The 288,358-nt window shown below is 38.9% G+C and overlaps 3 protein-coding genes across 4 annotated transcripts; all 3 read left to right on the forward strand.

Moving 5' to 3' along the window:
* Positions 1-22,321: 22,321 nt before the first annotated feature.
* FCHO2 (FCH and mu domain containing endocytic adaptor 2) lies at positions 22,322-150,189 on the forward strand. Its single transcript, XM_063087601.1, is given in 28 exon segments — positions 22,322-22,377; positions 22,424-22,478; positions 22,480-22,566; positions 42,987-43,078; positions 54,574-54,648; positions 57,000-57,141; positions 57,233-57,385; positions 70,795-70,899; positions 76,909-77,007; positions 77,950-78,046; positions 98,372-98,416; positions 100,505-100,577; positions 103,915-103,939; positions 111,773-111,830; positions 112,108-112,283; positions 113,727-113,738; positions 114,117-114,141; positions 115,850-115,892; positions 117,672-117,763; positions 123,156-123,259; positions 127,702-127,831; positions 135,716-135,827; positions 140,175-140,330; positions 140,704-140,836; positions 144,004-144,203; positions 144,973-145,037; positions 148,078-148,242; positions 148,563-150,189. Coding segments are annotated over 28 exon segments (2,598 nt in total). The 3' UTR covers positions 148,586-150,189.
* A 48,859-nt stretch (positions 150,190-199,048) lies between these two features.
* On the forward strand, positions 199,049-205,377 carry TMEM171 (transmembrane protein 171). Of its 2 annotated transcripts, none has more exons than XM_063083242.1 (3): positions 199,049-199,688; positions 203,376-203,517; positions 205,179-205,377. In XM_063083242.1, the coding sequence occupies exons 1-3, from the start codon at positions 199,049-199,051 to the stop codon at positions 205,375-205,377; spliced, it is 981 nt and encodes a 326-aa protein (XP_062939312.1). The 2 variants fall into 2 exon arrangements, with proteins under 2 accessions (XP_062939312.1, XP_062939320.1); XM_063083250.1 differs by having other exon boundaries at positions 205,182-205,377.
* A 41,612-nt stretch (positions 205,378-246,989) lies between these two features.
* TMEM174 (transmembrane protein 174) lies at positions 246,990-247,896 on the forward strand. Its single transcript, XM_063085104.1, has 2 exons — positions 246,990-247,615; positions 247,791-247,896. Exons 1-2 carry the CDS (start codon positions 246,990-246,992, stop codon positions 247,894-247,896), a joined length of 732 nt encoding a protein of 243 aa, XP_062941174.1.
* The last annotated feature ends 40,462 nt before the right edge of the window (positions 247,897-288,358 follow it).

The following is a 288,358-nucleotide window of genomic DNA, read 5'->3' on the forward strand; positions in this document are numbered from 1 at the left end:
CCCCATTATCTAATTTAGTTAATTCTTACAGTTCATCAACCAAAGGAATGAATTGCCATGATTCCAAGTTAGAGATGATCAAGAAAGACAAAAGCTCCTCAATGTTCCTTGGCAACCAGCCAAGTGGAGTTATTTAACATTCATTTTTCTGTCTTGCTGGGCCAGGGGTCGGTACTGAGCCATCTTCTCTGGATTCCTGCTGGGAATTGCCATTCCAGTTATATCATTGTATTCTTAGAGGAAAGTTTTATTTTACATTGTTAACTTTTTCTGATCTTCTAAAGCTACCACTTGATCTCATTTGCAAATCTGGTAAAAAGGAGATGGCTGTTTGAAATTTTTCTATGTACTGGAAACCAATATATAATTTAAATGGTGGGGTGGTTTGTATTAATAAAGTTTATTTTACTGTTTTTGAGTAATCCATTTCCTACCTATAACATTCTATTTTATCATTTGTGGTTGAAAGTTAAATTTCTGTAGCTTTGTATTTAAGATTGAATAAAGGTCCCAGAAAAAAATTTTTACTAAATAGTTTAGGAAGACTCATGGATATCTCAGAAAGCTTCTAAGGAAACATAAAAGACAGCCTGTATAAATTTCAATTTACCCAAGACTTTCCCCCTACCCTTTAGAATCTGTGTGTGTTAGCTCCTGCCACATTGACTCCTGTCTCCCTGTTTCTCAAACAAAGTGAGGGGAGACTTAAGGTCTTTGTGCCATCTGTTTTTTATGAACTGTTCTTCCCTTTTTATTTGCCTGGCTAGCTCCTTTTGGTCACTCATATTTTAGGTTGAATATCACCTCCCCACAAGGGCCTTTCCTCATCACCCAGTCTAACCTATAAGTAATTTTCTGTCATATTTCCCTGTTCTGTTTTTCTGCATAGCACTTAGTCATCATGTCTTCCCCGTGAGGAGTTTAGTCACCAGTGTCCAATCTGTGACGGTTTCTCAGTCTCGAGTTGTTTTTCATGACCTTGACAGTTTTGAAGAGTATTTGTCAGATATTTTGTAGAATACATCTCAATTTGTATTCTCTGATGTTTTCTCATTGTTAAATTGGGGTTACGGGGTTTTTGCAAGAAAACTACAGAGGTGGAGTGTTCTCATTGCATCACAACAGGGAATATATGATATCAACATCACTCTACACTGGTGGTGATAACTATGATCACTTTAAGGTGATGTCTGCCAGGTTTCTCAGTACTAAAGTTACTACTTTTTTCCTTCCATACTCCATTCTTCGGAAGCAAGGCATTAAGTCCGTTCCACACTCAAGAGGATGGGAATCAAACCACTGCCTGGAAGGGGGAGTATCTACATAATATTTAGAATTCCTCTTTAAAGATGTGCCCCTTCTTCCTTATTTGTCAGTCGTTTATATCAGTATGGACTCATGGATATTTGTTTTGTTTTATCATTTGGGTTATAATCTAACATTTTGTTGCTCAAATTGGCTGGCTTGGACCATTGGGAACAGTTTCAGGTGGGTTTCTGTGTACTTTTCACATGTCCCCATCCTTTTTTATTTTTATTTTTATTTTTATTTTTTAGCACTTTACTTTCTGGCACTACAGGATGTTCCAGGCTCATCATGTATGTTTCCTGCCCCAGCTCTGGAAGTAGCTATTTCTCCAAGGAGCCCTGGTTCCTTTTATTGGAGAATGGCATTCAGAAACCAAGATATGGGTGTTCTGTGTACTGACTGCACTGCCACTGTTCTCAGTGGACAGGGCAAGAAGATAAACGTATGTATATTGACCATGTATACCCACATAACTATATTTTTGTATTACTATATAAAATAAATATAACTTTATATTCATGTCTTCAACTCTAATCCATTCTAGTCTCTTCCCTTCTCCCCTGCCCCTCACTTTGCTTATGTATAACTTATTTCTCTTATTTCTAAAAGTAATAAACCTAGCTTTAATTATCTTCAGTGTATTTACTTATTTGTTCTACCCTACTAAACATGTCAGAATTACACCACTGTGAGAAATTTACCAATTAGAGTACAGTGTTTATATACAGTTCTTTTGTCTTTAGCCTTATGGTCTCTAATCATAACACCATTTTCCCAAGTTACTTAAGTCAGCTTCTTTTATTACCACTTCCTCACTGAGGTTATAACATATAGTTGTTAATACAGTTAAATTCAATTGTCTCAATCTACATTTCATACTTGGATTCTCACATCCCCCAACTTCCTGATGGATTTTTTAAATCTGTATACAGTAAAAGTCTATTTTGACTAATGAGAATTATCCCAGAACCATACACAATAGTTCCATCACCTTAAAATATTTCCTCTTGCAGGCCCTTTGTAGTCAGCCTCTCTCTCTTCCCCCAATCCTTGGCAACCACTGATCTGTTTTCCATCATCATAGTTTTGCCTTTTCAGTAATGTCATATAAATGGAATTATACAATATAAGGCCTTTTGAGTCTGGGTTCTTTCACTTAGCAAAATCTATTTAAGATTCATCCATTTGCATGAATCAATGGCTCATTCCTTTTTACTGCTAAGCGTATTCCCATTGTGTAGCTATACTACGCTTTATCCTTTCACTTGTTGAACATCCTGATTGTTTCCAATATTTGGAAATTGTGAATAAAGCTGCTGTAAACCTTCACATACAGGTTGTTGTGTGAACGTAAGGTGTTCACTTGGAAAAATATTGGGTACATATTATTGTTTTAAGCCTCTAAGTTTTGGGGTAATTTGCAATAGAGAAATAGGTAACTAAAATTCTTTTCCTGAACCATCTTAGATTGCAGATGTCCTTCTATCAATACTTAAGTGTATGTCCTAAAATAATTCTCTTACATAATCACAGAAAACTGGTGAAAATATCTGATCTGTGACCTTTTTGAATTTTACTAATTGTTCGAATAATGTCACATAACAAAAGTAAATTCCCAGGTCACTCATTATATTCAGGTGGCATTGTCTGTTTAATCTGGAAAGGTTCCTATATTAGTCCATTTGCTGTCACTTAGAATACCTGAAGGTGGATAATTTTATAAGGAAACAAAATTTATTTCTTAGAGTTTTGGAGACTGGGAAGTCTATAGTCCAGGAGGCACATCTGGTGAGGGCCTTCTTGGTGAGGACTTCCTGCATAGTCTTGTGGCAACACAGGGTGTCACATGGCAAGAATGGCAAGAGCGCTTTCATGTGCTCTCCTTATAAAGTCACCAGTCAACCCCCATGATTACCCATTAACGATTTACCAGGACACAATCCAGTCGTCTCTTAAAAGCCCCACCTTTCAAATACAATAATTGGATTTCTCACCCTCTTAACACTGTTACAATGGGAACCAAGTTTCGAACACATGAATTTTGGGGGGGACACAATAAATTTATAGCAGTTCCTCAGTCATTGTTTTTTGTGACATTGACATTTTGAAGAGGATATGCCAATTGTTTTATAAGTTTCTGTACTGACACTTTGAAATTATGCAAATACCCTGTTTCTTGTTACACTTCCAGTAGTTTTAGCATTTATTGATTATTCTTGCCCAGTAAATTATCACTACGTGGATCACCAAATTGTTTTTTCTACATTTTGTAGTTGGCATTCTGTTATAAATAAGGTTTTTCCTTTCCCACCATTTATATCAGTAAGAATAAATGAATTTTAAAGAATTTTGGCTTTACATATTTGTCAGGTTAAAATTTCGTAATATTAAGTGTGTGGGGAGGGTTAATCCTCTCTTCTACCGCCTTCTTCCCCCCTGCCTTCCTTCTCCTGCCCATAAGACTTCAGAGCCTCCAAGGGCATTTATTTGTTGCAGAGAGGGGTTCAAAGATCTAGAGTGAACAAAGAAAAATGAATTTTTAAAAAAATTCCTGGTATCAATTGTACCTTGGTATCTTGCATACTAAGGATTAAGATTTAAAATTACCACAGAGCTGGCTGGTTAGCTCAGTTGGTTAGAGCATGGTTCCACTAACATCAAGGTCCATGGTTTAACCCCTGTACCAGCCAGCTGCCAAAAAAATCAATAAAATTACCACTGATTTATCTTGTATAGATAAGCAGAAAGGAAGAGGGGAAAAATTGTTTTTATATCTATATTATTTCAATAACAAAGCAAGGAAGAGACCATGAGTGACTGTTACAATCCTTTTTTCTTTTCTGTGACTAGTTAGTGGGCACTAGTTAATATTTATAACATCCTTCATACTCTGCTTATTCCATGTTCTTACTCAGCTGGTGCTTCAGTTTGTTAGAGTTCTTTAGTGAGGTGAACCTTTTCTAAAGCCATACTCAGTGGTCAGTCATTATAGTAGACAGTTGTTGGTGCCCATCCAGATCCTCTTCACAAAGACAGTCTGCCATCCATCCCCCAGTTGCTGGAACGTAGGCTGATAACAGCCCGCAGCTGCATCCTGCTCCTGAGCATTGCCCTTGGCTGATGGGCACTGCCTCACCCAGAAATTCCTAAAACGTATGCTCCAATAGAGTAGAATCCACAAAGCTGCTACACACACCATTCCGCCCAGTGATCTATTTTTGGAATTTGTGTTTGCTGTCCCTACAGCTGTAGGCTCTGTGTATCCAGAGGTCTTGTTTCCCAGAGGGGAGATGCTTCCACAGGGAACACAGGATGAGTCTCACTGAACTTATCTTACTGACAGGGGTGATTAGGCCTGATTATCATCAGGAGGTAGGACTGCTGCTAAATAATGGGAGCGGGAAGGAATGTGTTTGGCATTCAGATGATCCACTGAGGCTTCTATGTGTTTGCTACTCCCAGGTATGTTTATTCCAATTCAGAACCTTAGAAGATAACTCCAGGTGGGTTCATGGGCCTGCTGAGCCTACTGCTTGATCTGTCAATTACTGAGAGCAGTATATTAAAATCTATGACTATGATTGTGGGTTTTCCTATTTCTCTTTGTAGTTCTGTCAATATTTGAATCATATACCTCAAAGATATGTTGTTAGGTATATAAAAACTGAGTCATTATAATTTCCAAGGAAATTGAATTTATCATTATAATAATAAACACAAATTAATAAGAAAATGATAATTGGTAAAAAATTTATTAATTACACCAGCTTTCTTTTGGTTTATATTGCCTGATGTATATTTTCCATCCTTTCTTTTTTTACCTTTCCTTATCTTTTATGTGTCACTTAAAGTAGTAATTAAAAAGTATAATTGGATTTGCTTTTTAAATCCCGTCTGACAATTTTTGTTTTTTAACTAGAAGAGGTTTTAATCCACTTACATGCATTATGATTGCCATTATGTATGGATTTATGTCTTCTTTCTATCTCGTGGTATTTTTTTTCTTTTTTTTTCCCCTCCTTGCCTTTTATTTGAATTGATTAAACTTTTTTTTCTTTAAACCCATTTTTGCTATTAGTTTGCAAGTTATATACCTTTAATTTAATGTTTATGGTGACCTCAGCTGTTTTATCATGCATTCTTAATATGTCACCCAATGAAGTCTAAAATTAATCAGTATCTTTTCTCTTTTGGGAATGATTCAAGGACATTAGAATGTTTTAAGTCTAATCACCACTCTAACTTATGTGCCATTATTAAATAGTATTTTTGTTCTCTTTTTTAAATCCATAAAGTATACATTAATTTTATTCTATGTATTTATGCTTTTTAAGATTTATCCATATATTTAATATTATCTTTCCTTATTTCTTCTTCTATCTCAAATTTTTCATCTAAAATCATTTTTTTTATGCCTGAAATACATACTTGAGAATTTTTTTTAGTGAGGATTTGTTTGTAGTAAACTATTTTTGCTTGTCTGGATTTTTGGGTTTTTTTAATATTCCTTCCTTTCTTGAAAGATATTTTCACTGGGTAGGTAATTCTAGGCTGATATTTATTTTCTCTTGGCACATTAAAGATATTATTTCATTCTCTTGAGCCTTAAATGATTGCTATTGAGAAGTCCATCTTCAGTGTAGTCACTTTTTTTTTTTTTTTTTTTTGGATAGGTGATCTGCTTTTCTCTGTTTTTAAGATCTTTATGTGTCTTTCGTACAATTTTACTATGATGGATATGAATGTGGAAATATTTTTGATTTATCCTGCTTAGGAGACATTGGACTTGCTATGCATATAAGTTGAATGCCTATTAATAGTTTGTATTTATTCTCTTTTGAAGTATTGAATCTTCTCTTGTCTTTTTCTGAAACACCACTAAATGTTTGTTAGACCTCAGTCTATCATCTATGGCTTTAAATATCTTTTTAATATTTTTATCTCTTCGGATGTTTATCTTTCAATTCACTAATTCTGTTTTTACTTCTGTTTAATTCTCAATTTGATCCTTCCATTGAGTTTTAAGTTTGAATTATTATATTGAGCTAAAAGTTCAAAGTTGATGATTTTTCAAATCTGATCTTTTTTTTTTTTTATGGTCTCTTATTCCTTATTATTTTTAATCTCTCTCTTTTTAAAACATACTCAGCATAGTTGTTTATACTCTGTATCTGGTGATTTTAATGTCTGAATTCTTTGTGTGTCTGATTCTGGTATCTCTTGTTGCCTGCTTCCTAGTGTTTTATGATTTTTAACGTAGTAGATGATCTTATGTTACTTGGAACTTTTTTTGTGGAAATTTTTGAGGCATGGGTTGAAATCATTATTGAACAGAGAGGATTTGTTTGCTACTTATTTGGCATAAAGGTTACTCGGGCCACTTTGAAATACATTATCTGCTTGAGGGTTTTTTGTTTTTTTTAAAAAAGCAGCATGAATTCAGGCTACAAATTTATGTAAGTGCCAGTTTGCAGTAATAGATTTTTAAGCAGAGATTTTCCCCTTCCATCCAGTGTGAAGGTCAAGATTGGCAAGTTTCCTTGCTGTCCCCTTCTGTGTGGTAGGTTGATTTCATGCTCCCCTTTGCCTTGATAATATTGCTTTTAGGGACCCACCTTATAATAAAGGTGTTGTTTTAAATCAATAGCAAAATGATGGGAAATTTAATAAACAGTTGTGCAATAACTAGAAAAATAAGAAAGTTAAATCCTGGTATCATGCCTTAATCTAAAATATATTCTAAATAGATTAAATATTTAAAGGTAAAAAATGAAATCAGGAGAAGATTATAAATATATTCTTTATACTCTTCCTCTCCTGGAGCAGCTCAACAATTTGGTGAAAGTTGTGAGGGCAATTTGATGACTACCAGAGCCCTCAGTGGAAGTCCCACCTATGAGACTGAAGCTTGGATTTTATGGAGACAAACAGGTAATATGCAGGAATGTATCTATGGTAACAAACCACTCCAAAACCTAGTGGTTTAAAACAACAACAATCCTTTATTTTGGTTATGAATCTGCTATTTGGGCTGGGCTTAAAAGGGAAGCGCATCTTTGCTTTATGTTTCACTGGCTGGAGTGGCTTGCATAGAGTCTGGAGAATCCACTTTTGAGATTTCTTATTCATGTAACTAGCAACTTGGGGCTGGCTGTAGTCTTGGAGCTCGGCTAGGGATATGGGCCTTGGGCCTCTGTTTCTGGCTGTATGGACTTCTCCATGGGCTTCAGGCTTCTTCACAGCATGACAGCTGGGTTTCAAGATCAAATGTCCCAAGAGAACCATCAAAAGGAGAAAACATGGACCCCACCTCTAAAGGGGAATAGTATCAAAGTCATGTTGCTTTGCCCATTTTTGGAAAATACAATCTGTCACAAGAAGATAAGCTGGCTATAACTCTGCCTCTTTAATGTGAAGGGATATAGTCTGCTGAGCCCACCAGTGCCCCTGCACACCAGGGAAGTACCTAGGGAACTTCAGCTACCTGATTGTTTCACAGTACTTTGGGAGTTTTCCATTAGAGGTAAAGCCACTACATACCTACCCACACACCTTCCTGGAAGCCACCATCACTAATAACAAACTGTCACAAGACTTCTTGGGTTTCACTTTTGCCTTAACAACTTATAGGCTGAGTGAACTTTCTGTGTCTCAGTTTCTGTATCTGTAAACCAAGGATAATAACAATACCTACCCTAGAAGATTGCCCTTTAGATTAAATGAGTTAACTCAAGTAAAAAGGCTTAGAACAGCAAGTGCTGCAAAGTTAGCTTGAAGGGGATTCTACCCCAGGGACAAACTCACTATATTCTGTGCCCACCTTCCCATATGTCCAGGTTAAAATAAAAGTTTCTCCTGACTAGAAAGGGCCTTTCAAGTGTTGAGGTCTAAGTAGCATCAACCAAAGAGTCACTTGGAGGAGATCTGGGGCTGACTACCTTCAACTATGTTCTGAATAAATATGGAAAAGCCTCTCATTTGATCTGTAGGAATAAAAATGCTCACTTGGATCCTTCTGCTACTGACCACCTTAGGAAACTATTGGCCCCATGCCACTAGCTGTTCTCCACCCCAAGCACCTGCTGGGCTGCTACTCTCTGGCCAGTATGCATGGCCTCCATGAACAGAGCAGCATACTCCCCAACTGGAGCCCAGGTGAAGAGGCAGACATCCTCCATCAGGCTACCCAAGTTTGCTTGGAAGCCTCTCAGCAGCCAGTGGCCCTGGTTAGTCAAACCATCATTCAGGATAATGTAATGAGTTTACAGGAAAACCACTGGCCATGGGTAGAGAATCAGCCTCTGAGACAGAAGAAGTGACTTATAATGAAAGCAAGTTAAGGCGTGCAATAGAAGGACTTCCACTTTCCTTCTCCTTCTCCAAACTCCATTGAAAACACAAAGAAATAGAAAAATAAATTCAAAGCAGCACAGGAAAACCACAAAGGGTGTTTCCAGCAAACAAGCAAAACAGTAAGAAATTTTTGAAAAGAATAAAAAACATGGGAATAGACTGAAAAATCTAGCAAAGTGAAGAAACTAAAGCCATTAAAGGGAACAGGGCACTCAGTTGGTTAACTAAAGAGATAAATAACTGAGCCATACCCCACTAACCCCCCCCCCCAGCCCCTCATCAACTCCTGGAGTTGCTCTTGAGCAGCTGGCTCCATTTGGGGGATCAGATTATCATCACAGGCACAGTTTTCTGAAGTACTTATCACATCAACTCCCCACTCAGTGATGTTATGTTACTAGCTTGAAATTGCTAGTAGAATTTACATAGCATAAAAATCAGGAAACGCTGCAAATAAGACTTCCCCCTCCATCCCTGAGCTGGTTGTTAAACATTTACCAGCATACCACTGTTCTAGAGTAAACTAAGGTTAGAGAAAAAGGACAATGCCCTGGAGGGTCAGGGAAACCATGCTAAGAAGAAAAGTTACCTGCCAAGTCTGCCTATCCCTGCCCAATCCCATGAGGTAGATTCCTGTAATAAAAACTTGGCATTGACTGCCAGATCAAAAGGAGTTTTCATTTGAAGTGAGGAAATGCATTTAAGCTATCAATTTTAGTCTAGACTTGCACCTACAGATAAGAACAGAAAACCAAGAATCAACAAACATTTTGGGAAAACCAAGAGCATGAAAGAGAACACCAAATTCAATAAACAGAACTAGCCCACTCTAAAAAAAATAGTTAATGGAAATAGGCCAAAAACTTTAAATTAAACATAGTTAATATCTTCAGAGCTACTTGAAAGCATATCACATCAAGAGACAGCTGCTATAAAACATAATCAGAATTCATGAAAAGTCAAAAATACAATTGCCAAATCTAATAGTTGGGCTGAATATGCAATTATTGAGTTAAAAATCTGAACTGAGAGATTCTTCCAAAATGGTATGCAAAAAAAGAAAGAGGGTTGGCCAGTTAGCTCAGTTGGTTAGAGGGTGGTGTTGATAACACCAAGGTCCAGGGTTTGATCCTTGTACCAGCCAGCCACCCTTGCTCCCGTGCTCCCCCCCCCAAAAAAAAAAGAAAGAAGAAAAGAGAAAAGGAAAGAAAAAAAGAAAAAGAAAAAAGCATAGTAATGTTAAGAGATATGGAGGATAGAGTTATCTAAAATGGTACAAGTGTAGGACTGTGAAAATAAAACAGAAGAAATTGTCAAAGAAAAAAGAACTTTTCCCAGAATTAAAGAAGGACTTAACTGAAAGAGCTTATTAAATGCCACAGGCAGAATTACTTCAAAATGATCTTCTGAAGGTATGCGTGTATTAATATGACCAAAAAAAGGTCTTTTTAGAAACCCACCAAAAGTAACATGAAGAATGAGAAACAGTAATGCCAACTCCATATCTGATGAAACTAGAAGACATCTGAAGTTAAAATAGGAAGGATACCTTTTTTTTCAACAATAGAGTGAGGTTCTGGTGGTGGGAACTTTTCAGTTTGGTACTGAGGAAAAGCTGAGGGAGTGAATTTGAGCAAGAAATATCATAGACTAATCATATTTGCAGGAAGTAGTCTGCTGTTGAGGAAGGAGAGAGGAGGAGAAAGACTGCATTTCGACATCACTTTGATTCTGACCTCAAGTAGGCTGCAGAGAAGCAAAACCTAAAGGAACTGATTCAAACACATAACCCTGTGTTATGAGGAAAATGTCTCCTGACCATGATTGTGTTGCTGGCCAATAAATAGATAAGAACTCGCCTTATTTGAAGTTGGATTTTTTTTTAAAAAAAAGAAAAATCCAGCAAAGGAACTATAAAAAGAGAAAAAAATGTGTGTGTGTGTGTGTGTGTGTGTGTGTGTCAGGGGAACCCTGGCAAAACAAATGGCAGATGAAGGAGTCTCACCATGAAGCAGATAAAATTTGAGACCAAACAAATTGTCATGAATTAGGTTTTAAAATTTATCTATATAAAATTCAATTCTGTAAAACAAGAGGACAAAGGAGAAAATAAGAGTTTAGGGAAGAAAGGATAAAAGCATGAACACATGTTTTTCTTCATGTTGATGAAACATGAGACAGCAGGGCCCAGGGAGAAGTGGAAAGAAAATTAAAACTTGCAAATGTTAACATGACGTGGGAGGCAGTACAAAGAAAATAGACATTGCTAAAAACATAATGAGGTACTCAGAGGACAGAAGTATTTTTTTAAAAAAGAACAAAATAAAAATTTTTTAAAGTTAAAAGGATTGGAGGGAAAAATGATAATTATAGGAGACAAAAAATATATATGCATGATTGGTGTCTTTCAGTCTTTCTTTTTCAGTGAACACTTAAGAAATAATATTTAAGATAAAATTCAAAAGAATAATCCAAAAATAAAAGACATATCAACTGACTGAAAAGACAATATATATTTTTGGCAAAATTTCTTTGCTAGATACCAAAATCTGTTCTTTCTCTTTCTTCTAAAGAGCTGGGCTTGTAACTAGAGTCTTTGAATCACTGTATGAAGAAGAGTTGTCCTTTTATCTGGAATACTTGTTATAAACTGTTACCCTAGGGAGAAATAAAATTCTGTTAGCACCGTTTCATTTTGGGATCTACCATTATAGTTCAGCCCATCCTAACTTATACAGAGTCACAGAAAAAATGGATGCTGAACATTTGTAACAAGATATTTTATAATAAATGTATTTGACTTCAAAGAAAAATAGATAACCTTTTGTACAGGCAAGCTGAAAAAGTGAAGTAAAACAAAACAATTCAGGTTAGCTTGAGACTTCACAGGATATTCACTGCTGGGAAACGGGAATAATCCTACAAAATCAAGGAAATAAAGTATGATACAATAATTGTAAACTATTGACACTAGGCAAATTGTCACTGAGGTAAAAAGGCAACAGAAAAACATTTTTGTTTTATTTTGTTTTTATTATACACATACTAGAACCTTTGCTGGTGATGTTTGTGTTTTTTTCCTATCACACATCCAAACCATCTTGATACTACCTTTGGTTACAGCCCTATCCCTCAACCCCAGTTCTACCACCATTTTTTAACATTGGGGTAAAATGACTCTGATTCTTTTCTTTCCTTTTAATGTTTAAGATTACTTATCTATTTTAAAACAGGTAGTATATTCATGTAGAACAAAATTCAAAAGGTGGAAAAGCCAATCTTTTTACTACTACATCTAGTTCCCCTTTTCAAAAGATCAATGTTACCAATTTCTTACATAACCTTCCTTCCAGAGATAGGATATGCATGCAAAAGAAAATACACGTATATAGTATACATAGATTGTGTGTGGGTATAATGTCTGTATATGTGTAAAAAGTGTGTATGTGTGTATACATATGAGGGTACTTACAAACATACATGAAAAAATAGAATTAAAAGATAATATGGATCTTTCCATGAATGTTTTGAAGACACCTCATATACATATGTATTTGTATATATATACACACACGTTCATTTTATGCAAATGGCAATATATCATGCATTTTGTCCTACACCTTTCCTTTTTCTGCTTATTAATATATCTGGAATCCAATGGTATGCTGGTAATGTTTAACAACCAGATGTCTTATCCCCCTCTACAGTAGCCAGGATGGTCCTTTTAAATATTAGACCATGACACTGCTCTGCTGAAAGCCCTATGATGACTTACTATCACTCTTAGAACACCACTTGAAGTTTTTCTGCAGCCTTGGAAACCCTGGCTGATCCATTCTTTTATCCCATTTCCTACAACTCTTACCTACTCATTCTGCTCAAGCCATACCAACCTCACTGTTGTTCTTTGCACTTGCCTTTCCTTCTGCATGGTAAGTTCTTCCTCCAGACATCACAAGATTCTCTCCTTCACTTCATTCACCTCCTCAGATAGCACTACATTGAACATTCTCTCTGAAATAGCACCCCCTCATCACTTCCTGTTCTTCTTAATAATATTAATGGCTTATAGTTATTGTATTTTCTATATACCAGACATTATTCCTAGTGCTTTATGTATTTTAAATCACTGTTGTTCTCAGTGCTTTATGTATTTTAAATCATTCCTTACAGCAACCCTTTGAGGTAGACACTATAATTATCCCCACTTTACAGATAGGCAAATTGAGTCATACAGGTAGTTAAGTAACTTCCCCAAGGTCACAGAGCTCATAAGTGTCAGAGCCAGGATCAAAACCCAGGCAGTTTAATTCCAGCCATATTCTATATGGTCCCTCATCTGCTATGTTTTAAAAATGAATTAGTTTTTTAATTGACAAAATTGTATATACTTATTGTGAACAACATGTTATTTTGAAATATGTATACTTCATGGAATGGCTAAATCGAGCTAATTAACGTATGCATTACTTCACATATTTTTTTGTGGTAAAAACACTTAAAATCTATTCTCAGCAATTTAAAAAAATACAATATATTGTTATTAACTGTAGTCACCATGTTGTACAATAGATCTTTTGCTCTTATCTGTTATTTTTAAATACAACATTATTCTGCCCTTGTCCAGTTTTATTTTTTTAATATAGCACTTATCACTATGCTATATCTACTGACATATCAGATATTATTCTATAGAACTACTTGTTTATTTTATTTTTGCCTGTCATCCTACTGGGCTGTAAGATCTTTGAGAGCAGGATTCACCTATTTTCTTCACTGCTGTATATCACACAAAATATATAAAATAGTGCCAATACACAATAGGTGCTTAAGAAAGAAATGTCTGTTGAATGAATGGGCATCTATACCTGTGTACTTCTCCCCTCCTCCTGTATGGAAGCTCATGTATAAACTGAAAAGTAGGAGATGATGTGCTTTTTAGGATGAAAAAGAATGATCCCCGCAACCACCACCACCAATACAAACACCTACACCTGCAAAAAAGAAAAAAAAGAGAAACAAGAAAGATGCTACAAAGAATGGTATATACCTTTTTGTGACAAGATATAAACTAAAGGATGTATCTATCTAAAGGATGTATCTATCAGTATCTACCATTACAGAAGGTAATGGTTTAATATCTTTTTTTGGAGGAGATATATTTGAAGACAGCTTTGAATAAAGGAAAGAAGTGGTTTTAGCTGGCATGTGGGAGATGGGAAGAAAAAGTAACATACATTTTCTGTACCTAAATGAAAACAAAAAAACTAGTTGGTGATAGTTTGTTCTTGAAATACTGTAAAGAAAAGTATATAAAGGCAGATGTCATCCACTGGGCTTTTAAGGGTAGAAACAAAAGTTTTATTTCATTACCTTTGGATCTGGCCATTTTGACCAAGTGCAGTTGCCTCTCTGCAAATAATTAACATAATTTAGTGGTCTTTCTTAAGGATTTTGATAGGGAACATTTCAGCCATTTCTGTGGCTGATTTAGTTTTCTGTTTCCTTCTGCCTATAAGAAGGGACTGGTTTTTAATACAATGACCAGATGTCCTGTTTAGGGTGGGTAAGCCCTAGATTTTGAATAGAATCTGAGTTTTTGAACATATTTCTTGCATGTTTCAGGACTGACAGGAGAAAAAAGACTTTTTAATTAGTAAGATATAAATAAATTTTCTTGAAATTTTTACGGGATTCTTATTAGCATTCATATTTATGTAGAGCACCTAGGTTAGGGAGAAGGTAATCAAGGAGAGGACCTCTTTATGGAAAGAATGTGGAAACTGATGACTACCAGACCTACTAGTTTTTAAAACAACAACAACAACAAAACTTAAGTAAAAGCCCTGGATAGATGAGTTTAACTTTCACCCTTGACCATTCTTTTTTTATTTTTAACCTGTTTTATTGCTTGAGGCCTCACTTCCCTCCAATAACACTTTGTTCATGCCTTTCTTGTACTGCTAAATTAACAATAATTTCACACTTACTTGTTGTGTGACCTTGAGCAATTCATTTAATCTCCTGGAGCATATTTTCTCATCTGTAAAATTAGCATAATAGTAGTGACACCACAGGGTTGTGAAGATTCTATTAGATAATATATGAAGGATGCTTTTAATATGCAGAACTAAAATAACATATAATTACAGTTCTTATTTTTTCTGACTAATTGATCAAGATCCTATTAGACTTATTAGCTAAAAATCTAGAAATACCCTCTTGAAGATTGCTATGGCTAAATGTGTCCCCCAAAAGTTCATGTATTGGAAACTTGACCCCCATTGCTTGTGAAGGGGTTGGTAGTGTTAAGAAGGTGGGAAATCCAATTATGGTATTTGAAAGGTGGGATCTTGAGAGGTGATTAGATTAGGAGGGCTGTGCCCTTGTGAGTGGATTGATCCATTCATGGAGTAATGGGCATGGTTCCGACGGCTTTATAAGGAGAGCAAGTGAGAAAGCTAGCTCTCTCCTGCTTAAACCATTCTTGCCATGTGACACCCTGGTTGCAGTGGGCCCCTATAGAGCATTTCAACCAAGAAGACCCTCACCAGATATAGTCCCTGGACATTGGACTTCCCAGCCTCCAAAACTGTAAGAAATAAATTTTATGTCTCTATAAATTACCCAGTTTCAGGCATTCTATTATAAGCAACAGAAATGGACTAATACAATGCTCCATGTTTACTCTGGATCCCATGTCCTTTCCACTACTCGAGGACTACTTTTCTACAGTTATTTTCCCATTCCCCTCTCTTTGGCTCATCCCCTCTGGACCCAGGTAGCCTTATTCTGTCCTATCTTAAGGCTCCTCTCCTTTTATCCCTTGTGTCATACTTGCCTATTTCACTGCTCCCTTTCATGGCAAACTTCCTTCAAGTTTATTTGATCTTCTCTCATCAACCCACTTCAATCAGATTTATATCTCCACCACTTCAAAGAATCAACACTTGCCACAGCCACCTCCTTCTGGCTAAATCCAATGGTCATTTCTCAGTTGTCATTCATCAACCACATCGTAAAACATTCTCTATCCTTGGCTTCAATGTCATCTGTTTTTCCTGGTGTTTCCCCTACTTTATATTAATTTCCTTTGTTGGCTCATCTACTTTTCCTGACTTCTAAACGTAGGAGTGCCCCAAGGGCTTTTTCCTCAGTTCCATAGCCTCTCGTCTCTCTCTCTCCTCTCTCTCTCTCTCTCTCTCTCCTCTCTCTCTCTCTCTCTGTCTCTCTCCTCTATCTCTGTCTCTCTCCTCTCTTTCTCTCTCTCGCTCCCCCCCCCCGCCGTGATCTCGTGAAGTCTCATTTATATATGCTGATGACCCTCCAATTTATATCTTGAATCCAACCTCTGCCCTGGGCTCCAGAATCATATATACAATTGCCTGATAGACATTTCCTCTTGCATTTCCAATAGCCTTCAAATTTCACAAGTCCAAAACAGAACCCTTGAGTTCCCCTCTCTTTCTCCAAACCAGCTCTTCTCCATGTCTTTTCCATCTCGGTGGCACCATTATATACTTAGTTGCTCAGGCACAACTCCTAGGATCATCTTTGATTTCTTTCTTCCCTTTATATTCCATCTGCAATACATTAGCAAGCTCTGTCAGTGTTACTACCATCAGCTTTACCTTCAAAATAGATCTTGAGCCTGATCACTTCTTGCCACTTCCACTGCTGTCACCTAGTCTCTGCCATCGTCTTCTCTTGCCGGGATTACTATATACATCTTTTGAGTGGCATCCCAATTTTTGTCCCACTACAGTCTCTTTTCACAGAACAGTCAATGTGATCTTTTAGAAACGTGAATCAGATCATATTATTCTGCTTTAAAACTCTGAATTGTCTTCCTTATGGCACTTAGATTACAAACCAGCCTCTCTCTCTCTGACTTGACTCTTCCTCCCTCTCTGAGCTCATCTCTGTCCTCCTCCCATTTGATCACTTCACTCCAGCTACACTGACCTCCTTTCCATTTACACGAACAAATCAAGCTCACTGCTACCTCTGGGCCTTATTTTCAATCCTTCAATGTGGACTACTCCACAGATCTTTGCATGGCTGTTTCCTTTAGCTAATTCAGGTCTCTGCTTAGATGTTACTTCCTCAGAGAAGGCCTTTTGATCCCTCCAGGTAAAGAAGCCCTCTCTCCCTGCTATAATCTATCTCAATCATACTTCGTAACATTTATCACTATCCAAAAAGATTTCATAAATTCACATGCTTATGGTCTGTCTCCCCACACTGAGTGAGTGCCATGAGAGCAGCTAAATTATTTGTCTCATTCACGATTGTATCTTCAGTGTCTGGAAGAGGGACTAGCTCAATACTGGTGTTCAATAAATGTTTGTTTAATTAACAGATGAATGAGACCACTGTCTTACTGCTGAAATCTTGTGCTACAAGGTGTGCAGAAGGTGCTGGTTCAATGGTGAGTCAGATCCCTGCCCAGGGTTCACTGAGTCTTCAAGAGAGAGCAAGTCTACTTCATTCATTCTTAGCTTAGCCAAGGGTGCCTTTTGCTTGTGCTCCTATGGTTATAATTTCTAGTGCTCTGTTCTTCCAGGCCCCATAAACAGCCATCTCCTAGGGAGCTAGCTGGCCCCAGAAGGACTGAGTTTCAGAAGTTGCTCTTGATTCCACTACTCCATGGACCCCTAAGTCAATGGGCTTATGGAGGGTACCCCTGATGAGTCCAGGGAAGTTTCCTGTCCTGTTACTTTCCTTGTAGGAAGAAAAAAAGGAAAGCACAAACTGAATTTCTTTGAGGTTATCCTTCTGGAATATTAATTCATTAATTTATTCCTTTAACAAATGTTTATTAGTTGCCAACTATGTACCAGGTACTTGTCCATGCACATTACTGTTCTAATTGTGATCTCTATCATCTTCATTATGAGTCTATTAGATTGTGAATTTCTTTTTATTTATTTATTTATAGATGATTTTATTTATTTATTTATATTTTTAAAATTTTAACTTCTCAGTATACACTGTAGTTGATTTTTGTGTCACTTTACCATTTCCTCTTTCCCCCCTCCCTCTCTCCTCTTTCCCCCCTGACTACATCATAGATTGTGAATTTCTTAAGAGCAGAGACAGTCTTCATTGTAATAAGTGTTCAGTAAATGTCTACTGCCTGAATAAATGAAAGAGAGAAGAGAGTTAATGAAAGACATTAAAGAAGGTTAGGTCCAGTTACATTTAAGTTCAAATGAAAACAAAGAACAAGGATTGTTCTTTAAATTGTATAATGTTATTGCATTAAAATAAATCTTAAATGTTTAATAATCATCATAATCTCACCACCTTAACACATATACATTTTTCATATTTTCATGTTTGTTTTTTATTTTTGTCTATGTACATGCATAGTTTACACATTTGTAATTTTAATGTAATTTCCATGTCATCCTCTGCCTTTCCACTTATCATTAATGACAAACAGTTTTGCATGTTTTTAAAATTACCATTACCTTTATGACTTTCTGTAATTTAGTAATTTCTCTTTTCCTATTTTTGAAACCCCTGTTGGGTTTCTGTGGTCACTAGCAGTAAACCCCCTGAACAACCTGTCAGGTGTTTTTGTGCTTCTATAAACAGCAAGGTTAGGGAGCCCCTGGGAAAGTACATCTCATTCTGGAGGAAGAGAGGGTGCCACATCAGGGAGTGCACAGTCAATCCCAAAAGTGCTCAGGAGAGAAGAAAGGTATGCCCGGCAAGCTTCTCTGAACCTAGGAGGTTGTGCACAGGGTGATGTTTAGCTCTATTCTGCAGTTCGATTAACAAACATGCTTCTACCTCTTGGCCCTCACATAGTAGCCTGCCTGGCTAACATCTGCTAAACTTTTACTTTTCTTTCTATTGTGCATAAAGCTTTTGCTTTCAATATGTTGCTATTGAGTAGGGAAAAATAAGAGAATACCAGACTTTAATGATCTGCCTGTTTCTCTTCAGCCAGTTTATAGAGCTTAGCTCTTGTGCCACTTGTTATTGTCAAGTACAAGATGAGAACGGAGAAGTATTACTGCACCTGACACAGGATGCTGCCCCTTGAAGAAATTAGCAGGAAACAGAAGTTTATAGAAGCTTTTTCTCTGCTATTCTCATCTTGGAAACAAGTGAAAGTACATTCGCAAAATTATATTGAAAATAAATGGGAAAAATGTGTTTTACTTTATAGCCAACTCTTCTGAAATGGAGCTAGTTTTAAATGAAGTTATGAGGAAATGTCCGTTGTGACCAAAAGCTGATTAATATGCTGTGAGCTGTGAACCCAGGATTGAAATGGGAGGAGATCAAACTAAAGAATGGAAAGGGGGAAATGCTCTGGGTGCCTTGCTTAAGAGATTGGACACTCAAATCTTGTAGACAAGCCATATTTTGTAAACCAGAGAATCTATATTTAGGTTATTTTATGTAAATTTCCCCTCTCTTATTTGCTATCACTTATCAAATTATGTTTTAATAGTCCAGGAATACTTTGGACTAACACATACATCCTTGGACCAAAGTTTAATAGGGAGCAATAGCATCTCCTGGAAGCTAACATGTTGGTGTTAGGTGTAATTAGAGAGAGTTCCTAAAAGAAAGATGAATCTGGTGATGGGAACACCCCAAAATAAAAGGCCAAATTGTTTAGGGGCCCCTCCCCAATGGAAGCTCTCCTGCTAGAGTCAATCCTAAATATCATTATTTTGACTTTATTTTATTACAAAAGGTAGTCTATCTTTTAAGAAGTATACCCAAAAGAATTCTTTTGAAAATATTTGAAGTAATGTGAGAAAACTAAATCAAGTAGATCTTAAATAATAACATTCTCTATAAGCTCTAGGAACTAAAAAAATTAAAGAGTGTGAGTAAAAGAAGAATGGAGTTATTGCATATACCAGGTCTCATCCACCTTGATGTTTGTATTATAGACTTAATCATTCATTCATTCTTTCACTGAACATTTACTGAATGACTATTAAATGACAGGTATTATTGTCAGCAAGTTGTACACTGTTGTTATCTATGTTAGTTTTTAAACATTTCAAAATGTGTTTGGATAAGAAAGGGCTAAGTGTGTGGCACAAATACTTTAAGGCATATGAGTGGGCTCCCTACCTTATCTGTGCTCTGCCAGAGTGTATGTGCATCCCTGAAAACCTCACTTGGGAGGAGAGGAGGTGGATGATACAACCCACGTTCTTCCTATACTACACCATCTTGTCTGAAATTTAGTCACCGTAATCATTGTTTACTATAAATTTCCACAAGTTAAATACCAGGCAATTACAGCATATGGTATTTTGGCCCTAATGAACCTTGCAAATACCTGAAATACAGAAAATATTTATTTTCATGGCAGATCTATCCCTATTATTTATGGGACCAGAAGTAAGAGTACAAATGGAGGCTGGGTACCATGTGCAACTATTGTGCATACTATGCTAAATTGTCAAGTGTTATAGCCACAAATTGGAACACTAAGAGGAGGGAAATCTATGCTTGACACTACCAGGAAATCATACTTTGTTATGTGAGACTCTATTGCATTCAAACTGAGAGGAAGGATTTGACAAGTTAACTAATTTACTTTGTCTTCTCTCTTACCTAAGCACTGCTGCTGCTCCAATTCTGCCTGAACTCCAAAACAGTCTATCTCTGATATGGGCAGCCATACTATCCACAAATTTTCCCTGCATTTGGAGTCTACCTTTTGTTTTGAGGACATAGGGCAAAAGATATGATGTTTACTGGGGCCTGAATAGTGTTGCTAATGGGAGAGGAAATTTATGGTTTATGGGCCAGTGTTGAGCATCAGATTATGAGTGGTACAGGTACCCATATATTTTTAAATAAATGTGTGTGTGTGTGTGAGTGTGTGTGATATGTAAGGTCCTAGGGGGTAATGCTTAGTGAACCTAGGAATTTAATGCCAAGCTCATTTGCAGGGTTATCCAGATAGGTGAGTTTTTAAAGAATTTCTTCAGCATCAAGAACAATCAAGTTAGACTGATGGCATATTAGTCTGTTTTCTGTTGCTTATAACAGAATACTGGAAACTAGGTAATTTATAAGAAAATGAAATTTATTTCCTACAGTTTTGGGGGCTAGGAAGTCCAAGGCCAATGTGAGCACCTGGTGAGGGCCTTCTTCTTGGTGGGGACTCTGTACAGAGTTCATAACGATGCAGGCAATCACATGGCAAGGGCTCAGCAAGAGTTTTTTTTTCACATGCTTTCTTCCTCTCCTTATAAAGCCCCAGTCTACTCCCTGATAACTCATTAAACCACTAATCCATTAATCCATTCATGGATTCATAAGGACAAAGTCCTCAAGATCCAATCACCTCCAAGGGCCTCACCTTTCAAATACCATAGTCTGATTTTCCACCCTGGGGGGGACATTCAAAACATAGTAGAGGGCTTAGAGAACTATAGCATATTTCTATGTTTGACTTCCCCCAAAACTAGGTGTAAATGACAGTGTTATGAAGACTTTTTAAAGAAATGAAATGGTTAACATATACAAAAATAGAATACAATGAACCACCATGTTTCCACCACTAGCTCCAACAATTACCAACTCATGGCCAATCTTGTTTCATCTATACCCCAACTGATCCACCCCCCCAATTATTTTTGAGCAAATCCTAGATGTCTTATCATTACAAATATACTTCTAAAAGATATTCTTCCAAAAATATAACGACATACCATTGTTCAATTATTCCCTACTCAACAAACACTTCACCGTTTCATCCATGTGAAAGGCACTAAAGACTTCCCATGAAGAAAGAGTTATTTTATAGTGTTCATTATGTTTGAAATCATAATGTCTAAGGAGGTGTGATGTGTATGTATAGTTAAAGCTACACTAAATCAATTTGTAGGGCTTGGCATCAAGAACTGCAGATTTTGGACCTAGCTGACCTGGTGATGGTGAACTTGAGACCTCTGCAAGAGTTTAATTTTTTTTGGAAAGCAAGGCGTGGGAAGGGGATTTAGTTTCTCTGTCAGGCCTAGGCGTGTTAAAACTTGTTCCTTTTTCCAAAATGCACAAGTTGCTAAGAGAACCATTGGCTTTATGAACAAGTACTGAAAGAGACTTTAAAAAAAAACTGCCTGGGTCGGGGAAATTCGTTCGTTTCGGGTCACGTTCCTGCTGTCGGCCGTCCGTGCGTCCGTCCGTCCGTCCGTGCGGGCTGGTTTGCTCCGGGCGTGCTGAAGGTCAGCGGCTCGGCCAGACTCGGTGCGTGGATTTCTCGCAGTTCCAGGGCTCTCGGGCGACACTGGGCGTTTCCTCCCTTTCCGGCGTCGGGAAGTTTTGTTTGATTCTTACTTCCCTGTCAAGGAAAGGCAACTTGTTGGCCAAAGGTTTCTCGGAGTCTCCTCCGGGTGGCTAGCGGCCAAGTTTCCTCCATCCCTGCTTGCTCACACTTTGGTCCATTCGAGATCTTCGAAGGCCGGGGGCGCGAGTCCTGTGAGGAAGCGAGTAGACAGCGACGCTGGTCGGCCTCTCGCTTCCTTCCGTCCGTGGGCCAGTGCCTGTCGCACCGCAAACGGTGTGGACAACCCTCAGCGACTCCTTAGAGACCCGATTCACCACCAACCTAGCCGCGCCTGGGGTAGGGAGAGGGCGACCAAAACCCGGGAAAAAAGGCTCGGGGCGCATGCGCGCACCGAGGCCGTGGCGTCTAAGTGTTCGCCCCGCGGCGGCAGCCGCTAGGTGGCGCATGCGCCCTGGAGGGTAAGGGCCGGTCTCTGGGAAGAAGGCGGTGGCGGTGGCGGCGGCGGCGGCGGCGGAAGGCGGGGGCACCGTGGGGGCCGGGTCCGTGTTTACACAGCGGCGGGCGGACGCGGACCCCGGTGTGGCTGCGGCACGATGGTCATGGCGCATTTCGTCGAGAATTTTTGGGTAAGCGAAGGATGTTGGAAATGCTGTGGGTTTCGGAGTCCGAGGCTTTCGGCTCAGGACCTCGGCCTGCGTGCGTTTCGTGAGGCGGCGGCTGCGGCAGCGACTCCTCCGGCAGGGCGAGAGTCCTCTGACCGTCGCTTGCGGGGTCCCGCCTGGCTGAAGTCGGGCGGGCGGCTGGTCGCCGGTCGATGGGGACTCCCGGGCTCCCTGCCCTCCTTGGGGCAGGGGCTGTCAGAGCGGCCCGGGAGCCCGCGGCGGGGACGTCTGGGGGCTGTCCGCCGCCGAGGCTGGGACAAAGCGCCGGATGGGGCGGGAGACGGGACCCGGCCCACAGGAGGCTCCGGGCGCCTGGCTCGCTCCGCGCGGGGCGTGCGCGGCGGCTCGGACGCGAAAGACGGGCCAGCTGCACGGCCGCCTCCCGCTGCGCGCTGCCGGGAGCGCCGGATGGAGGGGCTCGCCCCTTCCCCACCTCAGGACCCCATCGGAGCCCTTTTGCCCCCCACCATTTCCACACGAAATTCCGTGTGGGGTTGGGCTGGGTAAGCACTTCCTCCCGGCCTTGCAGCTCGGCTGGTGGGTCTGCGTCCAGGACTTTGCCTTTGGGCCTGTTCACAAAGCATGTAAAAGTTGAATTTAATGTGATTGAACTCCTTGGGCTTAAATGCACGGAGACTTCCCCTAGTCCTCTGTGCTCTTTCCCCTTCCTCATTCTTTCCACATCCCTCCTCTTAACTTAGTTTTAGATTCTTCTTTGAAAATGACTTCTCAGTCTCCCTGTGGAATTTTTCTGCAGTTATTGTTTGTTGCAATGGGAAGTGCAGCTCAGCCATGGACAGGAAAGTAACATGATTACTCAGGTATCTTGGGTTAATCTTCTTTTTATGTCCTAACAGTTGCAAGTACTGCAATTCCATTTTAGTTAAGATTTAGAAATATGTAAAGGAGTAATCTTTCAGTTAGTAAGGAGTGTATCTTAAATGTTTAATTCTAATTGTCTCATGCATGGACTTACTTAGTAATCAAATCAGTTCATATTACTTGTCTTGAATGTTCCTTGTTTTCTACAAGCAACATTAGTTTTGTTTTATTTTGTTTTTAATGGCTTTATTGAGATACAATTTACATTCCATACAATATACCCATTTAAAATATACAATTCACGGTTTTTCATATGTTCATAGACTTGTGCAGACACCACCACAGTCAGTTTCAGAACAGTTTCCTCACCTCAGATCCCTGTACCCGTAAGTCACTCCCCGTTTTCCCCCTGCCCCAGACCTAGGCAACTAATCTACTTTCTGCCTAAATAGATTTGTCAGTTATGGACATATGATGTAAATGGGGCCATAGTGACTGGCTTCTTTCACTTAGCATAATCTTTTCAGCATTCATCCATGAGTGTATCAGTATTCCTTTTTATGGCCAAATAATATTCTATTCCACATTTTATGTATACATTCATCAGTGATGGACATTTGATTGTTTTCACTTTTTAGTTACTATGAATAATGCTGACACGAACATTTTTGTACAAGTTTTTGTGTGAACATATGTTATTTTGGGGGGAAATGGAATTGCTGGGTCATGTGGCAACTCTATGTTTAACAGTTGGAGGAATTGCCAAACCATTTTCCAGAGTAGTTGCAGCATTTTACAATCCCACAGCAATATCTGAGAGTTCTAATTTCCCCACATGCTCACCAACACGTATGTCTTTAAAAAAAAAAAATAATAATAATAATAATAGGTGGATGTGAAGTGGTATAGCACTATGATTTTGGATTGTATTTCTCTGATGGCTAATGATATTGAATATCTTTTCATGTGTTTATTGCCAGTTTATTATTTGGAGAAATGTCTTTTTAGCTTCATTGCCCATTTTTAAATCGGGTTATTTGTCTTTTTATTATTGAGTTGTAAGAGTTCTTTTTATATTATGGATACACTTTTTTTTTTTTTTAAATCAGATATGTGATTTGCAGATATTTTCTCCTGTTCTGTGGGCTGTCTTTTCATTTTCTTGATGTTGTCCTTTGAAGCACACAGAAGTTTTTAGTTTTGGTGAATAAATTGAATAAGTTGGTGAAGTCCAACTTATTTTTTCCATCGCTTGTGCTTTTGTTGTAACTAAGAAGCCTTTGCCTAACCCGAGTTACTCCTGTATTTTCTTGTAGAGGTTATAATATAGTTTTACTCTTCTATTTAGGTCTTTGATCCATTTGAAGTTAACTTTTGTGTATTGTGTAAGGAGAAACTTCATTCTTTTGCATATGGATATCCAGTTGTCCCAGCACCATTTGTTGAAAAGGCTCTTCTTTCCCCATTGAATTGTTGTGGCACCCCTTGTCAAAACATCAGTTGACCATGATGTATGAGTTTATTTCTGGATTTTCAATATTATTCCATTGTCTATCTTTATGCCAGCCAGTACCACACTGTTTTTACTACTATAGTTTTGTGTAGTAAGTTTGGAATGGCTAAGTGTGAGTCCTCCAGCTTTTTTCTTCTTTTTTAAGATTATTTTGGCTATTTTGAGTTCTTTGGGTTTCCATGTGAATTTTCAGATTAGCCTGCCATCTTTAGACATTAGGTTTTACAGTGGCAATTTATGAAAACTTTCATAAAGATCATTTAAAATTGATGTTCTTATAAATGTTTTGCATAGTTTTTGATGCATGAATATGTTTTTTAAATTTGCTGGCTTAATTCCAAATTGCATCTTAGCATTTTAAAATTATGTTTTTTCTTTCTGTTAATTGAACTTTGGGCATAGATAGCCTTGTTTGATGTTTTTGGCCATTATGAATAATGCTTCTCTGAATATTTTTGTACACATTTTTGTGTGCCCTTTGTTTGTCCCTATTAATGGAGGAGTGGGAATAAACTTGGATATTCGAAATCTAGAGAAAACCCCAAATCTAATTTATGTTTTAATCTTTGCCTTCACTTCCACTATTGAAAACAAATGGTAAAATAGATTGCATTTTATTTCCCCAGCCTAAAATTGAGGCTCAAAGCTCCAGAGGAGGCTAAATGAATGAGGAAAGTCTGGGAACTAAATAACCAGCTTCTGGTAATTTGATAGATGTCTGTTTAAAAGAGCTTAAAAATTTATGTATTTCATGATCATTTATAAAATAATTTCTTAAAAGAGAGAACTTAACAATATTAATTTCACTTTCTCCCCTAATGTCTAAAGCGGCACTGTCAAAAGGAGATAAAACTTGTCAAAGTTCAGAATAATCATATTGTACTTGATAAATATATGCAATTTTTGTTAATTAAAAAAATCTGAAAAATCTTGTTAAAGGAATGTAATGAGAAGCTTTGAAGTTTTAGGTTTCTAACTAAACAGCTTATTAGTTGTTTTCTCCCCACGTATATAAAGACAAACCTTTTTGTTGCATTTTGTTAGAGGAGAGTTTGAATCACTGAATCCTTGAAACTCTTCAGGTTCTTTTGGAAGCAGCACGTCTTTCCTTTTTCTTTTTAGTTTTTCTCAACTAAACTATATGCTAAATTAAAAATTTCTCTAATACTATACTTTGAAGGAAAAAATGTATTCAAAACTTTCTACACAACAGGTGTTTTGTTGCTGATAAGTCAGGTTTTGGCACAAAGTATAGTGCCATTGATAATCAAGCTGAAAATGTTTTTCATTTCTGTTAAAATTGGACAGCAAAAATAATTTTGATAGAAGAAATCCACACCATTGCCTTTAATATGTAAAGACAATTGTTAGCCCTTAAAAAGATTATGCAACTTCAAAGAGGTATTGACCAATAATACTACAGTGGGGAAATGTCTCAGTATGCTGCTGCTTTCTCAAAGGAAGAGTTGAGTACTAGTTTATAATATTCTTGAGAATATCTATATCAACACTGCACTATAGTAATCAAAATGGCTTTATATTTTTATATAAACCCAGGTTATTTAATTCAACAGTAAAAAATTAAAGGAATCAATTTCATAGGTAACAATTGTTTAAGGAGAAAAGTAAGCACAACATACTTGAGTTTAATACCTTATAAACCTCATTTTACATAGTAATCCCAGACTATATAAGATGTGGAGCATTTACCCAAAGATACCAAGTGTTCTTTAGTATATGTCACATTGTAATGAACTGACATTTTTAATTTTTTTTTTTTTTTTTGTCCTTTTCGTGACCGGCACTCAGCCAGTGAGTTTACCGGCCAGTCCTATATAGGATCCGAACCCGCGGCGGGAGCGTCGCAGCACTCCTAGCTCCGCACTCTACCAAGTGCGCCACGGGCTCGGCCCGAACTGACATTTTTAGTTAGGTGACTTTTCCCGGAAGTTATCTCCAGTGAGCACATCAAAAATTAACAAACAATTATCTTATGAATTTTTTTCCTGAAGTTTTTCCTTAATTTTTCTTACTGTTTAACCTGTACAGAAGTTTTATTTCATTTGTTTGTTGATTTCACTGATATTGTCATACATTAATTTTAAATTAAATTGGAGCACTTGATTATATATCTAAAATTTGATCTATCACTGCATGGATAAGCTGGGAGGATTAAAATGTTTTTTAAAAATCTGGAATTGCTATTAATGAGACTTTAGAATTGAAAACATTATTATGTTTTTGCTTGATTATCTAATCTAAATTTAATATTTTAGATGAGAGACTAACACACACATTCTTTGAGGATTTTATACATATAACCATTTAAAAATATATACCTTTAGAAACTTAGTTGAGGTGACCATGGAAACCCAGAATATAAGCTGTCTTTTTATTACTTGAAATTTTCAAATATTGTAGTTTGAGATACCTGTTTAGGATATGATACCATCGTATACTAAAACTAAATATTTATGTATGTATATTTGCTTTATACATTAATGGACAGATATGCAAATTTTACATGGTTTAATATTCAAAAGGTACAAAAATATTACAATATTACAGTGGGGAATACAGGGTAAAATCTCCCTTTCATTCTCCAGCCATCAGTATTTCTCTAAAGCCAGTCACTGTTAACAATTTCTTCTGTAGCTTTCCAGAGATAACATATATATATATAATATAATATAGCAAATAACATACGCTAAGTTAAAATGTATTACTGTGTAACTGTTAGCTAGCTAGCCATGTCCAAATTGTTTCACTGCAGCAAGCTATGAAAATGTAGATTACAGATTAATCTAACTTGGTTCATGAAGACTTTACAGGTAGACATTATAAAATTACAGTATTTTAGATTGCACTAAATTTTTATTGTGAGGCCCTTAGAATTTTGAAGTGGAGCTGATTTGTTTTATATTTTTGCTTTAAATATAAGGAGAAATATGGAAACGAAAAATCGATACTGATTGAGTCTGCATAAGTTCAGCTCAGAGAATTTTAGAACATTGACATTGGAAAGGATAAAAATTTGATGTCTGGATTCTTTTCTAGCCCTACACACCAAATTGTAAATGTCCTAATCCTTTCAGAAATAGTTAAATTATTTAGGTAAAGGATGGGAGAAAGCGATGTCATCCTGCACATTCGGTTAATATGAGCCCTTTGGAAGTAGTTTTTTGAGTCATGGGGGTGACTCCTGAGATTATCCATCCTGGTAAGATAATTCTAGAGCAGTTTCTAGAAGCACCATAAGAAATCCAAATGTAAATGTGTTGCCATGGAGACTTATAGAGGAAAGGGAATAAGGGCTTGGCTTTCAATTTTCTTAGTGTGAAAGAGTTAAAGACTATTAGAGTTGGAAGATTTTAGTAATAATCTGGTCCACAAAGATAAGCGTAAATTGGTCAGACATGGGGAGAAACAAAAACAACAGCACCACAGTAACTGAGACCTATAATTATATCTATTGGGAAAGGTGCTAGAGTATGTTGCTGGAATGTCCAGACTCAGAGAGGATGGAATTTGGAAGTGATTAGTGAACTGTGTGATGACGTTGAGGAGCTATTCATGCTCCCTAATGGAACTGCAGGAATAAAAGTTATATATGACAGGCATTTTTGCTTGACTTTAGGGAAAAGATAGGAAGGTGTAGTATAAGTAAAGCAAATTGGTGGTGGTGGAGTGTGAGCTTTCAGTTGGTCAAAACAGCCTGAAGTGAGGATGGTTTTTCTTTTTAATTATAGCCATTATTTTGTGATAGGTAAAATATAGAAGAATACAGAATAAAAATTACCTATGGCCTCTTACCCTTAAATTTTTATTTTAGCAATACAAAATTCAAGATGGGTTCTACTATGTAGTTCTATATCTTAATATTTTCAAATGATATCACTGTCAAGCATTTAGATTATTTTTCAAAATATTTTCAGTGACTGCATAGGTTTCTATGGAATGGATAGGTCATAATTTTTTTTAGCCACTCCTCTTTTGGACACTTAGATTACTTCTGCTCCCTCCCAACCCTCTGCCATCGGGACTGGAGATTTAAATACTGATGTGAACAAGGTGCCATTTTAAGAAAAGCCTTCTGTCTCTTTGCAAGCATAGATTGAAGAATCAAGAATGCCAAAATTGTTAAGTTTTTTGTTTTTTATTTTTAAAGTAATGAAAATTACTTTCATTTATAGAATATTACAGAAAACTAAAAAGATATAAAAAAGTTATCTGCTTGTTTCTGCTGTTTTTATTGAACCCATGTGATCTATTTAGATGGTTTTAAGAATTTAACTGACTGGAATAGGTGAGTTATAATTAAAATTAAGGAGGAATATCTGAGGGGTGAGAGAGCAATTTTTAAAAAATGTGGTAAGATTCCTTTCCTTCAGGTTACCAACAAATGTGTTTGAATCACTTTTATATCTGCATCAAATAGTTCTGACTGCTGAACCGTCCTCATTCTAGGTATTTTGGTCACTCTTTTCTGCTTTAGCAATACCTTGCCAATAGCTCTCCAGACTATTTTTAGTAATCATGACTGAAAATTTCAATGTGCAACTAGAATGTTGACTAGAAAAGGTTGTAACTTGTGGTTGAACATCCTGTTTACTTTTAGAAAAACCGTATACATATATCTTATCCTCTTCTTCCTAGCAGTTTTCAAGGCAAAAATAAATGTCACTGTAGGGCTGTTAATGCATATTTGTTGAATTCTCACCAAAAAATATGTCTGGAGGTTTTCACTAGAGGGGCTATCATATTCTTCAAAGAAAGAAAAAATCTTCAGAATTAGTTAAATGTTTTATGGTGTTTTTCAGGGAAGGCAGGATAAAATGAGACGATATCAAATTTTGCAGTGACTTTTCCATGGTTATCTAATATATGTCAGTAAGAGCTGGAGTAAAAGGAAAATATAGACAGGGTGGGAAGCAATGATATTTATTTATTTATTTATTTTTGAAGCAGTTTGGAGTTGAGAGGAAGATTAGGTGTGTTATTGATATTTTCAGGACAGCATCTCTTGACCCTTCTCTTACCCTTCCAAAACTTTTTTTTAAAAATTGGAAAGGAAACTTAGTAAAGCCAACTTTTTAATTTGTAATGTGATTACACAATATACAGTCTATCCTATTTTGCAACTCTCGGACTCATCAAAAGTGAAGAATATCCAGGTTTTAAATTTTTATTGTTTAATTTATTGGTGCCCCTAAAAAGCTTATTGAAGGAAAAGTTTCAAACTATTGCATTTTTTTCTTCAAGTGGAAATATGTTAGATTTTATTATATATGTTTATATATATTTTTAAGTATAAAGTTATGTTATTAAATTAACCAGAAAAAATGCCTTTGGGTTTCAGAAAGAGGTTTAATGACTTACTTAAACGTTTTAATATGAAATTTCAAGGATGCCATGGTTGTGGACTCTGTATTAGACTAGAAAAAAATCTGATTATTTTCATCGACTTGGTCACCTTATATCTTTTTAACTAAATTTCAGTTTAATTGATAATTTATGTGCAAACAATTATGCATAATATCTTATTTTCATATTAAAAAGTGACATCTGTAACACGTCTGCAAAAAGGAATCTGGACTGATAGACAAACTGTTAACCACAATCACCTTAATTAGAACAGTAAGAGGAAACAATGCGTACTGGAAAATTTGTTTTTTTTAAAGAGCCTAACATCTTCCAAAGATGATAAAACTTTTTTCTTTTCTACTTCATATTAGGAGTTGTTACAAAGATTTTTAACACTAGTTTATATTGGGGTATTACAAGATTTTATTTGCCCCAGGCCACAGTCAGTGGACATTAAATGAGGGTGCTGCCTCTTTGTAAAATGCTTTAAGGTCAGCAGATAAAAGAGCTAAGTGCAAACTTTCATTGTAATTGTCTTCCTTGGTCCAGCATTGATATTAATAGCTGTTATTGTCAGTTAATAATGAAAATTTCTCTGTAAGAAATTAGTTATCGGTGGCTGGTCAGTAAGGGGATCTGAACTCTTGACCTTGGTGTTCTAACACCTTGCTCTAACCAGATGAGCTAACTGGCCAGCCCCTCTGCAAGAATTTATTAATTAAAAAGGGTAAGCTGAACTCTTATAACTATAGCTATACCCAGAAGAAGTTTGTCATATACTTAACACAGGGGACCTAGAAGAGGAAATATTATAAAAATATTATTTACTTAACTTTTTAAAAACAACTTTATTGAGATATGTTTTACATGCCATACAATTTCTCATTTAAAGTATACAATTCAGTGATTTTTGGTAACATTCACAGATCATGTGCAACCACCATCACAGTCAATTTGAAAGCATTTTATCACCTCAAAAAGAAACCCCTTACTCTTTATCATTCACCCCGTGTCACCTCCACGCTCCCAAGTATATGACAAACTTGTTAATGGGTATATACTTCAATAAAGTTATTTTTTAAAAAGGTGCAAAACAGTATACATAGTATGATTTTATTTTCACTGAAAATGAAATATGATCCACACACCATACCATTCACAGACTTTAAGTTACAACGCAATGATTTTTGAGATATTTACAGAATTTTGCTACCATCACTGCAATCAATTTTAGAATATTTTTGTCATTCCAAAGAGAAATCCATACCCAAATGGATAGATTTTAAGAGTAGGTATTTACTCATAATGGACATGCTTATTTTCAGCTGGCTTATTCATTAGTTTTATCAAAACTTGAGAGTTAGGTAAATACATATGTCCACAAAGAAATCTGTACATCAGTGTTTATAGCAGCATTATTCATAATAGCCAAAAGATGGAAACAACCCAAATATAAAAATATTATTTACTTAACTTTTTAAAAACAACTTTATTGAGATATATTTTACGTGCCATACAATTTCTCATTTAAAGTATACAATTCAGTGATTTTTGATAACATTCACAGATCATGTGTAATCACCATCACAGTCAATTTGAGAACATTTTATCACCTTAAAAGAAACCTCTTACCCTTTATCATTCACCCCATATGTCACCTCCACTCTCCCAAGCAACCATTAATCTACTTTCTGTCTCTGTAGATTTCCCTATTTTTGACTTTAATATGAATGGAATCATATCGTATGTGGTCCTTTGTAACCTATGTCTCTCAATTAGCATAGTGTTTTCAAGGTTCATCAATATTGCAGACTGTATCAGTACTTCCTTTTTATTGGCGAATGATATTCCATTGTATGTGTATATCACATTTTGTTTATTCAGCTGATGAATGTTTAGTAGGACCATGCCATAGTGAATGGATTAAAAATGGTAGTCAGGGGCATGGTTCTGAGCGATTTAAAAGAAGAGGAGAATGTCTCTTTGTATCTCGCTCTCCTCTCTCTGTTTCCACCGTCTCGCAGTGTGAGACCCCTGGGTCACTATTGCCACCACCAGATGGGCTTTGGACTTCTCAGCCTCAGAAACCGTAAGCAATAAATTTCATTTTCTTTATAAATCATCCAGTTCAGTGTACTTTGTTATAAGCAACAAAAGCGGACTAATACAAGGTTCATCCATGAGATTCTGTGTGTGTCAGAGTTTCTTTTTGTTGCTGAGTTGTGTTTCATTGTATGGACATACATCATTTTGTCCCTTCAGTTGATAGACATTTAGATAGTTTCCAAAATTAGGTTATTTTTGGCTGTTATGAATAATTGCACCTTGCTTTTTTTCTACTGACAGTGTATCAGGGCAGACTTTTAAAATTAGTGTTTTTAGTAACTAAAAACTGCAATTTTTTTTAACCGCAGCAGTCTTTTTAAAAACACTATTTGTGTCTCATTGTGGGACATACTGTCATTTTTTTAATGTTATTAAAACATTGTGTTTTATGACACTAATGTTTATGGATGTTGTTGAATTGTTTCTGATTTTTGACTATTGTAAATAGTATTGCAGTGAATATTCTTCCACATTTACCTTTATATATGTGTTTTTGTGGTATAGACTGGAATTTCTAAGACTGGAATTGCAGGATCAAAGGGCAGGAAAATATGCAGTTTTTAAATAAAATATTGAAGACTACAAGACATTTTTAGTCATAATTCTATTTGATAATAAAAATCTATTGTAAAGTTACATGTACATATTAATGTTTTTATAATTAGTCAAGTTTTAGTTGTTTCAGGTAACAGAATGTGTTAAGGAGAAAATATTTTGTATTGAAATTAGCAGGAACATATCCCCCTTAATGTCTAGAATGATAAAATGAATATGAAATTCCGAAATATTTGTTATTTTACTTCTTTTGAATTAGAGAGCATCTACAAAAAACATTGGAGGCTACTATAAAAGTTATATAACCTGCATGGGGGTACTTTCATTAAAAAAAAAAATACTGGGTAATCTCAAGCGGTGGCACAATTATAATGAGTTGTGTTTGCCAGTTTCAAGAGTGGTCCTCCCTCCTCCCCCATTTGCCCAGAATTTCCAATACTCTGTGTAAATGAGTCACTGAAGCCAGATGGATCTAGAAGTGAGCTCCAGTGGTCCATCCCTTACTGTATTTTTCCACATATCTGTGAAATATGTATATATTTAATATACTGTCATCTCTTATCAAAGCAAGTTTTTGACATGGTGACAATAAAACCTGGGTTTTTTGTTAGACACCTTTACTTTGAAGTTTTTTTAAAAAAGGTATCTGTGTACATGAATATGTATAACGTATAGGGATATATTTATATATACATTTGAAGCATTAAACTTTATGCTTAGTTTATGTCAAAGAAAAAGTTTATGATCAATAAATATTTGTGTTAATACGTTTGTGAAATTGTTTTAAAGAAAATGGTGCCTCAAGTCTGATTCACTACATTTTTTGACCTTGGTAAATTAATGAATACCCAGATAGGAAGAAATGGCATGGATTTGTAATCTTGCAGAGTATTTATGTTTAGGCTTTAGTGCTTCTTGAGGCAGATGTCTTTGTATCACAATACGTACTAGGATGAGTTTTTCTTTTTCTAAGTGAAGACTGGAAGGATGGAGTAGCTAGTACTGTTTCCTAAGATAAATTATATACTGTCAGTATATTAATGTTACTATATTGTACAGCAAACAAATAAATGAGCTTTGTTCCTTCTGTTGGGAATTCCTAAATAATATGCTGTTCATATATCTGAATCTCCCAGATAAATAGCTTACTCCTTCAAGGACTTCTTAATCAAAACGCAGATTTCTGAATGTAATTTAACCTTTTCTTGATTGCTTAATGTTTCTAATACTGTAACAGTGAAATGCTCAGAACCTTGTTGCCCCAATTACTAGATGGCCTCTAAGTTCTTATTTCCTTTAAAAAAAAAAGATTTTTGTCCTTTCCCTTGTAAGCCTGGTGATATTATTTCTTCTAATACTCTGTGTGCCTGTTTGTAGTAGCGCTTCACTCCCAACCCTTTTCTAATTTGTCCTTTAAATATTCATGATGCACATTGGAAACCCAGGTAACCTAGGTTAGAATTATGTGCAAATGAGAACTAGTAGGTGGCAAGTGAGAAACTTGGTGCATGAGAGCTTCAGACTTGGTATGGTTTTAGATTTCAGACTTGTTTTCTGTCTTTGCTTGTTTTAGGGTTTATGAGTATATTATGGGAGCTGGTGGATAGTGAAAGGGATGGCCTGGAGTTGCAAAGAATTACACCGAGAGACAGATACTCAGCCAGAATATATATTGGAGGGCTTCAGGGGCGAGTGGGTGGGCTGCCCTCTCAAAGCGGGAGCAGCCGCATGCAGAACTAGGGAGTGCTTTATATATCCTAATAGGTTGAGCTGCTGTCTCATTGTCATGGGACGAGAGGACCAAGCGAAAGTTTAAGCTGAGCTGGGACTTATCTATAGGTGGGGAAAATCGCACGTGCGGGAAGGTGATGTGGCTGTGAGGGAGAAGGGTGAGGGGGGTCTTTTGTGGTTCTCAGAAAATGTGACACTTTCCGCAGCCATTTTGGGTGTTCTTCCTGTCCACCTGCCACCATTTTAGACTGACATTGGTCATAACATAATTGGTTAACATTCCCCCCTCTTTGGTTTTAGATTGGAAAACGGGCATCGCAGTCGTCTCTGGCTACTTCCTGCTGAATGGGGGCAAAGAAGGAGGGGACAGTATGGGGAGGAAAAATGGTGGGGTACAGTTAACCAAACATGAGGTGTATAAGGCGGTACAGCCAGGCACTGAAATTTCCGATTTCTGCTGGTGAGAATGTGGAGAACGTTCCTTGGAGCCACAGGTTGCCGAGTCCCTCGAACACATCCTTGGCCTGATGGATGTTAGGGAGCAACCAACTGTCCTCCTGAAGGGTGCAGAGGAAAGATAGGAGACATGTCGTTATTATTTGGCAGTGGCAAGTATTCCTTGAGGATAAGCTGATTGACAGAAACCTGAGACACCTCGTGAATCCATTCCTGGATGAAGGATTTGTTCCTGTGGTTGGATATAATGAGTCTGGTCGTGGAGAACAGATAAAGCTTGAGGGGTGAACCGTGTGTAAACTCTATAAATGTCAAGTGAAGCGACAGGATAGGAATTAAAGGACCATTTGTACAATTTGGCCTTAATGCTGGTGGCCCATCGGGAATCCCAGGGATCAGGGATAGTTAGAATATATTTGGACTGTCCATCGCTGGTGAGGCAGTGCCTGGATTGTAATATGCCCCCAGTATCTAGCTGGGTGGTGTGTATTTTGCAATAATTGTAAGGACAACCTCTGTTGGTCTGGACCCAATAATGATGGCAGTTGTATTCAATTTGGTCATAAATGGTACATAGCTGGGTTGGAAACTCTCCTAGGGGCAGAATAGAAAGAGGAGAAGGTAAAATTAATAGAGGCCCGGCATCCTTGTGGCTGGCAGTCTGTGGTGGCAAGGACTTGGGCACGAGAGCCCCCAGATTCCACCAAATAAAATAAATCTGTGTTGGGGTTGGGGGGGCTGAAAAATAGAAGCAGAGCCAAAAGGGAAAAAGCCGGGCCTGAATGCGTGTTGTTTGAAAGACTTATATGCAATAAAATGAAGGAAAAAAAGAGGAATGATTATTCAGAAACTGGGGAGAGGGCAGGCACACGGGGTATATGAAGCCTTAGAGGATTGGTGGGAGAAATGGAACAAGTGAGCTTGTGGGAATGACCTGAGTGTTGAGGCTCCGTTCCATGGTCAGGCGATCTGGCTGGCTTTAACCTGGAGATATGAATCCACAAGGTTAATTTTCCTGGGGCTTCTTCCAGCTGGGCAGCTATAGGTGTACAAAGAATAACTTTAAAAGGTCCCTCCCAATTTGGGGTTAAGGGACCCCTGTCGACTTGGGGGGGAGAAGTATACCCAATCTCCAGGGGTTAAAGGGAAAGAAACATGAGATCTGGATGGGTCAGGTAAAAGGGTTTCCTGGTGTTTCCAAAGTTTGGAATGGATGAAAGAAAGGAGGGGATAAGTGAGGTGCTCCGGCAATGGGCCAGAGGAAGGGGCCATCCCGGGAGGCAAAACTGGGCAACCATACCTTACCTCGAATGGGGACATAGAAGAGGGCCATTTTGGGAGAGCCCGGAGCTGGAATAAAGCCAAGGGAAGCAATGCAACCCAGTTGGTGTGAAGTTCAAGAGATAGGTTAGTGAGGATGTTTTTACGAGTTTGGTTGGTGCGCTCAGCCTTTCCTGAGGATTGAGGATGATGTGGTATATGGAAATGCCATGGAATGTTAAGGCCCTTTGTGATACCGTGTGTAACCTGGGAAATGAATTCAGGGCCGTTGTCTGACTGGAAGGAAGTGGGAACCCCGAATTGTGGGATAATGTGTGTAAAAAGAAGGAAAGCAACTGTAGATACCCTCTTGTTGGATGTGGGGAACGCCTCTACTCACCCTGAAAACAAGTCCATTAAAACTAAAAGGTGTGAAAGTTTATGAACCTTTGGCATATGGGTGAAGTCTATTTGCCAGTCTGTTCTGGGGAGGTGTCCCCGTGCCTGATAGGAGAGGAAGGAAGAAGGCTGGGGTATTGGGATTGGTTTTTTGGCATAGTTGGCATGTTTTGACCAAGTTTTGGAGATAGACCTTGTCTTCTGGGGTTAAGGAAAAGAAAGAAGTCAAGAACAGTTTTAAACTTTGCGTATTGGGGTGAAATAAAGAATGCAGATAAGATTAAAGATTTTGTTTGTGTGGGTCAAGGGAGAGACCCTGTGGGGGATCTGGTGAAAGGGCAAGCAAAATTAAGGGTGGGTCTGAAGACAGAGCCGCTTGCCTAGCTGCCTGGTCTGCCCTGGAATTTCCCACTGTGACAAGGGAAGAGTCAGATTGGTGTGACCGACAATGGACTATGCCGACCTTGGAGGGCAATAAAGATGCCCATAGAAGTTGGGAAATTAATCTGGAGTTGGCGATTGTGACACCTTTTGTGTCCAATAAACCCCTCTCCTTCCAAATTGCTGCATATGATAAAATCATGCGGAAAACATATTTAGAATCAGTGTATAACGTAAGGGATTTGTCTGCCAATAATTCAAAAGCCCGAATAACTGCAATGAGCTCTGCCTGTTGGTTGGTGGTGTTTGGTTGCAGAGGTCTGGCCTCGATGATGTGAATGGGAGATACGATGGCATATCCTGCTTTTCATTTTCCCTTAAACAAACAGGAACTGCCATCTGAGAACCAGATATTGGCGGGGTTGTCTAGAGGGCCCTCAGAAATGTGAGAGCGGCAAGGAAGAAGGGCTTCTAATAACTCGAGGCAATGATGGAAGGGGGTTCCTTCTGAAATGGGCAAAAGGGAAGTGGGGTATAAAGGGGCACAAGTCTGAAATGTTATAGAGGGGTCTTGAGTGAAAGAGACAAGGAGGGATAAAACCCGGCAGGGCGGGAGGGTTTGTAATCCCTTGTAAGTCAGGAGGTCCTTTAGATGATGGGGTGAAACTATAGTGGTAGGGCTACTAAAAGTGAGCTTTTTTGCCTCCTGGAGGAGAACATGGGCAGTGGCCAGTGCCCTAAGACATGGGGCCCAGCCATGGACTGTGGGATCAAGCTTCTTGGATAAATAGGCTAAAGGGGCGAAAGTGGGTCCCTGTTGTCCAAGTATACCTAGTCTGAAACCTTTGTTCTCATGAACATATAAAAGGAAGGGACGTTGTAAATCAGGTAAATGTAGGGCCAGGGCTGTGTTAAGGGCTCGTTTGAGGTCCTCAAAAGATGACTTGATGGAATCCTTTAAGGGTTCTGTTGGATCTCCTTTGGAGGGTTCATATAAGGGTCTGGCTAAGACGGAGTAATTTGGAATCCAAGCCCGAAAATAGCCCGCAAGGCCCAAAAAGGATAATATTTCATCTTTAGGTTTTGGGATGGGTAGTTCCTGAAGGTGTTGTTTTTGATCTGTGTTTATAGCTTTGGATCCATGTGATATTTGGACCCCCAGATATTTAACTGAGTGTTTGGAAGCCTGGATTTTGTGAGGGGATACCCGGTATCCTTTATTTGCCAAAAAGTTGAGTAGGGAAATGGTGTTGGTTTCGGATGTGGGGTAAGAAGGGCTGCATAAAAGGAGGTCATCAACATACTGGAGGAGGAAGAATGGGTGAATGTTAAATCACGAAGGTCTGATGCTAGAGCCTGCCCGAATAGGTGGTGGCTGTCATGGAAGCCCTGTGGTAGGACCGTCCAAGTGAACTGTTGAGAGTGATGGGACTGAGGATCGGTCCAAGTGAATGCGAAAAGATTTTGGGAATCTGGGTGTAAAGGAATGGTGAAAAAAACATCTTTTAAATCTATAACTGAAAAAAAGGTGGAAGAAGCGGGGATGGAGGATAAAAGCGTGTATGGATTGGGGACTAAAGGATGAATTGGGAATACTACTTCATTGATGAGATGTAAATCTTGGACAAGCTGGTATGAGATGGTAGATTTTTTTAACTGCCAGAATAGGGGTGTTGTAGGGGGCATTTGTGGACTGAATGAGGCCCTTTTGTAATAACTCTTTAAGAATCAGCTGTAGCCCTAACAGGCTGCTGGTAGGGAGGGGGTATTGGGCCTGAGGAGGGAAATGGTGGGGATTTTTAAGAAAAATCCAGATTGGTGAACAGTGGGCCAATGAAGGAGTTGACTTGTCCCAAACTTGTGGGTCAACTCTAGGCATCGGTAAAAGAGGGCCTGCGTCAGAAGGGGTTTGGGCTGCCACCGTGACAGTGAGGAGAAAAGATGGGGCATGGTGGAAAGAAATGGAGTCCTGAAACCTTGCTAATATGTCCTGGCCCAGCAGGGGAGCTGGACATTGGGGCATGACCAAAAACTGATGAGCAAAAGAATGGTGTTGGAAATAGCATGGTACATAAGGAGTTTTTAAAGGAAATATAACATTTCCTCCCACCCTGACAATGGGCGATTCAGATGGGGATGCAGGTCCCCAAAACTCTGTCAGAACCGAAAGAGTGACTCCCATGTCAATGAGGAAGGAAATAGGGCAGCCCTTGACCTTAAGTTCTACCCTGGGCTCCCTGGCAGTGGTGAGGGCGGTTGTGGATAAAGGAATCCCAGAGCAACTTCAGTCATCAGATGCCAGGCCCAGAAATTTGAGTGTGGGGTCCGAGACCGACCTGGCCTCCCTACGGAGGCTGGGGCAGTCTACCCCACAGTGACCCAGAGTGTGGCATTTAGGGCAAGGCTTTGACGGAGGTCTGGGGTTGGGGCATGATCGTTCCCAATGTTCTTCTTTGCTGCACTTGAAGCAGGGGCCTGGGGGACCCTTAGGTGGGGGGTGACCCTTCTGGAAAACGGGAGCCAAGGGGGTAGACCCCTTGATAACCTGTGCCAACATTTGGTATTTTTGGCATCTGGCCTTACCATCCCGGCTGTGATAGAGCTTAAATGCAGCAGCTAGGACTTCGTTCTGCAGAGTAGGGGCCCCCGATCCAGTTTTTTTTAGCTTTGCCAGTGTGTCAGGGAAGCTTTGGTTAAAAAAATAAGTCATCAGGAGTTGTCTCCCATCACGAGTTTCAGAATTGATGTTGTTGAACTGTAATAAAGCCTTAGTAAGGTGGTCTTAAAAGGAGGTAGGATTTTTGTTTTTCTCTTGGACTATTTCTTGGAGTTTTTCATAGTTTACTGTCTTTTGGGCGGCCCGTTTGAGCTCCCCCTCAAGACAAGTGAGGAAGTGGTCTTGGCGAGCCAACCTGGGAGGGGTGTTATAATCCCAGTGGGGGTTGATCTCTGCGATGGCCTGAGCCCCCATCACCTGGGCGGGGTTGGTCTGGTGGACCTCATCTCCATAGGATCTGGCCTCTTGCCAGACCCGCCTGCATTCCTCTGGCAATAAGGTGTTTGCAAGAATAGTGTAGGCATCATGAAAAATTAAACTGTAAGCCTGGCAGAGATACTGAAACTCTTTAGTAAAAGGAACAGGGTTAGTTGTGTATGAACCTAAGCGCTTTTCAATTTGGGGAAGATCAGTCATGGAAAAAGGCGACGTGAACCCTAACAATACCTTCTGTGCAGGCCACCTCACGGAGCGGGGCCAAGAGTGGCATCTGAGTTGCGGGGGCGGGGGGGGGGCTTGGCCTCATGGGCCCGAGAGCAAGTAGAAGGCGGGCTGGATGGGTGTGGTGGCAAAGGGGGAGCGGGAGGCATGGAGGCACTGAGTGTTGGGGTGGTGGTGGAGGGGCACGCTGCTGGTAAAGAGGAGGTACGTCTGGCTGGTCGAAGTTGGACGAAGGAGAAACAAAGTGGGTGGAGAAGGCTTGCAGGCTAATAAAACTTGGTTTGGACTACAAGCGGTGCATAAGGTGGGATTTGACCAAAGGTAGGAAAAAGCCTGGACATGGGGGATTTGGGCCCGTTTTCCCGATCATTCACAAAAGTTTTGCAAGTCCCGAAGAATATCGGGGTTTAGGGACCCAAAATGAGGCCACCTATTTTGATTGTCTAAATCATAGTCTGGCCACTACTTGGTAGAAAGCCCAATGAGCTTTTTTGGCTTAATGACTGGGGCCAGGCCCAAAGTTTTGAGATTATCCAGGAGGCATTTTAGAGGGGAGTTGGCCGGGAGAGATGAAGCACCCCCCATGATACAGAGAGGAGAGAGTACTGTGGCTGAAGGGGTGTCCCCACTTCAGATGGCGTACTGAGAAATCTCAAACCCAGGAAGCCATCGTCACCGTTTTCTTGGTGGTTGAGGGACCCTAAAAGGGACGTACATCTGAGGGGCGCCTGGTGCCAGAACTCTGGATTGCCTATTGGCAGAAACGAAAACCCCACAGTGAGCGAGAGTGAGTGGGAAAGGGTAACCTCTCGCCTTGGCCGACTCCCGGTAAGGGTGGGGGGAGAGAGAGAAAGAGAGAGAGAGGTGAAGCCCGTATTCCTGGAAACTCACTGATTAGAAGGCCGATGGTGGATGTGCTAGCAGTGATCGGGAAAAAGGGCCGGGCTGAGTATCATCACAGGTGGAGGCTTGGGGGCCATCGGTGGAGAGACAGATGGGGTCCCACTGGTGGTGGGGAAGCCCAGTCTGAGTCACCGGCACCTATGAAAGGGATGGCCCAGAGTCGCAAAGAATTACACCGAGAGACGCATACTCAGCCAGAATATATTATTGGAGGGCTTCAGGGGTGAACGGGTGGGCTGCCCCCGCTTTGAGAGGGCAGCCCACCCGCTCGCCCCTGAAGCCCTCCAATATGCATTCTGGCTGAGTATCTGTCTCTCTAATTCTTTGCGACTCCGGGCCATCCCTTTCAGATAGTCTAATCAGATATGTATAGTTTTCTATTATATTCAAGTAATGGAGTCCCTTGGAGGATTCAAGTTCTTCATTTTTTGTCTATAATTTTATTTACTAATCTTCATGTGCTTTTTTTTTTTTTTTGCTGGAATAAATTTCCTTAAAATCTAGCAAAAGTAAAAAACTAACGTTAAATAATATTTTTTTTCTTTGTTTTAAACATGGAAGGTTGCAAAAGCCAATGAAAGTGTTTGGATTCGTAAGAGACTATTATACTATTCTTGATAGATGGAAATGGGTGTTCAGAATGCTAAGGATATTGTTTATATTATCTCATTATGAATATGACCTTTTAACTTGTTGTATGTATGGCAAACTAATTACTTAATATGTTACTTAACAAGTTTATTAAGGATCGCTTCAACATAACTGGAAGTTCCTAATGTGTTTTCTGTTTTTGATGAACATTAGGAAAAATTACGTTTCAGATAGTGTAGCAGTAGTTTATGGTTTATTTCCAGCAAATATATTCAGTTCTTCATTATTTTATTTTCATTGAAGAAAAATAAAAACTGCCAACTGTAAAGTGTGTTAAACTTAGTTTATTAATCATCTCTTATTTCACCTATTGACAATTTCTGATTTTTTTTTGTTATGATTTGCTAATTTAGGAATTATAGTATTATGTGGCAATAAAGGTTTTCTGTGGTTGTGTAGTGATTTGGGTCTGTTAACTTCCCATTAGTTGAAGACTAGCCTGTTACTTCTCTTTTGTTAAAATTTTACCCTTTTTCTCACTTCTCAAGTTAAGTTTACTGAAAGACTCAGAATAGTGATTATAAAGTGCTTTGTGGTTTCAGTGCTTATATGACTAGTACTGTGCTATCTTGACTCAGAAGTCAAGATTTAGTTATTTTAAAGCACAAACTCTGAGTTAATTAATCAGGAATCCCTTAATATGTGTTAAAGGAATTGAAATGAGATTTGGTAATATGTTTAAAAAGGTCCATGTTTATCTCTTCTAAATTGTGCTGCATATTATTCCTTGAAATTCCAGACTTAATTTTATTAATTGTACTCTTATGGGTGATTTAGAGTGTGTGCGTATGTGTGTGAATGTGTGTGTGTGTGTGTGTCTGTAGAAAATTGTAAACTTTATCAAAGCAGATAGTATTGTTTTGATACTGTTTAAAATGATGCATGAAAAAAAACGGTTAAATTAAGGAAAAACCACTCACCTGAGCATAAGAATTACGTTATCAGTTAGTATAGCGTTATTGTATTGTCAAGTCATTTTTATCTCTGTTTTTTGTTAAACTAAATTTTTTTTTTTTTTAAATTTAGGGGGATAAAAATAGTGGCTTTGATGTCCTCTACCATAACATGAAACATGGACAAATATCAACAAAAGAACTAGCAGATTTTGTAAGAGAAAGGTATGTATGTTTTATAAGTGATTTGTTTAACAATTTATTACCAGTTTAAATTTTAGAATATAAATAATTGAGAAAGTTTTAGTTTTCTGAGCTTATAGTTTATCTATTACTATAATACTTTTATCTAAAAAAAGTCCTAAGTATATATTTTTAAATCCTGCAAATTTATAAAATGTATTCAACTAGGTGAAAAAGACCTGTAGAATATAATAGTCAATTCAAAAACTGTTAAAAATCAGTATAATTTGATTATGATTCAAAATCATACAGAACTCAAAGCTACTATACTACTTCTTAAACCTATTTTGTGATTAGCCCCATTTGATAATTTTTTTATATGAACATGTTTAAGTTTTTTCCTTTGGTAATATAGGGATATTTTATGTTTAAATACAATACTCCATTCATTCATTGTTCTTTCAATAATGTATATTCCATGTCTGCTGTGTGGATTCTGGGGATGTAGTGGTAAAGATACAAATTCTGCCTTTATGGAGCTTACAGATGGTAGGAATTGGGGAATAAACCATTTCATATAAAACCAATCCTTTTCTGGCTTCCACCTCTCTACTGGAGTCAAGAGGGAATCCAAAAGCTCTGAGTGCTCTGAGTAAAGCTGTCCCTTCCCTAGATTCTCCATCACCATTGGCAGGAGTGATGGAGAGACCCCAGAATGCTGTATCTCCTGGCTTGTCCCCAACACTTATCTCACTAGTATCACTATCTTCTTTGAGACCATCAGGGCAGATATCATTATCTTTGTTTTTATCCTTTAGCACTCTATGTCAGTCACCATAAGAAGTCCAGGATTCCTTGGCTCATCCTTTCTTTGCCCAGAATTTAACCCTTTCTGAGTCTGTGGGCAGTGAGATAGTCCCTTCTTCCACTTCCCCTTCCCTACTTTATTTTTCTTCACAGAACTTATAACCATCTGATATAAGTGATATTTTACTTATTTATTTGCCTGTCTCTCCCCACTAGAATATAAACCCCACAGTGGCAGGGATTTATATATATATTTTTTCTTATTTTGTCTTTTTTGCTCTATCTCCATCACTCAGCATAGGGCTTGGCACTTAGCAGGTCCTCAGTAAAGATTTTTTGATAGAGTGAATTTCTATAACTTCACTGTGCTGATCCAAACTATCATTACGGTTTTTTTATTTTTATTTTTTTTTTTGGTGGCTGACCAGTAAGGGGATCCAAACCCTTGACCTTGGTGTTACAACACCGCATTCTAACCAACTGTGCTAACCAGCCAGCCCTAAAATATCATTACTTTTGCCTGAACTTCAGCAATAGCTCCTAACTGGTGTATCTACATTCGTTCTTGTTCTCATGTAAGTTATTCTCTACACTGTAGTTGGAGTGCTTTTTTGAACCACAGATCTGTTTGTTACTTCTTCTGTTCATACCATCTCAGGGGCTTCCCGTTGCTCTTAAGATAGGCCTGCATTATCTGATCAGAATCTTATTGTTGGGTTTTAAGAATTTTTTTGTATATTTGGGGTAACAGTCTTTTATCAGATGTGTCTTTTGCATATACTTTCTCCCAGTCTGTGGCTTGTCTTCTCATTCTTTTGACATTGTCTTTTGAAGAGCAGGACTTTTTTAATTTTAATGAAGTCCACCTTACTCTATTTCTTTCATGGAGCTTGACTTTGGTGTTGAGTCATTACCATACTGAAGGTCATCTAGATTTTTCTCCTATGTTATTTTCTAGGAGTTTTGTGATTTTATGTTTTACATTTAGGTCTGTGATCCATTTTGAGTTAGTTTTTGTGAAGGGTATAAAGTCTGTGACTAGATTCATGTTTTTGCATATGGACGTCCAGTTGTTCCACCACCATTTGTTGAAAAGGCTATCTTTGCTCTATGTTGTATTGCATTTGCTACTTAGTCAAAATCAGTTTATTCTGTTTATGTGGGTCTTTTTCAGGGCTTCTAATGCTGTTCCATTGATCTATTTGTCTTTTCCTTTGCCAATACCACACTGTCTTGATTTACTGTAGCTTTATATTAAGTGTCAAAGTTGGGTAGTGTCAGTGTTTCAACTTTGTTTTTCTCCTTCAATATTATGTTGGCTATTCTGGTTTTTTTGCTATTTCTGTTTTTTTGCTATTACAAGTAATGCTGTCTTGAATAGTCTTGCACATGTGTCTTGGTACACATATATACACATTTATATTGGGTGTGTACCCTGGAATCGAATTGCAGGATCATAGGGTGTGTTCAACTCTAGTGAATCATGCCAAATAATTTTTCAAGGTCGTACCATTTTGCACCACTACCATTCTTGTTTGAGAGTTCTAGTTGCTCCATGTCCCTATCAACATTTGGTATTGTCAGTTTTTTCATTTTAGCCATTCTCATAGTAGTAGTATCTCATTTTGATTTTAATTTGCATTTCTCTCATAAGTAATAAGGATAAACATCCTTTCATATATTTGTTGGCCATTTGCATTTTCTCTTTTGTGAAGTGCATGCTTATCTCTTGACCATTTTTCTGTTGTTTTTTCTCTTTAAAAACAGACTGAAGGAATTCCTTATTCTGAGTAAAAGCACATTTTCAGTTATGTGTTGCATGTATGTATAAATGCAGTTCATTTTTATGTATTGACTTTGTATCCAGCAACTTTGCAATTCTTGCTTATTCTGATAATTTATGTGTAGATTCTTTTGGATTTTCTATGTGTACAATCATTGTATATAAATGACTGTTTTATTTCTTCCTTTCTATTTCCTGTACTTTTTATTTCTTTTTCTTGACTAATTGTTCTGGCTAATACCTCCAAGTGCAGTGCTGACTAGAAATGGTGATGGTGGGCATCCTTCTTGTTTCCATTCTCATATTTCACCCTTGTATATGATATATTTATTCTAGTTTTTTCCTTACTGTGTTTGGAAATTATGGAAATTCCTTTTTATATACTGTTTTGCAAAGTTTTTTAATCACAAAGTTATCTTGAATTTGATCAAATACTTTTCCTGCATCTGTTAAGATGATATGCTTTTTTTTTTCTTCACTCAATTCTGCTGTGTTCCTCTTTGCCACCCTGCCATGTGAATTACATTGAATATGAATGTTAAACCAACTTCCCATTCTTGGTGTAAATCCAGCTTGGTGGAGATATATTATCCTTTTTACTTATCAGTGGATGAGTTTGCTGCTATTTTATTTAGGATTTTTACATATGTACAAGGGAACCTCAAAAAGTTTGTGGAAAAATAGAAATAAAAGATAATACAGATCTTTCCATGAACTTTTTGAGGTACTCCTATTTGTGAGTGAGGTTGGCCTGCAAATTTCCTTTCTCTAAATGTTCTTGTTAAGGTTTTGGTATCGAGGTTTGTTGGCTTCATGAAATGAATTGGGAGTATACCCTGTTTTTGTATTCTCTAGAAAAATTTGTGGAAGATTATTGTTTTATCCTTATGTGTTTCATAGAATTTACTGGTAAAGCCACCTGGGCTAGAAATTGTCTTTGTAAGAAGGTTATAAATTACACATTTAATTTCTTTAATAGTTACAGAACTATTCAGATTTTCCTGTGAGTTTGATAAGGATTCGATAACATATTTTCCTATGATTTTTTTCATTTTATCTGAACTTTAAACTTATTATCAAAAAGTTATTCTTAATATTCTTTAACAAACTTTTAAAATGTCTGCAGCATCTGTGCTAATGTCCCACTTTTTGTTCCTGACATTGGTTGTATGTGCTTTCTCTCCTTTTTTCATGATCAGTCTTATTTGGCATTTATTGGTTTTAATAGCTTTTACAAAGAACCAACTATTGGCTTTGTTAATCTTCTTTTCTATAAGTGTTTTCTATTTTATCAACTTTTGTTCCTTATTTTCTTTGACTTTTTGTTCAATTTGCTGTTCTTTTCTAACTTTTTGAGATGGATACTTAAGGATCTTCAACCTTTTTTCTTTTCTGATATTCACTTAAGTGTATAAATTTCTCCCAAAAGCATTGCTTTTGCTGCAACCCACTACTTTTGAGAAATAGGATTTTCATTATATTTATTTTAAATATATTTTAACTTTAACTGTGGTTTTTTCCTTGCCCCAGTGGGTCTATTTAGAAGAATATTTCTTAATTTCCAACTATGTGCTGATTTTTAAAGTTATATTTTGGCCATTGATTTTAAGCTTAATTGCATTGTGGTCAGAGGACATACTCTGTATAATTACAGTGTTTTGCAATTTTTTGATGCTTGGTTTATGACCCAGAAGAGAGTATGTTTTGGTAAATACTCTGTTATGTGCCTAAAAAGACAGTATTTTGCATTTGTTGGCTATGGAGTTTTATATGTATTCATTAGGGCAAGTTTGTTAATTCTGCTGTTCAACTGTAGTGTATTGCCTACTGGTTTTTGTTTTTTTATACTGCTTGCTTTGTTGGTTACTGAGAGAGTTGTATTAACAATCTCTCATTTTGATTGTGATTTTTGTCTGTTTATTCATGTAGTTGTGTCAATTTTTGCCTTATATTTTTGAGGCCATGTTAGTAGGTGGCTACAGATTTAGAACTATTACATCTTCCAGGTGAGTTGAACTTTTTATCATTATGAAGGGTCCTTTCATATCTCCAACATGTTTTTTTCTTTGAAGACTACTTTGTTGTTATTAAAGCCTCAGGTATAATTGTGTCCTTGTGGTTTAGATGTGTTTCTCTCTTATTATTAAAGCCATTTTGACAATCTTTATCTCATAATTTGGAGCATTTAGTAGTATAATTGCTAATATATTTGGGTTCAAATATGCTATTTCAGGGGTTGTCATACTTTTTCTATAAAGGTCCAGAAAGTAAATATTTTAGGCTTTGTTGTCTATTGGGTCTCTGTTGCAGCTATTCATCTCTGCTGTTTTAGTGCAAGAGCAGCCAAGCCAACAAGTAAATAAATGAGCATGGCTTTGTTCTAATAAAACTTTATATATGAAAACAAGTGATGGGCCAAATTTGACCAATGGAGCTGTAATTTGCCAACACCTGTATTATTTTAGTATTTGTTTTTTATTTGGCTTACATGTTTTATATTTGTTACTCATTTTTCTTGCCTTCTTTTGGCCTGTTTAAAAAATTCTGTTTTCTATTGTTTATTAGCTTAGAAATAATACACTCCTCTACTATTTGATTATCCTAGAGATTACAACATTCTTCCTTGTCCTATTAATAGCTAATGATAATTGGTACTTTTACCCTCTTTCTGAAAACACGTGAACATTAGAACACTACCACCTCTGACTTATTTATATGCCTTATATGCCATTAGTGTGTGTGTTTAACTTTTTACTATGGAAATAAAATATTTTCCATTTTTCAAAAACTCTTTATTATGGAAATATATACTTACATGCCATTCTTCTATATTTTTTTAACTTTATTACAGAAAATTTCAAACTTAGTCCAAAAATAGAGAAAATATTATAAACCTCCTAGTAATGAACTATAAGACAGTTTCAACAGATTTTAACAGTTTTGCCAGTCTTGTTTAAAGCAATTCTCTGGCTGCTCTGCAAAATTAATAAAGCTAATGATAATTTAAAAAATATTTTCTATTATGTAATTCAGTTAGTATGTTTGTCATATATTTTATTCTTCTATATTCTTTTTTTAAAATTAATATTATTTTTACATTCTATGAAGTTGTTGCAGAGCAGTTAGGAGGGAGAGGGAGTTGGGAAAGGGGAAGGAAATGGTATAGAAGAAGGAGGAAGGAGGAGGGGTAGGATTGAGGCCTGTGGCATCCCCCTCATTCCCACAGGGGAGACCAAGGGGCTTCCAGTGGTGGCTTGGTCATTGCCAGGATGGGTGCAGATGTCAGGAGAGTGTGGCAGAATCCCTCACCCCAACCCCCCCCCACTGTGGTTTGGGAATCCAGGGCCATTCTTGCTGTGGCTCAGTGGTCATCAGTGGGGTGGTTGCACGGGTTGGGGGGCTGTGGCTGAGGCCCTTGGCCCCCCATCACCCTGGCTAGGGAGAGCCCAGGGCGCTTCCTTCAGCAGCTCAGTGGTCATCGTTGGGGTGGTTGCAGTGTTGGGGGTGTGTGGCCGTGGCCCTCTGCCCCCACCCTGGGGACCGGTTGTGGGTGTTGGGGGGCATGGCTGAAGTCCCTGGCCTTTCCTCCTTTCTGGTTTGGTAGCCCAGGGACTTCTGGTCATTCTAGGTGTTATAGTTGTTCTTTGGTGAAATGAGACCTTTCCTAGTTGATATCAGACTTTGTTATGGTTGTGGGTACTTTGTTTTTTCTTTCAGTTATGTGTTGGGTTATTTGCTGTTCCCACTACTTAAACTCTACACTGGAACTAATTTGTTGTCCTTTGCTTCTTGGAGGAACTTCCTGTGGGACCAGTATTTGAGCTCTGTGGTTCAGCTAAATTGCTGCTTTGCTGCTGATTCCCAAGGGAAGGCTTTTTGTGCAGCTCAGGTTTTAATGGTTGACTTTACAGGTACTTCTGGGTCTAGTTAGATCCAGTGCACCTAGGTTGTGTAGAAACTCCACTCTGGGCGTGAGTCTTTTCATAAAACTGCACCTCATGCAATTCGGTATTCCTGACCAGTCTCCTCTGAGTGGTCCTATGCTGATTGGGGGGGCAGATCATCTGTCCTTGCTATTCCCTGGTGTTCCTTGTGTGGGCCCGTCTGCCCAACTGCCCATGCTCCAACACTTCCCATGGGATGGGCCATGCTCCGGTCCCTTACAATGACTCACCAGCCTCTGAGTGGCTCCTTTTTTTCAGTTGTTGTGGCTCCTCGCTGCTATGTGGGTCCACGGGAACCCTCTTAGTGGTCTTGTTGGCCTGGGGGCCACCAAGGCCCTTTTCCCTCCTGCTACCTCCAAGCAACTTCATCTGAAGGGCACAGCTGTGGCTTTTGCCGCTTCTGCTCTGTGTGCTCAGCAGTTCCAGCCTAGAAGTGGCCAGGATTCAAAACAGTCAGAACGGTTCTTTCTTTCTCTCATCATGACCTCATTGATGTACTCTGTAGGTCTCTCCTCCTTTTCCCCTGAGCTCTAGCAGCCCCAACTTGGCTGCAGTTGCTTTTTAAAGTTGTAAATTGGTTGATTTGTGGGAGAGAGTGATGCTGGGAACCATCTGTTCCGCCATCTTGACCAGAAGTTATTCTATATTCTTAATATTTTTTGTATAATCATTATTTAGGTTTATTAAAATTATTCACTTTTCCTCTGATATTCTATCTTGGATCATTTTTCTTCTGCTTTAAAAACATCTTTTAAATTTTCATTTGATGTGGATTTGCTTGGTGATAAATTCTCAATTTTTGTTAGTCCGATCTTTAATTTATCTTCATTAAAAAAATCCTTTTTATTATTGACAATTTCAAACATATACAAAACTTATACAGAAGTTTTGAGTTTGGTATAATGAACTTCTGTGTAGCAATCACCTAGCTTCAACATTTAATAAATCATGGCCATTCTTGTTTCATCTTTTCCATGCTACTGCTGTTGAGTAATCATGTAGCAAATATCAGATTCAGAAACATTACATTTTATACCTTAGCATTTCAGATGTATCTGTAGAAATTAAGGGCTTTTAAAAAAAATAACAGTGATGTGTTATCCTATCTAAAAGTATAGCATTAATTCCTGAATATTATCAAATATCTGGTCAGTGCTCAGTTTTCCTTAGTTGTCACACAGGTGTGTATATACACACACATGCAAATACACATGCATGCATTTGCATACAAATGTAGATTTCTTCTAATCAAGTTTGCAGCAAGACCTATACATTACACTTGATTGATAAGTTTTTTGAGTCTCTTAATCTATAGGTTCCCCATACTTCCCTTACTTTTCTTTTTATTGTTGAAGAAACCAGATTATTTGTTCTACCAAGTGTCCCATATGCTAGAATATGCAAATTCCATATCCATTGTTTTATTTAGCCTTTTTTTTTTTTACCCCTGTATTTCCTGTGAATGATCATTTAAATTTAGCAACTTAGTAAAACTCCGTTCAGTATTTTGAAAAGAATACTTCATAGATTGTATTGTGTACTTCCATTGGAGGCATATAATGTCTAGTTATATCTGTTTTGTGATGTTAGTGGCCATTGCTAATTATCACCTAGATCCATTATTTCATTAGTGGTTTACTTTCATTTATATTTTTGCTAGGCATAGAATTCTAATTGGTAGGTTTTTGTTTTTGTTTTTAAATTATTTGAAGATCATTCCATCATCTACTGTTGAGGTGTTAGCTGTCAGTCTAGTTATTGTTTCTGCAAAGGTAATGTTTGGTAGTGGGAAGGGTTTGTCTGTTTTTAAGATTTTCTTTTTGTCTTTGATTTTTCTGCAGTTTTACTATGATGTGGTTAGGTATAAATATTTTTTTCTTTTATCCTCCTAAGGTTTGTTAGGCTACTTGGATCTGTGGCTTGATATCTTTTGTCAGTTTTAGGAAATTCTCCATCATTATTTCTTCAAATATTTCTTCTGACCCTTCTCTCTTCCTTGCTTTGTCCTTTGTATGTCTTCTCTGTTTTCCATTTTTTGTTTTTCTGAGCTTTAATCTGGAATAGATTCTTATCTACCTTCCAGTTAACTAATTCTCACTACAGTGGATCAAATCTACTGTTAAACCCCAACCACTGAGATATTAATTTTGGTTATTGTATTTTTCAGATCTATAATTTGCATTGTTTTCAAATTTGGTGTGCTTTCCTCCACTGCTTTTAAGTGATTTCCAATTCTTTACTGAAGTTTTTGGGTTTTTTTAATCTTTCTTTTTAAAGAAATTTTTATTTATATGTGTATTTTAACATTTATTTGTACATGTTCGTGGGGTACAGTATGTATTGTTTCAGTACATGCATATACTGCATAATGATTCACTTAGGGTACATAGCATACATAGGTTTGTACCCATTAGTCCATCATTTTTCCTCCTTCTCCCCACTCCCTCCCGCCTCTGGTTACCATTATTCTTCTCCCTACTTCTATGAGAACCACTTTTTTTTTTTTTTAAGATAACAAATATGAGCAATATCATGGGGTATTTGTTTCTTTGTGCCTGACTTACTTTACTTTACTTTGATGGTTTCTGGTTCCATCCATGCTACTGCAAATGATAGGATATCATTTTTTTAAATAGCTGAGTAGTCACACACACACACACCACAGTTTTTTAATCCATTTATCCGTTGATGGACATTTAGGTTAATTCCATCTCTTGGCTGTTGTGAGTAGTGCTGCAATGAACATGGTAGTATGGGTGTCTTTTTGATATATTGATTTCATTTCCTTTGGGTATATACCCAGTTCTCTACTGGAATTCTTAATCTAATCTATTATCTCCTTGAATATAATATGTAAACTCATAAAGTCTAAACTTTATCTTAATATTTGGAATCCTGCTAATTTGTTCCTGCTGATTTTGTTCATGTTGTCTTGTTTCCTTATGTGCCTGGTGGTTTTATGAATGTATGTAAGATGTCTATATAGTATTCAATGTCACGGTTTGAAAAGATCTGGTTTGCAGTTCCTATGAGGGCTTGCCTACATAGGGTTCATCCTTGTTTGTGCAGTGTTGCCTTTTGGTCTCAACTTAAAAGGAACAGGATTGCCCATGCTCCCCACTTTTGGTAGACCTGAACTCTTAAGTTCTGTTTCTCTTGCCCTGTGAGGCTGTGAAAAGCTCTGTTCCATTTCTCAGTTTCTCAGCTGCCTCTTCTAGATGCCCCCAAGGGAACAGCTGCCACATATACCTTTATTTCTTCTTTGGATATCCTTCTCTTGGATCTTGGTATACTGATTCTTTACTATGTCTTAAGTTCTTTGAAGCTTTTTTTTTTTTTTGTCTTTTTCGTGACCGGCACTCAGCCAGTGAGTGCACCGGCCATTCCCATATAGGATCCGAACCCGCAGCGGGAGCGTTGCTGCGCTCCCAGCACCGCACTCTCCCGAGTGTGCCACATGCTCGGCCCCTTTGAAGCTTTTTAGTCAATCCCCACCTCTTAACATTTTTCTAGTTTTCCTCAATGGAAGGTTTTGTATTAATAATCTTATTCACTATTACTGGAAATTGAACTACTTTTTCTTGCTGTTAAATTTATTTGCTGAGATATTAATATTTCTTTATTGCCTTTTTTTAGATAATCAAAGTATTACTCTTATGATATAGTATTGTTTCTAAAATACAGATAAGTTTAAAAGAGCAGAAAAAAGTCAAAATGCTATCAGTAAGAGGTAGTTACTGTTCATATTTTCTTTTAGTTAGAGAGCTAATTTTGTGGGGACGGAGTTGGGGAAGAGTTTGGAGATGAGCTTAGTTTGGATATTCTGAATTTGAGGTGATTCAGATATCTAAGTATATTTACAATTGGGGCCGGTAGATACTGAACAGATGGTTTGGTGCAAGAGCAGTGTGGAGATCTGGATTTGGACATTACAAGCAGAAAGTTAGTTGAACCTGTCAAAGTAGATGAAAGGACAGTGGTGGTTGTAGAATGTTCCACTGTTAAGGATAGGGTAACTCATATTGAGAAGTGCCAGGGTAATTATGGGAAATATAAAACTATAACTTAAATTTTGTAGGTTTTTTTTGGCAGCTGGCTGGCACAGGGAACTAAACCCTTAACTTTGGTGTTGCAAATTGGCGCTCTAACCAACTGATCTAACTAGACAGCCCAGTTTTGTAGTATGAAGAAGCCCCAGGCAACCTCATATTTTGTATTTATAGTTTATGTGTCTATAGGATAATTTGTGTTCTTTTAATTCCATAATTAATGGCTTTGGTTGTTTTTGTTTTTTTTTAAGCTTAAAATTTTATATGCTAAATAGTAGTTATATAAAACACAATATTCTACTGTGGAATACTTATTTGTTGTTATTTTCTATCTAGTCACAAAATAAGTTAAGCCCTGAAGTTCAGGATCTCAGACTTGCTGATTATTCATATTTAGTTTTGTGCAAATAACTACCAGTCTCTTGTTCTGTTAAACACACATTGCAGTGTTGAATACCAATGAAACTATGGAGGCTGACCAATTAGCTCACTTGGTTAGAGCATGGCCTTATAAGACCAAAGTCAAGGGTTCAGATCCCCATACCAGTCAGCCTTCAAAAAAACCCCAAAAAACTATGTTAAATATACTAAGGAAGTATTAAATACAAATGACTTCTTACAGTGAATTAGTTTATAGAAAAAGAAAACGAATATAAGAGGCAGCACTCTTGTACTTCCTATTCAGATAACCATTGGTATTAAAGATAAAAAGAGTATTGACTTTATTAAAATATTTTGTGATATAAATTGCTGTAGTTTTATACCAGACTAGTTTTTAAAAGCAGATGTGCACAAAGGGCATTTAAAGATAGGCCAGAAACTTATTACTCCACACCTACTTATTTTTGACATGTAATTTGAGGTTTCTTCCTATTTCTGCATTTTTAATTGTATTTTGCTATGTTTTTGGTCCCTGAACAAGAAATATTATAATATGGAAATTTGATTTAACAGAGCTACAATAGAAGAGGCATATTCCAGGTCAATGACAAAACTAGCGAAATCTGCAAGCAATTATTCACAGCTTGGGTGAGTTAATTTCCTCTTTTTCAGTGCTTGTATAGGCAAAGTCCTTGAGATTATTACGTTCTCACTGAGGATGTAGTCGTTTATAAGTATAGTAATATATTATGTGCTTATTTAACATGTGTCTGTCTTATGTGAATACATTCTTGACTTGATAGAAAATGTGAGGGTACTTTAAAAAGTTTGTGGAAAGATTTGTATTATCTTTTAATTTTATTTTTCCCCAAACTTTTTGAAGTACCTTTGTATAATTGAACTTTCTGAATCAGTTAATGCAGTCAGAGTAAAAGAAACTTATTTTCCCTTTTATTAAACTACAGTCATTCGGTAATGTGTGTTTGAGATTATAAATGTTATATTATGCATGTGCAAAGTATTGATTTTAGTTGTCTGTAAGTTCATTTAAATTCTGTTGTAGTTTGACATTGATCTTTTGGAAACTCAGTTAAGATAAACTTCATTGAAATGGTTAAAATGCATTAAAAATATCTCCTGTGATTTTTATAGACTACCATTAAATCTTCCTTTTAAAATATTGTATTGAAGAAATTTCTTGAAAAATGAAAATTAATTATAAGAATATATTTAAAATGAGTTGTGCTTATAGCCACAAGAACTATGGAAAGAATAATTGTATAATTTGAACTATAATAACTCAGGAAGAAATGCTTAATCTGATTTAATTATCTAAAATTGGGGAAAGTTTATATTTTAGCTAAGATGTTGAAATAATTAGTCTAACATTTTAAAAGATTTCTACCATGGTATTTAGTAAAAGATTCCTCTGTATCTGGGATTCTGATGAATTTCCGAATCGCCTAAAATTTTATGCAAACTTTTGTGTAGATATTAATTTTTCTAATAAACTGGTTAAGAATGACTATTTTATATAAGTATTCTGTAGTGTGGTTGAATGAGTTTAAATAAAAATCTTACTACTTTGTGGCCTCAGCAAAGAGGAGTTGGAATCTCAGTTCATCCTCAGGGTAGTGACACTGTCCATTATGTATGTTCTGATAGTCCACAGCTAGGAGGACTGTCTGCAGCCCTGTACAGTGTGGCTGGGAAGGCTGTGGAGCTACCACCTTTTTCAATTCCCATTTGCCCTTCAATTTCTTCCTCTCTCTCCTCCCTTGTCTATAACTTTAGTCTTTCTTCTTATCTCTCTTCTCACTTTTCTGACACCCTTCTATTTCTAGAGGCTCCATTTTTATAAGCTTCTTCTAAACATAATTTGTTCTTTATGGACCACACTAGAGGGGCTAGAAAGTTAACTGGAATAACAAAAGCTAGCTTTTACCAATTGACCTTGGTTTACTGTAGAAAATTCTACCCTAATCTTAGTTTCCAGGTAGGAAATAGAAGGAACATGGATTGACTTCAACTGTGTTTCCTGACAACAAAGTTACTGAAACATTCCTGTTTTTGGAAGGTGTGTTTTTCATAAATAATAGGTGGTATATTGCTTTTTGTGTGAGTGTCATCTCTTAAGATCATTCATATCCTAAATAATAATGTTTTTGTTTACTGTTGCATATTTTAGCAAGAAATTGAATTTTGTCTTTCTATATTTAGTTGCATTTAAACATATTTTGGATTTTTGTTTTTTTTTAGTGTTTATTAATGTATGTCATAATATGTAGTAGTTTACCAGAAAAAAGTTATATATATCAAAGTTTTAAAACTTGAATATTTGCAATTCCTTTAAGAAACCTATATTTAAAGAAATCTTGTGTTTAACTCCTTGTAGTGTAAAAAAATCCTTCAGTAAAGTAAGGGGACACTCCCATCTTACCTACTTTGTGTAGTTGACTTTGAGCCCATTTATGTAGCATTGTAGTAAACTACAACCCTTTCCCCTACTCATATTTTAATTGAAAGTAGATTTTTTTCCCCCTTTCAAAGAACTTTAAATTGACCATTCACTTGTTTGATGTGGTGTATCTCATTTGGGAATGATAATTTTGGAAGCTTTGTAAAAAATTTGAAATATCTATTGAAAAAAGAAAAAACAAATTCTGCCTATGTTGTAGTACGATTTTGTATATACATGGGCAAAAAAATGGAAGAGAATGTGGAAAAATCAAAACAGTTGATGGAATTTGGAGCAATATATAATTAACCCATTTTTGTGTACCTGTGGTCCAAAAATATTTTAAGTAAGTAACCAAGGATCAAAAAGTCAAGATCAGTCTGTCAATTATTTTATTCATTATTTATTTTAATTTCATCTTTTGCTTAAATAAAATTGCTGAAACAGAATTATCATTTCTATTGTTTCCATCTTCAAACCTTAGAATTTTTTTTCTCTTAGTAAATTATTCCTATGGTTTTTTTTTTTTTTTCCTCCTTAGAACATTTGCACCAGTGTGGGATGTGTTCAAGACATCTACAGAGAAATTAGCAAATTGTCACTTGGATCTTGTTAGAAAATTACAAGAATTAATAAAGGAAGTTCAGAAGTATGGGGAAGAACAAGTAAAATCTCATAAAAAGGTATAATTTTTTTCCTGTTAGAGGAGTGATTGATCAGATATTGAGTGCTTTACAGTTCAATCATTTTAATGAATCATTTCATCTCAAACAGACTAAAGAAGAAGTTGCAGGAACTCTGGAAGCTGTTCAAACCATTCAGAGCATAACTCAGGCCCTCCAGAAATCCAAGGAAAATTACAATGCCAAGTGTGTAGAACAGGAGCGTTTGAAAAAAGAAGGAGCGACACAAAGAGAAATAGAAAAGGTAAAAATAATACCTCTATGGTCCAAAGCACTTTGACATACAAGACTGCATTTAATCTTCAGATACTCAAGAATAATCTCATCTTAAAGATAAAGACACAGCTCCTAATGGTGTCAGTGATTTACCTAAGTAACACAATAGATTTGTAATATATGTTGTCTGTGGTAAATAGATTAGTAGACACATAAAAAAGGGTAATTTTTTTTTTATGTTCGTGACACATCTGCAGGATATTTTTATAGTAAGATAATTGAGGAGATACTGCTTGGTATAAGATTTAACAAAGAGGTAAAGATTTTGGTATATTTAGAAAGGTGGAGATACTTGAAGATAAGTTTTAAGTGTATGTTGTGACTGATTTATTGTTGACTTTGAGCACATTTGTGTAGTATTGTGGTAAACCACAACCCTTTCCCCTACTTATATTTTAATTAAAAGTAGATTTTTTTCCTCCTTTCAAAACACTTTAAACTGACCATTCACTTGTTTGATGTGGGGTATGTCATTTGGGAATGAGCCATAGGGAGTGATAATTTTGAAAACTTTGTAAAAAATTTGAAATATCTAGTAAAAAAAGAAAATCAAATTCTACCTATATTGTAGTACGATTATATATATACATGGGCAAAAAATAAAAGAGAATGTGGAAAAATCAAAATGGTTAATGGAATTTGGAGCAATATATTTCTTTTAATGTTTGTACAATAAATAAAAATTGGGGAAAAGATGAGGTACAGTAAGTTTATGGTTTGAAAACACCCTCTGTTTCAGACACAGCAGTTATGAATAAAATATAAAAAGGGAAAACAAAACAAAATAACAGGGTCCAAAAAGAATAATATTATCTCTGTGGACTAGAATCCAAGGTGGCATGGAGAGATTCATTATGAAGGCTTGTTGGACTCAAATCCTAAGGTAGTCAGTGGAATTTGGCTCTTTTGTGGCAAAGGGGACCAAATGTTCTCCTCTTGAGATGAGGCACAAAGAACCTGGCTTACTGCCTGAAACTATAGGTAGAGATAAAAGAAGTCTCTTGGACTGCTTCCTAGGGCTAAAGCCTTGTTGGAAGTTGGAGTTTAGGGACACAGTGTACAGAGACACAATCCTGACCAGAGATTAAGCCTGGGAACCAATTCATGACTGTTGTGGCCATATCCCCAGTATACTTGCAGGGAAGTCATTAAAAACGACCTTTATAAGACTGATGCTAAATTGGGGCCTTAGAGGGCTGGCAAGAGATAACCTGAAAACTGCTAGGTGGGGATGGGTGGAACATAAAGGATAAAATATAAGGCAGTTCTAGGAGGTACCTTTTACATTTTATTTTATGGAGTTGTTCAGCAGTACTGATGGAGGGAGAGAGAGAAGAGAATAGGGGACAAAAAACAAAAACCTCCCATTTGGAATGAGCAAACAACCAAAATTCTAGAACACAGCTAAGAAACCTAATACTAAGACAGACAATCAATACATGTAATAATTGGAATAAGAATTCACTCTCGATAAAATGTAAATTTATAAAGAAAAGAAACTCAGATTTGATATAGTCAAAGAGTGAATTTGGAAGATAGTAATGAGAGACCTCACCCACAGCATAGTACAGAAAAATAAAGGTTGCCAACATTTATCTAATATGAATTTCACAAAGAAAAAAAAAGGAGGGAATGGTGCGTAAGTAATATTTAAAGAGTTAACAGCTCAAAATTGGAGAAATTCAAGAGTCCTCAGATCGAAAGTATGTTGTAGTTATTAAGCAGGTTAAGTAAAGGTAAATTCAGACCTAGACACCAGAGAAAAAGAGAATATTAAAAGCTAGTAAGTATTTGTTTTACCTCACATCTCTGAAATCAGAATGCATCTTAAATTGGTGGTATCATTTAATCATTGTTGATAAGGTGGCATTTATGATTTAATTTCATTGCCTGAGCTAACTCGGTTGTCTGAATGGACAGCTGCAGTGCTTTGATGTTTCGGTTAACAGACCATTTGAAGAAGCAATAGTTCTGATTGTAGTCTGGAAACCTTTTGTTAACACCTTCTGTTAAGAGCAAGTGCTTGGAAGAAAATCTGGAGATAACAGTGGAGCACTTTTAAGAAATGCTGTGTCAGAAATGCTCTTGGTGATATTTAGGGTAATATGTGGGAAAAAACAATTCAGTGATCTCTAAATTGGAAAGTAATTGAGAAGGGTCAAATCTGAATATGAATAAGATTTTGGAATAAGTATCTAAATTCATTTTGCTTTCCTTTTTATTCTGTATCACACAAAAGTGATATTGCACAAGAGTGATAAGAATAAATATCTACCTGTAAGTCAAAAATAGCTCTTTCAATAAGCGTAAAATAAAAATTACTCTTGATAAGAAAGTATTGTTTTATGACTTAGTTGAAAGCATTTTTCCATTTTAGTGGTTCACAAGATCACGGTGTGCCTTACAATTAATAGCATATCAGATTTAGTCATTAAGTAGAGGTTGAGTATCCCTTTTTCAAAATGCGGTGGGATCAGAAGTGTTTTGGATTTTGGATTTTTTTGGATTTTGGAATGTTTGCATTATACTTACTGATTGAGCGCATCCCTAATTTGAAAATCCAAAATCTGAAGTGTTCCAGTGAGCATTTCCTTTGAGTGTCATCTCAGTGCTCAAAAAGTTTTGGATTTTGCAGCATTTCAAATCTCAGATTTTCAGATTAAGGGTGCTCAACCTGTATGTATGTTGAGTATAACTACTAAAAGTATAGACGTATAATCTAAAGTCTTCTAAATCAGCAAAAAGAAGAGGATTTTAAAATTTATATTAATCAGGAGAGAGGAAGGAGGAAATAAAGGAAAAGAATGGTAAATAGAAAACCCAAAATAAGTTGAAATAAATCCAACTATACCAATAATCATAATACATGTAAATGAATTAGACTTCTGTAATATAGGTTGATTATCAAATTGGAAAAAAAATCTTATTATGTAAGACTGTTCAGCAATATGAGAATGTTTCATATAATGGTACATAATTTAGTTCAAGTAAAAGAACTAAATAGGGTGAAAATGATAGATCTGAGATTTTAAATACTCTAGCAAAACAAAAGTTGGAGAGGGAAGAATAGATGGAATCTTGAAGCCAGGTGATGGGTTCATGGAGTCTATTACATTTCTTTTGTGTGCTCTAATTTCTTTTGTGTGCTCTAAAATTTCTGTAACACAGGTACAAAAAGGAATAAGCTAGAATGTCATGTATTAACATGGGTAAATCTAAAAAGTATAATGTTGAACAAGAAAAACAGTTTCAGAAGAATATGTGTAATTTGATGCCTTTTATATAACCTCTAATTCTCTGTTAAAAAAATACTGTTAAGTAGATATGTATTAGGGACACACATGGGGGAAGTAAATACTAAGCACATGATGGAAATTACCTTTGAGGAGGAAGTAAGAGAAGGTGAAAGGAGTGGGATTGAGATGAACATGAGGCTACATTTGTCTATGTGATATTTAAATTTTTCCAAAAATTGAAAAGGATAGGAGCAAATATAATGTGAAGCTGACTGTACTTCAAAATAAAATTATTAATTTAAAAAATGCAAACCATAGGAGCAATTTACTTATAGTACATACTATTACCGATATGCCAAACAGTAAGTTGGTATGGTTCCTGTGTCACTAATGCACATGCCTATGTTTAAGTTAGTTGAAACTTTCCACAGGGTTAAAGCACTGCTGGGTTAAATATGCTTTCTATTCTTTTTTGTGAACCCCAATGGATTTAACAATAGTACTTCATATGTAGTGACCACTTGAAAACTATATGGTTACTAGAGATTTTACTTAAATGATTCTGAGTCTTTAATACAAACCAGAAAAATATTTAATATAAATTAATTATTTAGATTTTTTTATAGCTGAATAGTATTCCATTGTGTATATGTACCAATAATTTAATATTGCCTGTCTCTTGTAAGGTTGTTGTATATATGTCACCTTCTTGTTGGGTTTGTCCTTTAGCCTTCATACTAAGGGTGTAAGCACTTTATTCACCACCCTTACAACACTGGAGTATTCTGAGGTTGTCTGTGTACTTACTTTACTAGTGAGTTATATACCTTTGAATGTTTTCTTGCTACTCCTTAGCATCATCATCTTTCAGATTGAAGAACTCCCTTTAGCATTTCTTGCAAGGCAGGTCTAGTGTTGATTAATTCCCTGAGCTTTTGTTTGTCTGGAAAGATTTTATTTCTCCTTTATTTTTGAAGGTTAGTTTCTTGGCTGACAGCCTTTTTCCTTCAGTTCTCTGAATATAACATCCCATTCTCTTCTGGCTATAGGGTTTTTACTGAGAAATCTACCAAGAGATGTGTTGGGGCTCTGTTGAATGTTATGTTTCTTTTCTCTTGCTGCTTTCAGTATTCTTTGTCTTTTGTTTTTGATAATTTGATTATGATGTACCTTGGGTTGTTCCTCCTTGGATTGAATTTGATTGGTAACCTCTGAGCTTCCTGTACCAGGATGCTGATGATTCTCTGGGAAAGGCTTTTTGTGCAGATCAGATCTTAATTGTTGGCCTTTTAATCACTTCCAGGTCTTGTGAGGTCAGACACACCTAGGCTGTGTGGAAATTCTGGCCCAAGACTGAATCTTTTCAACAAACTGCACCCCTGCAGTTCTGTTGCCCTGATCAGTCTCCATTAAGTGGGCCTGTGCGGATTGGAAGGCAGATGAGCTGTCCACAGTGCCCCCCAGTTTTCCCCTGGTGGGCCCTGGTGGGTGTTCCTCTGCAATCCAAATGCTTCCTTTGGGGCAGGCCTTGTGGGGGTCCCTCATGATGATTCACCGGCCTCTGGGTAGCTCCTTTCTTCAGTTGGGTGTGGCCCCTCATTCTTGTGTGTGTCCACAAGAACCCTGTCTGTGGTCTCACTGGCTTGGGGGCTGGTATTGTGCACTCCAAGGCCCTCTTCTCTCCTGCAGACTTCAGGCAACTTCACACAAAGGCTCAGCTGTGGATTTCGCTGGTTCCTGTTCCATGTGCTACAGTGTCTTCCCACCTGACTGGGCTGCAGGGCCAGGGCCAAAAATGGTTAGAGGTCCGTCCCTTCTTCTTCTCGCCATGGCTTATCCCGCCTTCATGAACTCTACCTGTAACATGGGTAGAGCCAGAATTTGAATACATTTTTTCTGGATCCAAAACCGGTTTTGTTTACACTATGTGTAAAGTGGCTACCTATGTTCTTTAAGAAGGCAGGGAAGCATATAGCATATATTCTTAATATAATGCATATAGTTATATTCTAGAGAGAGCACAGAATAGCTCGCTTAGAGAGTAGGATTGTATGCAGCTCTTTCTGATTCCGAACCTCTGGGTAAACACAATTTTCTGTTTTCAGTTCTTGTTCTTAGTCTCCTGATCACTTCTAGAAATAATTACATATTGGTACTGATCAGGTCTGTACAGTTCCCTATTTCCCAGCTTTGATTGGCCCTCAGTGGCTCTTAGCAATACTTTCATTCATCTAGTAATTACCTGTGGCATCCTCTACAACCATGGTTTGAAACTTTTTTTTTATTCTCATTAAGCTCCCAACCCTACCCTACTGTTCCTAACTCATAGCAGACCATCTCTTACCTCATCAAGAAAATGGAGCTCTTTATATCTTGAAATCTTATGGCTTATCTTCCTTTGATCTTTAAACTCATTTACTCCAACCTCACCACCCCATCTTCCTGTGTCCAAATTGACTAGTCGATTGAGAATAGTCAGGTTTCTTTATAACCACATGTCTGTACATAATCTTTTTCTTCACTGAATTGTCTATCTTACCTAGAATTTATCTAGACTTCTGTGGCTTTGTTACTTTGAACCAGTTTCCAAGTGTTATTGTTTAGGTTTTACTTCTTTAATGAAGTCTTTGAGGAAAAGATCCCTGTGCAACTTATTATTCTTGTTCTTTACTGCCTAATACTTAAAGTTATTTTTAAGTTTTTATTGAGTAAGTAACTTTAATAAAACTAGAACTGTCCTATTACAATAACAGTTTTTTTGTTTGTTTGTTTGTTTTTTAAGTTTTATTTTGTCGATATACATTGTGGCTGATTATTGCTCCCCATCACCAAAACCTCCCTCCCTTCTCCCTCCTCCCCTCCCCCCCAACAATGTCCTTTCTGTTTGCTTGTCGTATCAACTTCAAGTAGTTGTGGTTGTTATATCTCCCCCGCCCCCCTGGTTTGTGTGTGTGTGTGTGTGTGTGTGTGTGTGTGTGTGTGTGTGTGTGTGAATTTATATATTAATTTTTAGCTCCCACCAATCAGTGAGAACATGTGGTATTTCTCTTTCTGTGCCTGACTTGTTTCACTTAATATAATTCTCTCAAGGTCCATCCATGTTGTTGCAAATGGCAGTATTTCATTCGTTTTTATAGCTGAGTAGTATTCCATTGTGTAGATGTACCACATTTTCCGTATCCACTCATCTGATGATGGACATTTGGGCTGGTTCCAACTCTTGGCTATTGTAAAGAGTGCTGCGATGAACATTGGGGAACAGGTATACCTTCGACTTGATGATTTCCATTCCTCTGGGTATATTCCCAACAGTGGGATAGCTGGGTCGTATGGTAGATCTATCTGCAATTGTTTGAGGAACCTCCATACCACTTTCCATAGAGGCTGCACCATTTTGCAGTCCCACCAACAATGTATGAGAGTTCCTTTTTCTCCGCAACCTCACCAGCCTTTATCGTTCAGAGTCTTTTGGATTTTAGCCATCCTAACTGGGGTTAGATGGTATCTCAATGTGGTTTTGATTTGGATTTCCCGGATGCTGAGTGATGTTGAGCATTTTTTCATATGTCTGTTGGCCATTTGTATATCTTCCTTAGAGAAATGCCTACTTAGCTCTTTTGCCCATTTTTTAATTGGGTTGCTTGTTTTTTTCTTGTAAAGTTGTTTGAGTTCCTTATATATTCTGGATATTAATCCTTTGTCAGATGTATATTTTGCAAATATTTTCTCCCACTCTGTTGGTTGTCTTTTAACTCTGTTAATTGTTTCTTTTGCTGTGCAGAAGCTTCTTAGTTTGATATAATCCCATTTGTTTATTTTTCCTTTGGTTGCCCGTGCTTTTGGGGTCGTATTCATGAAGTCTGTGCCCAGTCCTATTTCCTGAAGTGTTTCTCCTATGTTTTCTTTAAGAAGTTTTATTGTTTCAAGGTGTATATTTAAATCCTTAATCCATTTTGAGTTGATTTTAGTATACGGTGAGAGGTATGGATCTAGTTTCATTCTCCTGCATATGGATATCCAGTTATCCCAGCACCATTTGCTGAAGAGGAGTCCCTTCCCCAGTGAATAGGCTTGGTGCCTTTGTCAAAGATCAGATGGAAGTAAGTGTGTGGGTTGATTTCTGGATTCTCTATTCTATTCCATTGATCAGTGTGTCTGTTTTTATGCCAGTACCATACTGTTTTGGTTATTATAGCTTTGTAGTATAGCTTAAAGTCAGGTAGTGTTATGCCTCCAGCTTTATTTTTTTTGCTCAGCATTGCTTTGGCTATGCGTGGTCTTTTATGGTTCCATATAAATGTCTGGATAGTTTTTTCCATTTCTGAGAAAAATGTCTTTGGAATTTTGATGGGGATTGCATTGAATTTGTATATCACTTTGGGTAGTATGGACTTTTTCACTATGTTGATTCTTACAATCCAAGAGCATGGGATATCTTTCCATCTTCTTGTATCCTCTCTAATTTCTCTCAGCAGTGGTTTGTAGTTCTCATTATAGAGATTTTTCACCTCCTTGGTTAACTCAATTCCTAAGTATTTTATTTTTTTGGTGGCTATTGTAAATGGGCAGGCTTTCTTGATTTCTCGTTCTGCATGTTCACTATTGGAGAAAAGAAATGCTACTGATTTTTGTGTGTTGATTTTGTATCCTGCTACTGTGCTGAAATCATTTATCAATTCCAACAGTTTTTTTGTAGAGGTTTTAGGCTGTTCGATATATAGAATCATGTCATCTGCAAACAGGGACAGTTTGACTTCCTCTTTTCCAATCTGGATGCCCTTTATTTCCTTCTCTTTTCTGATTGCTCTGGCTAGTACTTCCAACACTATGTTGAATAGGAGTGGTGAGAGTGGGCATCCTTGTCTAGTTCCTGTTCTTAAAGGAAAAGCTTTCAGGTTTTCCCCATTCAGGATGATATTGGCAGTGGGTTTGGCATATATGGCTTTAATTATGTTGAGATATTTTCCCTGTATACCTAACTTATAGAGGGTCTTTGTCATGAATGAGTGCTGAACTTTATCAAATGCTTTTTCAGCATCTATAGAGATGATCATATGGTCCTTGTGTTTGAGTTTATTAATATGGTGTATCACATTTATTGATTTGCGTATGTTGAACCAACCTTGCATCCCTGGGATGAATCCCACTTGATCGTGGTGAATAATTTTACGTATGTGTTGCTGTATTCTGTTAGCTAGTATTTTAGTGAGGATTTTTGCATCTATATTCATCAAGGATATTGGCCTGTAGTTTTCTTTTTTGGTTCTATCTTTACCTGGTTTTGGTATCAGGATGATGTTTGCTTCATAGAATGAGTTTGGGAGATTTGCGTCCGTTTCAATCTTTTGGAATAGTTTGTAAAGAATTGGTGTCAATTCCTCTTTGAATGTTTGGTAAAATTCTGCTCTGAATCCATCTGGTCCTGGGCTTTTCTTTGTTGGGAGCCTTCTGATAACAGCTTCAATCTCCTTTATTGTTATTGGTCTGTTCAAATTTTCTACGTCTTCATGGTTCAGTTTTGGGAGCTTGTGTGTGTCCAGAAATTTATCCATTTCCTCCAGATTTTCAAACTTGTTGGCGTATAGTTGTTTATAGTAGTCTCGAATGATTCCTTGTATTTCAGATGAATCAGTTGTAATATCTCCTTTTTCATTTCTAATTTTTGTTATTTGAGTCTTCTCTCTTCTTTTTTTTTGTTAGCCATGCTAATGGTTTGTCAATTTTATTTATCTTTTCAAAATACCAACTTTTTGATTCGTTGATATTTTGAATTGTTTTTTGGTTTTCAATTTCATTCAGTTCTGCTCTGATCTTAATGATTTCTTTCCGTCTGCTAACTTTAGGTTTGGATTGTTCTTGTTTTTCTAGATCTTTAAGGTGAAGTGTTAGGTTGTTCACTTGCCATCTTTCCATTCTTCTGAAGTGAGCATTTAATGCAATAAATTTCCCCCTCAATACTGCTTTTGCAGTATCCCACAGGTTTTGGTATGATGTATCATTGTTTTCATTAGTTTCAATAAATTTTTTGATTTCCTGCTTGATTTCTTCTTGAACCCATATGTCATTAAGTAGAATGCTGTTTAATTTCCATGTGTTTGTATAGTTTCCAGAGTTTCGTTTGTTATTAATTTCTAGTTTTAGTCCATTGTGGTCTGAGAAGATACATGGGATAATTCCAATTTTTTTGAATTTATTGAGACTTGATTTGTGACCTAATATGTGATCTATCCTGGAGAATGATGCATGTGCTGCTGAGATGAATGAATATTCTGAGGTTGTTGGGTGGAATGTTCTGTAGATATCTGCCAATTCCAATTGGTCTAGAGTCTTGTTTAGATCTTGTGTTTCTCTACTGATTCTTTGCCTAAATGATCTGTCTAATCTTGACAGTGGGGTGTTCAGGTCCCCTGCTATTATGGTATTAGTGTCTATTTCCTTCTTTAGGTCTAATAGCATTTGTTTTATAAATCTGGCTGCTCCAACATTGGGTGCGTACATATTTATGATTGTTATGTCTTCTTGATGGATCAGTCCTTTTATCATTAAGTAGTGTCCCTCATTGTCTCTTTTTATGGTTTTTAGTTTAAAGTCTATTTTGTCAGATATAAGAATAGCTACTCCAGCTCGTTTTTCTTTTCTGTTTGCATGGTAAGTCTTTTTCCATCCTTTCACTCTTAGTCTGTGTGAATCTTTATGGGTGAGGTGGGTCTCTTGTAGGCAGCATATAGTTGGGTCCTCCTTTTTGATCCAGTCAGCCAGTCTGTGTCTTTTAATTGGGGAATTTAAGCCTTTTACATTAAGAGTTGTTATTGAAAGGTGTTGATTTATTCCTAGCATTTTATTGGTTGTTTGGTTGTCTTAGGTGTCTTTTGTTCCTTGCTTTCTGATTTACTGTTTGGTTTCTGTGTTTGTTGGTTCCTTAGGTTGTAGATAGTGTTTTTGTTTGCTTGTTTTCTCTTCATGGATGCCATTTTTATTATACTAGTGGGTATTGATTTTTCTTAGGTTTTTATGGCAGTGGTAGTTATTTTTCAGGAACCAAACCCAGTACTCCCTTGAGGATTTCTTGTAAGGGTGGTTGTGTGGTAGTGAACTCCCGCAGTTTTTGTTTGTCTGAGAAATATACTAATTGCCCTTCATTTCAGAAGGATAGCCTTGCAGGGTAGAGCATTCTTGACTGGCAATCTCTGTCTTTTAGTATTTTGAATATATCATCCCATTCCTTTCTAGCTTTTAGGGTTTGTGATGAGAAGTCTGATGTTAGCCTGATTGGGGCTCCCTTATAGGTGATTTGACGCTTCTCTCTTGCAGTTTTTAAGATTCTCTGTTTGTCTCTGAGTTTTGCCAATTTTACTATGACATGTCTTGGAGAAGGCCTTTTTGGGTTGAATACGTTTGGAGTTCGTTGAGCTTCCTGGATCTGGAGATCTGTGATTTTTCCTATACCTGGGAAGTTTTCTCCCACTATTTTGTTGAATATGTTTTCAATGGAATCTCCATTTTCCTCCCCTTCTGGAATACCCATGACTCAGATATTTGAGCGCTTGAGGTTGTCTGATATCTCTCTCAGATTTTCTTCAATGTCCTTGATTCTTTTTTCTTTCTTTTTGTCTGCTTGTGTTATTTCAAACAGCCCATCTTCAAGTTCAGAGGTTCTCTCTTCAACTTCGACAAGCCTGCTAGTTAAACTCTCCATTGTGTTTTTTATTTCGCTGAATAACTTCTTCAGTTCAGCAAGTTCTGTTACATTTTTTTTCAGGACATTGATTTCCTTGTACACTTCCTCTTTCAGATCCTGTATACTTTTGTTCATTTCATCATGATGTCTAGCTGAGTTTTCTTGTATCTCATTCAGTTTCTTTAGAATTATCACTCGAAATTCCTTGTCAGTTATTTCAGTGGCTTCTTGTTCTATAGGATCTAGAGTTTGAAATTTATTAACTTTTGGTGGTGTACTTTCTTGATTTTTTGTATTTCTGGTATCTTTTTTTTGGTGTTTATTCATTGTGGCAGGGGGTTTCACAGTCCACCGGTTTGAGACTAATGACTAACTAGGATGTTGCTGTGGTTGCCAATTTCGTATGGCTCCCTCCGTGACTGCTCAGTTGGCCTCTAGTGCCTTGTGTGTGTGGTTGCCTCGGGTCTTGGGCCTTTCCAGGTAGCCACCTTTCTGGTCAGCTTGGACTCTGCTGGGCTGGTGGATCACGTACCACAGGGTGTGTGATCTCTGTTGAGCTTTCACTTCCTGTGCAGGACTTCTCCCTGTTCCGTGTGCTCTGGCCCAGGCTGTTGGATCGTGCAGTGGCGACCCCACCGGGTGTGTGGTTTCTGTCGAGTCTCCGCCTCCCAGGTCGCACGTCTCCTCACTCTGTGCGCACTGTGCTGGGCTGGGGCGTGTCTTCTGCGCCCCTCTTCTATCAGCTGGGCCTTCAAGACCCTGCTCGGCACCGCCTCGCCCAGGAAGTCTACCAGGTTTCTGCTAGACACAGACGACCGGTCTCTCTGGGTGCCTTTGTAGCACTGTGTAGATCTTTCTCGGGTCTTGTTCACCTTTGTATCCCCCCGGCATAGACCGAATCTAGTGCCCACCTGCAGCCTGCTCTCCGGCAGGTTCAAGTGGACCTGGGAACTCTCCTACCACACTATTCCCAACCAGAAATTGGTTAGGCTTTTTTCCGAACTGGTGGCCGCAGAGATGGTATCTGCCTCCCAGTAACAGGAAGTTTACCGGGCCGGAGTCCAGGGTGTGGTGGAGTGACAGTTGGCCCGCCAGTACTTCCTTGCCCTCCTGACACTGGCCAGGGACGCCCCCCGCCACCAGCCCCGCCAGAGAACCGTGGAGGGAGTCGGAGGGGAGGCCGGCCCGCAGGCTCCGGAAAGCCCCGCGCCAGGCCAAGCAAGTGGGAAGGCTCAGTGACGGCCGAGCCGGGCGGAGTTGCCCGCACCTGGGAAAATGGAGGCAGCCACGGGGCGGTGAGTGGCCTGGTGATGCAGGCGGGAGCCGGGTGGGCGTAATCCCCCCCGAACAGGGCTGGTCCAGGGGTCACTCACAGTGCTGTGCCAGGTCGGGTGCTCACTCTCTGTCTCTGGTTTGCCGCCTTTCCCGTTCTCGGCCGCTGCCGCCTCGGGCTGTTCAGTCGCGGCACGGCTCGGGCGCTCCCAGGAATCTTCTTTAATGCCGTCCTGAAACCTCGAATCCTGAATAGGGCAGCTGGCCGCCTTCAGCGCGGCCCTGGCCTCCAGGATCCTGTCTGCATCCATAGCAGCCCTGGCCCCGTGTTCCCTGTTTAGAGACTCGCTTTTGCAGCTAAGAAACAGTTCTTTTCCTGCTCCACACTTCAAAGCTGTTGCCTGTAAATGAGGCAGCCTCTCCTGCCGGGGGCAAAGTGGCAGTCACCCCCCACGACCGGCCAGCAGCAGCGGTCCTCCCTTAAGAGATGGCAAGAGGAAGGTCCACAAGTTTCCCGGCTGCCTGAGGCCCAGTGGCCGCCTTTTCCACCTCAGCTACTCCGCACCAACCGCCGCAGCCACTGCCATCTTGAAAACCAATAACAGTTTTTTTTAGGATAGAAATCTTGGAAAACATAGGCACAGATTAAAAACAATATCTAGATTTACTGGAGCATAATGGAAACTGAGAAACATCAAGGACAACCAATCTTAACTTTCGAGCTAGGTTTATAGCCTTCAGTCAGACATTACATGGAATATATATATGTTGGAGGGGGAGGAAGGAAGAATCACAGGTATAGAAAGGAATGTCAAGCACTTTCTGATGGTATTGTTACAAATTTGTACATTGTCAGGAAATTTCTTTCCCACAGTGTATTAACATATTCTTAGCAACACTATACCATTATAATGTGGTTATACAATCTTACTCCGGGTTATAAAATGAGAGTATTTATACTTTTCAAGGCACGTTTCATCAGACAGAAAGGAGAATCAATGTTTAATTCCCGAATTATTGCCTGACAATAACAAAAAAAAATTACTAAGGAGGGCTGGACAACAAGTATTAAAGTTAATTATCTGCCATTGAACTCTTAAAATGTATTTTAATTTGTTATTCATATTAACTTACATTAGGAAAGAAAAAAGGTCAATGCACAGTTAAAAATGATTTTTTGTTTTGTTACAGGCAGCTGTTAAATCTAAGAAAGCCACAGATACCTATAAACTCTACGTGGAAAAATATGCATTAGCAAAAGCTGATTTTGAACAGAAAATGACAGAAACAGCTCAGGTTGGTATTTTTAAGGCTTTAAATTACAAACAGAAAATTTATATTTGTGTATACTGATTGATAGGTTTTTTTGTCATGTAATTTGTTAGTGTTAGAAATTTTAAAATGCACAATCTTAGTGCTTTAATAATGCTATTTAAGAAATACAAATCTTGTTTTGGAGATTGCAGATGAAGATGAAATAGTTATAATATCATAAGGAATTATTCAGATAGATTATAAGAAATTATTTTAAAATAATTGGGGAAAATGGGAGCAATGGTAGATGATGAAGACAGTGCTGATTTGGCCTTGTGTGTGGATGTTAAAATTTACTTCTGCTTTAGAAGTAAACTGTAAGTGACTTGTTGCTGAGGATACAGCAGTAAACAAAACATCAAAAGACCTTGCTCTCATAGAACTTACATTTTAGTGGGGGACGACAGACAAAAAATGTCTGTCTTCCATAAGCTTGGGATAAATTATATCTGATTTGATGTTCCTAGAGCCTTAATTAAAGACCTAATTTAAGGTGGTGCCTTACATGAGTCATACCTCACATTTCCACCCCCTTCCTTCTTGTCCTCTTTCTTGTTTTATTTTCCTCCTTAACACCTATGAATATTATCATCTAACATACCATGAATTTTATTTCCTTTATCAGGGCAGATTAGATATGCTGAGGTGACAGAGGACCCAGAAATCTCGGTGGCTTATAAAATCAGGGTTTATTTCTTTCTCATGTTGCGTGTTCATCATGGGTTGGCTACAGCTCTGTTATACATCATTTTTACTCTGGTACTGAGGCTGGTGGAATGTTCTTAGTCATTGGGTCTAGAAGCATAGTAAAGCACACTGGCTCTTCTACCCATATTTTTTATTGTCTGTCTTCCCCCACTAAAACGTAAGTTCTGTGGGAGGAAGGGTTGATTTGTTTTCTTTACTGCTATATCTTCACCATTTAAAATAGTTCCCAGCTCTTAATGGGCACTCACTAACTATGAAAGGAGGACTTTATGAATCTGATTCTTTGGTGGACTCTGTATCTTCTTTTTGTCTTCTTACTTGAAGTGGTGACTCACATCTCAGAAACCGAAAGGCCTGCATGCTTGTATGTGTGCATGCGTGCATTCACCTTTATCTCCTATATTGTGGGCACTGTGTTAGATGCTGGGTGTTTACAGTATATATGTAGATAAGACAAATACCTCCCTGCTCTAGGTGGAGTTTACAGTATAGAGGAGAGAGGTAGACATTAAATACATGCTTATATATAAAGTTATAAATTATTATAAGTGTTACAAGGAAAAAGAGTAGGCTTCCATGAGATAGAATAATAGGAATGATCTAATTTGAATTAGGGAGTGAAGAAAGGCCTTTTTTGAAAGGTGACATTTAAAACTGAGTCTTGAGGAATGAAGTAAGAGACTAATAGAGCAAGAGTGTTCCAGGCTTTGGGGACCATAGGTGGTATGAAGGTTTAGAAGTGTAAAAGAGCTGTTAACATTCTAGAAAGTAAAAAATGCTTACCAAAACTGAATAATGGGAGATGATGGTAAGAAACGAGGTCAAAAAGATAGGTAAGGACCATGTTTTAGTAAGGATTTAGGTTTTCTTCTAAGAGCAGCTGGAAGCTACCTGAGGGTTTTGGTCAGGGATGTGACATGATCTGATCTGCATTTTAAAGGATAGTTCTGGCAGTTTTGTGAAGAATGGATTATAGTACAGCCAAAGGAGAATCATTAGTCCAGTTTGGAAGGCCATATAGTAGTCAGGTGAGAAGGATGAGGGCCAATGTAATAGTTTAGAGAAGGAGCAAAGTGAATGTATTGAGATGGCAAGGGTGGGGTGAGTAGAAGAATTCTGAGGGAGATGAAGATCACTTCCAGGTTTTGGCTTATAAGTCTATGTGGACAGAGACAAATGGGAAGGAGATGAGCTGTTAGCTTGACAAGTGGGAAGGGGATCAGATGTTCAATTTTAAATACGTTCTTTTTTCATATGCGATACCTAAGTGGAGACATCAAGTGGGCACTTTTGGAGGAGTCAAGTAATCTAGACTGGACATAATGTCCACGGTCCCTTAACTGTAATTCTGAATCCCAAAAGCTCTGAAAACCTGTATTAGTCCATTTCTGTTGCTTATAACAAAATACACAGAACTGGGTAATTTATAAAGAAAACAAAATTTATTGCTTACAGTTTCTGAGGCTGGGAAGTCCAAAGTCCAAGGAACATATCTGGTGGTGACAGCAGTGACCCAGGGGTCTCACACTGCAGAAAATGGCAGAGCAGAGACTAACCCCTTCATTCACTCTCTTTTTAAAACCCTCAGAACCACGTCCATGACCACCATTTTCAATCCATTCATCATAGTGTGTACAATTTAATCATCTTTTCGAGGCCCCACCTTTCAATTACCATGGTAGGATTTCTTACTCTCTTTACACTGTCCAAGTGGGGATTTAAGCTTCAATGAAGTTGGGGGGCATCCAGTCTACAGCAAAACTGAAAGTTTTTTTTCTTTTTCTGTTTTTTTGGGGGTGGGGGGTGGGGAGTTGTCTGTCTGGCCTGTACAGGGATTGAACCCTGGACCTTGGTGTTATCAGCACCACACTCTGACCAACTGAGCTAACTGGCTAGCCCTGGAGTTGAGCATTTTTTGTGGTTTTTTTGACCTTTGTGTTACAATACTACTCTCTAACCAACTGAGCTAACCGGCCAACCTTGAATGGTTTTTTTTATATAAATCATTTGGCAGCAAAACTTGACCTGAATTGATGTGAGGCTATTTATAATATTTATTATCCTACTTAGACTGAATATACATTTATTTTCCTTTAGAAATATTAAAGTGTTTGATAATCAGATGCTACTGCAGATCCTTTTGATAATATTATGAAATATATATTTTTTATTATACCATATATCTTTATTTAAAAAATCCAAAATATTTGAATTCCAAAACACATCTGGTTCTGAAGGTTTTAAGTAAAGGATCGTGAGCCTATATAAAATAGGATGTTGTTGAGAGACTAATCACTGAGAGGTTGAGAGAGGAAGAGTATGAGACTCAAGTAGAAGAAGCCAGAGAAGAAGGAAGAAAACTGGGAAGTATAATGTCATGGCAGCCACAAAAAAATCATGCTTCATGAAGAAGGGTTTAGTTAGTTGAGTTAAATGAGGCTCCAAGTCTAGTGAGATAAAAAGTTTCAATTGCTATAGCACCTAAGGTTATTGTAGACTTCAGCAAGTGCTGTTTTGTCTTTTAAATCATTAGGAGCACTCATTTATAAGGCAATTGTTGATTTGTTAATTTCTCATTAAAATGATGAGTTTCTATCAGTGAAAATGTTTGCTTTTCAATTAATTATTTAAGTTGGAGAAAAACCAAGAATTAGAATTTGCTAGAGTCAGGGTTTTTGTTTGTTTGTTGATGTCACTTTATGAAAAAGAATTTTCAGCCCCCATCTTTCCATCTCCTTATCTCTTTCTGCTTCCCCACTACATTTTTTTCAAAATGGTTTTTAATTATTTATCCTGCTGTTTTGAAGATGGAAACATTAATTTAATAGAATAGACGTGTGACCATGCTGCTTTTAAATAAAGATGATGGTATACCTTGCTACTGAGTGTGTGTTTCTCTTTCTCTGTCATACACTCACAACTACAGAACGGATTAAATATTGTTTTTTAGTAGACAGTAGATTTTAACTTGGGTTATTTAGAAGTCAAAAGAATCCTTTTACCTCTGCATTTACTTTTGTTCCAGATTTGTCAGGATGACGTCATCACAGTGGGGAGGAATCTGACAGTATAGTGAGAATCGAACTTGGGTGTCAGGACCTATATTTACTAGTGGGGAAACAAATTGAATCCCTGGGGTAAAAGAGGATAGAATTTACTTAGAGTATTTGTGATGTTTTTCATTTAGGTTGAGAATAAGAATGATTGAAATTGTGACTTTTCTTTATGCATGTGCTTTTTACCACTGTGTATTAGTTAATATGACACTTGAAAAAATGTGAAACAGAATATGGAGAATTTGCTTACTGAGATTGCAAGTTTACGGAAACTTTGATATTTGCTAATAAGCGACACCCTCAAATTAAGGATTTTTAGGATTAGAGTGCTTTTATATATCTTTAGTGGCTGACAAGATGACAAGATTGTACTTTTTTTATTAATGTAGCAATACATGTGAACACAGTGAATTTGAAATTATAAGGAAGAAAAAGCCTATCTAATTTGTTTAAGAAAGTTCATTTATTTGTACTCAAACACTTGAGACGTATTCATTTCTCATTACTGAATTGCTCTAAGATTAGTAGTCACTAATTTCGATAATTAACAGTGCCTTCCCCTCAAAAACCCCTTGATTTTAAAATTGAGTCTGAATCATACTCTGAATTTTTGTGTGGATTTATGCTTCAAGATATTTCTGAATAATTAAGGATCTACTGTATTTGTTATAGTTGTTTCAAAAGGGAATGAAGACAGTTTTCTTGAAGTTAGGGGTCATTCGTATGAAATTAATGGCTGTGTAGCCAAACTTTTCTGTATTGAGGTCTATCTATGAGACCTTTGTCTAGATCTGTCTATATACCTGTTTATGAGAAAAGATCTTGTTCATTAAATTGCTGAAATTTAAGCTGAGGGTCATTTATTATAATTATGAACTTAATAGAATCATCCTCCTACTGAATATTCTTCAGTTCTTGAGATTAATTCAGGATCTTGAAATATTGGTATTATCATTGACTTAGTCAAAATTAATCTATGACAGGCATTCTATTTTAACTGTCATTCCTCATGAATAAAATTGAAGTTTTTGGACTATTGTTGCATTACTCCCAAAACTGTAATTTCACCATTACTGATTCTTTAAGAAGTTTAGACCATTTACGCAAATGTAGGTATCATTTGGCTTAGTGATTTCTGATCATGTAATTCAGTGCTGAAGAAATTTGGACATTAAATATGGGGTGAGGAATTTAATTTGATAAATCAACGGGAGAAAAATAACAAGGCATTTTGGCCCATTCCTTAGAACTGATTTAATTTGGCAAAAAGAAATGGGTAATCAGATTTGTGCAGTAGAAATGACAAATGTATTATGCTTGAAAATGGGTAGTTCAGCATTTCTGAAATGCTGTTTTGAGGAATATTATTGTTCTGTAAGATATTAATAGATGTTCAGGGAGGAAGAAAAACAAAAAATGTTGTGAAGTCAAAGAAATTTAGAAAATGCTGGGTTAAGCAAAATGAAACACGTTGTGTTATGTTAGTATCTCAGGTTTTTTTAAAATATGTTTATTGTGAAACCAAGGCTAACAGTGGTTTTATCTCTGGGGACTAAATATCAGAGTAACTTGAACATTTTTTCCAAACAACATTCTCACCTTTTCCCAATCCTGTTCCTCAGGCAGTAATGGAGGATCTGTGTGTTTTGTAGTTTGAAAACATTCCCCCAGTGATCTGATGCATCTCTACCTTTGATTGAGAATTGCTGAGATAGAGTATACAGGTTTCCCCAAATTTGTTTGATCACAGACTACTTCTTTTAGAGATTGTGTATTAACATTTCAAGGATTAGAAAGACATTTTGAGAATCTATGGGCTAGATTATAAAGTCCTTAGAAGTAAACTGTAGTTTTTGCTCTGCCAGCTAGTTGTTTTTCAGTTTTTGAAAGTATACTCCCATGGCTTTTGTAACACTATTCTGTTCTGAGTCTCCTAGTTTTCTGACCATGATTGTAGATTTTTACTTGTAGTATCTTCAAACTCTGAAAAAGTTCATATTTGCCTAAGAAATGGCATAACAGAAAGTTAATTTTTCTTGATGCTGTCTTTTTAGTGTATCTACTAGACCCATTTGTCTAGAGGCATTGTTAAACACTCTATAATAATGGTAACTTGCTAAATTTGGTTAAATGTTAAGATGATTTCTAAAAGCTCTTTCCAGAATATATATATATGTATGTGTTTCTATCTATATATTATATGTCACTTTTTATATTTCCTACACAGAAATTTCAGGATATTGAAGAAACTCATCTCATTCACATAAAGGAAATTATAGGATCCTTGTCAAATGCTGTAAAGGAAATTCATTTGCAAATAGGCCAGGTGAGTTTTTTTTTACTTTATGTTGAACTGGCTCATGAAAATTTTATGGTAATTTATGGCTCTTTAAAAATCTTTTATCAGGGGCCGAGCCCGTGGCGCACTTGGTAGAGTGCTGCGCTGGCAGCGCGGCCACGCTCCCGCCGCGGGTTCGGATCCTATATAGGACTGACCAGTGCACTCACTGGCTGAGTGCCGGTCACGAAAAAACGACAAAAAAAAAAAAAAAAAAAAAAAAAAATCTTTTATCACTGTGTCTGAAACCCATAAGTATGATACTGAATTACTTTAGATAAAGAATATGTATTTACATGTATTAAATATAAAATAAAATTGGTATTTGATTGGCAACCAAGGATAATAATTAAAATTGATTTTTTAAATTAGCTATGCTCTTTCCTCATTACGTTAAAATTCTGAAGTTACCAATTTTTGAATATTTCTTTTCCAGGTTTCACTATTTTTAAATTTAGAGCAGCTCTAGTAAGTTATAGAACTTGTATTTAGAAATGTTCAAAAAGATAAAAGAGGTTTAATGATGACAATTTGGGGTGCTCTGAAATACAGTCAAGAAAGATGAAGTCTGTTATTCTTTACAACTAAAAATCCAAAACTATTTTCATTGTCTCTAAAAGTTTTATTTATCATCAGAATTATGTCTCGAAAGCACTCAAAAATGGGAACAAGAAACTACCTTGAATTCTATGTTCATGAGGCCATATCTCAAGGGGTTTAATAATGTAAGCAGTGGTTGGTCCCCAGAGATCTACTAACACTGTAAGTAAGGAAACAGAGCATGTTAGGTAAATGAAAGTTCTCAAAGGCCTTTGAATCAAAAAATACATATTTTGGTGTAATGAATTTTAATTGTTTTGTGTAAGTTTTATTTGAAATACAGTAAGAATGTGGAAAAAGAAAAAATTGATCTTTATTTTATTTTGATAGGTCCATGAAGAATTTATAAATAACATGGCTAACACTACGGTTGAAAGTTTAATACAAAAATTTGCCGAGTCAAAAGGCACTGGGAGAGAAAGACCTGGTAAGATGATAAACTCTGCAAGGAAACATTTTCAAATTTCCCATCCAGTAACACATATGTTTGCCTTTAAGTTCATGTGTGTAGGGATTAATTTTAACTTTATATCACATTTCTGAACCGAGTAATATTTCGAAACTGTAAAATGGAGCCAAACCTAAAAGTCCATGTAAAATATTAGATATTATTTTCCTTGTTTCTGTGGTATGTTAAATTAAGATTTTTGTTTTGGCCTTTAATAGTTAATATTTAGTTTTACCTAAAATGGTTATTATAACCTTTGCTAAATCAACCTATTACAGTTTGTTTAGATATTTGAAAGTGTAGTTAGCTACAGGACATTTTGATAAAAGAAAGACTGGAAGAGAATAGTGAACCCACAGAGCATTGAGGCCAACGTGGAACCTTTCTTAAAATTTTGTAATTTCTTTCTTTTCTCATTCACACATGCATTCAACAAATATATTTATCGAATGGTAACAGTACGTACAGTAGACACTATTCTAGCTAGACATTGTGAATGTACCAATGAACAAATGGATATAGGAATCCTGGTTTCTGTTTTTGTGAGCAAATGATTAGAGGAATCTCAAATTTTACTTTTAATAAGCATGTTATGAGGAACTATATATAAGTAACCCATTATCCTCCCTTGGTCAGCATACTTACAGTCTTTCAGATTTCTTTAATCTATTTATTAGTTATTATACCATGTTCCTGTAAGATATTTATTTGACTCCACAGGTAAAAATTATGGTATAGAATTTAGGAAAGTAGATAAGTGATTCGTAGAGAAGTCTGGGAGCCATTTTTCTTCAGTGCAGTCCACAGAACTAAGGCTTGAAACCTATATCATCTTTAGTTTCTTCTTCTTCCCAAATTTCATTAATTTTCAAATCTCATTGTTTCAATTGTGTTAGTAATTTCTCCCTTCATACCTTCTTTCCGTGCTTACTCCACTTGACTGATTTATTTGCAGGTTTCTCATACTGGCACAGTAGAGATTTCTTCTCCTATCCATTTTACATGTTTTAGCACACTCATGCTTTGACTGTATAATTATGCATTGCTCATAAGTCTTAGAATTTTAGAATGAAAGTTAGACTCTGGACTTGGAGTCCAAGCCCTTTAAGGATCTAGTGCTAATCCATTTTTAGTCTTAACTTTCCATTATTCATACTCTGGTACCTTCACTGTGGTCAGTGAACTGCTTGCTGTTTCCTATACCCTTTTTCTCTTTTAGAAACTTAGTTGTCTTATGTCCTTACTTTAGAAAGTGCTAGATCCCACTTCTTTACTACCCTGCATGTTCCCATTTATATGTTGAATGAATGAACTCTTAAAGAGCCAGGTTATGAATTACTACCTCCATCGAAAGTGCTGGAGAACTTTATATTTTTTTGCATTGTTGCTGTCTACCTTAAATTTTAATAGTTGTGCACTTGTGAAAAAAAAATTCTATATTTGATTAGTCTATTTTCTCTATTTGTAAACAGTACATTTTCGTTGTATGAATGAACAAATGGGCATATAATGGAGAGGTTAGGGTATTAAGGAGGTTGGAATGGATGGATTTGGTATTAGAAAAGTCTTCATTAGGGGAATACCAAATAATTATGGTTAATGTTTAGTGAGCGCTTACCCCGTGCCATGTACTGTGCCAACCATTTGGAGGCACACTTTGATCTTCAGCAACGTTTTGAAGTAAGTACTATTATTCCCATTTAACAGATGAAGGAAATGTCAAAAGGTTAAGTATCTTGCCTAAGTTAGTATGTGGCAGAGCTGGAAATCAGTTCCAGGATTCTTGATACCAAGGCCCGTGCTTTGGAAAAATTAGAACTAAGTATAGATATGTAGAGAGAATGAAGATTTTGAGATACATAAGAACAGAATAGCATGGAACCCTAAAATTCCTTATAAATAGATTAAATTATAAGTAAAGACTAGGTAAGAGGGGTAAAAAACTATTGGGGAGTAAATAGAAGTTTTATACAGAGTATTTAGAAGAGTTGATAGAATGAAAACAAGGATGCATTGACTGGTTAAACATTCCTTAGATGGAAATATGAATAAGATTGATGGATTGTGTCAATGTTAGTATCCCGGTTGTCACATTATCTTGTAGTTTTGCGAAAATGTTATCATTGTGGCAAACCTGTCAAAGAATACAAGGGATCTCCCTGTATTATATTTTATAATTATATGTGAATTTACAATTATCTCAAAAAAAAATTTCAATTAGAAAAATGCCTTGAAACTCAGGGACCTGAGCTGAAGTGTGAACCTAAACTGATGAACCAAACCTTTTTTCTCCTTGAGTCATAAATGACCCAGAGTATATTTAAGCAAAAAGAAAGAATACAGAGAATCAGCTTGAAATGAATCAATATTTTTCTTAGAGTATTAAACCAGAGAATAATTGGAACATTAAAATGTGTTCAGAATCAAGGCAGTTTTTATTTTGATTGGCATTTTTTTTTTTTTTCTGACTGGTAGGGGGATTGCAACCCTCTCGGCTCAGTGTCGTTGCACCATGCTCAGCCAGTGAGCGCACCAGCCATCCCTATATAGGATCCGAATCTGCGGCCTGGGCGCTACCAGCGCCGCACTCTCCCGAGTGAGCCATGGGGCCGGCCCTGATTGGCACTTTTTAATGGCATTTTATCTCTTCCCTGATGTAAATTTCCCACTCTACTTTGGCTTTCTGGGCTCCTTTACTGCTACTTTGCTTGAAATTGCCAGTGTCATTTCCTAAGACACTGGACAACCAGGGACTGACAAGCATGTGGCATGTGTGCTGCCTTTACTCATTTCAGACACCATTACTAAGTCATTGTAGTTTTCGTCCATAGCAAACCTCAGAATGTCTCTCATCACAGTGCTAAAGGCAGTCCCTGCCAAGATTGAGTGTTGGCACTCATGTTAAAACCTGTCATCTCTGGCTTAGTTCAAAGGAGACTCTTTGTTTGAAAATGTCAGAAAGCCAATTGAAACAAGCTTAAGCAAAAATTCCGTGCATTGGCTTTTTTAACCTGGAAGAACTAGAATGGATTTAAGGACCAAATGGATGTCATTAGGACTTTCTTTCACTCTTTTCTCTAATTTCTGCTTGTCTCTCTATTTGGCTTCAGTTTCTTAAGCTTTACTGTAGACTTACTTCCCATTGCTAGGAAGGAAAGCAGGCATCAACAGTCCCAAGCCTGTATTAATTCAGTTTAGAACTCTAGTAGAAAAAACCCTCTTTTTCCTAGTGTCAGCATATTAATTTCAGGTAAGGTTCTGCTTTTGTCATATGCCTATCTTTGAATTAATCACTGTGTTTAGGATAGTGGGATATTATGATTGGTCAACATATGTCACATGCCTATGGGGGAGCAGGATTTGTATCCTAAAAGGAATATGGAAATGTTTTCTGAGCAGACAAAAAAATTACTCCTAGTACATTATAGAATCAGTGTACAAATACAAAGTTCCTAAACCCAAAAATATAACCTTTAGAACTGGGACAGTTTTTATATGTTTCAGGTGTAGGACTTAATCATGGTACTAATATTTAAATAATCAGAAACATCAGTTTAGGAGGTAAGGATTTACTTTATGGTTAAAGTCAAGGGAAAAAGTTATGTACCTCAATTTGTCTTACACTAACAGAATTTTATTGCTTAAGGGGACCTTAAAAATAATCTAATCCAAATCCATTCATTTAACACAGCAATATGTTAGAACTTATCAAATATATACCACTAATTTCATTTAACATTCACTTACAGGTGAAGTAGAGTTTTGTCGATTCTCATAATGTCCTACCTGCCTACCTACTCATACAATCTCCATGAAAAAACTCAACAAATACACACAGATATTTTATAAGTTGCCTTCTGTTGGTTAGGTATTTAAAATAGCTATATATGAGAAAATGCCTTTTGGCTTACTGCCTGGTTCCTTTTCAATTCTAGATGTTTAGATCACATTTATTTTCTTGTCTGTGGTACAGTGCAGTATTTGTGGTCTGCTCTTTACTAGGAGTGAGACTGTTAAGCCTCAGTATCCTCATCTGTAAAGTGGGGATAACCCAACCTCATTGGGTTGTTGGATGTTTACATGAGATAATGTAGCATTTATTAAGTATTTAATAAATATTACTTTAAAAAAATAATACATTCCTGATTAAAGGTAGCTGCTAATAGGTATTGTTTCTTCATAAATTTAATTTTACTGGCTTCAAGATACACTAAGATACATAGAAAATACCTATAGCTGCATGGTAGGAATTCAGCAGAAGGCCGAGAATGGTGATGTCATGGGCTTTCCTAGAATTACTAAACCCAGAATGAGGTGGCTGTTTGGGGATGACTGTTGACATTGTATATATAGGTGACTAGCTTTCAAAAAAGAATCCTAGAACTAATTTTTTTTTTTGGGAAAGGGGTGGTGTGGGGTGGAGTGGAAGGGATAAATATTACTTCGCTGGTTGAGTTCCTATAGGTGACTAGCTATAGCTCTTTCGTATGTATTTGTTCAGTTTATGGCACCTGAACAAATAAATGAGTCCAGGAGCCCATTGCAATAACAAAAATTTTGTTTCTCAGAAAAATAACGCAACACAAAATTTTGCATGTGATTATATGGAATTCGTGTACTTAAAGGATTTTGTTTTATAAGATGTATTCTAACCTTCACTTGTTTCATACTGTTGATTTCTGTCAACATTTTATTTCTCTTGTTTTGTAAGGGCCCCCTCTAGTGGATGAGTTTCTTCCTAAACTAGTTTTAGTTCTGTGGGATACAAATTTTAAAAACGAAACAAGAGGCCCAGTTCTTTTTAAAATTTGTATATCTGAAAGTTAACCTATATCTCTGATGCTGAAAAATGACACTATTTTATCTTTAGTCAGTTATTTATTGAAAAATATAACCTGCCAATTTATGTTTCCAGTTCTCCTATGTAAGTCAACATGTTGAGAACATTAAAGTATTTTTCCCTACTTATTGAGATAATGTTATACTACTTATATGTGGTGACAGTTTTTGTCATTAATTTTTAAATGTAGTACTGCATTGTTCCTCTGGAATTTGAGTCACTGTAAGCAGATGCTTTGATTATCAAAGCACCTGTGGTCTGAAAGGATCTTGAATAAACAGGTGTTTTCTAATTTTGGATATCTTTTTATATTTTAGCAACATTATCCTAGTAGTTCTAACCATTCTCATGTACATATCTTAGTTGCTAAAAGAGATTAAAGTCCATATTTTTAATGTTTTCTATTTTACAGTCATTCTGCTAATTTTACTGTATGCTATTTATAATTCATAAAAGTTCACCAAGTTTCCATTTATAAGAAACAAAAGGATAAATAACTTAAAGAAAATAAAAAGTTGGTAGACCAGTATGTAATATGTTTAAATATGTTTTGTTGAAAATCTTATCTGTATGTTCATTATATAATATACATTTATAGATTCCATTTGAAGACTTAAGAACTTTTTTCTTTCTTTTTCTTTCTTTTTATAGCAGTTTTCGTTTTATAGAGAAATTGAGCAGAAAGTACAGATAGTTCTTATACCCTCACCCCCACCCTCATATACACTTTCTCCTATTATTGACATGTTATATAAGTGTGGTACATTTGTTACAGTTATGAATCAATATTGATATATTATTATTAACTTGATTTTACATTAGGGTATCCCTCTTTGTATTGTACAGTTCTATGGATTATGCCAAATGCATAATGTCATATATTCACCGTTATAGTTTTTCTGCCCAAAAAATCTTCTAGGGACTTTAGATATAAAATTAAAGATATAAATAGGAGAAGCCTGATAAAGTTGGACATAAAAAACAATCAATTACAAAGAAAAAGGGAAAAATGAGATTCATGTGGTAACAGACTACCTAAATGAGATTAATGTATTAGTTTAGATATTTGGAATATTTTAGTTTCTACATTAGGTATATTATTATAAATTACAGGGTAAAGCAAATAATTTTAAAAATAATATAATCTACGGACCATCTTTCCATACCTCTCAAAGATTTGGGATAATACCAAGCCTATTACTAGAACCTCCTACCCCTACCCTCACCCACATTTTTTTTTGAAACCAGAGAAGCAAAAACCCTTGTGTAGAAAGCAAAATTAAAAATGGCTAAGGAAAGGCAAAGACTCACTAACCATACCAGATATATTGTGATTATTTGGTTTTTCCATGAGATAGCAAGGGAGGAATAATTAGAGAAAGAGGAGAGGAGAATGGGTAATGATTTAGGGAAGAGGATAATATAGATTAGTACCAATGGAAGAGTAAAAGAGGAGCACCCACAGAGAAAATAACATCAAAAAGCTCTGCACTGTGCAGGAGTACACCTTCACCTGTATGTCACAGCCACCTAGGGAAGAGGCATAGAACTCTGTCCTTTGGGGATGTATATGGAGTAGGCTGTTAAAAACATCCACTTATACATAGTTGTTTGGCACAACGCCTAATAATTGGTTATATTTTATATCTTTTAGTGCAGGAGTCAGCAAATTGTGGCCATTGAGCCAAATTTAGCTCTGCCTATTTTTGTGAGGCCTACAGGCAAAGAATGGGTTTTACAATTTTAAATGGTTGGAGGAAAAAAATCAAAAGAAGAGTAATATTTTGTGACACAGAAAAATTACATGAAATTCAGAATTCAGTGTCCATGAATAAAATTTTATTTGAACACAGACACATTTGTTTATGTATTGTCTGTGGGTGCTTTTGTGCTACAGTAGCTGAGGTGAGTAGTTGTGACAGACTGCATGGCCCACAAAGTCAAATATTTACTCTCTGACCCCTTACAGAAAAAGTCTCCCCACCCCATGTTAGAGAATACATTTCTTGTGTAGTATAGTATCATATGTTATGTCATAATATGTTCAAATTGTGTAGCTTATGACAATATGTAAATTTTTTCAAAAAGCAATTCTGTTGTTCTTGGGTTCAGAAATCATTTAATCTGACATTTTGCACCAGTTGCATCTATAGTCATGTCACAGCATAGTAATTGATCCTCATAATAGTCCTAAATTGTGAAGTAAATATTAAACTGTTTTGAGAAGGCTTTGTTCAGGGAAGCTTAGTTCATTAATTTGCGGTAGCCATTAAAAATGTTAATAAACGTATAAACATTCTGACAACAAAATGGAATTAAAAAAATAAAGTAAGCACATTACATTTTCTGCATGTAAAAATTGTGTGTATAGTAACAAGGACAGGCTTTTAGTTCTTTGTGCAGTATGTAAAAGAAGCCAACTCAAGCCAGTTTGAACTTAAAAGGAAATTTATTAGAAAGAAACTGAGGTATCTTAAGGATCCAAAATCAGAAATATAGCAAGGCTTCAGAAAAAAACTCAAACCGGTAGGAAAACGAGATATCATTTTTCCTTTATTCTGTCTCTACATTTCTACTGCTTTACTGTTTTCTTCGCAAAATGGTTTTCTTTGCTTCTCCAGTCACATGATATAAGGTAAGGTTTCAGTAATTTATTTTTAAAAATTTTGTTTTATTTGTTCCTTAGTTGCAGCCACAGCTCAGAGTTAACCCAGATTTTTGTCCCTTTCCAAATTTCTTGGAGAAAGAATCTGATCCTTCCAGCTTGGGTCAAGTAATCTTTCTAAGTCCAGTCAGTTCTGCTAGGTCATGTGTTGTAAACGTGTCTTCTGCACTTACCACTCATTGGAGAAGGGGCAATTTCCAGAGAAAGGATCTCAGCATATCCCCCAGATACCTCCTGCGGTTGCCCTCACCTAGAAGATACATCAAGATTTCTGGAGGTGGGAATTGGGGCAGGGTAGGGATGTGGTTTGAAAATGCTTATCTAGCATGAACTTTTTCTCCAAAATTTTGTTATGAAAACTTTCAAACATGCAGAATAATTGAAAGTATTTTACAATGAAGAATCATATACTCACCACCTAGATTCCACCATTAACTTTTGCCATACTTGCTTTACATGTATTCACCCATCACTCATCTATCCATCATCTTTTTTTATGCATTTCAGAGTAGGTTGCAGAAATGAGTACACCTCTCCCAAATACTTCAGCATGCATATCATCCCTCTTTTTTTTTTATTGTGGTAAATTAATATGAAATTCACCATTTTAACTGTTTTAAGGTATATAGCTTAGTGGCATTTAGTATATTCACAGTGTTGTGCAACCATAACCGCTGTCTAGTTCTAGAATATTTTAATCATCCCCTGAAGAAACTTTGTTCTGTTTCCCTCCAACTTCCAGCCCCTGGCAAAAAGTAATGTGCTAACTCTTTGAATTCGTTTATTCTGGATATTTCTAATAAATGAATGAGTAGTTCATATAAAAGAATGGATAGTTCATATAAATGAGTGAGTACTTCATATAAATGGAATCATACAAACAATATGTGGCCTTTTGTGTCTGGCTTCTTTCATTTTGTAATGTTCTCAAGATTCATTCATATTGCAGCATGTGTCAATACTTTATTCTTTTTTGTAGCAGAATAATATTCCGTTGTATGGATATGTCACGTTTTGCTTATCCTTTCATCTGTTGATGGACATTTGGGTTGTTTCCAGCTTTTGGCTATTGTGAATAATGCTGCTATGAATGTGTGTGTACAAGTTTTGGTTGGAACATCTGTTTCAGTTCTTTTGGGTATATACATAGGAGTGGAATTACTGGGTTATATGGTAATTCTATGTTTGAATTTTTGAGGAACTCCCGAACTGTTTCCACAACACCTGTACCACATTACATCCCTAAGAGCAATGTTGAGGGTTCCAATTTTTCCATATCCTTGCCAACATTATTTTCCATTTTTTAAAAAAATTACAGCCATCCTAGTGAGTGTAAAGTTGTATATTGATTTGCATTTCCCTAATAACTAATGATGCTGACCATCTTTCCATGTGCTTGTCGGCTATTTGTATATCTTCTTTGGAGAAATGCTTATTCAAGTCTTTTGCCCATTTTTAAATTGGGCTGTTTGTTGAGTTCTAGGAGTTTCTAGGAGTTCTTTATTCTGGATATTAGATCCTTATCAGATATATGATTTTCAAATATTTTCTCCCATTGTGTGGGTTGTCTTTTTACTTTCTTGGTGGTGTCCTCTGATGCACCAAAGTTGTAATTTTGATGAAATTCCATTATTTTTTATTTTGTTGGTTGTGCTTGTGCTATCTAAGAAACCATTACCAAATAGAAGGTCATGAAGACTTACCCTGTGTTTTCCTCTAACAAGCTTTTTCATTTAGGTCTTTGATCTATTTTGAGTTAGTTTTTGTATGTGGTGTGAGATAAAGGTCCAACTTCATTCTTTTGCATGTGAATATCCAGTTGTCCCAGCACCATTTGTTGAAGAGATTATTCTTTTCCAAGTGAATTGTTGTGGCACCCTTGTTGAAAATCAACTGACCATTGGCATATTGAGTTTATTTCTGGAATCTCAATTTTATCCTTATCCAGTACCACAGTGGATTGATTACTGTACTTTTTCATCAGTTTTGAAATCTGGCATTGTGAGTCCTCTAACTTTGTTCTTTTTTGAGATTCTTTTAGCTATTTGGGCCTCATTTTTTAACAGGTTCTACTGAGTGTATTAGTTACCTATTGCTGCTATAACAAATTACCACAAACTTGGTGGCTTAAAACAAAACAAATTTGTTATCTTAAAATTCTGTGGGTCAGAAGTTTAATACAGGTCTCACTGGTTAAAATCAACGTGTCTGTTGGGTTGCGTGGAGACCCTGGAGGAGAATCTGTTTCCTTGCTTTTTCTGACTTCTAGAAGCTGCCCACAATGTTTGGATCATGGCCCCTTCCTCATCTTCAATGCTAGAAAAATTGTGCTAGCATTGAAATTCAAATGCTATTTCAAAGGCTATTTTGATTCAAATTGAATCAAAAATTCAGTGCTAGTCACATTGTGTCACTCTGACATCCTCTGCTGCCTCCCTCTTCCACTTTTCAGTACCCTTGTGATTACATTGGGACTACTCAAATAATCAAGGATAATCTCCCTATTTTAAAATCAGCTGATTAGTGACCGTAATTCCCCTTCGCCATGTAATAAAACATATTCACAGGTTCTGGGAGTGAGGTTGGGGACCCTTTTGGGGGAGAGGGACATTATTCTGCCTGCCACATCGAGGTATACTTTATAGTATACAAAATATACCTCTTGCAAGTATACAGTTTGATGAGTTTTAGTAAATTTATACAGTTGTGCACCTGTCACCACAATCCAGTTTTAGACCATTATTCATCATTCCAGAAAGTTCTCTTGTACCTGTTTGCTGCTCTCACCCCCAGCAAGCAACCACTGATCTGCTTTCTGTCTCTATAAGTTTTGCTTTTCTAGAAATTTCATATAAATGGTATTATACCATATGTAGTCTTGTGTCTCACTTCTTTCATTTAACATGATATATCTGAGGTTTATCCACATTTTTGCATGTATCAGTAGTTTGTTCTTTTTTATTTCTGAGTACTGTTCTGTTGTATGGGTGAACCACAGTTCGTTTAGCCATTTACCTGTTGATGGATATTTGCAGAGTTTCCATTTGGGGGCTATTATGAGTAATGCTGCTATGAACTTTTACCTACAAGTCTTTGTGTGGCATGTTTTTATTTCTCTTAGGTAGATACCTAGGAGTGGAATAGCTGGGTCTTATGGTAGGTATGTGTTTAATTTTTTAACAAACTGCCAAACTGTTTTCCATAGTGGCTTCAGCATTTTACAGTTCCCATCAGCAATGCATGGGAAAGTGGAAGGCTCTACTTTCTTCATATCTTTGCTAGAACTTGGTATTTTTTGTCTTTTTGATTATAGGATTCAAGTAGGATAGTGCTACCTCATTATGATTTTTAATCTACATTTTCCTAAAGACTGATGATTTTGAGCATCTTTTTATGTGCTTATTAACCATTTGTGATTTTCTTTGTCAAAGAGTATTTTAATCTTTTGACCATTTTTTAATTGGATTGTCTGTCTTAATAATTCTGGGTACAAGCCATTTGCCAGATACATGTTCTCTGAATATTTCCTCCCAGTCTGTGGCTTGTCTGTTTTTTTTTTTTTTAAGGTGCTTTTTGAAAAGCAAAAAATTTTGATGAAGTCCAACATATCAAATTTTTGTTTTGTCATATCCTAAGAAGTATTTGCCTAACCCAAGGTCACAAAATTTTTTGTATGTTTTTTTAGTAGAAGTTATATAGTTTTGAAAGACACAGGTGACTGCCTGAAAAGACCCCCCAATAGCCAAAGCTGGAATACCTTGAGCAAGTAATAAGTAATGACTGTATTGGATTATAACGCAAAGAATAGAATATTCATGAACCCATACAGATATAAATAAATGATTGAAAAATAAAGAATTTAAATTTATTTCAAAATTTGAAATGTGTTAAAAATGGCCAAAAGAGTTGTATGCTTCACCAAATAAAATATATGAATGGCAAATAAGCACATGAAAAGAGGCTCAACTTCATTAGCAATTAGGGAAATGCAAATTAAAACCAAAATATGATATTACTACATACTTATTAGAATGATTGAAATTAAAAAGACTGAACCTACCAAGTTCAGGTGAGGATGTGGAAGAACTGGAACTCATATACACTGCAGGTGGAAACTAAACCACTCTGAAAAACAGCTTGGCAATTTCTTAGAAATTTAAAATACATCTACTAAATGATCCAGCCATTCTACTCCTAGGTATGTACCCAAGAGAAAAAGAAATATATGTCTGTGCAAAGACATATATATGAATGTTTACAGCAGTATTTTTTGTAATAGCCCCAAACTGTAAGCAACCCAAAAGTCCATTAATAGATGAATTGATAAGCACATTGTGTGATATGTCCATACAGTGGAGTACTTAACAATAAAAATCAGTGAACTATTAATACATATAACTAAATTGGATGAATCTTAAAATAGTTAGGCTGCGTGAAAGAAGCCACACCAAAAAAAGAATACATACTGTGTAATTCTATTTATATAACATTCTAGAAAATGTGAACTAATTTATATGGACAGAAAGGAGATCAGTGGTTGCTTTGGAATGGGTGGAATGGGTTACAGAGGAGCTTGAAGTGATGGCTATGTGTATTATTTTGGGCAGTACACTCACAAATGTAACACATGTCAAAATTTATCAAATTCTATCATTTATTTATTTATTTATTATTTTACTATTATTTTTTTTGCCATTTAACTTGCATTTATTTTATTTTATTTTATTTTTTAAAATTTTATTTTGTCCATATACATTGTGGTTGATTATTGTTGCCCTTTACCAAAACCTCCCTCCTTCTTCCCTCTCCTCCCTCTCCCCCAACAATGTCCTTTCTGTTTGCTTGTCATATCAACTACAAGTAATTGTGGTTGTTATATCTTCTTCCTGTCCCCCGTTTTTTTGTGTGTGTGTGTGTGAGTGTGTGTGTGTGTGAATTTATATATTAATTTTTAGCTTCCACCAATAAGTGAGAACATGTGGTATTTCTCTTTCTGTGCCTGACTTGTTTCACTTAATATAATTCTCTCAAGGTCCATCCATGTTGTTGCAAATGGCAGTATTTCATTCGTTTTTATAGCTGAGTAGCATTCCATTGTGTAGATGTACCACATTTTCCGTATCCACTCATCCGATGACAGACATTTGGGCTGGTTCCAACTCTTGGCTATTGTAAAGAGTGCTGCGATGAACATTGGGGAATAGGTATACCTTCGACTTGATGATTTCCATTCCTCTGGGTATATTCCCAACAGTGGGATAGCTGGGTCATATGGTAGATCTATCTGCAATTGTTTGAGGAACCTCCATAGCATTTTCCATAGAGGCTGCACCATTTTGCAGTCCCACCAACAATGTATGAGAGTTCCTTTTTCTCCGCAACCTCACCAGCCTTTATCGTTCAGAGTCTTTTGGATTTTAGCCATCCTAACTGGGGTTAGATGGTATCTCAGTGTGGTTTTGATTTGGATTTCCCGGATGCTGAGTGATGTTGAGCATTTTTTCATATGTCTGTTGGCCATTTGTATATCTTCCTTAGAGAAATGCCTACTTAGCTCTTTTGCCCATTTTTTAATTGGGTTGCTTGTTTTTTTCTTGTAAAGTTGTTTGAGTTCCTTATATATTCTGGATATTAATCCTTTGTCAGATGTATATTTTGCAAATATTTTCTCCCACTCTGTTGGTTGTCTTTTAACTCTGTTAATCGTTTCTTTTGCTGTGCGGAAGCTTTTTAGTTTGATATAATCCCATTTGTTCATTTTTCCTTTGGTTGCCCGTGCTTTTGGGGTCGTATTCATGAAGTCTGTGTCCAGTCCTATTTCCTGAAGTGTTTCTCCTATGTTTTCTTTAAGAAGTTTTATTGTTTCAGGGTGTATATTTAAATCCTTAATCCAGGAGAAACACTTCAGGATCCCAAATTCTATCATTTAAATATGTGTAGTTTACTGTGTGTTAATTATAGCTCAGCAAACCTGTTTAAAGAGTGGATAGAGGGAATCACTTTAAGAGTTTTGGGCTGAATAACTGAAAGGATGGAGTTGCCATTAACTGAAATAGGGAAGGCTTACAGATATAAGTGCTATAATTATATAAGTTCCACAGGAGATTTGTATGCATGATATAAGTGGAGAAGCACTGTCTAGACTTACTGAATATCTGGCAATGGCCTGAGGGTCCCCTAGGACTATAGTTCTCAAAATATGACACCAGGTCCATCCCCATCACCTGGGAGTTTGTTAAAAATGCAAATTTTTGAATGCCACCCTACCTTTCAAATAGGACACTCTGGGGTTGGGGCCCACCAAATGTGGTGATCAGAACCATGATACAGTTTGAGAAGCATTGCACTAGGAGTTTCTGATGATCAGTTGTAGTTTAGAACCACTAAATTGAGGAAATTGTTTCTACAAGCTCTTTATTAAAGTGGATACTCCCAAAGTGAAATATTGATGTCTGCAACTTACTTTCAAATGGTTTGGGAAAAGAAAAAGAGAAAACTATGTGTATGGCTCTGTATATATAAAGAAAAATGGCAAAAGGTATTACTGTTATTATCCCCCTTTTCTAAATGATGCAACCTAGGTTCAAAAAGAATAACTAGTCCAAGGTAATCAATCAGCCAGCAAGCAGGTGGCAAAACTAGGACTTGATCCTCCGTCACCACAAGCTATAGTTTAATGCTCTTTTTTGGGTTAGCTTGCCTGGTTCATCACTTCAGGCATCTGGGAATGTGGCTGTGTTGCATTCCACAGGCCCAGGAGCAAGCTTAAAAATGTAATCATTGACTCCCATTGTTATGAGTCACACCCCTGTCTACACACACACATACCCCTTCATTATCATTGTTTCCTTTTATTAGAGTTTGGGTATATGTCTGATCGAGTTTGTATGTTTTACCTTGGCTGTAATTAGAATTAAGGTGCCCTTTGGTTTTAGTTGGGAATATGCAGAAATACACTTGATTCGAATAGCCCAGACTTCTTATTTGAGTTTTGAGGCCAGTTTTTAACTAGACAGAGTTGCAGACTTGCCCTGTTGGTGGCCTGAGATTTAAGATTGATTCAAAGCAACAGGGGTACTATTAATTAATTATTATTATTAATTATTTTATACTCTGCTTCACTCCACAAAAATTTGCGGTGATTAAAGATTACTGTTAAGTGAGTTGGTTTTTCCTCCTGTAACATTTCTTAAAAGTTTTGATCCAAATTAGGTTTGAATGAATTCTTTAGGTTGATGTCTTTAATAGCAATAATTTATTCCTACCTGATGATTAAAACATCATATTTAAGAATTGTTTTGCTTTGAATCATTGACCTCTTAGAGTTGTTCTTCTGTTCTTGAGTTTAGTTGAACTCATAGTGGTGTTTTTAAATAATGTGTAAAAGAGCATCAGAAGACAGAACAAAAATGGTTTTATTTGCTTTTATACAAACTAAATTGCCCTTGTGACCCAGCATAAAATCTAAGTGCTAAGAGCAGTTATTTATTTTGACAAAAGAGTTAATTGAGTCTAAAACAGTTGAAATTCCAGTCGTAGCAAACTATTCATTAAGACTCTCACTCTGGCTTTAGTACTGTCAAAAAAAATAACTTGTCTTATGATTAAATAGCAGAATGATGGGCAGTGGATTGCATTTGAGGGAAATGCTGAATAAACTTTCCACTTGTGAAATAGTTCAGAAGTGACATGGTACTAGGGGGGTCAGAGTGTGCATTGATATCCAGCTGAGCTGTCAACTGGCACTGAGCCAGGCACGCAAAGCCTTGCCATGTGAAGCAGTATGTGGAGCATATGCCATTGGAAAAAGAATATCTTTTTTATGCATGATTTAATTTTTTTGAAAAAGGGTACATTTAGTTTTATTATACCAGAAACTGTTGGTATTTCTATCTTTAATAGAAAAGCTTATGTGGATGTTACTCAATTTAAAATATTTAATATATATTTTATGATTTGAAAGGATTTGACATTTTATATTTTGAAAATGTTTTTTATTTTGAATATTTTTGTTGGACATTTTCCTATTTCAAATGGATTTTAAGATGATGTATAGAAAAGATAAAGAGGGAAAGCAATCAAGATTAAGTCTGGTATAGAGAAAGGGTTTTGTGAGGAAAAATGTAGAATTTTGTTTGAAGGGATTGATTTTAGAGTTAAGGGATGCCTTTACTGTTTCACTTATATGAAGTCATTCAAAGATCTTGAGCATTTTTTTCTGTATGTACCATATTTGTTATGATGTTATAAAAGTCTTTCTAGATATTATTTTTTTTATTATTTGTAAACAATGCAGTTTGTTTGGCATTGGTGTTTTGTTTTTATTTTTATTTTCCCTCTCTAGAATAAGCCAATAGCCTGATTATTAGATATTCTGTAAATAGTTAGTCGGTGTTTGTGCTGTATGGCTGTAGGAAAATTTTTGACTAACCACATTTCTGGTTACCTTTTTTTGGTAAACGTTTTCTCAGATTTATTTGACAGATGGTTATATTTTCTAGCTTTACTAGTACTTGAGAAAGCCAGTAATACATAATAAGCTGTCGGTAATTTAGGTAAAGATTTTTCATTCTTCGTAATTTTATATCATGTAAAAAGTTGCTAATTATGAGATGCACACACTTAAATTCTTTACCCTTATTGGTCTTTCATTCTGTCCTCATCTCATTGTTAATATGAGGTCTCTAAGGGACTCTAAGAACAAGTTCAGTACCCTTTCATTAAATGATTTTTCAGCTTCAGATTTGCAGAGTGGGCATGAATAAAGTCCTTAAATTTTTAATTGGGCTGTTTTCTGACTCTTTAAGGCTTTTTAAGATGGAAATGACATGTATTTTTTTTTAGTCATATGATGAATATACAAGAATACTTTACAAGAAGATATTAATAGTTGATTAGGACCTTGTTTAGTAACTCACTTTTATGACTATTTTAGTTATTCTGCTTATCACCAAATGTTAATCTATTTGATTTGGATGGAAACTAGGACTTAAAAGAAGTAAATCTTAGATTTCGGAGGAAGGGAGAGGGACATTTAGCCAATATTTTTAGACCCTGCTACTTCTAGAGAAATCTTTCTTGTTAGTCAGTGGTTGTCTTTTATAAAGGAATAATCAATAAGAACTCTGATCACAAATTTGCTCATAGTTAAACTTAACGTCTCAGAAGAACCAGTAACAAAATCCTCTATCATCTACTCTTTACTTCTAGCTCTTTTTAAAAAATTTTTGGATATAGCAGGTTATACCACTTACCATTAATAAATTCAAAATTATTTCATAAGCATACTGGACTTTAATAAATTTATATATTATAAAAGAGGGCTAAAATGACAGCTTAGTGAGAGGTAATATTTTACTCTGATATTTAGCTTTTGGGATTTTTCAGTAGAAGAATAGTTCATGCTTTTACTACTTTCCCTACTACCTAAATAACTTGGTATTTTACAAATATGAAGTATACCGTATTTTATGGCATTTAAGGCTCATCTCAGCAGTTCTGTCATTTCAGGGCTATCTTAATTGTTTTCTAACTGATTTCAACTTTATCATCTTTCCCATCTGTACAGTCGACCCCTCATACTAGTGCTAAATTATTTTTCCTATAAGACCATTTTATGGATGTGTGTGTATGACCTTCTCACACGGAAACTCTTCCCATTGCTCGCTTGTTCCCAAGTTCAAGTTCCTTGACCTGCTGTACAGTTAGAGAGATGTGGGTTATAATCCTGGGACCACTACTTAACTAGTATGTAATTAATTCATTTATTCATTCAACAAACATTTACTAAGACTTGCCTGGCATTATTCTAGGTATTGAGGATGCAGTGGTGAACAGGACAGATGAAGTCCCAAGCTTACATTATGTAGTACTTACTGTATTGATACCCCTGTTTTTCCCGTGAGCACAACCAAGGATTCAGCAACTGCCTTTTACTGTGCTTGTTTTTTGTCAACTATACTGCAAGATCTTTGAAAGCAGAAACTACATGTTAGATCTCAGTGTCTCCAGTTAAGTGGTATCACCTATATAGGGTTTTCAGTAAATTATTGTGCTTATAATAGGCTAGTCTTAATCTTTTCCAGTTAAGGTTATATTACTGATATTTCAATGAACTGTCATATAACACTGGAACACATTTTTTAAAATTGAAACTTAATTGGTTACACATATTTGTGGGGTACGGAGTTGGGTACAGTACATACCTGTGTACAATGTATGATGATCAAATCAGGATAATTAGCATATTCATCATTTCTTTGTGTTAAGAACATTCAGTCTCTTCTAATCATTTGATACATGCAGTAAATTAATGTTAGTTATAGATGTGTACCTCAGCTGTACATCAATAGAAACTTATTTTCCCTAACTAGCTGTTTTGTGTCCATTAATTAATTTCTCACTATCCTCTTTCCACCTTTCCCACTTCTGGTAACCACAGTTCTGTTCTCTCCTTCTGAAGGTTCAGTGTATTATTATGATTATTCAGTCTTTCTTTTCTTCTTCTTTCCTTCCTTCCTTCCTCCCTCCCTCCCTTCCCTTCCTTTCCTTCCTTCCCTTTTTTTCTTTACTTCCCTTCCTTCTCTTTCTTCTCTTTCTTTTATCCCACTTATGAGTGAGGACATTCAGTATTTCTCTTTCTGTGCCTGGCTTATTTTACTGAATGTAATTTTCTCCAAGCTCATCCATGCTGCTGTGAATGGAAGAATTTCATTCTTTTTTATGGCTAAGTATTCCATTGAGCTGCAATAAACATGGGAGTGCAACTATCCCTTCAATGTGATGATTTCCATTCCTTTGGGTATATGCCTAGTAGTGGGAGTGCTGGATTGTATGGTAGTTCTATCTGTAGTTGTTTGAGAAACCTCCATACTGTTTTCCATAGTGGCTGTACTAATTTACAGTCCCACCAACAGTGTAAGAAGGTTCCCCTTTCTCTGTATCCTTATCAGCATTTGTTATTCTGTCTTTTTGATAGCAGCCAGCCTAACTGGGGTGAGATGATATCTCACTGTAGTTTTGATTTGCATTTCCCTGATACTTAATGATGTTGAGCATTTTTTCATGTGTCTGTTGGCCATTTGTAATGTCTTCCTTTGAGAAATGTCTATGCAGTGACTTTGCCCATTTTTTAATCAGATTATTACTATTTTTTTTTTAACTGTCATTTGAGTTCCTTGTATATTCTTTGTAGAGCTAGGGCTGGGTCTGGAGCTCACAGACCCCTCAAGCCTGTTGTCCAGACTGGGTCACAAACCCTGCACATGCAGGTCTATGAGCTATGTAACTGGAAAAAAGGTCCTTGGAGCCTTGGTTGAAGAAATAGTCTTTATTCAGCACACACATGTCTGAGAGCTAGGCAGTCCACAGAGAAATTCAAAACTCAACTGCTCCTGGCAAAGTCCAAAGAAAAACTGAGCAGCTGCCAGCAAAGTAAACATGTTCTATTTTTAGACATGAGCTCTCTGCTGGCCAGCAGTTCAGGGCCGCTGCTCCACACAACTGAAGAACACACCAGAATAGCAACAAAACTAAAAAAATACATTGGCGTGCATGCACACTAACTCCACCCACACACAGTTTGTTTACAAAGAATGTGCTGCAGCACACCCAACTGGACCTGAGGTGAGGGGGCCTGATTAAACTATTCTATTTTCCCAACATTCTGGATATTAATCCCTTGTTAGATACATAGTTTGCAAATACTCTCTCCCATTCTGCAGGTTGTCTTTTCACTCTATTGTTTTCTTTGCTCTGCAGAAGCTTTTTAGTTTGATATAATCCCATTTGCTTATTTTTTTCTTTTGTTGCTTGTGCTTTTGAGGTCTTATTTATAAAGTCTTTGCCCAGTCCAACTTCTCGAAGTATTTCCAATGTTTTCTTCTAGGAATTTTATACCTTCAGGTCTTATATTTAAGTGTTTAATCCATTTTGAGTTGATTTTGGTATATGGTGGGAGGTAAGGGTCTACTTTCATTTTCTACACATGGGTGGATATCTAGTTTTCCCAGCACCATTTATTGAGAGGCTGTCCTTTCCCCAATTAATGTTCTTGGTGCCTTTGTCAAAGAACAGTTAGCTGTAAGTATGTTGTTTTAGTCCGTTTTGTGTTTCTATAACAGAAGTATCTGTGACCGGGTAATTTATAAGGAAAAGAGGTTTATTTGGCTTGTGATTCTGGGACAGCTGCATCTGGCATGGGCCTCAGGCTGCTTCTGCTCATGGTGGAAAGAGGCAGGTACAAGCAGATCACATAGTGAGAGGAAGCAAGAGAGAGAGAGGAGGTGCCAGGGTCCTATAAACAACCAGCTCTCGTGGGAACTAATAGAGCGAGAACTTACTCATTACTCCCCCTCCTGGGGAGAGCACTAAGTCATTCATGAGGGATCTTCCCCCATGACTCAGTCAGTTTCCAACACTGCCACATTGTTGATCAAATTTCCATGTGAGTTTTGGAGGGGACAGCATATCCAAACTCCATCATATGAGGATTGATCTCTGAATTCTCTATTCTGTTCCATTAGTCCATGTGTCTGTTTTTACGCCAGTATTATAAAACCATGCTGTTTTGGTTACTATAGCTTTGTAATATAATTTGAAGTCAGGTAGTATAATGTCTCCAGCTTTATCTTTTTTTTGCTCAGGATTGCTTTGGCTGTTGGAACACATTTCAGAATTAAAATGATGTGTTATCAATTAAAAAATAAAAATTAAATAAAATTTTTAAGATGACATTTATGATGGGGTTTGTCTAATAATTATTTTCTACCCTGTTTGTTTTCTACTTTTTTTTTTCCAGGACTTATTGACTTTGAAGAATGTGACCCTGCTAGTGCAGTTGAAGGTAAGTTGATTAGTTATAATGTGTTAATGCATGTGACAGCTAGCTAGTATCTTCTGTTCATTGAAGGGGCTGCTGTTCATAGGTGTCAGCATACCTGTGGAGTGATATAAAAATCTGAGTGTAGTTTGAAGGCCTGCAGATGCTAATTGTTACTTCATGAATAATCAGTAGATTTACTAAAGGAATATTTGTGTTGCTCATAACAAAATACCTGGAACTGGGTACTTTGGAAGAAAATGAAATTTATTGTTTACAGTTTTAGAGGCTGGGTAGTCCACCGACAAGGGAACACATCTGGTGAGGTGACTTTGGTAGTGGCTTTACAGCCATGTAGGGATTTCACATGGCAGAATACAGCAGAGTAGATAGAGATTCTCACATTCTCTACTTTTAAAGCCCTCAGAACCATACCCCTGACCACCATTATTAATCCATTCACTGTGGCATGTTCCTACAATCTAATCACCACTTCAGGGCCCCACCTTTCAATTACCATAATAGGATTTCCCATGCTGAAGAGTTATAGTGGGGAATTAAGTTTCAGTGAGGTTGGGGGGCATCCAGTCCACAGCAGTTTGTTAGTGTATATATTTTAAAAGATTAAATATAACATGTATTTGTTTTCAAATATACATCAAGATTGTTTTCTCCACTGACATCCATCTTTAAACCTTCTAATGTCATGAATATGAAACTTATCACTACACATTAGTGTATAGTGCTTAATCTATAGTGGGTAACATTTCATTAACTAATGAGATGGTGCATTAATGTTAATATTACCATCATTCAAAATGGGCGATGGTTTCACTTAGAGAAAGCATCCACAACCAGCCTGACTCCTATTTAAATAGGTGTTTTTCATAGAATGAAACCCAAAAGATGCCTGCTGTTTTTTGTTCATGTTTTATATATCTCACTTTGTTATCTGCTAGAGATAATTTTAAGACAAGCTTCTATTTTTTCCAACCCATGTGTAAGAATTTGGAGAAATGGTTTGCTATAAAGTTTGTTATTGAATTAGTCAGTAGCCCTGGGGCCTAGGCTTCTGGTACTCACTAGCTATTTGGCTGAGAGCAATAGTTATTTAAATTCTGTGAACTTCACCTTTCTTTATTGTAAAGTGAAGATAAAAAATAATACCTACCCTGAGAGAATAAAAATGTAGTTGATTTTTAAAATATCATAACATGCTATACAAATGTGGGGTTTAAGGAGTTAGCTTTGCATGATAACGAGCATGTTACTCTGATGCCTGAATTCTTGTTCTAGCTATAGTATTTACTAGTTTTATAACACAGAGTTAGAAAAAAACAAACAAAAAACCTTGAATGTCCTCATCTGTAAGATGAAGGGTTAGATTAGGTGACGTAAGGTCTCTTACTGCTCATTTCTCAAAGAGTAAACAACTAAGCTTTAAGTGCTGAGTTCCATCAACAATTCATAGCATGACTAACCTTTAAAAAAAATAATTTGTCATGCAAGAGGAGGATGAAGAACTGCTGTATTAGGAAAAACAAAGGTGATTTTTGCTCTTCAGTTATTATAGGATCCATTTATTACATTGTTTATATTAGAGATAACATATGGATATGAGAGTGCCATATCGCAAACCTTCCATATTATATTTCTAATGGGTTTGATGTGTCATCTTTTTCTTAAGAACAACACACTTATATTTTGTGACCTTCTGCAGACCGGGAATATGATTTGACCTACATTTATAGCGAAATGTTATATAATGAATAATGTGCTTTCTTTGAAGTTCTGAGATATCTCCACATGCTTATTTTGCCTCAGGTGACTTAGGGGAGACTTAGAAGAAAAGAGAATTTCATCAGTCTAGTGAATTTTCTGTAATCTTTTGGTGAATAATAGACTATATTATATTAACATAAGAAAACCCTAAACAGGCTATGATTATGATTGAAATACTAGGGTTTAGTGGTTGATATTTTTATTTCTTTCTCTAAGTTAGCATCACTGGTTATGAACAAATTGTGTGTCAAGGTACAAGATGTATTGATAAGTTTAATATATTTATCAGGAACAGTTATGTTTCTGTAACAATATACATTTATCTTAAAGGTATAAAGCCAAGGAAAAGAAAGACTTTTGCTTTGCCAGGAATAATTAAAAAGGAAAAGGATGCAGAATCTGTGTAAGTATATTAAACATTCTCAAAATCCTTTTCATTTTTGTAAGTCATTAAGAATAAGACTGTTAAAAATAACTCAAAGTATATGTCTAAGATATGAAAAGTACAGACCTTTCTAAAAAATAAATACATTTGTCATTTCCTCTGGTTTTAGTTCAGAGTATTAACTTTGCTTATTTTTTAAAAATTTTAAGACATTATAAATAAAAGCTTTAGTATCTTGAAATTGAAACTTTGAACATATTCTCATTTTTATAAAATGATACATGCATATTTCAAAAAATTAAACACAATTGCAGAGAAAACTAAAAATTTTCAAAGTCTTAATGCCTAAGGGAAAACCTCTGGTCAATTATTTGATGAAAACCCTTCTAGACAATTTTAAGCATGTAGGCACGTAGTGCTGCTATATGTATATATAAATGGAAAATGTTAAATAAGGGAGCAAAAGCCCTAACATGTTTTACTGTTTTTACTAGGTCATCATTTTTAGATGAAGTATTTGGTCCACTTATAAGTCTGATTTACCTTCTTTTAAACATAAGAAATTAAGGGCCAGCCCGTGGCTCACTTGGGAGAGTATGGTGTTGATAACACCAAGGCCACAGGTTCGGATCCCTATATATAGGGATGGCTGGTTAGCTCACTTGGGAGAGCATGGTGCTGACAACACCAAGTCAAGGGTTAAGATCCCCTTACCAGTCATCTTTTAAAAAAAAAAAAAATTAGTAAATAAAGCACATATAATTAGCATATAACAAATTAAATTAGCATTACTAGCTAAACAAAATTTTCTACCTTGGCTACACATTAGAATCACCTAGGAAATTAAAATAAATATACTTATGCTCAGACCAGTTAAATCACATTCTCTAGACATAAGAACCCAGTATAGATTTTGTTCTCTTTTGTTTTTGTGATTTCTAATATACATCCAGCGTTGAGAGCCACTGAGCCATGATTAATCAGAGCTAAACTAGAATTAATGGAATCTTTTCATAATTACTCAATCTGTTTAGACTGAAGAGAGACACTAATCAAGTCTTGAGTGATTTGTTGATCTATTCACGTAAACTGAAAATTAGTTTAAAATGTCCACTTTTCTGGCATAATCAGAAGAACTGTCACGAGATTTAATATTTTGATTGGCACTCATAGTTTCAACATAAGAGAACTATTTGTGCTTTGGGTATTCTTGCCTCCTACTTAGTTACATTCCTATTATCTGAGTTTCTCAGAGTTTCTCCCATTCTAAATGTCTGTCTCTTTCTCCCTCCCAAGTGGTTATTTGTTTAACAAATTAAGACCAAATACAAAGTGATCTATCATTACCATCTTTTCTGCAAATGTCTTTCTTGAGCATTTATGAAAGGGATATTTTGGTAAGTGAGTGGAACCTAATATCTTTTTAAAATATTAGAAATATAAGTCTAAACAATTGATTTGTATGTAAGTTTGTAAAATGTAGCCAGTTCATCTTTTAGTAAATTATTTTGTAAAGAATGATTGCCTTAAATTATTTTTCTAATGTATATTTTTTACTACTGTTCATTCAGGGAGCTAATAATATTTTTTATATGCCATGTTTTGAAAATAGATTTTCATGATCAACAATTTCCTAATATGATCATTAAGCCACTTGGATATTGGAATTTTTTTTTAGCAATGAGAATACTAGAGCAGAAAGCCAGTGCTTAAACCACTGCACCATTATCACCTTCTTTCAAACTTCTTGGCCTGAAAAATGTTACAATTCACTTTGCTTGAAATGCAGAGGCCCTTGGCATGCCTCTTCTTCATAGCCTTGAAGGCTTTTGAGATGCCAGTGCAAACTGTTCCTACTCAGAGCTTGCTCTTCCTGGGGCTTCATGTGCAAGTCTTATACAGTCCACTGTGAAGACAAACAGATGAGTGCTTTACCACAAATAGATGAGTGTTTTATTACTGGAGAGTTCTGGCTTAAAGCCAGAGAATAAACTGTTTGGAACTTTAACACTTTCTCTTGTGTTTAAACTGTGTCTTTTAAAAGAGAAGAAAGAAATGTTCTAACATCTCGATTGATTTGATTCCCAAGAATTTAATTTATTGTGCCTTTTCTGGAATATTTTCTCAGAGAATGCATAGGTGTATGTATACACACACACACACACACACACGTATATATATATATATGTATATGTATATAAAATATTTCTCATCTACTAATAAGCTGTATTTCAAAATTTGCAATTTTAAGTGGTCATAAAGACACATAGGGTTTGCGTTTACCCTCTTTGGTGCTCCAATTCGGATTAGGACCAGTGTAGTCATCTCTCTCCTTTTTCATTTTTTCAGTCTATTTCATCCTTTCTTCTTTCAATAAAATTCTTCGATTTATAGATTTTTCTGGTTTGTGTTTAGTCTTTGGGTACATAGAGATTACCTTCTACTGTAAGATTCTGACATTTTTTGCATGAACTGACTCAAGTCAAAGATCCAAATGCCTTTTAAATCTGCACTCTAATTTTTGTTTGTGAAATTGTTTTAGGGTGTATACATAGAAATTCTTCTAACCTTATTCCTCATGACCTCAGTGTCCTTAATTTTATGTATTTAGGTCTTTTTTGTGTCTTATGTTTAAAATAATAGTTTTTACTAGCTTATAAGCAATTTCAATATTTATTTTTATAATAGTTTTATATTTATCATTTTCAGTATTTCAATATTTATCAGTTAAATGATAAAATATCAGTTCTCCACTGCATATTAAATTAGAAAGTTATTCCAACTGAAAGTCTACTCATTTAGCATATTTGGAGAAAACTAGTTTTGACTTCTATATGTACTAAATCATGGAAAGAACTTAAAATGAAACTGAAATGTTTTTAAATTTTTAAAAATGTTATTTACCAATAAATAAAAATTTATCCAGGGGTGTTAAGTTTTCAGACTACTTGTCACTTAATAAAGACTTTTTTTTAACCAGGCTTTCTTTAAAGGAATTTTTTTAAAACTTTCTCTGAAGAATGAAAAGCCACGAGAAAGCCTTGTAGGACTGACAGCTTACTTGATAGGATATATGAGTATATTCATGGAAAAGAAGTACTTTTGAAAATACTTTTTAGAATACTTGTAAGCTATTTGTTTTAATTTTGTTAGGTAATATGGGTATAGGAATGTCTTCTTTTGAATTTTAAAATAATTTGGTATATTTTAATCTTTATGATTTGGTTTCCTTAAATATTTTTTGGAGTTTAAATGAAAGTTATGTTTAAATACCAAGGTAAGCACTTTAAATATAGTATAATTAGCAGAGAGTTCTAATAGTTGAATATTTCTGATATTTTGTTTGTTTTAATAGGGAATGCCCTGATGCAGATTCACTTGTAAGTAGATTTCACTTCGATATAAACAATTAAATTTAGTATTTTTCATTAGGAAAAACCTAGCATATATGAGTTGAGTTGTTTACCAATATTTCAAAGAAAAATTCTAACCATATTATTGTAAATTCACTATTAAAATTATTTTACAGATGCTTTTTTGGCTTTACGTTGTCAGATGCTTTCCTATTAAATAGAAAGTATTTTTAACTGCCTTTGAAAAATGGACATTTTACTTTTGAAATTGGAGTGGTGCCACATCATATTGTTTTGTTTTTGATGTTTTTTTTTTTTTTTGGAAACATGCCAGATATCAAATCTGTGTACTTTATTTTAAGATGTGGTACTCTTAAAAATTTATTCTTAGGTCTATTGAAATACAGCCTTATCTGTTCATGCATTTGAGTTTTCTTTAAGAGATTGTCATTTTAGAAATAACAGCAACAACAACCATGGTCAGTACTTTTCTGTGCTTTTTGTCTTTTTTGAAGAAGGTTTGTTTATACTGTTTCTTGGCTAAATGTATAGATACAATTTGTATATAATTAAAGAAGATTGAGTTCTGTGTGTTAAAGTGGAAGAGTAGATACCAAATGCTGTAGGTAATGTGTAGATGGACATAATTTTCAAACTGTTCACTAGACACTGATGATAAGTATAGGAGTTTCAAACAATCTCTCTCCTTTGCTTATTGTTCTTGCTTGCAGAAGTATTGTTTCCTTTGGCCCCAAAACATTTTGGTCTTTTACAGCACAATAATGTACAAAAATAACTAAAACTATTTTGTGAAACATTGTGTTTTATGTTACTTACCTAAGATAAAACTAGTATTTTTGTTTTATATTTCAGCTTTAAAATAAGAAAATTATATTTGTTAATGAATTTATATGAAAATCAAGAAATATTCTTCTAATGAGCTCTGTAGTTAAAATTGTCACAGTGTTTTGGAGTTATTATATTTACCTTACCCATTTGCCCATTTGGTTAAGTAACTAATGAAAAAGTCAGCAGATGTATCTGGCATTTACTTTAGTACTCATAGTACATTTTATTTCTGTTTTTTTCTTTTCTTTCTATTTTTTGGCAGCTGGCTGGTACAGGGATCCAAACCCTTGACCTTGGTGATATGAGGCAGTGCTCTAGCCAACTGAGCTAACCGGCCAGCCCTATTTCTGTATTAATTATAGCATTTATTTGATGAGCTCAACGTTGAGTAAAATCTTTTGATACTTCATGTTTTATATATACTCCCTTTAAGTAAAACATTTTTAATTCTCTCAGTAGTTGACTGATACTATTCTATGATGAGTAATATTATCCAGTTTTGAACTTTAGCCAGTACTTATCTGGAATTAGGAAAGGGCTTTTAAAGAGAATATAAAATTCTAATGCCATATAAGAAATGATTGATACATTTCACTATGTAGCAATGAAAAATTTATAAAATTAGAAAAAATACACCATAAAAGGATTTGAGTCATCACAAAGAAACTGGCAGAGTATATTTGCAAGACATGTGACAAGGGGCTAATTGTTTTTCTTTATAAAATTTTTATACAGATCAGTACAAAAGGTAAGCAAAGGCTGGCTGGTGCTGATAACACCAAGGTCCAAGGTCAACCCCCTGTACCATCCAGCTGCAACCCCCCCCCCCAAAAAAAACCCCCGAAACAATCAAAAAAGGTAAGCAAATGCCCAGAAGGAAAAGAGCATAGGATAAAAACAGACAACTTTCATAAAAAGAAATAAAAGTAGTGAATAGCCATAGCAAATGTTGCTCAAAATAGTAGTCTCATTCTGATGCAAATTAGAATGAAATTACTGTATTCTACAGTCAATCATACTGACAAAAGTTTTGATACACTCATACTGTTGGTAGGACTATAAATTGGTACAATCTGTCCTGTGGATAATTTGGAAGTATTGCCCCAAATAAGACTATATATATGAATATGCGCACACACACACCCCTCCCCCGCACACACACACCCAGACTTGATCAAGATAGTTGCATATATACAAGGTAAGGAAAAGAAGGGAGAGAGAGATTTTATTTCAACATTGTTTATATTAGCAAAAACCTGGAAATATCAAAGCATCCATCAAAATGGAAACTTGTTAAATAAATTATTAAACATTCGCTTGATGGGGTAATGGTCAGATGTTATAAAGAATTAGGTTGATCTATGTCTGCAGATGTGGAAAGAGCTTACTAAATAAAAGCAAGTGTGATTTTTTAAGTGATTGCTATTTATAAAATATATGTTTATAAAATATAAATTATATAAAATATAAATATGTAGGTATATGTGTTATCTTTTTTTAAAAGAATGAATTACAAGACACTTAATTGTGGTTACCTTTAGGAAGAGAGATTACAGTGTTGGTCCAGGGAAAGGAGGCTTTCATTTTTTGTTATTCCTTTTTTTTAGGGTCTATTATTTATTTATGGCTTATTCATGGCCTCATCTTACTAATGACTTTAAAAAACATCAGTAGGCTATCTTGATAGGGAAATTATTTACCTCCTGTTCCTGTTTTTTTAAAGGTTTATGTAATTTTTTTTTTTTTTTTTTTTTTTTTTTGGTGGTTGAAAATGCCAGTGTCTTTATTTTGCAAAAGCTATTTGTTCCTCTCCCAGCACACCAAAATATTCACTGGAAGAAGGCTGGAAAATAGCTATTTAACTAGAAGAGTTGGTTTAAGAATTAGTGTGATGAAATCTTGCAAAAAGCAAAATTTAGTGGAGGTCGGGTTTATATATATAGCTAATTTTTAAAAATTAATTTGAGGGACTGCATCTTTTGAATGTTGACCAAGGAAGTGTGAATTGTTCTTTTGTTTTTTTTTGTTTGTTTGTTTTTGTTTTGGCCAATGTTTCCATTCCAAAAAGAGAGAGATTAAAAAACATTCCATTGACACTTGAACTACATTCCAATATATTTTTTTAAATCACCACCACCACCACAACTGCCTTTAAGATTGGTGGGTGAAGTTGCCTGTTTTGTTTTTCTTCATATTGCTTTTGAACTAATTCTTTCCTCCAGCAGTGTGGAATGTAGAAACAATGTATCGAATGGGTAAAGATGTACACAGATAATATATACATTTTTATTAGTATGAGGTTTCTGTGAATATTTCTAGTGTTGAAAAAGCGGTACTCTAAGAATCACTGCTTTTTAAAAAAAACATTTATTTTGAAATAATTATAAATTTACAGAAAGCTGCAAATACTGTACAGAGCATTACTGTATACCTGTCACTCCTTTCTCCTGATGCTAACATCTTGCAAAACTATAGTACAGTATCACAATGAGGATATTGACACTAATTTAATCAATATAGAACATTTTTGTTACCACAAACGTCCCTCATGCCGATTGCCCTTTTGCAGCCAATTCTCTTTATTTCTCACTCACTCCTTAACTTCTGGCAACCACTAAAACCTTTTCTCCATTATCTATTATTTTGTTAGTTCAAGAATGTTGTATAAATGGAATCATGCAGTACATACCCTTTTAAGAATGGCTTTTTCACTCAGGACAGTTCTTTGGTGATTCATCCAAGTTGTTGTGTACATGAATAGTTCATTCTTTTTTATTGCTGAGTAGTATTCCATTTTATAGATGTTCCATAGTTTGCTTAACTATTCATCCATTGTAGGACATTTTAATTGTTTCCAATTTTCAGCTGTTAGAAATAAAGTTGCAGTGAACAATTGTGTATAATTTTTTGTGTGGACATAATGTCCACCTCTCTGAGCCTTGTAATTTTCTTTCTGAAATCTAATTTATCTAATATTAAGACAGCCACTTTTGCTTTATTATTATAATTATTATTATTAATGTTTGCATGGTATATTTTTTCCTTCCTTTTTCTTTTAACTTACCTATATGATCATATTTGTAAGTTTTTTGTAGATAGCATATAGTTGGATCATGACTTTTAAATTCATTCTGCCGATCTCTGTCTTTCAATTGATGTATTCAGACCATTTATATTTAATGGTGTATCAGGATTTAAATCTGCCATTTTATGTTTTGCTTTCTGTTTGTTCCTGTTTTTTGTTTTCACTTTTGTTTCCTTGCCTTCCTGTGAATTATTTGAATCTGTTTTAGAATTCCATTTTGATTTATTTATAGAATCTTTGAGTGAACGCTTTGTAGAGCTTTTATGTTTTTAGCAGTTGCTCTAGGTCACTCTCCAGTACCTTCAGATAGATGTTTATGTATTTTGATCAGAGTCTGTAGTTGTAATCTGCAGGAGGTTGGTCCAGAAGCAGCTTACTCAGCCTTATAGAAAACAGCTTGGAATTATTTTAAATTATTACGTTATACCTGTATAGTGTTTTATTTTTATTTTTATTTTTTTGACGGGTAAGGGGATCGCAACCCTTGGCTCGGTGTCGTCTGCACCATGCTTAGCCAGTGAACGCACCAGCCATCCCTATATAGGATCCGAACCCATGGCCTCGGCACTACCAGCGCCACACTCTCCTGAATGAGCCATGGGGCTGGCCCATGTATAGTGTATTTTAAACAAATTTTAAGTGGTGTCAGCTATCAAATCACAAATATAACCTCCAGGAGACTGAATGCCTAGTATGTATCTAGAGTATTTGGAATAGGGATAAAGTATTTTGAAAAAAATTTTTCATTCTGATTTCTAATGAATCCACACTTGGCAAAGTTTCTTTATTTTTAAAGTATTTTAAAATAATATTTGCATTTTGACAAGCAATACGTAGAGCTCAAAGAAAATAAATCATAACTATGGCATTTGTCATCTTTTTATCTGTGGGATCTGCTATATCTACGTTAGGTTTTTTATTTCTAGTCTTTAATTACCTCTGTTAACTCACCGCTAGCAACATTAGACCATTTTTTAAATCTGGAAGCCATAACTGTGTAAATGCTTTTCTCAGTTCTCCTTGACCTTGTGCTGTGCTCACATTCACAATCCTTCATATTCCTCTTGCTGAGATTTAGAAAGTGATTGGAGGAAGAATGGCATACCTTAACCAGTAAAAAGATTTTTGTGATATCGTGGCATTCCTTGGCAGTCTTTTTTTTTCTTTTTTAAAACTTTCTATTTAGAAATAATTTCAAATGTACAAAAAAAAAAATGCAAGAATAAAATAATACAAAGAACACTTATATACCCTTTATTTTTACTACATTTGCCTTACCAGTTTCATTTTCTCTATATATGTGTATGTGTTTATATATGTATGTATAATATTTTTTTCTGTTCCATTAGAGCATAAATTAAATGCGCTATGGTCCTTTATCCCCAAATACTTGTGTGCATTTCCAAAAAAATAGGAATTTTGTTTACCTAACTGTAAAAGCATACTCAGAGAAGTGTCCCTTCCTCCTGTATCCCTTCTACCCCATTGCTATCCCTTGCAGATAACGAACTTCATTGTGTTTCTGATTATTCTTCCAGTGTTTTTATTTTTTCATAAAGATAAACATATATGTACATTTTCTTATTTTCCCTTATTACTTAAAAGATATCGTACTATATATATTCTTTTATACTTGGCTTTTTAAAATTAGCAGTATTTCCTGGAAATCACTCCATGTTAGTTCATAGAAAACTTGCTAAATCTTTTTTTTTTTTTTTATAGCTACATAGTAGTCATTTTGTTTCTTTACTGTAGTTTATTCTAGTATTCTTGGACATTTTAGTAATTGCCAGTAATTTTGAGTTACATAGCTTTGATGAATAACCTAGTGCATGTGTATTTTTAAATTGTTGGAGGTGTGTCTTTGGGGTGAATTCCTAAAAGTGGGCTTCCTGGGTGAAAGGGTAGATACCATGGAGTTTTCTTAGATATTGCCGAATTTCTGTCTGTGGGGGTTAAACCATTCTGTATTTATACCAGCAGAGTATGAGAGGGCATTTCCCCACAGCTTTGCCAACAGAGTGTATTTCTAAGCATTTGAATTTGGTATCTTAGTGTAATTTTAATTTTCTTGAGTGGTTTTTTTTTTCCCTCGGTAGTGTTTTATTTCCATTTTTTGGTTCGTGGTCTTTATTTCCATTTACTTAAGCCGTCAGTCCTCTTACTTCACCACACTCCAGCCCCAGACACACACAGTCTTAACCTTTTTGGGTGAAAAATTTGTTATCCATAAAACTTCTGGCATTCCTGGCCAAACACCTATTCTCTTCCTTTCGTTTTTTTTCCCTAGTGCCCGAGGAACCAGGGGCCTCTTTGTTTTATCTTGGGTTTTTTTTTATTCTTAGAGGACCTTGTTCCCATTTTATCTCTTCTCATTTCTGCAATATCTGTAATATTTATTGGCTCTTCTGCCTTCAGGTATGCTGTTTCCTTTAACTTGAAAAAAAAACTTTTCCTGAACACCTGAACTGAACATTTGTTTCTCTCTTTCTGTGTCTTTGTTGATGTTATTTCTCCTCAGTTGCGATGCTCTTTCTTCTTTTTCCACCTATGAGTTTTATAATGTGAACAGAAAGCTGCTAAAATGCTTTGAAATTAATTTCCATCTGAATCATAATATTTAGCAACTTCTGCCGTTTTTGTATATTCCCATCTAGATTATTTTTAACTTTTTATTATGAAGAATTTTAAACAAATGCAACAATAGGTAATATAATATTACAGTCTCTCGGGTATCCATCAGTAAGCCCCAAAAGCTTTCCATAACCAATCTTGCTCTTCTGTTTTCCCTGCCCAAATTCCAGAATAATTTAATTTTATTTGGATGTATGTAATATATATCTCTAAGACATAATCAAAATATCATCACATCTAAAGATAATTTACAGTAACTCCTTAGTATTTTCAAATAACCATTCAGTGTTTATATTTATCATTATTTCTTAATAGCAGTTTTATTTCACTTTGAATTTGTTGCTATGTCTTTATAAAGTCTCTCTTGATCTCCTTCCTTTCCTCCTTTTTCTCTTTAGCTTTCTATTTATTTGTTGAAGAAACTGGGTGGTTTGTTTTGTGGTTTTCTTTAGTCTGGATTTTGCTGATTGTATTTCCACTGTATACTTCAAAAAGTTCCTGGAAAAATGGAATTGAAAGATAATACGAATCTTTCCACAAACTTTTTGAAGACCCCTTGTATTATGTTTTACTTTATGTAAATTGTAAATTAGCATTTAGATCTAGAGTCTTGATCAGATTCAGCTTTGAGTTTTTTGGTTTTGATTTGTCATGGATACTTCTCTCAGGAGGCACATGATGTCTACTGGTCTCTGTGAGATGTTGGCAGACATAGATGTTTTTTCCTAAATAATTTTATTAGCTCACCCAGACTTAAAGCTGCTTAAAAAGGCCCTAGATCTTATATTTTTGTAGGGATATGTGGAATATAAAAAGTTATAACATTGAGAATATTTACCTTGATAGTTCTTTTTAAAAAATTACTTATTCTAGGATTGGCCGGCCAGCTCAGTTGGTTAGAGCATGGTTTTGTAAAAACAAGGTCAAGGGTTTGGATCCCCATACCAGACAGCCACCAAAGAAAACTTATTCTTCCTGATTCATAACAGAAATTGCAGATTTTGAACAATCTGAATTCTTCATCTTGGTGATTTCTTGCCCTGAAATTATCAATTGTATTTCTCTTGTTTCATTTTGCAGGTCTTCTTTTAGACATCTGAGGCATGGAGTATAATTTGAAGCTAATTAACTAAAAATATGTATTTTTCCCACAGTGTTGATAATTTTATTGATAGGTTAATATTTGATAAATTATTTAGTTCCTCAATAATAGTTAAGCCTGTTTTGCTAATCTTTAATAGTTTTGTGTATTAGAGTTGTCATTATAGTACTTTTTTTTCTTTTTCCAATAGAACATTCCTGATGTAGATGAAGAAGGCTATAGTATTAAACCAGAAACAAATCAGAATGATATCCTTTCATCATTTGGGTATTCTCATAGATTGTATTGGCGTATAAGTAGACAGTTGTAACAAAATAATGTATTACTTAAAACCTTTTCAGATTTTTAATTAATTATAATAAAATATGACTCCTTATTCTTCATTTGAGATGTTTTTATTAATCTAAGTTAGTTTTATGTTTGTTAAAGTTCATCTTGCTCTTAAAGGTTTTGTTTTTGTAAATGTGTGAAAAACTGATTATTTACTAAAATAACTTAAAACTAAATTCTTTAACTGATACTCACATACCAAAGAGAACCATTTCTACTCCTCTAGTGATTCTGATACTGATGATGAAGAACCAAAGAAGTATCGGATAGAAATCAAACCTATGCATCCAAATAACTCACATCACACAATGGCTTCTTTGGATGAATTAAAAGTATCTATAGGGAATATAACACTCTCCCCAGCAATATCTGTAAGTAAGCACATAAACAAGTTTGTATTCTTTATATGGAAGTCTTCTTTTTTTTTTAACCTCGCCTACCTGCTTCTGGTTAATTTTAGGAATAAGTCACTTAGCAATAGTTAAGCACATTAAATGAGGAAATATTTAGTTTATAATTTTTATACAGGCAAATAAACTTGTGAGTTTGGCTTAGTTTTACCTGCTTTTGTAATTTGTTGTATTTTATAAACAGTGCTGTTTCTCTCAGGAAGAATTTTTTAAAATTTGCAGTGTTAATCTTTTCTTCATCTAATTTTAAAGTTTTTCTTCCATGTTTTGTGAATATTATGTAAAAAATGAATTTAAAGATTAAATTATGTCCTTGCATTTTTTTGTCTGTTACTGTAATATTTGTTTTCTTATATTTTTCATCCAAGGTAAAGCAAACATAAGATGTCTTTTAAAATTTTTTTTATTGTACATATTTATGGAATATAGTTTGTTGTTTCAATGTATGCATATATTGTATAATGATCCAACAAAGATAAGATTACTTAGTGATGAGTCCTCAATTCTAAAATACCATGCTTAATAGCTTTGGAGGGAGAAATAAAACATTACCATAATAAATCTTTCCATTGATGTCATATTCTAAATTTAGAAATGTTACACTATGGGAAAAAAGCATGTCTTAGAGTGACAAGTACTCATATATCTATACATTATCATCATAATTGATATCAAATGTTCTCCTTGATAATGGAGAATGAAAGTTCTCAACATTTCATATTGTTATCCAGTTAAATATTTTCAGAAGTCTGTAAGTATTTGCTTGGGAAAAAAGTGTTTTTCTCTTAGTCATGCATTTTAGAATATAATTTTAGAATGGTATTTTTCCACCAAAAATATTTCTGAAGTAATGTTTTATTTTACCATTACTATTTAACGTTAAGATTAATGTTAAATTATAGAGTTGCTTAAAATATATTGTATATATGAAGTAGGAAGTTGTGAACCATTAATTGTTATTGTGCAAGAGCAGAACTAATTTAAAATATATATGTAAATAAGTAAAATAAAAGCCTAGAGGAATATATACCAAAATGTTAATCCTCTATATCTTTAGGGTAATGAGATCATGGATGGTTTAAAATTTTCTCTTTTGTGTTCTTTTCTCTCTTCTATTTGTTTTTAAAACAATGAACATGTATTAATTTCATACTCAGAAAATTAATAATGAGAAAAATAATAGTAGTTAATATTGGATTTGAAAAAAAGATATCTTTGAGTATGTTTTGTTGCCCAGTTTGCTTATCTAGCAGACCTCCCCCTCAACAATGTATATATTTTAAGGTGTATGTATTTTATGTATCATTCAGAATGGAATAGACAAATTTTTAGGGCAGGAAAATGCAATATTTTAAATTCTAAACTGAACAGTATGTCTTTCTTTTTCCTTCCATGTACTACTAGAGACACAGTCCAGTAAGTGCAAGACTTTATATTTTTGCCTGTTGACTTTTACAAAAATTATTGTAATGTTTGAAAATTGATTTTCAAAATATTTGTGTTAAATTATTTAGATTAGCAAGTTATGGTATCTTGCTATAAATGTTAATGTTTTCATATTTTAAAAACATTTTATTGGGTGTTAAAGGTACATGTATTATTAGTTTTTACTGTAAAACAAAAAGTACTAAAAGTTTTTTCTATATATCTTTTATGTAAAAACAGTTTACAACTGAGTAAATATACTGAAAACAATTAAAATTAGATTTACCAGTATTAACATTTTACCACATATTTCATTGCCAAATTAAATTAATTGTTTAATGTTACTTAGTTTTTGCATTTCTGTTTTAGGTCCAGATGAATCGGAATGCGTCTAGTAAGTTTGACATTTGAATTGGTTATTTTATGTCTGTTGAAATTTGTCAGGCAATTTGTTAATCTTGTAGTTTTATGTAGCTGTAGAAATAAATGGTCTTTTCTCATCAGGAGCTAGAAGGATAGTTACTTTAAAGAGAAAACAAATTATATTTCTTGTAGTGCTGAGAACCTGCCTTAAACTTTAATACATGTCTACAAAAACATTTTTCAGAAACCAACAAAGCCAAAGAATAACTTCTGATTATGAATGTTTAACTGTTTCACTAGCATACTTTGTTCTCATGAGCCAGAAGGCATTTATAAGATGAGTAATATCTTTAGCTTTATCTGTTTTAAGTCATATCATAATTACAATTTTTATTATATGGTTTTGAATATAGTAACTTAATTATAGTAAAAATGTTTATAGGGTGTAACCCCTTTTATAGAATCATGCATTAAAAATAACAAGAGTTGTGATAAAAATAGAGTTGAGGGGATGGCCCCGTGGCTCACTCAGGAGAGTGCGGTGCTGGGAGCGCCGAGACCGCGGGTTCAGATACTATATAGGGATGGCCGGTGCGCGCTCACTGGCTGTGCGCGGTAAGGACCACACGATGCCGAGTGTTGCGATCCCCTTACTGGTCAAAAAAAAAAAAAATAGAGTTGAGACAGCCCACCCGAAAGCTATGTGCTTTTGTCAGTGGAATGCTTAACAAAAACTATAACATCAATTCTAATAAAGATTCTAGCACAATTAAAAAGACCTGTTGAATCCATACTAAGTAGTAAAATAAAAGTAAGGATTTTAACTTTAAAAAGTAAATATTGATGGTAGCTTGATAATAGGAGACGTGAGGAAAATGATGATAAACGGAAGCTGCTAAATTATGGAGATAAGGGCAAAATGCAGAAAGATGGAGAACAGCACAATTAGTACGTTAAAGCAGTACAAACAGCCAAACAGAGCCAAATGGAAGAATGGAGTGTGTATGGGCATCGTGTACAATGTGGTACTTCTCCGTAGTTTGCTGCAGTTCTTCATATTGATGTACTCTGCATTCATCAGCTATTGCTTGGTGATACAAAACATTAAGGTGCAGGGAAAATTGCTTATGCACCAATAAGACCTTTGCATTACTGATGCTGTTCCCTGTTTACCAGTTGCTTATGAAATGAGTCATGTTACAAATGCAAAAGGTAACAAAACAGACTTTCTTGTGAAGAAGCTGTTGCTCTAGGTTGCTATAAAAATTTTAATTTTTCAAAATAGAATTTCTTTCAAGAGTTAACTACTTTTGGTCAGTATGATAATCACTAATATTCTTAGAACTAGAAAAATGCGTTCATGATTTATCAGTTAAAATTCTTGAGTAAAATTTGTGTATTTAAACATTTCTTCTAATTTTAAAAGTTGCAACCCATATTTTCTCTCTAGCAATTTTATTTTGATGAATATCACAGTTTAGTTGACTTAAGGAAGTTCTTACCAAAGATGTTGGACAACATCAAGATTTTGCAGAAATTCAGCTGTTATTTTAAAATGCATGATAGAAAACCTGTTGAAAGCTTATTTACATTTTTGTTACAATTGTTTATATTTACATTATCAGTTCCAAAATTTTTAAATTGTTCATAGTATTGGGATATGTGTTTAGAGTTTCTCTTTTAATTAAAATATTTTATTTGATTATAATTTTTTCACAATATTTTAATTTTTTAACTAGATGAGGAGTTAACAAAATCAAAGCAATCTGTTCTACCCAATGAGTAAGTTCCATGTTTAATATTTTATAAATATACTTTATTTTTCAGGGCATTTTTAGGTTATGGCAAAATTAAACAGAAGGTACAGATATTTCCTGTATACTTATCTCTACATATGGCCAACCTCCCTCACTATCAAAATCCCTCACCAGAGTGGTACATTTGTTACAATTGATGAACCTGCATTGACCATCATAATTACTCAAAGTCCATAGATTGCATCAGGGTTCACTCTTGGTGGTATATATTCCACGAGTATTGACAAATGTATAATGACATGTATCCACCATTATAGTATCACAAAGTATGTTCGCTACCTGAAAAATCTCTGTGCTCCACCTATTCATCTCTTCCTTTCTCTCACGTTTAAATTTTAAGTATCCTTCTTTTGTGTTTTTTTTCTAGCCAGTTTTATTACCTCTGCAGTTTCAATTCCATTAAGATGATTACATCCTGTTTTCTAAACTGCAAAATGCCATGTTGGTGATTTTAGATGTTTAAAATCATTTCTCACTTGATAATATTGCTTTTTACAATGATTTTTTAAAATATTCATTCAACTGCAGTTGGCCTTGGTAATCTCATTACTTCTAAATGAATGATGGTATCCTAAGTTCATACATACCTGTATTTCATCTAGTTATTCTCATGGAAATTTTCTCATTTCTTCCTTCAATTTTGACTTCAACCTTGTAAAACAGACTGTATACTTTATGAACTTCAAAATGAGGAACTGTTTCAATTAATTTGAAAAGGGAGAGGGCTAGAAGGCATGTTTCCTGCTCTTCTTAAAAAGAATAAAAAATGTTAAGCCATTGTTGCATGGGTCCCTTTTCACTTCTGTATGTCAGTAAGAATACTTCGAGTTCATGTTTTTTTACATGAGTAAAAGTAGGCTTAATTAAATGGAAATGGATAATTTAAAATATTTGATACTCTTGAGGCACTAATTGAGCATAGTGGTGGTATTTATGGGATTTATCATTTTTAAAGATAAGTTGTTTAGTGTATTAAAACTTTGTTTTTAGGAATCATTTATGTGATTGTAGTGCTAGGCTTTATCATAAAAGATGTAGTGTGCTTCCATGTAGGGTGCATGTTGAGAAGCTAGATATGTGCTTTTAGATAATTTTAACATTTTTATTATGGTGGGCCTTTTTCTAATATATCTTAAGATATTTTTTTAAATAATGGCAGTTTGATACATTAAAGTATTGAAGCCACCTTTCTGTACTTACGGACTTTTAAAAAATATCCATTACCCTTTTTCTTCTTTTTCGAAAATAAGTGTGGCCTTATAAAATTTCTGCCTGATTTCACATCACTTAAATTTTCTGTCCAAGACTAGGTGCTAGGTGTGGCTCAGTAGACCTAAGACTGTTTTAGAATCAAGTAGCTGTGTGTCTTAGGGCAGCTTATCTAGATTCTTTGTGCTGCTTTTTTTCATAGTATAAAACTGACGTCATTATTCCCATTTCTGGCAGCCCCCAGGGTGCTTATAATCCAACAAGGTGCAATCAGTGGGGATTAATCTTTCCCACTGCCCCCTACCAACTTCCCATACATAATGTTATTGTAAGTTCTGCTTATAGCATTTAACAAATATTGGTATATTAAATCTGGTAATTAAATTCACATGTATCACTGGCAGAATATCCAACTCTTTAGTTATGTATATTGAGCTGTCAGAATTCTTTCTATGAAATAACGATAAATGACTAGATTTTATACTAATAAAATATTCTTTTGTTAAAAATCCTTATTTTTTAAATGCTGTGGTAGGAAAGGGACCAGTGACTTACTTGCTTGGGACCCCTTATTTGGACCATCTCTTGATTCATCTTCTTCAGCTTCACTAACTTCATCATCATCAGGTAAATCTATATCTATATCTATATCTATATATACATTTAAAAATCAGGAATATGGTAGTTATGTTTTTTCGTATTGATTTATTTCACTACTGTGTATTCTACTTAATGATCAATTTTTTTTTTAACTTGTCCTCTGATCATATTGCCAGATGAAAGTGATTTTATACTGGTTTTGTTAACTTAGCTTAAAGATCCTATAGATTAAACAATAAACATTTATAAAATTCCAAGCATTTTTAAAATTGATTTATTTATTTCTAGGCAACATTGAATATCATAACGCAAATAATTCTTACAGTTTATAGATAATTGATATGCATATATATGCGTTAATGTAACCAGTCCTTTCTTGATGAACATTCAAGTTGCATCTACTTTTCTAGTATTATGAACATACATGGAAATAACAGATTTTGTGCACGTCTCATAATATCCTTGTAAGAATTTATCAGTATAAAATATGTGGGTCACAGGATATACACATTGATACTTATTGCCAAACTGCTTTCCAGAAAGGCTTTAATACTTCCCGAGGAGTATATGAAAGAACTTGATGAATGCTTTTTAGTTGTTGTTTTGACAAGAATATGTCAAGTTTCTCTTTTCTTCAAAATATAAAGTTGCCATTAGCCAAAAACCAAAGTAGGCATCAAAAATACATGTTTAATAAAACCACTGCTTGTTCAAAACAAGAAAAGAAAATCACTTTATGTTGATCTTCTCCCTCTTCTCTGGGATTTCAGAATCACCATACAGTATTTGGGATGAATGAAGTGCTGTAATCATGGGGACAGGACTTAAATCTGTTCATGCTGTGTCACTCTGCTAGGAACTGTGTACATTCTAATTAATTTCACCACATTAACAGCTGCACGAAGTCCTTTTTATTGTCCCTATTTTATAGATGAAAAAAGTTAAGCTCAGAGATAAGTAACTTCTCCTAGATCGTATAGCTAGGAAATGGTGGAAACAAGATTCAGACCTGGATCATACTAATTCTAAAATCATTGTTCTATCTATCACACTCTGACAGATTAACAACAAAAAAAGCCATGTTAAAACATTTTACTATTAATAAATAAATATTAGCATTTAAAATTAGACTGTTTAGAGACTAAATATTTTAAAAAGAAACTACAAATGGATTATAAGAAACCTTAACCCTAAATACTATTTGGAATTTTGAAGGGAGAGTAATCTGCTCCTAATACTTGTAAAACAGCAAGAAACAGTCAATAGATAGTTGAATATACTATGAAGTGGCATTATAACCTTTCTCAATGGGCATTTGTTATTATTTATTTTATTTATTATATTATTTATTTATTTATTTTATAAAACCCACCTTACAAATATATTGTACAAAAAAAACTGAAGTTGTTGCTAAGCTCTCTCTTTTTTATTTAGTAAAAACTGTCAGAATGATATTTTGTATTTAGAATGAAGAGTCCTAAGCAGTATTGTTAAGTTTTGTTAATATTCCTTTATCAATTCTTTATTAAAATCGTTAATAAAAATTTTCAAATTGGCTTTACTGGCGTTAGTTATGTAGAAATTTCTTCATAATTCTGCTTATTGTTTCTTGTTATTTTCTTTAGTACAATCTCTTTCTTTTCAAAAAGTTCTCTCTTTTCCTCTTGATATCTGTCTAAAGAATGGTTCACCCATATTACTTTCACGTCAGGCAGAAAATGATTCGTTTTCATCCAGTGGTCATTTGATGTTTAGCATATAGGAAATGATAAATCCTTTGTTAACCTTTTACTGATTTTTCAGTTCAGTATGCATTTTTAAACCTTCCTATTATAAAGTTTGAAAAATAATGTCATAAATTATTTTGCCCTTCCAAAAATGTTAGTAATATGCAAAAGAGATAATTATCTAATTATAGTAATTATTATTAAGTCTTTGCTTGAACAGAATATAATTATTGATCAAACTGATCAATGCATTATTGTGATTCTCCTGTTCTACAAAACTGGCCCTAAGTGAAATTGTGAAATAGGCAATTTGTGTTAAATTTTGTTCTACCACTTTTCGCAATGCACTTTCTCCCCATCTTAACATCTTCTACTCAGGTACCCATTTTCACATTTTAGCAAGGTCCAGGTTGTGAGATTTTTCCTTCCCCTCCTTTGTCTCTTTTAGAATCTTAATTTGTCAGTGACCTCATCTTAGCTAAAGCAGTCTAATAAAATGATTCCAACCAATCAGTTAATAATAAGATAAGCCTCCCAGTGTTGTTATATGTTTATAAAAAGGATTCTTACAGCTTGTCTGAGAAGTAGTATCAGTTTCATCTTGTACCATGTAGACTATAAGTAAAATTCATGTTTATTTTAAAATATGAATATATACAAACATTCATGTATGTCTTTTTAAAATTTTAATGTAAATATCTCATACCTACCTCCCCTTTGATTAGTGTCAGTGTAGACCATTTTCTTCTCTGCTCATGAGTTAATTGAGCTCTTCTGCTGTGCAAACCCCTTAAAATTATCTTTCAAAAAATATTAGGCTGGTTTTTAATATTAACTCCAACACTGATGTAGTCCAAAATGCTTCCTATCTAGTTTTGTCACTAGCTGTCAGGAACTTTGTTGAGTGCCACATGTACACAGCACCATCACTTTGCCATCTTGTTAAGTCTTTTTAGACCTTGTACTGACAGTTACAATTACCTTTGCTTCTCCAGGAAAACAGGACTGATTCTGGCTTTATATAATTTTTGGACCTTCAATTATATGCAATTTTGGATCTTCAGTTTTTCATATGTACTTTAAGTTTCTTATGCTCATACTTGTTTTCCTCAGTTAATATGAATTTCAAGTTCCTGCTCTTGTTTCATGTATTATTAAATTGTAGTTTCAAGTAATTAAAATAACATTAAGACTAGAACTATTTAGCTATGTAGATTTATATTTTAGTTCTAGACTTTTCCAGTTACTTCTAGTTTTCTTTTTCTTCTTTTTTTCTCTTTTTTTGGTCTTATTCAGCTGACCTTAAAGGACAAAGTAGGAACATCACTTCCTCTTCCACTGATTTGCCTGGGTGTATGATAACTGAAAGTTTACTTGAAACCAGGTCAGATTCTGGGTCTGGAAAGCCCATCACAAGACTTTTCCACTAAGTCTGTATTCTGTCCTGCTATAATAACACCACTAGAGAACAGAGATAAATTTCCTTTTGCTTCATGGTGCAAAGTCAGTGGATTTTCTTTACTGATGAACTTGTTAGAATTAATAACTCCAGTACAACTCAGAAGGCATTCCAGAGATTGCATTGTAAAGTTGAAAATACCTTTGGGTTCCCTAACGCTTCAGATGGGATGTCTTCCAACAGCTGCATCTGTGAGGATCAAAGTGACTTTTGTCATTATATGTCCTGAAAAATTACTGACAGAAGAAGGTAACAGTGCTACTGATATTTCTTCTACACCATCATCATTGCTTCTGGATTCTAAATTAGTCTTTGCCTTTGTTCAGATAAAGAATTGTAAGGCAAATGTGTGTCCATTCCCCTTAAGTAATGTCTGAGGGCAGATATAGATTTAACTCATATATCCTATGTTTTTATACATTATAGTTCACTTCATATTTCTTGAAACACTGAATCTGATAGACATTCATAGCAGTGAGTTCCACCACCAGCAAAAAACAAAAGACAGTTAGGACACTTAAGAATGTAAACAACTGTAGTAATCTTCTCAGAGGCTTCTAGAAGCAGTACCTAATTGATATACACAAATATAATATAGATTCATTTATAAGCATTGGTATTAATAAGTATTGTTATTAGCTTTCCTCAAAAAGCAAATCCTGATTGTTTGAAGGAGCTGTCTTAACACTTGTACCAGGCATGGTTTGAGTCAATCTAAATGCCATTTGGATGGGCCACTTGATCAATAGTGAAGCTTCAGGTATAAGTGTCTCTGTTGTGTTAAGCTCTCTTATAAGCTTGAAATAACTTAACAATACAGTATAGGTCAGTGCTGGTTTCACTGATAATAAATATATCTTAAAAGTAGATATATCAAAGCACAAAGAAGCGTTATAGTCCTCGGATTGGTGTACATTTCTTCCAGTGTACAGCTTAATTAAAGTGTGAGTGCAGCATGAAAGAACTGGTGTTGACTGGAAGAAGGCAGCAGCCTCAGAAACTAAACTTGATTTCTTTCAGCTTTTTACCATTTTCCTCAGGCAACCTGAACTGTGCTTGTATCTTTTATCCCTTCTTCTGTTATGTTTTCTGAATGATTTGCTACCTCTCAGGCATTTACTTTCAATCCTGAGTGACTACCCTTTTCTTTAGGTCTCTTCCTACTACCTCCATGTCCCTTCCTTTCATGCATCCTTTCCTCTGTTGATGACCAAGACCCTTCAGTTTAACTGTTTATTTCCCCATGTATATATTTAGGCACATTTATATATTTTTAATTTTGCATATCTGTAAACTTAGAGAACTTGCTGAATATGTTTATAACCATCATTATATTTTTCAATTTCTGAATTATAGCACATATTTTAGAGTAGACCAAAGGGTTTTGAAAATCATCTTTATTTATTTATTTAAAGATGATTTAAACATATTTGCTTCCGTTCTTTCCTCACACTTTGATTATGCTAATACATGTGTGACTTTTGATGATGTACACTTGAATTTTATTCAGTAATTTCTGTCATGATAAGAGTTATTTTTACTTAGGAATGCTGATAATTCTGATTTGTAAATTGTGAAATTTGCAAATGGCACTGAAATACAGTCAACACTCAATTTATATAGGATTTGGGAAAAGCTTAGATATTTTGAACACTTACTAAAATTAATTGTAGTGATTTGGGGAAATGTTTTTTAGTAAACTAATAGAATATTTTTGATGCTTTTAATTAACCTAAAAACTGTTACAATGTGGTTCAACTTAAAAGTCAAATTAACAAGTTTAATTAAGGTAAGTGTTTTACTAATAGTTCACATCATTATTCTGAAGGCTTGGCTTCAAAGGCTTGGTCTTGCATTTACTGTCTGTAAACTAAATGTATTGGAAATTCTTTTATTTATTTAGCCTTAAATTCTTTTATTTTCACTGGCTAATTTATCAGATTTAATTTTTTATATATATAAATAAATGAAACAGAAATAAAATTTATATAATGTGTGTCAGTTTTATTGAAGGTTAACAATTTTTTTTTTTCAGGAATATTATTGGTAGTGTCAAAAAAGCATGTTTGATAAACAGACTCCCAGTATTTCAACAAACATCTGTAATTAGATTTTTTTTTAAATCCTGAAAAATAAGCTTTGAATTCTAACAGTTCCTTTATAATAGAATGTTTTTATGTAAAGATTGCTACATACTAATGATTTCTTCAAATTCTCTTTTTCCCCCCACCAGCCAGGCCCACAACTCCTCTTTCTGTAGGCACCATTGTCCCACCTCCAAGGCCTGCTTCCAGACCAAAGCTTACTTCAGGCAAACTCAGTGGGATTAATGAAATAGTATGTACTCAGGTTTTTTTTTTTTTTTTTTTTTTTTAATTATATAAGTGTTTTGGTTTAAGATGCAAATGCTATTTTTCTATATGTCCCTTTCCAGTTAAATGCTTGACGTTTTCTATGTGAGTCCTCAAAGAATAGAAAAATTTTCCCACCCAACAATTCCTTACTCTCCTTTATTACTTCAACAATAATACCTGTGGAACAAGACATTGTCCAGGAGGAAAGAGATTTCCTAAGAAAGTTGGCACATTACAGAAGCACCATTCAGTACCCATTTCCTTACAATAAAGAAGCAAATTTCATGTAATTCTGCTTAAAGTAAAATGTTAAGGAGGAAATAGTGGCCTGTTCTTAGGCTTTAGAAGTATACTGTCAGGAGGGTCCAGGAGGGCATCTAGTTCAGCTTTCTTTATTTTATACATGAGGAAACTGGCGTCTGTATCAGTTAATTGACTTATAAAAGTTTATATTGGGAAAAAAAAATCATTGGTCTTCAAAAGTCATGAGATATGAGAGAAAATATGTGGACTCTTTTCAGAGTGAGGCTCTCACAAACCAGTCTTCTTGCGTCCAATCTGTTCTGCTGTACTTCATCTTCTACACTAATTGCCAGTCTGATTGCCAGAATTGAATTTCTAAAAGTCAAGCTTAATCGTTTTTCCCCTTTGATATACATCTCCAATGGCTGTCCATAATCTATGTGATTGAATATTTTAGCTGATGTGTGAGACTCTTCATAAAGTTCCTCAACAACCTGCATTGCCAGACTAACTGCCTAACATAGATACCAGCCACTCGAAACTTTCCACTGTTGCCCAAACACATCATGCTCTATTATATAGCCATGTCTTCTTATTGTGCTCCCTCTATATGAAATGCCCCTCAGTTTTCTATGTAGCCCATTGACCTCTTTCTTTAAGCTAAATATCACCACCTAGGTAAAGCCCTTTTGGGTTATTTCATCACACCTCCTCCAGCAGATTCAATGATTCTCTTCCCTGTACCCATATACTTGGCTTATTTTTATATTAGTGCATATATCACATTGTATATGCTGTCTTTGTGTGTGTTTCTCTCACTGGACAATGCTTTAGCCAATTTCATATCCTCAGTACTTTGCGTAATACCTGTCACATTGTACATAGTTAGGCAATGTTCAGTGAATACATGAAATGGCTTGAGCACCAAGTGTTGAAATGGTGAAATCTTTCTTTTGCCTCCATCTCAATGAACAGTCTTAGTAGAGGTGAAATGACAGACTAGGTACAAGTTGCCGAGGAGGTGGTTATCATTTAAGTACTGTACAGTCATGTGCCACTTAACAAGGGAAATACATTCTGAGAAATGCATTGTTGGGCAGTTTTATTGTTGTATGAATCATAGAATGTACTTACACAAACCCAGATGGTATAGCCTACTGTACACCTAGGCTATATGGTATTTCCTGGTGCTCCCATGTGAGTAATACATTGCACTATGACTGGCTATTATGTCATTAGGCAATAGAAATTTTTTAGCTCCATTATAATTTTATGTGGCTGAAATGTCATCACATGGTGCATGACTATGTTATAAAAATTACTACATCTTAATTTGTTTTTTTTCCTGATTACAAAAGCAATGCACGATCATGTTGTAAAATTTGGAAGATACAGAAAACACAGAAAATTAAAAATTCCCTGTATATTTTACCACCAAAAGATAACTATTAATATATTTATATATATATTACTATTTTTTGAATGCAGAAGTATTTATCCAGAGGCAGTGAAATACAGTTTTTAAAAGTATAAGCTTATTAGCCACATACTAGCTGAGCAACATTAGGCAAGTTACTTATTCAGTCTCGGTGTCCTCATGGCAAAAACGTGTATAATGGTACTAGGTTATTGTGAGACTTAAATGAGTTAATATGTGTAAAATGCCTAGAACATTGTTGAGGTGCAAGTAATTACTCAGGAAAATTATTAGGAATGATATGTGTATAGTTCTAAATAAAAAGTTGTACTTTACATATTTCTAATTTGTTTTTCGCTTGAAAATATTTTGGGAATGTCTTTCTTGGTCTAGACCATGAATTATTCTTACTTAATAGTTTTCAAACTTCTTTAAAGTGCTAGAATCCTTTGTCAAATAATTTTAAATTGTAAGTGTATTAAAATAAATAAAAGTGGGACTCATAGTTGAATCTTCATATCACCCTCCCCTCCCCCATTCTTGAATGCCTTCTAGAATCATCCTTTGAGGGCTTTAGGCAGGGCTATTTGAAGTGACTGCAGAGTATTTTAGTGTTCTATCTTCTACACAGTTGTCAGAATTAAATCTCCAAAAGTTCCGAGAAATTTATTTGACATTTAGTTTATTTCCATGTTTTCATTGTTATAAAATAAACAGTGTCTTAATGAATGTCCTTATGTTTACTTCTTTGCAGACATTCATTATTTCCTTAGTAAAAAATTTTAAAAGTGAAATTCGTGAACTAAATGGTTCTGACAAATCAGAAATTCAGGGGAGGGGCCCAGCACTTGTGTATTAACAAGCTCTCTAAGTGACTTTGATGTACACTAACATATCAGAACCACTGTTTTACAAAGCAATGCTGTCCAGTAGAAATCTAATGCAAGCAATATATATAATTTAAAATTTTCTAGTAATCACATTAAAAAAGTAAAAACAGTGAAATTCATTTTAATATATTTTATTTTACCCAGTATATCAAAACATTATCATTTTAACATGTATGCAGTATAAGAATGGTTAATGAGATTTTGCATTGCTTTTATGTGTATGCTAAGTCTTCAAAATCTGTACTTTATATAAGCAACACAGCACATTTCAGTTTTGACTAGCCACGTTTCAAGTGTTAGTGGCTACTGTACTGGATAGTACAGTTCTAAAATAAGAGAAAACCACTTGAGAAAAGAGCTGTTTTTACTTTTCCAAAAAATTGTTCAGTGCAGTATAAAAATGCAGCCACATTATATTGACCATGAAGCCATGTTGCTGTAGGAAAAATGTCCCCTACAATAGTTTACCTCAAGACTTTTTCCAGGCTTGTAAGTTTCAGACCAGCTGTTGAATTCAGTATCTGTTCAGCCCCATATCCTGCACCACCTTCATCTGTGTACATAAACAGCTGCGTTTTTACACCTTGCTTTCTGTATTTTTTTCAACCTATTCTCCATAATAATGAATCATCAAAAAGCTGAACTCTGAGAAAAATAGTTAAATAATAGTTAAATGGTGGCAGGGAGGTGGGGTGGTTACAGATTGTAAAACACTTTGTGCAATAAAATCTAATTTTTATAAAAGTGTATATAAGTTTATATTCATGCAATGAAGAGTTGACTAATTTAGTGTATGAGTGATTATAGGGTTCTGTTTGTTTTTGCCTTTTGTTTTCCATGTCCCTTAAATAACTGAGGGCAGTTATCTTTCTTGTACACTGCTTCGTATCTAGTACCTAATCCAGAGCCTGACACATAGCAGACACTAAATAAATATTTGTTGTATTTGCTTAATACTTTCATACATAGGAAAGTGTTATTTTTAATTAAGCTAAATATGCCTTACTTTTTTAAAAAGTGAAACCCCTCAGGAAGTATTGCTAATGTATTATTGGAACAATTAGGAATTAGGAAGGGAAAAAAATTCATTCACCAGAGTTAAAGATAAATGAATTGGAGTTATATTTTTTATATTTGTTTTTATGTTTAATGGACAAGTGGGAAGACAACAGAATGAAGATTTTCTCAGATCTCTTTATGGGGTGAGCTTTCTCGATGAAGAAGCATTATAAGGAGTTATAAAGAAAAATGTGGACAGCTTTCTAAATGCCGAAAGTAAAGGGCAAGCAGTATTTAGGGTGGAAAATATTTGCAGCAAACAAGACAAAGGGTTAGTAGGTAGTGAAAGTTCAGGTAATACTAAGACCTCCCAAAACTACATCAGACCATTCATAAAAGTGAAAATGCAAATTTTATTTTTACCTATCAAATTAGCTAGAAAAGTTTTTTAATTATTATTTTTCCTTCTATGACTCATACATTCATTGCTGGCAAGGGTGCAGAGAAATGTTCTGATATGTTTATAGAAAGTAAAGTGAATAACCCTTTTAGGAAGCAGTTTGGTAGTATGTATGAAGAGCCTTCATACTGTTTAATAATTTAACTTCTGAGAATCTATCTTAAGCTTACTTTTTGAAATACAGAAAATGTTTTTTGCACAAAGACCCTCCTGACAACATTATCTTAAAATAGCCTTTTCACTATACGTGTTCTTGAAAATGATTTGACCTATGGTATCTCTGATTTTGAGTTATAGGAAACACACGGTAAATTTGGTTTGGTATATTAAGGTGAAATTTACCTGATACTTAAACATCTTCTCTGACAAGGGAGGAATTGTTTTAGCATTTTGGTAAATAACTTTTTGTTTTTAAGCCCAGGCCATTCAGCCCACCTGTAACTGCCAACACCAGCCCACCTCCTGCCGCTCCTTTAGCCCGAGCAGAAAGTTCTTCCTCTATCTCATCGTCTGCTTCATTAAGTGCTGCCAATACGCCGACAGTAGGTAAGTGGTTATCATTAATTACATATGAGATTTAACGTACAAAGTATGATCAGGTTTATATATATTTTTAAATGGGCTAGTGAAGAATTTAACATTAGAAATTTTGTTTTTCTGGAATCATCCCTGGCATTATCAAACTGGCCACATTTTCCTTTTCTGTTTTACCTAAATTGTCTGGATAGGAGAGTTTTAACTGTGGGTATTAGCACTGTTAAGAATGAGTCAAATTTATAAACTGCTGATCAGTATAAATAGTTGAAGGCAAAATATAAAGCAGTTCTTCCTACTAAGAACTGACAGTTGCATTCCTAAAAAAGTTTGTTTTAAAAACAATTGTGTTTTGAAAACAGTTGATTCAATGAAAGGAAGGGGTTTTGTGCTTGCAGTGAATTTATATTTTTTCACAAGAATTTAAATCTTAAAGATTTAAAAATAGCTATTAGGGCATAGCTGTATAAAACATAACTGTCCCTATTGCTGCTGGTTCTAGGTAGTGATGGATTTGTCCTTGATAATGCAAATCACTGATTTGCTATAATTGGGCACTCATTTAGTGGTGCTGAAAGTGTGGTCCTAGGACCTGCAACATCTGCATCACCTGGGTACTTATTAGAAATGTAGACCTTTTAAGTCAGAAACTCTGGGAGTAGGGCTAGTAATCTTTCAACAGGCCTTCCAGGTGATTCCGATGCATGCAAAGTTTGAGAACCACAGACTAGTTAAGCTGATTTAATTATATACACTTTAATTTGTCAGAATTCACATAGGAGAAATGCATCTTATGTATGTGGCCATTGTAAAAATAGCATAAGTAATATGGGCTAGAATGAAATATAAAATGGTTTGATTTCTAAATGTTTAAACTTGATGTCACCATCTTCTTTTATATACCTTCATAAACATAGCATTTTTCCTATCTTTTAACTTTATATAAACTGAATATATCTAATAAGTTTGTTATTTTATTTGGTTTAATGAACCAAATTCTTATTTTTTGTTTGCATATGTGGTTTGGTTGATTTTTGTCTCTACAGAGTATGCATTTTAGTCATAAAAAACATAGATGGGCCCTACTAGAAATCAGGCAGGTGATCTGGGTAACCAAAATAAGCTTTAATTCTTTTCCATTATCTTTAGAATATTCAGAAGGGTTTCTGTTTGCAGTGGAAACGTTAAGTTAATTTTGATTGAGTTGGCACATATTTGTTTATGCTTTCAGCCAGTGCTGGCAATAGCAGAACCCAAAGTAAGTGACAGTGATGATACAGGCAGAGCAGGTTGTATTTGGATTTAGTAGAACAAAGCTTCTTTTAAATCTATCTAAAAAGTTCTCTTTATGATGATTCTTGTTTTTCGAAAATATTTTCTTTTCCTACAATATTTTGTTTTATTTAAATATAATAGAAGATGATAATTTGATTGGAACACTTTCTGAAATTCAAAAGCACTGTGAGACATCACCAGGTATTGTATAAGAGTCAAATGTATGTGTTGACTAATGGTCCTAAAGTGTATCTAAAATACTTTGTCACCTAACTTTTTTTTCCCAGCAATGTACAGTGTCTCAGAAATCATGAATAACCCTAAGATTAACTATCTCAATTTTGTGCTAATTATGTCCATTTGCAGTATAGGATCTATTGATACAAAATCCCCAATTATAAAAACATTAAGTATTTTTACATTTTCTTCCATCTCCCTGCAGAATCAGAGAAAAAGTGATTAGAAAAGAAGCAGAAAGAAAAGTCAGCTTAAAAAAATTATAATACCTAAACCAAGGCTGTCAGATGAAAACCATGCAGATAGTGAACAGAAGTTAGAAGCACAGAGGTAGGAGATAGTTGGGAGTGAACCTGTTTTTTACTTCTGAGCTGAAAGGAATTCTGCATAAATATCTACTTATTATTACAGGAAGGTACCTTTACCCCTTAATTACCTCAAGTTTATAAGCTCTACATTTTCAAAACAAACAATTGTCTAAATATGCAACAATGAAACTGGAATTGGAAACCAAAATCTATCCTTATTAAGAATACAAAGAGTTTTTTTATTTCTAAGAAAATATTTATTTAGAATAATAGAGTGTAAATGTAGACTTTTTAAGGGACTTAAGTACATATTTTCTATGTAAATTCATTTTTCAAAGTATGTATGTGCAATATGATCTTGAAAGGAAAAAAAAAATAGAAAATGCAAAAGGGATTAATGTTAAATGCCAAATGTTAAATGGATTTTGAGTTTTTCTCCTTTTTAACACTTTTCTCTACTTGCCAATATTTCAGTAATGGGCGTAACAATTTACAGGGGAACTATTTTAGGAATACTCATTCTCGTTAACCAAATTGGATAATTGAAAAGAATAACTAACTTTGTAGGTTTCTTTTGATTTTTAGTGTCAAAGCAGTAGCACACATTAATGTTACCTTTGACTGTGTGTAAATATACATTTGTGAGTTACTCAAGGGAAAATATTAATTCTTTAATAAAAAAAGATTATTATAATAACAAGTGTTGGTGAAGATGTGGAAAAATTTGGAATCCTTGTGCACTGTTGGTGAGAATGTAAAATGGTACAGCTGCTATGAAAATTAGTATGGCTCTTCCTCAAAAAATTAAAAATAGAATTACCATATGATCTAACAATTGTATTTCTGGGTATATACCAAAAAGAATTGAAATAGTCTCAAAGAGACAGTTGTACGCCCATGTTTATAGTAGCACTATTCACAATATCCAAAAGGTAGAAGCAGCCCAAGTGTCAATTGACAGATGAATAGATAAACAAAATGTGGTATATGTATACAATGGAATATTATTCAGCCTTAAAAAGGAAGGAAATTCTGACATTTGCTACAACATGGATGAACCTTGAGGACATGGTGCTAAGTGAAATACTTTATGATTCCACTTATATGATGTACTTAGAGCAGTCAATCTCATAGAGACAAAGTACAGATGCTCCTCAACTTATGATGGGGTTACTTCCTTATAAACCCATCTTAGGTTGAAAATATCTTAAGTTGAAACTGCATTTTTGGACTTATGATATTTTAAATTTATGATGTGTTTATTGGCACGTAACCCCATCGTGACTACCAAGTGTGTACTGCTTTCTCACCATGGTGAAGTAAAAATATTGTAAATCGGGGTCTGTCTGTAGAATTATGGTTGCCATGGGGTGGAAGAGGAGGGGAATGGGATGTTGTTGTTTCACGGGTTTAGAGTTTCAGTTTTAAAGATGAAGAGAGTTATAGATATGGATGGTGGTGATGGTTGCACAGCATTATGAGTATTATTTCATACCACTGAACTGTACACTTAAGAATGGCTAAGATGGTAAATTTTATGTGTATTTTATTTACCACAGTAAAAAAATTGGGGAAAAAGATTATTATAGTCTTCATCTTTCTCTGGAAATACAAGGGGACTTCAAAAAGTTCATGGAAAAATGGAATTAAAAGATGAAAATAAAAAATATAAACTTTCTCAACGTGAGCTCCATCAAGTTCAAGACACTTTTGTAAGTGGTGATACTAGCCATTTACTTCATCCCTAAAGAACTGAGGGTTCTGGGAATATAACCATGTCAATACAGTCTTTTTTTACATTATTAACTGAAGAAAATGGGTGCTCTTTAAAGATTTTTTAAGATTAGGAAACAAAAAGAGGTCAGAAGGAGCCAAATCAGGACTGTAATGTGAATGCCTAATGATTTCTCATTGAAACTCTCAAAAAATTGCCCTTGTTTGATGAGAAGAATGAGCAGGAGCACCGTCATGGTGAAGGACTGTCTGGTGAAACTTTCCTGGGCATTTTTCTGCTAAAGCATTGGCTAACTTTCTCAAAACACTCTCATCATAGGCAGATGTTATCGTTCTTTGGCCCTCCAGAAAGTCAAGGAGCAAAATGCCTTGAGCATCCCAAAAAACTGTTGCCATGACCTTGGCCCTCAACTGGTCCACTTTTGCTTTGACTAGACCATTTCTACCTCTTGGTAGCCATTGCTTTGATTGTGCTTTGTCTTCAGGATCATACTAGTAAACCATGTTTCATCTCCTGTTACAGTTCTTCCAAGAAATGCTTCAGGATCTTGATCCCACTTGTTTTAAGATTTCTATTGAAAGCTCTGCTCTTGTCTGCAGCTGATCTGGGTGCAACAGTTTTGGAAAGTTTTGGAACATCAAGTGGAAAGTTTGCTCAAGTGTAATTTTTCAGTTAGAATTGTGTAAAGTGGTGAACCAATTGAGATGTCTATGATGTTGATTATTGTTTCTGCTATTAATTGTCAGTCTTCTTCAATTAGAGCATGAACAAGATCAGTTTTTTCTCTCACAAATTGAAGGGGATGGTCTGCTGCTGCAGGCTTCATCTTTAACATTGTTTCATCCCTTCTTAAAAAGAGTTATCCATATGTAAACTGCTGATTTCTTTGGATTGTTCCCATATACTTTTTGTAAAGCATCATTGATTTTCACCGGTCTTCTACCCAAGCTTCACCATAAATTTGATGTTTATTCTATCTTCAGTTTTAGCAGAATTTATGTTGCTCTGATGAGCTCTTTTCAAACTGCTGTCTTACCCTTCTTAGCACCTCAAACTCGATCCTGTTCAAATATGTTATAACAAGTTAGTATGAGCTAATTTTAGTGCAAAAAATATTTGAAATCCATGCATAGTTTTTTCATAATACACGTTTTCCTTTTAATGGAACAAAAATGCAATAATTAGAAATCAGTGAAAGATCACAAAAACATGCTACTTGACTTTTTTGATTTGTTTTTTGTTTTTGACAGTTTTTATATGTCTCACTGCAACTTCTAACTCAACCTGATGAAAGTGAACAAATCTAACCCTTATCCAGTGTATTAGTCAGAGTTCTCCAGAGAGACAGAACCAATAGGATATGTATATAAATATATGAAAGGAGAATTATTAGGGGTATTATCTTATGTGATTATGAAGGCTGAAGAGTCCCACGATAGGCTTTTTGCAAACAGGATGCTGGTAGTGTGGCTCAGTCCAAGCCCAGAAACCTCAGAACCAGGGAAGCCAGTGGTATGATTGTCTGGGAGCCTGAAAACAGGGAAAATGATGGTGTGATTCTCAGTGCTAGGCCAAAGGCCTGAGAGTCAGAAGTGCCACTGGTGTAAGTCCTGGAACCCAAAGGCTGAAGAGTCTTGAGTTTGAATGTCACATATGGGAGAGAAGAGTGTATCCCAGCTCCAGTGGATAAAGAGGTTTGCCTTTTCTTCCATTTTTATTCTCTCCAGGTCCCCATTGGATTGGATGGTGCCTGCCCATATTGAGGATGGATCCTTTCCATCCAGTCCACTCAGGCTCACATGCTAATCTCTTGTGGAAACACCCTCATAGACACACCCCCAAAAATTGCTTAACCAGGTTTCCAGGCATTCATTAAGTTGACACCTTTCTGGCTAGAACAGATTATACCACCTTTGACTCTCCATCAGGGTACTTTTCACAGCTGCAATATTACAGTTGTTTGCAGAAATTTTATATCTGTGACTGCCTTCCATGCTAGATTGTCAGTTCCATGAGGGCAGGGACCATGTTTATTTTGCTCATTATTATATCTCCAACTCCTCACATAATATCAGAACGTAGTGAGTCCTCAAGAGTAATTTTTTTCATTCTCACCACTGGGGACCCTGGCAGTCCTCACAGGCCCTAAGCCCAGCTGAGGGAGCTGCCTGGAGTCCACACAGTTGTACTACCCCAGAGGAACCAACACTGTGCCCACCGTCTGTGGCCCTTGCTGCTACTGTGCCATCTTGGAACTGGAACTGTTGCTGGAGGGTGTCTTACCCTGGGAGTGGGTGACATCCTTTCATCCTGGAGAGTAAGCTGCCATTGAACTGAATTCCCCAAGCTGAGCTGAGAGCAGCTGTTAAACATTACATCTGTAATATGCATTTTCCATGAACTTTTTGAAGACCCCTCATATGCTTGCTTGAATTCCTGATGACCCTCTAGTTTAGAACAATATATTAGGAAAAGAGTTAATTGAGCTAATTTAGATTTACAGTGAAATTTTCCCAGTGCACAAACATATGTTTGCATAGTTATACTCAGTGAATTTATACTTAGTCTGCTTTCTTTACCTAACATTTTTTCACATACATCCAGAGACTAATGCCTCATGATCAGGCTCTTATCTGTCACCTATCACTCTCATCTGGTTCAAACTTGAATCCCTGCCAGCAGTCATTTTTTTCTTCATTCCAGGAGCCACTCTGTGTTTAGTGTGGACTTACTAAGTAAAAAACCTAATGGAGTTTCTCTTAAACATTACCAGTGGTTTTCAGTGCCAAAATGATAAAATTAAAGGTCTTTCACGCCCTGATCTGGATGGTAAACACTTCTGTGGCTTCATCTTCTTGTCCTTTCATCATTCCAGCCTATTCCTCACCCGTGAAAGAACGACACTCCCACTTTGTAAAACTACTGCTTATGGTTCAAAAAGGCACCATATTTTTTCATGGTTCTTAGCCATATGCCTGGCACATGTTAGTGATTAATAAGAGTAACTATTGTGATTTTGTGAATACATTTTTATATTGAGTTATTTTAACATGAAATTTTAAGTTTTCTTGTTTTGGGAGGTTTACTTTTCCCAGTGGCCTAGAAGCGGCAGGTCTTGTCTACATGTATTTTTCATCACTAAGTTATTTTTCTAATCATTAAGAACTTTCTAAGTCAAAATTCCTTCAAAATCTAGAATTCTACATGATCTTCCTGGCCTCTAAAGCTAACAAAATATTTTTTCTCACTATTTGTAAGATCTCAAGTTTAGTTGTAACGTAAAGAAAGCCAGTACTAATTTTTATCAGAATTAGTACTCCAGATATCTCAAAAGTAACTTAGTCTTCTATTATAGGGAGTCACATCCGAAATAAAAATATCTGATGGTATTAACATTTTGTAACATTTATGTAAGAAAAGCATACATTCAGATTTTAGAGATATGTGTTGACCAAGGTTATTCTTTTTTTTTTTTTTTTTTTTAGTAAGAGTAATTATAACAAACTCTCCTATTGACTTACATTTCTAAAATTGCACCATATTGTATATTAAATGAAGTGTTTCACTTAGGAAAATCAGTAGCAATAGTGTTAAGGCATATGTGGGAAGAGTGCATTTGTGAAGAAAAGCAAAGACAGTGCACTATTTTGAAGAGGATACTTAGTTTAAGTTAAAAAACAAAAAATAGAAACCTGAACACATATGTAGTTTAAATTTGTTTACATTTTATTATGCTTTAAACACACTGATCTTTATATAGTTGACTCTAAACGTGTCTTATCAGAGTGAACTTTATGTCAGGAAATTTTTTTTTTAAGTAATCTTATTAGTCAAATATTTATTGAGGCAAGAAAATGTAAAAATATAATACAAGCATCAGACAAAGAGGAGGTTAAAGAGAATTATAACAATAATGAATAGTATATGAAACATCACTGCTTGGGTAGAAATAACTTAAGTACAAAAATCCAGTTAAATGCCTGAAATAGGTGATTGTTATAACTTGAAAGAAGTTGATATTTAAGTGTTTTTCAAGCCATATTTTTAATAATTTTAGTTCTTCAAGTACAAAGCTTTTTCAGTGACTTTCCTTAACTGTTCTGTGTCTTTCTATTTAAAAGAAAACTTGGTATATTATGTCTTCCTGATTTTTTTTTTTGGTCCTTTGTATTACGTTCCAATTTGTTTTAAGCTATATTTTTTAACTTTCAGATTTGTAGTTGGGGCATCCTTAAAAACCAGTAATAGGGTCATTTGTGACAACCTAACATTGTGAGTCTGTCTTGGTATTTAATATATGTTTTTCTGAAGGATTTAACAAATGAATTGTATATTTTCTAGGTGTGTCACGAGGTCCCAGCCCTGTCAGCCTTGGAAATCAGGACACCTTACCTGTGGCAGTTGCCCTTACAGAATCTGTTAATGCCTACTTTAAAGGAGCAGATCCCACCAAGTAAGTTAGTTTTTTTAAGAGAGAGAGAGAGAGAGAGTGTGTGTGTGTGTGTGTGTGTGTGTGTGTGTGTGTGTGTGTGTTGCAGGGGGGCTTGGTGGTAAATTTTAAGTTATATGTTGATTGTATATAGGTTAGGGTTTTCTATTTGTTTATTTACCTGGTTTTTGCTATCTAATATAGTCATTTAAGGATTGTCTTTCAATTTAAAGAATCAGCAGTAGTGATAGCTTTCTCCAAGTTTATTTATACTCTTACCCAGGCTTTATGACCAATATGACACATGTGTTGTTTGGCGTATTTATGAAGCAGATGGCAGCTGATCTGGATGGGGATGAATCTCTGAATCTTGGCCTAATTTGTGTCTGTTGTGAAACTATTATGTTTCCAAGAGAGACCTATAATTTGTGTTTAATGTAAGATTCTTGCAGAATTGGTTTAACCCTTTTCTTTTAAGAGAATTATATTTGTGTGAATGACCACCCCTACTGTTGGTGCATAAAAGTACTCATTCAACATACACTCATTCATCAAATATTTGAGTGCCTGCTGTGGGTAAGACTCTGTTATAAGTGCTGAGAATACTTTAATAAACAAAACAGAGTTCTCTCCTGAGCTTGCATTACAGTGAGGAAAAACCAATTATAAAAGAAACAGATAGCTGTGTATGTTGGGTATTGATACAGCCTGTGAAGAAAAATAAACCAGGATAAGAGGATAGAGCATAACAAAGGAGGTCTACTATTTTAGATAGAATGATCAGGGAAAACCTTTTTAAAGTTACATTAAGCACATATTTGAAAGACATGGAGGAGCAAGCTATGCAGATATCTGATGGAAGAACATTTCAGGACAAGAGAGCCAGTGAGTGTAAGGGACTGCAGTAAAAGCATGCTTGGCATAGTCAAGAAATAGCAAGAAGAACCACGTCACTGTGTGGGAGTAAACAAGGGGGAGAGTAGTCGAAGATATATTCAGAGAGGTACCACAATCAGGTTGGGCATTGTAGGCCATGATAAAGAGTTTGAAATTTATTTTGAGTGTGGTGAAAAGCCAGTGGAGACTTTAGAGCAGAGGAGTGATGAGGTTACTTCTGTTTCTGACAAAGAACACTCTGGCTGCTCTATGGAGGATAAAGTGGAGGGAGCCAGAATGGATGCAGAAGCGAGAAGTTAGAGGATTAACTTCAGAAGTCCAGATGAGAGATGATGGTGGCTTATATGAGGATATTAGCAGAGAAGGTGGTGAGTAGTAATGAGATTCTGAATATATTTTGAAAACAGAGTTGTCAAAATTTGCTGAGGGAGTAGAATGCTAAGTTTGAAGTATTTGTTAAGACATCTTGGTGGAAATGTTGGGTTGATAGATGGATATGTAATTCTGAGTTCAGGGAATAAATGCAGGCTAGAGATAAAATATTTGGTAGTCATTACTTTGTATATACTACTTAAAAACAGGGACCTTAAGGAGTAGATAGAAAAGAGATCCTAGGAATAAGTCTTGGTCCCCTTCAGTGTTGAAAAAACAGGGAGATAAGAATGATCCAGCAAAGCAGCAAGAGAGGTGAGGAGAGAACCAAGAGAACAGTGTTCAGAAACTAAGTGAATAAATCATTTCATGAAGGAAGTTGTGATGCTGTATCTGATACTGCTGACAGGTCAAGAAAAATTGATCATTGACAATACGGAGGTCATTGGTGATCTTCACAAGAGCAATTTTAGTATTGTGGTGGAGATGAAAGCCTGTTGGAGGGAGTTCAGGAGCAGGAGGTAATGCAAATGTAGACAACTGTATTTGGAAACAAGAAATATTGACAACTCTTCAAGGATGTTTTGCTCTAGTGGAAGCAGAGAAATAGAATGTTAGCAGGAGTGAGATGGTAGAATCAGAGGGGGTTTTTATTTATCATAGTTTTTGTGTGTGTGTTTTTTTAAAGATGATTATATATTTCAGCATGTCTGTGTGATGATGGGAAAGACCCAGTATTTATGTAAAAAATTAGACCTGTAGAAAAGAGAGGGAACAATTGCATGAGTGCTTCAGTATGTTAAAAGACATGAGCTCCAGTGCAGAATTGGTGGGATTGGCCTTAGGTGCGGAAACTGATCATCTGTTGAAACAGAAGAGAAGGCAGAAGATACGTTTAGAGAATTAGGTCAATTGGAAGTTTAATAGTGAGAGTATGAGCAAGTTCTTTTCTGATTCTATTTCTTCAGTAAAATTAAAAGGAAAGTCATCAGCTGAGAGTTGGGGAAGGGAATATGAAAAGAACAGAAGAGTGAATAGACTCAGGGATGTGATAGGAATATCAGGTAATAGTAAGGGGACCCAGTTGAGAGTTATGACTGTGGTTATGTGTTTTTCTCTAGTCACATTCAGCTATACAAATGTGAGTGGGGAACTGGATTTTTAGCTAAGACTGTTGTTTCCCAAGCAAAGTATAGTCCAGTGAAAGAAGGAGAAAGAAGAGTTTATGCAAAGGAGAATGTATAATAATGGACCAGGAAATCCAAAGATAGGAAGAAAGGAGGATGTGAAGGAGTAAAGTTTAGTGGAAAAGGTAGTAGGAGCAATGGATTGTGGAGATTTTGATGAGGTTGGAGAATTGTCGTGGATGCAGTATTAGACAAAATGAGTTAGAAAAATACAAAGTGCCAAGTAGATGAGTGGGGAGTCTGAAATTGAGATTATGGAGGGGCTAGGGCATGGCTCAGATAGGCTGAAAAACATCGTCATTGGAGGTAAGAGCCTGAAAAACTAGATGAGCAGGGTGTTGAAAGGACCACCTATGTGGATATCGAAATCACTGAAAATTCGGATATGAGTAGTGCTGCAGAGACAGACCGACAGTGAGCAGGAGCTCAGATGTTCAGGAAATGAAAGGGAGTGTTGAAGATGACTTGAAAGGGATGGGGTAGTAAGTAATATGGTCTGATGCATGAGTTTCAAAGGAAGAAAGAATAGAGGGTTGGAAGAAGCAACAAGGAGCAAGGGGGACATCTACTACCACCATCGTCAAGCCCACTGCTTTCGGGTTTGAGAGGGGAAAATAGCTACAACTAGGGATAATGTTACCAGGGAAGCAGTGTCCTTACAGGTCAGCCAGGGGATGATTACCACAAAAAAGTGAAGGAACATTATCAGTGTGCTTGTGTTTGTGTTGGGGTTTAATTCCAGGAAAAGATGATACTAGATGAGTATGTCATTTCACGTAGAATCATTTTTTATAATTAAATTGAAAAAATAATTTATGGTTATGATAAAGTATATATGAGGGTACTTCAAAAAGTTTGTGGAAAAATAGAATTAAAAGTTCATGAGAAGGGCCGGCCCATGGCTCACTCGGGAGAGTGCGGTGCTGATAACACCAAGGCCATGGGTTCGGTTCCTATATAAGGATGGCTGGTTCACTCACTGGCTGAGCGTGGTGCTGACAACACCAAGCCAAGGGTTAAGATCCCCTTACAGTCATCTTTTAAAAAAATAAATAAATAAAAGTTCATGAGAAAATAGAATTGAAAGATAATGTGAATCTTTCCATGAACTTTTTGAAGACCCCTTATGTGTGTGTATGCCTTTTTAAACCAAATATGCTTTAATTCTATTTTAATTCTGTTAAAAATTTAAAAAATAGAATTATTAGAATTAAAATGGAATTAAATTTTTCCATGAACTTTTTGAAGTACCCTCATATGTACACATATATGTATACATATAAATGAATGCATGCACATGTGTGTATACACAGTTGGCCCTCTGTATCTGTGGGTTCCACATCCATGGATTCAGCCAATCGTGGATGGAAAATATTTTTTAAAAAACAATAAAAAATAATACAAGTAAAAAACAATACAGTATAAAAACTACACAGCATTTACATTGTATTAGGTATTATAAGTAATCTAAAATATATGGGGGGATGTGCATGGGTTCTATGCAAATACTATGCCATTTTATATAAGGAACTTGTGTATCTGAGTTCAGGTATCCATGGGGGTCCTGGAACCAACCCCCACAGATAACAGGGACAGCTATATCTCTCTCTCTTTCTCTCTCTCTCTCTCTCTCTCTCTCTCTCTCTCTCTCTCTCACACACACACACACACACACACACACACACACACACACACACACACACACACACACACACACACACACACACGCAGTCCTCAAAAAGTTCATGAGAAAACAGAATTAAAAGATAATTTGAATCTTCTTATGGATTTTTTGAAGACCCTCTCGTGTGTGTTTATGTGTGTGTGTGTGTGTATGCATGCCTTTTTAAACCAAACATGCTTTAAATGTAGATTAAAACATTTTATTTAAACGTTTCCAAATCTCCAATTTCAGGTGTATTGTGAAGATAACTGGTGACATGACAATATCATTTCCAAGTGGAATTATTAAAGTCTTCACTAGCAATCCATCTCCAGCTGTGCTGTGCTTCAGGATAAAAAATATCAGCAGACTAGAGCAAATTCTTCCAAATGCACAACTTGTGTTCAGGTTTGTATACTTTTGTTTTGAAGGTTGAAATTTCTTTTTAAGAAATTTTTTTTGTTTTTCTTTGAAACAATAATATTCAACTCGAAGACAATACCAAAGCTATATGTTATCATTAAACAGCTTTCTGTTGTCTTTTTATTTTGTTTTTGGTTGTGGTGATAGTTATTTTTAAAGCCTTTTCTCTTTTTCCATTTTCTCATCTCTCAGGCAAGCTTCTGCTATGCTTCATTCTTTATCCTGTAATCTTAGTTTTCCCTCATCCTACCTTTTTGTTCATTTCTTCTAGTCTTTCTCAGGTCACCCGATTACTAAACAGAGACAATGGATAAAGATAAGTCAAATAAAATAACAAAAATATTTTTTATGTATATAGTGATCCATCACAGTGTGATTCCAACACAAAAGATTTTTGGATGAACATGCAAGCAGTTACTCTCTACCTCAAGAAGCTATCAGAGCAAAATCCAGCTGCTTCTTATTATAATGTAGATGTATTAAAGTATCAGGTGAGTGTCATGTTATTGTAAAAATCCCAAGTTAAAATATTAACAAATGGAAACTAACAAATCATCATAGCCAAATGAGGTTCATTCCAGGAATGCAAAGATGTTTCAAAATTAGAAAATCTGTTAATAAGCCAGTGGAGATTTTGACCAGTTTGATAAAATTTACCATCTATTCTTGACTAAAATACTGTAAATATAACTACATGAACTTGTCTTTAAGTTGAAAAGACCAGCAGCATCCGTCTTAATAATGAAACATCTATAGCAATCAATTAAAAGTCAGGAATGGCAAAGACACCCATTATTCCTGATAGTATACAAGATTTTTCTGGGTGTGTTAGCCAGTACAGTTAGATTAGAGAATAAAATAAACAGTAATACATGTTGAAAAAAAGGAAGCAAAATTATTTTTACTTGCAAGTGATATATTCCTAGAAAATTCAAGAGAATAAATTGAAAAACCATTTGATATAGGGGAATTTAGTAAGGTAGTCGGTTTAAAAGTTAACATAGTAGTCTCCCCTTATTACCAGTTTGGCTTTCGGCAGTTTCAATTACCTGAGGTATGACATAATAGAATATTTTGATAGAGAGACCACATTCATATAGCTTTTATTACAGTATATTGTTATAACTGTTCTATTTTATTATTAGTTATTCTTGCTGATCTCTTACTGTGCCTAATTTATAAATTAAACTTTATAATAGGAATGTATGTGTAAGAAAATGATGGTATATATAGGGTTTGGTACTGTCTATGGTTTTAGGCATCCACTGGGAGTCTTGGAACATATGCCCCGCATAAGGGTGGGTGACCGTACAAAAATTAATAACTTTCAAATCAATTAGTTAGAAAAATTAATGGAGAAAAATATTCATAATAAAAAAACAGGGAGAAACAGAATACAATCTCTATTTATTGAATATAGTTAAAAAGGTATACTTTATTAATTTTTAAAAAGGCTCATATTGTAAAAAGTTTAGCTGTTTCTAAGTTAACAATAAATTTAGCATAATCCTGATCAGAAACCCAGTAGTGGTCTGTTTGTGTTTGGAGACTTGACAATCATTTTCAAGTTTTCTTGAAAAGAAAATGAAAATGAAAGCTTGAAGAATAAAGCTTGGAAGAATAAACCAAGAAATGTTTTAAACAGTAGAGTAGAGTAACATTTTAGCTTTAACGAGAAAACCTATTGGAAGATGACGGTATTTAAAATAATTTAGAACTGCAACAGCAACAGATGGCCAGATGAATGGAACAGATTAGAGTATCCAGAAAGAGGTCTAAGAATAAACGGAAAATTGTTTAGATGACAAAGTAGCATTTCAAGGCAATGTGTAAAGACGAATTTTTCAATGAATTGTGCTGGGGCAGCAAGCTAGACATTTGAGAGAAAATTAAGCTGATCCCTGTCTCGTACTTTTAACCAAAATAAAATCCTTATGTATCAAAGGTTTAATGGTGATAGGTGAAACCATAAAGGTACTAAAATAATCATGGGTGAACATATGTGTATCTACGTGTGTGTGTGTGCATACCATATATTTATTATATATTTTAATCTTGAAGTGTGGAAGACCTTTCTAAGTACAATATAAAACCCCGAAGCCTTATAAGAAGACAGTGAGATATTTGACACAAAAAGGTGTACGTATATGTAAAATATTTGGTTAAAGCAAACAAACCCATAAACAGAATCAATATTTAATCTGAGTAAAAAGTATTTGCAGCACGTAAGATAGACAAAAGGACTTACCCCAAAGAACCCTTATAAATTAGTAAGTATATGGAGAATAACTCAATAACTTATGGAAAGACGCTCTATGTCAGTAGTAATCACAGCAGTGAATATTAAGACAACAGTGAGGAATCAGTTTTAGCCCATCAGACTCACAAAAATGAAAGACTGATCTATTCAGTATTAAGAGGGATGTGACCACTTATTAATATGAGTACAAATTAATAGAACCTCTAAGAAGGCAATTCTTAGATTAGATTGTTAGATTGTTGAATAGATGTAGTTTCTAATCCAACAATTCCACTTCCAGAAATCTATTCTGCAGAAATCACACAAGTGGGCAAAGATAAGGTACAAAGGATATTCACTGCAACATTGTTTGGAAACCACCAAAGTACACATCAGCAGAGAAATAGATTGTTTAAATGAATTATTACAACCATTAAAAAGAATGAGATGGATCCCTGTTTGCACATGCCTAAAAACTCTGGAAAGATATGTACCGTGATATTAACAGTGGGGAATAAGAATGTTAAGGGATAAATTTCCAATTTTATATATTTCTGTATTGTTTGAATTTTTAATAGGGTAATTATGTTAAAATGGCGTATGTTTCTAGAAAATAAATACTTAAAGAGTAAAAAAGCGCTGCCACAAGTTGGTTTAAAGTTTATTACAAGTATTCATTTATTCATTCATTCAACAGATATTTATCATTCAGTGCTTGCTAATTGCTGGAAGTAGGTTAAGGAGATGGTAAACGTAATAAATATTATTGTATGTCAGAAAATAAGTGGTATGGAGAAAAGAAAAAGTATAGAGTAAGGTAAGGAAGATTGAAAATGCAATTTTCAGTGTAAATTTAAACAGGGTGATCAGGGTAGGTCTTCTTGAAAAGGAGCCATTTGAGCAAGGAGCTGAAGAATTAGAAGGAATTGTACCATTTACTATGGGTCATGTGATTCAAGTTAAAACATTTGAAGTTGGTAATATTCTAATTCCAGGCTTGTGGAACTGCATGGTGACCTATCCTTTTCTCTCAGTTTTAAATCCAGATTTTTATAATTCATAAGAATCTTAGAATTCTATGTTGAGTGTTGAGTTTCTTAAACTTTATGCACATAAATAAGAATCATCTGATAACATGCTGATTTCTGGGCCCTGTTCCTAAGTTATTGAATCAGATTTTCTGCAGTTGGAGCCAGGGGAATGTGCATTGTAAATAAGCATCAAGGTAATTTGGTAGATAGTCCCAGGTCCACACATTGAGAATGACCCTCACTCCTTTGAGATGAGTCTGCTTTACTCTGCCTAGCAACAGGTAGTTCCCTCATTAGATATTTTTGATTCTGTGAACTCTTATGTTCAGGTATCCATGACTAGTTTACTTTTCAGGCCAACAACAATTGTTTGTTTTTTCTCTTAAAGGTATCATCAAACGGCATTCAGTCCACTCCTCTGAATCTTGCAACATACTGGAAATGTAGTGCTAACACCACAGATCTTAGAGTGGATTATAAGTACAATCCAGAAGCTATGGTGGCACCTAGTGTGCTTTCCAGTATACAGGTGGTAGTACCAGTGGATGGAGGAGTCACAAACATGCAGTCCCTTCCCCCTGCAATGTGGTAAATTAAATATATTTCTGAACTCCTGCTGAATTTCTGTTGCAATCCCCAAAATTTAGGACCCAAATTCAGAAAGTTATCTTATAAATTTGAAAAGTTTTATTGCATTTCCCATAGAAACTATGCTGTAAAAGATGCTGTTCATTTTACTGGTCAATCCACAATAGCCTCAATCCAAAATCTAATTTTGCTGAAAGTACCACCCAAATTTGAATGATTCCATACTAACTTTACTCTTAGGCAAATTGCTTAACCTCTCTACATTTTTTTTTAATTAAAAAAATCAGGATAAAAATTATTTTACCGAGTTAAATATAGCATCTGGCATTTATATAGGATCACCTGTCTGATTAGTGTTCAATGGTATTAATTACTCCCGTCTCTTAACCACCTCTCTTGTCCTCTCTATTAATATATATAGACTCTAACCACTGTTTATATATGTATGCTTCATCATTTAGTAACAGTGTGTCATCCTTGACTAATGAAGGTATTGGGCCACCTATACACATTCAGTTTTCTTTCTCTGACAATAGAAATGAGAAGAATTATGTAACTTGGTAAACTTCCATTAATTGAGAAAGATACAGCATTACATTTATTCATTCTACACCCATAAACACATTTTCACCAGCTAATACTTTTTAAAATAACTTAGAACAATAATTGTTGTAGTGGAAATATTTAAAATGCATTTATTTATTGAGTGCCCATTCATACATAAGGTACTATATGGGACACAATCTGAAGATATTTGTCCTTATTACAGGAATGCAGAACAAATGAAAGCCTTTTGGAAATTGTCTGGTATTTCAGAAAAATCAGAAAATGGAGGTAAGTGTGTGCATTTTTGTCACCGAAAATGGATTTTTTAAAAGTTGTGTTTATGTAAGCTTCCTTCTGGAATTTTATGCCTTCAGTTACAGAACTGACCACTAGGTGGAAGTTAATACCTTAAATAAGAGTGGACCACCTGAGATTCAGAACACATTTTTTTTCCAATCTAGATTGAGTATGCTTTATCTGTAAGAAAAAGAACTTGTTTTGTAATAACTTTATAAATATTACATAAATTTTTCTTATCTACATGCTAATATTAAAACACCGGGAGCGGGAGGGGGGATAGGGAGAGATTAGGTGGGGAACATGGGGAACAATTGCTATTTGAGGTGGTGGGCATGCTGGTAGTATTGATCTGATCATCACATCTTGGCTACAGGTGCTAATGGTCAGCCCTGTGCTCCATGAATATGTATAATCAATAAAAATAAAATTAAAAAAAAAAAACCTAATCAAGTAAACTTAAAGAAATATCTATCCCAGGTAGGTAACCTGATAACTAGTTGAAACTGACTTAACACATTGTTTAGTTCATTCTGTTAATGTGGTCCTCCCCCCACCTCCCTCAGAAATCATGTAGAAGCTTCCAGGCTTTAAAAATCCCCCTTGCCTACTCATCTTCCTAAGAGAAGCTTTCCTGATCACTTTCCTCTCTTAAAGCTAACCATCAATAGCCTTCAATTCTGTAATGATTTTTTTTTAACAGGAAGCAAGTTAATTGCCTCCTCCCACTAAGTCTGAATCTGTTTGTGTTCACAATGCCAAGAAAAGATCTCTGCTAGCTGATCACTCCTAGTGTCTCCTCTAACTCAATTTATAATTAGGATATAATCCCCAGGACAGTCAACCCTTTAACATCAGATATTCTGATTTTCTCTTAATCAAAAGAAAATTCTGTCCACTTTTGAATGACTAATAAGCCTCCAATAACTTCTCCTATGGAGTAAGTTTTGGGGCTTTTCAAATTTTGCTCAGTCTCTCTTTTTTTTTTGAACACTTTGAGCATAATGTGATTAAAAGATAAAACATATCAATTGTTTTTCTTATAGGTATTTCTGTATTAAGGACCATGAACGTAACTGTGTTGTCTGTTTGTTTATACCTGCCATGCAGAATCAGACTTTTACTAGAGAGCCACACAATTGGTAAAATAACTAAGCTAATCTGAAGTTCCTTTTTTGCTGTCCAGTACTTAAAGATTGCCTATTTTCAGGTGGTCAGCTGCACTGACTTTTACCTAGCTATTTGGCTTTTGGGGAGCCAAGCTGAAATTCCTAGTTTAAACTGGAAGTAAATCAGAAATCCTACTTGCACTGAAGGCTTACAACCAGTCAGCAAGGAAGAAAGGATGTCTTCTTCCCCTATTTAATAACACTATACTATTGTAAATACTCACCAAGAAAGGAATTCGAAAATAAGTCACTAATTTTCTAACCAGATATTTAAGTTTCCCTCTGCTATTCAGGTATCAAGAGTGTTTATATGAGGAATTAGAAAGATCTTACAAATGTGGTTCTTATGTGGTTAGTCAAGCTTTTGAAAAGAAGTATCCAAATTAAAATATTGTGAGGTAGAAATCTGTTTTCTATTTTTGGCTGTATACCCAGAAGAGAGACAAGAAATAATTCTAAAGTTTAACTGTTGCCAGGGTGGCTGCTCTTTGCCTATGGGGGAAGTTTCACAAAACTGAATTGCTTATCAAGAGTTGTAAAAGTTTAAAGAAGGCTTGGATAATTGATAAGAATTAGGTAGCAGTTCATCCCCACTGCTGACCTGCGCTACCAGTCACAATAGTATAGGATGAATCAGTATTGTGACATCTTGTTCCTCGTTTCTCTCTGTGGTATTAAACTTCTGTGCAGGGGATCACAGGCTTTCACTCTTGTTATCTAGCAATTTTGTCCACTTGCCCGAATCAGAAACCTGGGAACCCTCCTAGACTCCTCTTCCTTTCCCACCTCTTGATTCCAACTCCTACATATCTTTCAAATGCATTCCCTTTTTTTCTTTCCCATAGCCCTAGTTTAGATCCCCCTTTCCTCTTACCTAGAATCCTAAACTATTTTATTGACTTGTAGTTGGTCTCCCTACCTTGCATTTTGGTTCTCTATCCCCTTCTATGACACTAATCTGAAATATTGTTGTTTTCCTTATCTTTGATGATTGATTCCCCATGGTTATGTCACAAATTTCTTTCTATGGCTTGGTCCCTGCTACCACCGTAGTCAGTCTCCTCTGCTGCTGTCTTCTACTGTATCCTGTTCTCCAGCTATTCTGGTCTAGATGCAGTTCCCTTAAATGCATCATACTCTCTTAGGTCTCCTGTCTCTGTACGTGTAGTTACTTCTGCCAAAAATACACACTATCATCACCACCACTGCCATTTACAACCTCCAGCAGAGATATGTGCTTTTGTGACTATAGCTCCTGAGAACTTCTTTACAGCATTTATTACATTCATTATAATTATTGGCCTCCTGTTTCTACCATGCTGTTAGACTTGGTATGTTGAGTAAATGGTTATATCAAAAAGCACTTCAGAAATATGTATTTGGCATTATGTTAGACCAATAAAATTTTAAAAAGAAATGTGAATAAAAAGTAATGTTGATACATTTCTTCCCACTGGTAGCTGCCTTTCCTTCTTTACCTCTCCCACCCCCATGATCTGGTAATCAACAATCATTTCTTTTTACTTTATCCTGTCTATATTCCTCCTAGAGTTTCCCTCCTAGAGCTGCCCTCAGTTACTTCCTTCTTCTCTTTTGACTCACTTCAACATGCATAATAGCATGGGAGTCTTGATAGTAAAAATCTCTAAAGATTAGTATTAAGTCAAAGAGAAGCACAGAGTAAGATTATTAGCGAAAATTCATATTCACTGAATAAAATCTGATTTGGAAACAAGACAATGATTTGTTTACTGTACACTCTCATGAATTTAACACAGGACTGATGTAGTTTAGCTTATTTGATTTTATTTGGCATGAAATGCATTTTACCCTGTGTAAGTTGTTTATTCTTTTCTTTGTAGGTTCTGGGTCCCTTAGGGCAAAATTTGATCTTTCAGAAGGACCCAGTAAACCCGCAACACTTGCAGTGCAATTCCTCAGTGAGGGAAATACCCTCTCAGGAGTAGATATCGAACTTGTAGGCACTGGCTATAGGCTTTCCTTAGTAAAGAAGCGATTTGCCACCGGTAAGTTGGGAGATTTCAGACTTTTTAATGTATGTGGGAAACATTTGTATTCTAACAGTTAGTTACTAAACAACTGTCAAGCAGTTTATAATCTAAAGGCATGGAAATTTTTTCTTTGACCTTTGGTATGGGCTGCCAGGTAGACACACCTGGGTGAGAGAGTACCCATGTTCAGTATAGCTGAATACCTGTGATCTGATTCTGATGTATTATAAACAGCAGATGGGAACTAGATTCTATATCTGTAACCACAATGAAAAAGGTCCTTCTTTGAGTGCACTTGAAGTTGTAATTGCAAAGGTCTGCTTGGTGTTTTTCAGGACGATACCTGGCGGATTGTTGATGGACCTGGGAGAGTGGTTGGCTCGAAGGAGTAGTACAGACCTACCATTCTGCATCATCTGTTCTTTCCAAACACTCTTCTAACTTGTAAGATGTCTTTCAAACTTAGGCATATTTGAGAGCTGACTACAAACATTAAATCGCACTTTTAAAGTGAGTCATTGAAAGAAATAGCACTGAAATGATTTTCTACGCTGTAAATGATCAACTGCAATATTCAGGAAGCACATTTATTCAGATTCTCAGTAAAAATGAAGTTTTCAGAGGCTGAAAATTTAAATTATCTTCAGTGTCTATGTTGAAAAAGGGGTTATAGTTAATATCAGGCCTAAAATTTCAGGAGAGCAAGCACAAAATAATTTAGCTTTCCATAAATTTTTAGAGTCAGAGATAGCTTTGAAAGTTCATAAGTTTGATATTTAATGGATATAAGCAGAACATGAATTCTAAGGTTTGGATAATGTTAACTCAGAACACTCAATCAGATTGAGTAATATAGTAATTGAGTAATTGAGCCATATAGTAATCAGACCGGAATCCAAGTTGTATGCAGAAAATCTGTAATTTGAAATATATTAATAAAGTGTAAATGGTGTTTTATGTGATTTTTTAAATTCTCAAGTGCAATGTGTTTTAAAATAAGCTTGCAAAAGACAGCAGAGAAATTTACTTCTGCACTTAGTTAACTTGATAGAAGTTGTGATTGTTTTGGTGAATTAATGCTGTAGATTTAATTTATTTTTATATGGATTGCGTAATGTGTGCCTTTTAAAACAATAACAAAACCAGAAATGTGCCTATCCAGTTTGTGTTCATTAATGTGCCTCACTTTTTTTTTTTTTATCACAGTCTATCTAGACCTATTCAGAATCTTCCAGTGGACAAGCATTTTTACAGGATATTTGCAATTTTTGTAAATATGAGGGTATTTCAAAAAGTTCATGGAAAAATAGAATTAAAGATAATATAAATCTTTCCATGAACTTTTTGAAGGACCCCTTTGGCCTGAAACTGGGAAAGGAATTCAGAATAACTAAAGGATAATTTATATGTAAGAAACTCTGGCTCACTTCTTTAGTGATACACTGTAGCCACTAGAAAGAGAAATAAACCTAATGACTTATGTTTACAGGGGAAAAAATTACCCTCAGACATTTGATATTAACCTCATCAAAAGTATGTGAATTTTAAAACAAATTCTGAAATACTATAATGGTAAATTGGTAACTGATATTTTAACTCTCAGTTTAGCATTTCCCTTGATTCTGTTCATCATAGGAAATTTACACATTTATTTACTGATTGTGTTGTGAACATGAATTTTGTGAGGAATACATTTTTTAAAAGATTAATTTTGGCAACAGAGGGAGAAGGACTGCCATTTATTTTCATTTCTACAATTGGAAAAATTACCAATTTGTATGTATGTTTTTATTCTTATTTGATTCTTACCTGGTAAAATTAGGGAAATTATTTGAAATGATTCGGTTAAGTATTATTTCTTAAAATAAACTACTAAGACTAAATAGTAAATAACCTAACTTTGTAGCAAATCCTGATTAATTGAAGAAATGAAATACTTTGGACAAAGTTTCATAATTTACAGATGGGAATTTTATTTATAATGATAAATACCATTGTCCTTTATTTTACATAGTAGAAGTGATAAATTGTGTTATATGTGATAATTTATATATAAAAACCACTAATTGTTCTGTTAAGCTTTACAGAAAATAAAACTCCTGTTACTAGACATTTATATAACATCTTGCTATACTAAATACACCAGAAAATCTACTCTTTAGCAATATATAACACAGTATGTGCTTTTTAATACATTCAGTGTTAGCCCAATTCTAAATTTAGATTTGACTAAAGCAACACATAAGACTAATTTGCTAAAATGTTAATCTTGACTAAATAGCCAAATTAGAATTTCTATATTTTATTATTGTGCTTTTTAAAATGCCAATTACAGGCCCTTATTAGAATTTTAACTGTAATCTGCTTTGCAATCAAACTGCTTTTATTGGGCAGTTAATATTTTACTATTGAAATTCAGACACTATTCTACTCACCATGTTTGTTTTTAATCAAGTATTACCTAAAAATGTACAAATTAGTGAAATGGTTAAACTTCTGCACTTTCTTAATTACTACAGTCTTCATACCAAGTGTTGATACATAAATTTGTATTGGGTACAGGTTACAATTTTGAAGCCATATGAGTTTATATTGATTTGTTTTTCATTTAAAAATCCACTAGTGGTGTAAAAAAGACCAGTACATTTTCAATGGGAAATGTATCTAGCAAGCTGGTTCTTGCTTATGTATAGTGATAAACATTGTAGCTGCCTCTTTAACCAAGAATTTATAAACACAGAACTCTAACGAATGTGAGTTTTTAAGGATTGTTATTTACTACTTTGGGTTGTAATTAGAACAATGCACATCTATCTTCCAAAATTTTGTAAATATTTTTGATTTTTTTCATAAAGTGTAAATTTTACATAAAAGTTGTGCCCTTAATAAACATGTAATATATAATTTACCAGTTGGTTTATGTGTCTTTGTACTCCTGTTGATAGTAATAGCTATGTCATAGATGTTAGGACACAGCAAGCTAACCAAGGAATGAGCAATTGATTTTAAACTTTGTACCACCATTTGAGCAGGCATACAGATTGAACTGTTAGTTTTCATTGGTCATATAGAAAACTTTATTTGTAGTATATCCCCAAAATGTCAAAATTATTTAACAAGGGATCATTTTAAATATATTTCTAAATATATTTAAATTGATGTTAAGTTTTAGCAAAGACTTTCCTCCTGACCAGTTGTTCAGGAACACCGTCTTACACAATTTAAAAATCACAGTGTTCCAAAGAGGTAGTCAACATCAAGCCTCCCAAAAAACAATGGATTTAGAAAGGAGCAAAAGAAGGAAATAAGAAAATAATTGAATTCATTCTAAATATTGAAAATTTCACCAAATCTATAATCATAAAATCATAGAAAGGAACGGTTTAGTTAATCTAGGTCAGGGCTGGGGAGCCTGTGGAAAAACCAGATAGCACTCTTATAATCAGTAACATAAACCCATCATTTTTTCCTTCATTATTTTCTCCTCCCACTCACATGTATACTAGACTAAATGCTGCTAGCTGCTGTAATAAACCACCCCATGATTTAGAGGTTTGACACAATACTCTTATTACTCACATTACAGTTCTAAGCAGGTTCGAGGAGGAGCTCTGCCCCATACAGTGATTCAGAGACCCAGGCTTCTTTTATTTTGTGATTCTGCTCAAAATCTCCATTTGGCCAGCAGATGGGGAAAGAGCAAAGATTACATGGGAGTTTTTTAATGTGCCAGGCCCAGAATTGGCATCATCACTTCTGCCCATATTCCATGAACCAAGACTTCATCTTGTGGCTCAAGGAAAGATGGGAGATGTAGTTTGTTTGTGTGCCCAGGAGGAAAAGAAAACAGGGTTTTGATAAACAGTAGTCCTCTGCCACATACTGCACCCCTTCTCGGTTAGTACTAACGTTTTTTTCCATGATCTCTTGCTGTATGTAGATATTTTACCCCTATTTTTAAATGTATGATCACTCAGAAACCATTGCTTACCTTTAGCATGCAGTGTTTTATCTGTCAGTAATGTTTTTAACTTCAAGTAACAGAAAATACTAAGGATTACTTAAATAGAAATTTTTTTTTCATATCACAAAGTATGCAAGTTATCTGTTGTTTGGCATTGGTTAGAACAAGTAATTTTCTCGGCCTTTTCCTTATGATCGCAATATGGCAGCTACAGTTCCAGACTACATGTTTGCTGGAAGAAGGAGCAGTTCGGGTATATCTGTTCTTTTTGTTAGGAGAGTAAAAGCTTTTTCAGAAGCACATTTCTGCTTACATTCTATTAGAATTACGTAAGAGGCAGAGAAAACAAGTAGCCTTTATAATGAAAGTGGGAAAAGAAGATGAGTTAGGTAGGAATGGCTGAAGGTGAGTGGGCCAACAGTCAGCCACAGAATTTCTGACTGGTACAGGTATGTTTCCTTATAGTATATTGCCAATCAAATCTTTGCACCCATCCAAATCAACTTTTTAATTTACTTTTTTAACAGTTTGAACTCAACAATGAGCAGAATGAACTTGAAAATAAGTATTCTACTTTTTTATCCTTAGGAATAATAAATTGGTGTAAACTTCCTAGAGAGCAATTTGAATCCAAAGCCTTTTCTTCACCCCAAATCTATGTATCATTTAAGCTAATAATTCATCACTTTTGGGAATTTGTCCTAAGAGAATAGTGAGACAAGTAAGCAAAGATATGTATACAAACACATTTATTGCAACATTGCTTTTGGTATGACAAAATTGAGAGGATTGGCTAAATGACTGAATAACTCCCAGATACTGAAATACTATGTAGCTATTAAAAATAGTCATGAAGTTCTATAATTGATCCTCTATAATATGAATATCAATCTATAATAGTTGATATTGAAATATTGCCACAATATTGTTAAAAGGCAATATACTAGTTTTATTTTTTAAAGTGCATACATCTAGAGCAAAAATCTTTACAAAAACATTCATCAATCTTTTATGATCTCTGGGTGGTGGGATTTTTATTTTTTACAAAACAGTGTTGTCTAAATTGCATTTTATTTTTTATAGTGAGTATTACATTTACAATAAAAACTTTCTAGTTTGAAAAATAATTCTAGAAATAGTGTCATTGAACTTTATGTTGACATAAACAATGTACAAAGAGCTCTTTGTGTAAGAGCTTTACTATTTTTTTATTTTTATTTTTAGAAAATTATCCATCCTGTACAATGAAGGGCCTTCCTATTTTGACCCTTCCCTTATCCTTCTACTTGGTCCTACCAATATAGCCAGGTTTTTTGTTTGTTTTGTTTTGTTAATGTGTGGAAGTAGACTCCTGCCCTACTTTTTTGGGCGGGGTTTGGTCTCAAAAGCTAAATGCCATGATTTATTTTGCCTAAGTGAATACAGGATCAATTCTTTATTCTGGGAATACGTTTTACCCAAATTACTCTCTTAGGAAAAATATGATCCAGAGAAGGGACAGAGGATAGCTTTTGGCAAAATTTAGAGCCTTTTAAAGTTCAGAACAATGTTATCTCTCATCTCGGTGAATAACGACTGATTTGCATAGTTGAAATTCCCAAAAGACTGACCTGAAGAGTGATGAGCCTGCAGTAAAGATTAGGTTATTTGGTTTTCCTCCTTCTATTAATGAAATAATTCCATTAGGGAGAAAACTGAGCAAATTTCAAGAGTTTTAAGAAAGTGCGAAAGGCATACTTTGAAATCTTCTTCATGCCAATTTGCATGGCTCACTTAAACACATTTCAGAGTAACTAGAGTACCCAAACTGTGGGTGCTGCTCAGGTAGGTTGCCTTTAAGCTTCTTGGTGGTTGACAGTCACAGTCAGAATCTTGCCAGTGCACAATTACAATTACTTGCTTTACTTCCTCGTGATCCCAATTAATGGCACCCACAGTATTTAGTGCCCTGGGGTCTTTGACCCCAGCCAGTTTGGGAGGTTAGGCAGAATTCCTTCAAGGTGCCAGCTCATTAGGACTGAAGTCAATGAGCAGTTCAAAACTTCACATTTCACACATCTACAAAGTAACTATGATCAGTAATGGCCTCTTTCCAGCCCAGTTTTTTAGGAATTAGGGGGCTTGGAAGTCAAACATAGAAGTGCAGCTTCTTTTCTTTAAGAAGGCATTACAAACTGAATTCATATCTAAGAACAGATTTTTTTTTTCTCCTGAAAGAAAACAAGCCATTGTATGAAATATGTAAAACATAGAGGATTGCTAATAACTACTGAAAAATAGGAGTTTGGTTCATTCGAGAAAGGGAGATAAGACATAATACCTATGTGCTTCCTGAAATCTTTGGGCAAAAAAATATGTGTGAATTTTTATCTATAAATATTTTCAAGTTCAGTAATTAACCAGAAGTAATACTGTAGCCGTCAGACATTCCAAAGCATGCATATTTTATATGGCTTCAACAAATTACCCAGATATTATCTACTTTGCTATAAAAGTCCTGGAAATGTCAACTTGTTTGTTTTTTCATGTGAATAACTGCAAAACCTCTACATCACCTGGAATTGCTTAGAGCAGTCAAGGAAAAATACCTAGATATCTCCTACATCATCAGTGTCTCTGAGGTGGGCTTTCCAAAAGAAACCCTAGAGAATTATCTTTTTTTCCCTGATGAGACATTAAACTGCCTTTCAGCAAGTGAGATTGACTCCCACAGATAAATTCTGTCTCTTAAGCACCAAAGTGTTGTGGGTGATAGGCATCACAGCAGTGCCCTGTGAAGCATTTTAACTGAAAATACTTATGTCAGACTTATGCAAGCAAGCTCTTTGCCTTCACAGCTCCATAGGCTTTTTATAATCCTCTGTTAATTTGCAACTTTAAACCCACTACTTATTGTTATCCCTTTCAGTTGCAAGAAATGCCACTTCCTTGTCCAAGAGCTAAGGTGACATGAACACTGTGCTGTTTGGCTATGCCCTTGTGGTTCTAGAAATGCGACCTTGTTTACAATCACCTGAAAGCACAGGTCTCTTTAAGTCATGGGGTTTGTGCACGTAGTCCACTGTAAGGCTGAATGGCATCTTTTAAATGTGAGATAACTACTTAGCAAAGTGGCTATTTGCTGAAGAAACATGGCAGCCCTCACCCCTGGTCATCCTAACTGTGGTTGAGAGTTAGGAAATGGTCAGCTCTGAGGGGTGGGCCTGTTGTTGGGTCATTCCCAATTTGGATATGTGAATATCTCAGCTTACCTTCTATGTTTAGTGCTAAATGTAAAATTGGTTTTAAAGTGCTAAATTGTATAGACAAATCTTTTTTGAATCTCCTGTCCTACCTGGGAAGTGTTTCCAGAGGCAATGCTAGGAAGTAGCCTTGCAGGTTAGCAGAGGCATGACTAGCCCAGGCATGACCTAATGTCCAGCTACTGTACTTCTAAGAAATTACCTGATGCGGAACATACCTCATATAAACTTAAATTCTCTTTTACTGTGGCTATACCTATATTTAATTCATTTATGGCTTGTGTTTTGTGAAAGTTGATGAAATCACTTTCTGTTGGAACCCCCCCCCAAAAAAAAATGGGGCCAGGAAAGGAATAAAGGAAAGGGGGTTCATGCTTGTCTAAGAACTGTTTCCAACGACCTTCTAAAAACTCATCAGACATTCCTTTATGTCTTTCACATCCTTCCCACATCTCCTGCTTTGCCCATATGCACATGTTTCTGTGACAGAGTTTATCACAGACATTCTTTAGAACTGCAGTAATTCAGATAAGATACTCTGAAAAGAATCTTGCTCAGCAATGGTATCTCAACCAACAAACTGATGATAAATCTGACTTTGAGCCTCCAAAACCAATTAACTGTTTCCACGTAGCTTACATGAACTTCTCCCTTTTTCCCAATAAAAGCTTTCTCTTACCCTCCCCTCACTGAATGCATTTGTGGCTTGCTGTGGTATGCATTTTGGATTGTAATCCTATTTTCTACTCCTGAATAAACAACATATTTGGAAATATTTTTCTCTAATGTGTTTTCTATGTTAACAGTTTTAAATGGATACCTTTCTCTGGTATCTTTAAATTCCTGGATGTAGAGTCTGATTACAAAGAGTATAGGGAATTGGGAATAAATTTTTCTTTTAAATGATAATGAGCAGAGGAAGGAACCATGATGGTTGACTAAGGAATCCGGCTCTCACCTCTGCCCAAAGAAAGCCCCAAACAATAGATAACCGCACTTCAAATAAAGTATAGGAGAAAACACTAGAATTCAGCAAAGAAGTGAAGACCTCCTGAGACTCAGAGGCTCATGATGGCAGCAGTCAAAAGGGAAGGGAAGTGTACTGACGAGGGTCAGCTCAGAGCCAGAACAGGCTCCTTACTGCAGGGAAAGGTAAGGAGGAGATCCCTAGCAGTCTATACTTCCATCACTGATGCTTGCAATCCTAGCTACAAGAGAGCCAAACAGCCCTTTTAGGCCATGAGCCCAGTATATGGAACTGCCTGGAACCCACATGACTACATTATTCTAGAGAGGGAATACACACTGAATCCCCCATCCTCTGGGACCCAGGCTACTACAGCATGGTGCCATTTTAGGATAACAGCCAACACCTGGAGTGCAGTCTGCCTGACAGTCATCTCCACATTTCTACGTCTCCATAGATATCCCATCATATCCACCCAGAGAGTTGCAGCAGTGCAACGCCAGCTGGACCCAGCAGTGCAGTTGTGACTCTGGCACCTAAACCCACACAGTGCCCTGCATCCCGTGGAACAGGTGGTCCAGTACAGTGGGAAGGCCAACCCTAAGACAAAGGGAGCTGATGTTCATGCTCTCCAGAGTCTGAGAGCCTACCACCCAAGGCCCTCTGCTGTAGCCAGTGGCTCAGTCTACTCCAGCTGAGCACCTGATGCCTCTCCCAGGACATCCAAGTTCCTGCCTGCAGCCCTGGCCACCCCATCCAGGGTCATCCACTCCAGCTGAGAAGCCACAGATCTCCCCAGTGCCACTTCTGGGAGCCCAAGTTCTGGCCTGCAGCCCCAGAAACCCTGTGCAAGATTGCCCATAACAGCTGAGGGGCTGCAAGACAGCCCAATGCCTCTCCTGAAGGTCCAAGTTCCCACCCACAGCCCCCACCCAGGGTCACCCACTCCAGCTGAGGAGTTACAGAGCACCCTAGCTTTTCTCTAAGGTCCAGGGCCCCAGTGATCCTTCCCTGGATAGCCCACTCCAGTGAGAAGCCACCAAGTGCTTCAGTGATTCTCCCAGGGGCTGAGGTCTTGCATGCCAATCTGGCAACCCTGGCACATTCCAGTGAAGGAACAGCCAGTTACCCCAGTGTTTCTTCTGAGGGTCCAGGTTCCTACCTGCAATCCTAGTAATCCCATCCAGGTTCTCCCACTTCAATTTAGAAGTTGCTGAGCACCCCAGCATCTCTCCCAGGGCCCTGAGGTCCTGCCTATGGCCCTGGATACCCCATTCATGGTTGCCCACTCCAATAAAGGAGCTGTTGAGTGCCCCAGCACCATTTCCAGAGGCTACAAGACCAACCTGCAGCCCCAATGACCCTGCTCACTCCAGCAGAACAGCTCCCAAATGCCCAAGCACCCCTCCAGGGGGTCTAAGGTTCAACCTGTTGTGGTTTGAATGTCTCCCTAAGCTCAAGTTGGAACTTAACCCCCAATGTGGTAGAAGGTGGGGCCTTTAAGAGATGATTGGATCTTGAGGACTATGCCCTCATGAATGGATTGATCCATTCATGGAGTAAATGGTTTGATAGTTTAATGGGTGGTCATGGATGCAGTTCTGATGGCTTTATAAGGAGAGTGAGTGAGAAGGGTAGCCCTCTTTTTCTCTTGCTCATGCCATTTTCTTGACCCCGGCAAAGCTGCATCACAGCATCCACAAACACCTGCAGCCTAGGCCACTGAGGTACTTGCAGATAACTCTGACATTGAATATGGTAAAAAAAAAAAAAAAAAAATCAAATGGCAACAACACTATGACACTCACCTGGAACCAAAGTCAAGTACCCTACCCAAGTGACACAACAGAATTCATCTACAGGTAGAAGTCTTCCTACAAAAGCTACTCCATAAAATTAGAAGAAGCGACTGTTTCACAAGATGCACAGACATCAATGTAGGGATACAGTAAACAGGAAAAAAAACAAAACTCACCCCAAAATGAACACAATAACTTTCCAGTAGCAGATTTCAAAGAAAAGGAAATCTGTGAAATGCCTTAAAAGGAATTCAAAATAATAATCTTAAGGAAACTTGGTGAGATGCAAGAGAATACAGATAGACAAGTCAATAAAATTAGAAAAACAGTTCATGATCTGAATGAGAAACTCATCAAAGATATAGGTATTACAAAAAAAATAATCAAATGGAAATCTTAGAACTGAAAAATTCATTGAATGAAATAAAATATACAACCAAGAGCTTTAACAACAGATTAGATAAAATGGAGGAAAGAATTTCTGAATTTGAAGACAGGTCTTTTGAAATAACCCAGTCAGACAAAAAAAGGGGGGGCTGTGGATGGTTGGGATGTGGAGGATAAAAAGAAATGAAGAAAGCCCATGAGATTCATGGGACAACTTTAAGTGGATAAATAGCTAAATTACAGCCATTCCAGAAGGAGAAGCGAATTTTAAAAGGCATAGAAAATCTATTTAATGAAATAATAATGGGTAAAACCTTCCCAAGTCTAGGGCTGGCCTGTGGCTCACTCAGGAGAGTGTGGTGCTGATAACCCCAAGGCCATGGGTTCAGACCCTATATAGGGATGGCTGGTTTGCTCACTGGCTGAGCATGGTGCTGGCAACAGCAAGCCAAGGGTTAAGATCCCCTTACAGGTCATCTTTAACCCCCCCCAAAAATAAAACCTTCCCAAGACTTGGGAGAGATATGGACATCCAGACCCCAAAGTTCCAAAGATCTTTAAACATATTCAATCCAAAAAGATTCTTCAGAAGGCATATTGTAATAAAACTGTCAAAAGTCAAAGACAAATCTAAAAAGAGCAGGGGAAAAAGATCAAGTCATATATAAGGAAATCTCCAACAGACTAGCAGCAGATTTCTCAGCAGAAACCCTACAGGCCAAGAGAGAATGGGATGATATATTCAAACTGTTAGAAGAAAACAAACAACCCCCACCCCACTAGCCAAGAATAATACTATATCCAGCAAAACTATCTTTCACAAACTAAGGAGAAATAAAGTCTTTCCCAGGCAAGCTAAAGCAAAGAATTCATCACTACTAGACTGGCCCTACAAGAAATCCTTAAGGCAGTCCTACATCTGGAAGATAAAGGATGAAAACTACTATCATGAAAACACACAAGAGAATGAAACTTGCTGGTAGAATAGATAAGCAAATAAAAAGGAGAAAAAATTTGTATCTTATTACTACTGAAATACTACCAAGCTGCAAAGAAAAACAATGAAAGAGGAAGAAAGGAACAAAGCATATACAAAACAACCATAAAACAATCAACAAAGTGACAGGAATAAGCCTACCCCTTTCAATACTGACCTTGAATAAAAGTAGATTAAATTCCTCATATAAAGGAAAAAGAAAGCAAACAAACAAGGCTCAGCTGTATGCTGCCTACAAGAAACTCATTTCACCTGTAAAGATACACAGACTAAAAGAGAAGGAATGGAAGAAGATATTCCATGCAAATACAAACCAAAACCGACCAGGAGTAGTTATATTTATATTGGATTTAAACCAAAAACTATAAAAAGAGACAAAGAAAGTTATTGCAAATGTAAACAATTGTAAAAACATATGCACCCTACATTGGAGCATCCAGATAATTAAAGCAAATATTATGAGAGCTAAAGCAAGAGATAGATCCCAATACAATTACAGTTGGGGACTTCAACACCCCACTGTCAGCATTGAACAGATCATCTAGACAGAAAATAAACAAGAAACATTGGATTTAAACTGCACTATAGACGAAATGGACTTAACAGACATCTACAGAACATTCCATCCATCAGCTGCAGAATACACATTCTTCTCACCAGCTCATGGAACACTTTCCAGGACAGACTACAGGTTAGGCCAAATTAAATCTCAACAATTTTTTAGAAATTGTAATTATATCAAATATTTTTCCAGAACTCAATGGAATAAAACTAGATATCAATAACAAAAAAGTTTGGAAACTGTACAAACACATGGAAATTAAACAACATGCTTCTAAATGACCAGTGGGTCAACAAAGAAATCAAGAAGGAAATAAAAAATTCCTTGAAACAAATGAAAATAGACATACAAAATACCAAAACCTATGGAACAATACAAAAGCAGTACTAAGAGGAATGTTTACAATAATAAATGCTCACATCAAAATAGTAGGAGAGGGTGTAGCAAGAAGGTCAACTACAGTTGTCTGGTGTTCATCCCCCCCAAAAAGAGACAAAAACAACAAATAAACAAGTATATTTTGACCATAATGACTGAAGAAATATGCTACAGAGCACTAGGGGAGTGACAAAATCCTTGTGGAGCATGGAAGACTGGGATAACACTGTGGAGAACAGAGCAAGGTATCTTGCTGCTGTCTCACTGTCTCCCACAGAGACTGACTTGTAGTCAGGTGGAGACAAGGTAAGCTGGAAAAACCCCAGCTGTTTCCACTGCCACCACAAATGCCAGCAATCCCTGCACAAGGGACTCCCCCAATTAACTCAGGCCCCAGAACCCACTTTGGAAAGTAGTTGTGCAACTACATTAGCCATATAGTAGAAGCTGAAATAGAACAACCCTAGCCTCCTGACCTAAGTGGCTACAGAACAGTGCTATCCTGAAACAACCTAGGACCTGGTGAAATTCACTCTCTCCATCCTGAGACCCCACATTCATTCTACCATGTTCACATGGGCACCAGCAGCACCATGACCCTATTTTCCTGGAGCTTGGGCCAGAGAGATGAGATCTGAGCATCTTATCACACACAGCACCCTGTCCCCCCAAGGAGAACAGGCAGATTTGCTCAACAGGGAAGCCATCAATAAGCAGTGATCCACACTCATATGCACCTGCCTTACACAACCCACTGACTCACTGAGTCCACACGTGTATGTGCAGGCCCAACAGCCAGTCCAGCAGTAGCTCCACCTCCCCCTGGTGACCCTCCACAGAGTTACCAGACCCTGCTGCACTAGCATACACCTGTTCCCTGGCTGACAGTGAATGGAGAATGGCTTTGCCTCCCCACAGCAGACTTCTACCAAGCTGCCAGGCCTTGCTGCACCCTTGCAGACTTGCTCCAGGCTCAACAGCTTATCTAGTGGCCCTCTACAGAGCTGCCAGGCCCTGTTGCACCTGTGTACACCTGCTCCCTGCTAGGGAGAAGATTGGGCAGTGGCTTCACCTTGTCTGGCAGGCCTCCACAGAGCCACCTGGCCTTGCTGTGCTTGTGCATGCCAGCTCTTGTCCAGGCAGTGGTATCCACTTCTTTGACAGGCCTTCACAGAGCCATTTGACCATACCACTCTGCTCCCAGGTACATCTGTTTCAAGCCCAAAATGTGGTCAGGGAGCACAACACCCCCTATGAGAGACAACCTCTGAGCTGCATGCTAACACCTGGCCTGATAACCATTCAGGTGATGACTCCTCACCTCAGAGAGACTATCAAACAGCTCATTGGCCCTGTGCACCTGCATATACATGGCCCAACAACCATCCAGAGTCTTTGACCTAGCAAAACGGAGACAATATTAGCAGAAACTCCCACAGTCTAGGCTACTGAGATATTTACAGACATTGTGAAGAGGATTCCAACCAAAGAAATGTCACAGACTATGCTACCAAGTCCACTAAAGTCAAAGTAAACACTACATATCCGACAGACACTCTGGGACCCACATATAGAAAAAAGTTATTTCTATGTAATCTACTCCATAAAATTAGGAAAACAAACTACTTCATTAGATGTGCAGATATCAATGTATAGACACAAGAAACATGAAAAAGCAAGAAAACATGACATCCCCAAAGGAATACAATAAGTCTCCAGTAACAGATGACAGAAAAAAGGGGGGGGGGAGGTTATGAAATGCCTGTAAAGGAATTTCAAATAATGATCATAGGGAAACTCAACAGTATACAAGAGAACACAGACAAATAAATCAGTGAAATCAGGAAAACAATTTATTCTCTGAATAAGAATTTTAACAAAGAAACAGATGTTATAAAAAAGAATCAAACAGAAATATTCAACAAATAACATAAAAAAATATAATTAAGGGCTTGAAAAACAGAGTAGATCAAGCAGAAGACAGAATTTCTGGACTTAAAGACAGATCTTTTGAGAAATTGCCCAGTCAGAGGTGGGAAAAAGAATGCCGAAGGATGAAGAAACTCTACAAGACTTATGGGACACCATTAAGTGAACAAGTTTTCAAATAATACATGTTCCAGAGGGAGAAGAGATGGAGAAAGGCACAGAAACCCTATTTAATGAAATAATACCTGAAAAATTCCCAAGTATTGGGAGAGATATGGACATCCAGATTCAGGAAGCTTAAAGGTCCCCAGTTAGACTCCACCTAAAAAGATCCTCTCTGAGGCACATCATAATCAAACTGTCAAATGTCAAAGAGAAAGATTATTCTAAAAGCTGCAAGAGAAAAGTGTCAAATCACATATAAGGGAATCCCTATTAGACTATCACCATATTTCTCAACAGAAACCTTGCAAAGCAGGAGAGAATGAGAAGATATATTCAAAGTGCTGAAAGAAAAAAAACTGTCAGCCAAGAATACTTTCTCCAGCAAAGCTATCCTTCAGAAATTAGGGAGAAATAAAGACCTTCTCAGACAAGCAAAAGCTGAGAGAATTCACCACTATTAGACCAGCCTTGCAAGAAATGCATAGGGAGTGATACAACTGGAAATGAAAAGATGATAATTACTATCATGAAAACATAAAAACATACAAAACTCACTAATAGAGTAAATTTATAATTCAAAGTCAGAACACACCAGTGACGTAATGGTGCTATGTAAATCCTTCAATCCTCTAAAATAAAAATTTAAAGTCAAAATCGTTGAAAAACAACAACAACTACAATTAGTGGCTGAGGAATGTATAATAGATACAAATGTAAATTAAGACAACAAAAATATAATTTTTGTGTGTGTTTTTTTGGGGGGGAGATCTAGAGTATTGTCATGCAACCAAAGTTAAGTTGCTATCAGCAACTTGTAGCTTATTATAACTACAAGACTTTTTATGTTATCCCCAAATAACCACAAAGAAAGGTATTGCAGCAAATACACAATGAGAAAGAGAAAGAAAACAAAACATAATGCAACAGAAAACAACCAATCCACAGAGGCAAATGACAAGAGAAAAAGAAAGGAACAAAGGATCTACAAAACAACCAGAAAACAATTAACAAAATGGCAGGAATAAGTTCTCACATATCAGTAATAACTTTGAATGTAAATGGATTAAACTCTCCAATTAAAAGATATAAAGTGGCTGAATAGATTAAGAAAAACAAAAATAAAAACAACACCTAATGATAGGCTGCCTACAAGAGACTTTCCCAGCTATGAAAGACAAACATAGAAAGGGAAGGGCTGGAAAAAAATATTCCATGCAAATGGAAACCAAAAGGGAGTGGGAGTAGCCATACTTATATCAGATAAAATAAAAACTGATTTAAATAAAAAACTGTAAAAAGAGACAAATAAAGTGATTATATAGTGATAAAGAGATCAATTCAAGAAAAGGATATAACACTTATATATGCATCCAACAATGTGGCAACCACATATACAAAGCAAACATTATTAGAACTAAGGGCAGAGATAGATCACAGTTGGAGACTTTAACACCCCACTTTCAACCTTGGACAGATCATCTAGACAGAAAAGAAACAACAACAAAAAAATCTGACTTAAACTGCACCATAGGCAAATGGACCTTACAAATATTTACAGAAAATCCATCTAACAGCTGCAGAATACACATTCTTCTCAACTGCACGTGGAACATTCTCCAAGATAGATCATATGTTAGGCCGCAGGATAAGTCTACACAAATTTAAAAAGATATATATCATAATCAAGTATCTTTTCTGACCACAATGGTATAAAACTAAAAATCAACAAAAAAGAAAAACCTTAGAAACCTCACAAATCATGGAAATTAAACAACAGACCCCTAAACAACAATGGGTTAATGAAAAAATTAAAACAGAAATTAAAAAATTCCTCAATACAAACAAGAGTGGAAACACTTATGCCAAAAACTACAAGATATGGCAAAAGCAGTTCTAAGACTAAAGTTTATAGCAACAAATGCCTATATCATAAAAGAAAAAAGATTTCTAATAAGCAACCTAATAATGCACCTAAAAAAACCACAAAAAAACCCCCTAAACAATAACAACACATTAAGCCCCAATAGGCAGAAGGAAAGAAATAAAGCCCAGAGCAGAAATAAATGAAATAAAAACTTAAAAAAAAAAAATTGAAAAGATCAGTGAAACAGTTCATTTTTAAAAGAAAACAAAATTGACAAACTTTTAGCTAGACTAATCAAGAAAAAAAGAGAGAAGACTCAAATAAATAATATCAGAAATGAAAAAGGAGACATTAAAACCAATACCACAGAAATACAAAGGATCCTAAAAGACTATTATGAAAAGTATATGCAAAAAAATTTGAAAACATAGAAGAAATGAATAAATTTACATGATTAAATTATGAAAAAACAGGAAATCTGAACAGACCAATAAGAAGTGAGGAAATTGAATCAATAATACAAAGTCTTTCATTAAAGAAAAGCCCAGGAGCTGATGGCTTCACTGCTGAATTCTACCAATTACAGAAGAAATAATATCAATTCTCTTCAGATTATTTTTAAAAATTGTGGAGAAGGGAATACTTCCCAACTAATTTTAGGAGGCTTTCATTACTCTAATTCCAAAACCAGACAAGGACACAACAAAAAAAGAAAATTACATGCCAATATCCCTGATGCACACAGATGCAAAAATTTTTAACAAGATACTAGCAAACTGAATCTAACAGCACATTAAAAAGATCATTCACTATGATCAAGTGAGGTTTATCCTCAAATTCATCAGAGATGCACGGATGGTTTAACATATTCAAATCAATAAACGCGATACACCACATTAACAGAAAGGAAAACAAAAATCATATGATCATTTTAATTGACACAGAAAAAGCATTTGACAAAATTCAACATTCCTTCATAGTAAAACCTCTTAACAAACTAGGTATAGAAGATATGTACCTCAATACAATAAAGGACATACATGACAAACCCACAGCTAACATCATACTGAATGGGGATAAGGTAAAATCTGTCCCTCTTAGATTGGGAACAAGACAAGGATGCCCACTTTCACCACTTCTATTCAACATAGTGCTGGAAGTCCAAGCCAGAACAATTAAACAAGAGAAAGAAATAAAAGTCATTCAAATTGGAAAGGAGGAAGTCAAACTGTCCCTGTTTTCAGACATCGTGGTCTTACATATAGAAAACCCCAAAGACTCCACCAAAAGACTGTTAGAGCTAATAAATGAATTTGGTAAATTTGCAGGATACAAAATCAACATACAAAAGTCAGTAGCATTTTAATATACTAATAGTGAACTATCTGAAAAAGAAATCAAGAAAGCAATTTCTTTTACAATAACTACAAAAAAATGATACCTAGGAACAAACTTAACCAAGCAGATGAAATATCTCTATAAATAAACTCTAAAACTAAAGAAAGAAATTAAAGAGGACATAAATAAATGGAAAGATATCCCATGTTCACGGACTGGAAGAATTAGTATTGTTAAAATGGCTACTGTACCTGCAGTGGATTGAATTATGTCACCCCAAAACTCACTGAAGCTTGAACTGTATCTCCAAGTTTCATATATTAGAAGATTAATCCCCATTGTAATTGTTGAGGGTGGGAAATCCTATTATGGTAATTTAAAGGTGGTGCCTTGAAGAGGTGTTTAGAGTGTAGGACCATGCTGTAGTGAATGGATTAAAAACTGGTCATGGGCATGGTTTGGAGGGCTTTAAAAGGAGAGTGAATGAGGAAGTTGTACTCTTGGTATCTCTCTGCTCTCTCTGCTCCACCATTTTGCCATTACTGTCACCACCACCAAGACCTTCACCAGCTATGTTCCCTGGACTTTGGACTTCCCAGCCTTAGAAACTGTAAGCAATAAATTTTGTTCTCTTTATAAAATACCCACTTCAATGTATTTTTTTATAAGCAACAGTAATGGACTAATACAATACCCAAAGTAATCTACAGATTTAATGCAATCTCTATCAAAATACCAATGACATTCTTCACTGAAATGGAAAAAAAATCCTAAAATTCATAGGGAACTAAAAAAGACCCCAAATAGTTGAAGCAATCCTGAGAAAAACAAAGCTGTAGGCACCACACTAGCTGACTTTAAATTATACTACAAAGCCATGGTACTCCAAGCTGCATGGTACTGGCATAAAAACAAACACATAGACCAATGGAACAGAATAGAGAGCCCAGAAATAAATTTATGCACCTACAGACAACTGGTCTTTGACAAACATGACAGCAACACATATTCGGGAAAAGACAGTCTCTTCAATAAATGGGGTTGGGAAAACTGGATATCTACATGCAGAATAATGAGACAGACCCCTACCTCTCACTATGTACAAAAATTAAACTCAAAATGGATTAAAGATTTAAATGTAAAACCAGAAACTATGAAATTACGAGAAGAAAACATAGGGGAAATCATCCACAACATGGGGCTGGGCAAAGAATTTTTAAGTAAGACTTCAAAAGCACAAGTAAAAGCAAATACAGACAAGTAGGATTATATCAAATGAAAAACTTTGGCACACCAAAGGAAACTCACCAGAGTGAAGAAACAACCTACAGAATGGGAGAAAATATTTGCAAACCATACATCTGATAAGGGGTTAATATCAAGAATACACAAGAAACTTAAACAACTCAACAGCAAAACCCCAAACAACCCAATTGAGAAATGGACAAAGGATCTTAGACATTTCTCCAAAGAAGACATATAAATGGCCAACAGGCATATAAAAAAATCTCAACATCTCTAATCATCATGGAAATACAAATCAAAACAACAAGATACCACCTCACTGCAGTTAGAATGGCCATTACCAAAAAGACAATAGAAAACAAGTGTTGACAAGGATGTGGAGAAAAGGGAACACTTGCACACTGTTGCTTGGAGTGTAAACTAGTGCATTACAGAAAACAGTATGGAAGTTCCTCAAAAAATTAAAAATAGAACTATCATATAATCCAGGGATCCCAATTCTGGTACATACTCAAAGGAAATGAAGTCAGTATGTCAAAGAGATTACAATAGCCAAGATATGGAATCAACCTAAATGTCCAACAATGGATGAATGGATTATTAAAAAGTGGTATATATACACAATGGAACACTATTCACCCATAAAAAAGAATGAAATCCTGTCATTTGCAGCAACATGGTTGAACTTGGAGGTCATTATGTTAAGTGAAGCAAGCCAGGTACAAAAAGACAAATACCACATGATCTCATGTAGGGAATCTGAAAAAACAACAAAAAAGTTGATATTATAGAGTCAGAGAGTAGAATAGTGGTTACCAAACTGGGGATGGGGGTGGGAAAGGAAAACCAGGGAGAGGTTGGCCAGCAGGTACAAATTTACAATTAGATAGGAGGAATAAATTCTGGTGTTCTATTGCACATTAGAATGACTATAGTTAATAGTTAAGTTTTGTATATTACATAATAGCTGGAGGAAACACTTTTGAATGTTTTTGCACAAAGAAATGATAAATGCATGAGGTAATGGATACATTAAGTAAGCTGACCTGATCATTATACAAACATCAGATTGTACCCCATAAATGTTTACAATTACAATGTGTCAATTAAAATAAATGAATAAAAAAGAAAGGAAAAAAAGCAGAAATATTGCAAATAAACAACTTAGAGTTACACCTCAAGGAACTAGAAAAGCATGAACAAACCAATCCCCAAATTAGTAGATGGAAAGAAATATAGAGACGAGAGCAGAATTAAACTAAATAGAGACAAAAAAAGATAAAAAAGATCAACAAACAAAAAGTTGTTTGTTTGAAAAGATACACAAAATTGACAAACTATTAGCTATATAAGAAAAAAAGAGAGAGAAGACTCAAATAAATAAAATCAGAAATGAAAAAAGAGACATTACAAGCAACACCACAGACATATAAAGGCTCATTCGAGATGATTATGAACAGTTTTACACCAACAAACTGAAAAACGTAGAGGAAAGGGATAAATTCCTGGACACATATAACCTATCAAGACTGAACCAAGGTGAAATAGAAAACCTGAACAAGGCTGGCTGGTTATCTCAGTAGGTTAGAGCATCATTTTGTAATACCAAGGTCAACGGTTCAGATCCCTGTACCAGACAGCCAACAAAAACAAAAAACAAAAAACAAAAAAAAAAAAAAAAAAGGAAGAAAACCGGAACAAATTAACAACAAATAACATGGTTGAATCAGTAATAAAAAGTCTCCCAACAAAGAAACGTCAAGGACCAGATGGCTTCACTGTTGAATTCTACCAAACTTTTTGTTTATTTCTTGTTTATCTACCAAACTTTTATTTTATTTTATTTTTTTTAAATTTTATTTTGTCGATATACATTGTAGCTGATTATTGCCCCCATCACCAAAACCTCCCTCCCTTCTCCCTCCCCCCCTCCCCCCCAACAATGTCCTTTCTGTTTGTTTGTTGTATCAACTTCAAATAATTGTGGTTGTTATATCTTCTTCCCCCCCCCCCCTGGTTTGTGTGTGTGTGTGTGTATGTGTGTGTGTGAATTTATATATTAATTTTTAGCTCCCTCCAATAAGTGAGAACATGTGGTATTTCTCTTTCTGTGCCTGACTTGTTTCACTTAATATAATTCTCTCAAGGTCCATCCATGTTGTTGCAAATGGCAGTATTTCATTCGTTTTTATAGCTGAGTAGTATTCCATTGTGTAGATGTACCACATTTTCCGTATCCACTCATCTGATGATGGGCATTTGGGCTGGTTCCAACTCTTGGCTATTGTAAAGAGTGCTGCGATGAACATTGGGGAACAGGTATACCTTCGACTTGATGATTTCCATTCCTCTGGGTATATTCCCAGCAGTGGGATAGCTGGGTCGTATGGTAGATCTATTTGCAATTGTTTAAGGAACCTCCATACCATTTTCCATAGAGGCTGCACCATTTTGCAGTCCCACCAACAATGTATGAGAGTTCCTTTTTCTCCGCAGCCTCGCCAGCATTTATCGTTCATAGTCTTTTGGATTTTAGCCATCCTAACTGGGGTTAGATGGTATCTCAATGTGGTTTTGATTTGCATTTCCCGGATGCTGAGTGATGTTGAGCATTTTTTCATATGTCTGTTGGCCATTTGGATATCTTCCTTAGAGAAATGCCTACTTAGCTCTTTTGCCCATTTTTTAATTGGGTTGCTTGTTTTCTTCTTGTAAAGTTGTTTGAGTTCCTTATATATTCTGGATATTAATCCTTTGTCAGATGTATATTTTGCAAATATTTTCTCCCACTCTGTTGGTTGTCTTTTAACTCTTTTAATTGTTTCTTTTGCTGTGCAGAAGCTTTTTAGTTTGATATAATCCCATTTGTTTATTTTTCCTTTGGTTGCCCGTGCTTTTGGGGTCGTATTCATGAAGTCTGTGCCCAGTCCTATTTCCTGAAGTGTTTCCCCTATGTTTTCTTTAAGAAGTTTTATTGTCTCAGGGTGTATATTTAAATCCTTAATCCATTTTGAGTTGATTTTAGTATACGGTGAGAGGTATGGATCTAGTTTCATTCTCCTGCATATGGATATCCAGTTATCCCAGCACCACTTGCTGAAGAGGCAGTCCCTTCCCCAGTGAATAGGCTTGGTGCCTTTGTCAAAGATCAGATGGCAGTAAGTGTGTGGGTTGATTTCTGAATTCTCTATTCTATTCCATTGGTCAGTGTGTCTGTTTTTATGCCAGTACCATACTGTTTTGGTTATTATAGCTTTGTAGTATAGCTTAAAGTCAGGTAGTGTTATGCCTCCAGCTTTATTTTTTTTGCTCAGCATTGCTTTGGCTATTCGTGGTCTTTTATTGTTCCATATAAATGTCTGAATAGTTTTTTCCATTTCTGAGAAAAATGTCTTTGGAATTTTGATGGGGATTGCATTGAATTTGTATATCACTTTGGGTAGTATGGACATTTTCACTATGTTGATTTTTCCAATCCAAGAGCATGGAATATCTTTCCATCTTCTTGTATCCTCTCTAATTTCTCTCAGCAGTGGTTTGTAGTTCTCATTATAGAGATTTTTCACCTCCTTGGTTAACTCAATTCCTAAGTATTTTATTTTTTTGGTGGCTATTGTAAATGGGCAGGCTTTCTTGATTTCTCCTTCTGCATGTTCACTATTGGAGAAAAGAAATGCTACTGATTTTTGTGTGTTGATTTTGTATCCTGCTACTGTGCTGAAATCATTTATCAATTCCAACAGTTTTTTTGTAGAGGTTTTAGGCTGTTCGATATATAGGATCATGTCATCTGCAAACAGGGACAGTTTGACTTCATCTTTTCCAATCTGGATGCCCTTTATTTCCTTCTCTTCTCTGATTGCTCTGGCTAGTACTTCCAACACTATGTTGAATAGGAGTGGTGAGAGTGGGCATCCTTGTCTAGTGCCTGTTCTTAAAGGAAAAGCTTTCAGCTTTTCCCCATTCAGGATGATATTGGCAGTGGGTTTGGCATATATGGCTTTAATTATGTTGAGATACTTTCCCTCTATACCTAACTTATAGAGGGTCTTTGTCATGAATGAGTGCTGAACTTTATCAAATGCTTTTTCAGCATCTATAGAGATGATCATATGGTCCTTGTGTTTGAGTTTATTAATATGGTGTATCACATTTATTGATTTGCGTATGTTGAACCAACCTTGCATCCCTGGGATGAATCCCACTTGATCGTGATGAATAATTTTAAGTATGTGTTGCTGTATTCTGTTTGCTAGTATTTTAGTGAGGATTTTTGCATCTATATTCATCAAGGATATCGGCCTGTAGTTTTCTTTTTTGGTTATATCTTTACCTGGTTTTGGTATCAGGATGATGTTTGCTTCATAGAATGAGTTTGGGAGATTTGCGTCCGTTTCAATCTTTTGGAATAGTTTGTAAAGAATCGGTGTCAATTCCTCTTTGAATGTTTGGTAAAATTCTGCTGTGAATCCATCTGGTCCTGGGCTTTTCTTTGTTGGGAGCCTTCTGATAACAGCTTCAATCTCCTTTATTGTTATTGGTCTGTTCAAATTTTCTACGTCTTCACGGTTCAGTTTTGGGAGCTTGTGTGTGTCCAGAAATTTATCCATTTCCTCCAGATTTTCAAATTTGTTGGCGTATAGTTGTTTATAGTAGTCTCGAATGATTCCTTGTATTTCAGATGAATCAGTTGTAATATCGCCTTTTTCATTTCTAATTTTTGTTATTTGAGTCTTCTCTCTTCTTTTTTTTGTTAGCCATGCTAATGGTTTGTCAATTTTATTTATCTTTTCAAAAAACCAACTTTTTGATTCGTTGATCTTTTGAATTGTTTTTTGGTTTTCTATTTCATTCAGTGCTGCTCGGATCTTAATGATTTCTTTCCGTCTGCTAACTTTAGGATTGGATTGTTCTTGTTTTTCTAGTTCTTTAAGGTGAAGTGTTAGGTTGTTCACTTGCCATCTTTCCATTCTTCTGAAGTGAGCATTTAATGCAATAAATTTCCCCCTCAATACTGCTTTTGCAGTATCCCACAGGTTTTGGTATGATGTATCATTGTTTTCATTAGTTTCAATAAACTTTTTGATTTCCTGCTTGATTTCTTCTTGGACCCATATGTCATTAAGTAGAATGCTGTTTAATTTCCATGTGTTTGTATAGTTTCCAGAGTTTTGTTTGTTATTAATTTCTAGTTTTAATCCATTGTGGTCTGAGAAGATACATGGGATAATTCCAATTTTTTTGAATTTATTGAGACTTGATTTGTGACCTAATATGTGATCTATCCTGGAGAATGATCCATGTGCTGATGAGAAGAATGAATATTCTGAGGTTGTTGGGTGGAATGTTCTGTAGATATCTGCCAATTCCAATTGGTCTAGAGTCTTGTTTAGATCTTGTGTTTCTCTACTGATTCTTTGCCTAGATGATCTGTCTAATATTGACAGTGGGGTGTTCAGGTCCCCTGCTATTATGGTATTAGTGTCTATTTCCTTCTTTAGGTCTAATAGAGTTTGTTTTATAAATCTGGCTGCTCCACCATTGGGTGCGTACATATTTATGATTGTTATGTCTTCTTGATGGATCAGTCCTTTTATCATTAAGTAGTGTCCCTCATTGTCTCTTTTTATGGTTTTTAGTTTAAAGTCTATTTTGTCAGATATAAGAATAGCCACTCCAGCTCGTTTTTCTTTTCTGTTTGCATGGTAAATCTTTTTCCATCCTTTCACTCTTAGTCTGTGTGAATCTTTATGGGTGAGGTGGGTCTCTTGTAGGCAGCATATAGTTGGGTCCTCCTTTTTGATCCAGTCAGCCAGTCTGTGTCTTTTAATTGGGGAATTTAAGCCTTTTACATTAAGAGTTGTTATTGAAAGGTGTTGATTTATTCCTAGCATTTTATTGGTTGTTTGGTTGTCTTAGGTGTCTTTTGTTCCTTGCTTTCTGATTTACTGTTTGGTTTCTTTGTTTGTTGGTTCCTTAGGTTGTAGATAGTGTTTTTGTTAGCTTGTTTTCTCTTCATGAATGCCATTTTTATTGTACTAGCGGGTTTAGATTTTTCTTAGGTTTTTATGGCAGTGGTAGTTATTTTTCAGGAACCAAACCCAGTACTCCCTTGAGGATTTCTTGTAAGGGTGGTCTTGTGGTAGTGAACTCCCGCAGTTTTTGTTTGTCTGAGAAATATACTATTTGCCCCTCATTTCGGAAGGATAGCCTTGCAGGGTAGAGTATTCTTGGCTGGCAATCTTTGTCTTTTAGTATTTTGAAAATATCATCCCATTCCTTTCTAGCTTTTAGGGTTTGTGATGAAAAGTCTGATGTTAACCTGATTGGGGCTCCCTTATAGGTGATTTGACGCTTCTCTCTTGCAGCTTTTAAGATTCTCTCTTTGTCTCTGAGTTTTGCCAATTTGACTATGACATGTCTTGGAGAAGGCCTTTTTGGGTTGAATACGTTTGGAGATCGTTGAGCTTCCTGGATCTGAAGATCTGTGATTTTTCCTATACCTGGGAAGTTTTCTGCCACTATTTTGTTGAATATGTTTTCAATGGAATCTCCATTTTCCTCCCCTTCTGGAATACCCATGACTCGGATATTTGAGCGCTTGAGGTTGTCTGATATCTCTCTCAGATTTTCTTCCATGTCCTTGATTCTTTTTTCTTTCTTTTTGTCTGCTTGTGTTATTTCAAACAGCCCATCTTCAAGTTCAGAGGTTCTCTCTTCAACTTCGACAAGCCTGCTGGTTAAACTCTCCGTTGTGTTTTTTATTTCGCTGAATAACTTCTTCAGTTCAGCAAGTTCTGCTACATTTTTTTTCAGGACACTGATTTCCTTGTATATTTCCTCTTTCAGATCCTGTATACTTTTCCTCATTTCATCATGATGTCTAGCTGAGTTTTCTTGTATCTCATTCAGTTTCCTTAGAATTATCACTCGAAATTCCTTGTCAGTTATTTCAAGGGCTTCTTGTTCTATAGGATCTAGAGTATGAGATTTATTAACTTTTGGTGGTGTACTTTCTTGATTTTTTGTATTTCTGGTGTCTTTTTTTTGGTGTTTATTCATTGTGGCAGGGGGTTTCACAGTCCACCGGTTTGAGACTAATGACTAACTAGGATGTTGCTGTGGTTGCCAATTTGGTATGGCTCCCACCGTGACTGCTCAGTTGGCCTCTAGTGTCTTGTGTGTGTGGTTGCCTTGGGTCTTGGGCTTCTCCGGGGATCCACCTTTCTGGTCAGCTTGTACTCTGCTGGGCTGGTGGATCACGTACCACAGGGTGTGTGATCTCTGTTGAGCTTTCACTTTCTGTATAGGACTTCTCCCCGTTCCGTGTGCTCTGGCCCAGGCTGTTAGATCGTGCAGTGGCGACCCCACCGGGTGTGTGGTTTCTGTCGAGTCTCCGCCTCCCTGGCCGCACGTCTCCCCCCTCTGTGCACACTGTGCTGGGCTGGGGCGTGTCTTCTGCACCCCTCGTCTATCAGCTGGGCCTTCAAGACCCTGCTCAGCACCGCCTCGCCCAGGAAGTCTACCAGGTTTCTGCTAGGCACAGACGACCGGTCTCTCTGGGTGCCTTTGTAGCACTGTGTAGATCTTTCTCGGGTCTTGTTCTCCTTTGTATCCCCCCGGTATAAACCGAGTCTAGTGCCCGCCTGCAGCCTGCTCTCCGGCAGGTTCAAGCGGACCTGGGAACTCTCCTACCACACTATTCCCAACCAGAAATTCGTTAGGCTTTTTTCCAAACTGGTGGTCGCAGAGATGGTATCTGCCTCCCAGTAACAGGAAGTTTACCGGGGTGGAGTCCAGGGTGTGGTGGAGTGACAGTCGGCCCGCCCGTACTTCCTAGCCCTCCCAAAACTGGTCGGGACACCCCACACCCCCAGCCCCGTCAGAGAACCACGGAGGGAGTGGGAGAGGAGGCCGGCCCGCAGGGTCCGGAAAGCCCCGCGCCAGGCCAAGCAAATGGGCTCAGTGATGGCCGAGCAGGGCGGAGCTGCCCGCACCTGGGAAAATGGAGGCAGCACCGGGGCAGTGAGTGGCCTGGTTGTGCAGGCGGGAGCCGTGTGGGCAACCACCCCCCGAACAGAGCTGTGCCAGGGATCACTCACAGTGGTGTGCCAGGTCGGGCGCTTGCTCTGTCTCTGGTTTGTTGCCTTCCGTGTTCTCGGCGCTGCCGCCTCTGGCTGTTCAGTCGCGGCGCGGCTCGGGCGCTCCCAGGAATCTTCTTTAATGCCGGCCTGAAACCTCGAATCCTGAATAGGGCAGCTGGCCGCCTTCAGTGCGGCCCCAGCCTCCGGGATCCTGGCTGCATCCACAGCAGCCCTGGCGCCGTGTTCCCTGTTTCAAGACTCGCTTTTGCAGCTAAGAATCAGTTCTTTTCCTGCTCCACACTTCAAAGCTGTTGCCTATAAATGAGGCAGCCTCTCCTGCCGGGGGCAAAGTGGCGTTGAGCCCCCACGACCGGCCAGCAGCAGCAGTCCTCCCTTAAGAGATGGCCAGAGGAAGGTCCACAAGTTTCCCGGCTGCCTGAGGCCCAGTGGCCACCTTTTCCACCTCAGCTACTCCGCGCCAGCTGCCGCAGCCGCCGCCATCTTGAAACTCCTCTACCAAACTTTTAAAGAAAAACTAACATAAATTCTTCATAAACTATTCCAAAAAATCAAAGAGAAGGGAATTCTTTGAAACTCATTCTGTGAGGCCAGCATTACCCTGATACCCAAATGAGAAAAGGACACAACAAAAAAAGAAAACTACAGGCCAATATCCCTGATGAACATAGATGTAAAAATCCTCAACAAATTACTAGCAAGCCAAATTTAACAGCACATTAAAAAGATTGTACATTGTTATCAAGTGGGATTTATCCCAGCAATGCAAGGATGATTCAACAAACATAAATTAATAAATGTGGTACATCACTTCAACAGAATGAAGGACAAAAAACATATGATCATCTCAGTAGATGCAGAAAAACATTTGATAAAATTCAACAACCCTTCATGATCAAAACTCACAACAAATTAGGTATAGATGGAATATACCTCAACATAAAAAAGGTCATATATGACAAACCTACAGCTACATCATACTGAACAGGGAAAAGTTCAAAGCTTTTCCTATAAGAACAGGAACAGGACAAAGATGCCCACTTTCACTACTCTTATTCAATGTAGTACTGGAAGTTTTAGCTAGAGCAATTAAACAAGAGAAAGAAATAAAGGGCATCCAAATTGGTAAAGAGGATGTCAAATTGTCTATGTTTGCAAATAAAAAAATCTTGTATATAGAAAAACTTAAATATTCCACCAAAAAGCCTCTTAGAACTGGTAAATAAATTCAGTAAAGTTGCAGGATATAAAATCAACATGCAAAAATCAGTAGCACTTTTATACACCATCAATGAACCAGCTAAAAAAGAATTTAAGAAAGCAATCCCATTTACAATAACTACAAAAAAAAAAAATACCTAGGAATAAATTTAACTGAGGTGAAAGATCTCTACAATTAAAACTATGAAACACTGATGAAAGACATTAAAGAGGACACACACAAAAAAATTAAAAGACATCCCATGTTCATGGATTGAAAGAATTAATATTGTCAAAATGACCATACTGCCCAAAGTAATCTACAGACTGAGTGCAATTCCTATCAAAATACCAATGACATTTTTTTCACAGAAATAGAAAAACAATCCTAAAAATGTACCCCAAATAACCAAAGCAATCCTGAGCAAAAAAGAACAAAGTGGGAAGCACTGTACTCCCTCACTTGAAAATATGCTATACAGGTATAGTAGCCAAAACAGCATGGCATAAAAGCAGGCACATAAACCAATGGAATAGAATAGAGAACTCGGAAATAAATCCATTTGTCTATAGCCAACTGATTTTCAACAAAAGCGGCAAGAACATATGTGGGGAAAGGACAGCCTCTTCAATAAATGGTGCTGAGAAAACTGGTTATCTATATGTAAAAGAATGAAAGTAGACCCTTATCTCTCACCATACAAAAAAATCAACTCAAAATAGATTAAAGATTTAAATGGAATGCCTGAAACTATACAACTACTACAAGAAAACAGAGAAAATGCTTCAAGACATTAGTCTGGGCAAAAATTTTGTGGAGAATACTTCCAAAGCACAGTCAATAATAGCAAAAGGAGACAAGTGGGACCACATCAAACTAAAAATCTTCTGCACAGCAAAGAAAATAATCAACAGAGTGAAGAGGTAACCTGCAGAATGGGAGAAAACATTTGCAAACTACCAATCTAATGAGGGATTAATATCCAGAATATATAAGGAACTCAACTCAATAGCAAAAAACCCAAATAATCCAATTAAAATATGGGCAAATGACCTGAATAGACATTTCTCAAAAAAGGACATACAAATGGCTGGCAAGTATCTGTAAAAAATGCTCAACATCTCTAACCACCAGGGAAATGCAAATCGAAACCACAATGAGATATCATCTCATTCTAGTTAAAATGGCTATTATCAGGAAGATAAACAACATATGCTGTCATGGATGTGGAGAAAAGGGAACTCTTACATACTGTTGGTGGCAATGTAAATCAGTACAGCCATTATAGAAAACAGTATGAAGGTTCCTCAAAAAGCTAAAAATAGAACTGCTCTATGATCCAGCAATTTCTACTACTGGGTATTTATTCAAAAGAAAGGCAGTCAGCATACCAAAGAGATGCCTACACCCACATGTTTATTGCAGCACTATTTATAATAGCCAAGATATGGAATCAACCTAAGTGTCAATCAACAGACAAATGGATAAAGAAAATGTGACATGTAAACAATGGAATACTACTCAGTCATAAAAAATAAAATCTTGTCAACGTGATTCATGGCAACATGGATGAGCCTGTAAGAGACATTACATTAAGTGAAGTTAGGCACAGAAAGGTAAATGCTGCATGTTCTCACTCATATGTGGGAGCTAAAATAAGTGAGCTCATAGAAGCAGAGAGTAGAGCTGGCAGGTTAGCTCAGTTGGTTACAGTGTGGTGCCAGCAGTGTTCAATACCTGCACAGAAAAAAAAAAAAAAAAAAGGAAAAAAAGAAATTACATATAAGAAAAGTAGTAGAGAATAGAATTAAGGTTACTAGAGACTGGGAAGGGAAGGGGGGATAGGGAAAGGTTGGTTAATGAATACAGAATTACAGCCAAATAGGAAGAATAACTTCTAGTATTCTATAGTAGTGGTAGGTGTCTATAATGAACAATTACTGTATATTTTCAAATGGCTAGAAAAGAGGAGTTTGAACATTCTCATCACAAAGAAATGATAAATGTTTGTGGTGATGGATATGCTAATTAGCTGATTTGGTCATCAAACAGTGTATACATGTATTGAAAGACTGCTCTGTATCCCATAAATATGTACAATTATTACTTGCCAATTAAAAAAATAAAAATGATAATCAAAGATTACATGAAAATAAAACTCACATTACAACTCGAGGGTTTATTTTTTTTTTAATTTTTTAAATTTTTAAAATTTTTTGAGGTATTAACAATACTCTATTTTTTAAAAATTTTTTCTTTTTTAATTTTATTTTGTCGATATACATTGTGGCTGATTATTGCTCCCCATCACCAAAACCTCCCTCCCTTCTCCCTCCCCCCCTCCCCCCCAACAATGTCCTTTCTGTTTGCTTGTCGTATCAACTTCAAGTAATTGTGGTTGTTATATCTTCTTCCCCCCCCGGTTTTGTGTGTGTGTGTGTGCGTGTGTGTGTGTGTGTGTGTGTGTGAATTTATATATTAATTTTTAGCTCCCACCGATAAGTGAGAACATGTGGTATTTCTCTTTCTGTGCCTGACTTGTTTCACTTAATATAATTCTCTCAAGGTCCATCCATGTTGTTGCAAATGGCAGTATTTCATTCGTTTTTATAGCTGAGTAGTATTCCATTGTGTAGATGTACCACATTTTCCGTATCCACTCATCTGATGATGGACATTTGGGCTGGTTCCAACTCTTGGCTATTGTAAAGAGTGCTGCGATGAACATTGGGGAACAGGTATACCTTCGACTTGATGATTTCCATTCCTCTGGGTATATTCCCAGCAGTGGGATAGCTGGGTCGTATGGTAGATCTATCTGCAGTTGTTTGAGGAACCTCCATACCATTTTCCATAGAGGCTGCACCATTTTGCAGTCCCACCAACAATGTATGAGAGTTCCTTTTTCTCTGCAGCCTCGCCAGCATTTATCGTTCATAGTCTTTTGGATTTTAGCCATCCTAACTGGGGTTAGATGGTATCTCAATGTGGTTTTGATTTGCATTTCCCGGATGCTGAGTGATGTTGAGCATTTTTTCATATGTCTGTTGGCCATTTGTATATCTTCCTTAGAGAAATGCCTACTTAGCTCTTTTGCCCATTTTTTAATTGGGTTGCTTGTTTTCTTCTTGTAAAGTTGTTTGAGTTCCTTATATATTCTGGATATTAATCCTTTGTCAGATGTATATTTTGCAAATATTTTCTCAACTCAAGGGTTTATAATGGGAAGTCACGTTTCCTAATTATCTGTGAGGAATTATTTCCAAGATGTGTTGTTCCATCATTCAGCCCTCCTGGTTGGAGTTGTAAACTGCACAGTTGGCTAGGCAGGAATATCAGAAATATGAGCTGATTTTATTTTTCCGTCTCCAGACCAGTGAGCTAGCAGAGGCTGATAGACACATACCCAGCCTATCAGCAGAATATGTTGTCAGCTGGTGCCATTATATTTTCTATCTGGACAATCCTCCTAATGAGCCAGCAGAAGCTGATCAGGAGCGCTAGATCCCCCAGAGGCAATGGGAGCTTATGGCACAGCCCATCAGCATCCAGAGACGCTGTGTGCAGAGAAGGTGATGGAGCTGACTGCCTGAGGGGCTGGGGCTGGCAGTTCCCCTAATTTTCCTGGACCACAGAAACATACAGTCTCCCAGACAGCTCCGCTCCACCAAGCTCTCAACTACTATGGCAACTGGCAATCAATTACTCAGTGCTCGTAGCAGAATATACACCTTACATCCAGGACCGTGCAGGATAGAGACGGGACGCAGCTTCCTGTCAGATGAGCTCTCCCTTTCTTCCACTCATTCTTAGGCATCCTGTTTTTACAAGGGAGGATAAAGACATACAAAATGCATTGTTCTGGCCTTCAAAGAACTCAAGATTAGGTAGGGGAGATTGGCAGGATAGCATTTGTGATTTTTTTTTTGTATGGTTGGATTACATGTATTTTGTAACCAGTTTAAATCTTTTTTTGAATTATATAAATAGTGTATTAGTCCATTTTTGTTGCTTATAACAAAATACTGGAGACTGGGTGACTTATAAAGAAAAACAAAACTTATTGCTTACAGTTTCTAAGGCTGTGAAGTCCAAATCCATCTGGTGGTGGCAACAGCAAACCAGAGGTCTCACATTGCAAGATGGTGGAAGCAGAGAGAGCAGAGAGACAGACTCTCCTCTTCTTTAAAAGCCCTCAGAACCGGGCCCCTGACCACCATTTTTAATCCATTCACTACTGCAGGGTCCTACAATCCAATCACCTCATTAAGGCTCCACCTTTCAATTACCATAATAGGATTTCCCACCCTCTTAACAGTCACAGTAGGGGCAAAGTTTCTAATACATAAAACTTGGGGAGACAATTCAAGTTTCAGTGAGTTTTGGGGGGACATAATTCAATCCACTACATTCTGCCCCTGGCCCCCGAAAACTCATGTCCTTTTTCACGTGCAAATACATTCATTTCATTCCCAAAGTCTTGATTTGTTTGAACTCAAAAGTCCAAAGTTCAAAGACCCATCTGTAAAATCAATACAAGTAATATACTTCCACATTTTTCTGTATTAGTCCATTTGTGTTGCTACAACAGAAATACCCGAGACTGGGTAATTTATAAAGAACAGAGGTTTTTTTTGACTTATGATTCTGGGACAGCTGCATCTGGTACGGGCCTCAGGCTGCTTCTACTCATGGTGGAAAGTGGCAGGCAGCTGTGGGTACAAGCAGATCACATGGCGAGAGGAAGCAAGAGAGAGAGAGGGGAGGTGCCAGGGTCTTTTGAACTACCAGCTCTCATGGGAACTAATAGAGCGAGATTTCACTCAGGACCCCCACCCCTGAGGGAGAGCATTAATCCTTTCATAAGGGATCTTCCCCCATGACTCAAACAGTGTCCAACATTGCCACATTGGGGATCAGATTTCCACATGGGTTTTTGGGGGACAACATATCCAAACTTCATCATTCCACCCCTGGTCCCCCAAAACTTATGTCACTCTCACATACAAAATACAATCATTCCATCCCAACTGTCCCAAAAGTCTTAGCTTATTCCAGCACCAATTTAAAAGTCCAAAGTCCAAAGTCTTATCTGAGACCAAAGGCAAAACTCCTTCCAGCTGTGAACCTATAAAAATTAAAACCAAACTTATCTACTTCCAAGATATAATGAGGGAACAGACAGGGGGTACACATTCCCATTCCAAAAGGGAGGAATAGGTCAGAAGAAAGGAGAAACAGGCCCCAAACAAGTCCGAAACCCAGCAGGGCAGACATTATGTCTTACAGCTCCAAACTAATCTTCTTTGACTCCAAGTCCTGTATCCTGGGTACAATGTGGCATCTGAGCCTCCAAAGCACTGGGCAGCCTAGCTCCCAAAGCTCTGCCAGGCACAGCCCAATGGGCTGCACTGGTGCCTGTGGCTTTTCCAGGCCAGCATTGTACATTGCCAGTTGCCCTACAGATCTGGGGTCCTGGTGGCAGCCCCACTGCCTTGGCTCTACTAGACATTTCCCTGGTGAGGGCTCTCTGTGGGGGCTCTGAGCCCACTTTCCTGCTCAGCATTGCTCTAGTGGATGGCCTCTGCAGTGGCTCCACCTCTGCAGCAGGTCTCTGCCTGGGCCCCCAGCCTTTTCCATACATCCTCTGGAATCTGGGTGGACGCTGCCATGCCTCCGTTGCTCTCATGTCCTGCCAGCCTGCAGACTTAACATGATGTGGACACCACCGAGGTTTCAGGCTTCTACCCTCCAGAGCTGCTGCACGAACCACACTTGGGGCTGCTTGAGACAGGGCTGCTCCAGCTAGAGCAGCTGGAATGCAGGGAGCAGGTTCTTGAGGGCAGCTGCACCCCAGATCTGTCCTCCAGGACAACTCAGTCTTTCTAGGCCTCAGGGCCTCTGATGGGAGGGGCACCCTTCCAGACTTCTCAAATGCCTTTAGGGCTTTTTTCCCATTGTCCTGGCTGTTAGTATCTGGCTGCCTCACCACCAAGCTAATGTTTTTAGCAACCAGTTTATCTGCTTCACCCTTGCATTTTTCTCCAGCTCTCTGCTTCTCTACTGCATGGCCAGGCTGCAAATTTTCCAAAACAGTATGCTGTGCTTCCCTTTTAAATTCTAACTTTACAGCATGCCTTTGCTGCCATAACTCAGAGTAGGCTGTTAGAAGTAACTATGCAGCTTCCTTAATGCTTTGCTGCTTGGAAATTTCTTCTGCCAAACATTCTGGTTCACAACTCTTAAGTCCCACCTTCCACAAAGTCCAAGGGCATGGACACAATGCAGCCAAGTTCCTTGCTATGGTGTAGCAAGGGTGATCTTTTGTCCAATTCCCAATGAGTTCCCCATTTCTATCTGAGACCTCATCTTCCACATGGCCTTTACTGTCTACATTTCTATCTGCATACTGGTCACAACCATTTAACCAATCTCTAAACTTTCCCTCATCTTTTTGTCTTCTTCTAAGTCCTCCAAACTCCTCCAACCTTTGCCCATTACCCAGTTCCAAAGCTGCATCCACATTTCCTGGTGTCTGTATAGTAACACCCCACTCCTCAGTACCAATTTTCTGTATTAGTCCATTTTGTATTGCTATAACAGAAATACCTGAGACTTGGTAATCTATAAGGAAAAGAGGTTTATTTGGCTTACAATTCTGGGACAGCTGCATCTCACATGGGCCTCAGGCTGCTTCTACTCATGGTGGAAAGTGGCAGGCAGCTGGCAGGTACAAGTAGATCACATGGAGAGAGGAAGCAAGAGAGAGAGAGAGAGGGAGGTGCCAGGGTCTTTTACACAACCAGCTCCTGTGGAAACTAATAGAGCGAGATCTCACTCACTACCCCTCTTCCCCCAAGGAGAGCATTCATCCATTCATGATGGATCTGCCCCCACGACTCAAACAGCTTCCAACACTGTCACACTGGGGATCAGATTTCTGCATGAGTTTTCGGGGGACAACATATCCAAACTCCATCAAATATTGTGTAAATAAAGCAAACTATAAGTGTGTGTGTGTGTGTGTGTGTGTATGTGTGAGTGAGAGAGAGAGAGAGAGAGAGGTACGGGGGGGGGAGAGAGAGAGAGAGGGAGAGGAGGGGTTGCTGGTGAGGGCTGGTCCCCCCACCTCTCTTCTGCATATCAGCCACATCTGCCGCACTGCTCTCTCTGTGGCCGGTTGCTGCCTCTACTTTCAACCTCTCCTATAAGCAATGACCTTGCTAACTCCCTCCTCAAAAACTCCCAAAGGCTCTTCTTTGCCCATAGATATGAGTAAAAACCCCACAATCTGGTATTGAAGGATTTCCAAAGTACTATCATCCCTATGACTTTTGCAACTACATTTCTCACATTTCCCCTGACCTCATTCAATACTTTGGCCTAACCCAGTCTGATCATTAATTCCAATGCATTCTTCAAAGCTCTGACCTTTGCCCATCATAGTCTCCCACTGTAACTGGAATGTCCTTCTCCCTCCCTCTCCTCCATCACTGATGTTCAAATCCTACCCAAGGAGATTCTTATTTTAAAAGAGTAAAAATAACTCTGCCTTCTTCTCCCCTTCAAAATTTCCCCCAAAAGAGACAATGAGAAACAGAAATGCAAACTTCTCCTTTGACAAAGCTAGAAGACATTTGTAACTCAGAATCACAAAACATAAGGAACAGCTGTAAATGCAGTGATTGTTACACAGAACCTGATGTTCTGAGAGTGAGTGCAGTGAGGCTGCAGTGAGTGCAGGTGAGCTATTCCCCCACTACCTGACTAACGGGTGAAAGCAAACCTCTCCAATGAGAAGGGTGAATGTCCCAAACAAAGCTGATAATGCACAGTTCTCCAAAAATAGGTGATCACTCTGGGAGGTAGAACCAAAAAACTGCTTAAAGCAATAAGAACAAGCCAGGAGTTTCTCTGGACTCGATCTGTGTCCAGGATAAAGCAAGAAAAGAAGGATCCAATGTGAAAGGCACATATAAGCTGTATCTGCAGAAAAGGGTCCACCTGGTCAGCTAGGACATCAGGCAGGAAGTCAGCTGCCATCTGAAACACAAGTGCTTCCGCTATCCACAGCTCAATTGATATATACCTGAGGCTCTGCTAATTAGCATCAGGATTGGAAGTGCATTTTTAGTGGTGAAAATAGTAGCCTATTAATTGGCACAATGAATTTTAACAAAGGGATTTCACTGGCGAATTAGAGGTATTTAAGACATGTGGGATGGCTAAATTAAGATTTTAGAGGTATTCCTATCTTAGTACGAAGGTGATGTGGGCTTCATCCTCTCACAGGCTGTTGATCTACGAGGATGTCTGATGGCCCAATGCACACTGAGTGTAAGAGAACCCCAGCTCTGGAATGTCACCCTGCCTGCCTCCAGTCCAGCCGATGTCAGCAAGCTCGGGAATGGGACAGCCATATAAACTGCTCTGTGACTGCTTATTAATACATGTTTTATAAGGGTCTGTATGTTTAGCAGAGTTTGATCTGAGATGTTTGAGACATGCCCTTTCACCTGTTAGTGAGATTATGGGGGAGTGAACCAGGTTCTGGTTATTTCAAGACATCTTTGGAAACTACTGAAAATAACCTGAGAGGTGTAAGTGATTAAGTTGATTCAGCTCAGTTCATGACATTAACCATAATCTATTTTTAAAAGTCAGTCAGCTTTTTAAAATAGTAATATGTTTTACATAGTTTTTTGTTACTTTAAACTTTTATGTCTATGTACTTCCTCCCCAACAGAATTTTATCCTAATGTGTTAATTTTTATAAGAATGTTTCTCATTAATCACATTGTCATATTTCTTTTTTGTTTTTCCCTTATCATATTACTTTGAGATAAATATATTTTGATTTGCAAAACAAATCTATATCTATATACCTGTTTATAACATTTTTTATTTCCCTATAACTGTTAACTTCTAAGTATTAAAATATTTTTGGATTATCTGTACAGTTACTATTAGCACTAGTTGATCAAGCATAAATATATTATAAATGTTGGTAACCACTAAATGCAAAAGCAAATTTTTATCAAAAATTCATCTATTAATGAAGTGGACAAGGGTTATGAGTGGATAACTATTACTTACTGCTAGGATGAGACAGAGTTCTATTCCTACTTTTTACTGTTATGGATGTAAGTACTGAAGCTCCCTGACGACATAAACAAGTACATGAAAACAGGGGGAGTTTTGTTACAGTGAGGTCATTAAATTATTTGAATTTCTTCCAAGTTTTTTGCTAAAAATCACATAATGATTTTTTCATAAAAAATTATTTCTAGTGACCTGTCAGCTGACCACTTGGTCCTTCTCCAATTTCAGTGAAAGCCAATAGCTGGAAACAAATTGACTCCCAGAAGTATTGGTTGCCTGGTTCTTTGAGTAATGATTTGACTCCAGCACAGTTCTTAGAATTGCTCCTTTGTTTGAGGCACTGAAGCTTTTACTTTCAGTGAAATTAACCAAATAGTCAATGGCAGAAGGGGTTTGACCCCAGGTGGTGCCTGAGGAAGATCTATTTTAGGAAAGAGCTCCTAGAGGAAGAGAGGATATAAAAGTTGGTTCCTTTGAAACTACTTGTGCCTCGTGCCTGGTGCCCTCTCAGGAAGTCCTAAGCCTCCCCATGATCCCCTGCCCCAGTTTGAAGATGGGTGGTTTATCTAGCTGCACCCTAAATCTGGCAAAGAATCTGGGAGAGGAGTTTGTGCTGCTGACTAAAGTGTGTAGGGGGAGGAAGGTGAGTTGGACCAGAAGTAAAGAATTTGAGCTATTATATAAAAGGGCCCCTGTCAGGCTGGATCACACACCTCTCTGCCCCATCCTGTGCAGGTTGTGAGTCAGGGAATCGAAGGAAAAATTGGGTAGTTGCTGGCAAAGTTGACATGCTTTATTTCAGATGTGAGCTCTGCCATCAGTGGTTCGAAGCCATTGTCTTATATACCAAGGTACACAATAGTGGCAACTAGCCAAAAGGGGAACATGGGTGCACATGCGCAGTTACACTACTCTTATATAACTTGTTTACAATGATGTGCTGAGTCATACCCAGCCAGATGTAAGGCGAGGGGGCCTGACTATACTGACTCCATTTTCCTCACACTCCACCACTTCAGGGTCCCTCGCTGTACAATCTACATGTCCGAGGTCTTCCATGGTGTTCCCTTAGCAAGGATGGCTGACCCTTGCATCCACGGGCCACAGCAGCAATATAGGCTACAGCAACATGCCGCTAAAACATAGGCGGTCCTCCCAGTACAGCTAAAGCCCACCTCCAGGAGGACGAAATACTGGCCCACCATTCCTGAAGGGGATCTCCAGTCATTTTTGGACAGCATGAATTTCACTGGTTAATTGCTGCAGAGGCTGAGTAACATTATGATGATAATCAGGGATATACACACAACATTCTGTCCAGGCCAGGTCCAGTTAGCTGTCATCATTGGGATGATCTCCCACAGGAATCCTGCAGCCACACGGGTAGGAAACTCGGTGCATACGTATGTGCCCAGTTGACTATGGTGTTGGCAGCTACAAGACTATAGGCGAAAAGACAAAAAAGTTATTGGCACCAATAGAGAGAGTTCTTGTTCCTCTGGCAGAATACATGTCAGCTTACCATCCTGGAAAGAATGGTTTCAGGAACAGGTGCTGTGGCGCTATGCAGCAGAGCATCCACTGGAGAGGGCCCACCCTTGCGGGGTCTCTCATTTAAAATCCCAGGGCCGACCCCGTGGCGCACTCAGGAGAGTGCAGCGCTGGGAGCGCAGCGACGCTCCCGCCACAGGTTTGGATCCTATATAGGGATGGCCGGTGCGCTCTCTGGCTGAGTGTGGTGCGGATGACAACAAGCCAAGGGTTGCGATCCCCTTACCGGTCACAAAAAAGAAAAAAAAAAAAAAAAAAGTCCCAACTGTTGTCCATAACCACTGTGTTCTCCCCTTCAGGGATGGGGGTTGGGCAGAGAGCTTTACTCCCTTTCTCAGAAGACCATTGTACTGTCCAATCATTCCTGCTGCCTGGGGATGATACAACACATGTAACTTCCACTGAATAGACAACTGAGAAGCCCACTTCCGTACTTCATTTCCAGTAAAGTGGGTTCCATTATCACTCTGTATGACCAGAGGTTGATCATACATGACCGTAGGGCTATTTAATGCCTTAATGGTGCTTACCTGGTTTGGGCCATACAGAGCCATACAAACAGACCCATAGCCATATCAATGGCTGTAAAGATATACCTGAAATCTTCTGACCTTGGCAGTGGTCCCACAAAATCCACTTGCCATTGAGTCAGGGGCACCTTTCCATGGGTTATTTGCCCACTGGAATGCAGCATCTGTCAGGGGTATGGTCTCTCTTGAGTGCATACCAGACAAAAGTGACACACATTTATTATACCTTCCCATTTTATGGGCAGGTTCCACTTTTGAGCCATTGACCACATGGTCTTGCAGCCAGCATGCTGCACATGTTGATGTAACCACTGGGCTACATCAGTAGCGAGGGCTCTCTCCAGCCATCTTACCTTAGCCAGTGCATCAGCTTCATCATTGCCTGGACTGGCGAAAGGAAAGTGTTCTGTGACATGGAAAAGAGTTACTTCCTTTTCATGTCCTAATTCCCATAACTCTTGCCACACGGCTTGTCCCCACAGTGGTCAGTGGCTTACCATCCACCACTGATATTTCCAAGTAGGTATCCAAAAGTTAAGACCCTTATATATGGCCCACTCTCTCCAAATGGTCTAGCCACATTGAAGCTGCCTTGGTTAAATCTGCAACAGACTCAGAGGTTAGTAAGACATCATCTACATAACATGAAACATTGTAGCCGTGCTGGGCCTAGTCCACTTGGCTAGGTCCCCAGCCACTAAATCAGGACAGATGGTTGGGCTATGCAGGTAGCCTTGGGGCAACACTTGAGAAGTACATTGCCTTCCTTCCCTCTGCTTCACCCACATTGGCCATCATGGTCATTACTTCATGTATGAAGTGAACAACATATGGGGCCAATATAGCCACCAGTGACTCAAAGGATGTTGATGGAGCATCTTGTAATACCACATCTCTCATGTTGCCTGTGAAACGTTCATCATCAGGGCCACAGGTATTTACACTAAACATGGACTGTTGCATCCCCAGCTCCTGAATCACTAGAACCAGCTCAGCATATGTTTGCCATTTAATCACGGTTTCAGGCAGTTCTCTGGTGTTTGTACACATGGTCCAGATGGCTGCATTCACCCATTCCATCAAGGAGCAGTTATCCTGTCCTTGTGTGTATCTGTAGCTCTTCTGTAGCCACTGCCGCAGGGACAGATGCATAGTGATAGAGCCTAATTTTTCTCACCAGAGCACATCACACCATCCACCCCTAGATCCCACAACTGCAGCAGCCAAGCAGCAGTTTCTGCTGAAACTATTTCCCCAAGTCAACCGACTCAGTTAGAGTGTAGGGGACATAAGTAGTAAATTGGGTCACTTGTGGGTTGCCTACTGGTTGTCTTCCTGGTCCCATGGGCCATTCATGCTTCAGTTTCTGATGCACAATGGGTCATGCTAGGGGATGCACAGTCTCCCCCAACTCACCATCAGGTTCATCATCGTCCCCGGTGTCAAAATCAGGAGTGACCTGTTGCTGTACTTCAATCTCCAGAACAAGGACCTGTGCTTCCAACATGTCTTCTTTCTGCTGCAAATCTCGAAGCCATGCTGCTTCATGGAGTGCCTGGTACATTTTGACTCATTTTCCTCACAGCCCCATTGTAGCCCCAGAGAGACCATGGACTGGGGAAGGTGCCTAGGATAAGACAGCCTGATTCAGAGCCATCCGGGGAGTCTCCTACTGAGATCTTTTCCAACAGGATCTTGTCCAGGAAAGTGAGTCTAGGAGCAATATGGGGTTGGTTGCCAGGCATTGTTCAGGGCCCTCTTCAGTTTAGTGGATGCCAATTGATACAGATAGCCCTCCATCCTAGAGTTGTGTCTTTCACCAGCAGCACTCAGCTACTAAGGTACTCAGAAAAGTGGGTAGTGGCAGTATTGCCAGATGGGCATGATGCAAAGATATAGACTTGGAAATTTAGGGTATCAGAAAGAGTGCTACTGATAAACTACACAAAAAAGTTAAGAAAGGAGAAGAGAGTTGATTGGAACAAGAGAAGGGTCCAACTGGGAGTGAAGGACCATTGCAACAGGAATGGTTGGACAAGTGAGACGGAAGGAGATGCTCCAACTCCTGGTTTTTCAGGTCATTGCTGGTCCAAGGTGAGCTGGTGGGAGGTTCAGCTGAGGTGGGTGGCAGAGGAAGGATTTGGAAACAAGTCCTTGTAGTGGATTGAACTGTGTCCCCCCAAAACTCATTGAAGCTTGAATTGTATTCCCCAAGTTTTATGTATTAGAATCCTAGCCTCGTAGTGACTGTTAAGAGGGTGGGAAGTCCTGTTATGGTAATTGAAAGGCGGAGTCTTGAGGAGATGATTGGATCACAGCACCACGCCATAGTGAGTGGATTAAAAATGGTGGTCAGGGGTGTGGTTCTGAGGGCTTTAAAAAGAAGAAGAGAGCCTGTCTCTCTGTCTCTCTGCTCTCTCTGCCTCCACCCTCTTGCAATGTGAGACCCCTGGGTCGCTGTCACCACCACCAGATGGACTTTGGACTTCCCAGCCCCAGAAACTGTAAGCAATTAATTTTGCTTTCTTTATAAATCACCCAGTTTCGTGTTATGGCAACAGAAAAAGGACTAATTCAGTCCTGGTAGCTGGATGGATCATCCATGTGGAGGTTAAAAATATGCATGATTAAGACTGGATCTGAAGTGGTAGAGATGCGAGCCCCAGGTGCCAAAACCTGAGCTGAAGGATGGTCGATCTGCAAAGTCAATGGTGAGAGTGACGGAAACGGCAGAGGTGGCACATGTTTAAACAGCAAAGGGTGGGCGAGAAGTAGTCTGAAAGGGGTAATAAATAACTATGGTTGAGATAAGTGCCCTGAATGAAAAACACCAGGTACTCTGAAAATAACAGTGGGCATGGGGAGCCAGGGCTCATTTAGATTAGGAGGTCAAGAAAGGCTTCTTGGAGGAAAGGACATTTAATTGGAGATGGAAAGAATGAAGGGGGAGTTTGTTAGCTTGCCCTTCGAATGACTCAAAGCTGACACTGAAAAACCGCTGTAGCTCCCTCGGGGGCGGAGTGAAAATGGCGTGAGGCGCAGCGCTGAGGCCGACTTGGGAGGGCCGAGAGCACTGCCAGGCACTCTCTGCACCGGAGCGCAGCGCTGCAGCCACCCACCCCACAGGCGCTGGGATACGCAAAGAGTTAATGCATCTGCAAAACACTGAAAACCCACAGTGGGCTTTATGTAGGGGTCAGCTATCATTATTACGTAGGATAAAATATTTCACCTGGAATTATATCCAAGCACAAATTACAGCAGTTCTTCCGTGGTATTCATTTAATCCTTTCAATAACCCTATGAGGTAGGTTAAAAGGAAAAAGATACTGAAGAGCAGTTTTCTTTTCCTTCTTTCTGAATCAACACTGCCTCAAGCCCTGGCTTTACCTGCATTCTGTGGCTTCAACAAAGGGCCTTTTGTTAAAATCTGGAGCATTCAGGAGATGGCCTACTGCCAAACTCCCTTTTAATTTATCAAAGCTTCAGGTGTTCAGATTCTTATCACTTAATTTTTTAGGTCAGATACTGTGGGAGAAGCCAAGGGTTCGAGTGTGTGACTGTGAGAAGATGACCAACTCCGCCTGGGAAGACCCCTGCCTGCCGGACCCCCAGCCAGGTGGCATGTTCCCTGCATACAACATCTAGTACAGTCAGATGGTCGCCTTCCAGGTTTCTGGGTCAGGCCATTTTGAGAGTCATCTCCAAGTGTCTCAGACAAGTTTCCACATCTGATCCTAAAATAGGTAAGTTACCTGTGTAGATAACATCAAAAGAATTCCACCCACCCTGCGCATCACCAATAAGCTGTTTGAAGGAGGAAGGAAATACGTACACACTTTTTTTCTTTCTTTCTTTATATCACTTATTTCCTTATTTATTTCACCTTGCTATATTTTTGGAGCACTGTAAGCTGATTTGAATCCTTCTTGGAATCATCAGTGGCAACCAGGAAGAGGAGGGGCCAGAAAAAAGGGCAGAGTGACTGGGCTGAGACATGCAGATGGATCTGGGAGATGTGAGGCAGGTAGAACCCTGAACCCTAGCCACCGTTGGGCTGGGGGATCACCCCTGGCAGGCCACCACATGTCCTATCAGAAATACTGGCAGCAGCCAGGTACCTTCCAGAAACTTTGGAGGCTGTAGACATTGGTGAGACAAAAGTAGAACCACGGGGCAGAAAAAGAGGATGACCATTTGGACAGGCAGCTTTTTTAGGTCATGTGAGGCATGTCTTTAGGACTCCTAGAAGTAACCAGGAGATGAACTGCAGGTAAGAACACAGCTGAGCTGGCAGGAGCTCAGACCATTGCAAACTGGGCATTAGAAGTCAGCATGGCCTCATTTTGTTCTCAGCATCCTGACCTCCCGTCTCTGCTATCTCTTCACTGTCTCCATTGATTGGTCAGCTCAACCTTCCTGAGGACTGTGGGGGAGGGGCCACAGTTGGAAGAGGTGAGCAGCTAGAAAGGTTGAAGAGAAATACATTTGTTGATGGCCTGCCATGTGCAGGATATTTACTCTTCAAGCAAGGCATCCTCTGAGGTAGGTCTGCTTGTTCCCATATTACATATGAGGACACTGAGGCACAGAGACGTTGTTTACTTGCCCAAGTTCACACAGCTAGTAAGTGGCAAAGCCAGAATCTAAAGTCAGATTGACTCTTTCCCTTATTACATGCTGGGGAGAAATAACTCATTCTTTGGGATTCAGCCAACAGTGGGTGTTTGAGGGAGCAACACAAGATGCCAGGAGACCAAACTCTACGCTGCTTCCCAGATGCTGCGACCACTGTTGAAGGGATCTCTCTCCCTTGGCAGTGCAGAGGCCTCCCCCATAAGGCCATGTGTGCTCCAAGCATATTTTCCCTCTCCCTGAAACAACCCCTTGCATCCCACACCCCTAGCTCAGGCCAGCAGCACTCAGACTGAGCTTTAATCAAGTGTGCAAAATCAACAGCACCATCCCAGGCCATAAAATGACTGCAAAGATTAGCCTTTGCACTGGGAGCCAGCTAAGGGGCCTAATCTAAACCCTCAACTGAAGCTTGCCAAGTCAGTCAACATGTCTCCCAGGCCTCTGGGTCTAAGTCCAGCATCAGGGTTGGGGAGGAGAAAAATGCCCAGGGACATTGGCAGCACCCTCTGCAGGGCTACACAGCTGGATGGGGCCCAGGTAGGTTCCGAGTTGTTGCTAGGAGCTCTGGGAATATTTGTTGAAACATGGACCCTAGACTGAGCACTTGAGGGCAAATTCCTATAAACCAGGCCCAGCAGGGTCTCAGGAAATGTTGGGAATTAAAAGCGGGGAATGCATGCTTCCGGGTGCTGAGGTTAATCTGGGGCAGAACCAGAGAGAGATAAGAGACTAAAAGAGAAAGGAGAACTAGAAGTTGGCAGACTTGATTGATTGTCTTTCTGCAATCTTGGGAATTCTGAAAAATGGTGACATTGACTGCAAGCCAATCCATGCCACTTGCCCTGAGTTTCTTTTCAGGGTTGCAGTGCATGGGGAGATACATGGGGCCTGTCCTGATGGAGTGAAGGATATGTGTTCCCAGGGCATGGCTCCGGGAACAGAGCAGCAGAAGCCTCTACCCCTGTGGAAACTTATCTCCCTCCGACCCTCCAGCTGCACTGGCTGCCCTCTGCCCCCCAGAAACATCTGAAATCCACACATTGGTTGGCACCAGTCTGCTTCTTGCTTTGTGCCTGCTTGGAACCCTCAGTAGGACTGATTGTTACTCGGCAAGTGTAGTCATGTTTACACATTCTCTTCCAGAGAAGAGGCCCAGCCTTCTCGATTTTGTAAGAAATATCACTGACAGACCACGGGAAAGTATTCCTTCCAGAATTCCTGAGATCCAGGCCTGTATATTCAACTGCCCACCCAGCCTCTCCACTTGGATGTCTAATGCACAAAGTTAACATGGCCCCAACTGAACTCTGAAGCTTCCCCCTCAAACTTGTCCTATCCCCAGTCTTCCTCATCTTGCTCAGTTCCAGAACCATCCTTCCGCTTGCTCAGGCCAAAAGCCTTAGGATCAAACCCACATCCAGTCCACAGAAAATCCTGTTGACTCTACCTTCAAGATATATTCAGAATCTAATCACGTGTATCATCCTCAAACGCAAGCCACAGACGTCTCTCTCCTGAGTTATTATAATGGCCTCCTAACTGGTCTCTTCCCCTCCACCTTTATTCCTCCTCAAGCTATTCTCACCACAGCAGCCTCAAATTTCTATTTTAAAAATAAGTCAGATGACATCACACTCAGCTCAAAAACCGTCCAAAGGCTTCCCTTCTACTCAAAGTACTTATAATGGCCTGCAAGGCCCCACACAACCTGGCATACTTGGCCACACGCACGCCTTTCCTCTGACCTCCTCCCGACTCTCACCCTTGCTCCTCGCTTCAGCCAGCCTGGCCTCTTGCTCTGCTTTGGACATGCTAACGTGCACGCTGCCACTTCATGGCCTTTGTGCTTGCTGTTACTTCGGCCTGAAGCACTCTGCCCTTTCTCCCCCAAATATCACAAAATATGTTCACAAATTCTCTGATACTCCTCCCTTCAAGAGATGGAACTTAGGCTGGCTCATTAACTCACTCGGTAGAGTATGGTGCTGATAACACCAGATCAAGGGTTCGGATCCCCCTTCCCTTTACTTAGTGACTCAGTTCTAATAGAATAAAGCAGAAGTAAGGTGGGGGAATTTCAGAGACTACATCATAAAAGGCACTCCAGCTTCCACTTCCTTTGCTCTGTCTTGGATCACTCACGCAAGTGGAAGCCAGCTCTTGTGTCATGAGGACATTCAGGCAGCTCTGTGGAGAGGTTCACATGGTGCATTAGTCCATTTCTGTTGCTTATAACAAAATACCTGGAACTGGGTAATTTGTGAGAAAATGAAATTTATTGCTTACAGTTTCAGAGGTTGGGAAGTCCAAAGTCCAAGGAACACATCTGGAGAGGGTCTTCTTTGGTGGTGTCTTTTCAGCAAATGCAGGGGTCTCACATGGCAGAAAATGGTGGAGCAGAGAGATAGTTCATGCACTCTTCTCTTAAAGCCCTCAGAACCATGCCCATGACCATCAACTTAATCACCTCTTCAAGGCCCCACCTTTCAATTACCATAATAGGATTTCCCACCCTCAACAGTTACAGTGGGGATTAAGTTTTAGAGGGACATTCAATCCAAGGCAAATGGTGAGAAACTGAAAACTCCTGCCAACAGCTCTACGGGCAAGCCACCATGGAAGCAGATCCTCCAGCCCCAGTGAGGCTTTCAGACAAATGCAGCCCTGGCCAACTGCTTGACTGCAGCATTGCAAGAGACCCTGAGTCAGAACCACCCAGCTAAGCCACTCCCAGATGCCTGATCCTCAGGAAATGTGAGAGATACTACGTCTTTGTTGTTTCAAGCTTTTAAGTTTTGGGGTAATTTGTTTTGCAATAATAGATAACTAATATGCTTGCTTCCTCATTCCCTTCAAGTTTTTGCTGCAATGTCACCTTCTAAGAGATGTCTTCCTTAACTACTCTATTTAAATTGGAATCTTCTCAGCACTACCCAGACCCCTTTTGTGATTTATTGTTCTCCATAGCAATTATTGCCTTCTAATACTCTGTACAATTTACATATTTTATTATCTCCATGTTAATATATAAGTTCCACAAGGGGAAGGATTTTGTCTGTTTTGTTTATTAGAACGTGGTAAGCACTCAATAAACATTTGCTGAGTGACTAAATGAATGCATGCCTCAGCGTTACCCCTCTGTACTCACTGACTGAATTCAAGGCTCATCCGTTTTTTAATGTTGTTCTGAAGCTATTTTCTAAGGATTCAGTCTGGGTTGAAAGACTACTTGGTTTGAGATAATGACAAGGTCATCCAGTTTCTTTGCTAGGACTAGGTCTGCTATGAAGACAGGTGCCTTGAAGGGTGGTGAGTAAGTCTTTCATACTTGAGCGATGATCAGTTTCCAAGGAATTTAATTTAGTCAAATGGGCTCCAAAAGACACAAATAGTCCAAGCAGCAGCTATCCCAAGTGGAGGCTAATCTGATTGTCGTTGGTGCCAGGACATTCAAGTCTGTCATGGGTGGAGAGCCTGCAGTCATGTGGCACCAGAGGGGCAGCTGTATCAACAGGCCCTTTACAGATCCACACATGACATGGCCAGAGATTGAGTTTCAAATAAGGGAGAAGGGAAGATTGTGTAGGGAAAGGAAATGGAAACCCTCTTGTACAATGAAAAGCTGTTGGCAAGCCTGTGCTGGAGGTGACAGATCCTATAGTGAGGGCCGAAATTCTTAGAAAGCCCAGTGCCTGCTGTTTCTGTGCAGTCACCACTGTTCGCTGTCTGCTCATTAGCTGGACAAACTTTGGTGACCTTCCAGAAGGTGATTTATCTTGACACTTTGACCAGGAAGGATATCTCCACCCCAAACCCACATTACTGCAATGTCCTTGAGATACAGTGTTTGTATTGTTATGATGATCTATACAGATCCCTTGCCTGGCATCACAGAGCCATGTAACAAAAAGTTCAAAGCATTGTGTGTGTGTCCTCTGGGTGACAGGTGTACTCAGTGACAAACACTGAACAGTCAGTACCTCTGGTTCAGGCCCTTGCTGCACATCAACCATCTGCAGAGGTCACTTTACCTCTTCGTGCCTTGGTTTCCTCAACTGAAAAATGACTTTTTCTAGATCCCCTGTTTCCTTCTGGCTCCAACCTTCTCTCAGCTGCTGGAGACTACATAGTAGAGAACCACAGGCTGTAGGTAAAGCACAGAACCTGGCACAGAGCAAGGGGTTGTGAATGTTAGTATTATTCATTATGGTAGTAATCAGAGGTTGTTATTTAGTTATGGCAGGGAGTCACAGAGATCAGGGCACCCTGGCTGTGAGAAGGTCCACATTTGGCCACCCATGAAAGTGCCCCCAAGAAATTCCAGTGGCTGGAACTTGTCCAGTGTGCATCCCTCGTGAACCCCCATTCCATCCACCCCACTCCTCCACCTCTGCAGTCCAGAGAGCCACTCCACCCTCCCTGCCTCTGTCTGACCTCTTCTTTAAGAGTCTCTTCTGACCTTAGTAATTAGCTAAGCCTAACTCATACTTATTCTCAGTAAGAACAACTGGGAAGAATTTGCTACCTCAGGTAGGGAAAGTGCTTGCATTTAAAAAGGTTAACGGGATGGGCCTTAACCTCTGGATGGGATTTCAGGCAAGGCAGACAGGAAGCTAGGGAGAAGGGGCCTGGGTGGGGAAACCTCCAGGACTCACGGCACCTCTGTGCTTGGGCTAAGAGCCCTAAACTCATCGTCCACAGTGCCCTGCCCTCTGGTGTGGAATCTGGCACAGTTGGATCCGTGTCACGTGTCACGGGGCAGGTTACAAATAGCGTGGGGGTTAGCAAACCCATCCTGAAACTCCCGGTTCAAGGACCGGGAAAGTTAACAGTTTAATTCCGGCAGCTCATTAGTGGTAGAGAACCAGGAAGGGGGTTCTATGGCAAAGCGGGGTCATGTGCATAGGTGTGAGTGCAGCAGGGGCAGAGCTGACCCAGCACGGAGCTTGCGGGGCGTCTGCTTCAGTCTCAGAGCTAGGACCTCAGGCCCGAATGGCTCCGGAATGGAGGACCCTTGTCTCACAATCTAGTGGACCGCACTTAGTTGTGACCTGGTGTCTCCATAACCTGTTCGTCTGGGTGCCGCAGTGAGACATTAGCTCTATTAACCCCAGTCAAGGTCTCCGGAGCAGCAGGAGGGCCACACGTCCACTGGGTGTAGCTGCCCCAGAACGCGCGGTGGCCGAGGGCACGACGACTGGAACGTGGAGTCTCTCCTCTGCCCCGGCCGCCACCACGCCGGGGAGAGGGGCAGGCACTTTCTCCTTCGCACCCTCCCCCCGCCCCTGTCACGCCCTTCGGGAATTCTGGGCCCTGGGATTCGAAGGGGACCGGTTCCCTTTCCCGCTGCCCCGATCTCGGCTGGCGCAGCGCGCAATTCGGGCAGCCAGGGGAGAATCTCAACTCGCGGGTCCCCTCGGCCTGCTGGCCAGGGAGGCGCGGAGGTGCCCGTTTTCCCCAGATTCCTTGCGTGCACGGTCACGGGCGCTTCAGAGGCCAGGTCTTCCCGCCCTGGGCCCCGAAGGGCAGCACCTGGTGCGGCCAGCTCCCGCCGGTATGCCCTGCCCTGCCCAGCGGCCGCGCCCGCCGGCACCGCCTCCTTCTCTAAATACAGGAGCGGTCCGGCCGGGGCGCGCGCGCAGGGGCGGTGTGCGGGGCGGCAGGCGCAGCCCAGGCCGCGTGCGCAGGCGGACGCCGCGCCCAGATCCGCGCCCGGGCAGAGCGAGCCTCAGGTAAGGGGCTCCCGGCCCGCGGCGCTGCGCTCGGCGGCCGGGCTCGGTGCGAGGAGCGGCGGGCAGCTGGGAGCAAACCTGCGTCCCTGGGAGCCGCGCGCCAAGCCCCTCGGGGCTGTTGCGCTCGGAAGCCCTAAAATCTACAAACCTGTTATTTCCCATTAAGGATATTTGCCTCTCTGCCTCGCTCCCCAAACTCACCAGAGCTTTGGACACGGAGAAATGCTGTTGATTTGGAAATGTCTTTTGCAAAACCGATAGAGTGTTGGGGAGGCGAACTTGGCTTTGGGGAAATTAAGTTTAGGCTGCTAGTTGGTAAAGGTTTAATTTTCCATTAGTGTAGATATTTCAGCGTGTACGTTTGTGAGTGCATCTATGAGGGGGAGGGACTGAACTACGCACACACTATTTTGGATCAGGGATTAATACATGTGCCAGGTGCTTAGTCTACTAGTCCGTGGAAAAGAAGCTACAAATCCATTTTGGGGCTTCTTCTATTTACTTTATTGGTGTTTGGGAATTTGCATTAAGGCAGTTAAAACCTTGTGACTTAACTGCAAAGTTGAGGATATCAGGAATTCCCGGTAGGACTTTGTAGCCGAGAATCACCCTTGTCTCTGAAACCAGCCAAAGAGATTACAGGATTCAGGGGGGAAAAGTTTTAAATTAGTGCAATGCTTTCTTCAAGTCTTTGTCTCAGCTTAACGGCATCTTCATAAAGTATAGTTATAGTAAGTTTGAAATGAAAGCTTATTTCTCTCCTATATTTCCTTTTTTCTCCAACTTCCTTCTGATTTTATTGGTATTTTTTTCCTGGAAAAGTACTTCCTAGCATAAAATCAACTGTTTGCTTCCTTTACTTACTGTGATCCTCCTTCAACATGATTTTGGTTTGTCAAGATGGTCTTTACCTTAGAACCTCAGTCTTGAACTCCTTAGTGTGACCATGGATGTGAATGACACAAAATGTTTAAATATTTTCTTTCCTTGGGCAAGTGACAGGAAAGAGGGCGGGTCAGGAACACCTGCACCCTCTTTAAATTGGTTTGGTTGTGTTTGCAGAGCTGCTGGAACCATCGGTGGGGAGGAAACACCCGACCTGGCCTGAGGAAGGGGCCTCTTCTGGCCATGTCTCCGGCAGCTGCTGCTGAACCAGGTGGGGCCCCTCGAGATGGGCATGTGGGCAAGCTCATTTTCTTCTTCTTTGTCTTTGGCGCCACCCTGTTGTGTGTGGGAGTCCTGCTCTCCATCTTTGGGTTCCAGGCATGCCACAATGAAACTGCCCCAGACTGCAGCGTGGTGCTGAAGGTCGCTGGGCCTGCATGTGCTGTGGTTGGGCTCGGGGCTGTGATCTTGGCCCGCTCCCAGGCACGGCTTCAGCTCCGTGAGAGGTGGTGTCAAGGCAACCACACAGACCCCGACCGAACCTTCATCTGTGGAGAGAGCCGCCAATTTGCCCAGTGCCTCATCTTTGGGTTTCTCTTCTTGACAAGTGGCATGCTCATCAGCATCCTGGGCATTTGGGTTCCTGGATGTGGCTCAGGCTGGACGAAGGAACCGCTCAACGACACGGACACTGACGAAGCAGAGCCCCAGATCTGTGGGTTTCTGTCTCTGCAGATCTTGGGACCCTTGATTGTGCTCATGGGCTTGTGTTTCTTCGTGGTTGCCCATGTTAAGAAGAGAAACAACGTGAACACAGGCCAGGATGCCTCTGAAAGAGAAGAGAGACAGACCCAGAGTACGGAGCCTGTCCAGGTCACTGTAGGTGGGTGGTGGCTGACATTTGTGTACTTGCTCATGTCACAGTGGATGCTGCAACCGGGCTTCCCTGGGCTGCCCTCGGGTCTGGTCTAGATTCTCTTTCTCGCTTCCTCTCCCTCTCATACACATGCGTGTGTGCACAGCTGCATACACACGCCCTATGCACACGTATACAGTGTTGCTGCTGTGGACAGAGGGGTGTGCCCTGTAGGGATCCTCGTACACATCATTTCCCCCATCAACTCTTTTTAGCAAAAGCATTGAGACATTAAGGAGTGACCTTGACTGAGGTCACAGAACAAATTAAGAGGAAAGATGGAGGAACTGTGAGGACACCTTAGAGCCTTTTGTCACCTTGGAGACCTGCCAAGTGACCCCATTTCCCCTGTTCTCACACTGAAACCCTGTAGCATTCTTATTTATGAGACACTTGGGTTTTCCTCCCTGGCTGTCAATGGCTGACTGTCCTCCGTTAGTCATTTACCTCACCTGCCTTAGTTTATATATCTATAAAATGAACACTCCATTTCTAAGATTCCTTCTAGCACTAACATCCAGGATTCTGAGTCTGTCCCAAGTCCATCACCCTTCAGACATTTTGAGGGGGCCTCTGTATTCTTTTCTGCAGTGTTCTTCATCTTCTGTAACTTTGTTATTGGCTGCAGGGTTGGAGCAAAGTTTGAAGGCAATGACATAGACCAAGATGGAATGTGACGGTACCTGTCACTTCCTTCTCACACAGAATGCCCCGAAATTCCTCTTGAGTCCCCCACATTATGCAGAAAAGGTGGATTACCATTTTTCAGAGTCAGTCCCCACAGAACAACATCAGTGGTTTTGGCTTCAGCTTGACACAACCAAGGATAACCCTATTGCTGCTCATTTGCAAATCATTTTTTCTTCAGTCTCCTACTTTTGAAAAGGTAAAGCTCTGAAGACAGCCTTGACATATTAAAGCCTAGGTAAAGAGGGCTACAGAGCAGAAAACCTGGAGGGTACAGAGGAGGAATGTGACAAGTGTGGTGTTTCTCGTGTTTGGGGCTGTCTGCTGGAACCAGCAGTAGTCACCGACTTTAGGCTGGAGGGACTCAACCAGGTGGCTGGTCTTGCGTGGTTCCAGTCTTAGAGAGGACGGGCAGGTGGGTTTATAGACATTCCTTGTGTCAAGCCAGGGTTGATGCTCTCAGTTTACTTATTTGTGCATTTATATATTTAGGGTGATAACATATATAGTAATGATATATTAATAATAGCTAACACTTATGTAGGGTCTATTCATGTGCCAAATACCCATCTTAAGTGCTTTAACAAATGCTCTTAAAGGGTCCTCTGTATGTAATTCATTCACAGAAACCCAGTGGGGCAAATGTTCTTTTTATTCCATGTTAGATATGAAGAAACTGAGGCACAAAGATGTCAAATAACTTGTCCAAGGTCATAACTAGCAAGTGAAAAGGCAGGGTCCAAACCCAGGTGGATGGGCACACATACAGTATAACCCTCACATAGGACCCTCCCCAGGGCACTGGGGTGTAATTATATTTCATTCTCCAGCAAGTGCTCTGAGTAGTTATTAGGTGAGAAAAGAGCTCACCGAGTGTTATAGATGTTCTCAGCCCTTTTGGGGAGCCCAGTGGGGTATAAGTGAATACATTCATAGAATGCCTCTGTTCTTCCACGTTTAAGATCTTTCCCACTTAACCCTTTAAACCCCATCAAACCTGTGAAAATCTGGCACCTTAATTCCTTGTGTTTCTCTCCTTTGATATTGTGGGATAGGATTTGCATGTTTAGAAACCTAGAAGCATGCTCTCCACATTGTGGGCACCCTCAGTGCCAGATCCTGGCTACACCAGCAGGTGTATGAGACAGCCCTCCTTCAGGGGTGTGTGTGCTCAACTCACAGAGGACATGAGTTCCGTAGTGAAAGGGATCTCCAGGAGAGGCCTCTTGCCTGGGAGAGCAGGTTGCAAGGTGGGAGGCCTGAGCTGATTGGACAGAGGGGTGTGTGCCTCGGAGATAACAGGTTACTCTGAGCGTTTCCTTGTTTGCTTTTGACAGGTGATGGGGCTGCCCTGGGGGCTCACTTCACAGGTCTTTTATTCTACAAGGTGTAATTAAAGTGAGCACTCAACCTCAAGTCCTCTGACGTACCAAGCCCTCCTACAAATTAAATGAGAATCCCAAGACAGCTGTTATGCTTTATCAAGTTTACATTAGCGATATGTATTTTAAATTCTGGTTGCCATCTTTTTGCAGAACAAGGGATGGAGTTAATGCATGTTTTGAAAGACTAAATTACCTTCTGGATAGGACTGAGGCATCAGGTAGGAAAGTGGGGCTACTGGCCAGCCTGCCAGTTGGGAGCCTTTCTTCATCATGCAAATAATTGCCCTTGGCTGGGGGCCTGTGAGGGAAGCACCTTTGCTGGGGTGTTAAAGCTGAGAGAGTGCACTGTGCTCTGCTCGCTGCTGCACTCAAACTATCTCATCCAGTCCTACCTGTCCTCTGAGGCAGGTCCTGTACCACCTGCTGTTTATAGCTGTGGCAGCTGTGGTTGAGGGAGGTCAAGTGGCTTGTTGAGGACCATGCTGGGCTGGCAGTTGGCAAATAGAACCCCTGTAGCTTTAAAGAATCAAAGAATCCATATCAACCTAGGCAAGCGTCAGATTTGCCACCTGCATGAACCAGCCTTCTCCCTACAGGGTAGTAAAGGTCTCTGTCCTCCTTCATTTTCCCTGAACTGTCATTAGGTGTTGCCACCTTATCAGAGCCTTCCTCAGACCTCCCACATGGTGCTGTCACATGTCTAGAATGTTCTGGGTAACTTGTGTGTGCATTTTCTTTTGGAATCGGAATACAAACCAGATCTTGCATCTGGTCCCTCGTTCCTCCTCCTCAAAACACAGGGATATGTCCTGGAGTGGACCATGGCAACAGAAATACAAACAGCAAATATTTCTTTGAGTTTGACTTTCACCTGCACAGCTCAGGTGAAATTTCAGTAGATAACCTGAAATTGATAGGCTATAGCACGGCTTATTGTCATTTGCTCAGAGGTTAAAACTACATTTGGGAACAAGGCCCTTTACCCAACAATTAACTTTGATGAATTAAATTGTAAGTTGAAAATGAGAAAAGCTATATCAGCAGTAGGTATCCCAGGGAAGGTAATGTAGGTTGTTAGCAAACGCTTCACAGAAATGCTTTAGCTCAGACTTGCTATGAAATAAATGTGGGCCCACTTCCATGCCATCGTGGTGGGCACCCGGACCCTGAAATATAGGTGCACTTTTTAAAAAACTGGTGTAGAATATATGAAACATGAAATTTACCATGTGAACCATTTTTAAGTGTGCAATTGAGTAGCATTAAGTATATCCACAGTGTTGGGCAACCGTCATCACTATCAATTTCCAGAACTTTTTCATCATCCCAAACAGAAACTTTGTACCCATTAAATGATAATTTCCCCTTCCCGTCCCCCTTTCTGCCTCACCCCAGCCCCTAGTAACCTGTTCCACTTTCTGTCTATAAATTTGAAGGGTTTGCTTTTTAATTTTGGAGTTAGCAGCAGGTGTTTTGACCTTTTACATAGATGGGCCAAATACAGAATTAATTTATTGTGCTCTTGCTAATTTGCTTCCATTTATTACCCATCTGTCTTCAACTAAATATTGTGTTTCCTTAGGTGATTCGGTGATAATATTTCCACCTCCCCCACCACCTTACTTCCCCGAGTCTTCTGCTTCTGCAGTGACACCAAGTCCTGGGGTGAACAGTTTGCTTCCAAATGAAAATCCACCTTCATATGACAGTATTTTTAACTATGGGTAAGACCTTCCATTTGAACTTCAGGAGTGGGCATGTTTCATGCCTACACCTGAATTCAGGCCAAACTAGCTTTAAGGCTGTGGTACAAGAGTAAACAGTGTGGGTATCTTTTTTACTGACATTATGTCAGAATAATTGGCCTAACTGAGAAGGAGGTGGGAGAGGAGCTCAGTTTGGCCAGGGTGAAGATGCTGGGCTGGCTGGCAGTGGAGAGACAGCAAGATGTGGGCCTCGAGGCAGACTAGATAGGCTAGGGATTGGGAGAGAGGGGAGGTGACGAGAAGGAGCTATGCAGAGGTTGCCACAACTAGGAGAGCAATGAGTCAAAAAACTGTGGAGGATCCCAGGAGGGGAAGGTGTAGTGGGAGGAGTCCTGGGAAGTGCTGGGGAGGGGAAGGGCTTGTGCAGACCCCAGAAATGGAGTTCCCAGGGAGCAGGGCTTCCACGGCTCCAGTGGTGCCTTCCTGAATGGGAAATCAGGTGGAGGAATGGAAGACAGGATTGCTGGGAAATGTCACAGGGCAAAGGGGGAGGGCGGGCAGGACTCGGTGAAGATCTGCATTCCAGACAATCAGATACGTGCATTTTGGAAAGCAGAGGGAAACAGGGCTGAGAGACGCAGTGACCATTTCTGGAGATGGCTGCTGCCTACCTTGTCATTCATGTTTAAGGCTTGTGTTCTGCCTCCTCAACTCGAGGACACCCTGGGGAGTCAGGAACTCCCTGTCCCCCTTTCTCTGATGGAGCAGGATGAGGTGCTGGGCCCTGGAGGGGACCTGGAGGGAATGACAGGGTGAAGAGACACTTTTTCCACAAAAGTAGGAGGACAAGTTATCTGATGAGAGAGGGAGAGAGGTGACTGACAAGGCTGGAGGAGGTTTGGGAGCTTCACATTGGTAGGGAGCTGGGGATCCAGGGGGGTGAATGCAGGAGTTGCCCTGCGTGGAGAAGGAGCGGGTTAGGGCTGGGTGTCTGTAGACTTCTAGTCATGAATTTTTGTTTTTTTTCCTTCCAATGACAGACTTCTCCAAACCCTAAAATCAATGTTTAGTAACGTAAATAAACTGCTGCTGCTGTGTTCTGGGATCTGGCTTTTTCTTTGTGTAATTGTCAGAACCACTCTGGGAGGAAGGCACTGTTATCATCCCCATTTTACAGATCAGGAAACTGGGGCTGAGAGGGGTTAAATAACTACAGCCGGAAAGCAGCGGAATGGAAATCAAATGCAGATCTCCCTGTTGTTAGAGCCCACTCCATTAACCAGTATGCCTCCCTTCAAGTTTTTGGCTTAATGTTTTCATTTTCTTTTGCATAGTTTGTCCGCCTTCTGTTAGCTGTGGCAGAGAACAGTAACTCTGTGTGTGTGTGCGCGCATGTGCACACTCTGGGTGACATCTACACGTTAGTACCAGATGTCCTTTCATTGATGAGGGGAATGACAACAGGAGGGGACTGTCTTAATATTACAATCGGCTCTAAGAAAAGTAAGGGGTGAGGAATCAAAACAGACCTATAAAAGGTAGAATGTGGAAGAAATTACTTCTTAGGTCCTTGCAAATGCTCCGAAATGCACATAATTAAACATTTGAGAAGAACCTAGTACTCAAGCGGTGCTAATGTTTTTGTCCCCCACCCATTTCATGTTCTCTCCCTCTTTTAGCAGGACCCAAACTCCTGAGCACCAGGGCGTGGCCTCTGAGAGAGATGGTGAATCTGTATATACTATTTCTGGAACTTGGCCCTCTTTTGAGATCTCACACACTCCACATCTTTCATCTGAATTGCCTCCTAGATATGAAGACAAAGAACATGCCACAGCTACACCCTCGTCTCCATCTTCTGAACCTTCCCCACCATGAACTGTGGACTCCAGTTCAGTTTTGTATATAAAACACTATTTTATTTAATTTGTTTTTTAATAAAACATACAATAGCACTGGCCATGTTCTGATCTTCTTAATACATTATCAGCAAGAGTAACCGACCTTCCGCGTTAGATTCCAGCTGTTAGTGCCCCAGACCACGGGAGAGGCAAAGTGCCTACCTGAACGTGCTTCTCTCGTCCAGAGCTACAGCTCCGGGAGGTAGGTGGCATGATTTTTATTGCTGGATAGAAACAAAGGATCAGAGAGAGGCTAATAACTTCGTCGAGGTCTCCTAGCTTCTGACTGGGGAGGCTGGGTTTCGAACCCATCTAGCTGGTATCTGAAAGCCAGGCTCCTGTCACTACCCTGTGCTGTCAAAGGCCATCCAGAAGCAGTTACTACTGTTTAGCTTGCTCCGTTCTGTCTCCTGTGTCAGTTGCTTCTGGGACGGAGGAACAAGATTACTGTCCTCATTTCGTTATTATTTCTTCTCCTCGTCTTCCCTTTCTCCTCCCTCTCCTCCCCATGTCTCCTTTTCCCATCCCCCTTTTCCTTCTTTCTTTTTGAAAGAAGACAGTTAGGGAACCTTTACGCTGGGGCAGTCACAAGCGTGTTGATAGCCTGGAGTCTTCTTGTAGTGAAATTTCTTGGGATATGTTGGTAACTAGCTTCCCCTTGAGAGGTCCAGGAAGGATTTGCCTTCCTGTATGATAACATATTGGTACAAAACTATCTGAACCATTGACCTTTATTCTTATAAGGATACTGCTAAATAAAAGCTTTTGTACAGTTGTGTACGGTAATATATATTTAATTCAAGATGTAAACCTTACAAAATAATGACTAATTGCTGTAGATTGGATGCCCACCCCCCCCCCAACCTCATTGAAGCTTAATTCCCCACTGTAACTATTGAGGCTGGGAAATCCTATTACGGTAATTGAAAGGTGGGGCCTTGAAGAGCTGATTATATTGTAGGACGATGCTGTAGTGAATGGATTAATAAGGGTGGTCTGGGGCGTGGTTCCGGGGGCTTTAAAAGGAGAGTGAATGGAGCTGTCACTCTGCCCCACCATTTTTGCAATGGGATACTCTGCTGTCACTGTTGCCACCACTGAGACCCTCACCAGATGTGTTCCCTGCACTGTGGACTTGACAGCCTCCAAAACTGTAAGCAGTAAATTTTGTTTTCTTTATAAATCACCCAGTTTCAGGTATTTATGTTATGAGCAACAGGAACAGACTAATACACTAATTATTAGAATTTTTACCTGGGAGTAACTGATTTTTAAGATATGAAATCTGTAGTAACATAGCATTTTTTTGGTAACGAAATTTGATGTAGCAAAAGTGTGACTTCTTATGCCTTTTATACAAGCCACAAAAATTAGTATTCTGCAGCATTTAAGCAAGTGCCTGAAAACAGAGCTAAAGGGCGTAAATGCTCCAACAGTTTAACTGAAGTAATGACTGATTTGCAGTGAACTGCCACTGCAATAAATCAGGTGTGGCAGTCTGTACCAGCGGTACTAATCTATTCTTAAATCAGACATTTATTGCATTGAACTGCTCTTAAAATTCTGCTTTTATTTCCTCCTGGAAGGTTAATTATTCACATTTTAAAATTAAAACACAGGGTAGATTATAGCCACTTCCTTCTGCTGTTATTTGTTTAAAATGATTACACTGAAACTTCTAGGGAGAATTACTTTCAAACACATATGAGTTCTCACATATAATCAAGAGGCTTTTCAATAGCTCACAATTGGGGTTTGTAACTGGGTATTTTACCTTTATATGCTAATAAACTTAAACAAGCAGTTAGAAATGCTTAGATAAAAGTTTGACTGTGTGGTTTCGGAAGTCTCTTCTGCCTCCGTCTACCCTTCTCTGTATTCAGCAAACCGGGAACTGAATTCAGAGTCTGTAAACCTTCCAGCACTGAAAGTGGTCCCTAAGTTTGCAGACATGTAGTGTGGGGCTGACATCACATGCAGGAGGGCGGTGGCGAAGCACTTAGTCACAGGAAGATGCACTCTTTGCCTAGCAAGTTGCTGGCAGACGATGATGCTTCTGAAAACCCACTCAGTGGACCAGGACTAGATTTTTTCTTAGACTGTTAACTTTATTTTCTTTGTTTAAATTGAAGTGAAATTTTCCAAACAAAATTAACTTTTTTAGAGTGAACAATTCAGTGGCATCTACTACATTCATGGTGTTATACAAACCACCACCTCTAATTCCCAAACATTTCCCTCACCCTAAAGTAAAACCCCATGTTCATTAAGCAGTCACTCCTGATTCCCCCATCCACCCCCACTCCCAGGCCCCGGAAAGCACCAATCTACTTTCTGTGTCTATGGATTTACTTATTCTGGGTATTTCATGTAAGTGGGGATCACACAATATGTGATCTTTTACTCCTGGCTCTTTCATTATCATATTTTTAAGGTTTATTCATGTTGTAGCACTTCGTTCCTTTTCACGGCCAAGTAATATTCCATTGTGTGTATATGCCACAATTTGATGATCCATTCCTCCATTGTTGAATATTTGGGTTATGTCCACCTTTTGGCTATTGTGAATGGTGCAGCTAAGAACATTTGTGTGCAAGTATGAGGGTACTTCAAAACATTTGCGGAAAAATGGAATTAAAATATAATACGAATCTTTCCATGAACTTTTTGGAGACTCCTTGTATACAAAGGAGTATTTCATCGTGGTTTTGATTTGCATATCCCTAATGACTAATGATGTTGAGTATCTTTTCATGTGTGTTACTTGTTTTTGAACACCAAACATTATCATCAGCACACAAAATCTTACCAATCTCACTCCAGATTTTCCTCCTGTGGTGTTGGGAGGTCTGATGCCTTACCTTACATGAAATAAGGATGAGGTCTACAAATTCAGGTGGAGAAGTGCCACCCTGCTGCTTCTGGACACTGTGAAAATCCCTTCTTGTGAATTCTTTGTCCTTCCTTGGGATCAGTTAAATGGACTGACCCATCTAAACAACCCTACTGAAGCTAGAGCAATTTTTGCCTACCTAGGTGAGGTCCACTCCGTATTTCTTTATCAGCATATAAGCAAGGGAGGAATGGGCAGGTGGGTGAAGCAGGTGGAACGAGGCAAGCAAGCGTTCTGAGGATGAGCTCTGAGGGGAAGGTGAGCACACATCCATCCACTTTCTACCTGAGAGTTTGGAGTGGGTGTGGGAAAGGGCAGGAGGAGCTAGGGTGGCCTTGTGATGTGCTCTTGCGGTGTGACTGGTGGCCTTCTGATATGGGGATTGTGCAGAGGCCCGAAGTCATGAGGGCTGTGGGTGTCTCCTGAGGGGGCCATCATTCCAGGGTAGGACTTAGGAAAGGGGTGGGTCCAGAGGTAGGAACTAGACTCAGGCTAATGTGGCCTTAGTCCAGCAGAAGAGAGAACTGGTAGCAGGGCTAAATCTGCAAGGATCTGCTCCTGTGGGAACACTCAGGGGACTCTGAGTGTGGGGACTCTGTCAGGTGGAGGCAGCCCCTGCCGTATTTCCTAAACTTCCATGAGGATAAGAATCACCCAGGATAACTGTTGAAAATATTAGATCCCGCAGTTTAATGAATCTGCATCTCCAGGAAGACAATGTTTATTGTCCTGGAATCTGGGAATTGTCCATGGGGACAATGTAGAGAAGCCGTAGAGGGATACCCTGTGAGCTAGATAATCGGGGTTTTGACCTCCCTGTGATTTCTAGGCCTTCTGGAGAGTCCTATTCACATGCCCCAGCCTCTTCTAAGGGTCCTTAAGGGGAAGGGTGTGTGTTCACAGTTGGCCCCTCGTGTCTCCATTCCAGACTTCAGTCAGCTCTGCTTATGATTCACAAGAGAGCCCCAAGGGGAGGGGGAAGCCAGGGTTGTGTCGCCTGCCTGTTCCTCTCTCACGTGGGCAGTTCCCTTCTATTCCAGATGGGGGGATCTTGGACTCACTTACTAAGCAAGGCCTGGTTTTATCTTTGCTTCTTTGTCTTGGAGGAGACCAAGTCTGTGCCCAGAGTGAGCACCGACCATGCTTGAGATTGTTCACTGGGGAGTGACATGGGCATCGCCCCAGTCAGGGCACCTTCCTCTCAGTGCCTCCTGTCTCTGATGGCTCAGGATGGATGAGCTTCCCTGGTCAGTATGGTGGGCTGGATTCTGCTGTCTGCACCCCGGATGCAGGAACCCTGATTCTTGGCCCTCTGAGGTAGGAGCTTCTCCAAAGGATGCACACAGCGGGGGTAGTGGGCCTGAGGGAGAACCAGCCTCTGCCTGTTGGAGGGGAACCATGCATGGCCGGTCATACTTCGGGCCACAGGCCCTCCTGGGATCTTGCATACCTGGGATTCCTGGAGTATTGTGCATGCTGCCACCAGCCTGGGTGCCCCAAGAGGAACAAAGTGGAGGACACAGATGTAGCTTTTCCTGATAAGGAATGCTTTGTGGGAGAGATTCCTGCTGGGTGTAGCATGTGACTGCTTGAAAGTGCTGTCTGTCTCTGCTCAGTCACCTCACGCAGGAGGTGCACCTGCCTGCAGGAGTACAGTGTGACTTCCTCTTCCTTCCTTGCGAGGGGCAGACAGCAAGTGGATGAGGAGGGTGGTGGGCAGTCATTTAACTACTGTGTGTCCTCCCAAGTCTGCTCAGGTCCTGAAAAGGCCTGAAGTTGGGCAGGGTGAGTACATGGGGGTGGATGAGCCATCACTGCTGTCCTGTGCCAGGCCACTCACATATCCTTAAAGACCTTTGAACTAGAAAGTGAATCTCACCTACTGGTACCAGTGGCTGAATGGCTTATTTATTATGGGTTTTTGCAAAGAAGGACTTTCTCTTTTCCCGGGAAGACAGGATTGAGGGGCTAGGACCCAGGGTGATGGAGAGGCTTGGGGAGGTTCTGAGCCAGCCCCTGTAGGGCTGCGGCTCTTCCTCAGAGCCCACCCAGGAAGAAGCCTTTCTCTGTCTGCCTAGTCTCCTGGGCCCCTCCAAATGTGATTGGTGGTACGCCTGCCTCCGAGATTCCCTTCTTAGGCTCTGAGACTCTGCTCCTCCCTCATGGTCCTCAGGGCAGCAGAGTTGCTGGGTGCCCATTCGACTTCAGTCTCAGCCTTTTCCATCAAGCTGGAGTTAGTTTACCCCCAGCAGCCTACACGCTGGGGAAGGAAGCACAGCTCTTGCAGGTGCCAGGCCTGCCAAACGACTTCCCTGTGGTGTCTCATGTGCTCCTCCCCGCCGCTCTGAGACAGTAACATGTTAGTATAGGTCCTGCAGGTGGAATCTGGCAGAGCCAGAACTTGCACTGAAGTCTGCCTGACTCTGAGGCCTGTGTCCTTCACATCTGTGCACAGCGAGGTGAACTTAGCACCCAATTATACATGGCTGTGGGGAGGTCCCCACACCTCCCTCATCCCGGCCCATTTCTGAGTTGCCCTCTGGCTCTGGAAGGGAACTAGAATTGTGGACCAGTTCCTATAAGAGTCTCTGCCACCCTCTTCTGTAGTGGGCTGCTGGCTTTGGAATCCTTTCTCTCTCGAGTCCTGCCAGGTCAGAGGGGGGCTAGAATAGGGAGGGACAAGTATCAAGGTTTCGAAGGGAGACTTCAAGTTCAGTAGAAGGCCATAGGGTGAACCAGAAGCGGCATGTTCGCTGCTACTGGGCAGGCAATTTTGGGGCCCCAACCTGGGAAGAGAAATCACTTCACCACTTGTTACGCTGCTGGAAATACCTTCAGCACCAGCCACTGGCAGGAGCATCAAGGAAGAGCCAAAGCAGAAGGTGGCCGCAGCATGTGGCCCCTTCTGCAGGGTTGGTGGGATGGGCAGAATGGCCTGGGGCTGGAGGGCTGTGTGTGAGAGAGGGAAGAACCTGCAGAACGGTGTTGCTCCCGGAGTTGGTTGGGAAATTCGCATGACAGCTGCCCCAGGGAAGAGATGATGTGAAAGACCCAGACAGGGCTGGACACCAGCCTGGCTACAGCAAGGGAGGGGCTGGAACCCCAGCCAGGCTGGTGGGCTGGAGCTTTCACCAGGAACACCCCCTCCCCTGCCGAGTCAGCCCCGGACTTTATGGGGACTGGTCCTCTGCCAGAATCAGGAAGGAGAAAAGTTTTTTTTTTTTTTTTTTTTCTTTTTCGTGACCGGCACTCAGCCAGTGAGTATACCGGCCATTCCTATATAGGATCCGAACCCGCGGCCGCTGGGAGCGTCGCCGCGCTCCCAGCGCAGCACCCTCCCGAGTGCGCCACAGGCTCGGCCCGAAAAGTTTTGTTTAAATGTCATTCAATTAAAAAGCTTTTTTTTTTTTCTCAAAATGATACTCAACTAAAAAATCCTGCACATATATATATACTTGTGGCATTTCAAATCTGGATAACTAATAATTTATTGGCATTTCAGATCTGGATAACTAATAATTTATGTAACCACTCACCTATTTATGAACATTTAGATTGTTCCCAGTAAAAGGAAAGGAAAGAAGCTGTAAGTTTCCACTGACTCTTTAGATATTGGAAGTCAGTTCACCTGGTCCTTCCATCCTGACCTTCTTATAACTATTCTTGCTGTAGCAAATTAGAAAATACATATAGCATTATGAATAAAAGATCAGCAAAATTAACTTGTAAAGAAGATATTAGTCACTAACATAAGGATTCAAAAAGCAATCAGCAGGGACACACCAAAGGACAATTGCATAGGGGGTGGGATACATTCATGAGAATTCTGCCCAAAAATGGTTCACATTTTTGCACCAAGAAGATCCTTGACAAATGGGTGTACTTTTTCCCCTCAGTTCCCTACTATTCGATATTTATGTTGTTTCCTATTTTTTGCTATGAGAAAAAAATGTGAAAATTAATATTTCTATTTTTGTCTGAAAGCTTTAATTTTACTCAATTTCACTTATTTTGAATGTAAAGATGCATGTAATACATAATATGTATGGATGCCCATGCATGTTTGTGATGGTTAATTTTATGTATCAACTTGACTGGGGTAAGGATACCCAGATAGCTGGTAAAACACTAGTTCTGGGCACGTCTGTGAGGGTGTTTCCAAAAGAGATTAGCATTTTGTCAAAGTAAATTAACCACCTGGTTAAGATATAAAACAAAGGTTTATTTGAGGACTTGTTAGGACTGTAGTCCAGAAGATACAGATTTAAGAAGGCTGAATCATGTGCAGAACAAAGAAAGGTCAGAGTATTTAAAGAAAAAAGATGGGGGCAGTTACAAAAGTTGTGATTGGTTCCAGCACTTGTCAAACAACCGTGTCCATAAGAGAGATTGGGTGTAATGTTGCTTTGAGGCAGGTTTTAGTCAGGGACCTTCTGGTTTGTCAGGAAGTAATGAAAAGTAGCAATCAGCAGTTTTTCTTCCAGGAAGTCAGGCCCTTTGTATTGGTGCTGAGTGCAAAATTTTAGAATGTTCCAGAATGTTCTCAGTTAAGGCCTGCCTGAAGCTCAAGCTGAGATGGCCTCTTGCTTTATTTTAGGTGCCTTGACCAAATCAACATAATTTCCCTTTGTGAATTTGAGTGAGTAAACTGAGTAAAGAGGATCCACCCTCAGTGTGGGCTGGTGTGATCCAATCTGTTGAGGACCCGGACAGAGCAAAAAGATGAAGAAGGGTGAATTTTCACTCTTTTTGAGCTGGGGCATCCACCTTCTCCTGCCCTAAGACACCAGAACTGCTGGTTCTTGGGCCTTTGGACTCCAGGACTTATTTGAGACCTCCTCCCACCACTGGTTCTCAGGGTTACTGAATTGGACTGAATTACACGACCAGCTTTCCAGCTTGCAGAAGGCAGTTTGTGGGACTTTTCTACCTCCGTAATTGCATGAGTCAATACCCATAATAAGTCTCTCTTTCTCTCCATATACGTATACATATATGCACTCACATATATACAGATGCTATACTATTGGGTTACGTCCCAATAAACCCATTGTAAGTCAAAAATATAAGTTAAAAATGCATTTAATACCCCAATAAACCCATTGTAAAGTGTGTGTGTGTGTGTGTGTGTGTGTGTGTGTACATGTACATATCCTATTGGTTCTGTTTCTCAGGAGAACCCTGACTAATACAATATTATTGTTTTAATATTGAATCATTTGAGAATAAACTATTGATACTATAATTCTTTATTCCTAAATGCTTCAGTATTAGCCTCCTAAAAACAAGGATCTTCTCTCAAAAACCCAATAGTACAATTATACAACTATCAAATTCAGAAAATTTAACATTAATACAATATTATTATCTAATATATAGTCCATATTCAAATAATTCTCTTTTTTTAGTCAGTTTTATTTCATTCATACAGACTACTACACCAGCCAATTTTTCTTTTCATTTCACTGACTAGCCAGTGGTATAATTTTTCATTGTAGTCTACTCATGGTGTCAGTTAGCATGGCCCTCTGTTGCTATGTTCCTGAAAACTGGAAGTTAGAAGTAACAGATTGAATATATTACTGCTAAATATTTGGGCAAGGATACTTCAGAGGGAATGCTATATACTTTATATTTCATCACCTTTGTACTTCATCAGGAGGTACCTAATGGGAGGTTGCCCTACATTTATGGGTGCTAAGTTTGCACTCTAAGGTGCTGGCTACCTGTAAATATTGCATCTTGGAGTAATAATTTGGCACAGCATAAATCCCTGTTTGTTCCTCAGCAACTGTTTAACTGGTGATCCTTGCCAACCTGATTCCCTGATTTCATGGTATCCTTCTGTAAAGGAGAGTGAGCATTCACTCAACCAGGAATGGACTACAGTTGCTCCTAAAAGGGCAGGATAATGGATTACTTCTTTACCTTTAATTACCAATTTTCAGAGTGTGTTAGTCTGCCCTGATAGCACCTCTGTCTTGGACTTCCAACCTCCAGAATTGAGAGAAAATAAATAATAAATAAAATAAAAATAAATTTCTGTTGCTTAAGCCACCCCATTATGTGGTATTCTGTTATGATGGTTTATAAACAACAGAAATGTATTTTCTCACAGTTCTGGGGGCTGGGAAGTCCAAGACTGAGTGTTATTTAAATCCAACTTTAGGATTTTTGCCAATCTGATAGGTGAGAGATTATATTTCAGGACAGTTTTAATTTAAATTTCTCTGACTGTGAGTGAAATCAAGCATCTTTTTAAATGTTAAAAGCCTTTTGAATGTTCTTTTCTGTGAACTATCTGTTTACATTCTTTGTCCATTATTTTACTGGACTGTAATCTAATTTTTTAAAAAAAATTTAATCCAAATCTTTCTTGAAGCAAGCAAAGTCAATTTTCACCTATATCCACCAGAGAGAGATAAAATACAAAATCAAACTAACAAGGAAACATCACAATACTGTACTTTGCTCCCTTACCCCTAATCTCACTATAAACAAAAAATATTGCCTATCCCTTAAAGTTTAACCTCTCTTCATAAGCCCTATTGAGTCAACTGCAGTACTTTGGCACCAAGCCATCATTTTGTTATTTTTCAAAATCTTGGCCAGTCAGCTGGTTGGGTTAGAACCTGGTGTTAATGAAACAAAGGTTGCAGTTTTGATACCCATATGCGCTGTTGCCTCTGCACTGAGAAAAGCCGTTCCCCAGCCAGAAGTGGGGCTGCCAACTGCCTTACATTCAGACAAAAGTCTCCAAAGAACACCCCATGGGTAAGGGGGGACAGTGGCACTATTTCCACACATCGTTCACCCAGGGAGTTGATGCCCTAACTCCTGACTCTTTGGAGCTTGGTGTAGGTTTCTGCCTGAGACCATGTGCAAAGTCCCTGTCCTAGTTCTCTATTGCTGCATAACAAACTATTCCAAAATGAAGGGCTTAAGAGAACAATACACATATGTTATCTCACATGTTTCTGTGGGTCAGGAATTCAGGAGTAGCTTAGCCAGGTGGCTCTTTTGTGAGATTGTGGTCACCATGTCAGCCAGGGTTGCAGTTTTCTGAGGGCATGACTCGGGCTGGAGAGCTCACTCCCAAGATAGTCACTCTTACAGACTGAATTTTTGTGCCCCCCTAAATTCATACACTGAAACATAATCCACAATATGATGACATTTGGAGGTGAGGCTCTCAGGAGGTGATTAGGTCATGAGGACAGAGCCTTCATGAATGGGATTAGTGCCCTTATAAAAAGAGGCATAAGAGAGCTCTCTCACCCCTTCCACCATGTGAGGACACAGTGAGGAGGCTGCTGTCTGTGAACCAGGAAGTGGGCCCTCACTAGAAACCAAATCAGCCAGCACCTTGATCTTGGACTTCCCAGCCTCCAGAACTGAGAAGTAAATTTCTGTTGTTTATAAACTACCCAGTCAGTCGTATTTTTGTTATAGCAGCCCAAACAGACTAAGACAATCACTCACATGGCTGACAAGTTCATGCTGGCTGTCAGCAGGAGGCCTCAGTTCTTTTCCATGTGGATTCCCCATAGGGCTGCTTGAGTGTCTTCACAACATGATGCCTGGCTTCCTTCAGAGCAAGAGACTTAAGAGAGAGCAAGGAGGAGCAGCAATCCTTTTTAGGATCTAGTCTTGAAGTCACACACTGTCATTTCTTCTATATTATGTTAGAAGCCAGTCACCAAGTCTGGCCCACACTCAAGGGGAGAGGAATTATCCTTCACCTTTTGAAGGTAGGTTTCTATATTAGGCTGTTTGTGTTGCTTATAACAAAATACCTGAAACTGGGTGATTTATAAAGAAAAATGAAATTTATTGCTTACAGTTTCTGAGGCTGGGAAGTCCAAAGTTCATCTGGTGGCAGTGACAGTGACCCAAGGGTCTCACATTGCAAGAGACCCTTGGAAGCAGAGAGAGCAAGAAGCAGAGAGAGAGGGAGAGAGAAAGACAGACTCTCCTCTTCTTTTAAAGCCCTCAAAACCATGCCCCTGACCACCATTTTTAATCCATTCACTACAGCACGATCCTACAATCCAGTCACCTCTTTAAGGCTTCACCTTTCAATTACCATAATAGGAGTTCCCACCCTGTTAACAGTCACAGTGGAGGTAAGTTTCTAACACACAAAACTTGAGGGATACAATTCAAGCTTAAGGGAGTTTTGGGGGGATATAATTCAATCCACTACAGTATCACAAAGAATTTATGGACAAATTTGAAAATCACCACAGTCCCTGAGGCCAGGATGCTCTTTCTCTTATAACCGAAGGGCTGCCTGACCCCTGGCCTGTGAGGCATGTCTACCTCTCTGGAAGACTTAATGGTAAATCAGAAGAAGGTAGATGGCTCCCCCTCTTAGGAATTGACTTTTGTTGTCCTTTGACCTGTTATAACAGTGCAACTTGATGAGTTAAAATGCCTCATCAAGCGATTCTATTTCAGTGGGTCTGAGGGGCTAGTGAATCTGCAGTTTTACAAGTATTCCAGATACAGTGAGCCCTTTACCCCTGGCCCAGAAAGACAGAGTGAGGCACTGGCTTTTCTAGCACTGTGCTTCTGTGTTTCCCAACAATTCCACCCTCACCCCACTGAGAGGCCAAATTGGACCACATCACTGTATCCCTTGGAGCAACACAGCTGGAAGAGGCAAGTGCATCATTAAGTCCTTGATGAATGGATAACGGATGGGTGAATGAATGAATTTATGAATGATCAAAGCTCAGTGGCACTGACTTTGATGATGCTTCTTCAAAAGTTAATATTCCCACCATCACCTAATATATTATTCTTGCCAAAACGTATTTAACCTGATTCTCATGAAGTCTCTTGACATAATAGTTTATAGAAAATACAGAGGATAAAGAAATATGGTATGTAATATCTTGAGAAAATAATTAGATGAATCCTGAATTTGGGGCATTCAATAAGATGACTGGCCTGGAGTCTTGAAAAAAATCAATGTCACAGGGGAAAAAAGAGAAGAGGTATTGTTCTCGATCAAGGGATGGTGAGCTACGGCCTGCAGGTCATTTGCCTGTTTTTGGAAATAAAGTTTTATTTGAACATAGTCATGCTTATTAGCTTAGGTATTGTCAAGGGCAGCTTTTGTGTTATAATGACAGCTGAGTGATGGCAACAGAAGTAGTGCTGCCTGCAAACCTAAAATTTTTACTACCTGGAACTTTAAGAAAAAGTTTGCTGGCCCCTTTTCTAGATTAAAAGAGATTAGTGACTCTTCTCCTTCCATCCATGACAGAGTAACTAGCACTAGCTAGCCATCCTGCCATACACAATTAAAAAACTGGATAAAATATTTTAAATAACTGTTTTCAGATATGAGATAACTGGCAGCTCAAGGCTGTCCTGTCAGAGAGAAAGGAAAGAAACAAGGTGAGCCTTACTTACAATCATCCAGACTTTCTGCTGGATCCCAACACATGGAGGGGGAACCCAGATGAAATGCAGAGTTCTCACTTAGCTGAAGACACAGATGTTCAAATTTGGGGAAGCTAAGGCAGAGCACTTTAGAGGAAGAAACTACATGGTGAAAGAGTTCCAGGCCATGGAGTTCCCCTAAGTCTTTGGCTAAATACCAAGCCGTGCATGTGTAGGGTGAGAAACTGCAAGGTCAGTCAAAACACAACCACCAGGGAGAGAAAGGCTACCAGAGAGCCTAAACTATGCACATAGAGTTGGAAGATGCTTGAATTTTGACCGGCCAGAGTGAAAGACCTCAGTAAACACCAAAGGCATCGAGTACCAGAAGGGCCACGTCTCAGGATTAGAACCAACCTCACCTAAAGTAGAGGCTACTCTAGATCAGCCTCAACAAAGACTAAGTCAATCCACAAAGAAATTAACTACCTGCCAAAACTCAGCAGTCTTTAAGGAAAACAAAATACAGCCTTTAGCATTTGATTCCAAATGAATTTTGAACTTTGCCAAATGCTTTTTCTGCATCTACTAACTTTTAGCTAGCATCATACTTTTTGGTGAAAGACTGTATGTTTTCCCCTAAGATTAGGGATGGGGAAAAGACATTTTCTTTTATCACTTCTATTAAACACTTTGCTGTGGTCCTAGCCAGAGCAAAAATTCAAGAAAAAAACCCCAAAAAGCCCAAAAGCATATATATTGGAAAGGAAGAAGCAAAACATGATTGTAACCATAGAAGATCTCAAGGATTCTATAAGAAAGCCAATAAAACCAAAAAGTGAATTTAGCAAAGATGCAGAACACAAAGTCAATATACAAAAACCAATTGTATGTCTATACATCAGTATAAACAATTGGAAAATAAAATAATAATACTATTTATGATATCAAAAATTAATGTTTTAGGATAAATTATATGTATGTATACACACACCCACATATACTGTGTACTGAAAGCTACAAAACATTTCTGAAAAAAATTAAGCTCCAAATGAATATAAAGGATCAGAACAGCCAAAATAATTTTGGAAAAGAACAATTTCAAAGATTTGCACAACTGATTACATAATCCACTATGAACTATAGTAATCAAGACACTGTGATATTGACATAGGATTGACATACAGATCAATGGACTAGAATAGAGTCCAGAAATGGACTCATGTGGTCAATTGATTTTGTTTATAAAGGTGACAAAGCAATTCAATTGGGAAAATATAGTCTTTCCAACAAATGGTGCTAGAATAACTGGGTATATGTATAAAACAAAAATAAAAACCTTAATTCCTATCTCATACCATATAAAAAATTAACTCTGAATGGATTATAGGCCTAAATGCAAAACTTAAAACTACAAAACTTATAAAACATAGAAAAAAATCTTTGTAACCTTGGGTAGGCAAAGATTTCTTTGACAGGATACAGAAAGCACCAGCCATAAAATAAATATTGATAAATTAGGCTTCAGGCTGAGGGGTTAGCTCAGTTGGTTAGAGTGTGCTGCTGATAACACCAAGGTCCAGGGTTCGATCCCTGTACTGACCAGCTGCTCCCCCTGCCCCCCAGGAAAAGAAAAAAAGAGAAATGTCTAGTCACTGACTGGAAGAAAATATTAGTAATACATAAACCAGGCAAAGGACGCATATGTAAATCTCAATAAAAAAAGACAACCTACTTTTTAAAAGGGCAAAATATTTGAACAGATGCTCCGAAGAGATATATACTGTATACAAATGGCCAGTAAGCGCACGAAACATCTCTAATTATCAAGAACATGCAAATTAAAGCCACACAGAGATACTACTAATACACCCACAAAAATGGTGAAAAGTAAAGGATTAACTATGTCAAGTAGTGGTGAGGTGTGGAGAAGCTAGAACTCTCATATATTGCTGGTGGGAGTGTAAAATGTTATAAACACTTTGGAAATAGTTGGGCAATTTCTTATAAAGTTAAATACACACTTAAATAATCTAGAAATTCTTTTTTTTTAAAACAAGGATATGTACATTTATTTGTTCAAATAACAAATACATAAACCAGATGAGTAACAGAGTACTCTGTAGAAAGTAAGGTTTCAAATTTTCACAAAAACTGGAGATGTAAAGCTTATTAAAATTTACATATTTCATTTTATAATCTCTACAATTATTTGAAATAGCTCTCTAAAGTCTTCCAAAAGCATGCAAAAATCAAATTAATTTCAACAGAGGAAGATGAATAAACTTTTCAAAGGCAAATTAATTTCTAAACAAATCAACAAGTCCACTTAATAAAAAGAAATCTAAAACAGAAATTAAATATCTAAGTTTAGCAACATAAATTGCATAAAAAGTCAATAAAACAGAATGTAGACACAAGGCACTTCAAAAAGTTTGTGGAAAAGTAGAATTGAAAGATAACGGAAATCTTTCCATGAAATTTCTTTTAATTTAAATTTTTCCTTTTTTTTTTTTTTTTTTTTTCAAAAAAAGACTAAGATCATAGAAAATGTGTTCTCTGACCACAATAACAGAAGGAAGTTTGGAAGACTCACAAATGTGTGGAAATTAAACAACACCCTCCTAAATAGATAGTGGGTAGAAAGAAAAATCACAGGGAAATTAGAGAGTACTTTAAGATAAAGATCAAAGTGCAATTTATAGGATGCAGGGCTCATGCAGTGCTTGAAGGAAAATTTATACTCTTAAACACCTCTATTAAAAATAAGAAAGATCTAAAATCAATAAAGTAAACTTCTACCTTAATAGAAAAATTAGAGCAAGCTAAACCAAAAGCAAATATAAGTGGGAAATAACAAACATTACAACAGAAACATATGAAATAAGGAATTAAAAAACAATAGAGAAAATCAACAAAACCAAAAGTGATTCTTTAAAAAGATCAACAAGATTTGCAAACCTTTTCTAGACTGACCAAGAAAAAAGAAAGAAGACTGAAATTACCAAAATCAGGAATAAAGTAGGGGCATTATTACATTGTCACTATGGTTTTTTGTGGTGGTAGGATTTAGTTTCTTTCTCTTTCTTGTTTGCATTTTTGTTCTACCAGTGAGTTTTGTTCTTTCTTGTGTATTCTTGGTAGTGACTATTTGTTTTTCAGATTCCAGATGAAGGACTTCCTTGACGATTTTTTGTAGGGCTGGTTGAGTGGTGGTGAACTCCCACAGCTTTTGTTAGTCTGGAAAATACACTATTTTCCCCTCATTTCTGAAGGATCTTTGCTGTGTATAGTATTCCTGGCTGGCAGTTTTTTTCTTTTAGTAGTTTGAATATATCATCCCATTTTCTTCTGGCCTGTAGAGTTTCTGTGGAGAAGTCTGCTATTAGTCTGATGGGGGCTCTGTTATAGGTAACTTGATGCTTTTCTCTTGCTTCTTTTAAGATTCTCTGTTTGTCTTTGAGCTTTGCCAATTTGAATACAATGTGTCTTGGAGAAGATCTTTTTGGGTTGAATCTCTTTGGGGATCTTTAAGCCTCCTGAATCTGAAGGTCCATGTCTCTCCCTATACCTTAATGAATAAGTTTCTGCTATTATTTCATTGAATAAATTTTCCATGCTTTTTCCTTTCTCCTCCCCTTCTAAAACACCCATAATTTCAATATTTGTGTGCTTATGGTTGTCTGATAGCTCTCTGAGGTTTTCTTCATTTTTTAAAGTCTTTTTTCCTTTTTTTTTTTTGGTCTGCCTGGGTTGTATCTAAAAGGCTATCTTCAAGATCAGAAATTCTTTCTTCTGCTAGTTATAGCCTGATGCTTAAGCTATCAATTGTGTTTTTTATTTTGTTGAGTTAATCTTTCAGTTCCATTAGTTCTGCTACATTCTTTTTAAGGTATTAATCTCTTTGTAAATTTCCTCCTTCATATCCTGGATTTTTTTTTCTCATTTAATTATTTTGTCTAACTAAGTCTTCTTGTATCTCAGTGAGTTCCCTTAAAATTGTTGCTCAGAATTCCCTTTCAGTCATTTTGAGGGTTTCCTGCTCTACGGGGTCTGGTATTTGAGAATTTGGTATTTTGGTAGTGTCAGTTTTCTTGGGTTTTCATATTTCTAGTATCTCTACATTGATATCTGGTCATCTGGTAGAGCAGTTGCTTCTATTACTCTGGAATGGGCTTTGAGGAGAGAGACATCCTCTTTTTTTTCTGGTCTCTGCTGGTGACTCTCCTTGTGTCAATGCAGTCAAGTGTCTAATGGGCTGCCTGCACAGTGGCTGTGGCTGCTGCTGTGGCATTGAGCTGCTTTTGGGTCAGCAGTGGCTGTGGTGGGCCACCCATGCAGAAGTGGTGTTTTTGGCATGATCTCTTGCCTGCCTTTGGGTGAGGGATACTGTCCTCACCTCCTTACCTAGGACCCTGGGCATTGCTGTCTTGCCTGCTTCTGGGCAGAGGAGGCTGCAGCCCTCAGCTTCTTCTAGAAATTCTATTTCCAGATTTTTTACCCAAGAGAATTGAAAACATATGTCTTCAAAAAGAGGTGTACAAGAATTTTCATAGAGGACTTAATCATAATATCCTAAAACTGGAAATTATTCATATGTTCATTAATGGGTGAATGATTAAGCAAATTGTGGTATAGTCATACAATGGAATACAACTCAGCAATAACAAGGGACAAACTACTCACATGTGCAACAACATGAATAAATTCCAAAAATATACTGAGTGAAAAAAGCCAGGCATAAAAGACTGTAAACTGTATTATTGCATTTATAAAGTTCTGTGCAGGTAAAACTATCTACAGTGACAAAACTCAGATCAGTGGTTGCCTGGGTGGGATTGGCGGTAAGAGGGGGAGTGATAGGCTGCAAAGGGAGAATGAGTGAACTTTTAAAATATTTTGACAGGGGTGGTAGTTATAAGGGTATATACATTTTTTAAAAAACTCATCAAACAATACACTTTAAATGAATGCATCACACTAAATGTTAATTTTACTTCAGTAAAAAAGTATCTTTAAAATAGACTAAAGAGAAATAATAAAATGTAATGTGTGGATGACGATTTGGCAAAAACAAAGCTATACAAGATATTTTTAGGATGACTAGGAAATTTTGAATATAGCTTGGCTATTAAATAATATAATAGGATTATTATTAATCTTCTTAGATAAGATAATGGTATCAGGTTAGATAGAAGCATCTAACTTCTTGTTCTTAGGAGATCCATGCTGAAGTATTTAAGAATGAAATACTATGATGTCTGCAAATTACTTTTATTTTTTAAAATTATTTTATTTTATTTTTTTATTATTATTTTTATTATTCTTATTTTTTTTAAATTTTATTTTGTCAATATACATTGTGGCTGATTATTGCTCCCCATCACCAAAACCTCCCTCCCTTCTCCCTCCCCCCTCCCCCCCAACAATGTCCTTTCTGTTTGCTTGTGGTATCAACTTCAAGTAATTGTGGTTGTTATATCTTCTTCCCCCACCCCCGGTTTTGTGTGTGTGTGTGTGTGTGTGTGAATTTATATATTAATTTTTAGCTCCCACCAATAAGTGAGAACATGTGGTATTTCTCTTTCTGTGCCTGACTTGTTTCACTTAATATAATTCTCTCGAGGTCCATCCATGTTGTTGCAAATGGCAGTATTTCATTCGTTTTTATAGCTGAGTTGCAAATTACTTTTAAATGGTTCAATAACAACATGAATATGTACACAAATACACACAGAGGGATGAAGCAAATCTGACAAATACTAAGATTGTAGAAGAAGGTGGGGGTATATAGATTTTCATTGTACTTTCAACTTTTCTGACTTTTCAACATTTTCCCAAACCTTTCTATAATAATAATAATAATTGGGGAAAGAAAAGTTAATGTTGATAATAATTGGGGAAAGAAAAGTTAATGTTGAAGTGTGACAGCTTACCCCAAAGACTACACATTCTTCCTTAGAAAACGCCACTTTCGAAGACATGGCTAGAGTCTTAATTTCCTCTACATTATTCTAAATGCTTATTTTGAACAGAATCTCAGGGACAGACAGCATTACGAATGTTAGCAGTAGAGTTACACTGTGATGGAAAGCCCTGGTTGGAGCTTGGTTGGCCTTCTGGTTTCCTTGGCTGTTCTCTGGGACAGGGAGGGTCTCAATGTGCAGGGTCAGGAATACCAGGGCTGTGGCAGGGGTGGGCAGCGGCTGGGGCCACTTCTCTGCCATCCTTTGTGGGAGGGAGGTGAATGGTTAACTAGTCACCCACCTCTTGCATTCTTCAACCATTCTCTGCACCTGCACACGGTGCTCCCTGGCTGAATTCTGCCAGCCAAGCTAAAAGTCTCATAGCAAAGGCACGGGACAAACCAGGCCCAGGTGACCCTGCTTGTTGAACAGTGAAAACCAGGTTCCCACAGGCACTTTATGAAAGGCTATGCACATGTGCAAAAATGTCTCCCTATAGACCTCAAACTCGCTGTTACTCAGACACTGCCCGAGCCTCGGACAGGTGAGGTTTGGAGGTAATGAGGGAAGGTAAGAAATCCGGAAGTGCTTCCTTAGGAATGTGCACCTTTAGCAGGTGGAGCCAGAGAAGGGGAGGGAAATAGAGTCATGGGCTAAGGACAGAGACAAAAGCAGTGAGGTCCACACGTTGGCAGGTGAGGGAAATGAGTTCAAGAAGAACATATGGCGGACGGGGTGAGATGTTATAGAAACGTCCCAGAGGTGAAGAGCTGGGAGAAGAAGTTCATTAGATCTGGCCACCTGGTGGGCCTTGGAGATCAGGGCCAGAGTAATTTCCTAGGGGTGGGAAGGTGAGAGGGCTTAGGGACTACACAGGAAGGCAGGAAATAGAGGCACAGGGTACAAACAATCTTTTCAAGTTTAACACAGTACTGTGCTGGCCGCAGAGCAGGGTATCCAGGAACGGGAACGAAGAAGAGGGTTTTGCTTTTTCGTGTCTGGAGACATGCATGTGCTTGGAGGCTGAGTGAAGTGGCAGGGCCAGAGCTGACAGGATAGTTATGAGGTCAAGGATGGGGGGATGAGGTCATAATCCGTGTAGAGGGTGGCTTCACAACACAGGACTTGTCTGAGATGTGAGGAAAGAGAGAGGACGGGCAAAGGCACAACAGAGACTTGAGGTCCCAGCAGGACTCCAGCACCATGCAGCTGGTTTCTCTATAACACATTCTGCTTGCATATCTTTAGAAGTAAGAACAGAAAACATAAACCTCATTTTACGTGTGGATGGAGATCTAGACATTACAGTTAATTCGGAGAGAAAGTAGGGATAGAGGGAAGATAAAAGGGACAGATGAATGGATAATCTGAGATCATGAGGAGTGAAGCCACGGAGTGACTGAAAGACATGAAGAAAGTAGCAAAGCAGAGAAAAATATGAGGAGAGGAAGAAAACGTAAGCACACACCAAGAGATGGAGAGTTAAGGTCAGGGATCCCTTTGTGGCAAAACAGACACAGAGTGTCCTGCTGGGTGAACCACTGGCTTTCAAAGGATAACATCCCCTTGAGGGTCTTTCTGGTTTATTGCTGTTGCTTTCTTGCATCTCTAGGGAAAAGCCACATGGCCTGTATCCATTATAACCAACTCGTGTATTTCAGTTCTGTATGTCTGTTTTAAAAATATGTTTCTAACTCGATTTGGATCCATTCCTGTTGGGAAGAGACTAGCAGAACAGGTGGAGCGAGTTTTGTTACATAAACATTTATTGGCCTCCTATGTGCAAGGCGGCAGCTCAGCGCCCTTACAAATATAAGGATGGATCAGGGAGGCCTGTCCTGGGGCAAAGTGGTTTGGGATGCTCACAGGCACTGAGGCAGGCTGCAGCCGAGAGCCTGTTGTGAGGGGGTGTGGCCAACAGGCTCAGAGGCATATGTCCAAGCTACATAGGTTTGGGGCTCAGAGATGGCAGTTACTTGTTTATTGTGATAAAATACACATAACACAAAATTCATCATTTTAATCATTTTAAAGTGTGTCGTTCCATGGTGTTAAATACATTCAGGGCGTTAAATATAAATTACTCTGGCCCTGATCTCCAAGGCCCACCAGGTGGCCAGATCTAGTTGTGCTCCCATTACCAACATCTGTCTCCAGAACTGTGCCCACTGCCCCTGGAAAAGGAAAAATGTACAGCCCTAATACTCCCCCACCCTCCGTCCTCAAGAGGTTCTGCTTCTTTGCTCACGTGTGCAGGCTTGCGCTTGTTCTCTTGCCTTGTTCTCGAAGAGGTGTCATACTCTTCAATGTCTGATGAAATATGAGCAGAGCCCGAGAACTCTTCTTCCCGTCTCCCCAGGAGAATGTCCACCAGCTCCACACAGGAGGTAGGTTCCCCCAGGAAGAGCACCTAGGACTGCAGATCTGGCAGGTTTTTGGAAGTCTTCACCGTTCAGAGAGTCAGAGGCCCAAAGATGCACTCCCAATGCTCTTGCCATCAAATACTTTATTTATTCCACTTTAATGTCCTCTACATATTGATCCATTTGATTTCCTTCATGCAGACCAAAGTTATACAACTTTGGGGTAATATTTTCTTGTCCCTTGGTAACTCTAGAAAGCCCACCAAAGATCTGATTCAAATTAGCAAGAACTCTGGATAACAGAACATTCTGCAATACTAAAGCAATGCCCATAAAATGTCACTACAGGGTCAGGGGGGTTGGCCAGTTAGCTCAGTTGGTTAGAGCACAGAGTTGCAACACCAATGTCAAGGGTTCGGATCCCCATACTGGCCAGCTGCCAAAAAATAATAAATAAATAAATAAATAAATACATAATTTTAAAAAAAGTCACCATGGAAGGAACCTTAAAGACCAACAGCCAGTGCCACGGAAGTATTTTTTTAATGGTGCTGAGTGAAAAATGTTAGGAAGCAAATGAAGACTGTAGTATAATATAATATATGTAAATTAAAAATATGCACATGAAAAAATGATTTTATCTTATAAAGGCTCCTGCCTATTCAAGGATAAGTACCTTTCACATTGATGTAGTTGCCTATAAGAGAGAAAGGGATTAGTGCTGAGGATGGGGAAGGAAGGAAGGAAGGAGGGAGGAAGGAGGGAAGGAGGAAGGAGGGAGGGAAGAATGTACTGGATTAATGATAGCAGACCATGTCCTGAGGAATATGAGTAACTCTACCCTCTGGATCTGAAGTTCCAGAACAAAAGTAAAAAAGGAAGCAAGCCCTGGGCTAATCCATTCATTTTACAGATGGAAACTGAGGCTCAGAAAAATGAGTTGTCTGGCTCTGGGTTTATTGCTGTTCAGTGGCAGAAAGCAGGCATTTTGGCTCCTAGTTCACTGCTGTTTCTATTGCATTGAACTGCTGCACGTGTGCTTAGAATACCTCAACTCCTTCCCTTTTGAAATTCATCGTAGTGTAGTTTTAACTGGAGAGGCTGATCATTGCTGCCCCGACTCATGCCCCTCCTCCCTTCCCCTTCTGCAGGACAGGGCCCTTGCTGGACACCAGGCGGCCCAGCTCACTGTCTCCTGACTAACTGGCCTGCAGCGGGCATCTGATGCGTGGCAGCCCTTCCATAGATGGGGTGTGGATGGCCAAGCATCCTGGGTTGCCTGGGACTGAGGGGTGCTAACACTGGAAAAGTCCTGAGCCAACTGGGACATGCTGGTCACCCTAGCAGGAAAGGACTTTGAATAGCCCTGAGCTCTGGTCTCTGCCTTCTTCGATGGCCCCCCTGCACACACCTTACAATGAACCCCTCTTCTCTGGAACTACCCTCATTGGCTTTCTGTTCCTTGTGACCAGATGAGTCTGAGCAGCATGATTATATTTTAGGAAAATGGCTTTCAGTAGCTTCTCTTTAAAACCACTGTGGCCAATTTCAGATCCTTGCAGAGGCTCTTTCCAGATGCTTCCATTTGTCACGGCTGCAGTTTCTGCTCTCATTGCCAAGGAGAGGCTATGGCAGAAGACTTCTCTTCTGCAGTAGAGCTAGTTCTCCCCAAACCAATGCTTCCTATCTTGCAAATTAAAAATAAATAAGCAAAACCCAGCACCCACAGAAATTTTAAGATGGGAAGCCCAAGAGTGACTCCTATTTGCCCCTCACATTTTCTGGAGCTCATGAAGCTCTTAACTAGCCAAAGCTGGTGTAGCAGACTGTTTCCAACGATGCTGCGATAACATTTACCATTTCGCATTCTCTTCTTACATTGTTACTTTGACACTGCTCTCATTAAGGGGTGAGGGTGTGTGTCCCCTGCCCTTAAAATTGGTAGGCTTTTGTGACTGTCTCATAGAGTATGGCGGAAGCAGCAGTATGTGACCTTCAAGGCTAAGTCTTCATAAAACACAGTTTCCACATTGTGTGCTGGAACTCTCACTTGGCCTGGCCAGCCCTAGGTGCTCTTGCCCCCCTCTCTTCTAGTTGTAGCCAGCATCTGATTAGAATTGCATTAGAGACCCTGAGCTAGAAGTGGCCAGCCAAGCCCTTTCTTAATTTCTGACCCATGAACTCAGAGTTTGAGAGATAATAAAGTGATTGCTGTTGTTTTAAGCTACTATGTTTGAGGGTGATTTTTTTATACAGTAATAGATATTAGGAACAGCTGGCCTTGAAGAGGTGATGAAACCTTTGATTAATCTCTCCTCAGAACCCCAGATGCAGCAGCAGGAGGAAAAAGACCCAGCTAAGTGCTGTGACAGTCCCACACCAAGCTAGGAATGTGACTCCATATTTACATGAAAGGCAGATTAAAGAGATGCCAATCTCTTAAAAATAATTACTCTTTCTACCAAAGGATTTGAAAAAATATTCTTTTATATGCTCAGGTGTTTCAAATAAGGGTAAAGAAAATTATTTTCATTTACAAAAATTGATCTAGACTTAACCTTTTGGGACTGTATTAGTACATGCTAACTTCTCACACGTGGCCCACCACCTGCAATTTAAATGTCTGTGTGCTGTTCCCTAGGCACCTAGAGTTCCAGGCAGCCAGTCCTGATGCTGGCAGGCACAGAGGTCGACGTCGAAGCCTGCATATGTCCATGAGGTCTTGCTCCTCTCCCCAGGTGGCCAGTACACGTGGCTTGGAGAAGGTGAAGGACACCCAGCCAGCATCTGGCCCAGAGATTTCCTGTGGTTGTTAGCAGAGCACAGGTTGCAGGCTGACCAGCTCTCTTGGTGGCACTGGGGTTCCAAGAGCCATGTGGATCCTGGGAATGGGTGGGGGTGGGGGGCAGCTGTGGGGAGCAGCCTCTCATCTCCCTGCCACATCTGGGAGAATGGATTCCATTTCAGCAGCAGCAATTCACGCTGGGTGGCCTCTGCCTTCCCTCCCACGTCAATGCCACCGACTACTTACCAGAAGGCTGAGAAGAGCAGAGCTCCCTTTGGAAGAGACCCACCCTGCTGAAGGAGGCTTTTCTCCCGTGTCCCATGTTTCTGGTTAACAAGGCCTCTCCATTCAGTCCTCTCAGTGAGCTCTGGCAGGATCTCTCGCAGTTTGATGGCGAGGCCTGTGAAGTAAGGGTGAGGTTAGAGGGGCACTCTATGTTCCCCCAAGGGACACACTTCCTCAGCTAAATGTTACAGAGTCACGTCTTGATTCTGTTTCAGGCCTTAACTATTTCTGTTCCTTTGAAGATGCAAAACAACCAAAAGCAGCAATAAAATACAAAATCCCCAAATAACAAACCAATAAAAATACACAGCAAAGGCCCCAGAGTGTTTCCAGCCCCACTCTCCACATCTCACTGACCCAGCATTCAGATGTGTGGTTTCTGCCTTGGGTTTATGAGCCTCTGAGGGGAAGAGATAAATTCAGCTGTGGGATTATGCACACACTTTACTGAATGTATTTCTTTGCAGAGACAGGACTTGAGTTGACCCAAGGATCAGAGGTTTACCTTTGCCTTCAGGTCTTGGAGCAGCTAATCCTCAGTACCCAGGCTGTGCCTCTCAGAGCTGTTTCCAGGGCCTCCTTGTATGGATGCTCCAGCCCTACCATGGACCCAGCTCCTCAAGTACCCAAGGAGAAAGTTTTGAGAAACTTAACAAGATAAAATAATTCTAGCTGGTAGTCGTTGAGATTACTATACCACATGTTCCTTCTGTATCATCTCACTTGATCCTCATAACATTATGAGCTCATAAGTGGGGAAACTGAGGCTCAGAGAGTCTAAGCAGCTGACCCAGTTACACAGCTAGCGATTGGTGAAGCCAGGATTTGATTGCGGCAAAGACTCCGGAGCCCAAGCTCTCCTTCACATACACGCACACATGATAATGAACGTGTGCATCCTTTGGTTTATACAGTGTAATCATTTTTATAATATTCACAGAATCAGATTGTTAGAAATGGAGGTCATTTTAGAGATTACCTATGTTCACACCCTCCCCTCCTTTTAATTTCCACAAAGCAGGAAACTGGGGACTTCCCTTAGAGAAATAGTTCTCAAACTTGGGTGCTTGGGTGAGCATCAGGGTCACCTTGAGGACGGGTTAAAATACAGATCCCTGGGCCCCATTTTCCAGAGCTTCTAATTCAGTAGGTCTGGGGAGGGGCCTGAGAATGTGCATTTCTGACAAGTTCCCAGGTGAGCCGATGCTGCTGGTGCTGGGACCCGCTTGAGATCCACTGCATTAGAGTAAATTGGACACGTTAAGGCCAATAAGTCCCATTGCAGTGTCATTACCTCAACTTCCTTAGCAATGTAGATGAAGCCTGGACAAGCATGCCCAGTAGGGTCACATCAGAGTCACCTGTTCTTTAATAACTCTCTTAGGGTCCCAGCAACAGGACCAGACTGTGGTAGGCAGAATTCTAAAAATGCCCTCCCCCAGAACCTGTGAATGTGTGACCTCATTTTGTGATTGTATTACGTTCTTCTGCCCAGTTGACCTATAAAGGGGATTATTTGGGTGGGCATAATTTAAGCACATGGGTCCTTAAAACCAGAGAACTTTCTTCGGCTGTCATGGCAGAAGAGTAAGGCAGAAAGGGGCAGTCAGAGGGATTCAAAGCTCACGAACCTTGTCCAGCCTTGAAGTGCTGGGGCTGTTTTGAAGATGGAGAGGGCCATGTGAGAAGGGATGTGGGCGGTGCTAGCAGCAGAAAGCAACCTCTGGCAGGGAACTGGGACCACGGTTCCGCATTTGCACAGGACTGAATTCTGCCAGCAGCTGAATGAGCTTGCAAACAGATTCTTCCCCAACCCTCCGGATATAACAGATGGACGTCTGACCTACAGAACTCTGAGCTAATAAATGAATGTAATTTATGTCTCTGAATTTGTGTTTATGCTGCATTAGAAAATGAATACACACATTAGAAAATGGACCCCTGAGTTCAGAGGCTACTGCCCATCACAGGCCTACCCCGTCCAGAAGATCCTCAGACCAGGAGCTAGGCCTCTGGGAGGCTCATCTTATCATTTGCTGGAAACGGCAGTGACTGTGACCTAAATTCCATCCCCGTAAGGTGATGTTCTGTCAAGTCGGGGAAAAAAGAATCTAAAGGTTGTGATAACATCCTGAGAACCGTCTGCCCAACTGACCCTTGGCAGACACCAGTGACAAGAACGCAAGCAGGTCGCTCATCAGCAAGCTCATGCTCTTCATGGAAGAGCAGTTTAAAAACAGTTTAGGAAAGCAGATTGTCCTTCTGTGCTGCTACAAAGTCAAATAACCCACTTTCTTGTCCTGGGATTAATCATCTATGAAACGGAGGCACTGTCCTCACCAGGATACGGGGAAGCGCATGCGAGAAGATGGTGAGAAGGCACAAAACCCGGTCAGCGACGATCCCCACCCTGAACCTTCCTGTCATTCTTGAAACAAAATCACATTTGAAGAATAAGGGGGCAGTTTTGATTTTCAATATGACCGTAGTATAGCTACAATAGTATAGCCATGATTCAACCACCATCTTTTTATTGCATAAGGTGAATATAATCATCTGCTGCCATAGGCAGACAAAATTCAAGTAAATAAAACAGGTTATTAGATAATTCATACTACTGAGTTTCCCCCCAAATATTCCTCCATAAATAACCTACAGACACCTGACACTCATTTACGTAGAGATGCATCTGTGAGGGTTGAGGTTGCACATCTCTTCCTCCTGGGCCCTTGCCCTGAATTGATTCTCTTGCCACAAGTCTTCCAGGGGTGGAGCCAAGTGGCACAGGCCATCCCCGTCCTTGTTCATCCTTCCTGCACGTCTGCAGCCTTGGACCTCTGAAGGCACAGAGCTGGGCTTTCTGACCCTAGTCACCCCTTACCATGACATCTGCTTGCTTTCACTGCTCTTAGGACCACGCATGTCATGCAGAAAGTACCTGCCTTGTGCGGGACACCAGGACAGGTCTGGCTCGTGGATTTCCAAGCAGAATGAGGAGCTGTGCATTCCCACCCTGTGTTCCTCTCACATCAACCTGGATGCAAAATGGAGCCCATGACCAGTTTCCTCAAGAACCCGAGCATGCCATCCGGACCTTTCCTGATTGTGCTGATCGTCTCACGGTTGTGGGGTGATGGTGGCCACTACCGTGCAGAGTGGAGCATCCAGCTCCTTCCCTGTTGCTTCTCTCTTTTCTTCTCCAACCCCCTCTACTGACCCTCCACCTCCCATTGTGTGCTGGGGTAGGAGAGGCCACACAGTGACATTTTTACCCAAATTTTTGAGAAGACATTCTCTTTGAATTTTGGAACTCTTGAAGGGTTTTGACACATATTTGCAATTAAAACTAGCATATTCATGTTTTTCTATGTCATCCAAGCATAAGGCTTTGTATTTTCTATTTTGCTTTTTATGTGCTATAAGTGGTTGAAATATTTGCTACTTTTTTGCTATCAGAACCTGATGGTAATTTGTCTGTAGTCAGATCTATGTGAACATGGTCCATAGTACTGTGAAAACAGACTACACTTTGGGATCGTGGCCTTAGCAGCTAGACTTTTGTAACATGAATTTGCCACTTTACCAGACTTTTTAAAAAAAGGCATTTAATCATGCACAAACACACACACACACACACACACACACACACACACAGCTTCCACAAAGCAATTGACTTCCCACCACAATGTGTTCAATCAAATGTTCAGAAATACATGACCAGGCTTAGTTTTACTTCCCACCACAATTCTCTGATAACCTCTAAAAACTCTGTTTCTTCGGTTTACTGTCATTTTTCATTAATGTCTTTGAACTATAATCCTTTCAAATTACAATCTTAACTGAGAATGTGAATTTGTGGTTAAAAACAGGAAGTTTGAGGTGTAAGTCTGAAAAGCAGTGAAAATATGCCAGAAACTCAGGAAAATTCAGAACCTGACATTATTGATGATTGTGACAGTGTTACACCCTGGGGACCCATGGTGAACTTGCCAGTAAAGAAGGATGAGGTTACTAACCAACCACGAGTGAACAAGTATATAAACATGGTTGATCTAAAATCTTGGGACATACTTGGATGTCCACATGGCCAAAAACCCAAGCAGTATCACAGACTAAACAGTGAAAAGTAAATATCCCTCTGTGGAAGATTGTATTTTCCAGAGAGAGACAATAATATCTCCTATCCCATATGTTTGTCTGCAATGTGACCTTGACACTCCTTCCATAAAGAGGAAGAATCTAATTCCCTTCCCTTTGTATCTGAGTTGGCTTAGTGACTGTTGAGCAATAGAATGAAATGAAAGTGATATTCTGGGACTTTCCAAGCTAAGTCACAAGACACATTGCACCTGAAACTCCTGTAACACTCACTCTTAGGACACTCCCTCTTAAAACCCAGTCCCTGTGCTGGGAAGAACTGCATGGAAAGACCCAGGTGGGTGTGTGGTTGACAGGCCCAGATAAACTCCCAGCATCAACTTCCAGCCATGTGGGTGAATCATCTGGGACGTCCAGCTCAGCTGAGCTTACAGGTGGCTGCAGCCCCACTGACTACCCTGCAAAACTCACCCAACCCACAGAGCTATGTTTTAGGCCACAGAGTTTTGGGTGCTTTGTTATATAACAATAGATAACTGGAATGCCCTCCCAGCTCTCTTCCTCAATTTATTGTGCATCCTTTCAGTGATATTTTATGCACATACATTCAATGACAAGTATATCTTTCCTCTTGCAAATGGTAGCACAGAAAACACGCTACTCACTTTGCTTTTTTTTTCCCAATCAGCAGCACATCTTAGAGAGTGTTCCATACCTGCTCAGATAGACCTGACTTGCTCTTTAGCAGAGGCAGAGTACCTCATTGTTTATCACCATAATTTATTTAACCAGTCCACTACTGATAAACATTTAGGCTCCCTCGCCACTGTACTTTGTTACTGCAGTGATTCGTTGCCTATTCTGTTAAAATATTCTTTTGTGCAGGTGTCCAAAGTATGAGGATACTTAAAAAAGTTTGTGGAAAAATAGAATTAAAAGATAATATGAATCTTTTCAGAAATTTTTGAAGTACCCATATATAATATATATGTATATATATTACATTCCTAGAAGAAGATATTTATATCTTCTTTAATTCAATTGTATGTGCATTTAAAATTTTATTAGATATTGCCAAATTGTCCCACCCCCCAAAAGAGGCTGTAACAAGTTATACTCTCCCCAGTCCAATTTTAGGTTATCTATTTTCTTACACACTTGTCACAAAGAAGGTTTAAAAATTGTTTACCCTGGATTCTTATTTAAATTGTTGATTTTATTATTGTGGAAAAGCAAACAAACTTAATCCTTTGTATCTATTTGATATCTGATATCTCTTACTTGAGAAACTTCCAGCAATGATTGCATCAATCATTTTTGTCAGAATATTAAAAACTAAATTGTATGAATTTGGGAAGGATGACATGAGCTATTAGGTAAAAAAAAAAAGTCAACAAATAATAAAGTTTAATATGATTTTATTTTTATGAAATGTGTAAGCTTGCATAAGAAAAAAATGTCTGGAAGTAGTTATACAAAGTGTTAATAAGAAGCGTGGTCTATCCTAATTATAAGCCACAGTCAATTCAGCAAATAAAACACTGCCCGGAATTTCCTGCAAGGTCAGTGCCATGATTGCTTCAGAACGAGATGGCTCTGCTCTCTAGATGTGGCTGAATAAAAACTCAGGTCAAAAGAGGCAGCCAAACCAAAAGGGTACTTGTTTTAAAATATATATTTTAATGTGCTAAAAAAAATATTTGAACAATTAGGGAGAGATTTAGATTAATTTTTAACATTTTGATAAAACCATGGACATCTGTGATGTAGCCATCTCATAGGTCTGTTCTGTTTATGCAAAATGGATCTAGGTTGATTTGCTGAATGACTAATTTGCTAAATGATCAATTCATCAACATTCATTGTTTCTTTTAAGTATTTAGTTTCGGTTGTCTAGTTTTCATTTGTCCTTGTAGCTGCATCTTAAGGAATGTCATTTTATCTGATTCGGTTGGTTCCATATCTGCTGCAACTGGAGACTGAGGGCTAGCGCAAGGGGAGCCCAAAGGGAGACAGCTTCTATTTACAGTATAATGTTGTCTGTGAAGACGTGTCCAGTGCTTGATCAGATAATATCTGGTACAGGTATTTTCAGTAAGATGGGTCCTGAGATTTCTTCAACAGCCACTGCATTCATTGAGAACTCCACTCCAAAGTACCTGCCTCTGGATTTTCTTTTTTAAGGGAATTAAATAGCAATAAGTTTTGTTAAAAACAAGAAATAGTGTATTGAATATACGTGCTTTCATGAATGTAAAATGAATGATACATAACTTTGAAAACTTGCCAGCCAGATTTACTGAATTCAGGGTTGAGTTATTATTTTTATTAGTTTAAAAGGAACTATCCTACTTGTACAAAGGGTCAAATTCTGGATAAAGCAACTTAATTAATTGCTTACCTTAATAACAAACGGTGCTCACAAATTTGGCTTAGTCAACAACTGCAAGGGAAAACTGGATGTTTTTGTTATATATGACGTCCCTACAATAAAAAAGAAATTTAGAAATCGAAGGAAGAGACTTACTGGATCACTGAGACTATAAGCCATTTTAGACAGTTTACTTATACTGATAAAAATTTCAACATTAATGTTAAAATAATCTATCTTTTTCATCATAGAAAATCTTGGATTATGTAGGCTCCTATCTTATGCTCTTTTTTCTAGAAAGAGTAGTGATAAATCTCCTTGCTTAAATTTTAGATTTATTGGACTATGTTTGCAAATAGGTGATGATAAAGGTCACTTGCATGGATAGAACTCTTTTCTACTTCCTCTTTTGCATGGATGCTGTGGTAAGAAGGGTGGGCCTTTTGGCAGGTAGAAGGAGATATAACCGTCTCTCATGTACTCACTCACTCTGCTCCATATGTCTCTGACCTCAGAGGGTCTGCCTGCCCTGACTTCTCTGGTTATCACTTTTCCTACACTTCCTTGTGGTCAGGTTCAAGTTTAAGGGAGGCTTCCAGCCTTGACCATGTACTCTAGCCAGGCTTGCCTGAGTTCTCTGCATTGGGAATTTTCTGTAGCTGGAGCCCTATAGCAGTAAAGTTGTCCAGTGCTCTGTGCCTCTGCCTCCCATGGGGAAGTTGTGAGATGGTATGGTGGGTGGGTATTTCTTGGTCCCCAGCAACACCATCTCATTGCACCTATCAAAACTCCCAATACATCAATATTTCTCTAAGTACTTAAGAAAGAATGACTCACAGATCAGAGTAACTGTCCAGCTTGCCAAATAATACAAGGGACTTAGCTTCTTGGTGAAAAGTTATTATTTTACAAATATTCAGTAATAATCATCTGAGAATGTGGTACCATTCTGCCTCTTCAGCATATCTAGCCACCTCTCCTCTTATTAGCCTGAATTGCTATCAAAACAGTGCAAAACTACTACTTTTTATGAGAGTTTTAATTCTAAAAATATTGACACAACCAGGCAAGTAACAGAGCCAGCCCCCCGGGGTCTGAGACAGGAGCAGAGGGCCAGCCCCTCCTAACACTCCCTCTTGCAACACCATCTTAGAATGTTCTTATTAGCCACGTGTGTTTCTCTGGGGTGTGTGACTTATCTCCTCATATCCTTCACCAAATTTCTGCTTAGATTTTTCTAACTCATTTTTAAGAGTTCTTTTTGCATTAAGGATGTAATTTTTTGAGTGTTCAATTTGTTCCTTATCAATTGATTTTAAATTTAATTTGTAATGTTTTCCTTTCTTTCTATGTTGAGAAAATAATTTTCTATCTAAACATTAAAATAAATAAATGAATAAATAATATTGAGATATCAGATGTAAAGAAATTGTCTGGCTACTGGATAAATTTCCCACATCAATATATTCAATGCAATAGAATCTCATCATTCCTCCAGTGGCTCTCACCCTTCAGTATGCCTAAGAATCACCTGGGGAGCTCATAAAACCAGTTCAGATTTATGGGCCTTGCATCCAGGATTCCTGATTCACTAGTTTCCAATGGAGCCTGGGGATCTGCATTTTTAATAAGTACTCCAAGTTGTTACAATGTAGAAAACACTACTCCTTTGAGACAGGTAGGAAACTCACCTTTCTTTTCTTGGCGGTAAAAAATTTTAATATTTAAAAAACTAAAAAGAATACCCATATAGCAGAGTGAAATAAAAAATTCTAATGAGCTTTCAAGATAAAACACAAGATATCAAACTATTACTGGCTTATCAATTCAGACTCCCAGCCATCTGAAAAATTAGACAATGTCTTCAGGAATGTCATATTTCTGGAAGGAAGGAGATGCCAGTCATTTTCAGAGAACAAAGCCACAGTGGGGCTCTAGTACACTACCTGGGTCCCCTCTCAGCTCCACTGCTCACTGACTTTGCCTCCCTTTCTCCTACAGACAGGCTCCACTCAAGAAAACAAAAACATACCAGTGACCTTTAACAGAGAGAAGTTAATCTAGGGGATTGGTTAAACAGGTATTAGAAAACTGAGAAGACGAAGGGAAAAACTGGGGTCATGGGAAGAAGCTTCCTCTTCTAGGGGTGAGGGATCACTGGGAAGCAGACGGAACATTGGAGCCTAAAGCTGGGAGGACGGGCCCTTGGGCCTGGATCTCGACCTCTCAGGATGGGATGGTGCAGCTGGTGCTAGCACCTGTGAGGGGGTACAACAAGACTGAAGAGTGTGGGAAAAAACTAAGAACTGGAACCAGTGTCACTACCCGAAGAACCAGTGCTGGGTGATGTGAGAGAAATAGCAAGCAAAACAGGAAGGAGCAAATCCCTTCTTCCTTCCACCTTGCAGCCTCTCTCTGAGACCTTCAATGATGATGTCTGATATCGGCCAGATGTCAGTGCAGAAACATGGCTTCCAGAGTCCCAGCCCCACTGCTACAAAGCACAATAGGGGAGGGTGGATTTGGACCTGAGGGACCAACACTATTGCTTAACAAGCACTATAGTCTGCCCCTTTTGGCTACTCAGCCTTCACACATACCCTTGTTTTATACATACTCGCACTTGTTTACAAAAACAAAAACCACTTTGTGCTTCTGCATAACAAAATAAACCTGTCTGTAGTCCAAATAAAGATGTCCTCACCCTGTCCCTGAAATGTGGGATACAAAGTTCCAAGAGTCATTGTATTCATCTCTGGGTAATGTTCATTCTTCTCAAATCTGGCCACAGTCCCCTCTGGATAAAGACTAAATTGTAGAGTTAACCACAAACAGCAATACTTATATAAAATAACAAGGGGAAAGTAGAGAAATTGTTTTATATATACAAATAAATATATACATAAGAAGCAAGGAGGAAGCTATGCAGAGCTGCTGCGGTCTTCCTTCCTCTAACTGGCCAGGAGTCTCTAGTTGACATTTGTAACTTCCCTCTTTCACTACTTAGCCCATGTTTCCTTTACCCTCATCAAGGCCTCAGTTTATCTGTTCTTTATCTGATGGGATGACCCATACTTTCTTTTTGGAAGCGACTGGATTAACAATGGTCCTGCCTTTTGGTTATTGCAATTTTCCTTTGACTTTTACTATTAGACGTGAAGTGTAAGGAGAGGTCCCACTGTGTAGCAGCAACCACTTTCCACTTGGTGAGGAAGATCAATGATCCTAGCCAGGAAAGCAACCCCTTCCTTGCTTGCTGGTTCAGTGGCATGAGGAGCTTAAAATGGCCAAGTGGCAGTCTCAAACTCCTACCATTGTGTCCCTTGGAGGAATAACACTAAGACTTCCTAGGGCACAGTTACGAGATGGCGAGAAAAAAATAACATGGGTAGATTATTAGATATAATGGGGGGGGGGGGAGTCACTCCTACTTCCTTGCCTTGATTTCTATACCCATTTATTCTGACAGAGAAAGAAAGAACACCATATACTGGTTGTTGGTTCAAAGCATGTACTGCATCCTGCAAAAGAGAATCCCATCTGATGGATGCTGGGGTACACTGCTCAGATCCATCTCAGAACTGAAGCAATTACTCCCCCAGCTGCCTGGAATGTTGCCTGCTAAGAGTTCACAGCTACATTCCTCTCCAGGCATTGCCCTAAGCAGGAAGGGAGCCAATTGATCCTGGGAGCACCCTGAATCCATAACTGGTGGATAGGGGGATACAAAGGCTTGGCACCCTCACCTCAATTTGGAACAATTGTGAGCAGCACTCAAGCACCAGAACAATCTGAGGATTCCGTTGAGGTCTCTGTTGCAACTGCATCATGGTTCAACTTCTCCCTTTGCCCAATTCCACTCCCTTCACTCCCCTCAGGCACTATTCCCCAGAGCATTCCCCAGTAAACCCATCGCTCTCAAATCGCCTGCTTGCAGTCTGTTCCCAGGGAACCCATCTAAGATACTATTCATTCAGGATGATATCTCCTTAAGGGTGCTGTAACTGAGTCTTTGGTAAGACTTGTTCTGTTGGGCCAGCTGCTTTTGGATGATGGGGTGACTCTTACCAGCACAGGTCCATTGCCACACTTCTTTTGTTGTGAACTGGGCGCTTTGATCAGAAGTGATGTACGGAATCCCATCGTGGTGAATAAGGCATTCTCTAGATCCACGTGTGATGATGCTGGTAGAAGCATGAAAGGCAGGAAAGGCAAATCCATAACCAGAATGTGGATTTATTCCAGTGAGGACAAACTGCCGTCCCTCTTTGATGGAGGAGACTATTCTGTCAAGCTGCCGTCAGACACAGGCACACTTGCTTTACTGTGCATCACTTTAATGCGCTTCACAGGTACAGTGTTTCTTACAAACTGAAGGTTTGTGGCAACCCTGCTGCCAGCAAGCCTGTTTTTTCCATCAGCATGTGCTCACCTCAAGTCTCTGTGTCACATTCTGGTAATTCTTGCAATTTTTCAAACTTTCTCATTATTGTTATAGCTAATATGGTCATCTGTGATCAGTGATCTTTGATGTAATTATTGTAATTGCTTTGGGATGCCACAAACTGCACCCGTATAAGACGGCAAACTTAATTAATAAATGTGCTCTGACCACTCCGCTGACCAGCCATTCCCCCATCTCTCTCCCTCTCCTCGGGCCTCCCTATTCCCTGAGACACAACAAGATTGAAATTAGGCCAGTTAATAACCCTACAATGGCCTCTAAGTGTTCAAGTGAAAGGAAGAGCCACGTCTCTCTTTGAATCAAAAGCTGGAAATGATTAAGCTTAGCAAGGAAGGCATGTTGAAGCCAAGATAGGCTGAAAGCTAGGCCCCTTGAGCCACACAGTTAGCTAAGTTGTCAATGCAAAGGAAAAGTTCTTGAAGGAAATTAAAAGTGCTGCTCCAGTGAACACACAAACGATAAGAAAGCAAAACAGCCTTATTGCTGATATGGAGAAAGTTTTAGTGGTCTGGAGAGAAGATCAAGCCAGTCATAGCATTCCCTTAAGCCAAAGCCTAATCCAGGACAAGGCCCTAGTCTCTTCAATTCTATTAAATCTGAGAGAGGCAAGGATGCTTCAGAAGAAAAGTTTGAAGCTAGCTGAGGTTGGTTCATGAGGCTTCAGAAAGAAACCGTCTCCATAACATAGAAGTGCACGGTGGAACAGCAAGGCTAATGTAGAAGCTGCAGCAAGTGATCCAGAAGATCTAGATAAGATCACTCATGAAGGTGGCTGAACAACAGATTTTCAACATAGATGAAACAGACTTCTATCGGAAGACGATGCCATCTAGGACTTTCATAGCTAGAGAGGGGATGTCAATGTCTGGTTTCAAAGCTTCAGAGGACAGGCTGACTCTCTTGTTATGGCCTACTGCAGTTGGTGACTTTAAGATAAAGCCGATGCTCGTTTATGATTTTGAAAAATCCTACGGTTCTTAAGAATTATAATAAGTCTACTCTGCCTGTGCTCTATAAATGGAACAATAAAGCGTGGATGACAGCACGTCTTTTTACAGCATGGTCTACTAAATATTTTAAGACCACTGTTGAGACCTACTGCTCAGAAAAAGAGATTCCTTTCGAAACATTACTGCTCATTGACAATGTGTCTGGTCTCTCAAGAGCTCTGATGGAGATGTACAAGGAGACTCATGCTGTTATTATGCCTGCTAACACAACATCCATTCTGTAGCCCGTGGATCAAGGAGTAATGTTCACTTTCCAGTCTTATTATTTAAGAAATATGTCTTGTAAGGCTATAGCTGCCATAGATAGTGGCTTCTCTGATGGATCTGGACAAAGAAAATTGAGAGCTTTCTGGAAAGAAGTCACCCTTCGAGATGCCATTAAGCACATTCATGATTCATGGGACGAGGTCAAAATATCAACATTAACAGGAGTTTGGAAGAAGTTGATTCCAGTACACATGGATGACTTTGAGGGTTCGAGACTTTAGTGGAGGAAGTAACTGAAGATGTCATGGAAATAGAAAGAGAACTGGAATTAGAAATGAAGCCTGAAGAGGTGAGTGAATTTACTGCAATCTCATGGTGAAACTTTAATGGATGAGGAGTTGCTTCTTATGGATGGGCAAAAAAACTGGTTTCCTGAGGTGGAAACTCCTCCTTGTGAAGAAGCTATGAACATTGTTGAAATGACAATAAAGGATTTAGAATATTACATCAACTTACTTGATAAAGCAGCAGCAGGGTTTGAGAGGACTGACTCCAATTTTGAAAGAAGTTCTACTGTGGGCAAAATGCTATCAGACATCACTGCATGCTACAGAGAAATATTTCACAAAAGCGAGAGTCTATCAATGGAGCAAACTTCATTGTTGTCTTATTTGAAGAAATTTCCACAGCCACCTGACCTTCAGCAACCACCTCCCTGAACAGTTAGCAGCCAACATCAAGGCAAGACGCTCCACCAGCAAAAAGATTACAACTTGCTGAAGGCTCAGAGGATTGTTAGCATTTTTTAGCAGTAAAGTATTGTAAGTGAAGTATTTCCATTATTTTTTTTAGGCATAACGCTATTGCACACTTAATAGACCACAGTATAGTGTAAATATAACTTTTATATGCACTGGGAAACTGGAAAATTCATGTGACTTGCTTTATTGTGATTTTTGATTTATTGCAGTGGGCTGGAATTAAAGCTGCAATATGTCTGAGGTATGACTGTATTTGGCTGCTGTCCCCAGGGAATAGTGCCACACTGAAGGCTCAGCATTAGTTTCTGCTTTTGGTAGGTTAGGTATCCAATACTGTTGGTGGGCAGGTTAGCTACCATTTTTTGAGCATGTGTGTAGCCTCCATCCCTTTTATCTTGGTAGCTTTGAACATGAACTCATTGAGCAAACACTGGGAAGTTTAGGGGAAAAGACTGATATCCACAGAACACATCAACTTGTTTCCTTGACAGCCACCTCTGTGGTGGATGCCCTTTGATGGGCATTCACATGGAACACAACTATCCTTATACTTCATGCCCACTTTGAGATATCCATATACCCCTTCACCAGACATCCTGTTTCTAGCATTCCAATCTTGTTCTTTCCAAGTCTTTGAAATCCAGCCAAACCATTCACTACTGTCTATGGATCAATGTAGATTTGTACTTATGGCCAACTGTCAGCTTCGAAAAAATGGACAACCAATTATACTGCTTGAAGTTCTGCTCATAGGATTTCTAATCTATTCTATTTCCAGTGTCTTTCAGGGACACTCCTGACTGGTGTTATAATGCTGCAGCAGTCCACTTTTGTGCAGCATGATGCATACACCAGACCTGAGGTTTTTCCTATTCAGTTAGCTGGTCATGAGGAACTCCTTATTAGACTATAGCTTTGGATTATAGGAGAAACCACAATGCAGTATGAGTAAGTGTAAGGGTCTGAACCACCTGTTTGTGTAGTTACTTGTAATGCTGGGCCTGCTCACGACCGAGTTCTTAAATACCACCTACAGTTGATGATGAATCACTGCAGTGCATGCTTAAACTTGTGGGTTTGTGGGTCAGTTATGCTCAGTTCATGATGGGCAGCTCAAGTCATAGGGTCATTCGATGTCCTAAAATGATGCATTTAGTCTCTTCCAGGTCCTGGGAACATATCATGAACTGTTTCTCAAAAGGCAGAAGTCAGCATGGATTTTCTCCAAAACCCTAGAGGTCTGTACTGTGATTTTCCCATCTCTGCTTGCTAGAAGCTCTACATAGTATCACTATTTACCATAGATGCTTTAAATATCATTGTGTTTTCCAGAGAACACAGAACATCATTAGGGTTCTTCAGAGAAACAAAACCAGTAGGATATAGATTTATATATAGATACATACAAAGAGATTTATTTAAATTTTGTTTGATTTTCAGTGAGGTCAGCCCTGTAAATATAAGACATTGGATTCTTTTAGGCCTACCATTGAAACTCTCTGGTTTTCTGATCCTGACTTGAGCTGAGAGTTTAAAGACCTAAGCTTGTCATTTTTCTTTTTCTAAGTATTCTAGGGCACGTCAAAGTGGCCGTCCCATCCCACAGTCCTTGTAGTCTATCACTACTACCATAATGATGAAGTGTAGCAGCCGGTGGGTCCCCAAGGCACTTGCTCTACTAGGCACCTCATCACAGCCTACCACAGGCGATATTTTTATTAATTTTGATGCCACTTTATGTCATGGGTTACTAAGATCCCATTTTTCATTGACAAGAAGTTCAGTATTGTATTCAAGGACAAGAATATGACCAAACCATCTCCAGAATTCCATCTTTGTAGGTCTGTTTCCTAACCCCACTGTTAAAACCACATAGTCAGAATTCAGATATAGAAACAGAAACCATACCAGCTGTTTTAGTACACAGGATTCAATATAGGAAATTAGTTAAACAGGTATTGGAAGATTGAAACAGCAAAAAGTGAACATTGAGCTAAGTCAGAGATAGTAAATACAGGCTGGGTGAAAGGAAAGAGGTTGGGGTTATACCAGGATGTGGAAGCTTGGAGAGGGGTCCCTGTGGAGCTTGGAACCAGCTCTCTGAGAATGCCACTCAGCTAGTGCTGGCATCTAGGAGCTTAGATAAAGAACCTCTGAGGAGGGGGCACTGTCTGGTTGGTGCTGGTTTCTCTGAAGGGGCAGTGAGGTTGATTCTGGGTGATGGCTGGGGGGACACCGGAAACTGGAACTAACTTTTACTACCCAGATGAAGAACTGTTGCTGGAGTGACACTGACAGTAACAGCGAGCAAAACAGAAAATAGTACCTGGCTCCTCCTTCCTCTCACCTTGCAGTCTACCTCTAGCACCCACTATTGGCAGAGCCCAATGTGGAGCCACCTGGCAAAGGAAAAGTGCTCTGCAGAGTCCCAGCCAAAGCAGAGTATAGAAGGCTGGGTTTGGAGTAGAGTCACAATAGCTTTATAATCAGCAGAGTTTTCTTGACTGTAACCCAGATGTTAAAAGGATGAAACGATACCATGTATATTAAACATCCAGAATTGTGCCTGGTCTGTAGAAAGTGTTTAATAAATTTGAGTGCTTTTCCCACCCTGCATCAATTGAGATGATCATGTGTGTGTGTATGCGTCTTTCCTTCATTCTGCTAATGTGGTGTATCACATAGATTGATTTTCATATGTTGAACCATCCTTACATTCCAGGAATAAATCCCACTTTGTCATGGTGTATAATCCTTTTAATATGTTGTTGAATTCAGTTTATTAGCATTTTTAAAAAATTGCTATTTACCATAGAGACAGAGTTGGAGTTTTGGAGAGAGTGGCTGAATCAAGGTGACCTTGAAAATGTAACTGGAGAACTTCCTGAATTTTATGCTCTGAAAGCCATTCCCATTCTGCATTCATGGGCTGCTTACAGAAAGGGGATCTCTCTCCCCTGCTCTCTGTGTTCCCAATTATTCTCTTAAGTGCGGGTGGATGCAGCTAAAGACAAATGGGAAACATAAACTGAGTGACTTAAAAGAATAATTTTGAGAGCCTAGCTTTTTTCTGTATGTCAGGGTCTATTTTGACTGTTAACTCAGGGTTTAAGAGCCTGAAAAGTACATTGGACTAGTTGACCAGACATTTTATGGTTACAAAGAAAAGCTGGCTTTCCTGGCTGTCTGACCTAGCTCAGTGGGGAAAGGGCAGCCCATTTCCATAGCAACGCTGCCCTAGCTTTGCTGCTCCAGGGCACATCCCAGAAGATACCAGACTGGTCACCTGTTTGCTTTCCCATCTGTTTGGCACTGAAGTTAGAGATTGTAAGCCTTGTCCAGTAGCGGGAAGAGGCATTTTGGTGGGAAAAACATCACCTGATCTCCTGCAAGCATTTGGAGTTAACTTGGGGTTAGGTTTCCTAAGATTCCTGGATGATAAGAGTCACCTGGGGCACTAACTAACCCTATCCTTTGCATATTTTGGCTCTGTTGATCTAAGTTGGGAGTTCAAGTTTTGCCTTTTCTAAAAGTGGCCCAGGTGATTTTTATCTCATGGGAAGTTTAGTAAGCCCTGCCTTGGGGCAAGAGCACAGCAATTTCAATTCTATGAAAGGGAGTTGATAAAAATATTTAACCACTGAAGAGAGACATCTGCTTGGAAAAAAAATCTGGAAAAGGAAAAGGGCTACAGTTAGGATTCTGTGGAGGAGGAAATTCATGTGGCTGGAAGTTCCGTAGTCATGAGGGACAGATAATGTCATTGAAGATCAAGCTATCTTCTCTAAATCAGCTTGGGTTTGGTTGCAAAACACAGCAGGCTCAAAAATGCAGCTGTTTGTTTCACTTTAGAGACCAGGAGCCATGCGGCCACCACGGAGGGATGGTCTGAAGTATGTGTCCCAGTGATGCCACACCTCACCGGATGCTTATTCAACCTCTGCCAGTGACGTGGTGCATAGAAGGGTTTCCTGTGGCATCTTTCCTCTCCCACAGCTGGAATTACTTGCCAAATGTGGAAAGCAAAAAGCACATGGCACTGGCCAGGAAAGAACAGGAGCTCAGAGCTTTGCAAGAACTGTTATAAAAGTTTAAGTGTCATCATAACTAGAGATTCCTGAAGTGGCTACACATACAGTCAAGAAATAGGTGTGGGGACTGGCTGGTACTCAGCTGGTTAGTGCACAGCCTTATAACACCATGGTCAAGGGTTCAGATCTCCAGCCAGCTGCCAACCCCTACCCCGCAAACAAACAAAGAAGAAATAGTTGTCTACCTACTTCAGATGAGATCAAGCACTTTCAGGGTGGTATGGCCGTAAACACGGCTACCTATTTGACTGGTAAGGGGATCACAACCCTTGGCTTGGTGTCATCCGCACTGCGTTCAGCCAGTGAGCGCACTGGCCATTCCTATATAGGATCCGAACCCGCGGCGGGAGCACCGCTGCGCTCCCAAGTGCTGCACTCTCCCGAGTGCGCCACAGGGCCGGCCCTCGGCTACCTATTTCTACTGAGCTGACCTAGTATGGGTACCAGGGCCCCCTTCAGTCTGGAGGCCTTGGAGGTCTCTGCCATGTCTACAAACCTGGTTTTGGCAGGACAAAAACAGGGCCTTAGATCAGTGACTTAAATGGCTGTAGAAAATAATGGCTTATGTAGAAATAATGGCTGTAGAAAATATGGCTTAAATGGCTCCTAGAATAAAGGGCTCAGTAAGTATTTTGTGAATGAGTGAATGAATGGATGTGAACTAGAGAGACAGCTTGCCATTGGCTTGCAAAACGGAGACCTGCCTGTGTTGGCAATGTGTGAGAGAACTTCAGGCTTCGTTTCTCAGACCTTTATTCTTCTAAACAAAGTTCAGCCCTCTGAGTGTTATACTCTGTTAACCACAGAAGCCCAAAGTTCTTCTATAGCTAATCTGAGCCTGTGATTCCTTTGCTCTCGCAGTCCCTTTCCCCTCTGAGAAACGGGTGATCACTGAGGAACGATGCAGCAGGGCAGCAGCCGCTTGGAGGACTTCCCTCTCAATGTGTTCTCGGTCACTCCGTACACACCCAGTACCTCCGACATCCAGGTGTCCGATGACGACAAGGCGGGGGCCACCTTGCTTTTCTCAGGCATCTTTCTGGGTCTGGCGGGGATCACGTTCACTGTCATGGGCTGGATTAAATACCAGGGTGTCTCTCACTTTGAATGGACCCAGCTGCTAGGGCCCATCCTGCTGTCGGTTGGGGTGACATTCATCCTGATTTCTGTGTGCAAGTTCAAAATGCTCTCCTGCAAGTTTTGCAAAGGAAGTGAGGACAGGGTCTTGGACCTGGAGCAGACACCGGGAGCACAGTCGTTTGTTTTCACGGGCATCAACCAACCCATCACCTTCCACGGGGCCACTGTGGTGCAGTACATCCCTCCTCCTTACGGCTCTCAAGAGCCTGTGGGGATGAGCGCCCCTTCCCTGCAGCCCGTGGTGAGCCCTGGTGGTCTCATCTTCCCCGGAGGCGCAGCGGCTGCCGCACCGAGTCCTCCGCAATACTATACCATCTACCCTCAAGGTAACGCCGCCTTTGCGGATGATGAGCTCCACCCTGCTTTCACGGAAGGTGGAAATGGCAGGTATGGGGTGTGGAGGGGGGGACGCTCCCCTTCTGGCCACCACCGTCGTGGTCTATGAGGTTTGGGAAGTGGCAGGAAGATGTAAACCTGAACAGCCTGATGCCCAGGGTGGTGGCACTGGTTCTGTGAGGGCTGCTTTGGGCTATAAGGCGTCTGTTTTCTGCTTCTGTTTCAGGCCCAGCCCTGATACTGACCAGCTAGAAGAGACACAGCTGGAAGACGAGGACTGTGCCTGCTTCTCGCCTCCCCCCTATGAGGAAATATATTCCCTCCCTCGCTAGAGACTGTAATGCTAAGGGAGCAAGCACTGAAGTCATTGTTACCTGACCACTGAAGTGTTCTATGCTGTGACCTTCAGATATCAGACAGTGGAGCAGCCCAGGCAGCCTGACAGATGTCATTTGAGGGGGGAAGGGGAAGTGGGAGGGGACATGTCTCGACTGGTAAAAATTAGGCCAGGTTAGGGAAATTCTCCTCTGGCCCAGTTTCAAATTCCCTCAGGTAAGAAATGCCCACGTGAGGTTCAGGAGCAGGAATTCCACCTGTTTATCCACCACCCTCCCCTTCCCTATAGGAAGGCCCTGGTGTCTCAATTTTAACTCCAGCAGCCAAGGGAGAAATCACTACTTCTGAGACTGTGGGAGCTTCAGCCGTGGTGAGAGTGGGGATGGGAAAGAAGCCGGGAAGAGAGAACAGGCTCAGCTGGAGATATCCCGGTGCCTGTCCCTGGTCCCAAAGTGGACTTGCATATGCCAGACAACTTGGTTGCCATCTGGTCTCCCTTGAGCATTCTGGATAAAGAGTGCCAAAAATAAAAACGATGGAATAAAATAAAGAATGTCTCCTGTTAGAATAGCATTGGCTAGCTGGCGAACCTACACGAAATAAATAATAGGATTATGATGTGAACAAATCCATGTTATCACTGAGTCACAGGCACCCGTGGCTGCTGATGTTCTCTTCGGCAAGGTTGAAGCGTGATGTGTGATGTGCATGGGTGGGTCTTGGTCCACCCCAGGCCTGGGTCTTTGCGGGACCTAAAGTAACTGGGCCCAAGGATCTGCAACACAGGCACTGCCCTTAGTACCCACAGATCTGTTGAGTTAGAGTGGAACTGCTGTGTCAACACCTGAAAAATCATGAATTATGGAAACACTCTTTATGGCTAAGACAAGCTCACCTTCTTTATAAAAAAAAAAACTTTGGCATCCTTAATCTCCCTGAACCTGGACTATGTAATAAACAACTGGAACAGATCCACAGACTTTAGAAGAAACAGTTTAAGACCATGAGGTTTTAAAAGCAAATATTTTGCTTAGGCTACAAAGGTAAGGCCTCTCAAGACAAGGGTGGCTCTTCCCAAAAGAAGACGCAGGATTCAGCAATTCTTTAAAGTGTGGGTACCATGTTTGTATATGTAGGGACTTTTACTAATTTATTTTATCACAAGTATCTAGTTGTCCAAGGATATAAGTAAAATAAGCTTGGTATATTATTGTTGTGATTTATGTGATATCTTAGGGACAAAACCTTTTTATATTCATTTTCATGTTTGATGATAGAAGGTGATGAAAAATATAATTCTGTTTACAGGAACTGGTTTTACATTCAACATATTCATGAGATACTGGATTCCTAGCTAAGGGCCATTGGTTTTGGGGAGGAGGTTTGGTGACAAGGACATACATAGTTGAGCATACAAATGACACTTCAGGGCCCTCAAGCCTGCCTCCCTCATACCTTTCCTTCCCCATCCCCACCTGCCCCATGATTTTATATTCATGGATTTGGGTTACAGTGAACATTAAAGGTATCTCTTTTGAGAAAAAGGTGTTAGGAAAGGACACCTCTGTGCAGAAGCTGAGAGGGCAGGACAGTCCATTTGTATCAGCCTGGAGGCAGATCTGTGGGGAAGTGGCCTCAGGGAGTTTTCAGCTCCAGGCCACAGTCATTCAGCACCACCCATCCTTGTGCCAAGGCAGAGAAAAAGAGCCAACATAGCACTTCCAGAGATAGTGCTTCAGGGCTAATGGTTCCAGGAGCTCAAGGTACGAGCAGAGCCTGCAACAGTTGGCGGTCAGAAAATGGGAATTTGTTCCTTCAGTCATTCAGCATTTATTGAGCATCTTCCCTGTGGCAGGCATATAACTGTGAGAAATCGAACCCACAGAAGAGCAGCTTTCTATCCCCACAGAGCATCTGGTCTAGTGGGAGAGACAGATGCTGATTAATTATCTGTATTAATTATCTCGTAATTATTTTCTGATACCTACAGGGGTCCTGGACCTCTAAGAGGGATTTGGACTCATCCAAAGGGTTATGAAGCTGGCTTGGGGAAGTGACATCAGGGCCATCACCTTGCATGATCCCAGGGAGTACCACTCACAGGGACAGCCAAGTGAGTTGTGTCTGTCTAGAAGAGCTAAGAGAGGGCAACTCATGGGAGAGAGGAGCCTGGCGTAGCCTGTGTGGGAGGCGGCAGAAGGAGGTGTCCTGCAGACTGTGTAGCCCTTCTTTCCCTGCTGCCACAGTCCTCAAACAGCTGCCTTCCAGCATCCAAGAAGTTACGCCCTCCAGCTTTCTTTTCTTTCTTTTTTTTTTTTTTTTGTCTTTTTTTTCGTGACCGGCGCTCAGCCAGTGAGTTCCCCCGCCATTCCTATATAGGATCCGAACCCGCCGCGCTCCCAGCGCCGCACTCTCCCGAGTGCGCCACAGGCTCGCCCGCCCTCCAGCTTTCTTGCTTTGAGACATCTCCACCATGCCCTCTTTATTTCTTTATTTGGGACTTGCAGGGGCCGACACCCTGGGAAGCCCACTGAGTGCCTCCTAGACCCTGACCACCAGGTCAGAGAGACTGAGCAAGGACACATTTCCCGCAGACCTTCTGGTGTGTTGTCCGAGAATTTGCCTTTCATCATGCTGTCAGTCAGTATCTTATCAGGGGTGAAGAATGGAAGACTGTGATCTGGGCATAGTGAACTGGAGTCGGTCTCCTGGCTCTGCTGTTTTCCTGAGACTATCTGCAGGGGACGTAGCCCTGGCCCCGGGCAGGTGCCTAAAGGGCCTTATTGACCTTGGCAGTCAATCATTATAGGCTTTATCTGAAGAGCAATTGGGAAGCCACCGAAGTGTTTTATTGAGGCGGAAACTGCTATCAGATTCTGAACACGTATTGGTTAGGGCACAATCCCGAAGGCATGTATGGATATAATATTAACCTTGCTGGCCAAGTGCAGAGCTAAGTGGCCAGAACACTGGGAGCCATCCCTCCCTGCCCTTCACCCTCGGCCTCCAGTGGGGCTGCGTGGGTGGGCATGCTCTGGACATCTACACAGAATCCAAAATAAAGCTGAAAGTTCCTATTAATCATAGGAAACAAATTTCCTTAAGAACTTATTATCTGGAAACATCTCCCAGGAGGCAATTTGAGCTGGGCCTTTTGGTTGGAGAAGCTGACGATAGCTGATGATTTTGATGGGGCAGGAAAGGGACCATCCAGGGTTGAGAAATGAGGCCTGACACCCAGAGGAGGAAGCTTTCACAAAGCTCTTAAGGCCTTTTCTTTCTCTCCTTGTGCAACCTGTGGGTCTGTATTTTTGGGAGGCACCTTTCAGAGGTGGAGCACTTCCCAGAGATTCCTGTCGCTTTCCCTTTTGCTCCGCTGAGCCAGGTACAGGTCTAAGTTTCAAATTCACTACATGGTTCTCTGCTACAAATCCTGCCCCTTAAATGCTTTCCTCACTTTTTTCTTTTTTCTTTTTTTTTTGGTGTAAAAAGAAAGCCTCTTGTTAGTGAAGAGCTGGCCTTGGTGTCTGTTTTCAGCTTCAGGCCTCTGAGGCTCCTCTCTACAGTGTTTACTGTCAGATCAGTGGAGTAGGATTGCATGGAAGCCAAATCCTGCTGGGTGGCTGGTCCCCCAAGCAGAAGCTCCTCACAGTAACCATGGGGTAGACCCCTTCTGGCCAACCAAGAGAAGAGAGGTGCTCGCACACAGCACAGAGGCTGGTGTTGTCTAGATCTCAGTAGTGTCCCTGTCTGTCACAATGACACTTGGTTGAGCAAAGGTTTTTCTTGTTTGTTTTTTGGTGGCTGGCCAGTGCAGAGACTGAACCCTACACCATGGTTTTAACAGCACCACACTCTAACCAACTGAGCTAACCGGCCAGCCTTGAATAACATGTGTGAAATGAATACATAAAGAACTTTTCAAACAGATGATAAATGACCATTCTAGCTTGCCAGCTGTTTCGTTGTTTTTTACATTATGAAAAATTTCCAGCAAATACAAGAATAGAGAGAACAGTATATGAAACCCTGTGTAGCCAACACCCAGCTTCAGTGATTAACAATTCATGACCAATCTGTTTCATTTATGCCTCCCCCATAATCCCTTTACTGGATTTTTAAAAGCAAATCTAAACCATCAGATCATTTCATCTATTAAAGACACAATGAAAAAAAAAAATTAAAGCACCTAGAAAATTTACAATATAGGTAATTCCTTAATGTCACCAAATGTCTAGTCAGTGTTCAAATTTCCCCAATTTTCTGTCTTATTTTTCCTCATATTTTTATTTTATATTTATATATATTTATTTTAGAAATATCTTTTTTTCTCCCTCTTATTTTTTCCTATTTGTTTGGTTTGAATCAGGATCCAAATGAGATTAACTTTTTACTAAATGCATACTCAGTTTCTGTTTTATACTACACTTTCGGAGGCAGACAGTTGGCAAACTATTCATGGTAGCAGATTCGTATTTATTAAATTTCACTTTCCAAACAAAAATTTTTTTTCAAGGTTTCTTTTCTTCTCTGTCAGTTCCCTGAAATTCTAGGACTCCCCTGGTATTTTTTTCTGGGGAAAAAATAAACTTTTTTTTTTCTACTTTGAGCATACTGTTAGAGATTATTCTAAACACAGGCCTAGAAAAAAATAATACATGAAAAAAGATACAGATCTTTGAGTGTTTAGTTGTGAATTATCTGTTGCAGAATAGTTTCAAGAGTATCAGAAAACTTTGACAACCTTCAACATTTTTGGCTTGGTCTGTAAAGCTTTCTTTAGGGAAAAAAAAAGTTTTTTCCTTCAGGGACTATAAAAACTTTTTTGAGCATCACCAAGGCAGGAACCAGAGTCTCGTCTTTAAGAAATAAATGAACAAAGCCTCTTGCTCTACATTAAAATATTACCTGGTAAAATTTAACTCTCAAAGGTTATTGTCTATGGGCCTCTTACTGGTGAGTTCTTAATTCTCCTTGAATAAAAAATGGATATATTTTCTGGACATGCCTACAACTCTTCCTTTGAAGGTGGTTGTGTAAGTGTGTGTAAGAGTGTGTGTTCACGTACACTCTATTATAGGATGTGATTTAGGGATTTCTTGTCCTCTTACTTCTTGTAAATCATGAAGAGTTTTAGGTCCCAAGCAGTCAGCAGTTGGTTATAAAATCAACAGAGAGCTGTACTAAATAAACCTTAACTGGATGACTCTCAAAGAATTGATGACAAATCAGAAAGTAAAGACAACTCCACAGGAATGATTCTCACCTACCTCTGGGAAACCACAAAGGTTCAGATAGGGAATTCTGTTTGTCTTGAGCTTTTAGGAAGATTAATTACCAGATGAACTGGTAAGGGAATCAGTTTTCTAGGTTCCAGAAGTTTTTCTATAACAAAGAATTTGCCCTCTGTCACAAAACCGACACACGTGTAAATCACAGACACAAACAAATATGTATTCTGGGGTCTGTGTAAGGTGTAAGATGGAGATTTCCCTGTTCTAGCTCTCTCATTCATTAGTTTAAAAGAACAAATTTAACAAGGGATGTGCATATATATATGAATACATTGTAAGATGAATAAGACTTTTACATGGACACATACGCAGTCTGTTTGGAGCCTTTATGGGTATGAACGGTTTTTTATATTTATACGTCGTTGCTCAAATCCTCTGCGGGCGTACACACAGAGGGTCATGGATCAGATTACCACACCGTTCTTTCTTTGATAGTTTCCCCGACCCAGCCCCCACTGCCACATCTTGAAAAACTGTTCACTGCTGACGGTAATTCACTTACACAAGAGCCACCACCTTTGTACCTTGGGAGGTGAAACTGAGAGTGGCCTAAGTAACCCGATTCCTCCCCAGAAAGAGCAACAGGCATTGGCTCTGCATATTTCGCACTCGAGGTGTCCCTGGGAGCACGAGAGGGGTGTGGGTCAGAGGCGATCAGTGCCCACAGTCCCTGGCCGTGCCCCTTTGCCTCCTGCTTCCTCCTGGTTATCTGGCCTGGACTCCTCCTGGGTTTCTGGAGCTGGTTTGATCCCATCTCAGCCATGAGGGACACCCTGATCCCTCAACAGCCTGAACAGGACTCACGGAAACATGCTGGCCCTATTGAACGCATGACCTTTGTGAAGGCTCCTTCCCTCCCTAAGTCCTTCCCATGCTCTCTTGCTGGCTTCTGGTCCCCGACTCCGACCAGTTGTCTGGGTCTGTTAGGCCCCGGCTCTTCCTCTCCACACTAGTGATTCTTTCTCCCTGGAAGGACCAGAGCTCTTAAAGAATCTGAGGAGAGCTCTGGTCGCTCCTGCGAACTATGCACATCCTCATAATTTCAGGGACTCTGTGGATCCGAGGTGAAGATATCACGCATGGGTAAAAATCTATTCAGTATGCAAGATAGACCAATGAATTCTAATGTAACAGTACAAAATATTAATTGATATGGTTTTATATTCCACATTGCCACTAACCTTTAATTAATAGCAGATGAATTTTGGTGTAGTATCAAAGAAAAATATTCAAACTATGTGAAAAAGCTTTTAGGACCCCTGTATTTTCCAATTACATATCTGCATGAGGCCATATTTTCTTCATATAATTTGATCAAAACAACAAATTGCAACAGATTAAATGCAGAAGCAGATATAAGAGTCTGGCTGTCTTCTGTTAAGTCAAACATTAAAGAAATTTGCAAAATTTAAAACAATACTACTCTTCTCAGTTTTTGTTTTTGTTATGGCTTTAGAAAATATGTTATTTAACTTGCAAAGGGTTTATAATTGAATCTCTAAATGAATAACAAATACTTATTTTATAATTTTTTCAGTTTTATTTTCTAATATGGTAAATAGTAATAGATATTGCTCACATAAATAAAAGATCCTTGGGGTCCTCAGTAATTTTTAAGAGTATAAAGGGTTTCCAAGACCAAAAAGGTTGAGAACTGCTTGCCTGTATTATTCGGGGGTGGGGGGTGGCCATGTGCTCAGTTAAAAGACTGCATTTCCCAGCGGCCTTTGCAGCTAAGTTTGGCCATAGGATCAGTTCTGGTTTATCAGATGCAAGCAGAACTTTTTGGAAGGGGTTTTTTGAAAGCCTACGTGGAGAACAGATAGCTGGGGAAACTCCTTTCTTGGCTTTCTGCCTCTTTTTATTGTTAAAGAGTACAATTTATATGTGATTGCAGAAGCCACAACAGCCACCTTGAACCATAAGGTGACCTTGAGGATAGAGGCTACTTGTTCCCAAGATGGAGCAAAAAGATTTTTTAAAAAATGCTGGGTTTCCAGTGACTGTGATGCTGACTGATTGTATACTCCAGGCTTTTTTTAAATGAGAGAGAAATGAACTTTTAAATCTTGTTTAAGCCACTATTATTTTGATTTTTCTGTTACATGTAGCGGAACCTAATTCTACTGTTTCCTTTAAATGTGACAATGTGCTAAGGCCAATCACAAAGGACCTAGCATTATATGGATTATATAACTATTTCTTGTGTATTTTAAAAATTGGATTTTATTCCCATGTCAACCACTGTCTTCCTGAAAAAAACATTCTTCTTCAGGATTAGCACGATAGGTACTCAGAAATTCATCCAACTGTCTGAGCAACAAACATTTAGGGAGTCCATGCTGTGGGCAGACAGTGAGCTGGACTTTGAGCACATGTACCCTCAGAGCGCCGTGGCCCATGGAAAGAATCCCCTCCCACCAGGGCCCAGCGTTGCCCTCACAGCTCTGCTGCAGACCCCACAGCAGGATAACAGACTATCTTCAGGATGGAGAGAGAAGCAGACAGCTTTGTCATTTAATTGGTGTTTCCAATTCTCTTGAGTAAATTTCATTGTCACCCACACTCCTTGAACCAGAATGGCCCAAATAAACAAAGAGGCTTCCCTGTCCTGAATTTCAATGGGTTGACATATCTAATTTCCCTGATTAGCCACGTCACTTGTTAAGTGCTTTCTCATGCTATTACTATCAACATAGGAAATGGCTGAATTTGAAAGTAGAGTTGCAGAAAGTCGACAAACCTTGTCCGTGGAATCACCCTGTAACTTAAAGTCCTCTAAGCAAAAAAATCCAGAAAAAAAACCCAAAGGCAACTTTCTATGGAACATTAGGTGGTCTCTTCCTTTCTGTTACACAGAATTATAAGTATTTACTGGGGCTGTCAGAGGTGAGGGGTTCATGAAGGATACCCGGAAGCCTTACTCACAAAGGCCTGGCAGATTCTGGAAGGTGTTAACATCTTTGAAGTAAGCAAATTTCTTTTTTAAATTTCTTTTTATTTTTTTAACAATAAGTACATTCTAAGATGTTGGTGGGGGCTCGGGGGTAGGGGAAAGGGGGCCAGGGCTGGCCCATGGCTGGCTCTGTTGCTGGCCTGGTTGTGGTAGGCAGTGGGTGAGGCCGAGGCCCCCAGCCCCCTACCTCAGGACCCCAGAGGCTTCTGGCTCTGGCAACTTAGTCAGCACTAGCCGGGTTGCAGTCAGCAGTGGGAAAGGCCGAGGCCCATGGCCCGCCACTGCCTCCCTGGGGGCTTCTGGAATAAGCAAATTTCTACGAGATTCCTTGGGTTTAGGATGAATTCAGGCCAAACCTGACCCTTATGTAGCCTGGTGAAGACTAAACATAATAAACCTTGTATGTGTTGACCAAAAACTGTGCAAACTCTGCAGGGCTCCTGACAGGGGAGCCTTTCAAGTAAAAGTATAGGGTGAATTAGAATATTGACTCTGCCACTCTTATGAGCTGGGTGACTTTAGCTAAATTGCTTAACCTTGCTGAGCTCAAAAAATAGTTATGTATCCCTTTTCAAATAATGCCGTTCACTCTAGCAGATGGATTAACCTGGGCAAAAAGGTGCCAATGTAGTTTCAGAAATGACTTTTCTATAAATTTTACTCTAACATAACGCATCATTTAGGATCAGATTCATTTTCATACAACTGAAAACCCTGAATAACTTAAGCAAGATAAGTTTACTTCTCTGTCACACGAAAGAAGTCCAGAGGTAGGTATTACAGGGCTGGTCCCTCTGTTCACAGTGGCCCGGGTTCCTATCTTTTGCTTTGCCATCTTCATTCAGCACATAGTTTTCCTCTTCCAAGTCGCCCCATGGTGCAAGGGAGCTGTTGAGGCTCCAGCATTCTGCCCACATGCTACGTCGAAGGAAGGAGAAACAGGTAAGGTAAAAGGGCACACCTCACACCTGACTTAACTCTCTTAAAGAAAGCCTCCCTGGAAGTTCCATGCTGTTCTTCTACTTCTACCTCACTGACCAGAATTTGGTCCTATGGCCACCCCAAGTTGCAATGGAGCCTTGCAAATGTGGTCTTTTTTTTATTGCTGTTGTTCTGTTAAAAAGAGAAAAGGGTAGAATTCAGGTATTGGGTGGGCAACTAACAGCCTTTTCTGTACTTGATTCTCTCTCTCTCTCTCTCTAACTTTAGTCTGGATTCAAGTATTTGCTCAAGAGTTTGGAAGTTTAAAAAAACATGTTTGTTTTGAATCTCTCTGCTGATCCAAAAATATTAACTTAAAAATGGCAAGTATAAATATACATGCCAGATGAAAGGGTTTGGCCAAGTTTGACTTGTAATTTTAGAATGACAGATGCACTTAGCAGGAGAGCGTCAGTGAGTTAGAGAGCATCTAAGTTGTAAAATAGTCATGATTTTGACTAAACCATGACACCCAGGACTTATCTGTGTCACATATTTGTCTCATTTTGCTGGATTTTTGTGGGATTTTTGGTCTCTCCCACCTTCCCACTTGGATGACATTAGTTATGGAAATGATGACATTAAGTTTATATGGCAAGATTTGGTGGTATTGACCTATGCAAAATAAAGTTAATTCATTCCAGAGGCTGCGATTTAACAACCTCGAATTTTCCAGTGTTTCACTTGCTCCCTGAGTTTGGTGAGGTGGGGAGAGGGAGAGGGAAAGAGCTGGAAGTCAGACACCTTTGGGAGCTGCCATAACTTCTTAGAGGCATTAGAATTATATTTGGTGCAATTAAGTTGCTAATTCAGTAAAAACTACACAGTTCGCTTGTGTCCTGAGAGAGTAAAATGCAGCTGCTAAAGGTGGCTGATTTACAACCAGGGAATGACCTAGGTACCAGGGGAAATGAGCCAGATTCTTCCAAGAGCCTAAATCACTCTTTTAGTCAGGCAATCAAAACAGCATGCTCACTCTGGGCAGAGCACCAGAGTTGGGCAGCCTCCAAAGCAGGGCTTAAAAACATTCCCAATTTTCAGCAGGATTAGACCCTTGCCTTTCCTTCATTCCTCAGAAGGATGCAGGAAGTGTAAGAGATCCTTCAAAGGATCAAGGTTCAGTCACTATGCTCTCCTCAAACCCAATCCCAACCCAGGGGAAAATATGACATAAATATGACATGTATTTAGTCTGTGATCTCTCCTACTAGCAAGTTCAATTTGAAGGGCTAAGCAGGTTATATACTGCACATCCCCGGTGGGCACCATTCACAGCATAGTCTAATTCAGTGGTTCTCAAACATGTCTGCATATCAGATTCACTTGGGCAGCTTTAAAAAACTCCGAACCAGGCTGCAACCCAGTCCAATTAAATCAGACTATCTGGAGGAGGGACCAAGACATCAGTAATGTTTAAAGTTCCCCTGAGTGTTTCCAACATGCAGCCAAGTTTAAGAAACAAGGTCTGACTCACAAAGACTTTGATGTGAATGGCGCCCCCTGTAGTTGTGCTGGATACAACCTGCACAGACATATGTCATCACTCTGGGTGGGGCTGAAGAAGCAAAGAGTTGGTAGAGGGCAGTAGGGAGATGAGTAAGCCTTCCAGAAAGAAAATAAATCAAAAAGAAATCTATAAATTGGACCTCAAATCAGCATCCTGTGACTAGAGTTGTCTGTAAACTGGGTGAAAACTTAGGGCATTGTATGATTTGGGGCTCCTGAACGGTTTACATGATCCCTGATTTCTTCCCTCTTAATATGCTCTAGTTCCTGAGCTTCATTTTTTGGGATATTTTCTAACATATGTATTATTATTATTTTTTAAGATGACTGGTAAGGGGATCTTAACCCTTGACTTGGTGTTGTCAGCACCGCGCTCTCCCAAGTGAGCCAACCGGCCATCCCTATATAGGATCTGAACCCGTGGCCTTGGTGTATCAGCACCACACTCTCCCAAGTGAGCCACGGGCCAGCCCTAAGATATGTATTTTATGTGACTAAAACAGCAACCAACACTCAAGCATCACTTCAGAGTCTGCAAAGCTCTTTTCCAGTACCCATTATCCTCATCAGGTTGCACGGCTTGTGTAATCTCTGCTACTGGTCTGTGGAGTCCAATTCTTTTTCCCTCTCAGATCCAGTTGCCATTGCAACTGGAGGGTTGGTCTTCCATGAGCTTCTACACAGAGGTTTTCCATCTATGGTGTCTGCTGTAAATTTTTTTTTCTTCTTTGAATTTTTAATTCCTTTGGAAAGACCTGGATGATGAGATTAAGGGTGAAATCAGTATTTGGGATGTGGCCTCATCCCTACCAAACTTCATCCTTACAGGGGTGCACCAGGTCAAATGGCCCATCTAATCCTCACCAAAGGCCCTGAATCTAGCCAGAAGGAGACACTTAGTGATACTTTGTGGAACAAATGCAGGAGTGAAGGATGCAAAGGCAGTAGTCAAAGGGACCTCCCTAAACTGTCCTGCTGAGCCAGAATGCAGGCTGAAGTGACAGTCCTGGTCCTCAGGTGGCCTCACACTCACTTGTGGTCACCAGGTCTCTGGCCCACATGCAATAGACCATAGCAGTCAAGAGCCAACTTCTCGTAGCCAAGGGACTTGGCCCCTTACCCACTGACTGACTTTGGGCATGTCCTTGGGCATTGTTGCACCTCTGTCTCCTTATCTTAGTGAGGTTGGTAGTCCCAGCCTTGTTCCTGTTGCTGTGAGGCTCAACCTGGAGCTCAGCACAGGCCTGGAGCCCTTGTAGGAGCTCCATAAATGGTGGCGATGGTATCATCACAGACTCCAGACTCTGATTTTACTGCCTTCACTGGTGAAAACCAGCAGAGAACCTTGGTCACTCAGACCCTGATCTGACAAGCCCACTGTCACTGGGGCCATGATGTGTGTTTTATGAATCTAGTGATAACAAATACTTTTAGCAGAATACATTTGAACTATAGAGTTTCAGTTCAGTCTTTAAAAAAAATTTTATTTTAATGGAAGCGTATTGATTATACATATTTACAGGGTACACAGTTTAGTCTTTTTCTTTAAGGACATAGAAAGGCGGTTAAGAAAGTAAGTTCTGGAGTCAAAATGGGCTCAGATTTTGCTTTTCCAGTTTGCTATGGCCTTGGGCAAGATTCTCACCTACCCTGAAGTCTCAGTTTCCACACCTGTAAGATGGAAATAACATGACTTTTCATGGCATAGGTTTCTTGGGAGAATCAAAGGACATAATGTCTAGGAACATAATTGTCAACTGGTAAGAAACAGCTGCTGTTATGGGGGAGTCCTGTGTACATCTCCCCTCCCATGAGCCAGACCTAAGGCTCTCTTAGCCCCATGGCTTCCCATGACAGCCTCAGCCAGCTCAGCTCTGCTCTACTCCAAGGGCCCCCCGAAAGCCCTATTTTCCAGAAGCTTCCATTCTAAGGTGTCCACACTTGATAGAAAGTCCTTATCGCCACAGAGTTCTTGCTTCCCAGGGCAACAGCCATCCATGAAGTTACTCTAACATTGGTCACTTATCTTAGTGTGCCACTCTAAGTCACCTCTCTCTTCTCTCACTGTTCCTGCAGGCAGACCATGTCCTGTTTCTGCGGAGCCGATATACCTGTTCCAAGACACCCATGCTATTTAAAACAGACACTTTCCCCCAAGTGTGCCACCCCATAGCCTGCCAGACGGCTCCATCCAGAACACCGGGCTTGGGAGGGTTTTGTGTTTATTCATGGCCTCGAGCCCCGCCCACATCAGTCTGAGATCACCATTTCCGTAGCAAATAATAATCTTCAAATAGAATAAAGCAGAGGCTGAAAAGTCCCGCAATATGCAGCCAAATGAGATAAACATGCTTCTTAAACAATAGACACAACGGTACGGCTCAGCCACAGCCGTGGATTTGTGTTCCAGATGACTCCGCATCTCGGCCGTGGCTCCTCCGCTAATGAGGATGCGGACGACTTGTGGCTATGAAGACCTGACAACACATCACAACGGCAGATGTCCAGTGGGAGGGTGCACATACACGGAGACATGACTCTCCCATGAAATGCTGAGACGTATTAACGCAGTCCTCCATCTGGAGCATGTGTTCATCCTCAGCATTTTAAAGTAAGTATTTGGATTTTAGTTCTCTGTAGAATTTAAAATAGACCCTGAAGTTTTGCTCTCATTTGTTGTCTGCAGCTGTCATTCAGTACCCGAGATAGGCTTCTTTGTGTGGCCACCTACATTTGTACATTGAGACACTGAATATAAGCTCCTTAAGGTCAGGGGCCCTGATAGATAACAAATACCTGGATTTCCCAGAAGCCAGCACAGGGTCTTACAGGTGGAAGTAGGTGCTTATGTTTACTGATGAACAGGATGACATAATAGTACCCAAGAGAGAAGGGAATCCCCAGGGTAGGCTACATCTAAGCACATCTGAGGGCATTTTGTTCCTGGAAATCCTAAACAAACATTAACTCATCCTCACCCCCACGTCTCCAAGTGTGTTTTGCTGACCAGCAGCAGGACACCACCAAGAGCCTGTCAGAAATGCAGAATCTTGGCCTCCACCCCGGACTGTCTGAGTCAAAACCTGCATTTTAACAAGATCCCCAGGGCATTGTGTGCATATTAAAGTTCGAGAAGCCCTGGTTGGTCTGTAACAATGTCACATTGGCTGAGGGCAGTATTCAAATAAGGTTCTGGTGTGTGTGTCTATGTGTGTGGCAGACACACACACACACACACACACACACACACACACACACACACACACACACACACACAGAGAGAGAGAGAGAGAGAGAGAGAGAGAGAGAGGAGAGGACTCGGCAATAGTAGCTAACATTTTTGTGTGCTCACCATGCGACAGGTGCACCATGTTGCTGTCTCACTGAATCCTCATAAAAAGCCTAAGAGGTAGGTACTGCCATTATTCCATTTTATTAGCTAGCAAGTTGTGGAGATAGAATCAAATGTATAGAGCACATGTTCGTAAACCATTGTGTTATATCTGCTAGGAGCTGAAGAAATCTAGTGAAGTTGGCTATTTCTGTAATACCCTGAAAGAATTCTAACTTACAGTCAGGTATAGCTTTACCTGTGGGGCATCTTACACATTGATAGAACTTAGGACAACCTTTGTTCCTTATCCTTTAAAAAATTTTACAAGAGTAATATGAGGGGATCATCAAAAAGTTCAAGGAAAGATTCATATTATCTTTTAATTCCATTTATCTACGAACTTTTTGAAGTCCTCTTGTACATGCTTATTGTGGAACAATTAGAAAATGCAGATAAGCAAAAAGAACAAAGAAAAAACCACCCTATAATGCAAGATAATGAAAATTTTAATATACGTTCTTCCTCATATCATTCTCTCTCTCTCTCTCTCTCTCTATCTCTCTTTCTCTCTCTCTCTCTCTATATATATACACGAGTGTCTGTATGCACACATATCTATTTATACACACTTTTAACAAGAAAGAAATCATGGTATCCATGCTATTTTATGACTTTCTCTATTTTAAGATACCTACAGAATTTTGGATTTTTCTGGCTCTCACCTTCTCCTCTTCTCTGCACCTCTTTTAATTCCCAGCCCTCCCTGAAGGCTTAGCTCAAGGTCCACTTCCACTGAGAAGCGTCCCGATCACCCAGCCCATGGTACCTAGAGTCGCTGATCACCTCCACCTGTGTGCTGTAACCCACATCCCCTGGCCATGCCTGCTCCAAACAGAGTCCAAATAGTGTTCCTAGGACACTGGCCTTGACCTCCATCTCCTGCTCAGGGAAATGCTGCAGGCACAGCATGTTCTTTCCTCTGGGTTCAAGGTTCTCTGGGGTTTCTCATGCACATGTGCTCCATTTGTCCTCTGCCCTCTCTGTGCTGGCTGCCCCCTGCTCCCTGCATTTACCTGACCACTGTGTCAACCTGCCCTCTGCTGGCCACAGCCAATGCTCTGCTGCTGACCAGGATGAACTAGAATAAAGAAATGAAACTGGCGATATTCTACTGTTGGTGACCCATCTCAGTGGCAACTTCATGAGATTCTCCCTGTATGAACTTCCTCTCTTGCACTGGATGTGACCACTCCTTGGATTAGCTCTGGCGATTGTTCCAGTCAATTTGAAGAAAGACTCCTTCCGCATCTGCCTTGAACCCCACCATTAGATCACAAAGCAGAGTGAGTTCTCCTCTTGGTATCCTTCAAGCTTCTGGAGGACCAGGTTTTTCATGGGACTTTCTTTCAGTTGTTGGCACCTTCTCCTGTAGAAATTGGCCCAGTGCCCTTGGGTGGCCCAGCAAAGAAGACAATCTGAGTGACTTGCCCTTGACAGTGCTCAGAATGGTGCTTCTTCATTGACATCTCACCTGCATCCCTGGCCTGGCTTGGCCACCACAGGGTGCCCCATCCTTATCTGGCCACTGGCTGTGAGATGAAGTGTGCCTGTGCTTCCCTGCTGCTTGGGAGATGGTATCAGACCTCACTCTCATCTCTCCCATGAGGCTGCTGCCCCCACCCTCAGTCATGCCCAAACACCCCAAGTTCCTCAGTGAGTGACAGCTTGTACCCTTGCATCCTTGATGTAATGAGCTTTCTCCTTCCAACAGCTTGCTATATAGCACGAGTGGGATCACATCTCTGGCACAGCCTGGCTTTGAATTCTGGCTCCAACCCTTGCTAGCTTGAGTCAATTTCTTTGGCCCCTCAGTGTTTTGTGTCCTCCTGCTTTAAAAGGGGATATACTAAGAGTGCCTGTTTCCTTTGGTAGTTTGGAGGATTAAACAGAATTATCCATGAGAGATACTTAGAACAGCGCCTAGTATACAAGAAAGCACTTAGAATCTAGCTGCTGTTAATTGTTGCTGTGATACGTTCCTTGAAGGCACCACTAGTAGCTCACTCTTCTCAGCACTTTGCTCTGGGTCCGAATACGTACTTGCTTGGCAAGTGATGGATGGGACCTCTAAGAAATAGAGGCAGTGGTCCCTGTGTTCACTATAGAGAAAGAAGACTGCAGTTGAGGAAGGGTGTGAGTGTCTGGGGGCATGGAGGAGACCATGTCACAGGGAGGTCCCATTCTCTTAGCTCCTGGTCACAACCATACCTGACAAACCTCTCACCCTAGGTGCACTTGTGGCCGGCATGCGCATGCACTCAGACACCCGCAGGGTGCTTCTGGAAGCCTCAAGCTGGAGCAGTGTGAGTTTTGGAAACTTAAAAACAGTGTCCTCAGACTATAAGTCCCAAGAACCTGGGAACAAACTGCAAAAACATCATAAACGTCAGGATCAGCAGCTTTGAAAGCAAATTATTCAGTTCCAAATATATACAAAGACTCCAGATTGATTTATAACTTCTGAAGATCTGCAAAATGAAAGGCCAAGGAACAAGGAGCTGACTCTGCAGGGAGAAACACTCCACGCTGTTGGTGCCGGGTGACTGCACATGCCTGGGAAGGCCAGAGACTCTGTGACACATGTGTTACTGCTCAGGGCTTCCTGGCATGTTCAAGCCATCTCCATTGAAATACACCCAAAAGTGGTCCCCTGAGTAGCATTGCATTCATTTCAGCCACCCCTTCTATGAGCCACCACGGTTTTCATGTTTAGTTTCAGAATAACACACATTAAGCTATATATAGCTCTATTTTTATGGAAACGACATGTGTAACTGTCCCCCTTGGCAAACAAGCATTACAGAAATTTAATAGCATGAGCAGACATGAGGTGGTCATGATGCAATTGTGGTGTGTGGGCTTGACCAGTAGTTAATGTCCTCATGAATTGCTCAAGCTCTCTCAGTGAGGATTACCCCTAAAGATACAAGGCTCTTGAAACTTCTGCTACATGGGGATGCAGGAGGCATGCATTTTAGTGGGACTGGCTATATAATTGCACATAAGTAGAAAATGAAAATGTGGGGCTCCTTGTTCAAACATTATTAAGAGTTTCAAGATGGTGACAGTATAGCATTAAGGCAAGAGGGGGCTCCTCTAAGTGTGGGCTCTACAGGACTACATGAGTCTCATGACCACGTAGTCAGCCCTGCATTTTAAGCCACAATTTCAAATTCAAGAAATGTCACATTACTTTATTTCTCCAAAACAAAATATAGCCACCAAAAAATTAGGGTGCTCCCTTCCCCAATCCTGGGCTTCTGTGGTTCCAGACAATCACAGGGGTGAAGGGAGGTCATGTCCTTGGCCTGGTGACTTCCCAGTGCTCCTTTGGCTAAATGAAGCTGTGGCTGATCCTGGTCACTAGCCACCAGATCTCTGCCTCCCCAAGTCTGAGAGAAGTCAGAACCCTCTCTCAAATCTCCTCATCCTTGGTATCCCACAGAGGACTGGGGAGTCCAGCGGGAGATGGGCGATGGGGAGGAGGTAAGTGATGCAGCATCAGCCAGAGCCTTCACTAGAACCTGACTCCATGGCCCTCTGTTGCTGTGACCTTAATCTCCTCATCCGTGCAGTGGGCAGCAGCACGTGCCTCCCTCCCAGGATGGCTGGGACGAGGAAATCGGATGGAGCACATACCAAGCCCTTCACCACTGTTAATTCCCTCTCCTCTCTTCCTGTTCTCTCATCTCCTAACCTTGAAGCAACCCGAAGCCAAAGGAAATCAGAAGGGATTTGTAGTTCTGGAAAACTGTCCCAAGGAGTTCATAACATACCGTTGAGTAAAAAGGAGGTGACAGACTAGCATAGCCTGATCCCCTGTGTGTAGCATTGCACACATATCCATTCCCATTAGAAATATTTGGAAGGGTATGTACCAAAACGTTAATGGTGGATTCCCCTGGGTGGTAGAATTTCAGATGATTATTATCTCATTATTTGTATCTTTATAAATTGTTTTAATTTTTCCAATAAATATGCCTCTTTCAACAAGAATGTAAAGGTTGAAAATGTTGTAAAACACAACTATCTAGGATGAGAGTGGTTAGTTGAGAAGATTCCCAAAGGTGAATTTGTCTGGATTAGGCCACAGGGCAAAGACATGAGTGTGAAATACAAGTTTCAGAAAGCATCCTCGGTATAAACTGGTCTGGCTGCTTCAAGAATCATTTGGCAATATCAAGCAAGCCTGAAAATCCATATTCCTATGACCGAACAATTTTACTTCTTGTTATGTTCCATAGAGAAATTCTCATGCATGAATGCAAGAAGGTACATGAGAAAATGTCAACTACAGCACTGAACATAATAGTGAAAAACTGGAAAAAATCCTAATGTCTATCTATAGGGAAATGATTGTAAAATGAGGTATTTCATATGAGGAACTATTAAAAGTGAAATTGATTTACATATATATCTCACTGTGGCAAATCTCAACATATTACTGAGTCAAATATCAAATTCAGATTTTCTTTATGTATATTAAAAGTACAAACCGTGATATATGTGTGTGTGTGTGTGTGTGTGTGTGTGTGTGTAAAAGCACAAAAAGGACTCAGTAAAAGCACCCCACATTCATATTAGCAGTTACCCCAGAGCACGAGGACAGGATCCAGTATGTGAAGCAAATAGGACTGAGCAGTGTGGTGGGAGCTGAGTAAGTACTCCAACTGGGGCCATAATTTTTACTTAATTTATAAAAAGCAACTCTGAAGCAAATATGGCAAAATTTTAACAACTGTGAATCCTGGGTGGTGGGAGCAAGGGGATTTATCTTTTTGTGGGGGTCCTGTTTCGTATTTCAGGGAGGAGGAGACAGAGGGCAGGGAAGAATAGTTCTGGAGGAAATACGTACATGGTCATATGTGATACTTCTTGGCTCCAGAAGAAAATTCATGACAGGGGTGTGAACAATGTGATTTTTAAAAAAACACCAGTTTATCTTCTATATTGAAGAATGTAGGGAGTTGGTAAACTGCCTGGACAAGAAAAGGCAACCTAGGAGACAAGGAAAGGTGAGTATATTAGTCAGGGGAGGCTAGGTTTTGCTGCAGTAACAAACCACCCCTCAATCTCAGTGGCTTAGTACCACAAAAGTTTATCTTTTCATTCATGCAAAACATGCACACCCAGTCAGCTGTTCTCCAAGTGGTGGTTCAGACTGCATGACTCTAGCATCTCAACCTAAGGCCTCCATGCTAGCTGTAGTAGGGGGGTAGAGAAACTGGAGAACCACACAGGGTCTTCACTGCTTCAGCCCAGAAGTGATGCATGACATTCCCACTCACTTTTTTTGGACAGAACTGGTCACAAGTCCCTGCTCATCCTCAAGGGGTCTGAGAGGTGGAAGCTATCATATGCCTAGGAAGGAGAGGAGGTGAGAATATGGGTAAGCACGAGTCACATCTCTTGCAAGGAGGAACCTAAGGCCACCTAATAAATAAATTGCTTTTGTCAGCCTAGGCCGCCGGGCTTTAAGACACTCTCCGCATCTTCAATTCTGAGAAGCTCCACCTTGACTTCTTTGTTCTGAGCTTCCTTTTCTTACTCCTAAGATGAACAACTGCTCCCACGTTTGACACAGGTAGGACATCCAGGGAAATTTAGTGAGTAAATACCACCTGAGCCCTTTCTGAGAAATACAACTGAGACACCCCAGAGAAGATGTATGTGCCTCGAAGTGATTGTCATTTCTACACTAGGTGATAGCTTTATTTGCTTCAAAACTCTCACAATCCGGAAAGAATATCTGTTAAAATTTGGGCTTATGTTCAGATTTAATCAGTTGTAATTCCCATAGCTCAGAACCCCTGTGCTCCACCAACAAAGAGCATTTCTTGGATTCTAAAATGATAGATACAATTTCAGAAGTGCAGCCAACTGACTAATAATGTGGACTTGGGGGTTAACTACCTGGGTCCCAATCCTGGTTCTGCCATTATTGGCTCAGTGACTTTAGACATTATACTCATGCCTCAGTTTCCCCATCTCTAAATAGTATAATAATATATCTACCTCAAAGTGTTGTTTGAGGATTAAATGAGTTAATATATATAGTTTGGGACAGAGCCTGACATGTCAGAAACTCTCAGTGTTGCTAGCGTGGTGATTGTAGCAGACTATGGCACATATCTCATTTTGGAGCAAATCTTACAACAGAAGAAAATCGAAGATGACTGCATCATTTTTTTTTTTTTTTGAGTTAGTCTAAAGGAGACAGGATGGAGTTTAGTTCTTTTCACCAGTGACTACAAAAGCATATAATCAAAAGGCCATCCTTCCAAGGATTAAGAGTTCCATGCAAAACAGAGAATGAATTCCAGCAGTAAAGTTTCATTAATTAAAATAACAATATCCTTTTAAGGGAGAATAGAGCTAAAGGTACCTTTATGTTGCTATTGTTCTATAAAAGTGATCATATGTAGTTTTGTCTAAATATGGGAAACCAGACTTGCAGCATGTTTTCAATTGTTTTTAAAAATGGGTTATAGGATCTTGTAATAATTTCTGAGTCTGTAAACTCATTGTTATGCAAAGAAATTTCCTTCGGAAATAGGAAGCTACCTTATTTGCCCAAGAAACCATTTCACTATCCCAGATAGTGGCAATGTGTATTTCTGAAACTCACAGGGAAGTGGACCATTATGGGAAACGGGTGTCTGATTCCACACTTCCTTCTACTTCCACGTAAGCATCTTTCTATGTTAATTCCTGCTATTCCTGAAAAGTAAATGTCCATTTCAGCCAACACATTTCTCTATTTCTGCTCACACTTAACATTACAGATTCACTCTTAGCTTTGTTTTTTATTATTAACTTTCACATGTGTAGGTGTCATTGGAACATTCTGCATATATCTGCAAGGCATGTTACCCTGGAGTTGCTGAAATCCCTTGCCTATTTCAAAAACCGAGGTCTCACATTATGGTGCCATGTCCTCTGCAGAGCAAAAAGAGGGACCTCCCTAGCTGAAAAAAGCAGACGCTCCCCAAATCTGAACACCGTTCAGACAGTAATACAGCACCAGGGAAGCAACAGGCCCTACCGCAGCATTTGTCTTATGGAGCCACCAGGATGCTCTCACTGCTGGAAGCAGTAAGACGCTCTATACAGCAAGCCTCCCTGCCTCCCCAGTGTTGTCTTCATCCATCAGACCCAGGGAACTCTTCTGTTTCTGCCATCGGAGCCACCATTGCTCAGTCACCCGCCGGCAGAACCAGCGTTCCTTCCTCTTGTCTTCGTCTCTCAATCCCGAGCCCCAGAGCTGGATAATCCTTTTTTGTCGAAATCTGGCCCTTGTACAGACTCTCCTCGCATCTGGCGCTCCGCAATCTGCAATCATTTCCTGACCAGCATCCAGCCTCCAGCTTCTCCCACACCCAGAGTCCTCTGCTCCCCGCCCTGAGGGACTCAACAGGCCTCCCTCAAAACTGCAGCGGCTCCCCCTACAGGACAAAGGAGGAAGCTCTGGGCAGGGCCCGGGGGTCTTCTCCAGTTTGACCCAAACTGACAGACACATCCCTGCCCAGACCTTCAGCCACACACTAAGGCAGGGTCTATCACAGGGCGGAGTAGGGAGGGTGGCAGGAGGGCTGTTTGCTTCAAACCCCACTTTCATAAAGAGCTTCAAATTAGACTTCTGCTGTAATCTGCAAATGAGGTTATGCGTACAAGCGCAGAGATAAACTGACAGATGTTCCCATACAAGTTTATCTTAGTCTGTTACTGGACCACACTGCCTGTGGGGAACTAGAAATTAATTTTTAAAAATAAATTCTGTATTTTTTGTGAACAGCCCAATGACATAGCATTATGTTTTGTGTAAAAATAATTTAATTGGTCAATGTAACTGTATTTTAAAAGGACCACAAACTTATTACTCTGTTTGAACATTTCTTTTTGATTTTTTATCCTGTTCTTTCTTTCTTCCTGTTTCCCTCCCCATTTCTCAGTATACAGAATTCTTTAAAAAAAAAAAAAAAAAAAAAAGGCTTTTTCCCTCTCTTCGCTCCTGGTGTGGCTTTCTCCTCTCCTCCCCCAAACAGCACCTCCTTTGAGAGGCTCTTCTCCAGGCTCCCCTGTGCAGACCCCTCTCCTTCCTGCTGAGCTCAGGCTGGGCTCCTCCAAGGCTCAGCCCTCACCTCCCACCCCTCAGCCCTCCCACCGACGCCGCAGCCCTTTCCATGCCACTGCACTGAGCTACAGTATGTACTGTCAGCCCTTGTTGCTCAGGGCCTGGCATAAAACTTGAACTTCATGTTGTCTATCTCCCTGTTCATCTGTGTCATTCCAACCCATTGCATCTCATCCTCATTTCTTGTATCCACTGCATCACCCAATGTGCTCTGCACACAATAAGTGCTCAAAAAGCCCTTCCTCAGGCTGCTGAGGATCAAGTACACTGTGCTTGTCTGTGGACACCCCTAAGGGAATGTCCTTCAGGATGGCCATTCTTAATCAGAGGTCCTTGGATGGGTTTCAGGGGGCTCCCTGAACCCTCTGAATTGGGCAAAATCTTCTGTGCATGTACAGTTTTTTGGTCAGAGGGTTTATAACTTTTATTAGACTCTCAAAAGGGCCTGTGACTTCAAAAACATGGTGAACTCCTGCTCTAATGTGCTTCAGTATATGGCAGAGAAATGAATGAAATAACCCAGTTCCTCATCTGTAAAACAGGAATAATAACAGGTACCTGCACGAGAGGAGTGTTCAGTAAATGGCAATTATTAGTACTCCTGACCTGGTCTTAGAAATGCCTCTCAGGAAGTACTGCTCTCCACCCATTCCCCATGCCTTAGGCCAGGGGTTCCCAACCTTGGGTAATCATTAGAATCACCTGGAGGCCTTTAAAAATATAGATTCTTAGGCTCCATTCCAAGAGCAAAGGAATGCCAATCACGAGGAGAGGCCTGGAGGGCTGCCTCTTTACCAAGGCTCCTCCTCGGTGGTTCTGATAATCAGCAAGGTCTGGGGATCACCGTCCCGGGAGATGTTTCCTGCTCTCGGGCCTTGCACCCTGCCCTGAAAGGGGCAGTGTCACCCCCTGCCTTTGTTCATTCTGGGAGGTACATGTGTTTAAGGAAACTGCCCAAGACTTTGAGAAAACAGTTGGCCGCAAAATCTTTCAGAACAAAGAATTAAGTATCTTTATAATTATATCCAGACCTATATTTAGGCCTTGGCTCATATGGCCTCTTGAACTTCAAATAAATACCTGCTCCGTTCCTTGTTTAAACAGGTGTAACAATATCGGTGGAGACTAGATTTATCCGGGCAGGAAGGCAGCTCCTACAGCTGCCAGAAGCCCACTGTCCTTTCATTCCTCACAAGAGGGGACATTAATTACACTGTCATAGAGCAAAATAAAATTTACAATTTCTACCCCTGAGCTCAATGAACTACTCAGGGTAACCTTTCCTCTGAGCTGCTCTCTGGCAGGATTTAGCACCAGCTTGGGTGGCATGTACCCTCAGAGAGTTTAGAGCCCACTGCAGTGGGGAGATTCTGGGTTGGCAAGGCCTACTGTCCCCAGAATGCTTACACTGTCACACACACACAGCCCCACACTTACACACACTCGTCCACCACTCTTGTGCAAGTGACATACTCCCATATAGACACACACTCCCACACACTAACACAGAACACTCCTACACACTCTCACACATGAGCTATCTCAGACTGGTTCACACACTGGCGCACACTCTCACACTCACGCACACACACACCTATCCACGCACCTGCACCCTCTCACTCACACCCACACACCCCTCCTCTGATGCCAGAACACTACCACCAACCATGACTGTTTACTGCTGTGGACCTCAGACCTGCAGTTCCTTGTTAAAACACCTGTAACTTTCCCGATTTCAGCACTTTAAAGTCCTACATCCTGGGAACATCCACCTCCTCCAAGTCATGGGCAAACTTGGATGCTGGTCACCCAGGAAGAGGCACAATGCGCTTCACCAGCCATGCAGCGTCCTGTGTATGAAGCTGTCACACTGTTCTGAGGTGGGCACTTGGGGACTCTGACAGGCCCCACGGTCACATCCAGCCAGGTTCTCACTCCGGCAGCAGGCATCCACTACCCGGGGAGATGCGCAGGCCTGGGTGCTCGGGGCCCACTCGTACAGAGTGTGGTTTAACTGGCTGGGGTGGGGTCTGGCCACTGGTAGATGTCTTGAGCTTCTGAGGTGATTGGAATGTGTAGCCGGGGTTGAGAATCACTGAATCCGGGCAAAGAGCACATCAGCCAGGTCATTCCCCAGGGCCTGCCTTTCCTCTCACAAGGACGAGGGAGGGCTTATGTGTAGCCGGCACAGGGCAGAATTCCTGCCAGGTTGGAGGAACACCCACTCTGTCCCATCCTGGGCTTTGAAATTGTATCCTATAAACAAACACACAGATCTGTGCATTAACTGAACCTGAGTCCAGCTTGCAAATAAAGAATTTCTGATTATGCCATTGGTTGAGGAACTTTCAACCCAAACCTTATTTGCAACCAAATGGAGCTTTTCCAGCATCAGTTTTGACAGTGGCTTGCCACCTACAGTGGCAGGAATCCCCACAAAAAGGCAGTCTTCTGACTGAGCCAGGACCGCCATGGGTGTATGGGGTGGGGCTCGAGGACAGCAGCTTGGGAACTGCTCTCTGAGAAGGGGCACAGAGGTGGGTCACAGGAAACATTTTCCTTTTTCTTATTGAAACATAACTGATTGCAGTATCTGGGGGTACGGCATTGAATATCAATACCTGTGTGCAATATGTGATTCTGAAATCAGGATAATTAGTATATTCAACCTTATACATTGTAATCATTTTTTGTGGCCCTTTACCAATATCTCACTAACTCCCTCCCCCTCCCACTTCTAAAGTCACATACACAATTGAATTAATGAAGAGTGTTGATGTCCTATTGCTATTGTAACAAATAACCACAAAGTTAGTGGCTTAAAATAATAGATTTATTATTTCCCAGTTCTGGAGGTCAGATGTCTGAAATGGGGTTCACCGGACTAAAATTATAATGTTGGGAAGGGCTGTGTTCCTTCTGGAGGCCCTAGGGAAGAACCCATTCTCTTGACTTTTCTGGCTTCTAGAGGCTTCCTGCATTCTTTGGCTCACAGCCTCTCCCTTCATCTTTAAGCTAGCAGTTTAGCATCTTCAGATCTCTCTCTGACTCTAACTTGCCTACCTCTCTCTTTCATTTACAAAGACCCTTGTAATTACATTAGGCCCATGCAGATAATCCAGAATCATCTCTCCATCTCGAGATCTTCAACTCAGTCACATCTGCAAGGTCATTCTCGTCATGAAAGGTTACGGGGATTAGGAAGTGGAAACTTTGGGGAGGCTATTATTTTGCTTACTACATGGGGAGAGCTTTGTCAGTTTTAAACTTTTTATCTTCCAAAAGTTTTCTTTCAGCCTTTGACACCTGCTACCACTTGCAAATGCTGGCAGAAGGCTAAAAAAAGGTTGAAAAAATTAGTATCACCAGAACATTCAGAAACTGCCAATCAGGGAATTCGGTCGGTAGTTTGCCCTGTGCGTGGATGTGTGTGTGAACCTGTTTACTTATGGTTGTGATTTTATAGCACATGACATAACAGGGTCATAGTTTGTGCTTGTAAAATTGTTCCTAGCACGTTCGAGGAGACTCGTTGGTTACATGGTGCCCTGCAGAGATGACTGTGACTATGCAGGTAGTCTGATCTCTGGGAAGTCTGAGGAGCTCCGCTGGGGGCTGCCAGGCTCAGAACTTTACAGGACCACTCTTTCCCTGAGAGGGCAACCCGTGGCAACCCAAGCAGGGAAGAAAAGACTGGAATATGCAGGAAGTTCAGGGGGTGTGACTTTTTTTGTTCTTCAAATGTGTCAAGAACTCAAATCTGGAGTTTGGACAGGAAACTGGAACTCAGTGGGAGGTCTGCAAGGGTGGAGGGTGGGGGTGCTTCCAGGCTTTCAAAACACAAAACAGGTGGTTTTCAGTGGTGCTGGCTGGCTGGGGAGAGGTGGGGAGGGCAGGGGTGAATAGAAAGTAGGCAGGCCCTGGGAGGATGGGGCCCAGGGCTGCAGCCTGGGCTGGAGACTGGAGAGCAGAGAGTGACAAGTGAGGGTTCGGAACCTTCCTGCATGCTGCTCAGGGAGGGCCTGGGGCTACCAAGAGGCCTGGGGAGGAACCTCCAGACCTAGCTAGGAAATGTTTTTCTTCCCCAGAGGACCACTGCTCAGGATCAGAGGCCAGGGATAGGGAGCATGCAAAAGTGGGAGTCCAGCCATGCCAGAAACCCCCAAAGAACAAGACCAGGGAGAAGCTTCCTCCAGTGAAGCCACAGTGATGAGAGCAACCAGGAATCTGCAGGCCTGAGCCCAGACAGAGGCAGGATCAGCCAAGTCTGGACAGGCTTTAATTATTTTAGGGTAGGAAATCTGTGCTTTGAGAGCATGCCAGATGTTGATGCTTTTGCGTATTTTAATTTTTTGTTTGTTTTACTTTTTGTTGTTGTTGATATTGTTGTTTTGGTAAAACTATAAATAAGAAAAGGGTAACAGGGTCCTTGTCCTTGCCTGGAAAGGCCCAGACGGAGAATCAAGGAATCCCCACACAGTTGAAGGTCCTGACAAGGTGAATCGTGGAAATGTGACAAGTTGCCATTCCAGAAGAGGCTACTCTCGAGTCTCCTGGGGAATCTTTAATGACTTCATCAACCATCGCATGGGCCAGGGAAATGGTGATTTTAGTGATATTTTAGGCATGGGGATAGAGAGGGAAGGCACCTCCTGGCAGGCAGCAAAATGGACAACTTACCTGTGCCTCATTCTGTTCAATGGAAGGCTGGGCAACAATACCGTTTTCCTAGCTTGACAGATATGCAAAATGCTGCCTGACTCACCAAACGGTTTTCATTGCTTATTTCCCCTTTGCACTCTCTAGCCTTTACACAGAACAACATAAATAGAAGTCTACAGTCTTTGCAACAGACCTGCCTGACATCAATTAGCACTAACCTCTGGCAAGTGGCAGTCCTCAAAAAAGCTTCAAGATGTTTTCATCATGAGGATTTTAATGTGTTCTCTAAATGAGTATTCTAATGACTATTTCCTGACAAGGCAACCAGGCTGGAGACAGTAAATGGTGACAGTAGTTAAGTGATCCTGTGGGCAAGGGATAAATCTGTGAACAGAATAAGGTTTAAGGGCCCCAATTCCCTACATTTGAAATCTCTCATTCAACCATGAAGCAAATGGGTGTCTCAGGACTGGCAATTGACTAAGTCCCAGAGCCCTCATTCAAAGCTATTGTCCAGAAAACATCTCCACTGTTCACTCTTGGGGGGGGGCCTGGGGTAGGGGGTGGCGGCAGAGAGAAGACAGGTAATTTATTCCCGAGCTGGAAGCTCAGAAACAGATTTGGTAAGCAAATACTTCAAAGCCCACTAGAGAACTCCCATAAAACATAGACCCTCCGCAGCAAGCAGGGAGTGATTTAGATCCAGTTGGAATTTCTAGGGAGAAGGGGTAAAACTTATCAGCTGTTCAGAGCCTCATGAGTAATTTCACCTGACGCGGGACACTGAACCAGCAGAAATCTGGGATGTCCAAAGGAAGATAGGTTTCCAACTAATCTTTGTTCCTCAAATCTTACTCCTAAGTAGGGAACCAGGGTGGGAGAGGGGAGCCCAGACAGGAAGTTCGCCATTTTTAGACACATTATATTTTGTCCTTGTGCGAGAAGTAGTGGATGGGAAACACATTTTCTGGCAGCCGATACCTCGCTGGCTGGGTTGGCCAAGGGAAAGGCTACGCACCCACGTTCTACCAGGATGTGGAAGTCATTTGTCACTCCCTCTAGGCTAGTACAGGCACTGAAAGGGGGAACTGAAAATGGAAAAAACCAAACCAAAACACCCAAGCCCGGATCTGCAAAGGCGGTGGCTGCGTTAGGTACTCCCGCTGGCTCAAAGCGCAGGCTGCGCCCCCGACCCCATGTCCTACCTCCTGCCGCAGACCCACTGCCGTCCCTCCGTAGATTGTCCCCATACTGTCAGCCAAGCGGCCAGCCCCCCGGGGAGGGTTCCCCGCTGCCCTCACCATTGCAGTTAACCGCCTTAGACGGGCCCCTTAGGGGGTCTCGGTCTCGCAGGATCAGGACTGTCGCCCTCGGAGCGAAGCCTTTCGTGCCCTGCCCAAGCGCGGCGCACCCGCGCGCGACCCAGGTGCCCGCCATTGAGGTGGCGGCAGCGGTGGCCCCGGGGAGCCAGGGCCGAGGAGCGGCCGCGCTGTTTTCCCTCCGATGGCCGCAGGGGGGCAGGAAAGAAGGACTGAGGCCGTTCTCCAGCCGAGGAACCGGTGGCGCGCGAAGGACGCGGAGGAGGCTCGGACGGCGCGGCGGAGGGGAAGGCAGCGGGGAGCCGGGCGGGCGGAGGGGGCTCGGCGGGAGACGACCCGCGACCTCCGGGGACAGCCGCACGCTCGGCCGCCTCGGTCCCCGGGCTCTGCGCCCTGGAAGAGGCCGCGAGGGACGCTCGGGAGCGCAGAGTTGGGAGCGGGCAGGAGGGTCACTCCGGCCTCAGCCGGGCGTTCGGCCCCAGGAAGGCAGGGGCGAGCTTCCCCGCGGTCCCTTCTGCCGCCTCTGGCAACCGCGTCAGCCCATTTTGTCCCTATGGAGACCCGAGGTGTTGTGAGCCCGAAGGACATCATTTAGAAATAAAATAAATGAGTTATGCTAATCCTGAGTTCTGTGGCTCAGAAAGTTTAAATTCAGGAGCCAGCTTTTTATACCTAACCGGACGGACTTGCTCTGCTTTTTCCAAGCCAGCTTTCACCTCTCAGGACGGACGGACATTTCTGTCATTCCACACTAAGAAGTTAAGGTTCATCCGGTTCTCTCCCCTGAACCACGGGTCTCCATTTCTCTTCTCCCGGCTTCCAAATTTAATTCCTGGCTCATTTGAACCCAAACTAGCCAGAAGTTGTAGTTCAGAGGGCTCCAGCATAAACGAAAGTGGCCCAGGAACAAGAGGAGGGGAAGAAACACGCCTGTCGAAAGCCAAGTCGTGCATTTGTGGGTTGTGACCAAGAGTAGACATTGAATTGTTTAATGGATCTTCTCCAGTCTTTTGAAAAAACAACTTTGCTCTAAAATGACTTGCATTGACTTGTTTCACCGATGATATTTATTTTGAAATTTCAAACAATCTTACAGTGTAAAACTTTTATGTTTATTAAAACTGGACCTGGGTTCAAGAGGATTGTGAAACTGCTATTGTGACATTAAAAACCATCAAGTCAGAAAAAAAAAAAAAAAAAAAGCACCAAGGGGGGGGGGGGGTCAAAGCAAAGGCCAGTGGAGTCCTAAAAACAAAGTCCTTGTCTTCCTCTTCCTTTCCTGCACCTGTTAGTAAACGGTGTTCCTCAAATGAAGAGAGCGCTTGGTTCCATCCATGCCTGGTCCTTGCTGTGAGCCAGGAAAGAAGGCTCCAGCTTACCTCTCTGTTGTACCACCTTCCAGAATGAAGCTGGTCAGACTGGGCAGAGAGCGATGAGCTAACTGTGCTGGCATCAAAAAATGGAACAGCTCTGCTCCTTCTAGAAACTAGAGCCCAGGGTTCCTAAGGCATGAGCATGTGGGTTGCCCCTTTACTCTAGGACTCTGACCTTCCAGTTACTCCGCGGCTGATTTTCTAGCTTGGCAGTGGCCCAGGCTCCTGATTTTCCACATTTTCTACTTTCCTTTCTGCTTGCCTTTTTTTTTTTTTTTTTTTTTTTTTACCCTTGGAAGTCTGTCAATTCATCAACATCTCCACCAGAGGGTGGGCACGAGAAAGGAAAACTTGGAACTCAAGTCTGCCTTGCATTTCTTGGTAGTTAGCATTTCTAGTGCTGGGCTTGGCGGGAAAAGAGCTGCACTGTTGGCTAAAATAAGATTTTGGGATTATCTGTGGTTCTAATCTGGTCTTCTCACATCTACCATTTCCACAAATAATTAGAGATTACTAGACACATTCAGAAGTTGTATTAGCCTCAAAGAATTTAGAGAAAATCTAAATAGGCTTAAATACCATCTTGGAGTCCAGAATGTTAAGCTCTACACTCCAGATAATTAACATTTTTAGGGCCTTTTCCCCCTCTGGGGCTACAATCACTCCTAGGTAACAATTCACTGAACACATTTTAAATATGATATATTTTGCAGGAAGGGATGAGCTGAGTAGAAAAGCAAATAATGCACTACAATTGCATTAAGAGGGAATAGTCCATGCAGCATTAGAGATGTGAAAGTTCTGTGTTCTCCAAAGGTATATTCTGATTCTGGAGGTGTGGAGAAGAGCTCTTTGCTATTTGCTATTAACATGTCTGAGAGACCTTCAGGTAGAGGGTGATTCATAGAGTGATGCCCATTCCATGAGGATGAGTGTACTGACCCCTCTTCCTGGAGAACATTCTGGACACAGAGTGTCTGGGAGCAGTGGATGAGGCTTAGAGAGAGAGCATGGGTAGGATGCCACAGTGACATTCTTTTGATTATTCTCTTCTCAGTGGGAGCCCTACATTAGCACTGACATGAAAATGGTACTGTATTATTGCAGGATAGTTGAGAATATGATGGTAACATTAACTGTATTTTTGTAGTATTTAACCGTTTTGAAGCAATTGTATATTTATTCTCTTATTTGATCTTCATAATAACTGTAAGGGAGTGAAGACAAGTATTATCATCTCCATTTCTTTCTGATGAGGAGGCTTAGCCACAGTCAGAAAGCTAGTTGGAGCTGAGCAGAATTTGAGTCCGGCCCTTCTGACCCCCTCTTCCACACACCGTTAGAGTTCTGTAATAAAACACCACAGTTTCTTATTTGACTACATTTCATGCCTGCTATACATTCTTTAAATTGCCACTATACTCAAGCATGCTAGTTTTACACTAGTTTAATTATGCAACTTCTATTCATAAAAAAAAAAATTGTGTCATTTTAAACATGCTATTTCCTTTGGAATTCTATTATTGCAATTCTATTTATTAGTTGTATTTCCCCTCTCTAATAATCAGCAAGGTTTCAATCTAACTGTGTTGGACAATTTCCATCACTTAAAGTCACTTAGAAAATATCATCCAGCATTCACTTTATCCCACAGATCTTCTTTTCCATTACTAGAATCCCCCCCAAAATGAGTCAAGGTCATAACTCACCAAAAACAAAACCAAAAAACCAAAAAACCCAAGCACAAATAAAATGTTTAGTATATGCAATAACTACAAGTTATTATATCCATAGGCATTTTTAGAAAGATTAATTAAAAAATACTCTGACATACCCCATATGCTGATAGTCCGATCCATGCTTGAAAAAACATTTCAGCCATTTCCATCAGCAGCATTCACATTTTAGAAGACTGACTTCACAAGGGCCTCCCCAAAGTATTTCCTTAAACCTCTGCCAACCTGGAGATGGGGTGGGAATGGCAATATTACATAAATATCTGCACTGAGTTTTTGGACAGAGTTGCACAATGGCCATATATGGTGAAAGGTAGATTTTCCCCTGTGACTTTATTTTTGGAATATGTTAAAATGCATATGTCTTCATTTCTGCTCCTTAGAAGCTGGTGTACAGATGTTAAGTATTGGGGTGGTAGAAATGCTGCTGTCTACAGTTTACATGATGTCTAATAGGCGTCTAGAATGTGCTTAAAAAGTATTGTTCGGGATTAGGCCCCTAACCTTCTTTGACGTAATTGTCTTTCTTTGGAGTCACATCTTGAAGGAAAGGATGATGATTTGGAAAGGGAATTAATTTTTTAACCAGACTTATTATTTTCCCCCTGCACTTTACAGTAATCTTTTAAACTCAAAAAAATTCAGTTAATTATGGATTTTTACCTAAATAATGCTACCATCTGAGTGGCTGCACGTCACTATTTCTGGTTTCTGACCCCCTGTCAGGCCAATTCTGCCTGATTTCACTCATGTGCTGCTGCTTTTTATAATCTGAACATTATTTCCACTCAAATGTTTCCAGCTTTGCAGAAAACCTAAGAATTTGAAAGGGGGGAAACCTTCATAACTATTATTTGTATAATTATTGTGTTGAGTTATTATGACTTTTTGCAAAAAGCATACTGTGAGAAGGACATTTGAAAAAAGTTAGAAGTCTTAGTTTAAAAGCTAATTTTCTAGTTTATATTTTAAAAACAGGACTTAAGCAATTCTTCTTGTCATTGAGATATGATTTCCCCTCTATTTTCTATGTTCAATAAACTATATTACAATAATTCTGAAATGTAGGACATTAAACAAAGAAGTTAAAAGGCTGTGAGGGGATTTTTAAAGATCCAGTTTCCTAATATGTGGAATGGAACCTGGAAAGACTTCATGGTGCTTAATATGTTTATTCCCTATCTTCTAAATTCAATAATCTCTAACCACCACTTGATGATTAGAGATTTATATTCACTATATTTTATGTCAACTTATATCTGGGACTTTTTTTTTTTATGTCGTTTGGCAGCCAACTGCTGGTGGAAACTAGAATGTTTCACATTAGTCAGCAGCCCTCTTAAATTATTTCAGTGAAATAATTTACTGTGGATTATAAATTCTTATATGGCATTTTAAGTTAATGATTAGGCAGAGAGATATATCAAAAATATGATTAGTCACATATGTATCTGACTTGCATGGTTCTAGCTCTAGGTATGTTTTATAAGAATTGCTTTTTAAAGATATTTTGTGGCTTACATATTTTTCCAGTGAAAGATAACACATTTTAAAGGAAAGGAAAAATAAATGTAAACACTCTTATAAATTCTCTCCTCTAATTAAACATCCATAAAATTATTTTCTATTTCATGATGGTGATTTTTTGGCATGGGTGCTTGTGTGTGGTTTGAAACCACAAGAACGATACTGATAGTTTGAAGTCAAGTTGTGGAAATATTAACAAAATATGACATTTTTCTTTCTTTTTTTTTTTTTTTTGGCAGCTAGCCAGTGTGGGGATCTGAATCCTTGACCATGGTATTACAATGCCACGCTTTAACCAACTGAGCTAACTGGTCAGCTGGTAGATTTTTCAATGAAAATTGTAATGTCTCTTTCCCACAGAAACAAATTAATAATGAAGTGATGTGCTCCTAGAAGAGCTAGACATGAAACGAACCCCAGAGTTCCTTATTCAGATCTCAGAATGAGCTACTTCCAAACTAATTTTCATTTCTCTACATAGTTATGGATAAGGCTTTTAGGTATTTCATCATTCAATTTCATTTATCACCCAGAAAAGACATAAAGGACAGCCATGAAAGTTTTATTAAAATTTTATGTGCGTGAAAGAGACTTCTCAAGTATTTCTTTTATATTTCAGATATTTCTTTTTCTCTTCCCTTCTTCTCTCTTCCTATTTAACAGTGGTTTCCTTAACTCAACTATTTATGATTCATTTCATGAAAGGCTAGGTTTTCTCAGAGGGTGCTAAAAAGTCTTAAGGTGGTTTTAGAGACTAGCAGCAACAAGGAACTATTTTCCTTTATGCTGTAAAATAAAGTCATTGTCAATAGTCTACAACCTACAATAAACTATTAAAAAAGGAATTTATGATGGTTGGTTATTGCCGTCCTGAAATAATGTTGTTACAAGTCTGCCCTTGTCAGTCATCTGCAGGAATCACGTGCTGGACAGCAAACAAAGGGAGGGTCTGGACTCACAGAGGGATTCATGGCAAATTACCCAGGATGGCCTGGCCTGATAGTCCCTTAGGCCCTTCATCACCTTTGCAAAGCAACAAAATAATAGCCACACGTGTAGTTTATCCTGATTGCACTGAAAGGCACCTGTTTCTGAGGCGGAGTTTGAATTGTGAATTAGAAAAATATTTGCATGGCTGGTAACAGCAAATGATCTGGGAGTGCCTTGAGGGGGATGGGGGAGTATAAGGCAGGACACTATGGACAGACAACCAGAAGCATCCTGCACTCACAAAGCTGCATGTCAGCTATTTTCCTTGCTTTTTTTTTTTTTTTTTTTTGTCGTTTTTTCGTGACCGGCACTCAGCCAGTGAGTACACCGGTCAGTCCTATATAGGATCCGAACCCGCGGCGGGAGCGTCGCCGCGCTGCCAGCGCAGCACTCTACCAAGTGCGCCACGGGCTCGGCCCTTCCTTGCTTTTAATGTTAATATACATCCTGATAAGTTCTCTCTCTTCCTCTCCTTGACCTGAGAGCACCTTCCTGTGTTGAAACTGGGTCTACCTGGCAAGCCCCTTGGGGAGTCCTATTTGGAGTCAGCAGGGAAAAGAGAAAGAGAGAGCATCCTGCCTTTCTGCTGAGTGTGCTGGGGGGGGGGCGGGAACAGAATTATTCCCCAGTGGCTGGATTAGTCTAAGGCTGAGGAACAAGAAGGCATCTGCTGATCACTGCTAGAAGATCACTGAAATTAGAGGGTCCTCCTAGGAGAGAGAGCTATAGAGCATGACGAAAGTGAGTGTGATGGGGAAGGATGTAGAATCCCCAGCCAGGAGGGTGTGGAGGAGGGAGGCGGAGGAGAATTAAAGAGGAGGCAAAAGCCCCCAAATGGCTTGATTGGATTCTAAGAGCTGAAGTTACAAAATACTGCGTTCCAAACCTTTTTAAATATAAGTCATCATTCCCTGAAGAAAGTAACAGAATTTTACTGGTAAAATAAAGGCTTTCTTTATTAAACAAAAATACTTTATGTTGTGTGTGCAAATGTGGGGGGGGGGGAAAGCTCTCCAAGATTTAGGTGATTATTGCTTAATATTAAATACTAAAGTGAAGAAAACTGGCTTTAAAATGAGAATAAAAATTAGAAATTAATAACTATCGCTCTGTGGACATTAATTTAAATAGGCACGCTCTAACATACTATGCCATTCAGTACTTCTTTCAGAAAGTTATCAGAAGCATATGGTGAGCACGTTTTTGGAAGCCAACTTGCTTAGTTCTGTGCAGCAATGTCTGGCATTAGTGCTTTTGGAAAACAGAAGAGCACACACACTACGTACTTTCATCCCATTGTTTTGAAAATTTGGAAAAGCTTTGATATCATCTGAAATGATAAATTTACTTTAACTTATTTTGTGTGTATGCTTAGACAAACACTAATAATTTCATTTAGGAAAAAATTATGTGGATTTAGAAAATCGAAAATCAAAATCCAGAATTAAAATTGTCACTTAGTACAAAGCTCTCATTTTTAATTGTTGTCTCAATATAAGTGACATAACTTTTACCTTTCCCTCATGGGATTACCTCTACTGTTTAATGAGAGGCTTCTAAAATTTATCTCTGATGAAAAATCTAAAATCTACTAAAATATTGTTATAACAGTTTGAAAATTACAGATTTAATTGAAGTAAATATAAAAAATGATAAATGCCAAGAGGCAAAATAATGCTAATTTATGTTAGCAACATGTTTAGCTTTTTAATACAAAATTTCAGAGCAGCCACTATCCACTAACATTTACGGATGGCCTGCGTTACGGTCCCAGCCTCTCACTAAATCACCCAACATATCCAAAGCTGGAATGTTTTCAGCAACATGTATTAAGGGTCATTTTTAAGTTATTGAAACTAGCAAGAATGGCTTTTGGTAGACTCTCCACGTTTGGTCAAAATATTACTATAGAAGTTATTCCCCTTTGAGGTCACATGTATGACATCAGCAATCATGTTGTCAAAATAAAATGCATTTAACATGTAAGAAAAAGAATTTTTTAATTAAATGCAGAAAAAAGCACACAAGACAATGTTCATGCTTGTTACATAGTCCTCTTCCATGATTATCTGTAAACAATCAGAGCAAAGAAGATTCAAATAGGTGGCTTTCTGGTCAAATGATTAAAACTCTTATATGTTTAGCCATTGAAAATTTATGAGGACTTGTCACTGTACTGGAAAAAATAAAATCCAATAGAAAATTGGGTTTCTAAAATATTTTTCTAATTATCACCTTGGTTTTCTGTGGTTCTGCAAGTACAAATAAATAGAAAGCTAAGTCCTTTATTTCTTCCCAACTTGAAACTTAGCTACAAACACTCCTAAATGAAAACACAGTTTTCTGGAGTTCTGAGACGTCAGGAGTGGTGAAGCACAGAGATGCAAGATCTTCCAGGAAGGTCTGCAGAGGGTCATGGAGGATTTAGGGAGCAATTTGGGGTGTGCTGGAGAATGCTCCTCAGTCTCAGGTTGTCCTCTCCTCACCCTGTCCTACTTGCCACTCTTTGCTAAAAGACCATTTTGGAGCAGTGGAGCTGCTAATGTTGGATTTGTTATTAAAAGAAACACTGAACCAACTATTACCAATGCCACCATAGTAGGTGAATACTGAAATGACCAGTTGATGAATCAGAAGATGTTAGAGCTGGAAGGGATATTAAAAATGGTCTGTCTGGGTTCAGTTTCCAACTAACTAGGAGCTATCCTGGGGGACTAACTCTTGACTTTTCAACCCACAGCTGTTTTAATATGTAAATATCAAAAGTTGGTTTAGCCAAGGGATATAGATTTTAATACATATTGTTGGATTTATACCTAAATATTTCAAGGTTTTTTTTAAATACAGCAAATTTGAGTCCAGCTCCCTAGAATTCCAAATCAAATCTGGATCACTTTTGTCCTGCCTGAGCTGTAGAGACCAGTGCTGTCCAATAAAAATATACTGTGAGCCAACCATGTAATTAAAATTTTCTAGTAGCCACATTTTTAAAAAGTAAAAAAACCAACCAAACAACAACAAAAAAACCCTATTAATTTTAGTAACAGTGTATTAGTTATTTATTGCTGTGTAATAATTATCCCAAAACTTACCTTAAAACATACATTTGTTATTTCATAATTGCTATGGGTCAGCGATGCATGAGCAGCGTAGCTGGATCGTTCTGGCTCAGAGTTTCTCCTGGATGTTCAGTCAGGCTGTCAGCCAGCCTCCATCACCCGCAGCATTGGCTGTGGCAGGACAGTCCGCTTCTCACCCCCATGGCTTGCAGTTGGTGCTGGCTATTGGCTGACATGCCTCCACTCTCCTCCACGTGGCCTCTCAGCCTCCAGGGCCTCTCTTCCCCATTTGGCATCTTCAGCATGGTAACCTGTTCTTTACTGGTGCCTGGGCTCTGAGACAGAAAAGAATTGTAGAGGGAGCAGGCTAGTGAGCGAGAGAGGGAGTGCTCAAGATAGAAGCTGTAGTCTTTTTGTAATCTAATCTTGGAAGCTACAGCCCATCACTTCTGCCATATTCTATTTGTTATAATTGAGCCACTAAGTCTAGTCTACATTCTAGGGGAGAGAATTACATATGGGCATGAATACCAAGAGGTTGAGATCAGTGGGGCCATGTTAGAGGCTGCCTACCACAAATATATTTTATCTAACCCAACATATTCCAGGTATTATTCAATATATAATCAATATAAAAATTAGTAAAATTTTATGTTTTTTAAAAATAATGTCTTTTCTATAGATTGAATGTTTGCGTCCCACCAAAACTCAAAATGTTGAAGGCCTAAGCCACAATTTGATGGCACTAGGAAATGAGACCTCAGGAGGTAGTCAGAGTTAGATGAGGTCTTAAGCGTAGAATCCCCACAATGAGATCAATGCCCTTATAAGAAAAGGAAGAGGCCCAAGATCTCTCTCTCTGCCTCAATGCATCAAGGAAAGGCTGTGTGAAGACATAACCAGAAAGAGGGCCCTCACCAAGAAACTGACAGTGCTGGCACCCTAGTCTTGGACTTCCAGCCTCTAGAACTGTGAAAAATAAGTGCTTGTTGCTTAAACCATGCAGTCGATGGTAATTCTTTATAGAATCCCAAACTAAGAGAGTCTTCAAAATACAGTATGTATTTTATAGTTACAGCACATATCAATTTGGACTGGCCACACTGCAAGCATCAGTAGCCATACATGGCTAGTGGCTACTGTTCACAACACACATCTAGACAGTCCACAGCCACCTGAAGACACAAAGACCCTACCTAACACATCTCAGCAGTCTGCAGCCACCTGAAGACCCAATAATGGGATATTCTTCACCAGGAACCTAAAAGATTTAAGAGATTTATCAGGTATAGTGAGGGCTTAGCATGTACCAGGTCTGGTACTAAAGGTAGAGAATTCAAAATCAATAAATCATAGCGCCTTCCTAAAGGACCTCAGACAAGTAAGAAGTAAATGTCTGATTCTAGACCATCAATGCTGGGCCTGCCTCAGAGAGCTCTAACCTGTGATGGGTTCTGGAATAAAGCAAAGCTCAGTCCCTACACAGTCTTTGGGAAGGTGTGTGACTCAGAGCCTGTCTGGCCCAGCCAGAGCCTCCGACAATGACCATATACATCATTCACTCCCAGGCCCAACCTGAGGCCATGTGCTCCAGCTCGGAACTGGAGCCCACATGTTGGCTTGAAGTCTGATTTGCCTTGGACATGGAACAAGCTAAATATTTGTTTAACTCAGTACATTGTACTTTCCACTATTCTCCACAAGCAGAGCCTATAAGGGGAAGGGAGATGTAGAGGGTATCTCAACTATTTCGGGCTTCTTGGGGGCTTTGGAGGGGACTCTGCAGAAGTGTTGCATCAAGCTTCAAACATATGTGACTAAATTTATAAGGAAAAAAGTGTCCTCAATTATTTTATCAGCTATGAATGGATTTAGCACTAGGAAGAAATATTTTCAGTCTATACTCTGTCCTGACTCTGATAATGCAAATGCCTTTGCTTTTATAGAATGTAAGCATGTATTTACTTGCATCTTTTCTCACAATGTTATGTCCTGAATTGTATTTGTAGTAAATTATAGACACCCTGAGAGTATAACTCTGTGTAGCCAGTGTGTCCAAGGCCTAGCAGGGGAGCCTTCTACCCTTCCTGAAAGCACTCAGTGCTATTAATGGTGATACACCTGGCAGTACAGTCAAAGAATTCTGGGTTTCTTCTTTTGGGGAAAAACAATACACTTTTCATTAGCAGTAGAGGAAAGCAGTTTCCTAGATGGTATTTCTACGGATGTAAGCAGTAGTTATTTATTTTAAAGTTAGAGGAAAATTCATGTCTGTCGCAATGGGAAGAAGTTAGTTTCATTCATACGACGTCTGGAAAAATGGTCTCAAATACCTTATTGATTAACTTTTGTCTTCATAAAAATATTGTTTAGAAAAAATAATACAACTGCAAAGAGAAGTTCCACTTAAAGGTCTGCAAATAAAATGATATATCTTTCTGACATATAAAACCCATCTCCAAATTTTTAGTGTCATATAGACATGCACTGTTTCATTGATGTCATAGTAGTTGCATTTTAAAAATAAAATGTCTTTGTTCCACAATGTGGACACAAAAATAATATGATGACACAGATCTCCTTCCTGTATCTAATAATGTCATAATTTTGGTTGAGCTGCTGTAGGCTGGGGCTCAACCATACAACCTGTAAAAACATTCAGGGGGATCTGGAACATAGAAAAGTCCCCAAAGCAGTTTGGCTGGAATTTGAAGGGTGAAATTAAAGCTTCTGTTCTGTGTAAATCTGTCCAGATTTAGTGTTTTACAGCATCAGGCAATGCTATTGGTGCCAAGAACTGGCTCTGCCTGGAGGCTCCTCCAAGAAGTGGAAACCCCCACACCCTGAAGTCAGCTTACATTAGAAAAAGAAATGAATTTTAAACATTCCCTTGTAAATACAGTTTAGGCATGTCATCTTTTCACATATAGAGTGGATTCATTCTAAAAGTAAAGTTTGCTCCTGTTTTGGAGGTTCTTAATAAACATGAAAAGAAAACAGCACTTTAGTTGGCCTTTTAAAAAGACCACATATGCTCAAGCTCAGTATTCATGATTGTAATACAAAATTGTATTTTTGCAGAATTAAATGTTATTTTGTTTTTAAAAAATGTTCATCATGACCCACAGAATTGATTTCATGACTCACTCTTGAGTCACACACATAGTGTGGGAAACATTGATGTAGAAACATTATGTGCCCTCTACTTTGTTGGTGGCTTGAGTTATGTCTGCTTGATGATGAAAGATAGTTGATCTGCTAGACTGTTGGCTTGAGGTGGTGGGAATATATCTTAGATCTTCATTCCTGATACTTTTTAATGGAAAGAGTTTTAGGATGCCAGTTATGGTCTGATCTACTGAGGATCCATTGAGGTTTTCCATGGCTAGGTCAACTATCAGGCTGGAGCTAATGATATATTTTTATGGAACTTTCCTGGAATGCATCCTTGACTTGGTGATGAAAGCATGGGGAAAGAAGCACAGACACACACTCACACTGTGCATAGGCACGCTGGTAAAAACATC

The sequence above is a fragment of the Cynocephalus volans genome, chromosome 2 (genome assembly GCF_027409185.1).
Source record: "Cynocephalus volans isolate mCynVol1 chromosome 2, mCynVol1.pri, whole genome shotgun sequence".
In the NCBI taxonomy this organism is placed as follows: Eukaryota; Metazoa; Chordata; class Mammalia; order Dermoptera; family Cynocephalidae; genus Cynocephalus; species Cynocephalus volans.

What these genes read in the sequence shown, in the direction of transcription:
- TMEM171 (XM_063083242.1), top strand. Translation starts at nt 199,049, where the DNA reads ATGTCTCCGGCAGCTGCTGCTGAACCAGGTGGGGCCCCTCGAGATGGG. An exon ending in GCCTGTCCAGGTCACTGTAG is followed by an intron (nt 199,689 to 203,375) that starts GTGGGTGGTGGC and finishes GTGTTTCCTTAG; the next exon opens with GTGATTCGGTGATAATATTT. An exon ending in GACAGTATTTTTAACTATGG is followed by an intron (nt 203,518 to 205,178) that starts GTAAGACCTTCC and finishes TCCCTCTTTTAG; the next exon opens with CAGGACCCAAACTCCTGAGC.
- TMEM174 (XM_063085104.1), top strand. Translation starts at nt 246,990, where the DNA reads ATGCAGCAGGGCAGCAGCCGCTTGGAGGACTTCCCTCTCAATGTGTTC. An exon ending in ACGGAAGGTGGAAATGGCAG is followed by an intron (nt 247,616 to 247,790) that starts GTATGGGGTGTG and finishes CTTCTGTTTCAG; the next exon opens with GCCCAGCCCTGATACTGACC.